This window comes from Sinohyriopsis cumingii, chromosome 11 (genome assembly GCF_028554795.1).
Source record: "Sinohyriopsis cumingii isolate HCF-2022 chromosome 11, ASM2855479v2, whole genome shotgun sequence".
NCBI classification, from domain to species: Eukaryota; Metazoa; Mollusca; class Bivalvia; order Unionida; family Unionidae; genus Sinohyriopsis; species Sinohyriopsis cumingii.
Window position 1 is genome coordinate 68,165,568 of NC_142971.1, and position 288,358 is coordinate 68,453,925.

General features: G+C 35.7%; 3 protein-coding genes and 1 pseudogene across 4 annotated transcripts; 2 read left to right on the forward strand and 2 right to left on the reverse strand.

Moving 5' to 3' along the window:
- Positions 1-9,344: 9,344 nt before the first annotated feature.
- LOC149788627 (heat shock 70 kDa protein 12B-like) lies at positions 9,345-28,026 on the forward strand. Its single transcript, XM_089974715.1, has 5 exons — positions 9,345-9,540; positions 13,055-13,360; positions 16,583-16,801; positions 19,762-19,924; positions 20,267-28,026. The coding sequence occupies exons 1-5, from the start codon at positions 9,430-9,432 to the stop codon at positions 21,361-21,363; spliced, it is 1,896 nt and encodes a 631-aa protein (XP_089830841.1). The 5' UTR covers positions 9,345-9,429; the 3' UTR covers positions 21,364-28,026.
- Positions 28,027-34,581: 6,555 nt separating this feature from the next.
- On the reverse strand, positions 34,582-174,692 carry LOC149788628 (uncharacterized; annotated as a pseudogene). The gene is made up of 16 exons (XR_016424184.1): positions 174,622-174,692; positions 155,818-155,889; positions 119,274-119,384; positions 118,799-118,964; positions 117,832-117,912; positions 112,159-112,272; positions 105,462-105,465; positions 104,919-104,941; positions 104,163-104,268; positions 102,468-102,555; positions 99,042-99,131; positions 90,001-90,100; positions 86,290-87,249; positions 78,077-78,178; positions 66,697-66,780; positions 34,582-44,884 (listed from the first exon to the last, which is right to left on the reverse strand). The product of XR_016424184.1 is annotated as an uncharacterized LOC149788628 (transcript).
- A 21,633-nt stretch (positions 174,693-196,325) lies between these two features.
- Positions 196,326-212,474, forward strand: LOC149788629 (uncharacterized). Its single transcript, XM_089974716.1, is given in 8 exon segments — positions 196,326-196,460; positions 199,621-200,348; positions 201,181-201,617; positions 203,099-203,833; positions 204,752-204,989; positions 207,549-207,801; positions 208,120-208,260; positions 209,783-212,474. Coding segments are annotated over 7 exon segments (2,619 nt in total). The 5' UTR covers positions 196,326-196,460; positions 199,621-199,636; the 3' UTR covers positions 209,886-212,474.
- Positions 212,475-227,992: 15,518 nt separating this feature from the next.
- LOC149788630 (GDP-fucose transporter 1-like) lies at positions 227,993-265,745 on the reverse strand. The gene is made up of 6 exons (XM_089974717.1): positions 265,597-265,745; positions 250,690-250,750; positions 247,400-247,540; positions 242,133-242,249; positions 238,189-238,297; positions 227,993-236,493 (listed from the first exon to the last, which is right to left on the reverse strand). The coding sequence occupies exons 1-6, from the start codon at positions 265,710-265,712 to the stop codon at positions 235,955-235,957; spliced, it is 1,083 nt and encodes a 360-aa protein (XP_089830843.1). The 5' UTR covers positions 265,713-265,745; the 3' UTR covers positions 227,993-235,954.
- Positions 265,746-288,358: the final 22,613 nt, after the last annotated feature.

Genomic DNA, 288,358 nt, shown 5'->3' on the forward strand with positions numbered 1-288,358 from the left:
TTCGACTTTTATTCCTGTGTCACATCGGACGCGTAAAGCAGTTTCAAAACAAACATTTCGCCATCCAAAGTAGCATCAGCGAAGAGTGGGTGACTTATTAAAACTGGAGAAGGTGTTAGCCAACAGTTATTACGATCCATCCCATCATGCAGGTTGCGAAGGAGTTCAGGAATTGTATCGTGCTGCCAAAACCCGACTGAAAAATCGCTGTTTATCTCAATTGCAGCGATGGTTACAAGAACAAGCCATGTACACTCTACACAAACCCATTCGACGAAAATTTTCCAAAAGTCGCACCCGAGTGGAGGGCACCGATCATCGATGGCAAGCCGATTTATCCGATATCTCTCATTTGGCCTCCTACAATCATGGCTACAAATATTTGTTTTGTGTCATCGACGTCTTTTCCAAATATGCCTGGTCATTCCTTTGACTTCCAGCAGTGAATTACTGAACCAAGCTTGCCAAAAAGAATTAAAGAAATTTGACATTCATTTTTTCACTACCGACAATCCGGAAACCAAAGCTAGCATCGTGGAATATTTTCAACGCACCTTGAAAGAACGCATGTGGAAATATTTTACACATCAACACACTCTCAAATACATCGACATCTTACCACACTTGCTTCAAGAGTACAACAAATCTTAGCATCGGGGCATCGGACGTGCCCCCCAAGAAGTGACTTCCGACGACGAAGTGACCGTTTTTGAGCGCCTCTTTGGTACGTGTCTGACAGTGACTGTCCCCAAGAAAGGTGAAATATTTTCAGCAGGAGATTGAGCGCATTGGCAAAACCAAACGTTCTTTTGACAAAGGTTATTTACCCAACTGGACCACCGAATTGTTTCGAGTCACTGGACGAGTGCGTGGCCGTCATCCTGCCGTCTATAAATTGGAGTACGTGAACGAAGAAGTGATTAAAAGAACGCTTTACTTACCCGAGTTGCAACGCGTGACCAAAAAAGAAGACGAAGTGTACGACATCGAAAGCATTCTCGAACGAAGAACCCGTAAAGTGGGAAAACGTCGTGTAGAAGAAGTCAATGTACGGTGGAAACGATATCCTCCCAGTTTTGACTCTTGGATCGACGCTTCGCAAATCATCGACTATAAAAAGAAGTGACCATCATGCCCTTGCACACAGCCTCAGTTACCGCTAAAGCTGCAGTGACTAATCCTTCACTGTGTTCTTCTCTGCAAGATCTACAAAAGTAACCCTTGTTTGTGTGGTGTGGATAGCGTGTGCCTAAAATGCAAATCGTCTTTTGCTGACAAATCTTTGTGGTGTATTGTGTCACCGGTGAGGCCATTGTCAATTTGAGTTTGCAACAAGGATACAAACAATTGTGGGCCATTTTACCTTCTTCCCAATCCTTCCCTTAAATACTCGTCGAATGGTTACAATGGGAGTCTTGTGTCCTGTCACCACGAAAAAAACAACCACCAAAATTACCCTCTTTGAGACACTCCTCTCACTTCCAGTGACCCCTCGGACAGCAGAACTCTGGAATTATGAACAACAACAACCAATTTTACTTAACGCTATCCAGTGATAGTTCCATGAAGGTGTTTACCCATAAAATTTTGTGTTATTTCACGGCCAAATTACCTCAAGCTATCCAATAAGATCACGAAGCCCATTAGGAAGTGGCTTTAGTGGAAATAATTCACCCTACAAAAGTCCTAAATGTCCTTTCAAATCAAAATCTGTTAACGGCCGAAGTTCATAATGAGCAACTGTAAAAGTAGTTGAATATGAATGTACATTATAAAATGAGAACACATAATTCACAAACTCAAAAGTGGACCTATAACATTTTAATTCCACTAGGCTACTATTTTAGCGGTCAAGATTTGGTGAGCACGATTGCTTCCAGGTTTAATGCCATGCTTCTTCAAGCTTTGGAGAGTGTCAGAAAAAGTGTCATCATTGAGTACCATATAGTTGCTCGTCGCCTGCTGATTAAATTTCCGGAGGGTAAAGTGTTGTCAATTTTATTTTGTTCTGAATTGTTTGACATTTTGGGTGGGGACATGGACATGAGGATGGCAATGATCAGACAAAAACGAATTACCAGTAATTTCTCATAACGATTTTTTTACAAAGTTATTTCGATCCCCGGTATAAATGAACCAAGGACTCAGTTCGATTCTCGTGTATTCCGATGTAGTGGAGTACAACGTGGTGGGACACACCTCCGTACCGTTACTGCGTGTCATTCCTTTCAAAGTGGATTCTGCCACGAACTCTGACGAGAAAGGTGGAAACACCTATCACGTTCACCGCAAATTTGTACATCCTTATTATTTACCCGTCAGTAAGTTGTATTTTGACACTGCCAACATTACTATAAAATGAGATCTGTTACAAAATATTTCATTCACCAAAGGGAAATACACGCTAAAACTCCATTTTCGAGAGCGATTCTCTAACGACTCGTAAGTCATGTATTCAGTGTACCGAGGCGTCGCTCGACAGCGAAGACATGGTTTAGGATATATGTTGAAATCGGCCTTTTGTTCAGTGGCCCCTGTGTTCAAGCCGATGGTGACACGAGGATTGCATGCCTTGAAAGAGGGCGCTTTGACGCACGACAAAGAATTTCTCCAAACTGTCATCATCGACAAACAAAACTCTAAAGAAGCTATTTGAGAGCAGGAAAAAATATCTTGCTGCAAACAGGCAAAGAGATTTTGTGCCGACGAGAAACGCCTATAAATGTAAAAATGCCTTGGACGCTACCGAGTCAGGCATTCCTACTTCCCTGACGCCACAGCAAGAACAAGGCTGAAAGAGACGACGAACACACCCCTTCAGAGTACTTCACACTCATAAAGCTAGAATAATAAGAAAAGAAGAACCGTTTGAGAATTCGACGTATTTGATTATTAAATCATAGAGACAAAAGGAAAATGATGGATGCCTGCGTGGTATGGAAACCTGCCACGCGAGGCAAGCTCATTGTCCTAGATGACATCAATGTGTGGTTTAAAGACCGTAAAGAGAATGTCAAAGCAAACCTTAGATTAGAACTGATTGATCGTTTGCATTTGGAGATGTGATTGCAAGAAAAACATTAGCTGAACGGCGTGGATGTCCGCCTGAGACTGAATCTCAGCAGTGTCGCTTTCCATTTGATGGCTGCAGGTGATACATTTTACAAAATTGCCATCCAAGAAGCCAGACTCTACGTTCAACGCGTGTAAGTGCTATATAAAGTAGGAAACGACATCAATCACACTTTGAGCAGAACGACCGCCAAGTATCCGATACGACGCATCGAAGTGAAAACTTTCATCATTCCAAGGGTCAGCGATCCAAGGACAATTTCTCAAGCGTTTAATTGTTGGCATCGTAGAAAATGAAGCCTTCACCGGAGCGCGCCAAGCAAAAATTCCTTTCAACTTTCAGCACTTCGACATGTCCAAACTCGAAGTCAGTCGCGATCGCAAGACCTTGTATACCAGACCCTTAGAATCTAAGTTTGGTGACAAGAATTACTTGAGATCGTACTTGTCCCTGTACGAAGCCACTGGACAACTCGGGACCAACGCAGTAGTCACGGTATTGCGTACGACGATTATGCAAGAGTTTACACTTTGTGGGCTTTTGATTTCACTACAACAACGATAGACATTTCCACCCCATAAAACTGGTCAGATACGTGTGGAACTTCAGTTTGCTACACCTCTAACAGAGATTGTGAACGTACTCTTGTAAGCCAAATTCGACAATACCGTAGAAATCAACAGTTTGAGAGAAGTCATTCTAGACTATTAGAAGCTATGGACGACTGTTATCCCTCTTTAAATTTGTGGAGAATCTTTCGAAATGGAATGGGAGGATACCGTCGAAGCAGAACCCAAAGACAAAAATGAAAAGGACATAGTGATGAAGTCCAGATGGCCAGAACAAGAACAACATTTAGTCTCCTGTTTTGCCAAACAGCTGGCTGATAAAATTACGGAATTGATCAAGAAAGATTGCTATGGATCTCAAAACGATCATCCCAGTCAAATTCAACACAATAACTGTCTGATGCTAAGTCAAGAAGAAAAATTGGACGAGTATTTGGACGAAGCTTGGAGTCTCATTCCGGAAGAAGCCGTGTTGCATCAGTGGTATAAAGACTTGTGTAATCATTCCTCTCCTGCACTGATTGCTATAGAGATCCATCACATCGAAGCTCTCTTGGGTCAGAGTGCGGAGACGAAACGAAAAAACGGTTACTTTTCAGACATTTTCAAGCAGAAAGATATGATTGGATTGATATTTTATCATTACCTGTGAAGGAAAAAAACACAAAAAAAACAATACCAACAATGGATACCTGAGAACTTTAATACCTTTTGAACCACAGTTCGTATACTGCTTCTTTGAATCCTGTCGTGTGTGGTAAAGATGAACTTCCTCATCGCAAACCTCAAGACCATCAATCTCGATGTCATCAATACGGACGACAGTCATCTCCCAGGAACCCAATGGGTAGCCGTCTACTTTCCTAAAGAAGGTTGTGTGGAGTATTTTGATTCGTATGGATTGCCATCTTTGGAAGACTTTATCATCGACTTTATCAGAAAAAATGTCCAGACGACAAGATTCAATAATGTGAAATTGCAAGACACCGATTCCATGGTGTGTGGACAATATCGTGTGTAGTTTCTTCATTAACGGAGTCTTGGATATTCTTTAGAACATTTAGTGACTTGCAGTGATTGTCACTCTTCTAGAAAAGATGGCAAAGTAGATCGATGGTGTTGTGACCATTATGGTTATCTTTTGTCTTAAGCTAGGAAAGGTAGTGTAAATTAATGGCGCAATGACTTACATCAGTGGAAGTCTAGCTTCACTTCGCAACGTCGTCAACCTTGTGAAAAATAGTTTGTTATTTGAAAAATGAGTATTTTATTGTTTATCGTTAATTGTTGGTTGTTAGTTATTTGAAGAAGAAAAAATGTTGTGGTTTGAAGAAAAAATGTGTCTGTCGCTTTTTTCAATTTTTATCATGACTTCTCTCTAATCAAATCAAACAATCCTAGCGTTGCGACTCTAAATATTTTAGGGATGTTTTTATATCGCGTCCGCGCTTGAACAATATAAAGTAAGGCAGTCTCCAGTCTGACCATCCATTGTTGACTCATCCTCCAATGAAGATGTGTTCAAGGCTAGCCAAGCTGAACGCAGCTTACGTAAATTCGCATCGTATCAGGAAAAGCCTGAAGAGATTGAGAAAGTCAGAATGTTGGAAGTGACCGAAGACCTGATAGAAGACCTCTTCAGAGAGGGAATGAATCAAGAAAGAGAAAGAAGAATGGACAGACAAGTACAGACATCAGAAGCAGACAGAGCAGAGAAAGTATCAGCAGTAGGAACCAGACAGAGAATTTGGCGACTGCCGTGTAGACATGAAAGAGTTCTCCTCTTTCCGAAGAAGCAGGCCCTATCATGTTGGAAAGCCTGTCGCCAGACGGGGATGCAATCTTAGACGATAGAAGATTACCATGACTCCCTGTCCACAAAAAAACAGCCCTTTTCATGGCTACTCAATACTCTAGAAAAGATATACTAATTCAATTGCCAATTATATGTTATTAACTTTATAAAAAAGAAGTCTGTCTATAAGCACTTCGTTTGTTTGACCTTGTTAGAAGTGTATCTATATAAGCACTTCGTTTCCGTACCTTGTCAAAAATAATCTGTATGTGTTTGTGTTTGCAATTAATGTTTGTAAGTAAAAAGTGAGTGATTGTTTCTTTTAGGTCCGCGCGTTTCATGTTTTTGGGGTGATAATATGGGTCTCGTACGTTTTGGTAACGAGAAGTTTTTCTTCACGTCCGTGCTTCACAAATATAAAGGGAGTGCTCGTCAGTCTGGTTTCCCATCATTGATTCATGAACTACGAAGAATGAGCAGAAGACGAAACTCTTAGAACTCAAGATACACCTGGAATATGCCAGACGCCTCCCAGACGAGCTGGCTAGGGAGACAATCCAGGAAAGGGCTAGGATAGTAGAGGCGGAGAGGGAAAAGAAAGAAGAGGACAAGGAACGGAAAGACACTATCCTTTCTCACCTGAAGCTAAGACCTGTGTGTGATGTGAAGCCAATGGTCAGTACACCTCCACAAGTAATAGCAGCACTGCCACGTCAACTACAGCCACACCCACAACAGCCACTACCACCAGTACCGAAAGCCGTTATCCCCCAGAAAGAAAATGAAATAAGAAGGTTGTAGCATCCACGAGTGTGTAATAGAAGAAGGAAACAAGTCTTCACTATCCTTCAAACAGGAGTGGGATAGTGAAGCCACTCAAGTCCCGTCTGCACTCCCAACCACAACAATCAATTGGGATAACGACTGGAGTCGGCGTTGTGTTTGTGGTGCCAGGCCTGGGAGGTGTCAACAATTAGAAAGGTGTATTTGGAGTTTTAAAAAACACATCCCTTCTCAGGGCTACCCAAATTTGTAGAAAAGAGACTATTCAAGTTGCCAATTGTTATAAGTGTGGAATAGTGTGATTATAAACACTCACTCCTTTCTTAATATATATATATATATATATATATATATATATATATATATATATATATATATATATATATATATATATATATATATATATATATATATATGTGTGTGTGTGTGTGTGTTCGTATAAGCTCGCGTACGTTTGTGTGGTTAGTAGACATTGTGGGTTTTTTTTCCTTTCCCTTCTGTGTGGATAGTATATTTTCTCCTTTCAGTGTTTGGATTGTATATTTTGGGTTTTTTTTTTTCTTCTCAGTCCCGTATGTGGATATTATAATCTGGTTTTTTATTTCTTCTTCCCGTGTGTGGATAGTATAGTTGGGTTGGGTTTTTCTCCTTCCCGTGTGTGGATAATATGTTTTAATTTTTTTTTTCCTCCTTCGCGTGTGCGGATAGTAAAATTTTATTTTTCTCCTTCCCGTGTGTGGATTGTATATTTGGGTTTGCTTGTTGTTTTTTGTTTCTCCTTCCCGTGTGTGGATAGTATATTATGGGTTTTTTTCACCGTGTGTGGATAGTATATTTTTTTTCCTCTTTTTCCCGTGTGTGGATAGTAGATAATATGTGAAGTGAGTGTAATGTATGTTTTCCTTCATGTCCGTGCTTGATACATATAAAGTCAAAGCGTTCGTCGTTCCACTCAACATTGAATAAACGAAGATGCAATGGATTTGTTCAACAACTTAAAAGACAGTTGGAACTGGATGGTGGATGGAGCCTATGTAGTGGAACATGAATGGAGGTATCCAGTTGCCAAAGATTTGTGACAAATCAAGTGACCAGCCTGAACGTAACCAGGGATCTGGTACAAGGCATGATAGAGGAGGAAGTAGAAAAGTCAAGAGGCTTCATTCAACCTCCGTATGTGATAGCTGGAACCTTGAAGGAGGCCCTTGATAATGTCATGAAAGGCAGGTGCTTTTTAGAAGATATGTTGAATTTAACAGAGTGGTCATTTGTGAAGTGGGGGCTAGATCAACTAAAGAAAGGAGAAGAAATTATGAGAAAAGTGCTGGAAGAAAAGGTTAAAAAAAAGATTAAAGATAACTGGGCAAAGGAGAGAAACGAAAAAGACCACAAAAAGGAAAAAGAGAACTTTGAGAAACTAAATCAAAACTGGATGAAGGTGCAGGAGATCCATGAGACATCCTGACTGGATGCCAGAGAAGGAAAAGAAGAAGAAGAAAGGAATTATTTAGAAAGTGAAGAAATGGTGGAAGAACTGGAGAAAATAGAAGAAGAAGAACCCAAAGGCCCTTTCCAGGGCCACGCAGTTGCCTTGAAAAGATTTGCTTTTTGCCAAAACAATTTCTTAGGTGGTTGTATAATTGTTTGTATGTTGTATGAGTTATATGTGTCTATGTCCCGCCAAATGTTCTAGGTTTTTTCACGCTCTTTGATCTAGATTGAGGTCAGCCCCTTGCTACATTGTTTCCTTTGACGCTATACAGGCCCAATATTCTCCATGTTCGATTCCTATTGAGGCTAGAGTGTCCCAGGGTGTGCTAAAAATCTTGAGGCTAGAGTGTCCCGGGAGGGGGGAGCTGTAATGTATTTTTATATTGAGGCAAGGGTATCCCACTACACTACCCTCATGCAACTCTTCCATGGTGAACTCTTAGAAAGAACTTTTTCAGGTTGTGTTGAGGGTATACATGAAATAAACATTCCTGGAAGTCGTTGATAATTTTTGGGTTTTCTTAATCCCAACCAACCACCGAAAGACTTCCAGTTTTATTTTCTCTTCCATTTCTAGCATATTGGATCCATTTGTCTTCACTTTCACACAAGTAATGTAACCAGCGCATCGACGGCTGGCAAAGAGGTTCAATTTAAGGGTATGATGGCTAGTTTGTTCTCGGGTATGAACGTTTATGGGTACATTAATCCACGTGTTTTAAGGATGGTTGAAGCCTCCTTGAAAGGATCGATGCCTACGTGATCTAGAAAGAATTGACCAAATTTTCCACACCAACAGTGTAAAATGTCTGCATCGGATCGGCAATAATTTGACCTGTCTTCCTGAAAGTCAAATCAGTTTAATGGGTGAGGTTTTACTGTGTGCATTCCATCGGGGTAGTTAATAGCGAACGTCGGGAAAATGCGGGAGCAAAACATGTTGATTCGCGTCGGTATTGAAAAGGTGTGGAAGATAACCTTTGGCAATTTCTGTAATTCCGAAAGTGTTTGGCATTCTGCTTAAATACATGGCCGAATAACTCAACTGTGTCGGTGGTTCTTTCCGGGGTTTTACCTGGTCTTCCTCCACCATTTAAACTGGCCACCATGTATAGCCTATCTTGTGTTGAAAATTGCGTCAAACCCTACAATAACAACTAGGTGGCAATTCATTTATGTTCCTATCTCTTCTAATATTCTAAAAAAAATAGATGTGACGCTATGCAATAAAACCCTTCTTAATACAGTATAAAAGTTGTTTATCAACTGTAGCTTCGTTCCCGTTACTTTAACTGAACTGCTGAACTGCTGAGATAAATGGGGTACAATATTTCAGGTTTATTATATGCATCATTACTAAGCAGTCAGGTGCACTACAGTAGTGAAAAAGCACATAGGTATTTTAAATAAAAACAAGTTCAGGAATATTAGGTCAGTAAACTCTAATAATAATTATATATATATATATATATATATATATATATATATATATATATAACTTTTGCATGAAACATTTGGAGATCCATTTACTTCACTGTTTGAAAGCTGTTGAAATTAATTTCCCTTATGGCGCCCCATCAAAAACACTCGACAATCCCATCGTAAGCGGGATTCCCAGAATAGGGAACTTTCACTTTGAAAAGCAACTACATTTTATTGATCTAAACCTTGAATTAAATAATTTATCAAACAAGAAACAGTTTTTAATATTGTCGAATATGGGAAATATTTGGAGCGCAATAGGAGGATATTTGCCGGTGGACGATCATTCACGAAGAGAACAAGCAGAAGATACTGCAGGACAGTACCTAAACCTCGATGTATTGTCAGTGAGTATTTTGCTCATTACACCTGCCTCCAGTTTTAATTTAGAAAGTTTAATTGTTAAATACACCCTCTCATTATATGTATTACTTGCAAAACTGGCGTGCATGTATGTTTTTATGTATGTGTGTATGTAGTGGGTCATATGTTAGTAACCATTAGTTACGCTATTTTATATGATAGGCAATCACCACCAATTTTCTTTTAAAATTACGTAAAGTAACGCTGCGGCAGATGCTCTGAGTATTGCATTAAACTGCGCACATCCACTGTAGTAACATGGCACCACACGAAAGAGATGTCACCTTAGCAGAAACGGACGATATTGCATTTATCAGAGTAATCTGACTGGCAGGAAGATAGCTAAAAATACCGTATGGACTCGTTATTGGTTGAGTCAAACTGCCGTAGCATAATGCTCCCGCAGATCAGAGCCTATGTTGTTTGCTCTAATGATTACTCCTAACAAACTACATAGACCCGTATCTGCAGTCGCATTTTGCAATGGCAAGTCTAGGTCTGTGCAGTTTGGAGTTGGACTCGTTTTGTAAGCGACTATATACGGTAACGAGTACTGGTATATACAGTTTTGCGATCCCGAAAATATGAATGACGCGGGCGGCATCAGGGTGCCAAAAAGTTCAGCGGTGAATGAAAGGATGTACTTTGTGGTCTGACCCATAAGATCTACAGACGGATTTTATCTATATACTTATGGATTTTAATACCATTCCAGAACACGTTTCTTACGGTGGTGCAGGCTGATTCGGGCCATATTACAGGCAGAAATGGGCCATGTGAAATATTCAGTTTCGTCCTGCTGTGAATGTGATATTTACAATTGTTTAAAATATGATAGTTTGCATTCTCCCTCCCCGCCAAGGTACGTCGAGCAATTGAGAATCCTTAGTAACAAAATCCCGATTGTACGTGAAATGGTGTAAAATTGTTTATCTTGCATTGCAAATTTAATAGGAAAATATATTCAAAGGAGCTCATTCCTTTACATTACTGAGAAATATTACAGGTACTAACACTATTAAGATCGTTTCTAAATACCAAATAAAACCTAGATAATAGAAACGGGGTCCTTTCATATATCATGATTTAATTCAGTACAATAATATAATTGTAAATTCGGGGGGGGGGGGGGTGCCTTGTAATAATTGTGTGAAGATATGCCAAAAACAGGAATAATTGCTAAAATAAAATAGGTAGGTGTTTTCTATTGTTTTTCTTTATTGTATAATAATTCACATGGTCCTAACCTGCAATCAATGGTCCGAATAACCCTTGGTCCGAATCAGCTAGTATTTTGTCTCATGTCACTGTCCTGAGAAAGTAAATGTTTGCAATTTAACAGCTCGGGATAGGACCTAAAAAATACCACAAAAACAAACAAACATAACTGCTATTTCATTCTGACATTATTGATCCATCTTCGCTAGCCAAGGCTCCGATATGTTAACCCTATCTATACCATGGCAGGTCGATCAAATATTTTAGTGCTTTGTCCTAGCGACATCTTTTGGATGTCATGGGTTATCTTAATTAGTATGTAATGCCAACTAATGAATAGCGTGTAAAAGCGGTGCATTGTACATGGGCCGAAAATGGTGGCAGAAACTGCCTTCAAAAATGTTACTTTGTAAGTAGCATCGAAAGTATGACAACGTACCAGAGAGAAGCCATTACAGGTGTATTTGACGTAAATGATATATTTATACAAACGCAGACCGGCAGTGGAAATTGCTTATTTATCAGTCCAGTCCAGATGTGTGCTTTTATCGATCATGTAGAAACGGTGTTCAAATCTGAACAACTTGATTTTGATTTAATGCAGTGGTTTGAAATTCATTGACTCCAAGAACTGAAATATCTGATCCATCCACTAAAGTGTAAATATGGGTAACTCATCGGAATTTCCACGTTTACTCAGCACCAGTTTGTAAGTCGTGTATAAACTAAGGTATTATTATTACAAGCCATGTTTGATGTCTGAACAAGCTGCAGGGTAGAGTTAATCTCTTACCATGACCAAAGAGACGACCCGGCATCTTGGATCAGCACAGGCTTTAGATCGAATGACTTCCCACCTACGTGTTACAAAGATTAGAGGAACTCGCAAGGACCGGGACATATTCTAATTCCATCCCCACGTGGACAGACAGCGAGAAGGACATTGTCTGCTAAGTTTGATTGGATCAAATCAAAGAGACATCAAATCAGAATTGAGACATAGGGTATGGTAACAGTTTCGATCCGAATTATAACTTCTAACTAGCAAGCGAAAATTTAGTTCTCCTGGGAAGAATGCTGAGCAGATAGGATTACTCCGAGAAAGCCACTCGTAATTTGGCGGGGAAAACTTAGAGAGGATATTCTAAGGAAAGACAAAGCTTCGTAAAAGTCTGTAAGTTATTTGCTCGATTTTGCAGAATGTTACGGCATTATGATTGTAATTATGTGTAGTATGTATACTTAATTACTAGGATAGTTTAGTGGGTAGAATTACCTTTGTAGTGTTTAATTTACACGCGTATTTGAGAAATGAGCTTGCGTATTATGTAGAGAATTATATAGATTGTTAGCTTGTGGTCAGAATTAAATTTTGTCATTCGCTAGTCGGTTACTTCATAGTAAACTAGTGCATTTATTCATGTGATATGTTTCATTTTACATATGCTTTGATTGTGAATTTGGAAAATGGTTGAAGTGTGTAAGATTAGTTAATACGGATGTATGGGTATATCAGAGCATTTATATTTGAATATGTGTGTACTTTGTATGAGTTGTAATGTAAAGAAATATATCTGATTGCTGTGAGATTGTTTAGTATAATGGAATTAGGAATATATACTGATGTGACGCAATTTATTGATTTATGTATGAGAAGTAATTGATACCGTGCTTTTATTATGATGTTGTTTTACCATACAAGAACGTATGAGTATTTCGATGTGAATGAATGTAAATCTTTACCAAAGCGACAACTGTCTGTTATAAAAACAAATGGATCATTTTACGAAATTCTAGAACTTGAAGGAATAATTTACTTTGAAATTTCTGACACAATAACTTAAAACAATAAAATTACTTAGTATATTAGTAATTTCAGGTGAAGTTGCTACTGAGTTGCAACCTGCTACTATATATATATATATATATATATATATATATATATATATATATATATATATATATATATATATATATATATATGTGTGTGTGTGTGTGTGTGTGTGAAAAAAACAGCCACAGGAGGGGGTTACTTTGGTCATTCAAATAAGGTGACAGCTGAAGCAATGTTCAGTTGAGTTTGAGGACAATGTCAGAAGGGAAAATCAGATTCTGGCTCAGTGTGTATATATAGCACTAACTTGACTCAATTTGCAAATATGCTTTTCATAATAGAATTAGATTCCACCTTGTTTAATGGGATAGTAACAGTAGTAGAGGTTGTAGATTAGCAGGAGATGTGTTAGAGGTGCTTATATCAGATTTTGATCTTCCATTCAGAACACCATAGATGTTCCCAAGCTGGTTGTTGCCATAGATTTTGGAACATTCAGCTCCGGTTACGCCTTTCAACACCGGTCAGACTACGTAAACGAAAGGTCAACAACAATAAATTTCAACAAATGGCAAGCACCCACAATGCTCACATACAAGACGCCAACCTGCATTTTGTTGGGACCTGATGGGTCCGTAGACAGTTTTGGCTATGAGGCACAACAGAGATTTGCGAGTTTAGATGAGAAGGGGGAGGACTACTTCAAATGGTTCTTCTTCAGCTTCTTCAAGATGATGCTCTACAAAAGAGAGGTGAGGTAAATGTATGGATGTAGATACCCAAGCGAAATCTATTTCGCAATGGTGATGAAACAGCTAAACAAGAATACAGTTTATTTTAGCTGGGGCAAAATATTTATCAAACGATTTTTCTACAATTTGAGTGGACTTGTAAATTTTTAATGAAAATAAAATTAATGCAGCGTTTTTTCTCCATTCTGGCTGTGAGTATAAGAGCGTTTCGAAAGTTGCAATTATCCTATCACTTCACACTAGTATAATTCAAACAAACATAATATAAATCACAAACCAGATAAAGACTGTATTATTTAGACATAGAAAGAACATTATTCCACTTCTTTTGAAGGATACAGAAAAAGCCACATTTTAATACTGATTAATAATTACAATTATATTGAACGAGTTGCCTGAAAAATATTCATACTCAGTCCAGTAAAAATAGTGACGAAAATGTTCTATTAGTGCTTGACATTTGTTACGACTCCATAGTCCTTAAACTAAATGACCGAAAGAAGCGGAACCAACAAGACAATAAAATTAACAAATAATTTATTTATTTAAGTTACAAAGTGATAATTTAAAAGGAACTTACAGTATTGTAAATTAAATCCCAAATAATCTTAAAAGTACAGTCACAGATCCAAAAGTATAGAGTGTTTCGAATGAATTGCAGTACTGAATGCGCTGATCTACCAAAAGTCTTGAATAGGTCTTGCTGTATCACTATGCTATAATATATGTCTTTGAATGAATATATAATAATCCCAGAATAATGTTTTAGTCAAAAACGTAAATGAGCATTTTGTAATTTCAGTGAATAACTTTTAAATAAATGATTCCTCCCACAGTGTATCTGAACAGAAAAGTAAGTGATTCCACAGACTGAACGCAAAAGAGGAATGAATAAGTTTGTCTAGCTCATTCTTCTATAATAATTTCACATGACCTAAAACACAATACAATGCAACGGATGTGGGTTACAAGTTCGCTTCCAGAATATTATAAGTTTTTAAATAAGGCTAGACTTTGAACTGAGCTATCAGTAAACAACTTATCTATAACTTAACACATAACAAACATCAGGTCCACACAAAAAACCGCTAATCTCAATCATAGATAAATGGCAAGCACACAAATGTAAATTAAATATACATAAACATTGTTGAGGCAACGTTTAACCATATGTTTTGTTGCGTTGTTACATGTTATTTGTTTCAGTCTGGGGTGGGTAATTCGTTGTAATAAGATAAAATGGTTTAGTGTTCTTTACAGTGCGTGATACCTTTAAATGCATATTTCAGCGAGCATGTTGTTATTGTTGTTGTAATGGGGTTTAACGCCATTTTTCAGCACACGATAGGCTATACAACCAGTATTAATGGTGGAAGAAGAACCCGGGAAGACCCGGAAAGAACCACCGACCCACGAGAAGCTACTGGCAAGCTTTCTCACATACCCAAATTGGCTGAATCCGAGACTTGAACCGGTGCAGACAGAGGTGAGATGGCAGTGATCCGTAATGGAGAGCGCTTTAGACCACTCGGCCACTCGGAGCCCCCCAGCGAGCATGTAATGTAGTCTTTATTGGTTGTTGTTGTTGTGGGGTTTAACGCAATTTTTCAGCACACGATTGGCTATTCATAGCGGCCAGTATTAATGGTGGAGGAAGAACCCGGGAAAACCCCAGAAAGAACCACCGACCCACGAGAAGCTACTGACAAGCTTTCTCACATATCCGCATTGGCCAGTCTTTATTGATACGTAATTCATTATAAGGCAAGATAATTCAAAAGTTTTACTTCATATTTACAAAACCACTCTAGTCTCTGATGGTTCATAATTCATATCATGAAAGATAGTTCTAATATTTATACGTCATAATTACGAAACCACTATTATTTCTGTTGGTACGTGTACTTGAAAGATAATGGCAAGGTTTTAATTTATAATGATATAACCGTTCATTTGGAGAAACTTTAGTACATTTGCAATTACACTGTGTCTAAAGTTCTCCACAAGCTTCCAAGTTGCTTTTAAAGACAGCTTTCTTGAAATTTTGTTAACAATTTGTTTATTTTAGATTTATATTTAATCGTAGATTCAAGCAGTGAAAAAACTTAAATAAAATCTTCATGGAGACAGTACATGAATATTTACATCGCAGGTGAACCACTGTATTATCGCATCCATTTCCACCAATTTGTCCTCTTTGACGATTCTTTTGTAAACTTAGGTAAATAACAGTTTCGAAAGTAATTAGAATAACTTCAAACCTTTACATGTTCTCCGGATATGACCCTCATCCTACCCCCACCATCGGAAAGAACTCTCCCTGCAGTCAAACATTTTGTACATATGACATTTAATTCTTTCCTAGAATTCCCAGAGGAGGGAGGCAAAAACATGTACCCTTTTATGCAGAATCCCTGATGCTAAGGCATTATGATTTGAATTTTAGCTATCATTAGTGTTGCCAGAAATATATTTTTAAAAGTGTGAACTTAATAAAAACGTTAAAACCTTGGTCTAATGGTTGTCATAAATCGGGTGTTACGAAACACCCAAATCCACCTAAATCCACCAAAATCCACTCAAATTCACCCAAATTCACACCAAATCCACCCAAATCCACACCAAATCCACACCCTAGTGCAATCTTTCGACTTTAATCTCAAAATATCAATCCGTGTTGTTGAAAGGTTGAGCGTGACCTTAGAATAGATATTTTGTTGAACATGTGGCTCTGATTTTGTATAGAAATAGAACAGTGAAGAATTAAAGCATATAATTAAAACTATACAACAGTATATAATATGTGTATGTATCTTATTAAGTACGTCTTCATGCCTGCCTATACGAACGTCTTCCATACTGGCAAATAAGTCATATCAATCTTAAACAACCACCGAATTTGACAAATATGATACCAATTTATAGGTTTCTCGTCAGTCTAAATAGACCTAACCCAATAGAACTGTGTAAACCTGCACAATAAAAAAATAATTCGATTTGTGGAAAAAGATTTGTTTTTAAAAAAAAAAAATTAAAAATGGGGGCAGGGGAGGTACCGTTGCAATTTATTGATGAGACGACAGACAAAATGCGATTTGGTGTGGATTTGGGTGGATTTGGTGTGGATTTGGGTGGATTTGGGTGTTTCGTAACACCGTCATAAATCATCATTTTGCCGATCAATGTGTGAAGACCATTTATTATAGTTCGGATGTTTTGTAGGATTTATCGGAAGAAACACCTCTTGAATCTGCATGCGGGAACACCCTTCCGGCAATTGTCGTGTTTTCCAAGGCTATTGAGTACATGAAGAAACATTTCATTGAGCATCTAAAAGTGTCTGGATTACCGTACCTAGAGAACGAGACCCGATGGGTTTTGGCTGTCCCTGCCATCTGGAATGACCAGGCAAAACAGTTTATGAGGAAAGCGTCAGAAAAGGTATTGCATGTGCATGTTCATTATTGGCGTCCATCTGAGAGAAAACTTAATAAACCTACAGCGAATTTCTCTCTAAGGAAAAAACAATATTTCATATGACATTAAACTATCTATGAAATACACTTAGAAAAAAACAAGAATAAAGATAGAGATCAATATTTCTTTTCGTTTGTAAATGGTCAAACTTGTCATCTAGAGTTTATTTCCTCTTAATACTTAAAACATGGCACACATTAGACCAACCACTGGGGAATTTCGATATCTTACAGATAAACATTTATGTACTGACCATTCAGAAACATGTGCATGGAATAGTCGCCATGTAGGCACCTGTTGAATGTTATGTTATTACATGTAAGGATTATATTTTTGTCAAAAACATTAAAGGATTGCTTTCTTATCATTAAGATTCGCACGCTTTTCTGTCAATTTTGCTTTTCTATGTTTTTTCCGATTTTAGTAGGATGCAAATATTATTTGTTCATTGAAGACCTTAGGGAAATGCTGGTGTTTCTGGGTAAAATCAGTTTTAATTGATTGTGTATTAATAAGATTATACGATATAAAATTAAGCCGTATGTTGCATGTTGCATGAGATCCTGATGAAGAGTGCACCGAAGTCATGTGAACTTGATCCAATTCCAACATCACTGCTGCTTGAGTGCTTAGATCCAGTATTTAATTCACTAATTAATGTTATTAATACCTCTCTCTCATCCGGGAATTCACATCATTTTTCAAAACTGCCATTGTAAAGCCTCTGCTGAAGAAACCAACACTAGATCATAACGATTTAAAGAACTACTGCCCAATCATATAAAAAATCTTAGAAAAGGTTGGTCTATCCCAGCTTGTATCTCATCTGAATTCAAACAGTCTTTTTAGCAATGTACAATCTACATATCGCCCTTGCCACAGTACTGAAACTACTCTTCCAAAAGTAGTTAATGACATTCTCTCTGCTTTGGATAGCGGAAAGATTACAGTCCTCACCCTCCTTGATTTGTCTGCAGCATTTGACACAATAGACCATGATATATTACTTCACCATCTCCAGCATGTATTTGGCATTCATGATACAGCCTTACTGTGGTTCAAGTCCTGCTTCTGGTCAACAGGACACAACCTGTGTCTGCAAATGGAATACACTGCAGCCCAGTTGATCTAATATGTTGTGGTGTTCCACAGGGACCTGTTCTCTTCATTCTGTACACTCAGCCGCTCTCAAGTGTCATAGGTCATCATCCAGTCTCACCAATTGAATGCTGATGACACCCAAATATACAAATCTAGCCACCCAACTGAAGTTGATGCTACCATCCAAGGTGTAGAGAGGTGCATTTCTGATGTGAAATCATGGATGACATGTAACAAGCTGCAGATGAATGATGATAAAACTGAGGCCATTCTGATCACAACACAAAGACTTTCTCATTCACATCCTTTACCTCAAACAATAAATATCAGCAACACCAACATTAAATTCACACAATCAATATGAAACCTAGGTGTTACTCTAGACAGTACTCTCACATTGCACTAACATGTCATGAACATATGCAAGGCTGCATATCTTGAGCTGAGACGCATCAGCTCAATTTGCAAATATCTTTCAGTTGATGCCACTGAAACACTTGTGTGTTCATTAGTACTTTCAAGACTGGACTATCGTAACTCAATTCTGTCTGGTTCATCTCAATATCTACTCCAGAAACTTCAAAAAGTTCAAAACACAGCTGCTTGGATCATACTTAGAGTACGACAATCAGAGCACACCTCCCCACTGCTCTGTACCCTACACCTCCCCACTGCTCTGTACCCTACACTGGCTATCCATTCAATCCAGAATCAAACACAAAATTTGTTCTCTGTGCTACGTTTCACTGTAGGACTCCAGTCCAACATGCCTATCTGACCTCACCCATGTGTACACAACAGCAAGATACCTACACTCCACTTCTGACAAACGTATACTCATTATTCCCACTATGGAAACAAAGTCATATTTACAGCGTTCTTTTGCATATCAGGGCCCAGCATCGTGGAATGAATTGCCCACTGAACTTAGACACAAAGACACGGTGATCCCATTCGAGAGTGCTCTCAAAACTCACTTATTTTGACTGCAAGAACAAATTTAAAGACCTAATGTTTCCTACCTTAAATATTCTCAACATGTTTTTTATGTTTTCTAATTTCATGGTGTTTGTTTTTGTAATTATGTCATTATATATGTTTTTTATCTTATAGGTGTTGTCTAATGTTGTAAAGCGCTTAGAGCTTCTAAAGATAAGGCGCTAAACAAAGTCCTCATTATTATTATTATTATTATTATTTACTAAATTTGATGTGTTCAAGACTGTATTTTATACCAAATGTTACGTTGTATATTTTTTGTTTTTAATGATTCCTCAAATATGGTTTTAAAGCATCTCTGTTTTGTGGAATAATTGAAAAGAGATATTTGGCGCAATATTAATGGCTCAATTCAAGAGAAATAAAATATGAATGAACTTTGTCCCAGTCAACAGTCCTGTCACTTTCTTAAGGATATTGTGCCTTTTCATTGGCAAAATCTGCATATTAACCAGTTTCAGTAGACATGATTTGGTGGAGAGTTACTAAACTTCATATGCCCGTGTAAAAATTTGGTATAATGTATCCCAACTGTTTTCGAACACAGCTCTGGCTAATAGTGGCATTTCCCAAGACAAATAAGGTGGAGATAATGGTAGGGGAGTTTCACTACAAGTCATGATTTAGGCAAATGATTTAGGCAAAGTAGTTAAAACAGTTAAAATAATTTGACATCACTGGCACCTAGAACATTTTTTTTAATTGGAAAACTTATAATATGTCCATGGGAGCAAGCCCTAGTAATATTTTTGTTTGAATAGTTCACAAAATTGGCTAGGTACCAGTAACATTCCCTCTAAAGAGAATAACATATTTTTTAATAGGCAGGTATATTAAGCCATAAACTGATTCTGGCACTAGAGCCCGAGGCTGCTGCCATCTACTGCAGTCAAATTTCCGCCAACCAGTTGGAGATACAAGGAAGCGATGGGACACTTAAACATGTGGCTGCTCCAGGGTCAACTATCATGGTAGTAGATCTCGGGGGTGAGTAGAAGAATTGTTATATGTGATAAATCATGTGGAACTTAAGCACAAAAATGTATCTTCTGGCATTTATTTGCATACAGGTCAGATTAGTGTTAGTAAGAACACGTGAAAGTTATCATTGTTACTGCATTCATTTCTTTTGTGACATCTTCATTTAGTGCTTCACTAAGTGCTTTTTATTTTAAATGCTTTCATCACATATAGTCCTTAATTGTGGCATTCAGATTGGTAGCAGTTGTAGTAGCAGATTCAGGAAATAACCCTCCATCTTGTCTTTCATCAGTCATTTGCAGATGTTATTGCTAATATTTATTGTATTATTTTGCCTCATTTAATCAGGTGGCACGGTGGAGATAACAACTGTGAAGATAGGAATTGATGGTACAATGAAGCAGATGTATGAAGCAAATGGTGATGATTCTGGCGGAATGAAAGTAAATGAAAAATTCACCTTGTTGCTTCAAATGATCACTGGTTTGCCAATATGGAATGAATTCGCCTCGAATAATAAGCAAGATGAACATGAACTTTGGATGGAATTTGAGCACAAAAAAAGATCTATGGGACTGAACAATGGGTCTATAAGACTGGTTATCAAAATGCCATCAACTTTGAAGGACATCTGGGAGAAAAAAACTGGTATGCTGGTAGAGGAAAATCTCAGTCGGCTTGAAGGGAAGTTCCGAGGAAAGGTTAATTTCTCATCTGGTAGACTTACGTTTGATACCAGTCTTTTATTGGAATTCTTTCAAGAACCTGTCTCGGGAATACTGGAAAAGGCCAGAGATGTATATCATCAGTCATTGTCCCAGGATAATATTGAATCCATTGATGCTATCATTTTGGTTGGAGGCTTTGCTGAATCAGATCTAGTGACCAAACAACTGAGAGCTGGCCTGGCAGACCTAGACATACCCATTGTTAGACCACATTCACCAGAACTTGCTGTGCTGAAAGGGGCAGTTCTGTTCGGACACAACCCCAATATCATGATATCCAGGGTACTACGTCACACATATGGAGTTGGCATGAACGTGAATTTTGTACCTGGAAATTATGATGAGAAGTTCAAATTTGAAACACATGATGGAAAATTCTATATAAGGAATGCATTTCAAAAACACGCAGAAAGAGGCCAGGAGGTTAAAACCAATGAGTGGACACAGCCAATGGACTACTGCGTGTATGATCAGGGGCAGATGAGTGCGGATGTATATATTTATACATCAGAAAATAAGAATCCAAAGTACACAGATGAATGCAAGTACTTAGGAAAACTGAATGTCGACTTCAGTGATACCGAACACCCTAGACCTGACACAGCAAGGAATAAATCAATCGAAGTCTCTCTCTGCTTTGCTGGAACAGAGCTGAAGGTGAGGGCAGTTGACAAAAACACCCGACGTGAATACAAGACATCTCTTCAGTTTCTATAGCAGAACCAGTATATATATATATATATATATATATATATATATATATATATATATATTTATATAATAATTTTAAAAAATATATATGGACAAAAAACAAAAGTCTTAACTACAGCAGAAAAGAATAACATTGCAAACTGATATGCTGAATGATAAGACTGGTCTAAAAATTATGTGTTAAGATGGAATTCTTGGAATATTTGTAGATAATAACTTGCAATGGCCTCACTGTATAAATTATATTTTAAAAGAAGATAAACTGTTATCTTTGGTTCCTAAAAAAAGATCAAGGCTTCATTCCGTTACATTACAGAATTGTTTTACAAAAGTTACATTAAACTGCATCTTGATTACTGTAATTTAATTTGGGGGAACACAACTGCTACAAATCGGAGAAAATTTTCCAGACTCCAGGAAAGGGCATGTAAAATAACTCAGAAAAAATCTTTGAACTGCAAAGCTTACATTCAAATATTACCAGTGCATGAAATAATATTTTTTAGAAGGTCAAAATAATGTGCAAAGTTTTTACAAAATCTGCCCCCACATAGCTAACACCATTTTCCTGGAAAGAGAATCTACTGGTACCCCAAATCTAAGATCATTAAAAGGGCCAAATTTCAAAAGTACCCAGACCAAAAAAGGAGCTACTCAAAAATAGCTTTCAATTTTCATGTGTGCTTGTTTGAAATAACATTCCACACAATATTAAATCAGCTCCAAGCATCTCTTGCTTCCACAATAGATGGATGAAATCATAAAAATGGTGTACTTATTAACATATGTTTTACACCACCCACCTCCTGGGCTTCATTCTCATTTCTGCAGTAATGTAGTGCTTATGTGAATAGTTGTTTATGTACTGTGTATTTGCTTGTGTGTGTGTGTGTGAACATATTATCATTAGTTTGCATTTTATGTGTACATAATAGAGGGTCTCAATGTAGATTAATTTCTCATTTGCAACTAACTGAGTCACCCTCTAAAAATAACATCTTTAGCATACATACATACATACATATATATATATATATATATATATATATATATATATATATATATATATATATATATATATATATATATATATATATTCATGTCACTTTACTTAATGTATCTCCCTGCAGGAACTATTGTGATGAACATAACGACTGCATGAAGGAGAACAAAACTGGTGTTCAGCTCAGTTAGTATATGCTTGGTCAACACTATTTCCACCATGAAATGAAGCAATATTATTGTGTTAGTGTTAAGTGTTTAAAAAAGTAAATTATAAGTTGGGTTAAAGCAGTGGTTTCCTTTATGAAAGCAGAAATTAGTGCATTGAATTATTCATAACAAAACTGCTAAGTTGAATCCAGCTAATCTGGAATGTCAGTTACTTACATAGTCCATCAAATCGTGCTTTTCAATAAATGTACCCCCACCGCATAATCCATTTTAGATCATGGCTCAAGGGTTGTACCCAGAATCCATTGCATCATATTATTCTTCTATTATGTTGCCCAAGAACACATGCATGTGTAAAGTTTAATTGAAAAAATATATTAATGTGTCTGTAACTGCAACTTTGTTAATGTGAACCTTGACACCACTGTGATAGACCATCACTTGCAGATGGATATGTGTTTTATATAATGTTTGGTGAATTTCCATCAAGCCACTATGATAGATCCTCAGTTGCAGATGGATATGTGTTTTATATAATGTTTGGTGAATTTCCATCAAACCACTGATAGATCCTCAGTTGCAGATGGATATGTGTTTTATATATAATGTTTGGTGAATTTCCATCAAGCCACTATGATAGACCCTCAGTTGCAGATGGATATGTGTTTTATATATAATGTTTGGTGAATTTCCACCAAGCATTTAGTGACAAGATAGAGCTACAGATAAAAGGACAGATGGAACAATAGATGTGGGGTATCATAATGAACCAATGCTAAAGCATGGGGATAAGATCATGTTCCCATACCAATATGATGAAAGAAAGGATACAAAACAATATAAAAAATACATTATTGGTTTATATGTCAAGAAGAAACAATAAATTAAGTTCTATTTTTAAACATGGTGTCAGCTGGTAACCATCAAATAGCAATGCATTTCATGTTGATTTTGAAAGATACCTTTCACACACAGACTTACACAATGCATGTTTTTATTACAATACAATCAAATAACTGTGTAACTATTTTTTATTGCAATACAATCAAATAACTTTGTAACTATTTTTTTATTTGTGACTTCTTGAAGATGTTAAACATATTCTATTCTAAATGAATGGGTCATGCCAATGTCTCTTTTTTCACTCTACCATTAGTGTCTGGATAATGTGCTATGTGTTCCAGGCCCTCAATATTCAATATTGGAACACAGTACTGGAGTACTGGGTATGTAAGGTATGTACATATGAATATATATATATATATATATATATATATATATATATATGAGTAGGTATGCAGATTTTCATGTTTGTATTTTAAGTCCTTCATAAAAATAAATGATATCACATATTTTGGGTCACAAATTTTATGTAACATTTTTATTATTTTTTATGCAGTTCATATTGTTGGTATGTAATTTGTATAGTCACAAGAACTCTTCCTAATGCCAAATATCACAACTAAAATTTCTTGAAGTTTGACTGAATTTTTAAGTCGTTTTCTTCAAAACATTGCATTTTATAAATGGTGTTAAAATATATTTACCATTTAGGATTGTGTGCCATCCAGGATCATTCATTTATGATCTCATTTGTATTTTAATGGGCATTGTAAACCAACATGTACAAATTACATAAGCCCTCGTTTCACAAAAGCACTAATTTAAATGAAATAGAAACATGTAATTACATTTGTTATTAATTTAGAAATTTTTATCAATGCTGGTGTACTTATAGTCTATCTTGTTAACTTTCTTTTCTCTTTTGAAAGTTTTCTTATAAATGCATTGGTTTTTCATACCAGCACAGACATAATTACATACTGTATTATCAATATGAGCCTCAAGGGAGTTAATGCACATAAAAGATATGATGATTGTTTCAATTGGCATTTCTTTCAACAGTGCTTTTCTTTGGAGTTTGTGGACTCAATAAATAATTAGGTAAAATCTTAAAATATTTGAACATCCCAAAATAAGAACTTATTTACTGTTCATTTTTGTATATTTTTTCTGGCAATCAGTGATTCCACTTCTTTTGTTTTTAGTTTCACAATGAGACATTTCTGCTGTTAAAGTTCTTCCCTTGTCTTGAATATTTTTTAAAATAAAAAATTATTCTTTATATCATTACCACATAAATAATTAAATTTATCATTTTTTAAAAACACTTAAAAATAAATATATAATCTCTTTTAAACAAAATCAGCAGATGTCATTACATGTTAGCATAGAAGCTGTACTTTTTAATAAAGAAATACCAGTGCTATTAAGTATGTTGTCTTTTAGTAGTAGAATAATGTAAACAGTATAGTAATAATTTTTATGAAAACAATATTAAATTTAATACTCTTTCATTTCAAAGCTTTTATTTTTGTTTTCATTTTTTTTAAAATAATGTGAGTACAATGTGTGTGTGAAAGGGACTCATTGTCAGGGTGACTTGTTTTTTCTACCATTCTGATTGGAGAGAAATCATGTACTGTATATACTTGCTTATAAGTCAAGTCAAATTGCAAGCAACAAAGATCCTGATCTGCCATTGCATAATGCTCCAACTGATCAGGGTCTATATTGCTTGTTCTACTGATTACTCCTAACACAATGCACAGACCCAGATCTGGCAGTGCATTATATGATGGCATGTCTGGGTCTGTGCAGTTTGTAGTAGGACCTGGCTAATATATGAGTATGTAAAATATATGATTCAACATTTATAATTTTTGTCACAGTTTTGGCATTTGAATGGATAACATTTATAATTTTTGTCACAGTTTTGGCATTTGAATGGATAACATTTATAATTTTTGTCACAGTTTTGGCATTTGAATGGATAACATTTATAATTTTTGTAACAGTTTTGGCATTTGAATGCGTAAAATGACATGGAAATATTATATGTTGATGAAATTACAATTGATTTAATGCATGTTGCTCCTCACTTTAGTGATTTTTTTCTCCTCACGTCTTTCGGAGATATGTAAGACATAGCAGTCATGAAGATGGCAGAAGAATCAACACAAGCATATAACTATCAAACCGCTGATAGAAATTGGATAAAACTTGATACACTAAATGTTTAAGGAAAGGGAATCACTTTTAGTTTGCTTTCCTGAAACTGAATCCCACCCCACAGGGAGCAGGGCTTGGGATCCTAATTTCTACCTATTTTGAAAGAATTCTTTATCTTTCTAATGTTGCATAAGGAGATAATGTACCCATTTATTATGGTCCTGCATCATTTCTTAACTCCTTTGTACCAGCGGCTGGGTCATAACTTATAAACCAGCAAGATCCATATATTTTTTTCTTGGGTTGAAAAAAGCCAAGTCATTTACAAAACATGCATTAGTTCATGTATATATTCCTGCCCCCTCAGACTGTCCCCAGGATTCATAATTTACAAAATGCTGCTCATAACAGCACGCTTAAAGCGTGTGTGTGTGTGTGTGTGTGTGTGTGTGTGTGTGTGTGTACATATATGCACACTTTTAAGTGCCATCGCAAAGGGAATTACACATCGCTGCTATGCCTATTACTGATGAGCAGCATTTGAATTGTAACAATAGTACTTCACATCAGTGGATATACATTTTAGACAGCAATGGCTGTTAGTGATGATAATGATGATCACATTAATAATAACATTGGCTTCATTTGTATGAAGGTAAAACGAATGAATAGATGCACTGACAAGACTGCTTTAAACTGATCAACTGATGATCCTACATAAGAATTTTTACGTCTCAATGATCACGATATATCGTAACCCTTATCTAGATTTATAGTATTTTCGAATATTTATTTGTGTGTGCGTGTGTTTGAATACTAATGTATGTTCCAGTCTAGAGAGAGTGCTGGCTGGACATTTTCCTGGCATATATGAAATCATTGAAGTTTTTAGTAATCTATATGTAATGTTTCTTAATTTATATGTGGTATTTATCATCGCTTTCTCTACTAGTTACAAAGCATTGTGCATTTCAAGTATGATGAATTTATACTTTTATATTGAAAATTGATAGCTCAAACATAAAAATACTATCTGCCATCTGTTGGGGACTTGGAGATTTTGAAAAATGTAAGGATGTTTTTATCTTAGAAAACAATGGTGTAATACTTACTGATCACAAGATACACATTTTACGGAGGATAAAGTTTCATGCATTAAAACACAATGGGGTTATGAATGTATATTAAAACACAATGGGGTTATGAATATATATTAGAACACAATGGGGTTATGAATATATATTAGAACACAATGGAGTTATGAATGTATATTAGAATGCAATGGGGTTATGAATATATATTAGAACACAATGGGGTTATGAATGTATATTAAAACACAATGGGGTTATGAATGTATATTAAAACACAATGGGGTTATGAATGTATATTAAAACACAATGGGGTTATGAGTATATATTAGAACACAATGGGGTTATGAATGTATATTAAAACACAATGGGGTTATGAATATATATTAGAACACAATGGGGTTATGAGTATATATTAGAACACAATGGAGTTATGAATATATATTAAAACACAATGGGGTTATGAATGTATATTAAAACACAATGGGGTTATGAGTATATATTAGAACACAATGGGGTTATGAATATATATTAAAACACAATGGGGTTATGAATATTTATTAGAACACAATGGGGTTATGAATGTATATTAGAACACATTGGGGTTATGAATGTATATTAAAACACAATGGGGTTATGAATATATATTAGAACACAATGGGGTTATGAATGTATATTAAAACACAATGGGGTTATGAGTATATATTAGAACACAATGGGGTTATGAATGTATATTAAAACACAATGGGGTTATGAACATTTATTAGAACACAATGGGGTTATGAATGTATATTAGAACACAATGGGGTTATGAATGTATATTAGAATGCAGTGGGGTTATGAATGTGTATTAGAATGCAATGGGGTTATGAATATATATTAGAACACAATGGGGTTATGAATATATATTAGAACACAATGGGGTTATGAATATATATTAGAACACAATGGAGTTATGAATATATATTAGAACACAATGGAGTTATGAATATATATTAGAACACAATGGAGTTATGAATGTATATTAGAACACAATGGGGTTATGAATGTATTGTAAATTGTTACAGAACAAACTCTCTATTTAATCACGATTTTGAGTATGATACACAAAAATGTAAAAAGGATCCTGATGGTACTTTGATTTCATTAGATATTCAAATTGGTGAAAGGAGCTGCACTTTCTTTAATTTCCAGTGACCAAATAACGATCACCCAGAATTTTACAATAATATAAATGATATTATATATGAATAGGAAAATGAGTCTGTTATTATATGTGGGGAATTAAACTTGGTTCAAGAACCAGAATTAGAATTTCATATAATTATAGAAATGTAAAAAACTGTAATGCTAGAAATGCATTAATATTATTAGAATAAAATAAACTTTTGTCTTATGGATTCATTTAGAGCATTAAATGCAGGCTTAAAGAGATCACATGGAGAAGAAAAAGTCCTTACAAACAAGCTACACTGGATTTATTTCTTGTATCTGAATCTCTTATGCCAAATGTAACAAAAGTGTCAATTGAACCAAGTTATCGGTCTGACCACTCCATGATAATATTGCATTCGAGTTCAAATTATGTCACAAGAGGTCAGTGTTTGTGTAAACTTGATAACAGTTTACTAGTTGTAAAAAAAATTATTTTGGTGAAATCAAAAATTGGATGAAGAGTATACATTTACAGTATGCTGCAACTGACTGTGATGGAAGTATCGCCAGTGTCTTGAATTCAGAACTAAGATTGAATATATCAGATTCATCATTTCTTGATACATTGTTGATGGAAATCCATGGAAACAAATATTTGATATATTTAAGATAATCCTTAGAGACTGGTTCCATAGGATCTTATGATTGGAGTCTAAAAAGAAGGAGCTTGAAAGTTTGAGAAAAGAAATGTTTTGAGGAAGTATTATTAGATCCAGACTAAAATGGATAGATAAAGGTGAGAAACCAACCAGATATGTTTGCCTTCTAGAAAATAGAAAGTACATGAATAAAATAACTACAAAATTAAGTAATGAAGAAAATGCAATTATTACTGGTCAATTTGATAGTCTAGGGAAAGTAAAGAGTGTTACAATAATGTGTATAATGAGGAAAATTAAGTAGAAGATTTAGACTTTGAAAACCATCAAATTCCTAGGCTTAAACAAGTGCTGTCTTAAAGATCAGAAGGCAGAATTACCCAAAGGTACTGGATTGTTTGAAAAGTATGAAAAGTAGCAAAAGCGCAGGATCAGATGGCTTTAAAGCTGAATTTTTTAAAGTCATTTGGGTTGACATTGGGGAATTTGTAATTAGAACAATTAATGAAATATATGAACTGGATATTATCAACTGTGTTGAGACAAGAAATTATAACTTGCATACCAAAGGAGGATAAACCTATGCAGTACCTGAGGAACTGACATCCAATTACTCTACTTAATTTTTTATTACAAATTAGGATCAGATGCATTGCAAAAAGGATTAAGTTAGTACTGAATGAAATAATATCTGACAATGAAATTGGATTTGTAAAAGGAAGATACATGGGTGAAAATAAATGGATCATATATGAACCTATGCAAATTACGGAAGAGTTAAAAATTCTAGGTGTATTATATTAAACGATTTTAAAAATTGCATTTGATTCCTTTTGATGGAAATTTATTCATAATGTTTTAACTTTTTTTAAATTTTGTGTCAAGCATAGGGCACTGGGCTAATACTTTTTATTTTAATATCTGAATGGCAGTTTTACAAAATGGCTTTCTTTCTTAGTTTTTTCAAACTTTCCAGACGCTGTTGACAGGGTGATCTAATATCACTATATCACTTATTATTGTGTGCAACAATATTATCTATACTATTAAGAATAATAAAAATATAAAAGGTATCAAGCTAGAGAAAAAAGAATATTTACTGTCACAGTCTGCAGATGATACTGACTTAGTTCTTGATGGCTGTCTTGAATCCATAGTATCTTCTATTGAATTATGATACTTCTTTGCAAGGATTTAAGGACTGAAACTTATCCTGTAAGCCAGCAAAAACATAGGCAGCAGGCACCTTTGGGTGGTTATATGTCTTCTTTCAGTCTGAGCAAGGCAGGGACAAGACTTGTTGGTTGGGGAAGTCCAGGTGTACAGTATCTATGCTCAGTATATCCTTCATTGGGCACCTCAGAACTTGGCCAGTAAGCTCTAGCTTTGATACATCATCTTCAGGTTGATATCTCTGGTAGGCAGCATGCAGGGTACATTTCCCAACAGGGGTGTCTTCTGCAAAGTCAACATTGTCAACAGCAAGGACATGTATTTCATGCATGAAATCAGAGGGAAAGTAAATGCCATCATTGACCAGCATTCTCTGCAACATGGTTGTATTCAAATGACATTCTTAAACTGTGCAGGATGTCAATGATTTTCTTGATTTCAGTAGGATGATAAATGTCTACTACATCTCCTAGCTGTTGTATTTGGTCCTGACCAACCCTGTGACAGAAGCTGTTTAGTTCATTTGGTAATGTTCATTGTCTTGTTTGTAAGTGAACCACCATATGTCCTTTTTAACTTTACTGGTTGCATTTCTGAACAAAGAAGATACATTCCCCTATTCCTAAATTGCAGCATCACTTTTACTCTTGAGGCTTACACATACTGCTTCAATCACACATTTTAATAATAGAATTCTATATCAGATATGTCATTTTGTATTAGCTAATTACATTCTGTGTGACTGCCCTTGTGGTTCACCAGATTATTGGCAGATAGGATGCCTATATAATCTCCTGGAATACAGCGAGGCTACCTACATTTTCATCAAGCAATGTACCCTCAACCTGACTGAGGAAATCAACCTCTACTGATAATTCATCAGTTGATTAGGCTGAGGTGGTGGATGGTTTCAGTGCTCTGTGATAAACATTTGTCACATACATTGCCCATCACTGTAAATTGAACATTTGGGTTGATAGCTGTACAGAGCTTGACGTTGAACTTCTTGTTTTCACCTTTCTCAATGGTTTCTGTCAGAGAACGATCAAGCATTTTCTGTAGCAATTGTATGAACAGGGCTCTTGTATGATGCTCCATTTTCATAGAAGCACATATAAATTTTGTAAGGGGATGACTAAGGGCAAGTGAAGTCACCACTACAGGAAGTGTAACTGATAAATGATTTGCATTTCATATCTTTTATATCTACTGCATATTCCTGCAGGGACTGTCTTGAAAGTACTTTCTGTACCATGTGGCATGTCTCGATTCAAGATTCTGGAAAGTGAAATCATGCTTATTTCATGATTATTGTTATCACCATAGTAAGATTGATTTCTAATGAAGTTCAGTGCTTTTGTATGAGCAGTTGGTTTTTCCACATAAAACCAACTGTCTCAGTTTGACAGATGATTCAGAATATGTAGAAGGTGTAAACCATGTACCTTGTCACTTTTGCAGCTGGCACTTGAACTTGAACTGTTGTCTCAGCGATGGTAGATGATAAATGCTTTTGAGGTAGAATGTTCATGCAACCAGAATGTTAGATGTAGTCAGGAAACCCAACACCACACAAGCATTTAGTCATCGAGGCTCTTAAAATATAGTGAAATTATATGTCGCTCAGCATTGTACATGAGCTAAAATATATGACTTACACAGCTGTTGCATGTATATACAGTATGCAGCTGAATGAAATCTTAAAGACATATAGAGCAAATGGATGAATTTATTCAGGTTAGGTTGGCATAAAATAATATGCAAATATGCATAAATCAAATATGACCTCCAGACACCATAACCAAAGCAGACTCCCCGACAGCCAACAAGTTTTTGTTATTGTTCTTTCAGATGACTAAAGACATATAAAGACATATAGACTAGTTGCTTGCTTTCATTACAAAATTCCAAATGAATATATTTCATGGAACATGCTACCTGATTCAATGTGTAGGATGTGAACTTTGCCAATTTTTATATCAAGTTGTTTAGTGTGCAATATATATGAATCAGGTTGAAAACTTCAAGCTATGTTGATAATTTTACATCACGTGCCTTGCATAAATGTGGACAGAAACAAGAGATCAGTTTCATATTAACAATTATGAAAACTTTAATATAGTACAAACAAAATCACACACTGCTACAGGAAATTCAGGTGGGATATCAATGTTTGTGAATCCAATTATGAAAACTTTGATACAAACAAAATCACACATTGCTACATGAAATTCAGGTGGGGTATCAATGTTTGTGAATCCACTTATGAAAACTTTGATACAAACAAAATCACACATTGCTACATGAAATTCAGGTGGGGTATCAATGTTTGTGAATCCACTTATGAAAACTTTGATACAAGCAAAATCACACATTGCTACATGAAATTCAGGTGGGGAATCGATGTTTGTGAATCCAATTATGAAAACTTTGATACAAACAAAATCACACATTGCTACATGAAATTCAGGTGGGGTATCAATGTTTGTGAATCCCTTTTTAAGCATTTAAATATATAAAGATGAAACAGGTAGTTCCAAAAAATGTTGAGAGTTGTATCGTCAAAGGCAAGCATGCCAATGATGAACTTGCTTTGTATCACCTGAATACTCTTCTGTTCACACGGAGGAAATGTATTTGCAGTTGTAGAAAATTAAAAAAGCTTATTAGAAAGCAACATTTGCTGACTATATACTGACAACTGCAAGTGATTCCAATGCTCATGTGGATAATGAGCCAAATTTGTATCAATTATGATAGTGTTACAGACCTTCATCTTTAATATAATCACATATAAGATCAAGGCATGCAAAGTCACTCTAATCAAGGGGGATAAATCATAATAGTGAAAACATTTTACATCTATGTCACATGAATGGATTAAGGATTGCAAATGGCAGATGTGGATCTGATAAAGGTTTTGGAAAATCTACATGCATACATGGTAATTTGGCATCAACAATAGATTATATTAGCTGACATGCATATTTAAAGAAATATATTGCCTGTTGTTGATAAACTTTAATCATATTCCCATTATATTTTAATTCACTTCTATGAATAAATTAGAGCAGAAACTTTAAAGTGACATTGCAGGTAAATAGTTGACCAATACATATAGAAGAAGGCAAAAAGGCTAATACTTTATCTAACGATCAAGGAATCTAATTGGTCAAATGATGAAAATATGAGGAGATATTCCAGATTTTTATGTAGTCCAACAAACTTGCTTTTTTGTAAATTTAGAAATTGTTCTTTGAATATCAAAATTAATTATTCAGATCTTATTGCTGCATAACGTACTGCACTGCACTTCTTTGTGGACAATGTTTAGTGAATGTACTAAATGAAAAATAGTTATTGCCTATAATAATCTTTGTTGTCTATTAAGCCTTCCAAGATGGAACAGTACTTCTATACTGTGTGTAATCTATAATGTATCCAGTTTTTAAGAATTATTGAGAAAGTATGTGTTTTCAATGATGGCAAGAATGTCTAATACTAGTAATACATGTAGTAACAGCTGTATCTTGAAATCTTTGTGGAATTATAATACATATATTTGCTTAAATTCTCAGATTATAGATAGACGTAACAGATTATTTTTTAAATGTCTTACATAACTGTATTCTTAATAATGCTGGGCACATTCTGTAGATGTTGATGTGTCTGTATCTTTGTACAAAAGATACTTATGATCTTTTATTTTTAAAATACATTTATACTTTTTATATTTTTTAACTTAGATGTATGGACTATGCAGTCTGAAATAATGAATTCTTAACTTTACCTATTTTACTATAAACTAACTTTTGGCATTTTTTGAAGAGTCTTGTTATTTATTCACAAGAGAGTATCACATCTGTATTCTGGTATGAACAATTTTTAAAATTATTAAATTTTTCCTGTTCTGCTGACCAGCTGCAGAAAAATGAAAATATTCAAATTTATTTAGTTCACAACACTTTAGAAATAATCATTTCATAAAATGAGGTATGCCTCTAGGTAAACTGAAGTATGGTTTCTTCATGTACAATTTAAATGCACCAATATTAAAATTATTATTCAATATACTATTCTATATTGGATAACATTCCAAAAACTGGTAAACCGCTATCATTTTGCCTATTCTGGACAACAGTGATGCAAATGAACCTTCCAATTACATGCTTGATTAGTAACTGTATTAAACAAAGTTTTCACATCAATTCTGAACAAAATAATAAATGAGTGTGTGGAAGAAAATAAATTACTTGTTATGAACAAGTCAGTTTTTGAATAGATTATTCTGTAGCAGATGATAAGTTTATGTTATATACAAATTAATTTGTAAATAACTAAGAAAGCATGGGGAAGAGTCTATGCATTATTTACGGACTATAAAAATGCCTTTGATATGGTGGAGAGGGATTTGTCATACTATCATAAGCTAGTTAATGAAAATATTAGTGGAAAATTGTCAAGAATCATTAAGGCAGTCTACATTAATGTAAAGGAATCAGTTAAGTCCAAAGGTTTCATTACTGATGTGTTTGATTGCCCTGCTGGTGTATGCCAAGGTTGTATTTCATTGCCTTTACTCTTTTCCTTATTTTTGAACAATGCCAGAAGACAGATTTCATTTAAAAATAGTTGCAATCTACAATTGAGATTGGGAGAAGAGTGTGATTGCTGAGCTAGCAATGTTATAATGGTCATTGACAATAGACTTCACTTGTAAAAATATCCAGCATTATTATGAGTCTGAGACTTTTGTAAGGTAATTCCTAATCCTATGGTCAGAACAGGTGATCTGCAAATCAGAGGTAATACAGGAATATATGAAGAAAGATTGTGTCAAATTTGTAATGTTAATGTTAAGCTGGTCTTCTGTATGGAGAATTATTAAGAAAGTACATACCTTCTTTCTGATGCATAAACTAAGCATTATAAGAACTTATATACAAAATGATAATAGACAAATGCAGATGATTAATGTAACACAGTTTATTAGAAAAGCCTTAATGATTAGAGAAACTGTCTTATCATCAACTACTGTTATGAAGACTCTTGATACCTTAATACCACCAAGACACTTCTGTTATGTGGCTTACAGGTTTAGAGTTTTATTTCATTTATGTTGTCTGATCATTGTGAAACAAAGAATTTTGTTTCATTCAATATGCTTTTACAATAATAATTGCATAATGTCTCATCAGACATGTTATGTTCTCCTGTTACTAAAACACCTTTTGTGCACCAGGGTTGATTTGTATTATTGCCAGTGGCATGTAAATACATTGCCCTTTAATTCTCCACACAATACACATATCTGTCTTAAAACTCAAAAAGGCAAAGTGATTTGATATCGTCACTTAGTGGTCAGAGTAACAAAAGATATACTAAATGTATATGACTTAGAGAACTGAAGCATGAAAAACCTTTACAATTCTGACTCAAGTCATAAAATTTCCTATAAACACTGCAGGATTCTGGATCTGAGTTTCAAATTTGTACACAAACAGTAATTCAACTTGAGTGTTTGAATCTAAACATGTATGCACACACACAAACATTAAAAAAGCCTCAGTAAGAATTCAAAACAACAGAAAGATTTATGTTTGTCTTAAAAATGTCATGCCTTTAATGTAGAAGTTTTCTCCTTTTTCAAACAATTCACTATTCTCAGTAATTGGGGACTTTGTGCACATTAATAGAACACAATTTTGGCAGATTACTGTATTAAAAGCCTAAGTGTTTACTATTAATTCATAAGTTATCCTAACCCTAATTCCTAAATACACCTCAACACTTCACACAAGACTACAACACTGTACACATGAAATAACTTACTGACACAAAAATTGGTTGTGTCTAAGTCTAATCACCTTAGGTCCAAAAGCATATAGAAAATTTACCATTTTCATTTTATTTTAACTGTAAAACAGGTGTCATATCTGAATGATTCTTCACAAAGCTTATGCCCTGCAAACACTATACTGTTTGAAATGACTATCAAACATGATTTTTACAGGTGGTCAGAATGCCATTAAAATACATGGAGAAAAAATGGAGTCAACTGTTAAAAATACAGTATTCTATCCTCAAAGAAACTCTATTGTCAATGCATAATCAAGTAATATAATTCTTAATAATTTTGAATGGTCAATCAAAGATATGAAGGAAGAAAAATAAATTCATAAATAATAATAATAATAACAATAATAATCTTTATTCTCATAACATTGACCACAACCCCAAAAAACATAGATACATGAAAATATGGTACAACTATGGAAAACAGAATTGTAAATGGTGTGTCATATGGTAGATTCAAGATTATTATTGAGGGGCCCTGAGTGGCTGAGTGGTCTAAAGCGCTCACCATTATGGATCACTGCCTTCTCACCTCTTTCTACATGGGTTCAAGTCTCGGGTTCGGCCAATGTGGGTATGTGAGAAAGCTTGCCAGTAGCTTCTTGTGTGTCGGTGGTTCTTTCAGGGGTTTTCCCCAGTTCTTCCTCCACCATTAATAATGGGTGCCATGTATAGCCTATCTTGTGCTGAAAAGTGGTGTTAAACCCCACAACACCAACACCAAGATTATTATTGTTGCTTTCTAAATATTGTGGATCATGTCAGTAATAACTGTAGATGTAATTTCCTCCCAGATGTGGATCATATCAGTATTTATTGTTAATGTAATGACCACAAAATGTGGATTATGTCAGCATTAATTGTAAATGTAATTTCCCCCCAAACGTGGATCATGTCAGTATTTATTGTTAATGTAACTACGACAAAATGTGGATTATGTCGGTATTAACTGTAGATGTAATTTCCCCAAAATGTGCAGTAGTCCTAAATTAGGAGAATGGATAAATTAGTAGAATAAATGAATTATAAAATGATATAAATGGATATGAGCCACAAAAACATTTTCTACTTGAAAATAGCTAGATTCTGGAATTTAATACACAATATATCATAATCAACTCATCTGTTCCATCCAAGTGTGCAATCCTAATAATTTCCATCGCAGCATGTAATCTCAATATTTTCCATCCAAGCATGTAATCTCAGTAGTTTCCATCCAAGCATGTAATCTCAATAGTTCCATCCAAGTGTGCAATCCTAATAATCTCCATCCAAGTTAAGCATGTAATCCTATTAATTTCCATCCAAGTGTGCAATCCCAAGTAATTTACATACAAGCATGCAATCCTAATAATTTCCATCCAAGTGTGTAATCCTAATAATTTCCATCCAAGCATGTAATCCTAATAATTTCCAACCAAGCATGTAATCCTAATAATTTCCATCCAAGCATGTAAACCTAATAATTTCCATCCAAGTGTGCAACCCTAATAGTTTCCATCCAAGCATGTAATACTAATAGTTTCCATCCAAGTGTGCAACCCTAATAGTTTCCATCCAAGCATGTAATACTAATAGTTTCCATCTAAGCGTGTAATCCTAATAATTTCCATCCAAGCATGTAATCCTAATAATTTCCATCCAAGCATGTAATCCTAATAATTTCCATCCAAGCATGTAAACCTAATAATTTCCATCCAAGCATGTAATCCTAATAATTTCCATCCAAGCATGTAACCCTAATAATTTCCATCCAAGTGTGCAACCCTAATAGTTTCCATCCAAGCATGTAATACTAATAGTTTCCATCTAAGCGTGTAATCCTAATAGTTTTCATCCAAGTGTGCAATACTAATAGTATCCATCCAAGTGTGCAATCCTAATAATTTCCATCCAAGCATGTAATACTAATAGTTTCCATCCAAGTGTGCAATCCTAATAATTTCCATCCAAGCATGTAATCCTAATAGTTTCCATCCAAGCATGCAATCCTAATAATTTGCAGCCAAGTGAAGCATGTAATCCTAACTAATTTCCATTCAAGTATGCAATCTCGATAATTTACATCCAAGCATGCAATCCTAAATAATTTACATCCAAGCATGCAATCATAAATAATTTACATCCAGGCACGCAATCCTAAATAATTTACATCCAAGCACGCAATCCTAAATAATTTACATCCAAGCATGCAATCATAAATAATTTATATCCAAGCATGCAATCATAATTTTTAAACACCAGTCTGTTTAATTAAAGTATCATATATAAACAGTTCTAACAGAAATGTACTGGCTAAAGATCTTTTTCTAATTTTTCAAGCAATACTGTCATGGTTTTATTAGGGTTGATAGAAATGTCATTACTGAGTATCAAAGTTCAGCTAACCCTCCATTTAAATTATCATTAACATTATTTACATTGGAACCAGACTACTGCAAAGCTTTGTCATTTTTCTTTTATATCAATTATTGGATTTGCAATGTATGGAAGAAAGTCACTTATAAACAATATAAATAGGAAGGGTTCTAAAGCATATTATGGCACAACCTTTATTTATAAATTGAACTGCTGATTCAGCATTACCAAAAATAACTTGTTGGCTTCTGAGGGAACATGCATTGCTGATGTTACACAAGTTTTCAAATGTCATTTATGCTTGCATTTTGATAGATCTCTGATAAACATTTTTCTTTGCAGACTCAATCACTGACCTTCATTAGTTTTGAAGTGTGTTTATAGTTTTCCCAACCTTTATTTTTTTATGGGAAAATACTCTTTGTTTCAAGTTGACCAATCTTTAATTTCTTCTTTCAAACAAAAATTTGGCTTTTACTGTAAACTTTTAATCCACTTCCACCTTCATGTTTCTGCCCTGTCTTTTCTCTCAACTCATGTCCCTCTAATTCAAGTTTATCAATATATAGCTTACTCCCCTAAAAATGTTTTTTTTAAGCCCCTTAACATAAATAGTTTTTATTCCCCCAATTTTTGTATACAGTCCCTTAACATGAAAATTTCATCAACATTACTTTATTCTCCAAAATGGTTTACATAGTTCCTTGATGTGAACAGTTTACCAATATGTATTTTATTTTATACTTAATTCCTCAAAATATTTTCTACAAAGTCCCTTAATGGGACATTTCTGTACTTATATAAGATCAATTTTATCTCCCTATTGACACGTGTTGACTGCGTAAGTTTATATCCATCAAGTTAGCAGAAAGATGTGACCAAAAATTTACTTTTTAATTTTAATACCACACAGCACAAAACGTCTACTTATGAAGTTCTCAAATATTGGTCTATTTTTAGAAACAAGGAAATACCGTTTGTCACATGGCACAGTAAATTCAGATCAATTCTAATAATGGATGGTGCATATTTACTGCTGTAGAACTGAGGAGCTGTTTGAAGTTTTGTTATAAAAGCGTTCAAAGATCTGCCAAATGTTTGTTTGTAATCAATAGCAGTATGAAATTATTGCTCTGAAGAAAAAAGTTTGCATTAATAATGATAGAACAGGAATGTTAACAGGTTATCAGATTTTGAAATGGCTACAACCTTTCGTGGCATAAATTTTTTTTACAAAAAATTAAAACTAAGCAAAAACCATAACTTTTACATTTTTAAGGGAAACAATTAAGAAATATATTAATTTGATATTAGTTTCTGAATAATTAAACAACAACAATGATCATACTGCATGATTAAAAAAATATAGTGAAGTATATACAATGCTTTATCATTTAAGTTTCACTTTCATGATTTTGAATAATAGAAAATGTCTGTGGTTTTAGATTAACAGAATAATAATAAAATATAAGAATATATAATATATACAATTAATTTTAAATAAATCAATTTAGAAAGTTTAAGAATTAAGAAAGACTCTAGTCTTGTCTGTGCAATCAAGAGATATCATTTCTGCAGCTTTCAAAATATAATCTGGTCAGTGAATCTAAACTTTAATGACTGGGGAAGCATTAAAGTAATCTGTTTCTATTTGTCACCAATACTAATGGCCAGATAATAACAAAATGATCCATTTAAACCGTTTTGGGGCAAAGAAAAATATTTATACACTCATTATTTGTCTTCATTATGTAATGTTCTTGTTGGTGATTATTAAAGCATATCTATGATATCATACATATCCCATCTTTACTTATCTCACTGTTTAATCAAAACTTAAAGGAGATTATTCCAATGTCATGCCATATATAATTTTGAAACTACTATCAGATCCTAAAATGCAAATATATATTTAATCAACTAATGTAAGACAATTTCTTTCTTTCTTTTTATAACTGAGGATTGTTGTTTATAAAAATTAAAATGTCTAGAGTACATGATAATTTATTTTTTGATTATGTTCTTTGACACATGAATATTAAAATCAAATGCTACTTAACAAGTTACAAAAAACAGATTTCCTATGATATTCATCATACCTGCTAAAATATCATATTTAATTCATAGTAAAGTCTTATTGTTAAGAGTACTCTATTTATTCCAAGTTAGATTATACCAAAAATGTATTTCCTATTTTAACTTTTTTATTTATATTACTTTACCTGGAACACATGGCTTACACATAAAACAATTTAGTTACAAGAGAGCAGACTTGGCAAGTGCTCCACACAGAAAGATCCCATAGAATGGAGCACATGGAATGGGTTGGGTTAAGTATTACATTCCTTTTGCAGAGCTGGTGGCCTGGTGTATATCATGTGATCATTTTTGAAGATAAACAGACTGATTATACTACTTTCTTCTCCATGCTTTTATGAACTGTTTATTGTCCTTCAGTTTTCTTTCACTATAAACAAAATACATGCTATACCTATATGAGATGGAATTCAGACAATCAAAGACTAATACTTAGCAAATCTTGGTTTTCTCCATTAGAAACTGAGCAAATTCAAAGCATGGCTGACTTGGAAATGTGGAAAGCTTTATAAAATTTAAATGAATAATACTGAAATATATAATTTTATCATACTTTCAGCACATTAAAAAGAAAATTATTATTGCACAAGATGTGAACTCAAATTGGTTGCCCGATTAGTTACATCAAGGATAAATTCTATGCAAATTAGGCAGTTCAACATTGACACTGATCTACAGTAAAGGGTTAAGCCTAGCCAAAACCATTTTTTAGCTTGACTAAATCAGGTGGCTTTTTTTTACATAAAACTTGATTAAATGTTGTTTCAATCAATAAGTTCATTATGAATTATACTGTTTATGAAACTGATACTATGCTGATAGAAAAATGAGATTCATATTAACATCAAATACTTAAAAAAAAAATGCAAGTGAAAGATATTATATAACAATATTGTAATAGCAAAAATAATATATAATGAATCTTAAAATTTACTTATATTAAAATGTGAGATTAACATATCTAAACAAGAGGCCCAAAATGGACCTACCATTGCTCATTTGGAAGACTCTGGTCAAAAATCTAAAGATGTTTTCTGTGAAACTGGGTTCAACCTAATTTTGTCATTTTTTAAAACTGTTTTTGACTCTAGCAGAAATGGCCATATTCAATTGCAAGTCAGTATCCTAAATTTATACTTAAAGATCAAATTTGGCTGAAAGCAGTTGAATAGTTCATTACAAATCATTGGAAATCTGAGCAACTTTGAATACTGGTAACCATATTTAATATGACATTGGTCTCGTTGCAAAAGCTTGAAAGACCTTGATGCCAGTATTCTCTTAACAATAGGACTTGTGTTAAAAAGACGATTAACTCAGCTGTGTAATTTTCCCCTGACTGTAGAGGTGAACATACCTCTGAAACCGCACCTGACTGGTCACTTCCATGCCAGGTTGCATTGAAAGTCTGGCCTGACCTCTTACCTGCAAAGGTACAACCAATTGCTATCAAATTCCTGTCTTTAAGTTGCTGCTAACAGAATATTCCCATCAAATTGAACAAGATGACAATCCATTCTGGAGAAACATAAGCAGAATAGAGGTTTTCCAACCAGTTGCTGATGAAGCCACACCATGACAGAAAACCCTCTCCAATGAAGTTATTGTAGAAAGAAAATTCACATTAAGTTTAATCAAGTTTGGCCAAGGTGTTCTGGTGAAGAAGCATAAAAACAGGTTTTCCACCCCACTGCTATAAATGCTATTCATGAATGCAAGAAGGATTAACTTGACTGTGTCATTTTCTTCCTGACTTTTGTATTAAACCAACTTCTGACAAATTAGTTATGTGCTAGGTTCCTCTCAGTGCCTGAACTTGTCCAAAGGAATATCACTACCAAGTTTGATCCAGTTTTGATAAAGTCATTCTGTACCGCTCCGCTGGCCTAGTGGTTAGAGCCTCTGCCTCGGATGCAGAAGGTCGTGGGTTCGATCCACGGCCGAGTCATACCAAAGACTTACAAAAATGGTACTAACAGCTGCCTTGCTTGGCTTTCAGCATTAAGAGGTTAGTGTTAGGACTGGTCGACCTGGTGTCAGGATAATGTGACTGGGTGGGACATCATGATACATGTCTGCGGCATGATGTCCCAGTGCTAGACATCACTATAAGCTGCCACACTGCAGACATCGTAGCGATATGACTGAAAAATTGTTAAAGCTACGTTAAAAATATAAAAAATGACACAAATGTCACAAAGTCATTCTGTGGATCTTTTCCGATGGCATCCCAAATTGTACTTTGTGCTGCATATAAAAATCTATTAATGCAAATAATATGAAATATGTCAAAGAGTTCCTTTAGTAAGAGCTTTAATTATTTCCTAGCACTATTTCCCCCACATTCAGCACCATGTAAAGGTCAAGGTGCTTGTAATGCTACAACTGCTGCCAAATAATTTAATATGCAGGGTTGCATAGGCTCTAACATCTAAGCTTAATTAACATCAGGTATCATCTTAGTAATCAGTCTTACAATATTTTTTTATATTTATATAAAAGTTTCTTTTTCTAAAGACTTTATTTATTACCTTTAATAATATATTATTTGCACAATATGGCAGTAATATGTGACTAATCAAAGATGATCACTCCTGTAGGATTATACCAACTTCTAGTTACTGCTACAAGGTGCCACAAATTTACATTGTAATGGTCTTAATCTCCTGAGGGTGAATTAAGGCGACTGTTCATAAAAACCCCACCATACCATCTTTCAGTCCATTTGACCTAATACATTTTGTTTTCAATGTAGCAGATGATAGCATTTACAACACCATTTGAAACAACTACAGAAAATAAGTTTCCACCTGGTTCCTGTAGAAGCAACAACACTGACAGAAATCCACTCTGGGTGCAATTTTGGTACAGTATGTCCCAGGGATGATTCCTGCTATTAGTTTATTTGAAATGGACCCCATAGTTGTTTTACAAGAATTCAAAACTGTAAATGCAGAAAATGGATGATTGATGGATCTACTATGGACACAAGGTCATACCATAAGTTCAAATGGTCTTCAACTGGGTAAGCTGAACAATGGTTACCCAGTATATGTGTAAAATCAATTATCAAGGAATGACCATTTATTACAAAATGTAAACATTAACAATGAGAAGTTAGCAACCAAACATCTTTCTATCACAGTTAAAATGTAATTAAGAACACAAACAAAAAAGCCGTCTTCATCATGTCTGTAACTCACTATCACACATGCCACATTTTCCATCATGTGGTAGTACCAAAGATCTGAGCTCTGGCATCAACACCATCGATGATTAATCAAAGCAGAAAGGGGAAAAGTTTTAGCTCTGTAGTAACACTGAGTAATGATGGCATTCTATTCATGTTAAAAATTGCAGCAAATCATTATTTTTGACACCATATATTCTTTCAGGCCAAATATTGCCAGTTCCTAGATCAAAGTTTTTGGCTGGACTTTAGAATTTCTGTCTTTATATGAAAAGCAGATCAGCACACAGATAGAAGAATCTTTGCAAAAAGTAGGATAAGTTTGAGATTTGTTGTAGAAAGAGGCCAGGACATGAAAATCATTGGTTCGATTAGTGGGAAAAAAGTTCAACCTTCTGCTCATGGACAAGCAAAATAGACAATGGAAAACAACATCTTTGACATGTTTAGGCATCTGGCAAAATAAAATTCTCTGTGAGACAGATGTATTTTAATGTAACCATAGAAACAAGCTTCCTACCCCTATTTCTGGTGATAATGGAAAATATTTATTGGAGAAAATGAGTTAAAGTAACAAGACATGTTGAAATTTTGATTTCTTGTATAAAAATATTTACATCAGAGAAAAAGTCATTTATGTCACAGCATGTCATTGAAACAGTTATATATATAAACACAAACACAAAGAATTCTTAAAGCTAACAAATGCATCAAAGCAATCATTGTACTGTACTCTATGTGTACCCCATTAAAAGAATCTATGCCCCATGAATAATTTTAATGTGTTTTGATAAAACAATCTGAGACTGCTGCATCACATGCATCCCACTGATGTCAAGTCTTATAAGAGTTGTCCAACATCAGAACTCTTTATTTAGAAAAGCTGACAAGGTATATTGCACCGAAGGGTAACAATAAAAAAAAGTATGTCAGGAGTAACCAACAACAACAAAAAGTCTGATTATTGAAACTTTTGCTTTGAATCCATATAATTTTTTTATTTTCATTTTTCGCTCACTTTGAAAGCATTAATTTCAAATGTTTCTGCACATTCTTGTGTCTCAATGTGAACTTGTTGGAGAGTTACTAAAACTGTTGTCATTTTTAAATTAATTGGAAAATATAAACAGTATAAACTTTTGACAAATAATTTAATAGTAACTTATTAAGTGGTAATTACCTGATTGTTTTGTTAAAATTTCATAGCAATAATTGTGTCTTTAAATTTATTTAGCATTTTTCTTTTTTATGAATAATTTTTTTAAATAAATATTGTTTATAATAAATTCTGTCCGGAAACAGTCATTTTAAATTCTTTGTTCCTGTTAATTATCCTCTGGTTTGTTTGAAAGTTAATACTACAGGCTGACATTCCCATAATTTTGATAAGTGTCAGATCCCCTTGAATCTGAATGACAGCTGACAACCTACTGACAGATACACTGCATCAAAATCATGACCATCCGTTGTGCCATCTAGTATCATCACTTTCTTCTGTCAGTTGATTTCATCAATGTTAGGAAGAAAATGAAAAGCTTTTGTGCATGCTCTGGTCTCATATCAGACCAATGGTCCTTTTCCTCTACTGCCAAGCTTCGTCGGGTCATTGTACCCCTATTCATTATTGTCTGCGTACAATCATAATCTACCCACTGATGCGTCAAATGAGATAAAATTTTCTCATACAGTGCTATCTTTAATTCATCTTCAATTGGGTCAAGCCGAGAAAAGACATTCACAATGTACTGTATAATACAGCTTGTCCCCTAGAAAAGATAAAAACAATCAATTAGAACAAACTGGAGGTCACAATAAAATTATAGTTCAGCTCACATAAAATTCAATGAAAACTTATTTTGATTTGGTTTATAATCATTTATCCCCCTTCCCACCTTTGACCAACCCATTTCCAGACAGGCAGCAACCCACTGCAGTGGTATATAATTAAACCCTTCTATATTTCTTGCATCTTCAGGAGCAGCAGAGAGGGTGAACAGACCATAGAATTCCGACAAAACAAATAAAACAAACAAATAAAATCATCTCGTAGAAAGGTCAAGATTTTTACAAATGAACTTTTCCTTGAGATGTTTTATTTCTGTAATGGACGATTATACTAATAAAATTTCAGTTCGAAATAGTATCTGAAAAAATAAAGTACTCTACGTGTTTATTTATTTCTTGTTTATTTTTTTGACGACCAACGTTGGTAGGTACCCTCTCTGCTGCTATTAATTTACCACCATACCAAGTTTGATGAATATTTTTCAACGCGTTCTCGCTGTCGTTTTTCCTCATCTGTTTCATCTTCATCTGAATCTTCGGAATTTGTTCTATGTTTCAAGTAATATTCAAGTTCTGATGGTGGTTTTTCTATTTTTGGATTTATGTTCTTTCTTTTTCTGTAATAGTTCATCAAACTTCGATATCGATCTCCACCGCAATTTTTACAAATCTGATATAATCCTCTAACGCCGTTGTTTTCAACACAACTTCGTGGACCAGCATGAAGGTTTTTCTTTATAAGATAATTATGTTTCTTGCAATATTCTCCACGGCACCTTTTGTTGCATTTATCTGTTGTTCCTTGACGCAGCCACGCACAGTTGTTCATTATCTATTTAATTCAATTTAATTTTATCATCACCCCTGTTACCCAAATATTTTATCAAGACCCACACGATATCTTGTTCTTGGATCATGTAAATTTATTGTTATAAATCCATGTGGGGTAGCTTGCGCTCGTGAGAAGAAATTTTTGAATTTAATTATATCCATGTCACCACCACACCATGTTTGATGAATATTTCGCAACGTGTGTGTGTCTACGCCATTAAACACAACTAAAATGTTGCAGTTGTCTCTGATCACCTTCGGAATTTGTGTATATCGTTGAGTAACATAGATCACGTCTGTATTTTTATGTCTACCTCGGGAAAATATTCTGGCTGGATTTGATTGTTTATCTAGCATCACATCGTCGTATACAACTAAATTATTAATAAATCTGTCTATGGAATCTACGGATGGTGCTTCATCAATATCGGTTATAAACTCTATAACATCATTATCTTCATCCAGTAATCGCGCGTTTTCATTGAAATCTTTAAGTACATCATAACATCGTTGATCATCAACGGATGGTGCTACTAAATATAATTTATCCCATTTCAACCATCTCATTATCAGAACAAGTAATAATTGCGTCTTACCCGATCCAGATGGTCCTATGATAATCATTCTGATGGAATTCGGTAGCGCAGGATGGTGTTTAACTGGCTCTCGTTGCCGAGTTGCTGAGAAATCAATTATATCCATATATATTATAACATGAATTTATATTGTTTACGCTGTAAAGTTAAAACTCCAACCACTGATTTAGCTACGGTTATAACAAAAAACAAAAAAATAGCGTACGGTGGAAAATGTTCTGTGTGCGGTAGAAAGAAATTTTCGTTTTTACCTAATAAGCGCGGTGGTGATATTGCTAATTTGATGTCAAAGTTTCCAGGTACTCCATGGGCTAAATACAGCGGAGAAAAACATCTACCAGGATATAATTATTGCGGTCCTGGTACTCGACTCGATATCAGGCTCGATAATCAGGATCAACCAAAACCAGGCGAGGAACCAATAAACGCTATTGATCGAGCTTGTCATGCTCATGATGTAGCTTATAAAAGTCAAAATCTACAAGATAGGCATATTGCAGATGTAAAATTAATTCATTCATTAAATTCTATAAAAAATAAAAATATTAGAGAATCATTAGCTAGTTGGTTAGTAAGATCCTCGATGAAAGGTAAATTAGCGATTGGGGCTGGTAATTAATAATGGAATCGATTTATTATTCACCAGTTGGATACTGGAGAGGCAAAGCAGCAATTGGTAAACTCGCTGATGCAGCGGCGGTTAAACATTCTACTGCTAAAGCGTGGTTGTCCAGGCAGGCAATATGGCAAATTTATCTACCACGTCCTAAACAAATTCAGTACGCGTATTTCAATGTCAGTGTTCCTAATGAAGTTCATCAAGCTGATATTCTGTTTTTACCGCATGATACTGTGCGTGGAAAAACGTACAAGTACGCGCTCACCGTATTTGATATTGCAAGTAGATATAAAGAAGCAGAGCCGCTATCAGCGAAAACATCATCTGAAGTAGCCGATGCGTTTGAACGAATTTATCAACGAGGACTCGGACCACAAGGTGGTCTGCGATGGCCACAGCTACTACAGGTTGATCCTGGTAAGGAATTTCTTGGTCCAGTATCATCGCTGATGAAACAACATAATACCAAAATACGACGAGGACATGCTGCAATTCATCGTGATCAAGCAATTGTTGAGCGATTTAATCGAACACTTGCTGAACGGTTATTTGGATATCAATACGCGAGGGAATTTATTCAGGATAAAAGATCTCGCGAATGGGTTGCAAGATTACCAGGCGTGATAGCTGCATTAAATAATGAGATCACACGAACAACCAACATGAAACCCATTAGCGCGGTCACAAAAAAAATATACCAACACAACGAAAAGATGTTGGAAAACAAAAAATATTAGGTGATGTCACAGTCAGATATTTATATGAGCCTGGTGAACTTGAAGGTGGTAAAGTGAGAGCGACTGATCCTATTTGGAGTGTTACCACACACAAAATATCTACCGTGACAAGATCCACCGGGAGAAACGTAGGCGTTTCCAGACCTGCAATCTACAGATTAGATTTGGCCGCTCCTCAACGTGGATTTACACGTGAACAACTACAAATAATTCCCGCGGATACACAACTACCACCAAAATCACTCCGGTGATTTCGATCACTTAACTAGCGCCTCTACGTCGATTACACTCAAGACAGGTTAACATGGTATTTTCTCGTGTATGACCGCGACTATTATCTTTTATATCTACGATTATATTGTCTTGAATCATTACTCGAATATCGCCATAACATTATACAATTACAACTTGCGCAATGATTGTTCTGCTGCTGTTTTAACTCAATAATAAATTCAACATCAAGATCAAAGTCACGTTTATTTTTTTTATCAGATTGTTTGTATCCGATTAATTTTTTTCTTATTATATCATCATCGATGATGTTAAATTTATCAACGATTTCAGGAATTATGATTCTACGTAATTGAGATATATTTCTGACCCTCGATACCGCCAAATAAACTAAATTTGACCACTCGATGCGATCGTCTACAATCCAGACTCGTGTATCAGAAATAGTTAATCCCTGAGACGAGTGGATTGTCATAGCGTATCCCAACACCCATGGAGATTTGTCAGCGTGTATTGCATCTTCGACCACACTGATATCAACGGCGACAATATCATTTAATACGAGATTTTGATTCTCAGTCTGTCCTGGAATATCAACATTAATATTCTGTTTTCGTGTATCTGATGGTCTATAACACAATGGTACGGGTAATTCTGAGTGTTTTTCTTTATGTAGTTGAAATAACTGCTGTTGTAAAGCGTCTCTGATTATTTTTCTACTTGCTACGATCAAATCGGTGGGTCTCCATAATTTCAAAAAAATCACTCATTGATGTCTCTGAGATCACTCCACGTATTATTTCACACTGAATTTTGTTTGATTGTAATCTGATTAATTTTTTAAACTCCTTCAAATTTGCATCGAGAGCTCTATGATCATCATCTATTTCTTCGTAATAATCAACGAAATTTTTTAACTAATCATGTGGAGATGGTCCAACAAAAGGCGGCGGTTGACCATGATCGCCACACATTATTATGGCGGTATTTTTCGTCAACAACCAATCAAGAAACATTTTTAATGTATCCAATGAGACCGTGCATATCTCATCCCAAATAATTATTTTAGGTATATATTTTTCTCCCATCCGTTCAGGAGTCCATGTATCTCCGCGCCACCGAAAGAAACTATGATACGTACACGATTGTACTTGCCGCTGTTTCATCTCACGTGCAAGTCTATGTGTGGGTGTCAGCACGATTATATCTGAATTTCTAAAAACATTAATCATTCGAGTTGTTTTGCCGCATCCACCAGGTCCATTGAGATATACTGTCTTATATCTGGTTATTGGATCACTCAACGATGGTGCTTTCGACATTTCTGATATTTTATTACTCTCGCGATAAAAATCTCTCATTGGAACATCTGCTGATTCTGTGTAATTGTGTAATAGTTCCTTTTTTATTCTCCACGAACCCCATCGTTCATCATTACTTGTAAATTTCATAACAGGTTCTAAATATTTTCTTGAAATATAAAATGAGTCTGTTGCGACTCTGACTGCGGTCTCAGGAAATCTATTAATCATCGATAATAAATTTATAGAAACATAAGCCAACATGGAAGATCTTAGATGAGTATATTGCGGGGATACGTCATTTATGTAACTAACGATCGTACCCAATTTTGTTCCGTCGGATAAATAAACACTCTCTCGATTTACAAATATATTTTTCGCCGTTGTGTCAGCGATTATAAAATCGTACTCGGCATCATCTAGAATTAATCGTGCGTGATGTCTTTTATAATCATATGCACCACCTTGAATAAATTTACCTATAATTTTTCTACCGAGATCTTTTGCGGTTTTGAGTTTATTAGGAATATCATCTTCGGAAACATCCTTGAACTCGCTGATAACTTCAGAATCTGACATGGGCAACCAAACTTTGGTCTGTGCATGATATGATATAATTGCCTCACTGACCACCAACGATGTCAGTATCATACAATCTAGCATATATCGCAACAAAACTATAGGTGCCCAACGTTTTTCACAAAAATGTCCACCAAACCAAACATAACAAATCTTGTGAAGATTTTCGTTAAACTCGAACGATTCAATACAGGCGAATCCAGTCAGATCAAAATCAGGTAATGGTCCATTAATTGCCACTCGCGTCATCTCGTTTGTAGGGTGACCAAATCTTTCAAAGTACACAGAACAATCTCCGTATCCCAGAAAACTTCCTGGATAACATGCAACCATATCAACCGAAATAACATCATTGTAATTGTATTTGGTATTCCATAATCCGCCATGTCCATATTCGACGCAACTTGCGCGTACGTCCTCGAGTAAATCAAATCGTGTTGGTTTCCATGAATTTCGTTCTCTGGCGAAATGAGCCGCAACAGATGGAACGGTAAAACAATTAGTTAGTAATTTGTCAGTATTTTCCGCGTGCTTGCACTGTAAAAACGTCGCAAGATTTTTCATCTCGTCATGGAGGGATTCTGTTCGATATATTTCACCGTTCGGTTTGACAAACTGATCAAATTCACCCTCCTCATTACTTTTAAATAACCATACCGATACAGGATCGGTTTTACTTATTTCGTTGATAAAATCAAACATACTATCTGTGGGGTAAAATCTAACAGTTCGATCACGTGGAAATATTGTTACTGCGTTAGTCCATGCGTGCGCGTTATGATCGATAATATTTATTGGAGCTCCCTTCGATTTATATTTCGATTGGTACAGTACTTCTCCCGTTATTGTCGCCACAGTTATTGGAAATTTTAATATTTTTCCTAACTCAGCAACATCTTTTATTGTAGCACCGGTATCCTTAACCGAATCAGCCCACGAGTTTATTTTTTCACGCCTTAAATCAGTTAATCCATTTCCAGGCATCGCGTTTGTAAAGTGTTCTATTACTCGTTCGGCTACACAATTTAACCTTGAAAATTTCATCGGCGCTAGTTTATCAACGTTGGGTTTTTTATTTATCTCATAGATTCCATAAATAACCGCTGTTACAGGATACGCTCGTTCATAATACGGTTTGTCAATACCCGTCAATAGACCCGGTCTGGAATTTTTACTTAATATGATAGTTTTATTATTACCAAGGACAGGATCATATTTGTCACGGATAATCCAACTACCTGTTTCTGTTAATACAATAAATTTTACTCTGAAGAAATATTTTTGATTGCCCTCGTATTCAGCGATGTAGTTAATGATAGTTGCCGCTCGCTTGTCGTTCATTGTGGCGTCCGTGACTTTGTCGACACTGACTTTGTCAGCTTTCTTGACTCCGTCAAGGCGTATGATCTTGAACGTTGACCATGTATGAGATGCACCATCCGTGTAAAATTCTTTCTTGGCGTCGTGAATTTTCGAGATCAAACTTTTATTTTTCGGATCAACCAAATCTCGTACTGGCAAGTCAGAAGATAATCTGTCAAGGTTGAATTTATATTTAACAGGCCTAGTTTGGGATAATCTCTCAAACTCGTTCATATAATTAAAACAAATATTTAAATAAAGAAAATTATATATATATATATATATATATATATATATATATATATATATATATATATATATATATATATATATATATACAATGTCTCAATGCAGATGGTTGATGATCGGCTCAGTAAATCGATGCAACAAATCCTGCAGAAAGGAATTTTGTTGGATGCACTCACAAAACATACGACGAGGAAGTCTAGGACCAATACCATGTCTACGGTGTGGTATTGGAGTGCGAGGAAAAACAGAATTATGTGGAAAGTGCGGCGGAAAACGGTTCAGAGAACTTAAAAGATATTATGACAAAAAAAATAATAGCGGTGAAAACGCTATAAAATCCGTGAGGGATTATATATCAAGATTTCAGACAAACAATGATTTAAACGTATAATATTATTATAATGGAGCAAAATATATTTGTCCCACATCCTGTCATAACAAACTATGAATCAAATATTAATGGTATCATCAGACACTGCAAGTTGAAGAGACAAGTTGGTTATATTAATAATTTTGGTTATCTTAGATTTACAGTTGGAAAGAAATATTATCTGTGTCATAGATTTACGTATGAATGTCATAATGGGATGATCAATGACGGTCTTGTTATTGATCATATTGATGGAAATCCTCAAAACAATAATTTATCCAACCTTCGTGTTGTCACATACAGCGAGAATAATACGCGCGGTAATACAGGAAGATGTAAGACAATCGGAAAGAGGGCGGTAATTTCCACAAACATAGAAACTGGTGAAGAAATAATATTTCGTTCAATGCATTCAGCTGCAAAATATTTTGATATTCACTCGCAATCAGTACAAAGAGTGTCAGAAAATATATATATAAAACAGCTTTCTCGAAAAAATATAAGCAGAAAATCATCTTTCAGTATCAATAACTATCATCACCACATTATTAACTATCATCACCACATTGAATTAATTTTTTTAATTTATGTCACAGTAGATCCTCCATACACTACTGAATTTTGATTATATAAAAGGGAGATTACTTTGTAATATATAGTTTTCTTCGTAGATTTTTGATTTTTATGATCGTAATTAGTCAGTTTAACTAATTACATCGTAATTAATTACTCGTAGAAGTATTATTTATGGTTTTTAAATATTTCCCATCATACAACATTACGAGAAATCATGATAATGTTATTGATCCGCAGGAAGCTGTGTAGGTACAGAACAGAAACCGTTGTCATGGTAATCGATCTGCAGGTGTGTTCATGCCACCGTTATTATTGATTCGCAGTCTGCTTAGGAAAAATGCTGTTTTATATTCAGAAACTGTTGTTATTCAGAAACTGCTGTTTTATATTCAGAAACTGTTATTATTCAGAAACTGTTATAAATACAGAAACTGTTATTATTCAGAAACCGCTGTTTTAGTGTAAATATTGGTTCCTTAGCTATATATTAACTTCCAAAACATATGTTCGTAACAAGGTTTGATAGCTCAATCAGTATGGTATTGGACTGTGACGCTCGCGGTCCAGGATCAAACCCCCATGGCTGACAATTTGTCGGTGGTGTACGCATAATTGCGATTTTTATAATAGTGGGGGGAACCGCAAACCCCCCCCCCCCCCCCGCTCAGCAAAATCCCAACCACAATATTGACTTGTGGTTGATACATATTTTCGTATCACCCACTGGATTAATTATTGTGCGTGGGTTTTTGCTGAGCGTACATGTTTGTACTGTCCTTAGTTAGTTATATGTTTGTGCCGTCCGTGCATAATCTGAGCTCGCTAATACACTCGATAGGGGGCTCTTCATTCATAATCTGAGCTCGCTAATACACTCGATAGGAGCTCTTCATTCATTGTATATGTTGTGCTGTCCCTGAAACATCCCGACGAACTCGCTAATACACTCGATAGGGGTTCTAGGGATATTTTTTTTATTTTGAAGATTTATATATTATATAATGAACCATGAAAATATCAATGATGTAATTGTTGCTATTAAAAAATTGAAAAAAGATGGAATTAATATATCTGATGAACTTAATCCTGAAAAAATAGTTTCTGACTGTGAGATTTTACAAGAACGTAAAACCCAGGGGACACACACACTATCATCTGAATACAGGCTCATGAAACGGATTCAGGCGGCAATGTTTCAGTCGCTAGCTACCGTAGAAGATGATCATGTGAAGGAGTTCGTTCCTCTCTCTGCCGCCGTAGAAAGAATTAAATCGTTATTATCCCACGAGTACGAGGCAAAGAAAACGATTAGTACTCGCATAAGACTATTAAGAAAAATTATGTCAGATCGTGAAACGATCCAAAGTAACTTCGTTACTGGTGAAACGATCCAAAGTAGTAATTTTGAAGATGACTGAGATCTTTGATCAGAAATATTATTTCTGAATTTGATGGGTTAGTTGGTACTTAGAATCAAAGATTCTGATTTATGCAATTTATAACTCTGATTGGCTAGTTGGTACTCAGATTTATTTATTCATAATTTTGATGGGCTACTTGGTACTCAGATTTATTATTTACTGAATTAATTTGTTTTTTTACTGAAATTTAACAAAATTGTATAAATTTCTTAATTTTGACTACCATTTACCCCATCAAATTTACAAAATTGTACAAATTTCTTAATTTGAGTACCATTTACCCCATCAAAAACATAAAATTGTACAAATTTCTTAATTTTGACTACCATTTACCCCATCAAATTTACAAAATTGTACAAATTTCTTAATTTTACAAATTATTTATTCACTGAATTAATTTATTTATTTCTGAATTAATTTATTTATTTACTGAATTAATGTTTTTTTTTACTGAAATTTAATAAAATTGTACAAATTTCTTAATTTTGACTACCATTTACCCCATCAAAAGCATAAAATTGTACAAATTTCTTAATTTGAGTACCATTTACCCCATCAAATTTACAAAATTGTACAAATTTCTTAATTTGAGTACCATTTGCCCCATCAAAAACATAAAATTGTACAAATTTCTTAATTTTACAAATTATTTATTTCTGAATTATTATTTATTTATAACTCTGATGGGTGAGTTGGTACTTAGAATCAAAGATTCTGATTTATGCAATTTGTGACTCTGATGGGTGAGTTGGTACTTAGAATCAAAGATTCTGATTTATGTGAAAATGATCAAATTTTCAGAAAAAAATAAAACATTTTAAAAAAGATGAATTACCTCATCAGATATATTTATTCGACTTTGATGCAGGAGTGCGCCGGAATTCATCTAACTGTTCTTGTGTTAATAAGAAATCCTCGTTTCCGTGTTCATCAATGACTAAATTGTTCTGTTTTGTGAAAACGCGCGTTTTCAAGTGTATAAAAACCCTCACGTGCTGGTACATTACTGGATCTTTAAAATCAAAGATCTACGATAAAGTCTTACGACCTTACATACAGATTTATTACAAGCTCTTCTTCACGTATGTCAATTAAGCGATTAAGGTGGTCTGTGAGTTTAAAATTGATTCGTGTTAACATATTATTGTGACACCGTAAATACACAGGATTAGTTGGTTCTTGCACGATTAAACTTCCAGGGGGAACTTGTGGTGTGAACGTGTACAGGATGTATCCTTGTTGAGCCTGATTTGATCTTCCGAGATCTATTTGATAGCTGCCATCGATTACGTCACAAACCAGATTGACCGCGACCGTCGGTGTTATATTAACGATTCCCGGAGATATGTGTCTTCCGCCGCCGTGTGGATCATTATCATATCTAAGAACAACTGCTGGTGGAATTAATTTTCTCCATGCATCAAGTATTTTAGGAAAAAACTCATCAATGACATCATTGACAGATTTTCTTAATTCGGTTACACTATACCCCGGAAATTTAAAATTTGGTACATCGGCTTCTGTTAATTTATATTTTTCTAACCATCTTTTTGCATCATATCCTTCAAATGATTCTAAACTAACCATCGCTTGAACTATTCGGTTATTAAAATATTCCATATCTGATATAAGCTGATTTAATATTTCCACACGCGTGATGATTTTTTCACGCGATGACGCTGATATGTCAAAAATATGTTCGTTAAAATATTGATTTAGTTGATCTAGTTGTTTTTTACATTCTTGATTGATTTCCTGAAAATATTCAACAATACTACTTCGATAAAGACTAAAACTATTTGCTTTTTCCCCGGAATTGTTAAAAGCCCATAACTCATCATAACTGAGAACGGAAAACCTGCTGAGCATTGATTTATTTTTTAAAATACGTAGTTCTTCCCCGTATGATGGATTAATTTCATGATATGATTGCCTATCCGTGACATAATCAGACTTTTTCGGCTCTGGTGGTATCGGTGTTATCGGTGGTGATATTTCAGGCCATCCTAGCACGGATCTTATCGTGGATCGATAAATATCAACGGCATAATCAGGCGAGTTTATTTCAATCGTCGAGGACAGGGTGGGTTCATGAACATTAATTGATATTTTTGATTCTTTTCCCGTTATTGATTTTATTCTACGCGCAAATTCCTCACTGATCTCTTCAATCTCGTAACTGCCGGTTGGTATTCCAACAACAACCCAGTCAGGTGTTCCATCGGGTTTGTTGTTGTTAGCAAATACGAGCGAATTATTTGCTGGTGTACCATTAAATGATTTTGATCTGATATTTGGCCAGCTGTAATATACTCGTAATTGTGCTAGTGCTATTTCTTTTACTGGAATTCCAGTAGGAAAATTAACACTAAATTCAGGATTAATTGAACTTACCGAGATCATCGTTATCTTTGGCGGAGTTGTGTTGGTCACGATCTGCTGGAGTAATTCTGTCATTATTGATACTTGTATCTTTAATACCTTCGTCGTATATTTTGGTTATCATTGAAAATTCGAAATCAGATATAATTCCATCACTGAGACTCGCTGATAACAACGAGGATAATTTCGAGTATGCTACCGTCGCTGTATGTAATTTTATTTTGTAATCGGATAACTTTTCGTTCGTACAAGTACATATTTTTTTTGTGATGATATTAAGCACACCTGCAATAGTTGTTGCTGCTGAAATACAAATAGTCACAGCTACTGGTGCCATCGTTGTCAACGCTGATAATATTACACCGGTTCCAGCAACAACAGCGGATACTGAATAAACAATCACATCAACGATAACCAATCGTCGTCGATATTTTTTTACTTTTACTGTATATTGATCAACTTGATCTTTTAGCGCAGCCTGCCATTCACGCGCTTGATTGTACCTGTATTGTGCACCGTCCATATATATTTTTATGCAGTAACCAATTGAGGTGTTTCAGCTACAAATTCCAAACACCACCAGTAAGATGTTGCGGTTAATTTCTTATCATCTGCTTCCAGAATAAATATTTCTTCGGTTCCGCTATTTAATATAACAGATACAACCCCGGAAAACCTGTCGGTGGAATGACGCCATGGAAACGTTGTAAATATTTCAAATTTTCCAGCACTAAACACAGACAGCCTGTACACGCCAGTGACTGTTGCGGTATATTTGATAGTATTATTTTGCTGCGACCATGTTGCAAATCCCGATGATACCGTGCATACGATGTTTGTGATATGCCCGGGAGTTATTCCAGCTGAAATTTTAATCAAATTGGTTTTATTGATAATCTCAGGAATTCCCGCTACGACGTCTTGCTGTGTTTGTTTGATCGTGTCTAGGTTACTTTTGACATCAACGAGTTTCATGTCAATGGCGCGTGAAGTACCGAAGAATTTATCTATGGCATCATCGGTTTTTTGAAAATTTCTTCGAAATCTTCCAAAGGCGCCTGCGTGAACGTCATACTCAGCCCGTAACGTGGATAATTTACCGTCTACGGTGCCATAGTTGACGTCGACGTATTTTTTTGTTGCTGCGTCTTCGTCAGATGTTGGATCTCTTAAAACTACTATTTTGTTCCCGTTCATGCTAAGTTCACCCATCATTGTGTCACCGGTGTTTCTCACGCGATTAGCAACACTTTTTGCAATTTCATCTCTGATGGTTTTAAGTGACATACTTGAATCTCTGATTCTACCACCGTCAGTAAACACGGGAATATTATCTGTAACTGCACCAAGTACTCGTCGAACTATATCATTCCATTTGATATTGCTGGTTTTTAGTTTACCATATCGATCCTGAAAAATAACAACTTCATCTGGGTCAACTCCAGCCAGGTTCATGATATCAGCGAGGTCATCCTTAGTCACATACTTCGACAGATCAACGTCGCCGGGCTTTTTCTTAACGCGCGAAGAAGATCTTCCGTAAATATCAACCATTATATAAGATCCGTTGTTTAAAACGCCTTATGCGCAACATATCGGTTGCTTGTATAATCGTGCACGACTTTATGTGGCGGCCTGGATGATTTTGATATAGCGTCGAGTACATTAATTACTTCACGGCCACATATTGGCGGATCTGTCATTGTTTGTGTGGGTAGCGTTGAATACCAAACTTTGGAACCTCTGGTTGTTGCGTGGAGTGGTGCGACATACTTGATAAATTCAACAGGTGGAGCTAACCCGTACGAATCAAAATAAACAATTCCACGCGGATCAACCGCGTATGATACCCAATGAGTACCGGGTCCGGAACGTTCATCGAGATTAATAATACCTGTTTCTAGTTTGTTTGGTTGTTTCGGTAATTGATCTCGCATAAAAACACCTCTAAAGGCAGATATTTTTAATTTTTTAGCAGCATCAAGTAAATCAAAATTTGATGCTGGAACGTCTAACGAAGTGACCCTGGAAGCCTTAGGCCTCTCCCCCAACGAGATCCTGGCAATCTTAGACCGCGTCCCTTTTTTTTGTATCCTTGCCCTGTTGCTTTCTTTAGTGCCATTCCAGCGGCTGTTCCAACAGCACCTAACGCGGCCGCTTTTGCTACGGCTGGAGCAGCTGCAGCTATTAATGCCGGAATGGCCGCAAGTAGTGGAAATATACCACCTGTTTTAACCATGTCTTTGATGGCGCTCGGGGAGAGATGGAATTGAACTCCAGTTTTTGATTCTAGGGCTTTATTGAAATGTTTAATCTGATTATTTGTCAACGATAATTTGTTTGGACCACCACTAATATGATCTCGTTTTAGTGATATTTTAGTTCCGCATTTGTTGGCGGTTTTTGATTGAAGCTTTTTTACCTGACCGGGAGTCAGAGTAACATTAACATGACTATACGACATTTTTATATAAATAATATTTTTTCTGAATAATTAAAGATTTTCCACCGGTGCATCAACGACCCTCATTCTACCACTGCCACCTTCAAGTAACATGGCTTTGTCGCTAAGTATGACCGCGATCGCTCTGTAAAAGGCACCACCAGGTGGTGGGTTAGTAACATGAGCTCGAAAGTGTATATCAACAACAGATTGTTTGGATAAATCAAGATGTTCTAGTGAAAAATAATAAATCGGATACAGACCTGTAAAATCTAGTTGTGATATTTGCAAACCGGTATCTATATTTTGATCACGTCCCATGAATGACATTAAACGATGATATGCGCGCGCTACATGATTTTAATCAAAATTTAGTTGTATATTTTCTGTTGGTTCTTGATGTCCATTTATCCGTAAGGAAACTTCATTAACTCCAAGGTTATCAAATATCATATGCGAATGTTCTTGATCATTTATCCGGTCAATATTTTGTAGTGCAATAAAAATATGTCGTGGTGCAGAAACACCCTGTTGTGATGCTATATGCCATGTAAATAAACCATTAATATTGCTTTGAGCAGCATCTGTGGTTACTGTTAACCATGATAGCAATGATTTACCGCCTTGATCCATAAAAGATAGTAATTTTTGTTCCTCAGTAATAGATGGAGTCATTACTGGCATCCATAGTGAAAGTTTTGATATATTTACTTTACCATCAGCAACACCAGCACCTCGCCAGATTGCATCATTATCATCACCTTTTCTTACGAGCACAATTGTGTGTTTAGCTCCAAAGATGACTTTTCTAACATTTCTGCAAAATCCAAAGATGTGAGATAATGGAATTGCACACGAAAAATTTCTATCATTTCCTAACAGCGCTGTTCGGCGTGTTGCAAATCCCAGGTTGTAAGTCGTATTAACGCTTTTTATAATATCAAAATCAGCACCTGGTCTGTCTGCGTGCTCAAAATCAACTGGTTGTGGATTAACTGCAGTATTTTGTGGTGCTAGTACTTTGGTATACTGAACATGATCAGCGTTGTTGGTAATATCCTTAGCAAACATCATTGTTGGACCAGCCGATCTTGTAAAGTCGTCAGAATATCTCGCCAGACCAATTATTGTTGTAGCAACGTCGACATCATTCTGAATTGATTCAATATTTTTTCCATCAATCATGTATGTGGCGCCACTAAATAATGCCATAATCCCGTTGTTGACAAAACCAACACGCAAATTAGCAGCATATGGCGTATTAGCTACAACATCCGTTACAAGTCTACCTTCTACTTCAATAAACGCCTCAGCGGGCAAGAAATATCTACTTGTATCATGAACCTGTAATTCGATTCTCCCTCGCTGATTTGGTAGTCTTGCGTCATAAGAATAAAACTGATAATCACGTATAGATTCATACTTAAGGACAGGTGCCTCCATATCAAATGCTGGGTCTGATTCGCGCCTGAACATTTTTATTATAGTTACCATTTTTCAAATGATGATCATCGTCGACGAAGACCGCTCCCTGCTATTAAATTTGCTGTTATATTTTTTTCTGCTTCTTCAGATATCGCCGCTAGTTTTTGATTTGCAGCCTGATTTATTATTTTACTTACATCTGCGGGCATCACCTCAGTACTTGCCAGTTTCACCGGTGATTGTTGTTTTCGTCGCAATAATCGTGCTAGTCTTTCCTTGACCGCCGAGAACGCCTTACCAGCAACATTGACAATTGCACCAGGAGCTTTATCACGAACAATATCAATAGCCTTCATCGATAATTGTTTTGCAACAGGTGCTACTTTTGGAGCTATCCTTGTAAATAATCCCTGAATAACATCACCAAGTCCATTTCCGTAAATAACACTATAGATTGGTAATCGTGAGTTTACCGCTCTGACCTGTGTGGGTTTACGATGATTATTATGCACAATCATCTTATTTTATTTACCATTTATCTAATCGCGGTGACTAATCATCAACGAGCTCATCAATAAGTTCTCGGTAAACGCCAATATCCATGATACCACCTCTTGAAATAGTCGCCGACAAATATCAGCTGCTTCATTGGTTATTTCTGGTGAATTATTTCCGGCACGTTTTCCTCCTATGAGAACTTCTAACCGTGACACGTCATTGATGATATTATCAGGACAAACAAAATTATTTCCCAGACCACTGCCAGTAGCTCCTTCTTCTTCTGATTTCTTAAATAGTCTTAAGGGTGATCTTTTTTCCGTTGTTTTCTTAAATAGTCTTGAGGGTGATACTTCTTCTTCTTCTTCCTCACTTATTGTTCTGAGAGATTGTGATACTTCTGATCCTTTTTGTGCAAGATACATGTCTATGTTTCTGCGATAATCATTATATACCTCATCACTGGAGTAAACTCTATCTTTATTGTAATATATACGATATATCCATTTATAACAGATTTCAGGATCACTAATACGAGTGGAAATATATTCAGGTCTTAAAAGTTCTTCTTTTTTATTAAAACTTTCTACTGCAAGTTTTGATAACGTATTAATATCCTTAATTTCTTTTATGAATTTGATACCCACCTTGGTAAATTTATTGCTCAGCATAATCGTTCTTCCTTCATCATCTTTCATATCACCAATCTCAGCACGAAGTTGTCCAATTTCTTCAAGTATTTCCTCACCAACAGGTGGAGGCTGAGCCGCAGCTATTTCCCTGGCTATGCCAGGTGGAAGATCTCGTAAAATCTTCTTTGCTTGTTTAGTTCTTCTTGCTATTTTTTCAGCCTGCGCCGCAGTTTGTTTTGATACCGGAAGAAGATCTTCTTTGATGACAGTTGTAACTTGTTCAGTAGCTGCAGTGACGGGTTTAAATAGTTTTTTAGTGTCCTCTTCAAACTCAAATCATGCTTCTTGCTGCGCTTGTAGATTTTTTCTAAATGAGTCTTTGACAGGAAGAAATTTTTTAATTGCTTCTAATCGTTCTCGAGCTGTTCTTGCAGTATGAGATTCTGGATGTATCATTTCATTATAACATAATAATTTAATTAATATCAGCAGAAGAGGAGCAGCAGAGAGGGTACCTACCAACGTTGGTCGTCAAAAAAATAAACAAGAAATAAATAAACACGTAGAGTACTTTATTTTTTCAGATACTATTTCGAACTGAGATTTTATTAGTATAATCGTCCATTACAGAAATAAAACATCTCAAGGAAAAGTTCATTTGTAAAAATCTTGACCTTTCTACGAGATGATTTTATTTGTTTGTTTTATTTGTTTTGTCGGAATTCTATGGTCTGTTCACCCTCTCTGCTGCTTCAGGTATTGGCATATTTCTATTTTGAAATATTCCAAATATCTCTGAAATTACAACTGTAGTATATTCGCATTATCTACCTATCCTTGAAGGATATTTCTTAACCCTTGCACCTGGTCACCACAGGTATATAAATCTCTCTATATGGGTAATGTTGGTGTGATTTCACCCCATGACTGGAAGATAGATGGGTGTTTTCAAAATATCCCTGTCTCTTTGGAATTGTGAGGCTTCCATACATATTTGATAATACTCCCTTGCCTGATGATACACACACACACCCAAATTTTGACACATTTCTATCAAATATTTACTAAGATTATTGTCATCTGATGATAACCTTATCCACTCCATTTTTGTCAAATTTAGTAGGCTGGTCATACTGTCTTAGTTCTTGAATGATCAGAAATTCTTGGAGATCAATGACCATAAAATTGATTCCCTGTTCAAGATGGCAAAGATTGAAACCTCTGACATTTGTACAGAATCTGGAAATGACAAGTGAGTTACTCTAAGCATCAAGCATGGCAAATCTAAGAAAACTAAAGACATCTGGCTTCCAGACAACCTAAAACAGCTTGAGGAAGATGAACACTACAAACTCATAGTTATTGAAGTAGATGGTATAAAACATGACAAAACGAAGAGCAAGATCAGAAAAGAGTATTTTCAAAATGGCCAGAAGAGTATAAATCTCAAAATTACACGATTATAAGTAATCAATATATCATCAGTTACACAGCTGTCATACATGACAGGTGAAAAAGAAATCAGTTACACAGCTGTCATACATGACAGGTGAAAAAGAAATCAGTTACACAGCTGTCATACATGACAGGTGAAAAAGAAATCAGTTACACAGCTGTCATACATGACAGGTGAAAAAGAAATCAGTTACACAGCTGTCATACATGACAGGTGAAAAAGAAATCAGTTACACAGCTGTCATACATGACAGGTGAAAAAGAAATCAGTTACACAGCTGTCATACATGACAGGTGAAAAAGAAATCAGTTACACAGCTGTCATACATGACAGGTAAAAAATGAAACAGAACATATGAAGAGGACGACAACAGAGCTAATTCCATGCATGTGGCACTGCACCTGAGAATTGATGATAACAGACTGTACCGGACAAGAAAGATCATTGGTAGAGGGTTGATAAGCATGGAAGACTGTGTTAACACTGAAAAATAGAGTATAGCCACATACGTCAGAAGTAAAATTTGTAGCCTTATTCCCAGAACAGAATTTCTTCAAGAGAATAAACCAAACAAGGACTACCAACAAAGAATGCGCAATGAAAGAACAATTAAATAGAAGGAAAGAGCTAGTTACAGTCAGTACATACAGGAAACAGATTGGATAGGACACACAGAAATTGCACCAACTTAGATGCTGAAATCAAAAGATTGGGTTATATGTGACCCAGGTGCGTATTCATCATAAGTGAGTGCGTAAGTGAGTGAGTGATCGATCAGTTCATGAGGTGCATGAAGGGGACAATAACATCGAGCACCATGAACTTAATAAATGCCTCAGGCACTTGTCATATCATCTCTGAACCAACGACACCTTTTTCATTGTGTCTACACCTATTATGATGAATACAATTCACGAGAATTGTGGTATCTGGAAGTTTAGGGCCATTGTGTCTGGTAAGTCATCATTTTTATATTATCGTGTTGCTATATATTGAAATACTGGTGTATAGTATTTGTTCTGTTCTGTTTTAGTATCATATATTAGCATTTGTTCTGTTTCATTGTTGGTTTATTATTTCTTTCCTGTTTTTCTTTTGTCTTGTATCATTGACGCTAAATAAACCCCATGACCCAAGGGTGTTGTGTTTGTTTCTTCTATACAATGGCACCCACCGTGCAGTCACAAAAGGACAGAAGATCGCAGATAAACAATAAAACCACGATTAAACCAGACCGAAGTACTGCTACCAATGCAGACTGAAGAGTGCAAGATAAGAGGTGGAAGTTAACGCTTTTCTTGATTTAGTGCTTTTTCCAACCGGAACAGAGAAAGGAAGTGCGCAGACATTTTTTTTCCATAGCATTTCTTGCGAGGATGTCATTATCTTTGCAATTAATGGACATGAACAATTGTGTGTATAGAATTTGTTTAGTGTTATGTGTTCTGTTTTAAGATTATATATTTGCATTCAGAAGGATTATCGATACTGTAAGTTAAATTTTTCATTTATTCTTGACTTGCTTAGTACTATTAGTCATTTTGCTTTAACTCATTAGTTTCACTAATCAGTATAGTTACACAGTTCTTTTTTCCCCCGACTAGCAAGCATGGTTAGACCTGTATATCACATGCAGCACAGAAACCACCATGTCAACGTCAAATCCTGGTTATGGGCTGCTGTCTTTGTTTAAATTAATACTGACATATTGCCTTTAGCAATTTCAAAGACTTATTTGTTACTAAAAATAATTCTGCATTAGTTTAATGAACATTCCAATGACATCTAATGTATTTATTATGTAACCAAAGTTTTTGTATTATTCATACTTATCTTTAGTGTAATACACCATGATATGTTTATTTGATGTGAAAGCTTACGACTAACATTCATGCGGAATAATAGATAAAGGTGGGGGTAGTTGTCTTCCAAGGAGAATCGGGTGGGTTCAAATCCCACTGGGGCTGACCTACTAGGTCAGTCACACTAGTATCACTACGAAAGGAAAAGAAAGGGAATATGCATTGGTAGTGATAGAAAACCACTATGTATGGTTTCCATTTTTTTTAACTAAAGAAGATAAATATTTCACATTTTATTTATGTTTTTTACTTCTTGATAGATATGAATAACTGTCGTGTATTAATGTTTTTATTTATTTTTGAAGACACAATGTATAGTACTGACTGATTATTTGTTCCTGTAAATTACTATAATATTTTGTTGTTTCTTTTGGCTGCAGGCACAAATTTGTTAAATGTCAGAAGACATTTACATTTAGGGAGGGAGTATGTGACCCAGGTGAATATGTGTCATGAGTGAGTGCATGAGTGAATGATTGATCAGTGCATGAGGCGCAAGAAGGGGACAATAAATGCCGAGTGCCATGCACTTAATAAATGCTCTAGGTGCTCAATGTATTGTCTCTGGACCAACACCACCTTTTTCATTTTGTCTATATCCCTATTATCACAAATGCAATCATGAGAATTGTGGTATCTTGGTATTTAGGGTCTTTATGTCTGGTAAGATGTAGTTTTTCTATTAGCATGTTGCTATATATTGCAATACCGATGTGAGGGTTGTGTATAATATTTGTTCTGTTTTGTTTTAGTATCGTATATAAAGTAATTGTTCTGTTTAAGTGTAGGTTTTTTCTTCGTTTTTCTTTTTCTTGTATCGTTGACACTAAATAAACCCCATGACCCGAGGGTGTCGTGTTCATTTCTTTTGCACAACACCCACCTCACATTATAGAAGAACAGGACCAGGCACTCAAAGAAAAGTCCAGTGTACAAAATCAAGATGTCAAGAGATAGTCAACCACAAAATCATTGAGTTCAGTAAGCTCACCCAGTGTGAGTACAAACACCAGCATGACAAAGTAGCCTTTGAAGTTTATTAGCAGCTATTGGGCTTGAGTACAATACCATGTCGTATCAGTACAAACCAGAAAATTACATTTGAATAAAAAATAAAGCAAATGTCCAGCATAATTTTTGCATCCAGACTGATCAAAGGATACAGCAAAGAAGGCCAGAAATATTGTTTAAAGTAAAGGAGGGGAAGCTGACCAGACGCACAGATATAGCACTGTGACCTGATTGATCTTACCAGGGGATTCACATGACCAAATAATGCAACCTGACTAGAGAGGTCTGAAAGTTTGGAAAATGAAGACAAATCAAGTATGGAGCTAGCAGCACTAGGAGTTAGTAACACACATGATTTAGGAGTTAGTTATATACACAATTTAGGAGTTAGTTATACACACAATTTAGGAGCCTGCCCACAGAAGTTAGGAACTAAAGCCAGAACTAGTCAGTCATGAGATCAGGTGATAAGAGATAAAGCTGAAATCTATGAAACATGACCAAATCAGTATGTATATTATAGTTTTACTTAACCAGGAAGTTTAATTCAGGTATTTAGTCAAATATGTCATGCTTCCAACTACAGAAAGTTGCACTTCTTAAAACAGCAAGGATACTATGGAAGGTAACTGAGACAGAAGGACACAGGAAATGTCCTTATCTCATGTAAGAATGAAACAGCCATAATACCATCAAGAACTATAGATGATAATAATAATAATAATAATAATAAACCGCTCCGGTAGCCTAGTGGTTAGAACATCTGCCTCGGATGCGGGAGGTTGTGGGTTCGATCCCCGGCCAAGTCATACCAGAGACTTACAAAAATGGTACAAACAGATGCCTTGCTTGGTGTTCAGCATTAAGAGGTTAGTGTTAGGACTGGTCGACCTGGCGTCAGGATAATGTGACTGGGTGGGACATCATACTACATGTCTGCAGCATGATGCCCCAGTGCTAGACATCACTATAAACTGCCACATTGCAGACATCGTAGCGACATGACTGAAAAATTGTTAAAGCTATGTTAAAAATCAAAATCACACACACACACAATATTAATAATGATGATAAGAAGAAGAAGAATGTAATGTTTCCAATAAAATATTAAGAGCAAAACATTAAGATTTAGATCATAATTGTCAATCAAAGAATTTGAAATGTTCAATCCATCTTGTTGAATGACATTTGAAAATAAAATCTAATAACTACCTTTTCCAGTTTCAGAAGACCAGTATTGGGATCATCATAAAAAGTAAATATCAACCTGAGATCCTGTGCCCTTAGAACTGGTTCCTGCAAGACAAAATAGAAATAATATGCTGGAAATATCTTAGAAAAAATTTAAAAAGGCACATTTGATAAGAAATACTACTGTGTCAAATGGATATTATGGTGAATTGGACAAAAATAAGATTATATGAGATAAGAAGATAAGAATTCTTTATTTCAGACTACAAAGTCCATACCTCTAAATTAAAATATAATTATAAAGTAAAAACATTGTAAACATAAAAGAACATATATATCATACATACAAGTATACATATCCATCTACAACAATTAACTGTTACATGCATTGTTAAGAATGACATTAAATGGCACAGTTAAATAGTAATTTGTTCCATCTACTAATAATATGAGAATTTATATGAATGTCATAGTTCCAAAGAGATTTCAATAATCATACAGTTTTTACTATAAGATATTCTTGTCATCATTGAGAAAAAATACTTTCTCATTACTTCATCAAAATTGAATACATTATAATTTACAAACATGTTGGAGGCACTGTTCCACCTAGACCTAATAAAAAACGAAGACTATTATTATAACCAATAACTAGTTTTCTTTTCATACATTCACTAAAGTTTGTCCACAGAGGAGCACAATACATAGTGCAGCAATAAGATTGGAATAATCTAATTCTGATATTCAATGAACAATTCTTAAATTTACATAGAAGCATGTTTGTTTGAGTACACAAAAACTGGTAATGTCTCATCATATCCTCATTATCTGACCGATTGGATTTAAAAATAAGACCCAAATAGGTATAACTGTTGACATAAGTAAGAGCATTGCCGATAAGATGTACAGAGGGAGGAGATAGTAATTTGAAAGAAGTTGGCTGAAAGACCATGCATACTGATTTTTTTGTATTATAGATGATATCATTCTCAAATGCATATTGTTCACATATCTTTAATAATTTCCTTAAACCTGTGATAGAAGGACTTATCAATGACATATCATCAGCAAAACTAAAATTGTTAAGGAACAACACATTTGGTGGCAAACGTAACCCCACGTGACACTGACTGAGCTTACGATTTAATTCATCTATATATATATATTAAATAACAATGGGGAAAGAATACCCCCCTGCCGCACCCCATTGGTTACATGGAAAGCACTGGATATTACACTTCCCCATCGCACACAATACAACTCTTTGCCATACCAGTTAACTAAAGTATGAACTATGTAGACAGGTTTTTAATATCACTCAACTTTTTAAAGAGTGTCCAGTGATTGACCCTATCAAATGCCTTGCTAGTGTCTAAAAAGCATGCAAACACTGGGTTGTCATGTTCTACAAGCTAACAGTTTCCTTAAAGGCATATATGCATAAATCTGTTGAATGCTGCTTTTTAAAACCAAACCGATTATTGGAGATTGTGATTTTACATCTTTGTAGTATGATGCATTCAAATATTTTTGAGATAATAGTCGTAAGAGCTATAGGTCTGTAGTTATTTTTGTCCATCAGGTTACCAATTTTGCTGTTTAGAAGCGGTATAATTGTAACTTTTTTTAAATCATCTGGTACAAAGTTATACACAAACATACAATAAAATAAAATCATCAATAGCACATGAAGTCTAGTATCTGAAAATTTAAAATGTTCCACATATAAAAAATCTGATCCTGGACATTTACCGCCTTTTTGTCTTGTAATTGCACTTTGGATCTCAGATAATGTGATTACCTCAATACGAGCAGAAGGGGTATTCAATGCTGAAAGCACATGCTTCTTGTTAGATTCATTTTCAACAGTATTGAGTAAGTCTTCAAAATGATTTTTCCACATGTTGCATATAGTATTCTGACCATGGTTCCCATCAATGCAGATTGGTAGTTTATTGGAAGCTGTTGTAGTATTTTGTTTAACTTGCTTCCAGAATTCACATTGGTCGACATTTTCAAATTTTTGTGCTAGCAAGTCTGCTATATGTTTTACTTCCTCATTCTTACATAATCTATGAGCATACTTAAATTGTGCTCTTGTTTAGTGCATTTGGTTACTGAGATGGCCGTGATGAGGTTTACTGTTATCACGCCACATAATGTAAGCATTTCGTGCAAATGCATGTAGTTCTTTGACACAGTCATTCCAGCCTGGTATAACCTGGTGACCGCGTTTGGATTTACCAGTCAAGCTATTACCAGAGTTTGACAAACCTTTTACTATATCAGTGTACAGTAGTCCCCCTCTTGAACGGACCCCTGACCAACGGCAACACACTCCTTATGGCCAGAATCCATTGGCACCGACGAGTTTGTGTTCAAAAGTACCCCTCACGAAAGGCCACCCAGCTAACGCGACCAGTGGCCAGCATATTAGTGCAATAATATAAAATTTACACCTCACAAGCAGCCACATTTTTATTTTGATATGTATCCAGAACCAGTATTTTATTCATAACGTGTGTTAAGTAATCCGATTTCTGTTTCCCGATGTCAGGTTTTTGTTACTGGAAGAAGTGTTGACTAAAGTACATGTATCACTAAGGTTAATATTATATCATTTATGCCTCACGGGAAGCCACATTTATTCCATAAAGCCAAGAAAGACTCAAATTTTAATCCACACAAAAGGGTAAGTACATGTAATCCAATTAGCCTTACTGCTCTGTTATCATAAGATGTCCAGTTTAGTCACTTCGATAATTGTTAAAATTACAATTATTGAACAGTAGTAACAGTTGAGAAGTGGCAGCATTGATGTACAATACACAAGTCAGCAGGAAAATGGTTTGATAGCCTTTATGGCTTCCCTTAGTAACATGTTCACTTTGATAATTAGTGGCTATTACTAATGAAAATGATTGTCAAACTTGCAAATCCTAACAGACGTGAGGTCAAATCTGCGTGATGTTAAATGGTACATATTGAAGCCATTTTGGCTTCACTCACTTAGTGTAAAGAAATATATAAAAACAATAGGGTACCAGACTGCGACTAACGAATCATGTGACAAGATCACTTCTTTTAAAAACACACGGCAATTTGTTTTGATACATAAAAAATTGTTTTATCAGTATTGTAGTTGGCAACATGAATAACTTACTGCTAAAAGATCAACATCTCATCAAGGAAAAGAAAAATTCTCAGTTTATAAGAGAATGTGAAAGTAATTCAACTGACCGAGAGGTTGGGGGTTGGGAGTTGGGGGAGTTGAGGATCCTTGCAGAAAACTAATGTTGGAAAGACTCAGATAAACGATATCATGTAAGATAAGGAAACAATTCCGCAGAAGTGGGAAGTGAAATGGATGAAGAAAGGAAGATTGTTTGAGCCAGGAGATGTTTGTATCCTGATTTGAATGACAAGAAAAAGCAGCAATTTTGTCAGCTGAATTGAGATATGACAACTTTACCGCAAGTAACAGATGGTTGCATAGATTTCAAGGGCGACACAATATTAAGTGTTCTGTCCTTAGTGAAGAATCAGCTGATGTTAATAATGAAGTTGTCGAAGATTGGAACAAAAGACTAAACGATATATGCAGGGGATATGACAGCAAGGATATTTTTAATTGTGATGATACTGGTTTGATTTTTAGACTGTTACCAACAGAGTGACAGATGATGTGATCTGTAACATAATTATAAAGACAGTTTTAAAACTATATCAATGGTTATTCATAACATTCTTTTGAAAAAGATGAAACAGTTTGTTTTCATTTATTTCACAACATGCATGTGATATTTTAATGAAAATATTAAATGTTTTAGAATTAAATGTACTTGTGACTTTCTTCATATGTATTTACTATTCACATTTGTCATCCCCCTCTAGAAAGGCCACCCTCATTCTAAGGCCACAATGTGGGATCTCAATTTAATAAGAATGCAGAAGTCTGAGTATAATTCAGTTTTTCATCAGAAGTAAGGTCTGACCAATTGATGTTGTATTTCAAGTTTGAGAGTTCACTGGGGCAAGAATCAAATCTGGGAAGTAGATCAGTCTTAATAGTCATTAAAGTAGGATGATGTTCGGACCCTACTAGGGTGTGAAGTATTCTCATATCACTTAGAGCGGAATGAGCAGACTGTGTAGAGACACAATGATCCAACCAAGACACTGTATTGTGTGAATCAGCGACATAAGTAAAATTTGTTGTGTGGTCTGCTATTAGTTTTAAGTCCAGTATGATATAACCATATTTGTCACAAAATAGGCGAAGTTCATCTCCAACGGGAGTGGATTTGAGCATATTAGCATTCCAATCTCCTACTACATAAGCATTTAGAGTATTAGCATTTTCTACAATAGAATTAATTTTGCCCAAATAATTTACAAATTCCCCAAAATTTTCTGCAATATCACAAGGTAAATAGATATTGACAAAAAGCAAAGAGGAATCCCCCGTATGGATAGTAATACCTATTAATCTGGGATCATCGAGGTGTTGTACTTCTACAATACTTGCAAGGGATCTGCGGCATAGTACCTTGACACCTCCGTAAGGTCTATCTGAATGAATATCATTGGAAGATTTGATTGGTGATTACCCTGATCCACAGAACTCATGTACAGATGAGAGACAGTCTAACTCACTGTCGAGAAGCCAGAGTTTTTGTAAGAAACAAATATCGGTACTATCCAATAAAATTCTTACATTTTGTATATTTCTTGTTAATGAACGACAGCTATAAAAAGAAATGCATAAAGTATCCATTATGTATATTTGAGTCCAATTTGTGGATATTATGGTTTAATTCCAACTTTGATAGTAGTCTCTAACTAATGCATTTCTTGGCCATGCATCCACGTTCATCATTGCATTGTGCATAGGGTTATCACATGTGATTTTGAAGCTGGCACAGGTATTAAATTTTGTTTGCAGCTTTTCCACATGGGTGGGCGTAACTCCAGTGTAATGCTCAATATGCGAGGAAATGTCAAATTCCTGTGTTTCGGGGGCAAGTCTTGTCACGAATATGCATCGCTGTCACACTGGATGCACTGCACGCAAATTAGAAGTCGCTGCCTTTCCTATGATAACACTTCCACGCCTTCTTGGAAACTGGAGTGTGGATTGGACATTCATAAACTTATTAAACCGTTGTTGATGCAGATTTGTGCGCAATGATTTGTGTGGAAATGCTGCCATAGACAGGTTGTTGTTCCTCAGAGAACTTGTGACTTGAGCAAACATTTTATCATTTTCCAACTCCTTGTCTTGGGCACTGGTGTCTTCTGAACATGTGACCATTTTTAACGTAGTTGTGCTGTGGTTTTATTTACTGTCATCTGATTTATTATTATAATGGATTTCTGCTGCTGTATCCCATAAAGCAGAGAAGGTCTTGTTTGCACTAGCCCAAGTCTCGTTGCTGTTTGAGTCCATGCATTGCATACCTTCGTGTGTGCTAATAGTAACGGTTCTTTTGAACGACTGGGTTCAGGGGTATTCCTCGTTGACCTACATGGTTGACTTTTCAGCTCACGATTTATTGTACTGTAGCCTCGGTTTGCAGATGAATTCTCAGTGAGTACAATGTCAGACTGAACTGTGTTCAAAGTGTCAACATGGGAAGGCAATGTACTTTTGACTGTTGAACATGGATGGGTTTGTTCACATAAATGTTGCATTGCACATAATGTCTCCGCCTGGACTGACTTAAGTATGTCCACTGAATGTTTCACATTTTTCATGTCCTTCAATAAAATTGACATGTCCACATAATTGTAAGATACAGGTGACAACTTTGAGAGATCCAAACACACAAAAACTTGGTATGTCATTTGGGTCTGTGGACATATTGTTTATAGATTTATCCATACCCTTCCTCTTTATCATTCTCTCAGCTGTTTGAACCACTGAGAACAGGGTCCATTTTGCACCCTCAATGTCACTGTCACAATATGTGTCTACACACAGTTTCACAATATAATCAAATGGCAATGTGTTCATTTTGTTTTGTACAAAACAAAGCAGTTCATTCACCATTATTGACAAGCTATCAATGAACTGCTGTCGTTGGTAATCTGCCACCATATTTGTAGGGCTTCTCTTCACCCTAGGAAATCTTTTCAGCTCACATTTCTTACAAAGGAATAAGTCTCCCTGACACAATTGACCAGTAGAGGTTCCACAATCTTTACACTGCATGTCTAAGTCAAAATTGCAATGGATAGGTTAAAATAAAAACTAAGAATATTTAAAACATTATCACAACTATTCGACAACAGTGTTATAGCGCCAACATCTTGTCGGCCTTGTTGACATAAAATGTTTGCAAGCTAATTACAGTTCAATTTTTTTAGATATCAGACAGAAGAATAGTTTAGAAAGCTTTTACCATAGAGATCTCTCTCTGTCTCTCTCCAGACGACAAGTCTTACTAACAGTTGGGTAAATGAAATCATGTATTTTCAAAGTTGTGTTTACGTACTCCTTTTAAAAGTAAATGGTACAGTAACTCTCTAAATGATCACACTCACAAGAACAATTAGAAAAAATATGAATAAAAGAATTGTGTTGTACTAAATTGATATTTAATCTCAAATAAATATTACAACTAACTTTAAAAGATAGCAATATTAAAAACAAAAGTGTAATATAACCTCTTCAAAATATTTTGCTCGCATTTTTCACATATGTTTAGAAAGTTTATACCAGAGAGATCTCTCTCTGTCTCTCTCCAGACGACAAGTCTTACTAACAGTTGGGTAAATGAAATCATGTATTTTCAAAGTTGTGTTTATGTACTCCTTTTAAAATTTAAAATTTAGAGAGTTACTGTACCATTTGCCTATTTTGATTTTGGTGCTGTTTTTTTTCATGGAATTATTTTTTATCACACAACTAAAATATTTGTAAAACAAACATCTCCACACTACTTTGTTGTTCCACCCACTTTTAAAACCTGTGGCGACCCGATATTCAGGTATGAGGGGTGTATAAATAAACCCAGGGACCAATTTTATTTGCAAATATGAATTCGTCTTTTCATGAACATAAACTAAATATTCCATGAGGGTTTCTATAATTACTTGTATTTGATGTGTAATATTTATAAGATGGGGTCAATATCAGCAGAATTTTTCTTTCATATGCTTTCAGTGCGTTGTGTAGTTAATGGAGTGTGGATCTGAATAGTTCCCATGTTATGACCAAGGACCTACTACCAGAACACAATGTGCCACACATAAAACAATAATCCCAAATCCAGCATTATGGCCATTATTCTTAAGAATATAATTTACAGTAATCTTATGAAAACAAAAGAAATACTGAAACCTTTTTAGATACAACCAAAACCTGAAGCTTTCATAAACAGGCATGCTTAATGCCCATGGAAAATTATTACCAAATGGGAGTTTATTCATTTGACTGTCACCGAAGTAATTAAAACCATCAGAAATAAACAACCACCAACACTTAACTGACTCACAATAGCTAGGGTGATTTTATGCAAGAGTCCTTCAAGCAGTGCTTATGGAAAAGCTCATTAGGTAAATATGCATGGGTAATGTACACAACATGCAAAAACCCAATTCATCTAAAGTCAGATTTTACTCCATATATAAAATGCAAAATGTTATTATTTTAGTAGCTGGAATTGCATGGAAGTCAGATTCATTTTACAAGGCAAAATGATAAAATGCAGGCTGAAATTTATGAAAGGATAAGCCATCTGCAAAGAAAGAAAAAGCCAGCAAAAAGAGGTTTTAGAATTCCTGGCTGACTTTTCAGATACTGCAAACACTGTCTCAAAATTATTCGTTCTGACATGCATCAGCACAGTAAGACAATCCAGCATCAAGGAAGTATTTTAAAGGCTTAAACAAAGTTAAAAAGATCTTGGAAAAGCCGAACAACAGTACCATCGAGTCTCAAATGAATATACGCATGAACAGAATAAATTACACTTCCATTACCTTTACACCCTCACATAAACTGAATGCAGCAAGGTCAGCAAACATGAAGTTAATACTGTATTTTACAGTCAATGGATTTTAAAAAGTATATTTTATGGCTGTGAATGTGTGCATGTGTGTCTGCTGTTCATATGTGACAGTTCTAAGTCTACAAGCTATCTTTTATTTGGAAATGGCCTTAGACTGCAATCAACCACCCCCACCCAACAAACACCCCATCCCCTTGAGGTTCATCAAAATTAGGAATATATTCCATGCAAATAGTACCTTGTTAGCATGATCTGTTTTCCACTTGTTTTAATAATTATTAAAAAGTAAACTTAAAACCTTCTGAAAGCTTCATGTACTTGTCGTTTAATGAAAACATAAAGATGTAAAATGTTTAGGTTTTCTGGTCAACATGCAGATGCTTTATAGTTATTCCTGATGTCAGTTTGTTTGCATTAGTAATACACAAATACAAGCCAACCACTTGTGATGAGAAAAGTCTGTTGGTTATGGTAAAAGCGGCATACTGTTGAAATACAATAAAATCATTTGTGATCTGAGACCTGTATGGGGTTCATTTTGAAAGCAGGTGGGATGAATCTTTTATCTTTCATTTTGACGCAAGTACTTATGATACAGGGCTGAAAATTGAAACAAATGTGGCCTGTCCTTTAGAAAATATTAATATCTGTTATTACATTTTGAAAATTGTATCAGTCGACTTGGATTAAAATGATGTCAGAGATGACAGTTTATATTCTCACTCTTCAATCTCATTCGCATCTTCTTCTCCTGCTAAAAGCACAGAGTGGAAGACTTTTTCAAGAAATATATGGAATTAATTTTGGCAAACAGAAGCCAATTTGCAGTGTTTGATTTGGACCAGGACTGTAATGTCCTGTGGAGATGGTGCTATAAACTTTAAGCAAAATAAAATGTTTTCTTTGAAGCATTTAATGTGCTTTCAAATAAAAAAAAATGTTGGTATAGTTAGCATTGTCAAATACATACACATATATGTACACACTCACATAAATACAACCATACAGACATTTAAATATAAGTTCTGCATTTAAAATTCACTGGACAGTGGAACAGTCTTAACTGGATGTAGACTTTATTTCTGTCAGTAGTTCAGAGTGGGTTTGAGAGTGAAGCAAGTCTTATTAGAATTCATGTCTGCACTCATCTCAAATTAGACTGTACTGCTGTTGTTCAGACATCCTTATAGATTTTGTTACAGGCTATGTTATTTAGGCATCTGCATTGCTGTGGATGAAAATAAAATGTTCCTCCTTGCTGCTGTACTTCACAAAGTTAAACTCCATCAACCAGGAATTCTAAAAGTTAGGTTTCAATCACTTTGAGCACTTCACCAATGGCTCATTCTTCCCTGAATCACAGCTGAGTTCTGACATTTTGCCTTAAAAAATTAATCACATTTCCATACTATTTGAACTACCAAAATAATCATGTTTTAATATGGATTAAAGTCCAACTTCAAATAAATGTAGCTACTGATCACAAAATAGATATTAATCTTTAAAATCAAGTTGGATTAACTGTTATCATTGAAGGTAACAAAGTAATAACTGTAATTTGTTCACTATACAACTGCTTGATTGACCAAATTTGAACAAATTAGGTTCTTCCACCTTGTGTACTTTACCTATTCAAATTAGTCTAAAATTAACTCCATGTACTCCACATAATATCATTCTAGTTATTGTCAGCCATTTAAACAATCTGTGCAAGGGAGTTTGTTTATCTAAAACAATTACTGAATTTGAGTGTTACAAATCATAACAGTGTCCATGTGTTTGGGAGTAAAAGGTTCTGTTTTACATGAGACATATCATGCAGTGGCAGGTTTCCTATGAGAATGAAGGCAAGAGCTGTCTCTGTGGGTTATGCAGACCATTTGAATCAGATTAAACATATCATGCAGTGGCAGGTTTCCTATGAGAATGAAGGCAAGAGCTGTCTCTGTGGGCTATGCAGACCATTTGAATCAGATTAAACATATCTGTACAAAGACTATACCTTCTTATGGTGAAACTGCCCATGAAATAGAGAATGCTTTCTTCTGAAAGTCAAAGCTGTCTTTATTACCAAACCTGACACTGACAAAACTTTTCCCATGACTGCTTGACAATTCTTCTATTGTCAATTCCCTACTGCTTTCTCATTCTAGAAGTAGTTTTTGTTTTGTTGTAGTCCATAAATGCAAATGCTTATTAGCAAAATGATTAATCAGTTAACTTCAGTCTCTGCATTGTAAAATCAAAACTTACAATCCAGTGATAGTCACAAGGCTTTCATCCAAAGGGCTTTGCTCTAAATTTTACTTTTATAGTTTGATGATGTTTTAAAGATTTTAAGAATAAGAGTGCTTCCTGACATCTCAGAAATGCTTTATCACCCATATTTGGAAGCAAATTTTTATCTGAGATGCAGAAAATCAATCATCCTCCATATGCACAAAATAGCTGGGTGACAAATTCAGTGGCTTGCTAGTCCTACTTCAACCACCTGCTGAGTGGGAAAATGTGTTGATCAATTGAGTGGGAAAATAATGATACTTACAATGACTGAATTCAATAGCAGAAAGACCCAGAGACGCTTATGTGGTTATTATAAAAGTACATAAAATAAACAACCTAAGGTTACATTATTGTGTTCATTTCAGAGCATAGCCAAATCAAAAATGCATGTGACCTAGAAAGCAAAACACATAAAGATAGACTTAGATGCCATTTACAAAATTTGGATAAGTATTTTGGAGTTAAATGGCAAATTGACGAAGATTGTAATGAGGTTCAGAAGAGTGCTAAAGTTGCTAGAACTGATAGTTTGGATGGGACAGTAGCCAAGTGTAAGAAAGTGTGTGATGCCTGGCTTAGTGTTTGGAATAAGACCTTTGCCTGGACTGACAAAATACAGTCTCACTCTGACGAAAAGTGAGCCATATGTCAGTGGTGTAAAGAATGTAAAAAATTAAGCTCAATGGCAATCATCTGGAGATTCAAGTATGCCCAACATGCTTCTGTGAGGGGACTGCAACTTTCACTGGTGGGACTCCTATTTTTACTAAAACAGGAATCCTGGACTCCTAGTTTTAAAATCCTAGCGAGACTTCTAGCTTCTCTAGTAGTAATTTCATTTGTAAAATTGAATAAATAGCTTGATACACAGCAAAGGAAGCAGACTACTGTCTTGGTCATACCTGAAATCATCATAAAAGCATTAATCTCTGATATCCATTTTAATGATTTATACAAAATCTTTGTAATTTCATCTAAAGTCATTAATTTTCTGAATTTTGTTAGCTTTATTTCAGGGTTTTCGTACTCAAATGTTTGAAAAAAGGGGAGTCTTCAAGAATGTAAGGGATGGGCTTAGGGAAATATAGCTACCATGTCTGTACCTTCAACTGATCCAGCCAGTCCCAAAGAATAGTGGCCAGGACCTGGGGGTCTGTCTCCTCTATAATCTGACTCCATGCACTATCACTTTCATTTAAAGCTGCCTGAAACAGAAAATTATTTAGATAAATTATAAAGAATGCAACCCCATTTATCCATGTCAGTAAGAATGCAGATTTTGATGAAACTTGGGATGTGTCAATATAAAAAAGATGCAAATGTTAACACTTTACAACTATAAATGCAACAAGACAGAGCAGTCAACTTAAGTCAGATCAGGAGATCTGCAAACTGTGGTCAGAAGTTTTCAGATCAAAACAGAAAGACTTTCATCAACCAGATATTTAACAAGAAAATAGACTAAAGTGGCAACTAATATATATTTTCTATATTGAAATATACATGTCATCAAATCAGTCCTTTCACAGTAACTTGATGCCTTTCATATTGTCCTTATATGCATCACAAGCCTTTTTAGCCTTTGATTCTCTCCTCTAATTACCAGTGGAGGGCCAGAATTGAAAAGAACCTGATCCCAGTCTGATACCTTTGCCAACATACAGAATATCATCTTTTGTAATTAAAACAAGCACCACCCCAAAACAATAACATCTAAGAGCAGTAATATCTTACCTGCTACTACTGTATTGCTTAATTTACCAGTTATAAGGGAGACTAATGGTCTCAACAAATCTGGTATTGAAAAGTAGTGTACTTACCCGCATGGCTTTGTAAAGGAGCCAATCTTGATTATCCAGAGCACATATATGACTGAGACTGTGAACATCAATAGGAAGTGGATCTAATAAAAGTAGCTGATTCATAGCCAGAAATCCAGGTTTGCAAAGAATATAGAAACTTAATCAAAATTACAGTGAACCATAAACATCTCTTGTCCACTGTAAAGTCAAGAATCTTACACCTTCTCCTACCGATACTAAAAAAGAAAGCAAATCAGTCTTAAAGGTAATGTTCTCAAAGGAAGCTTCACTCAAAGGTTCATAAAGTGATTTGACAGTGCCCAAAATGCACACAAAAGATTCAGTCTAGTCATTAGTGAGTGAGATGCCAGCCCCTGACATTAAAAATATTCAATATCAGAAAGATAAAGGTCCAACCCAATGGCAGAACCCATCAAGAACTTGAGAGTGTTACAAAAGGGATCCATATAGCCCTTAATAGCAGACAATAAACATTCCCTTTTCTTGAAAAGAAAGAGAAGAAAATCTGCAAATGTACTCAAAGGGGGGAGGGGCAGCCTTGATCAATGCATTCCCTACTGTACCAATCACAGAATGTTTTCCACTTTGCATCATAAACTCTGCTAGCAGACTGCATTCTAGCCTGGGCAATGCAGTTGTCAACCTTGCTTAAAAACTGGTCCTGGCAGATTGACTCCTTGAGTCAAATGTACTGATGCGGAATACGTGGGCTGTTGTGAAGAGAATCCCTGTGTTATGAAAGCAGCTCTATCCTCAGTGGTAATCTCCTGGAGTCATCTACCAACAGATCAAGTAAATCATTGAACAATGGCTGTTGGAGTCACTGAGGAATTACCAAAATGAGCTGAGTTGTGGAGATTCTGACTTGGCTGAGAACTTGTAACATTATTTTGAGAGCTGGGAAGTTGTATACATGCTGATGATCCCACTTTAGTATGAAAGCTTCCCAGGGCTGGCGCTACCATATAGGCAAACTAGGCAGCCACCTAGGGCACTGATGTCAGGGGGCGCATTTTTAATTTTTTTTTACTGTTTATAAATTTTGAAATTGATATTTTCTGGGGGGTGGGGGCGCCAGAATCTAACCTTGCTTAGGGCTCCAGATAGTCTGGCCGGGTCTGGCGCTGGCCCTGAAGCTTCCACCATCCAGGCCCACTCATCTGATATTGGACAGACATAAATGGGTTTCTTGTGGCTGTAATGAACACCAGTCAGAAAAGTCACATACTAGTGACTGGTACAGAAACCATTATGTCAAGTCTACATGACCCCAACTGAACAGATTGTCCAACAGGATCTTCATCTTGATAGAAATATAGAACTTTGACAGTAATTTCCTCTGAAGCTGCCCAACAAAGGCACTTTCAGATTTCCACACAAACGGAGGAGCATATGCATCTCCCTGATGCCCGAGGTAGTGCTGTTTGATGCAACCATAACACAGTGACACCATATGAGGTCAACACACCACTTTCAGGCTTCAAATACCATCCACATTTCCTATTCATTTATGTGAAAGTTTACTTCTATCCAGAAAGGAGTGTGGTTCAGGATTGTGAACTGGGATGCTAGTAAAAGAATGGTCCTGATTTAGCCACCAACACAGGGTAATTGCAAAAATCAGATCTCAATGAACCTAATCTGACAAAGGGTCCTTGTGTGGTTTCCATTTTGCTGGATGCAGGAACTGTAGAGGGTGCAAGTAAAGTCTTCCAAGGGGAACCAAAACCACAGCTGAATTCCAAGTCCCCAGGAAAAAAGGATATAGGCAAACCAACAATGAAGTTGTGGCTATAATAGCCATTATGATGAACAGTATTTAGTCAATCCTGTCTGGAGAAACACAAACCTCCACAGTCAGGCTGGTAAGGAAATTGACCGCAACATATGTGAAGTCCTGAGAAGGGTTAGACTGGACTTCTCTTAGTTAAAGACAGGGCAGAGGCAGGTCACTCTCAACCAAATGAGGGACAGGTCCATCGGAGGAGAATCTCTGAGGATATTGTCTACCAACTAGTCACTGAAATACTATAGGAGGGGGGATGCTAAAGACCTCAAGTGAGCCAGTTACTGGCTCCATCACAATGTGAAAGTTTCATGGAGGAGTTATGGATGGATGGATTATCTTGAAATTGAAATACTTCCAAGTAGAGACAAAACCTAAGGCATTTTCTGTCTGGAGGGAAGATGGGGATCTGAAGGTACGCATAATGAAGATTGATGAAGCACACCAGGTCATAGGCTCTAAAAGCATTCCTGACCAAGACAGTAGTCTCCATCTTTAATTATTCTTCCTGATGAAATCTATTTACAGTAGGAATGTCAATTATGAGCCAAAACTTTCAACTTTGTCTATTACACTAGAAAAATCCAGGATTAGAACCTCTTCCCCTAATTGAGCCAAATTTGACTGGTGAAAGATGGATGTCCAAGGTAGGTAAGGATGTTTCTAAATATGAAGCTAGTAGTAATCCTTCAAGGTGGAGTGGACACATCATCTGTGACTAAACCCAAGGAAAAAGGGCTACACCAACTCCTACTAAGATGCTTGGAAGAGGAAAGCACAAGATAGGCTGCAACTCATAGGGATGACCCACTCTTTTGGGGAAAGAGAAGTCTGAAAACTTTCTTCTATGTCCTTTCAATTCACAACATCTAACAAATGATGGGTAAGAGTGTGCTTTGAAGTGGCCTGTTTCAAATGGCACAGAGATGCTGCCAGCTTCCAAAGATCTGATGGAAAGAGGTGGCTAACTTCATTCCCTGCCTTACTAAACATCCAACCTCTTCTTCCTCCAATACCTGGACAAGCAGGTGGGAAGGAAAAAGCTGGGGACCTGAATGGAGGTGGAGAGACTGTCACCACCAATTCCTCTAAGAAATGAACTGAGTTCTTTGTGATTGAACTGACATCATCATAATGAGCTTTACTCCCATGGTGATACAGAATTGTCGAAAAAAAAAACTCTTTGTGGGGAGTGGGGGTATATGGGACAAACCCTTGAGGAACTTCTAAATGAATGTGATTACTGATACCTTCTTGATCATCTAAGGGGTTAGTGTTAGTCCCCTTCTTTCTTGCTGACCCTGTTCAGAGGTGACAACAGGTCAACAGTCTTGAAACCAATGGAGTGATATTCAAGGTACCATGGGGGATGAAGACCACTTCCCAAAAATGGTGCTCCGAACATCATGTAAGATTTAAAAGGAACATAAGGATGAAGGGATGCAAACCTGTTTCCTCTTCCAACATAGTTAAGTATAACCTGACACCCCCCCATCCCCACCAGCATTAAATGGCAACATAAGAATGGGGAATATGAACCTAATCCCTGTTCCAAGACCAATAATCACCCCAGTGACTGGTAACTGGTATTCAAAACCTGGTAACCAGTGCATGACCTAAGCCAAAGTGGCCGTGATCACTGCCCAGAAACTGAGGAATGTGAATGAGATTATCGCTCTTCCCTCTCAGAAGGCATAAAATAAATAACTAGTGTGAGCACAACGGTATGAAGACAAATGCAGCCCAATCAAAGGCCATGATCATAGGTAGTTAAGCTGAGAAAATGATTTCAGAATAATCATTAAAGGAATGGTTATACAACAGTCTGAAAATGAAAAACTACTTGGAATGATACAGAGTTTATAAGAATAGTTTTGCTTTTTCTGGAGGCAAACTATGGAAAACCATACCACCTTATATAAAGTCAGCTGACTCCTGCCAAGCTTTCAAAAAGCTCCTTGGTCACATTTTCAAAAACAATCATTTGTATGATCTTTTTTCAAGTACTTCTATCTACTTGTTATATCTAGTACTCACCTATAATATTTTAAACATTTAAACATGTTCACTACTACTATTTGCATGAATCCTTGAAGACTTATGCATATTTTATTGCAGCAGTAGATCAATTGTCCACTATATATATATATATATATATATATATATATATATATATATATATATATACAAATGTAATTGTAAAAGGCCTCATAGAATATTGGTCAGTTGACCAAATATTTCTTCTTCAAATAAAGTCATTACTATTATTATTACTATTATTATTATTATTATTATTAATCATTAATCACTAATCTCATTCACTAAGACACCAGCCTCGGGAGGACACTGCAAAATGTTTTTACTCCCAGTGGGAGGAGGTCCAAGGATAATTCTCTCCCAAGCGCTGATCACATCATAATAAATATCTGGGATCCTTAACTCATAGGTGATCTCTGAACCACAAAGGTCTTGCCTCACTGGTCATCAGTCTTCCATAACAGTGGATGGGATCTGAACCTCTACTGGAAACTGAGGGTTTTCCATTGATGAGGAGGAGGAAAAGAGGCCTCTCTTTCTCTCTATTTTTGCATCAATTTTCTGTTAAATCCTATGCCTAACCAGATCACAGACAACAAGCTGGATAGCTGTCTATGTGTGCACACCCTGTGTACACTAAACACATAGGGTGAGTGTCCCTTGGGACCTTCCTGTACCCATACTTTTCTATGCCTTGTGACATTAGAAGTCTAAAAATGTAAAATTCCATGCAAAACAAAATCTCTGGGACAATTCTTATCTTCACACCAAAACAATTAAGGGAGATACAATTCAATGAAGCACCATTTGCTGTGCAAAGTACAAAATATCCTACAGTTTACAAAAATAACTCAAATAAAGCATGGACTAAGAAGACAACAACTCAGTGAATACAAACTGTCTGGTAAAATGCTACAAAGGCACATCTCAAAAATTAATATAGTACAGTTGTAATATGTACATCATCCAATGATAAAAAAGGAAAGTATTATATATATTGGCTGTAATTAAGGAGTCAGACTACAATCATATCAAACCTGCCATAACACAATGGGTCACACAAGAAACAGGACTTTTTACTCTCAATACACCTGTTTAAAAAAAAACAATTGATAATCTAAAAGGGAAAAAAATAGAAAGTTCAGGAGAGATATTTTTTACCACAACTTTGGACACAATATATACTAAAAGCATGCAGTCTGCATCAATAAAAAGGAGTCCTGCAGAGAGCCCATGTAAAACTATCCCTGGGGTGGATTACACAGCTGATTATCATAGGGGCAATTCAAAGGTAAGATGGCAAGAAATAATAACCACCATTTCCTTTAATAAGCTGAGGACAAATAGGGCAATGCCTGTCATGTCCTTTGAACCTTGCTATTGCAGAACCTCTTAGGTAAAGTACAAAAAGTAGAACAACCCAATTCATTTTATGTGAGGTAAATCATACAGATGTCTACTGAAGGATGAAAATTATTACACATCAACCTTTAATGAGAATGTTTAAGCTGTCATCATTAAGGATTATTACAGTAAAACCTGTCTTGAGAGACCACTGCTATGAGAGACCACCTGTCATGAGAGACCATTATGTTTTGGTAGAAGGGGTGGTCTTTCAAGACAGGTTCCACTGTAGCAAGTTCATTGTCAGCAGTCCAATTTTACTGCATAATTATTTAAAACACAAAGCATGGTTATTTTTGTACTAAAGAACAAAGTGTGCAATTGTGATTAATTGTTTAGGGTCAAATGTTTAAATGCAGCTGTGATTAAAAACATAGTAGTCTGAGTTTTTTATGGTATTGGAGTGGTAAGGGTCATAGGAAACTTGAACTACAAGGGAAAACATTTAACGTTTGGCACACACTGTAAGCATCTTATCAATAACAGTCATTCTGGAGTGTATGACATCCACAGACAACCCCACCCAGTATGTTTGACACTCCCTCTCAGCAATGTACATGTAGAACGATCATTTTCAATGTGAGCTAAATTCAACAAGACCTTTGGGGAAATCTGAACAAAAGTTCCATGCAATCTCTAATGCAAATAGGAACAGTTTCTAAAACTTGATATATTTTGTCATTTAACATCTGTGCGTTTGTGTCTATATGAGTGTAAGCTCATGTGTGAGCATGTGTGTTGATGATATTGGACAATGCTATGTCTACAAATTATTTGTGGTTTGAAAGAAAACAAATGTATATGCTATTTTCTTGTTGGTCAAATCTGCATTATCAGCCTTTTTTTTATATGCTCGTTTGGGACTTCAAGACACACTTTTAGAGTAAAACATGGTAGGAATGTGATGCTCACTTCAGTTCTGGCCATCCAATACTAATTGGTGCAGAAAATAATTAGGCTGGACTGGGGACGAGAGTCCAAGAAAAGGAAAACAATGCAATAGAAAAAGGTACTGTATTACTGTTATTAAAATACTGTCCAATGTATGTCACAAGCAAGATAATGTAAAATATCAATTAGATGAAAATATTTGAGTAATTTTGTGAAACTAGGACCAGATTATTAAGCTGAATAGAATCTCACATTAAGATGTATCCTATCCAACTCTGATATTAACAGTGTCTTGCATGCCAAACAATTGTCTTTCTATCTTTACAATCACATATTGATACCAAGGAATAAGAAGAAATTATTTTAAACAATAGTTAAATACAGCATGTCAGGCTAAAACAAATTCTTCAGTTAAAAGATATTATGGATAAAGTAATGTACAGAACTTAATACACAGAAGATCGATCTAAAAATGTACTGACCGACAGACTGGCAAATTTAATACACAAAAGACAGATCTCAGAATGTACTGACCGACAAACAGGCAAATTTAACATGGTTGGCATATCCAGATTTTAATCTAAATTTACAACATCTTAAAGATAATCAAATAGAAATGTTTAGATTTACAATGCATGTTGGCCATGAACTTTTGACAAATAATTTAGCATGTGAAGATGGTTGTACAAATTAAGCAAAAATGTAACAAGTCTAGATACTTTGAACTTCTAAGATAGTGGTGGGTGGAAAGTGAAGTTGTTTACATTTGCAACATGCACAATGGAGAGAATGTTGGTATACCTCTACGTTGATTTCATGTACTATGGAAGAAATTTCTTTGGATATCATACTTGTGGAATCTGTACATGATCTGAGCACACAGATACTGAAATGACTGCTCCTTTGTGCTAAATAAAATCAGCCTAACTTAGTCTAAAGTACACTATCATTGCAGTTATTAAAACAGGGAAAATATATTTTGCCAGAGTAGACAATACCAGCTTCTGAAAGTGCAATGACTGAATTACCAAATACATCAAATGTATTTTTTTTTAAAAGTAATTGGCTTCTGATGTCCAGGAAGTGAAAATGACCAAGTAGAGCTAGCAGCTTTTTGACAGGTGGACATTTGAAGTAAGGTCAAGCTGTATACTCTATAAACCATATTACACCCATCAATCATACACCAAAATAAAGGGAATTAAGGGTCCTTTTTTAACAATACCTAAATATACAAGGTCTTTTTCAAATAGCTGGTATAACCAGTGAAGAAACGCAGGGAAATTCTTTTCTTTAAAATTCTAACTTAATGCAAAAACTATAGAGTGCCACCAAATGTGACTCTTACATGAAATGTTGCTAATTTAGTCCCTACCTCACACTGTTTAGCCTTCTCAACTGCAGAATGTGAGACTTCATTAAGAAGCCCTTTTACAATCCTCTCCACTGATGAGGATCCACTATTGTTGTTAGTAGACATCTGAAGACTTCCATTATCAGAGTGATTTGAAAGTTGACTGATGCTATCACTTTCTGGCTTGTCAATTTCAAGTCTTTTAGTCCGTAGAACATTTTTTTTCTTCTTTCTTCTTACAGAACTACTGCCACTAGATCTGTCACTGGCTATACTAAGATTATCACTAGATTTAGAACTAGATAGACTTGCGTTATCAATAAACTTATTGTCTACCCTGTAGTTATCATGTCCATCATTTGCAATGGATTCTTTGGAAATGACTGGACCTACTACATCTCCTCCTGAACTTGCTGATGATTTATTGTCCGACTCATCTAAGACATCTTTAAACTGTTCATTCTGCAAGTCTTCCATACTTATACTTCTGAGTTTGTTCCGTAATAAGGCGAGAGATGGGTTTCGTAAGGTTGAATTGAGGTCAAATAAACTTTCATTAGATGTATTTTTACTAATTTCTCTTGAGGCACTGTTGACAGAGATTCCTGACGGCTCTGACTGGATAGTGACTGTAGAAGGTGTCTGAGAGGGGGTACTGCTGACAGAGAGTGTGGAGGGCTCTGACTGGACACTCGATGTTGAAAGTGTCTGAGATGTGGTACTGCTGACAGAAAGTGTGGAGGGCTCTGACTGGACACTGGATGTTGAAAGTGTTTGAGAGAGGGAACTGCTGACAGAAATTGTGGAAGGTTCTGACTGGACACTGAATGTGGAGTTTGTCTGAGAGAGGTTACTGCTGATACTAAGTATGGACAGCTCTGACTGGACACGGGACGTGGAACGTATCTGTGAGTGAAGTCTGGTGAGAGCTTTCCCCCTCTGGGCCAACTCCAGTAGCCTCTCACACACAATGTACACCACCTAATGGAAGAAAACAAATATCAAGATCAAGTGTGTCTATTCTGATAAACCTGCTGCAGACACTGAACTAGTTAATGACATCAAATCTAATTTTAATATAGATGCAAAATGTCCTGTTGCCCCCACCCCCATATTTTGGTAAAATCTGTAGGAGTTAGTTTGAGTTTCTTTTTACTAACTAGAAACTGAAAAAGAAATGATTATGAATAGGTGAATACATTAGCCAAAGGTCAAAAAGGTCCACAACAACAGAAAGACAACAGTCTCTGGTCTTGTAAGAAAAGAGGATTCACTGGCATGTAAAAATGTATTTGCAGTGATTGAAGAATGAAAAAGATAATACAGAATTCATGTGTGATCTTAGAATGATCACACTGAACCTCATAATACATTAATCTACCAAATGGAGCATATACAATATTCAAAATGATTCACAATATAAATGCTCAACTGAATACTTTATTCAGCATCAAACAAACCATAATGAATCCTATATCTCTGAAATTAGCTATTGGTCAAATTATACCAATTAGAATAATGCCAGTGTCAATATAAAATGATATGTTATACCATACAATTGATATGATCAATAACAGGAGACATAAGTCATCTCAAATACATGATCACACTTCATCATTCTGTATTGATGGAGTTCTGGGAACAAGACTATAGTTTGCTTGAAATGTGATCTTTGACCTACTTCCCTTTTCTCATTGGTGAATCTTTCAGGGCCCGAAATTGTCATTATTATCAACTCATCTTAATAAAACACTGTATGATCACCCTCCCTCAGCTGGCATAAATGGATTTCTGGTTTAAATATACAGTCTATACCAATAAATATGTGACACTGAATCGCCATCACTATTCTTCCCCATGGACAAAATCCAGATGCGATAATCATCTTTACTGACATCTACAAATTGTTGTTGTAAAACATCCACACCATATATAATCATCATCAGTCAATAGATATAGATGGAGTTTAGGTTAGAAGGTGGACTGACTGAATGACACAGAAATAGACAGAAGAGTGTGAATATTTACATTATATCTGCAAAAGATGACATACAGTTACTGTGTATCATTTAAAGTGAATTGTGGCTACAAAACAAATGATAGAAAGAGGATCTTACAACATTGTTTATTTTGAACCAAAAATATATTAAACAAGTCAAATCATTTCCTTTTTGGAAGCCTCAGCAAATGAAAGATTTAAATCAACAGATGATCATAAATTTGATTTAGAATAAGCAAAAATATCAGATTCTGTTATCACATGAGAAATACTGACTTTTTTATGTAACTGCAGAACAAAGTAGTGAAATTGTTATGTATATTTAATTTATACTGTGTGCTTAACTTTTGTCCATGATTGTAAGTTGTAAACAGAATGTTTACACAGCTAAATTGTGTCCATGATTGTAATTTGTAAACAGAATGTTTACACAGCTAAATTGTGTCCATGATTGCAATTTGTAAATAAAATGTTTACATAGCTAAATTGTGTCCATGATTGTAATTTGTAAACAGAATGTTTACACAGCTAAATTGTGTCCATGATTGCAATTTGTAAATAAAATGTTTACATAGCTAAATTGTGTCCATGATTGTAATTTGTAAACAGAATGTTTACATAGCTAAAATTTGTCCATGATTGCAATTTGTAAATAAAATGTTTACATAGCTAAATTGTGTCCATGACTGTAATTTGTAAACAAAGCGTTTACCTAGCGTTTGATTTCAGAACATGCGAGACTTAGTCTTGCTTACAATTTGGATGGAATTTTCTGTTGCAATGATTCATGTCTAGATCAAGTAAAACTGTGTATAAATAAGGATCTGAGAACCAAGTAATTAATTCCTGTTTTGTATCACGCTGTTGGAATCATAATCAGTGTGTCAGATGTAATTAGAGAAGAATTATTTATTTAAAATATTTATGGATTCTTGTCAACTCATTCAGAGACATTCTGTTGGAATCATGATCAGTGTGTCAGATGTAATTAGAGAGGAATTATTTATTTAACATATTTATGGATTCTTGTCAACTCATTCAGAGACATTCTGTTGGAATCATGATCAGTTTTCAGATGTAATTAGATAGGAATTATTTATTTTAAATATTTATTAAGTGTTTAGTTTTTTGTACTAATACAAACAAATTGCATCACACTAAGACATTCAAGACAATGGCAATTCATTTGAAACGTTCTATATTTTTGGACTTGTAATAAGACATTCAGGATTATTTGGGATTTAATTGAAAATACTAAGTGTCTCTTTAATGTTCACTTTGTATTTTGATGAAATAAACTGCTTGTTGATTTTACTTAAAATTGTTGGTTTCTTTTTTTCTGTTAGATAGTTAAAGAGTAAGAATCACAAATACATCTGGATGCCTCTATTTAATTTATTTTACTTTGGCTATACACGACATCATGTCATTATCTGTGATGTCATCAGGCGTTATTAGACATGTGTATTAACCTCAACAACACAGTAGCCATGTGATAGATTGTCTACCATCAACCCTGTTTTTGAACTAATATTTAATTTCTACATTTGTCAATTAATCCTAGCCCCGCTCAAGACAAAACAAAACCCAAAAGACAGTATATAACAACATCATTATGTAACAGGTTACATTAAAGACACTGAACCTAATGTGGACAACTAGTCATAATGAAATCTACCTGATAAATGAAACATGACATAATAAACAACTGATACCAAAAAATCTATTCCTACCTTTGGCAGATGTTTGAGTTTTCTGGCCTCATAACCATGGAGTATCTGTCTCTGCCTATTCAAAAACTGTTGCAACGAAAACTCATGACTGCCCTTTTTCCTGCAAATGTATCAGACATCTTGAGTTTACATATTGACACTAGAATCAAGGTACAAACATGTACCTTTATAGGGCTCGAATTTAACACAAATTTCTTTGTAGCCAGAAGGACTAGTATATTGAGAAATTTACTAGTCCTGCCAAATCTTTACTAGTCCTGTTCACAAAACAATGTCACACAGCTTTCATGTACATTTACCAATTCGATTTTAAAGTTCGAACAACCTGGAACAACACTGGATGTTTTCTGTGTGTTTGTTTTTGCGAACTGCGTACACCAGTTACACCACATAACGTTCCTTTCCTTGTCATAACTCAGCTATTCCCTGTCTTTTGTCCATTTCTTCTGAAACTTTCCATTACACTTTTCCCTATCATAAGCATTATTCCTCATCATTCTCATTCAACTTTTGCTTTTATCCAGTGGCTGAACACCTTCTATCAAACGCAACATTTTGCCTGTCTTATAAGGAGGGAATTGTGCCTTGTTTTGAAATACGAGATGTTATAGTATAGCTGACATGAATTATTTAAAGCAAGAAAAGGAATGTCACAGTGTCTTTTATAAGAAAGTCAGAGAAACAAACACGTTTCAAAACACGTGTCTTTGCCCTCTCACACAATTAAATGGCCTCTCCCTCACAAAGACTTAACTTCAGCAGATGTTCTGCATGATCAAAGCAGTGGCTATTGTAAACACTGTTATAAAATATTAGCATCAGAAGATAGTGTTAGTTTCAGCTTGGAAAAGGTGTGTCCCATCAAACGAAGCCATCTGACACTCGGCACATTGTATTTAACAGCTCCAATTATGGTATAAGTTGTAAGTTTGGTAATTGTTCCTAATTAATCGAACCTCAATGTATTGTTGAAATTAATAATAAGGTGGAAAATTTTAAAATCTTAGATGCCCATGCTCAGAGATTTTAATTCCCAACAAATGTACGGCATTCTGCTTGGATATATCCATGTGCATTCAATTATTTGTTCATTCTTGCAAGGGAAAAATATAAAAACTATTCTTATCATCATAGAAAAAGTAGTTGTATGGAAAGGATGTGTCAACAATGTAATCGTAATAAACTGATTTAATTCTTATAATTATTTCGATGGAAATGTAAAATATGTAGTTTCCTGTTTGTGACTGTTGGAACATTTGGGTAGTGAGCAAAAAAAAAAAAAAGAACCTTAAACAAAAAAACATGGAAACTAATTTCTTTGAATAGTTTTTGCCGTGTTATTTTGTGTGGTATACCGCTTTGTAGTTTGTTACTGTGGTCGAGTGAATAAAGTGTGATACCACGTCATTTTTTCATTTAAATCGTTATCAGATTAATTAGGATCAATTACTAAACTTCCGTTGTTAATGACAGGACCATAATTTGCGCTGTTAAGCGAAATGCACAAAATTAAATGGATTCTTATTATAGAAACGCACCTTTTCGAGGCAGAAATTGACTTCATCTTTTCATGCTAATATTTTATGATTGTGTTTACAATGGCCACTGCATTGATTCTACAGAACATCTGCTAAGTCAAGTCTTTATTAGGGAATGGCGTAAACAAATGCTGACTATTGATAACTGAAACTTACTAGCCCATCGGACTATTAACATTATGAAAGTTACTAGTCTGGCAGGAAATCTTCTAGGCTTGGGCTAGCAGACTACCGCTAATTTCGAGCCCTGCTTTACCAAAATACAAAAACATCATGAGAATCTTAACCAAGCTTGATATTCTGCTACAAAGATGTTTCAAGGCCTTACCAAGTACTACAAAGATGCTTCAAGGTGTTACCAAGGTTTGAGCTAAATCATTTATATCACAGCATTTGGTCCATATTTTCCCATTCCGAAAATGGTCTGTTAATAAAATTAAGCATTCCAAACAAGCTTGCATAATTTTTCTTTCAACTATTTGATCCATATAAATAGAATCAGTTGATCTGGGTATAAACTGATGGTCTACTATCAAATTTTAAAAACAATTAAGACAGCTTATTTTGCCCAAACATATATATATATATATATATATATATATATATATATATATATACACATACATACATACATATATATATATATATATATATATATATATATATATATATATATATATATATATATATATATATATATATATATATATAATTTATTTATATATATACCCTTCCCCTCCAATTGATATGAAATTTACATGGATAGCAGCAGAAAATTAATGATTTCATACAATTATATTTATTAGCAACAATAAAAATATATTTTCCTATATCTGTTGTTGATGTCTCAACTAAACACTTGAATAAAAATTAACATATTTTTTTTGCATTTAAGATTTTATGAAACATACACTTAACAACCAATGAACTGGTCATTGTGTATAATTATCTAAATCATACACCACTATTTGATTTTATCTGAAACACGCACTTAAGAAACAATGAACTGGTTACTGTATATATCTAAATCATACACTGCTATCTGATCTCATTTGAAACATACATTTATCTGTTTGATTCTAACATGACAATATATGCCATTCTTCTCATTAAAACCTTCCTGTACAAAAACAGTTTAAGAGATGTGGAGGAATACATAAAGTTCTATGTACAAAAAAATATGAAACCACTATCATTACCCTTTCACAGAAGCAAGATTTTACTTCCTGAAAGTCACAGATTTTGAGTAACTTTGGAGTGGCAGCAATTAGTACATGATTCAAGCATCAGTTACATTAATTAGCCACAACAATGATGCCTTACATAAAAAGCATGCAGCATGCAGTCCACTGGAATTCTAGTACAGATTCAATGGTACTGGACAGGTTTGGCCTCTTGATGGTAACCTACCATAATATATAGTCATTAATATGGAAAGTTACACAATCAATGAACATATTTATTCCTGCTTCCAACTACACTTGTCAGAAAGTGTCTTTTAAGTAGGCTGGGATGTATGTATGTACCATGGTACCATAGTCATAAGTCATAAGCACCAATACATAACCCATGCTAGTAAAGCATCAAAAGTAGGTCACACTGACCTGTGAAGCAGTAGTACTAACAGAGATACATCCAATTTATCAAGTTTCATGTTTGAAACATAAAGAGCACCCAATTTATTAAATTTAAACACAAACTTTCAACAAAGTAATTTATGCATTATATATAGGTCATAGAGATCTTTTTTCTGCAATAAGGATGTATAAGTTAACCAGATGTGCACCCACTCACCAAAATTAATGATTTCTCAAAGGATAACATATATGCATCATGCCCAAAACACCTCCGATTCTCAACTAATTTTCCAAACCTGAACCAATGCCAGTAAACTGTGAAATGTAGGTTAATGTCAGCTTTTTGAATGGGTATGTACTTAGCCAGATGCATAAACTCACCTACTTTAACGATTCAAGTATTAACAATAAAAACACAACATTTAACTAAAGTCTGTGAAACATGAAATATGGGTCACAATGACCTGTTTTTAAAATGTCAGTGAAGTACCCATTCCTTCACCAAAGTTTCAAGATTCCAGGAGTAACAAGAAGCCGTACTATGCACAATTGGTAAAGCATTAGACCTGGTCAGCTGAAATTGATCTTAAATTGGGAGCGTTGCCTTGTTTTCTAGAATTAACTAGTTATTGACATGTAATGTGACATGCAATGTGGCAACTAGTTCATTGACATCTAATGTGACAACTAATTCACTGACATGTAATGTGGCACACTGCTCATCAAGATGCATCACTTCACCAAGTTTCATGATTCCAAGGATAACAGAATTTATACAGTGCACAAAAGACCTGAGATAAATGCAAACACTAACTAAGAATGTCCTCTTAATGTACATGTAAAAATTTGCCCTCTCGTCCCCGTCTCTAGGGGGTAGGTGCTGTTAAACCCTCTCCAAAGTGTTGTCTGGGACTTCAGACAAAAGAATGGCTGAGATTCAGCGATGCTGTACATATTTATATGTTTTTATGGATGCCAATGCCAACATCATAGGTATGTCCCCCCCCCCTTCTACTTTGTAGCTAAGAGGCAGGGAAATAAACTGACATGATCATTCAGACTAATATTAGTAAATGGTTGGTGCAAGCTCAACATATTATTTCTGTGCAAGGAAAGGTAAAAATACATACAATTCCAATGTTAAATATATGAAAGGAGTTCTGAAGATGCCTACATAATCCTCTAACTACTTGGGAAAAAATATTATCCAGTGAAAGCAAGTTTACACAGCAAATTATTTACCAGGCGACAGACAAGTTTCATCTAATGCAACAATACATATTAAAATCTCTTTCCTCATTGCCACACTATTTAGGACTATACATATTAAAAGCTCTTTCCTCATTGCCACACTATTTAGGACTATACATATTAAAAGCTCTTTCCTCATTGCCACACTATTTAGGACTCTACATATTAAAAGCTCTTTCCTCATTGCCACACTATTTAGGACTATACATATTAAAAGCTCTTTCCTCATTGCCACACTATTTAGGACACTAAAGCTGTTCAAACAGAAGAGAGAAAATGGTAACTCACTTTTCTATTCTAGCCTGCCATATATGATCGCTTATAAGACAAGTCCAACTAACAGCACAGACCCAGATCTACTGTTGCATAATGCACCAACATATCTAGGTCTGTGCACTTTGATAATAGTAATCAATGGAATAAACAACACAGAACCTGGTCTGCAAGCACATTATGCCTTGGCAGATCAGGACCATTGCTGTTTGCAGTTTGACCTGGCTTATAAACGAGTACAGATGGTAAATTCCTGATTCAATTGTAAGTGAACTAATATTAAAACAAGGGAAGAAAGTGTTTACTTGTCTTACTGGATCTTAACCATAATTCACAGCAAGAAATATATATTCCATATAGGCCCATGTATTCATTTTAAATTCAGATAGAAGTTTTGTTAATAAAACTCAAGTCAGATGGATGATACATTTTAATGAACCATAAAATGCACTGTTAACTGATGGTACATCAAATGGTCAAAAACTATGAAGGTGCAAACAAAAGTACTATAATTAGTAATTTGTTAATGCATACATCTTACTGCCAAAAGTCTTGATTATGATGCAGATTTCAGGATGACCAATTAGATAATACAGTCCTAGAAACCACAGCATGTCAGAAAGGCTAAGCAAATTGTATGTAATTCAGTAATACATCAAGAAAGATTCTGTGTCTCAGCTCAGTTTATTACACTAAGTCAACTTTCATATAGTGAGCTTAATTCTAAATTTTGACCAAAAATTTCAAAGATAAATAGCAAGACTTTCATGCAAAATAGGAAAATCAAAACATGCATACATTTAATGTATATATTAATCTCTAGCATTTCTAGCAATTTCTACAGAATTTGAAATTAAAATAGAATGGAAAAGAATTATAATTTGTAATGACTAAATTCTATACTACTTCAAAAATATGAAGAGCAGATTTAGATTAGGGAAAAGATTGTGCTTGTTATTGGAAAGTTAAAAGAAAACCCGCCACCTCCAATCTCTTACCGGTGATTTGGCTCATCTAACATATGTCTGGGAATGAATTATATGAAGGATATCATCAAACCATTAAAGTATAATAACAAGTGTCGACTCTGACAAATAAAACCTTGACGGAATGTTTAAAAATATTTTCATTTACATTTACAAGGTAGAAACTCTAAGCCCTTTAGAAAAGGACTGCCAGTGGCTAACCATACTTTCTTTCAACTTAAATTGCAATGAATGGCCAATTCCATGATTTGGTATGATCTGCATATAGATCTAAAACCTGCAGCCTATCTTGGCTTCATCTTCAGGTATGAAAACAAGACAGGACTGGAATAGGTGGCTGAATAGATTCACTGTCCAATGCATAAATGCAAAATCCAAATTATCTGGAGATACTTTCTATGATTTGGCCACTATAATCTCTTGTTGATTGTCAGCTGATTAAATGTTTAAGTCCAAAACCAGTTAGTTGCAAAAACAGGGACACAAATATGCTCATACATATTAGGATTGTCTGAGCGGGTGGGTCAAGGTTATCTAATCATGTCTAAGTGTAATAAGAAAGGACCTATCTAATCATGTCAAAGTGTAATAGGAAAGCACCTATCTAATATGTCTAAGTGTAATAGGAAAGGACCTATCTAATCATGTCAAAGTGTAATAGGAAAGCACTTATCTAATCATGTATAAGTGTAATAGGAAAGGACCTATCTAATCATGTCTATGTTGTTGTTGTTGTTGTAGGGTTTAACACCATTTTTCAGCACACGACTATACATGGTGGCCAGTATTAATGGTGGAGGAAGAACCCAGGAAATCTCTGGAAAGAACCACTGTCCCTCGAGAAGCTACTGGAAAGCTTTCTCACATAACCACATTGGCCGAATCCGAGACTCGAACCCAAGCAGACAGAGATGAGATGGCACTGATCCATAACGGAGAGCACTTTAGGTCACATGGCCACTCAGGGCCCCAATCACGTATATGCGTAACAGGAAAGGATCTATCTAATCATGTTTAAGTGTAACAGGAAAGGACCTATCTAATCATGTCTAAGTGTAATAGGAAAGGACCTATCTAATCATGTCTAAGTGTAATAGGAAAGGACCTATTTAATCATGTCTAAGTGTAATAGGAAAGGACATATCTAATCATGTCTAAGTGTAATAGGAAAGGACCTATCTAATCATGTCAGTGTAACAGGAAAGGACCTATCTAACCATGTCTAAGTGTAATAGGAAAGGACCTATCTAATCATGTCAGTGTAATAAGGACCTATATAATCATGTCATAGTGTAACAGGAAAGGACCTATCTAATCATGTCTAAGTGTAATAATAAAGGACCTAACTACCCATGTCTAAGTGTAATAGGAAAGGACCTATCTAATCATGTCTAAGTGTAATAGGAAAGGACATATCTAATCATGTCTAAGTGTAATAGGAAAGGACCTATCTAATCATGTCAGTGTAACAGGAAAGGACCTATCTAATCATGTCTAAGTGTAATAGGAAAGGACCTATCTAATCATGTCAGTGTAATAAGAAAGGACCTATATAATCATGTCATAGTGTAACAGGAAAGGACCTATCTAATCATGTCTAAATGTAATAGGAAAGGATCTATTTAATCATGTCTAAGTGTAATAGGAAAGGACATATCTAATCATGTCTAAGTGTAATAGGAAAGGACCTATCTAATCATGTCAGTGTAACAGGAAAGGACCTATCTAATCATGTCTAAGTGTAATAGGAAAGGACTTATCTAATCATGTCAGTGTAATAAGAAAGGACCTATATAATCATGTCATAGTGTAACAGGAAAGGACCTATCTAATCATGTCTAAGTGTAATAGTAAAGGACCTAACTACCCATGTCTAAGTGTAATAGGAAAGGACCTATCTAATCATGTCTAAGTGTAATAGGAAAGGACATATCTAATCATGTCTAAGTGTAATAGGAAAGGACCTATCTAATCATGTCAGTGTAACAGGAAAGGACCTATCTAATCATGTCTAAGTGTAATAGGAAAGGACCTATCTAATCATGTCAGTGTAATAAGAAAGGACCTATATAATCATGTGATAGTGTAACAGGAAAGGACCTATCTAATCATGCCTAAGTGTAATAGGAAAGGACCTATCTAATCATGTCTAAGTGTAATAGGAAAGGATCTACTGGTCAATCTCATGGTGTGTTGAATAGTAACCTAACTAGCCTCCCTCAACAGTCAGTCAAAACTGACAGGTTAATCAGTTAATAATAAAAATAATAACAATAATTTGACAATAATAATAATAATAATAATAATAATAATAATAATAATAATAACCATTATAATTATTATTATTATTATTATTATTATTATTATTATTATTATTATTATTATTGTTATTATTATTATTATGTTTATTATTTTTATTATGTTTATTATTATTATTATGTTTATTATTATTATTATCAGAGGATGGCTGAATTAGTTACAAATAAGAACTAATTTACCTTAAGGCCATCTATTATGTATACACACACTCAAAAGCATGCATGCACACACACATATATATGCTACTAATAAAGAATATGTTCTCACACATACACACACACATACATTATATACTGCATAGGTGAAAAAAACAGGAGGTTGGACTGTGTCTCTTCAGTAACTCATATTATTTAGGATTTCATTAATCAATATGTCAGGTGATTTCTAATTTCTTGCAACAATCAGGTAAAGATCTGTAAGTTTTCTCAATGACAACCAAAATCAAACCAAAAGAAAGAGGTAACCCACCTCCTTTCATAGTGTGGCCTCTGCCTTTTAAATGAAAATCATTTTTAAGGTATGAAGGGATTGTTAAACTCTAAAAACTTATGACAGCAGATGAATTTTGTCATTTCCATGCATGAATTCTAATCACCTTTCTAAATGGTACAATAACATTTATACTTGTTCATTTGGCTTGATTAAGATATGATGCCTTGTGCAAGATGAAGACTGGTTCATTAAGAAAACAAATATTGTATTTAATCTTCAATTAATTCAGAAAATAACTGAACATCTACATCAACTGAAGTAATTTTGTTCAATCAATAAACATAAAACTATTAAGTACATTTGAATTGTGATATCATATTTGATGAAATCAGGGCTACATTTTCTATGTTAACTAAAAGCAAAGAAGAAAATTCAGTTGGTGAAATTCCATACCATGTTCAGCTTTATACAGAACTAAACTCAAACACTGTAGACATTTGCAACTATCAGTATACACACCAACTTCAGCTTAATCCCAGGTAAAAAAAAAACTATAATGCCATACACCAATACATTGTATCATTATTTACTGCAACAACAACAACAAAAATTGTAATGCAAATTACCTATACATTTATCATGTTCTACTGATAGATGCTGCTCACCTAGAAGCAAAGACAATCCTGAATGGCTGCAAATACTTCTCAAAGTCTTCAATTACCTGTATCTGTGCCCTGGTCTGTATGGAGCCTGCCCTGATAATGAACAGATACAGAAAGATAATAGTTTGGTTTGGTTTGATGCTTTATGGCACAGCAACACAAGTAGGTTATTTAGTGCTAAAGCAAATGGAGTAAAGGGCCTTGCCCAAGAACACACCAAGGTAGCTGACCCAGGGTGGTCCGATGGTAGGATTCATACCTACAACCTAATCCATTTGTGAGTCCAGCACAATAACGACTGAGTCACCATGGCTCCAAAGATACTAGTAAATCCACAAGTAATTTACAAAAATAACTTTTAAAGATCTGTGGTGAACACCTTACTTTCTATTTTCCAAAGTATATCACATGATAAAATTCTCAAGTTCTGATTAACTAATAATTGATGTAGAAATTTATTTTAGAATATCATATAACATCACAATATATTATATGAAATACTAAATCTGCTATTGCTTTCTCCATTGGGAACTTGTATCTTACCATGTTGACTTGTGGGATACAGTACCATTACCTTTAGCTCAGCACTGCAGCCACCCAACAACACTATAGGACAGTTGCCATGGAAGATGTCAATAACAGAATAGTATATATTATTTCATGATGCTAATAAGATGCAACTACTGGGTGTTTTTGTGTTATTGTATAAGGGTTTGCCTGTGAAGAAAACAAGTCATCTAGAGAAGATATATTTCCCTTACGCTATGTCTATGTAAAGATGCCTACTGAAAGTTAACCAATGCTTCAGTGTTTCAATATGAACACTAGTTATGCCAGTACCTTATGGTGCAGCATTCTCAATTATTATACTAGTTATGGTACACTTTGTTTCCATAACAGTCCAAAAAATATTGAAGATGGACAGTTCTAAGTATGAAAATACATCTCTACACCAATTGCTCAAAGTGTGCTAAGTTAGACTGAAATATATGGACCAGTTTGAGAGTTTTGCCTTAAAATGACAATCTGTATGTACAGACTGCCATTACAATAGCTATATCTCCCTATAATACATACCCTAGGGATTACAAAACCAATTAGATGGAGTAATCTACATCACATGCCCTACCAAATTGTCTGCTAGGAGACATAATGACTTGTTTAAGATTTAACACATAGGCAATTCATATGTACATGATATATAGTTCATTCGAATGTGCATAATGTATAGGCAATTCATATGTACATGATATATATGTAATTCATATGTACATATATGTAGTCAAGTCATATGTACATAATATATAGTCAACTCATATGTACATAATATATAGGTAATTTATATGTACATAATACATAGTCAATTCATATGTACATACTATATAGGTAATTCATCTGTACATAATATGTAGTCAATTCATATGTACATAATATATAGTCAATTCATATGTACATAATGTATAGTCAATTCATATGTACATAATATATAGTCAATTCATATGTACATAATATATAGGTAATTCATCTGTACATAATATATAGTCAATTCATATGTACATAATGTATAGGCCATTCATATGTACATAATATATAGTCAATTCATATGTACATAATGTATAGACCATTCATATGTACATAATATATAGTCAATTCATATGTACATAATGTATAGGCCATTCATATGTACATAATATATAGGTAATTCATCTGTACATAATATGTAGTCAATTCATATGTACATAATATATAGTCAATTCATCTGTACATAATGTATAGTCAATTCATATGTACATAATATATAGGTAATTCATATGTACATAATGTATAGGCAGTTCATATGTACATAATATATAGGTAATTCATATGTAAATAATGTATAGGCAATTCATATGTACATAATATGTAGGCAATTCATGTGTACATAATATATAGGTAATTCATATGTACATAAAATATAGTCAATTCATATGTACATAATATATAGGCATTTCATGTGTACATAATATATAGGCAATTCATATGTAAATGTATAGGCAATTCATATGTACATAATATGTAGGCAATTCATATGTACATAATACATAGGTAATTCATATGTACATAATATATAGGTAATTCATATGTACACAATACATAGGTAATTCATATGTACATAATGTATAGGCAATTCATATGTACATAATATATAGGTAATTCATATGTACATAACATGTAGTCAATTCGTATATACATAATATATAGTCAATTCATATGTACATAATATATAGGTAATTCATATGTACATAATGTATAGGCAATTCATATGTGCATAATATATAGGTAATTCATATGTAAATAATGTATAGACAATTCATATATATGTATATAATATGTAGGCAATTCATATGTACATAATATATAGGTAATTCATATGTATGTAATATATAGGTAATTCATATGTACATAATGTATAGGCAATTCATATGTACATAATATATAGGTAATTCATATGTACATAATATGTAGTCAATTCATATGTACATAATATATAGTCAATTCATATGTACATAATATATAGGCATTTCATATGTACATAATATATAGGTAATTCATATGTAAATAATGTATAGGCAATTCACACGTACATAATATGTAGGCAATTCATATGTACATAATATATGGACAGTTCATATGTACATAATATATAGGTAATTCATATGTACATAATATGTAGTCAATTCATATGTACATAATATATAGTCAATTCATATGTACATAATATATAGGTAATTCATATGTACATAATATGTAGTCAATTCATATGTACATAATATATAGTCAATTCATATGTACATAATATATAGGCATTTCATATGTACATAATGTATAGTCAATTCATATGTACATAATATATAGGCATTTCATATGTACGTGATATATAGGTAATTCATATGTACATAATATATAGGTAATTCAATGTACATAATGTATAGGCCATTCATATGTACATGATTTATAGGTAATTCATATGTACATGATATATAGGTAATTCATATGTACATCATCTACACAGAAGTGATAGACATGACAACTTTTGCTGTAAAATTTTAAGTTTGATTAGTGGATATATGCTGAATAGATGAACAGATAAAAATGTAAAAATACTTAACAGAAGAATTTTGAATAGCAAATGGCAAATATACACAAAGTGTCTAAAATCTGTGCAAAATTTCATTGAAATATCTGAAACAGTATTGGAGTTCTGCCCCAGAAATGAAAATGTGGATAATGGTTGAATGGATGAACAGACAAATGAAATTTAGTTAAAGGTTAAAAGAAAACTGAAGTGATTGATATAAAGCATATGCATATTCCATATAAATTAAATTAACAAAGGCAGAATCTATACAACTAATAGTTACATCATTTCATAAATTATACTCAACTCACCTCTTTTCTCGTACATAGTGTATTGCATCTCTCCAATTCATTCTGTTGGTAAATATCAGATAACAGGCAATAATAACTCCAGTTCTTCCTATAATTATGAAAACAAAATAGTTTTGGATGTCACATTTTAAAACTGGAAATTCTAGTGTTGCTTGTATGCCCATTGGTCAACAATCAAGAAATTCTAGTGCTGCTTGTATGCCCATTGGTAAAAAAACAAGAAATTTTAGTGTTGTATGTATATCCACAGGTCAACAATCAAGAAATTCTAGTGATACTTTTACTAAACTAAAGTCTTGTGTGTAAAAAGATGATGAATACTGTATCATTTGTACTAAACTAATGCCTTATGTGTAAAAAGATGATTAATACTGTATCATTTGTACTAAACTAATGCCTTGTGTGTAAAAAGATGATTAATACTGTATCATTTGTACTAAACTAATGCCTTGTGTGTAAAAAGATGATGAATACTGTATCATTTGTACTAAACTAATGCCTTGTGTGTAAAAAGATGATTAATACTGTATCATTTGTACTAATTCTTATGTGTAAAAAGATGATGAATACTGTATCATTTGTACTAAACTAAAGTCTTGTGTGTAAAAAGATGATTAATACTGTATCATTTGTACCTAAACTAATGCCTTGTGTGTAAAAAGATGATTAATACTGTATCATTTGTACTAAACTAATGCCTTGTGTGTAAAAAGATGATTAATATTGTATCATTTATACTTAAAATAAAAACTCAAGCAAATTATATGAGGAGTAATGCATGCAAAAGCCAACAAAAAATTCAAGATTTGTTTCATAAATAAAAATTCAAACAAAAAACTACAATAACCAAAATGTTTGACTGATAAACCTTTGAATTCCTTGGTTCCATTTACTGAGTGATATCATGTCATACTCTGTGATATCACTGTATACTTTACTGAGGGATGTTCCATTTAAACATACATGGCACCCAGGCAAAACAGTCTTTAAGAAATATATGCCAGGGTACTTTTATTTCATAGAGTTCTTATTAAAATATAAGAATAATCTATATGCACCTATGGGTCAGTGCCCCACATCAGAAGTAACTTCCCTGGGTTCCAGGAGTATGTTTAACTAGAACAGCCCTGATATCATATCATACTTTATGATACAGTATATTACTGCATAGTGATATTATGGCATTCATTGTGATATCATGTCATACTTTTTGAAACAGTATATCATTGCATACTTTGTAATATAATGTATACTTTTGTGAAACAGTATAATTACTTTGTGAAACAGTATATCACTGCATACTTTGTGATATAATGTCATACTTTGTGAAACAGTATATCATTGCATACTTTGTGATATCATGTCATACTTTGTGAAACAGTATATCATTGCATACTTTGTGATATAATGTCATGCTTTGTGAAACAGTATATCATTGCATAATTTATGATGTCATATACTTTTTGAAACAGTATATCATGGCTGGCATACTTTTATGATGGCACTGTATACTCATATCACAATTTTCTTTTGTCTCTTCATTCATAAATTTATCAGTCATATGCTCCAAAATAGGACAGGTAAACTTATCTCCAAATTATGAGAGAAAAAAAGTCATTTAAAATACCTAATGAAAACAATGAAAATTGGTTACTGCTCTTAAAATGTAAGATTGTCTCTAAAATAACTACAGACCCCTCCCTGCATGACAGTGTACTGCTATTTTCCCCTCACTGAGAGAGAACTGCATCACCTTCACCATGTCCATAATTTTACTAAGGGAGGCAACTCATAATCTGGCCTGAAAAAGTGACAGTGCACCTTGCATAATCATGAGGAATAAATCATACCACAACAACAAAAAACTTAAGTTTAAAATACATTTTCTACAAAGCTTAGAAGTTACCCTTTTATTGACTGCTTGAGTAGGTGTCCACTACAAAAATGGTCAAAGGATTGTGTCTTGTATGCTATAGTATCAGAAAATAAACTTGTGAAATATTTTTGTTAAATTGCTTTTTAATCACAAAGAGAACAAATAACCAATAAAAATGACCTTCTGACAAAATATATCCCTCGACAACTGACTATAAGATATAGAACACATGTAAAAAAAGAGGGATATATTCTTGATAAATTATTATTAAATCTACATATGAAAACATGTACTAATTGCTTACAACGAAGACAGATGCACAGAATCTGCAACAGTCTGCATAATTTTAGACAACTTTTTATGACAGAGGATTATATATTTGTTGTCTCTAACTGTTATCAGATTACATTATTATTTTTAAAAAATTAACTGCTTAGCAACTTCAAGATATTTAATGTTTTAACGCCCCATTGCATATTTAAAAACAAACCTCATATGTGTGCTTAGGTCAGTAACATTTCATCTGGGTCAATTAAAATCCTATCAAAATAATACTGTTTTGATTTTATACTTACCAGCCATAATTATAGAAGAAAAACTGAAAAATAAATAATGACATTACTCAAACATATTTACAGTAACAGTAAATCTATTCATAGATGTAGCCAATATGAGAAATTCAGGTTGACAAATTCACATAAGCAATTCATTAAATCTGCACAGCTTCTAGAAAAATAACAAATATCTCTTTAATTCTTTCAGGTCACCACAGCAGTAACTTCTAACTCTAAGAATTTCTCTACTTCCGGATACCATGTAATACAAAGTTTTACATACCAGAAACAAAAACAACCATTTATTATTTATTCAATTCATCAAATTCAAATACAACTGTAATGAGAAAAAATAGCCAATAAATTGAGTTTCAGTAAGTGTATCACCCGACCAGTAAAATCCTTGATTCTATCTTCAATTTTTCCAATAAACTTGAGTTTTCTTTGTGCTATTGATATTGTTCTGCAATATTATATTTTTCACCAAAGCATATGTACAACAGTGTCACATACTGAAGCAAATTCATGTGAAGAGTGTTAAAACAAGTGACATTCTCCACAAACATTGCTAAAAGAGATTGTCTAATGAAAAGCATGCCAAGACAAGTATTTTTTAATATATCAATGTCAACATGCTTTTCAAAAGTAATATTTCGAATTAAATGAAACATGTCACTATGAAGGAGCATGCTTCAGTGTTTCGATCTTGAGTTTCAACTAGATTAATGGTGAGCAATTTACTCATGTAAATATAACACTGTCTCACCATCACCCCACCCCTACCACAATGACAGAAATGTGCCTATAGCCAAAAGAGTCTATAGTCATTCTGAACAATGATTAGTCGTCATGCATATCTTTTTATGATGACCACAATATATGATGTTTCACAGCAATCTATTGAAAACTGCAATAATAGTTGCATTCACAAACTCATGTAAATTACTATATTTAGTATCAATAGGGACTTGAACTCTTAAAAAAAAATTCAGGATATGCATGTTTCAGTTGATGCCACTAAAATACTTGTGTTCATTAGTACTTTCAAGACTGGACTATTGTAACTCAATTCTGTCTGGTTCATCTCAATATCTGCTCCAGAAACTTCAAAAAGTTCAAAACACAGCTGCTCGGATCATACTTAGAGTACCATGATCAGAGCACACCTCCCTGCTGTTCTATACCCTACAATGGCTATCCATTCGATCCAGAATCAAACACAAAATTTGTTCTCTATGCTACGTTTCACTGTCGGACTCTAGTCCAACATACCTATCCGACCTCACCCATGTGTACACACACCAGCAAGATACTTATGCTCCTCTACTGACAATCGTATACTCATTATTCCCACGATGTAAACAAAGTCATATAGACAGCGTTCTTTTGCATACCAGGGCCCAGCAACGTGGAATGAATTGCCCACTGAACTTAGACACAAAGACACAGTGATCACATTCATGAGGGCTCTCAAAACTCACTTATTTCGACTGCAAGAACAAACTTAAAGACCTAATAAGATTAAATCTTACCTGCATTCAGCAAAAGGACAATAAGGACATAACTCAAACAAAAATAGCAAAAGCATCAATAAATAAAATACAGATGTTAACATTTTTACAAAGGTATAATATTTCTTCCAAATAAATCATGTTTCTGTAAATCTGGGATATTAATGGGATTTTTACATTTAAGGTTTGTAAGGATTTCAGTGTGGAAAAAGAATTAAAGATGATGGAATTTGTTTTTTGATAGGTTTTGATGATCTGCTCACAAATTTGAATGTGACTGTAATTTCTACTCTAAAAATAGAGGTTATTCAGAAAACCAGATCAAGATGGTGTCATGTGGTGTTGCACTGGCAGCTATGACCTTAACTTCATCTTTTGAACTGTCTGCAATCAGGGCCATATGACCAAGCTCTCATTTCACATACTCTTTGGATTACATTTATGACTTTTCAAGGCCTGTTATTTTTTAAAGCTTTTGTTTAACTTAACTTACCCACCTTTAAAGGTGAATTTTGAAACATATTTTACTGTATCAATACTGAGTCCATCATTCAAATTAGAAAATAAAGTGTTAAAAGTTTATTTCTGAAATATAAACATCAAAATATAAAATAGTGAGACTTTCAACAAGGGAGACAAACAATATGATGCTGTGAGATATATCCATATCCTGAGGATCAGTTTCAGAGAGGGTGGTAGCCACCTTAATTCAGAAATATCAATCTTTCAAAATATTGGAAAATATTTTGACTAGTGTGTTTAAAAGTTTTAATATGGTATTGATTAATTTAAGAGTTTTTTTAAAAAGGGTTTCATACATTTGTTTTCATTTTTGCCAATGAATGTCTTTACCATATTCCATACTGATTTAATACAGAAGATAAGTTCAACCTGGAGATATGAGATCTCCATCTTTTCCTCTTGGTATCCCTGGTGGTATAATCAGATTTAGCTTGGTATATATGGCATTTTAGCTTGGTATGTATGGTATTTTAGCTTGGTGTATATATATATATATATATATATATATATATATATATATATATATATATATATATATATATATATATATATATATATATATATATATATATATATGTATATATATATATGGTAGTTTAGCTTAGTATATATGGTACTTTAGCTTTGTATATATGATATTTTAACTTGGTGTGTATGGCATTTAATTTGGTATATATGGTCTTTTAGTTTGGTATATATGGTAATTTAGCTTTGTGTATATATTTTAACTTGGTATATATGGTATTTTAGCTTGGTTGTATATTTTAGATTGGTATATAATATATTTTAGCTTGGTATATATATTATTTTAAATCAGTATATATGGTATTTTAGCTTGGTATATATGGTAATTCAGTTATATATATATATATATATATATATATATATATATATATATATATATATATATATATATGTGGTACTTTAGCTTTGTACATATGACATTTTAACTTGCTATATATGGTATTTATTTTGGTATATATGGTATTTTAGCTTGGTATGAAAGATATTTTAGCTTGGTATATATGGTATTTTAGCTTGGTATATATGATATTTTAGCTTGGTATATATTATATTTTAGCTTGGTACATATGGTCTTTTAGCTTGGTATATATGATAATTTAGCTTGGTATATCTTATATTTTAGCTTGGTATACATGTCATTTTAGCTTGGTATACATGGCATTTTAGCTTGGCATGAATGATATTTTAGTTTGGTATATATTGTATTTTAGCTTGGTATATATAGTATTTATGGTACTTTAGCTTGGTATATATATTTTAGCTTAGTATATACACAGTAATCTGACATGATATATGTGATATTTTAGCTTGGCATATATGGTATTCTAACTTGGTGTATATATATTTTAGCTTGGTATATGTGGTATTTTAGCTTGGTACATATGGTAATTTAGCTTGGCATTTATTTGTTATTCTAACTTGGTACAGATGATATTTTAGTTTGTTATATATATGGTATTCTGACTTGGTATATATGGTATTTTAGTTTGGTATATATGATATTATAGCTTGGTGTATGTGTATTTTAGCTTAGTATATATGGTATTCTAACTTGGTACATATGGTATCTACTCAGATTTTCAGCTATTGGATTGGCATTGTAATCTCCAATGATCCTTTTGGTTCCCTGTTGATTTGTTTGCAAGCATTAAACAATGGTTTGTTTACATGTTTAGGAATTGCCAGAGCTGGTATTGTATGCCCAGTAACATCAAGAAGCATTTTAGTAAGTAAGTGTATTGGATGCACCACATTTTGAAAATCATCAGGTGTTAAATTTGATTCACAGATGCAATGAAAGGTTTCCTAATCTGCCTTATTAAATTTTCATCTCTGACCTTGAAGTTTATAAGTATTACCTGATAAATATATTGGGAAGTGGTTCTGCTGAGTTCATCACCAAAGTCCCCAGAGAAGTCAAGTAAAAGTGATGAATGGCAGATGATAAGATCAAAGGACAAGCAAACACCTGTGGCATAATGCAGGTAGGTATATAATTTATCATTAAAAAGGCAATAATTATGTTTGGGAACAAAGTCCTCCTTTTTCTTTCCTCTCTCGATAATATCTTTGCAGCTTCAAAGTGTGTGTGGCTGTTCAAGTCACCAAAGTGCTGGTATCTATTCAATCTGTCAGAGCAAAGTGCTTAAGGAAAAATGTACGGTACTGAGCAAAATATAGGAGTTTTGTGCATGGACTCTTAATGGCTACATCCTGCAATGTAATATTGACATAAATGATGATCTGAAGAGTTTTATTTTTTTCTGATGATTTACATTCTTCCTCTGACCTATAACTATATATATGTAGTTTTATTCAGAAAGGTCTACAGACAGTTATTGGGTCATGTTCTATCAACAGACCAATTACTTTATCCTTACATTCTATAATGGTGTCAGATGTATGTATTGATGCTGTGAAAGTATGGGACTTTTAAGTCGTTTCCCTAACATGATATCAGGGGAATTAACATTTTCTAGACTTCCAAAGTTATCAATGAGCTAAGGTCAATGAAAGGACTGTCTGATCCTTCCAAAAGTCAAGGAGATTTTTTAAATTCAATCTTTGTTCAGTTTCAATCATTTATCATTACTGTAGCCAGTGGTTATAAAAAAAGTATTTGTTGTCTTACCATGAACATTTTGCTATCATTCATGGATTATGCATGTTTTCAGCATTATCTAAGATGAGTCTGCAAGTTGTTGATTGCAATTAGAATAATATTCTTCTCAGATATGTTTCCACATATATAACATTACAGTAGTCCAAGTGTAACTGTATATAATTTTTGTAATATATTAATGTATGTTTAGTTGATAGATATGGTCTTATCTTGCTTAAAAACCACAGTCAACATTAACTGACTTCATGACATACGCCTTGAATATGTTCACTCAACCATCAACCATCATCCCTAAGATTTTTGTAACGTGTAACTATCTGTAAAAATATTTCATTCCACTTAAGTTTCAAATTGTTGTTTTCCAATTTTGCTGTCTTTTGCTGAGTAGTAATCATTAATGCTTTAACCGTGTTTGTGTTTATTTTAATATTATTCTCCTTCCCCCATGAATCTAATCTAGGTTACCTGAAGGTACACATCTAGTATGAATTTAGCCATCTGAAATCTGAGAGAATAGTGTTATCTGCATATAGGTCATTTCCTAATTTTCCTAGGCAGATCATATATGAAAATGAGAAAGAGGAGTGGACCGAGGATTGATCCCTGTTGTACTCCATGTATAACAGGTTCTTCTTTAGAAAAACTGCTACTGTTTTGACACACTATTTTTTCTTTGTTGGATATGTTGTAAACCAACTCAATTTAGTGATAAGGATATTCTGATCAATAAAAAGTCTAAAACTTTTGATTAAGGGTAGTAAACCATATATTTATTGTTGAGACCAAAGCTATCTCACAGGAGTGGTTTTCTCTTAACCGTATTTGGGTTTGGTGAAGTAAGTAATACGTTGACAGGTACGTCAAGATGCTGTCATGAATATGTTTTTAGAGTAGTTTTGACATAGCTGTTATTTAAGAGTCTGTAATTACTGACATTTTCTTTGCTGCCAGACATGTGAATGGAGGCAAATTTTGCCAAGTTCCGTGTCTTGAGGAAACACTGAGGTGGATATGCCTATATTATGTAAACCAAGACATTAGATAATATATTTTTTGCAACATCAGGAGACATGGTCCAATGTATCAAGGCCTGCTGTTTTTGTTGTCTCAATTCTTTGAAAGAGTTTTAGAACTTGTTCATATGTAACTGTGGAGAATGAATATTCTGTGTTGGCTGGAATATTGTCTGAACAGAAATTTCTTACTTTAACATGATAAAATTTTATAATGGGTTACTAAATTCTGGAAACTATGCTAAGAAAAAATTTATTAAATTTGTTTGCTATTTCAACATCTTCATCAATAACCAGGCCTTCCTGGACCATGCTATTTGATTTTGGATCTCACTGTAATCCGGGGTGATTTTATGGAATGTGTTTACCTACACCAACTTTGTTATAAGCTTTCCACATTGATTTCTTATTTCAATTATTTTTCTAAAGCTAACTGATGGAAATTCTTCCTTGCCCCACTGATCATTTAGGTTACAACATTTATCCATATTCTGTAATGTGCTTGTTGACCAACAGATCTGAAATAACCAAGAGTTTTCACAGCATCTAGCATGTCTGCAGTTAACCAATCAGGTTGAAAGTCCTTTTTATTCTGTGTTCTAAAAGGAGGTGTATTTATCTAATGGGTCAATATATGAAAACCATCATCTACGTATTTTATCTGATGTATTTTCTTCTCATGCTTCCTCTTAGGGCAGTCTCTGAAGCAAGAGAAGTGGTTGTCTTAGAAATCTGCACAAGATGATCCATCATGGCAATTATACCCAAATTGGGGTGTGTGATGGTTTCCTCTTACCGCCATCTTTGTTGTGATCAAATTTCTGGCAGTAATAATACTACTGGGGATTGGCAATGAACATGCCATTCTGGCAAATATTGATTTGTTTCACTTGGGAAATGTTTGGGATCTGAGATATTTTACTCAGGTGAAGTGACTTCTCCCTCCTGTCTAAATGATTTATGGTGGGGTTACGTTGTTCGCTTTCCATACATGCTGAACCAATATTTTATGGACAAGGATGATGATTTCACCTGAATGTTATTCCAAACTTAAATAAGCCCATCATAAACCTGAAAAAAGATTGTTGCTAGATTAATTACCATGGATATTGGCTTAGATAGCAAACAATGCAAAATGCATGGCTAGACATATACAATACAGTCAGTCTTGATTCTAAAACATTTTTGTTAAATTTTGACTATGAAACGGTTCAACAATGTTGACATTGTTTAACTTTATTTGACTAAATATAAAGCTAAAACACAAAACTTTGTGAATTCGAATACATTATATGCTTCTTTTTCATTTAAAGCTGAACAATTTTTAAAGAGGAGGGTGGGGCAGAATGTCTCTACAATTAAACAGTTTTAGATTCCTTATTTAAGAGAAAGGATTGTTTCACTCTATTATATTAAGGGCACATGGTTAGGGCCAGCAAGTCAGTAAACACCTTTTTTTACAGCAACTTAGGCCAGGAAATTCTTTTATTTTTCAATTCAAAGAACTACCACTGCCCACTGCCACCTCCCAATAATCCAGTTGTATTTATGCCTTCTATTTACTTTGCTCATCCATGAATGCCTGTGGGTTGTAGGAGAAACCACTGGGGTCCAGCTTATTTGGTCCACAGTCTGCATGCTCTCCTGGGGTCTGAAGGTTCAGGATACTCTGGATACCCTGTCTGCAGATAAATAAATTAAGATAAGTAGAATGATAAATCTAATGTCCTGTGTGGTTTCGTTTTTAACATGCAGTGTGAACTTACCAGCAGAAAAAGATTTTCCAAGGTAAAGAGTGTTTGTAAAACCACATATTCCCAAACTTCCCCAATTTCTTCAACGTACTAAATCGATGACCTCACAGAAGAATCTTTTGGGTTGGAGGGTGGCTAAGTATAGACCAATAAGAGAATGTTGCTTGCGTATCTGAATTCTTCTTTTCATGACCAGTGAGTGTATATATGTTTAAAGAATGGGGACGTATATAGCTTTTAACCTATGACATATCTGGGCCACAACTGTATGCCCCCTGGGCATGACCCAGCTGTCTCATTGAAACCTCATGAGACATATGTTGATGCATAGATCATGACCTAGGAGTCTCTTTGAAAATGCCATGAGATATGTGCTGAAAAACTGGTTATGACCCAGAAGTCTCAATGAAAACCTCATGAGATAGTCTTGACACATCGTTCATGACTCAGAAGTCTCATTAAAAACTACAGTTTTTGTGATAACACTAAGGCCATTACTTGGAAGTCTTACTAAAAACCAACATGATTTTGAACAAGAAGTGTCAATGAAAATCACATTAGATACCAGCTGACACACAGGTCATCACCCAGGAGTCTCAATAGGACTATAGGACCCGACACTGAGAAGGATTTAAAAATATTTACATGATCATCACTACTAAATTCACACACATGAAATACAATTCAGCTAAAACAGCATGCACTAGTAATATATATTGTTTAAATTTATTACATATATGTGAATTAGAACTGAAAAGTTAAAAAAAATGAATAACCGAGACATTTTACATCCTGCACCTCATGATCAAATAAAATATGCTCCAATATGAGAGAGGAGAGAGAGAGAGATTTCAGGATGAATTGCTTTGCAGTGTTATTTGCATGTTACTTAAATATGCTGCAGCTGTGGTGAGGTCATTCCAGCTAACACCTGTCTCAGAGCAAGATTATGCAAACCAGATCAAATTAATGAGGCAACTAGTAGGAAAATGAGGCTTCTCATAGGTTGTTATTGTGAATACAGTACCATGTAATGCCAGGTAAGTTGTAACTCTTGCAAGTTTCTCAACTAATGACACCTTTTGTACCTGCCAACAGAACTGTCAGATCAATTAAAATTAACAACTAGCATCAGCAAAGATCAAAACCAAATGCTTCCTAACTACAAGAAGTGTAAACGCATGGACTCATATAGGATAATATGCACTGATACATATAGGATAATATGCACTGACACATACAGGATAATATGCACTGACACATACAGGATAATATGCACTGATACATAAAGGATAATATGCACTGACACATACAGGATAATATGCACTGACACATAAAGGATAATATGCACTGATACATATAGGATAATATGCACTGACACATACAGGATAATATGCACTGACACATAAAGGATAATATGTACTGATACATATAGGATAATATGCACTGATACATATAGGATAATATGCACTGACACATACAGGATAATATGCACTGACACATAAAGGATAATATGCACTGATACATATAGGATAATATGCACTGACACATACAGGATAATATGCACTGACACATAAAGGATAATATGTACTGATACATATAGGATAATATGCACTGATACATATAGGATAATATGCACTGACACATAAAGGATAATATGTACTGATACATATAGGATAATATGCACTGATACATATAGGATAATATGCACTGACACATATAAGATAATATGCACTGATACATATAGGATAATATGCACTGACACAAAAAGGATAATCTTATTTGTTGGGAATGGAGAGGTTCTTGTAATGGCAAAGAAAATTACACAGCATGCTAAATGTTCATTCTTGGGATTTAACCTAAATGGAATCTATAGTGATATAACTATTGTTAATATTTAAACTTTGAAACTGAAGGAGTATGGAAATGTATTTTAAAAGTTAGCATTTACTATTTAATTTATTAATGTTTTCTGCTTTGACAAAAGTTTTACCTAAGTAGATTCTGTAAGGTACAAAACAGCACGAAGAAGAGCTGAAATCTCTAATCATGTCGTAGCATATTTTATTTTGATCATGATGTACAAGAAGAAAAATGCAATGGAATACATATACCTCCCTCCCCTTCTTCAAAACAAAACTGTGGAAAAAGCATTTTAGCATCAGCAATGCAATTTCCCTATTGCAGGTAATAGGAATTAGCATTAGATTTTGGTGGTTCACTTTTCCAAGCAGGTACCAGTCTGTTGGCCTGTGCCATACGTGACAAATAATCTGTCCAGGTTTAAATTTCTGTATATAAAAATCTTGGAAAATGGTCACTGTATTGTAAGGTCCTGACTTTGTAGAACTTCCACCAGTATTTCCAACCCAAGTCTTTAGGAAGTCATCGTCAAATGCCAATTTTACATGCAGAAGCTAAGTGCTCTTATCTTGAGTAGTAAGACTTACAGTGTCCATTTACAGTGTAGGATTTACAGTGTCCATAAATCCACTATTATGTGTAAACACAAAATTATTTGTCTACATTCATCTGCATGTGGTCAGTGTGGTTCCAACAATCTAGCATTACTTCTATCATTAGAATAGGATTCATGTCAGTTTCAATTTCCATAGCAGTAGCCACTGACTTTTGTTTTTATCGTCATTTGACAAATGTCTTAAATCTCAAATCCCAAAGACAGAATCTTATAGGCATCTGCATTCCGCTGATCCTGCATTCCACTTTGGAGCTGAACATTTAAATTTTATCCCATCTGTAACTCAGTATATTTTCAGTTCAGCATCGTTAAATGTAGCTAAAACTACCTTATTCATTTAAAATATTTGATATGAAACAAATTAGGTACTATTTGCTACATTTATGATGCTGACCTGAAAATGTACTGAGATGCAGATATGATAAAATTGCTGTCTGGAATGAATTATAGTGAAAAAGACAATGCTGAGTATTGATATGGCCTCATCTTATACTCAGCATTGACTTATATATGGATGAAGGATGGAAAAATTGATAAAATCTGCAAATTTGATTATACTTCACATTGACTTACAGGCGGCAACTACAGTACATCTACCAACCACTGCTTACCACATCCATTTTTAAATCTCATGATGAAACAGCCAAGAAAGGTAAAATGATAAAATTTTACAAAACCTAATCACATTTCATCTCCAACTACGAGGATTTTCAAAAGAACAAGAACAGCACACTTCAATAACTGTTACTGAATTCATCAACAAAATTTGTGTTGCTGTTATTGTTATATGGTTTAATGCCATGATTCAACAGATGATAGGCTATACATGGTGGCCAGTATAACTGGTGGAGGAAGAACCTGGCAAAGAACCACCAACCCATGAGAAGCTACCAGCGTTTTCTCACATACCCACATTGGCCGAGCCTGATATTCAAACCCCATGCAGACTGATGTGAGATGGCAGTGATCCATAATAGTGAGTGCTTTTGACCACTCGGCCACTTGGGGCCCCCCAAAATTTGTGTCAAATTGCCATTAGCTGAATTGTCCATCATCTAACTTAATATGCAGCTTCTCACCACTCATCAAAATTTCTACTATCTTATCAAACTGGAAATGTGTAGATATAGCAGACATCGGAATGATCACATTGTTCTAATACCCTAACAACACAGCCATATGAATAACCTGGATAGATATATTAACACACTCTATACATTAAAACTCTGCAATTTTATATCACAGTTTTTTTATAATAAAAACAAACTTTTAAACATTATGGGGGGAATGGGAGGCTTTGCTACACCAGGAGAATTGTTCTGCTTGGAAGGTTGTATGTTTAATAGTGTAGAAAAGATGTGCAATATTATGAACACATGCAGAGACAAACACAATCATATAAACCTTGCCACTTCCTCAAAAGCTTGAAGACATGAAATATTTAATTAGTTGCTGATGTTAAATTGACAGCGGTTATAGGCTCCTCTTTAAAGAAAAATTTCTCAACTGTAGAAAATGCTCTCTTAATCTTTCCTTCACATTTTGAATGTTGATTGAGTTTGTTTTTCAATACAGGTTTAGACTAATTACACATGATGACTGCTCTTTATCACCCACTCTGGCATTTGTTGTAGAAAAGGAATCAAGTTCAACATGGACCAAAAAAATAATAAAGATATCTAAGTTAATGTGACCAAAAATGGTTATTGCATTACAGGAATTATACACCATGGGACAACCTGCAGAACTTGAAGTTGTATATAAGGGTGAACTAGATGGACGGTTAGTCAAGTCAGTAAATGAGTAATACAGTTTGCAAGTTCTGGCAATTAACTCATAACCAGTGTCAATTTGTTACACTTTTAAAGCTCATATGTGTGAGAGCATTCATACAAATTCACAGGGATTGGTCGATTTGCTGGCAATTTATTGATTGTGTATGTTTATTGTACACTGGGCTTGCTACGGTGGCTCAGTAGTTAGTGTGTCTGACTCATGACCAAAAGGACGCATGCTTTTGAATCCTATCATTGGACCAGCCTGGTTCAACTACCAAGGTGTGTCCTTGGGCAAGGTACTTTATTTCAATTTTCTCAGTATTAAATAGCCTATATGTGTTACTGTGCCATAAAGTAACAAACCAAACAAATCTAATGTACATCAGAATCCACAAAATAAATGACTCATTTTGTTATGTAATTTAAAATTTACTGAGCCAAGACGACATTACAATATAGTTAAGTGTTTCTGACAAATGTAAAATGAAAATATTATTACAGCTACTTTAATTTTTGCAGCAAAATTAATGTTATTTTTCTATACTTTTGTATTTATTTGCATTCAATTCTCACTCTACTGTGAGTAGCATATGAGAACCAGTTTCCCTTCCCACTATGCATTAACAGTTTAAGGTCTAAATTATTATTACGTTTTAGGTAGATGAATATCTGGTTTGATTGCATATAGAGATCCAAACTGTCTGATATGTACATGTACACCATCTGCCATTGAATGGTAGCTTGTAAGGTTGTTCTCCTCCATAGTCAGTAAAACACAGAGGATAACAGTTTGTCTAGCGAAATCACAGCACTGTATAAGAAATGGTTCTTTCCCATTTTTGAGGGGGGACCCCGAGTGGCCAAGTGGTCTAAAGCGCTCTCCATTATGGATCACTGTCATCTCACCTCTGTCTGCATTGGTTCGAGTCTAGGATTCGGCTAACGTGGGTATGTGAGAAAGCTCGCCAGTAGCTTCTCGTGGGTTAGTGGTTCTTCCCGGGGTTTTTCTGGGTTCTTCCTCCACCATTAATACTGACCGCCATGCATTGCCTATCGTGTGCTGAAATATGGCGTAAAACCCCATAACAACAACAACAACAACCATTTGTGAGGTACATTCCATCCTTTAATTTAAGTGACTTCGCAAACGTAATGGCCTCAACCTGTGTTTGAAAGTGAACTGAAAACCTATAAATTTTGAGTGAACTGTGATGTTATTTTGAGCCTTACTTCTTGAATTCCTTCAGTTGATCATACTTTTGTAGTCCATCATTTGTTGGCCTGGCCATAGCGAGTATTTTGTCAGTTACCCTACAACAAAAAGGAAATAGTTTAAATAAATCTGATCCCTTTATAAAGTGACTAAAACAATGACATGCTGTATGCTGTTCTGAAACATTAATTACAACATTTTGATGCACTTGTCTACAAGAATTTTTTTGACATGACAATTAAAAAAATTCCTCATAACTTGATTTAATACATATGCAGAGATTCAAAAGCAGTCACTGTCAAGATAAAAGCTTCAAGACTTAACACAGGTACCACACATACTCACATATCAGTCAAGTGAAACTGCAAAACCACAAAGACCTTAACCTGCCAAAACACACTACACCTTCAGATCAGGGTCTATGTTGCTTGTCCTACTGATTAGTCCTAACAAACTGCACAGACCCAGATCTGCCAGCATATTATGCAACAGCAGATCTGGGTCTGTGCAGTTTGCAGTGGGACTTATAAGTGAATATATATGGTACTATCATTAGCAGAATAAAAATGCTATGAATAAAGTTTTCGAGGAATAGCAGTTTCATCATTCCTATCTATAGAAAATCTAGCACTAATTCAAAAAGTACATACAGTGCATAACATTTTTATTAAAACAGCCATTAGAATGGAAAAAATGCAACAAGATAACTGAAATGCAGTAAAACACACTAATTGACAACTAGCAGGCAGGAAATGTGGAATCTTTCTGAAACGAAGGGACATAAGCTGACTGAGCAGAGGTTGAATTCTACACATAGTTCGACTTTAAATTTATCCATATATGTAGTTATATTTTATCACTGAAATCAAATACTAAATAAATAACAAATAAAATAATATACCTAAATTACTAACAAGTATATACACATTTGTACACAGACCACTCTATGACCCAAATACTTATTTCCAATATTGAAATATATACCATTGAGAATACAGTCCAGGAATGACCATCTCCTCCTTCTTCCATCCTTTTCCTATGCAGTATTTGCATTTTTTTCCTCCACAGAAGAAAGCACACTGTTTTTCTGTGGATATCACACTGCGGGCTGCATCAGATATCAAGCTGTACTGACCCCGTGGTTTGACATCTATGGAAAATGTTTAAATTATGTAAATGAAATGTTAGTCTTTAAATAAAATTAATATCATACCATTTTTAAAATTGCCTGACAAAATACATGACAGCTTGAAATATATTAGAGCAAGCTGTATATTAAATATTCCTTAAATAAATGGTAGTGATGAATATGGTTCTTTAATGAAACCCCAAAACACTGATATGTGGCAACCAAACATAATATGCTGGCCCTGAGAATAGAACCCTAATGCACAGTGATGTCTATGAGACTTTACATCAGTGCCCTCTCTGGCCCCTATCATTATAATCAGAATACTACCTTTAAATAGATTTGCCCTTTCCTCTGTCCAGGCCAGATCCTCCTCCCCAGGGTGCAGGTGTTCATCTGGGTCTGGCTCCATCACAAGCATCCTTCTCCAGTTAGAGAAACCTCAATAGAGAATAATGAAAAATGTTTAATGCTGCACCATGATCAGGAGCTACAAGATCGCAGTCCCACAAATTTAAGCACCAAATATACAAGGATCTGAAATATAAAATGATTGGCCTTTGAAGTCCCTTAACCATCAAAGGCACATCAACAAATTTAAGTACAGTGCCAATTGCGTATCAACAAATTTAAGTACAGTGCCAATTGTGCATCAACAAATTTAAGTACAGTGCCAATAAAAATGACAGCTTTAATTCAAACTTTAAACCAGGAAAACTGCTAACCTCACGTGTAAATTCATAGTATTGAACGATGATTGCCATAACTGAAAGTCATGCAGGTCATTAGGTGTTTGGCATAGTCTTTTCCAGCAATACAGGTCATTTAAATAACACAATACATAGTTTCAATATAAACTTTATTGTAAATATACATAATCTTTGGCATAATGGGGCAAATCCTGTCACAACACACTGCACCAGCCAAGCTCTGAATTTTTCTTTAGGAATACATCAGGAAGATAGACTCAGGAGAGTCAGGGTTATGAAGAGTGTCAGACATCTGTATGTGGAGCCACAAGGGGCTGATACGAGATATACAGGGACACTGATAACCAAAACTCAATAAGTCTGATCCTCAGGATTGCTATGATAATAAACATCAGCTGAAACTCCATACATGCACCATAAAAACAGGCATGAAGTATATGGGCATAATAGTTTAGTACATTTAATTTTGAGAATTTGATTATGCATACCTTTAAATAGGGTTTATTCACTTTGTTTTGCTTCTTGTTGATCAATGTTTCTTGGAAGATCATTATACAAATACCCTGAGATATATATGGAAAAATCAATGTTAAAGTATAACAACAGTTTTTGGCAAGGCCAAACAAGGGGTGTTATCCAAAATAAACCAGACTTAATGTCACACAATGATGTCACAAAGAAAGCAGAGTGTATACGAAAATTTGAATAACCACCTGCACTAGTACTGATTAAACCAAACAGCGACATTTCTTGACCCAATTTATTGCTGGCCTGGTATTATACAAATCAGGTTTCTCTCCAGTTTGAGGCTGCTCCAATAAATCAAATACATACCAATAAAATATTTCCTTCTTTCTTTAATAAATAAAAAAAATTACAATAATTTCTTAAAGTTAGCTCTTAATAGGTTCAGATTTATCTGTGAATTGTCCAAATGATGCTTAATGAATTATACAAAATGAATGAATATTACAAAAGTTACATTCTGTAGAAATAGGATAATTTCTAACTTTTAGTAAGTTTAGGTTTTTTAACTGAAAATTATCTCCAAAATGTTTTATATGAAATTTCTAACAAGAGTCCTTTGAAAGGACTGATGCTGTCCTGGCTGAACATTTTCCAGGAATTCAACATATGATCATTAAAATTCTTTCTTTTAACTGCAGAGTGTTGAAACCATCTCTGATATTCTTCTACAATAACAAGATTTTCAAGATGGCTGTCAATTGGTGGCAATATTGGATATCAGACAGGTATCATTTCCACTTAGTACCAACAATACATTGTAAGAAGTCTTTTGGTGAAAGCACAATGTTGTGTGTGTGTGTGTCTGAGTGTGCACATGCAAGGGAGAGGAGTCTGAAGATGATATTCAATCATAACAGTTAAATGATCCATTTATCTAGTATACCCTGTACTAATATTTTCCTGTTAACTCATATGCATTATGTATGTATGTTTACATAATCCTGTTTTTACTTCTTTAAAAAAAAATTTCATTCTTGAACTCATTTTGAAACCAAAGAGCTTCACAATGGAGCTGACACTTATAAAATAAAATGTACATCTGTATTTTGTTTCTGACTTTGTCCAAAATCAAGTTAATGGCATACCTGACTAGGGACATTTATTTAATAAACAATAAAATACATAGCTAAATATTTCTCTATGATTGTGGAATAAATATTCAGATCATTATTAATGATAAACATGTTTACATGAGTCTGATTTGAAAATACGGTCTTGATTCTGACCTTAGAAACTTGCAGAAAGGAAATTTCTTATTATGTTGACAGAGTATTTTCAGAAAATGGCAATGGTAATGATGGTGGGATGTATAATCTTGTTTATATTAGGATTATGTATTCATTCTTGCCATAACGTCTGAAGCAGAGTCAGTCTTACTGTTGTATTTACTTTTTATTTGGGGTGGAATTATTTATTAAAATTATTACTCACTGTAATTACAAAATACTCAAAAAATATTCTTGGACTAAAACATTACTTGGGAATTATAGTGAATTCAGACAAAGACATCTTGGATTATATTATTTTGATACATTAAAAGAATGTCCATAGGTTACCACATTCAAGGCCACTGGCACATTAGCATGTTCAACACTATAGCACATGAACACATTCTATATAGGAATTTATTTGGAATACCACTGTAAATCAACTGGAACTTCCTACATTTGCATTTGTGATAGAACATTTACAACTATTTGGGACTCAATTCATAATAATGTAAGTTCTTTTTAAATTTTCACTTTATACTGTAGATGAAGAAATTATTTATCAACAAGATTCCCAGAGGCAATTCCTATGAGGAATATAAAATCTAAATCCACAGCAAAAGCTTTAATAAAGTTTTTTTTTATTATATAATTTGGCCTTCTCAAACTGGCTCAATCTGATCAGCAGTCAAATTTTATGTCTGGAGTTTTCCAGCAAGTTATGTATGAATTTTATCCAGCAATTAAGATCTTCTGCCGATCACCCTGAAAGCCAATGGGCGTTATAAAGATTTCATCAAACCTTTAAAAATATGATTCGGTCATTTTGCTTTGATGGCAGAAAAGATTGGGATGAAGATGTACATTTACTGTTGTTTGCTGTTAGGGGATCAGTCTAAGAATCATTAAGATTTGGTCCTTTTAAACAAGATTTGGGATATACTGTCCATGGACAATTGCAGTTATTAAAAGATACACTTCTTTCTTCTTTCAACAGAAGATTCAGAAATTAATCTTCTTGACTATGTTTCTAGTTTTAAATATAAATTGTCAAAGGCTTGTCAAGTTGCAAGAACTAAACTGCACTCTTCTCAGTCCAAAATGAAATTACGGTATCACAATAATACAAAGGGAAGGAGTGTTCAGCTGGTGATAAAGTTTTGGCTCTCTTCTCCATACCTTATAATCAATCCTCTTGCCCATACCTTATAATCACTCCTCTTGCCCGTACCTTATAATCAATCCTCTTGCCCATACCTTATAATCAATCCTCTTGCGCATACTATATAATCAATCCTCTTGCCCATACCTTATAATCAATCATCTTGCCCACATCTTATAATCAATCCTCTTGCCCACACCTTATAATCAATCCTCTTGCCCACACCTTATAATCAATCCTCTTGCCCATACCTCAAAATCCTCTTCAGTACTATGATCTTTATATAGTTGAAGAGAAAGTAAATGACAAATTATATCATTAACATTCCTTGGAGGTAAAAACACAAACAACTTTCCAATATAAATATGCTAAATGAGTGTGTTGATAGTGATAGCCACGTTAATCATGCAGCAAATTTGTACCTGTTCCACACTGTGAGTATTTATTTGATAGAATGCAACCAGACTATTCTGACTTTGACGTATCCAGTCTTCAGAATTCAGAAATACATGTACTGAATAATCTGGACCAGAAACTTTCACATCAACATCTACAAGAAATGAGTGAATTAAATCAGCTATTATCTGAAATTGAGCACTTGTTTCCAGATGTGCCTGTGCAAACAAATAAAATCTACCATGAAGCAGATATTGTAGATTCTATCCCTTTGAAACAGCATCTCTATGGGAGGAATCCTCTCAAAGATGAAAGTTTGAAAAACAAGATTCAGTATTTGCTGGAGAATAATTTTGTAGAACCAAGCTAAAGTGAATGGAGTTCACCATCTATTCTTGTGCCAAAACCAAATACAGTAATACCTTGTGCATTCGCGTTTCTGGATTCGTGAATTCACGGATTCGTGAAATTTTCATTGGTACCCTTCTACGTACATGTTTTCTTTATTTTATTGAATTGTACCTTTGTTATATGACTTCTGTGACATATGAAGTTTACCTAGTTTACCTTCCTGACAATGACAAAGAAAACGTCAGTCATTAAGTTTACAGTCCCATTCGTTACTTGGTTTTACCTTACTGTGAGTGCAAAAGAAAACGGCAGCCAATGGATTAGTATAGGGGTAATATTAGTACATGTATACATGTACCGTACTGTAAATGCGCTAGTGTGGCAAATACCCATTAGGCGATAATGTACTCTATTTTTACGTCAACCATTTATTTCTCTTTTTAAGGGTAATGTATTAAGCTAACTTTTAAATGAAATTAAAGTGCTTTGGGAGCATGATTTGGGTCATATTTAGGGTTTAAACCCTAGAAATAAGCATTTATAAGCATTTTTAGTGACTCATACCAAACATTCGCAATTCCTCCTGATCCGCGACTGGTTCTGGAACCTAACCTCGCAAATGTTCGAGGTATTACTGTACTACTTTCTGCATGTGCACCAATTGTAAGTGAACAGTGTGATAAAAACATTTATTTCCTATTCCATGAATTGATGACAAAATTGGAAATGCAAAATATGTCACGAAGTTTGACCTTTTAAAAGTATTCTGGAAATATTCTACTGACAGAAGGGCAAATAAAATTTCTGCTGTGGACTTTATCAATATTAAGTGATGTCATTTGGGATGAAATGTTGTCATTATACTTTCCAACATTTAATGAACATGATTATATCTGGTCAAAATAATTATAACGTTTACATTAATAACATCATCATTTACAATGACACGTGGAAAGATCACTTGCAAACCATTTGGAAATTCTTTGATAGACTCACTGATGTAAATGAAACAATTAATTTAAGTAAAAGTGAGTTCTGCCATGCTTGTGTTATTTTTTTAAAGACATATTTTGGGGCATGGTCAAGTTAAATGTATAGAAGTTAAGGTCAAGAGTATCTCTTAATTCCCCGACTCAATAAGTAAAAAGCAGCTGATGTGATTTTCAGGTATGGCTGGATATTATCATAAAGTTTACTCCAATTGTTCCATAACTGCAGAACCCCAGACCAATTTGTTGTGTAAGAAAGCCAAGTTTCATTGGTAGAAAAATGTTAGGAGGCTTTTGATAAGTTAAAGGCTACACTTAAAGAGTGCACCAGTTCTTTCAACTCCAAATTTCAGTCAATCATTTAAAATATCTGTTGATGCATGTGGTGTTGGGGTTGTTGGAGTTCAAGAAGACAAAAATGGTGTAAATCATCATTTGCTGTTTCTCTAAGAAATTAAATAAGCACCATAGAAATTATTCCACAATCGAGAAGGAATGTTTGGCTTTGATATTGGCATTGCAACACTTGAAGTGTATATTCATTCAGCTCCTTCTCTAATTTTTGTATTCAGTGATCACAACCCCCTTACTTTCATTAGCAAGATGAAAAACAATAATCAGAGATTATTAACGTAGAGTTTATGTTACAGTAATACAATATTGGCATCAGGAACATCAAGGGAAAAGATAATCTAATTGCAGATTATACTTTCACAAGTATAGAAGGATTATATGCTTCAGGTATACTTTGTGTCATTCATAAGGCTTCATCTTATGTTATTTTAATCATACCAGTATGTATATTTGACTAATATTTTTAAAAGAGAGCTTTATTGCACAATCTTTCTTATACTTTATAAGGTGAGGTTTAATGTATTTTTAATTTTGTATTGTTTGCTGACTTTTCTTAATGTTATGTACCTCTGTGTTTTGTACCTGACCTTGACCAGAATTAAGTTAATGGTCTACCTGACCAGTGATATTTATTTTGTAAACAAATAATACATAGTTATGTATTACTCTATGAGTTTGGGTTCAGATAATTATTACTGATAAACATATTTACTTGAGTTTGAGTTAAAGCTACATATGAGTTACAAATCACACAGCAAATAACAGTCTTTTCAAAAGCACTGGATGAAAAAAGATCCTGTTGGTCAGGGATATAACAGATATGACAGAAAAACTTACAAATGTCACCCAGAGAATTCCTTGTCAAACTCCTGCGGCCAGATCTTAAACCCAACAACTCTGAGTTTAATTGCAATAATTACCTCCATATAAATGGAACAGCCATGGGGACTAAGATGGCCCCCTCATATGCAAATATCTTTATGGGCCAAATAGAAAGCCAACTTATTGACTATGTAAGCAATACACTATACCAATGATGTGGAAATGAAATGGAATGATAGGATGGAAAAGCTTGATGAATTCATCATGAAGATCAATACTTTCCATCATCTCATCAAATTCACTGCTGAAATTTCAAGCACAAACCATATATGCATATATAGAAAAAGCAATAATATTAAATTGCTCCCCAAGGCCATCATAAAAGGCTGATAATTTGTCAGACGAAGTTCTGAACTGCAGGGAGCAATTAAAGGCTTCAAAAAGAACATGCACAACTGACAGCAAAAGCAAACAAACTGTCAAAGGAATGTGAGTCTTTAAAAACCATATATGAGTCAGCATGGAATAGCATTATAAATCTGAAAAAAAGCTATCAGATTTCAAGACAAAATTTATGAGCTTTAAGAAAACAAACAATAAAACCATCAGATGTGACATAAGTAAGTCATCAAGCTCTTGCCTTATTCTGGAAAAGAACGCCATAAAAATCAAAGAGAAAGTAAAACTATTAAATAAAGACAAAGATTAACTCCTGTCAGAATATGGCTATGCTACTTCAAATAGTATGCATCCTGACATTTTAACAGCAGTGCAGGAAGACATAATAAATATGAAACCAGAAATTGGCAATACTCTGAAAGAAGAATCACAAAGGCACATAAGTGAAAAAAGCAGGCTTATGAAGCAGCAGAGGGGGCGAATCCGACATTTTGTCCAATCGTTATTTTGCTTAATTATTACTTTCTGCACTCAACGATCTAGTGTCGTCAGCGCCTGGTAAAAAAAAAACGACGATGTCGTTGGGGGGTCGACGCGTCGTCATTTGGTTTAATTAACACCTTCTGCGCGTCGATCCCCAGCGTCGTCAGCGTCCGGTAAGCACATCGACGACCGCGTCGATGTCATCGCCCCCTCTGCTGCTAAGTAGTTATTTACAATGAAAATTATTTACAACTAACCGAATATTTGGTCAAGTCCGATACGATATCGTGTCCGAGGATCATGTAAATTTATCGTTACGAATCCATGTGGGGTCGACTGAGCATGACTAAAAAAGTTTCGAAAAACATTAAAGTCCATGTCACCGCCGCACCATGTCTGCCAAATATTTCGTAGCGTGTGTGTATCAACGCCGTTGAACACAGCAAGAATATTACAGTTGTCTCTAATTACTTTTGGAATCTGAGTGTATCGTTGAGTGACATATATCACGTCAGTGTTTTTATGCCTGCCTCTGGAAAATATCCTAGCTGGGTTTTTTTGATTGTCTAACATAACATCATCGTACACGACTAGATTGTTAACGTCGCCATCAATATCATCAATACCCGGTGCATCATTGATATCTGTAATAAACTCGATGACATTTTTTTTAGCGATCGCTGATGCATTCTCGTTGAAATCTTTCAACACCTCGTAGCATCGTTGATCATCTACGCTAGGGGCGATTAAATACAACTTATCCCACTTCATCCATCTCATTATTAAATTGAGTAACAATTGCGTCTTGCCGGATCCAGAAGGTCCGATGATAATCATCCGGATCGAGTTTGGTAACGCTGCAACATGCTTAACTGGTTCTCTTGTTTTAGTCGCCGAAAAATCAATTATATTCATATTTCTATACATAAATTATGGATCTATATTGTGTGAAGTGTAGAGTGCGTACTGGCACAAATGATATGACAACCGTTACAACAAGAAATAATAGATCGGCGCTTACTGGTAAGTGTGTACAATGCGGTACAAAGAAATTTAGATTTATTTCTATTAGACCCGGAGATGTTTTAAAAAAAAGCGAGGAGGTGACATCGCAGCCAAATTGGCAAAACTCCCCGGAACACCGTGGGCAAAGTATCCAGGAGAAAAGCACCTCCCAGGATATAGCTACTGTGGCCCCGGAACACGATTAGATATTAGACTCGATGATCAAAATCAGCCCAAACCCGGTGAGTATCCAATAAACGCTATCGATAAGGCGTGTCATGCTCATGATGTTGCTTACAAAAGTAGCGATCTGCAACAGCGTCATATCGCGGATGTAAAATTAATTCACGCATTAAATGCTATTCCTGATAAATCCGTCAAAGAAAAATTGGCCTCATGGTTGGTAAAATCGGCTATGAAAGGTAAATTAATGATGGGCGCTGGTAATTAATAACAACATGGAATCCATCTATTATTCTCCGAGAGGATACTGGAAGGGGAAGGCCGCAATTGGTAAGCTTGCAAGCGCTGCAAAGGTAACAAAGACCACTGCGGCTAATTGGTTATCCAAACAGGCTATATGGCAAATCTATCTACCACCGCCTAAACAAATCAACTTCTCGCGCTTTGATGTCAGCGTACCTAATGAAGTTCATCAGGCTGATATATTATTTCTGCCGCATGACAACGGTTACAAATACGCGCTAACCGTAGTTGATGTTGCGAGTCGATACAAACAAGCGGAGCCGTTAAAAACAAAGTCGGCAACTGAAGTAGCCGCTGCGTTTGAAAGAATTTATCGAAGAGGCCCTCTGCGCTGGCCAAATCTATTACAAGTTGATCCCGGTAGTGAATTTCGCGGCGCTGTTTTATCAACGCTGAAACATCATAGCGTCGCGATACGACGAGGTCATACTGCGCTACATCGTGATCAGGCAATTGTTGAACGATTCAATCGAACTCTCGCTGAACGGTTATTTGGATATCAATACGCGAAGGAATTCATCCAAGAAAAACGATCTCGTGAATGGGTTAAAAGGTTGCCAGGTGTAATTTCAGCGTTAAATAACGAGATTACCCGAGCAATCAACATGAAGCCCAGCGACGCGATTAAAGAAAAGTATATACCCGGAAGATCAAAAATAGATAGCGTTTCCAAGCCGATTCTCGGCGATGTCACTGTTAGATATCTGTATGAACCAGGAGAGCTTGAAGGCGGTAAAAAAAGAGCTACTGATCCTATCTGGAGTGTTACCACACATAACATATCAACGATAACACGATCAACTGGTAGACCACCGATCTATAGACTGGATTCAACTGCTCCTCAGCGTGGATTTACACGCGAGCAACTACAAGTGATACCTGACGATACTCAATTACCCCCGCGTGGTCTTAACTAGCGCCGTTGCGTCTATTGCACTCAAGACAGGTCAACCTCACATTGTTTTTGACATGACCGAGACTGTTATCGATCCTATCCACGGTAAATTGGCGAGTGTCTTTATCCGAATAACGCCAACTCATTATACAATTGCAACTCGCGCAGTGATTATTCTGTTGTTGTCGTAGCGAGATTATTAATTCGGCATCAATATCAAAACGCCGCTGTTTTTTTTTATCCTGTTGGCGGTAACCCGAGAGTTTTCTATCAATGACGCTTGCATCGATGGTGACTCCGTCGGTGACTCCGTCACCGGCTCCGTCAATAACAATTCTTCGAAGCTGATTTATCCTTCGTACTCTGGACACTGCAAGACAGACTAGATTCGACCATTCGATGCGATTATCAACTATCCAAACAATTGTGTCCGTGATGGTTAGTCCCTGCGAGGAATGTATTGTTGTTGCGTATCCTAGCGTCCACGGGGATTTATCAGCACGTAGCGCGTCCTCGACGACGCTGATATCAACGAGCACAATATCATTCAGCACGAGAATTTGTTTTTTTGTCCCCGACGCTGTCGGGCCTGGAATTTCAACTTCAATGTTCTGCCGCCGTGTGTCCGCGGGTCTATAACATAACGGCACTGGACGCGTTGGAAACTTTTCCTTATGCAACGTAAACAACTTCCGCTGAAGTGTGTCTCTGACTATCTTTCTACTCGCTACAATCAAATCGTTTGGTCTCCATGTTTCCCAGAATTCATTCAACGGCGTTTCCGGAATCACCTCGCGGATTATTTCACACTGAACTCTATCCGGCTGTAATCTGATTAGTTTTTTAACCTCGCGCAGTTGTTCATCAAGTGCTCGGTAATCAGTATCGGTTTCTTCATAATAGTCTACGAACCCGCTCAACCAATCATGTGGACCCTCGCCGACAAATGGTGGTGGTTGGCCATGATCCCCACACATGATTACTGCTGTATTCGCGCGCAGCAACCACTCAAGAAACATTTGTAAAGTATCTAACGAAACAGTACATATCTCATCCCAGATGATAATGTCGGGAATAAATTTTTCACCCATTCGATCAGGATTCCACTCACCGCCGCTGTATCGAAAGAAGCTGTGATAAGTAACGGCGTCAACATTTCGTTGTTTTATCTCTCGCGCTAGTCTATGAGTCGGTGTAAGCACGATTATACTTGCCCGCATTCGAAATAATTCAATTGCCCGAGTCGTCTTTCCTGACCCGCCACAGCCGCTTAAATAAACCGTCTTGTGTCTACAAATTGGATCAGAACACGATGGTGCATTAGACCATTCTGACAATTTATCACCGCGTAAGTAGTTGTTCTCAACGGTGACATCTGCTGACGGGGAATAATCGCGTCGTATTTCATTTTTAATTCTCCATGTACCCCAACTCTCGTCCGGACTAGTAAACTCGGCTACGTTTCCCTTATACGCTACGTCAATATAAAATGAATCAACGGCTACTCTAACCGCGGTATCGGGGAATCTATTTATCATCGAGAATAAATTGATAGCGGCATAACCCAGCATAGACGCCCTCAAATGTGGATACGCCGGGCTGTCTCCATCGCTGTAGGTAACAACTGTACCCAACCTCGTTCCATTGGACAAGAAAGCTGTTTTGCAGTTCACGTATCTATTTTTTGCCACTGCGTCCTTGATTACGAAATCATATTCTGCGTCATCTATAATCAGCCGTGAGCAATATCGTTTGTAGTCGTGGTTTTTTCCACCTTGTGTGAACTTACCAATTATTCTTCTACCGAGATCTTTTGCCTCGCGGTTTCGTTGGTTAAATATCCTCCTGGACCATTCGATGATATATTCCTCGTCGGCATCAATGTTTTTTCTGGACTCGTCAATTATGCTATCTAGACGCTCCGGTTCTGGTAACCAGACTTCAGTCTGTGCCCGGTATGATATAATCGCGTCACTGACAATCAACGAAACTAGCATGCTACAATCAATCATATACCGTAGCAGCGCTATTGGCAGCCACTTCTTTTCAGCCATGTGTCTACCGATCCAAATATAGCAACAGCGATGGAGTCCTGCCGCGAATTCAAATGATACTATGCGAGCGAATCCGGTTAAATCAAAATCAGGCAGTGGTCCATTAATAGCAACACGAGTCATTTCATGACTGGGGTGTCCAAATCGTTTGAAATATTCAGCGGCGGATCCATACCCGAGAAAACTCGCTGGATAACAGGCAACCATATCAACCGAGATCATAGCGTCGCGGTTGTATTCAGTGTTCCATAGTCCACCGTGATAGTATTCCAAACAACTGGATTGTACATCCGGTAGAAATTCCTTGCGCGTTGGTCTCCACGCATTTTTCCTTGCTGCAACATGAGCTACAACCGATGGAATCGTAAAACAATTTGTTAGCAGTTGTTCATCATGCTCTTCAAATTCCATGGCGGTTTTTTTCATCCTGTTGTGAAATGCTTCAGTGCGATATAAATCGCCGTTTGGTCTTACAAACTGATCAAAGGTATCCATGTCGTTTTCAGCGCTGCGAAGTAACCACACTGATACAGGGTCATTTTTACACAAGCAAGCAATAGCATCAAATAGTTTCCTCTCCGCGAGAAAACCGTCCTCTCCTAAAAATTCCCCCGGGATATACTTTACTGTTCTATCCCGTGGAAATATTGTGATCGCGGGCGTCCATGCGTGTTCGTTATGATCAATAATTTTGATTGGGGCTCCATTTGATTTGTACTTTGATTCGTATAATACTTCACCGGTTATCGTTGTAACGGTTATTGGAAATCTCAACGACGTTTCTAATCTCGCTATGTCGCTGATGGTTGCTCCACGCTCTTTTACGGTTAGTTCCCACTGGTTGATTTTGCTACGTCGTAAATCAGTCAATTTGTTTCCTCAACATGCATTTGTAAAATGCTCTATTATTCGTTCTGCTACACAATTTATCCCCGTTGACTGTTTCATCGGTTTCAGTTTTCCGATATCAGGTTTCTTATTTAACGGGTATATTCCATAAACAACTGCTGTTTCAGGATACGCTCGTTCATAGTATGGTCTGTCAATTCCGGTTAACAACCCCGGCTTGGAGTCGCGGCTGACAGTGACTGTTTTCTTGTCGCTGAGAACTGGTTCAAATTTATCACGTATGATCCAATCGCCTGATTCCACCCGGACAATGAATTTTACTCTGAAGAAATACCTTTTACCGTCAAGTTGTGATATTATCATTGCTGCGCGGTTGTCGTTCATGGTAGCATCAACAACGCCATCAATTCGAAATGTTGACCAACTATGAGATGCACCATCACGTTTGAATTCATCGATACAATCGCGTATTTTATTCAACAGGGTTCTATCGTTTATTAACGCTTTTGGTGTGTCCTTGAGGACTCTATCGAGATTGAACTTAATATTTTTCCGGGGTTTAATTACTGCTAATCTCTCGAACTCATCCATATAATTAAAACAAGTATTTAAATGAAAGAATATAGTATAATGAATAAATGCAAATGGTTGATGATTGGGTCGACAACCCCGTGCAATAAATCATGTAGAGGTGAATTCTGCAGATATCATTTACAAAGCGTTCGTAATGGCTCTCTTGGCCCCCTACCGTGCTTGGTTTGCCACGTCGGTGTAAGAGGAAAATCGCAGTTGTGTATCAATTGTGGCGGAAAGCGATACAGGGAACTAAAACGCTATTATGACAAGCGAATTAAAAACGCCGTCATTGACCCCACCGCAGACTTCGTCATCAAAACTCCTCAGGACTACATTGCAAGGTTTATAATTAAACCAAATAATAAATTAGACAAGTAGTATTATTATACAAATGGACCAAGAGTTCAGACCTCACCCTGTGTTTGTTAATTACGAGGCATCTCGCGACGGTATTGTTAGAAACCGCAGACTGAAGAAGCCGGTTGGTACCGTAAATAATCACGGATACTTGCGATTTAATGCTGGGAAAAAAATCTGTCTTATTCACAGGATGGTGTATGAAGCGTTTAACGGACTGATCAACGACGGTCTCGTTATTGATCACATTGATGGATGTCCTCAAAATAACAGACTGTGTAATCTAAGAGCTGTTACACCGAGTCAAAATTCCAAATTTGGAAAAACAGGAGGGATGAGAAAGGCAAAACCCGTAAAGTCATTTGATACAATAACGCACGAGGAAAAAATATTTCGCTCTATGAATGCGGCTGGTAAATACTTCGATATTTGTAGTAAATCAGTTCTAGATGTTGCGGAGAATATAACTAAAACAGCGATCTCAAAAAAGACGGGTCACAGAATTCGATTTTCATATATAACATCAAAGGGAGATAACTCGTTTTGTGATAGCGTCTCATGACAAGAGTTATGTCCCTTGAAGTCCAATTAATGTTGCGATTAATTAATCATTTTACGATGAAAACTAATGAAATACACGCTATTATCTAACAGCTGTATTCTTTTTTTTAATGTTTTATTTGAGTATTTGGTTTCATTTAAATGCCGTGAAACACCATTAATAAGTATTTAAGGGTTTAACGATTCAAGGGAATTCAAATTAACACACACCTTGTGACTGACGCCGCTGTATTAGTCACTTTATATATAAGATGACTCGTTATAAGCCTGGGGCTTTCGAAAGCCAATTCAACTAATCAAAACTAACCCACGCTCTTAACCCGGGCGTGTGGTTGTCTTTTGTTTACAATCATGCAACCGGGTTAATTTAATTGGGTTGCTTTTGATTGGTTGAATTGGCCGTAGAGTTCCGCCCCGTCGTTTTATGTTTGTGCTGTCTTGTGCCGTCCCATCATCCATCAATCATTTCATTGTAAATATATTCATCCATGTAGTGATGTCCCTAAACATATCTTCTGGGAGGTCTACGATGACGTTTGTCACCCTAGGCCTCCCCCCCGGAGATGTATGTTTAGGGTTCCAAGATGTGAATGTCCTTAATTAAGTATATGTGTATGCCTGTAATCTGCCACAACACTCGAGTGGAGATTTACGGCATTGTACCGTCTATGTATGCCTGTAATCTGCCACAACACTCGAGTGGAGATTTACGGCATTGTACCGTCTATGTATGCCTGTAATCTGCCACAACACTCGAGTGGAGATTTACGGCATTGTACTGTCCATACAAAAAACGGGGTCAAAAATGACCCCAATAATTTTATTAAAATTTTTGATATTAGAAATAAGATGTTTTATAAGAATAATGAATATCGAAGACATCAATAATATATTAACTGAGATTTCAAAATTAAAAAATCAAGGAATTGAATTATCTGATGGTCTCGACAGTGAAAAAATATTATCCGATTATGAGATTATTAACGAACAGTCGAAACGGGGGCGTTTTACCCTGGCCCGCGAGTATTTTTTTATAAAACGATTACAACATACGATTAATGAAAACTTGTACCACAATGACGCAAATGCATTCATTGGACTATTTACTGCCGTTGAAATAATACGAAAAAAACTTGGACGTGTTTATGAACGACGCCGGGAGATTTCTAGTAAGATCAAAAACATTAGAAGGATTATAGACGAAAACTCCGTGGAGCCCCCGATGGTACACTCGGCGGAAAATTAGAAAATTGCGGATCAATTTACAATAATGGTAGGTGAATCACTTACTACTCGGCTAGCCAGAGAGCGGCTAGCAGCGCTTAAAAAGTTTATACCGTTACGAGACAGGGTGAGAGAGAAACTTCAAAAGCGACAACAAATGCAAACCGATTTTACTGTTGGAAGCGAACAACTCTTTGCCCCGGTAACTAAAGCGACCAAAGATGTTACGGCGGCAACTGTGCCCGTTCTTGGTGCGCTTGAAAAGATAGCGGCAGAGACAAAACAAACAAAAAGGTCCTTAGAAACACTTCCTGCAAAAATAGCGGCTGCTACAACACGGAGGCCGCCACCACTCGCTATAACCGAACCACAAGAACCCTATGTTACAATGGCCGATGAAGAAGAACTAGGTGCTACTGCGAAAGAACCGGAAGAAGAAATACCAGAAGAAGAAATACCAGAAGAAGAAATACCGGAAGAAAAAGAGGGGAATATACCCCGTATTGTACTCAAGAAGAGCACAATAGATGAAATTAGAGGCTTCAGCAGCAGGGAAGAATTAATTAATTTTGCTGCCAACAATTTTGCTAAGAGCATACGAGATAAGAAGCATATCAATAGCGGTTACGAGAAAAATATAAAGTCGTTAAAGGACTGGGCAAGAATAGTGTATTTAGCGAGTAAACATAAAGAAGCATTACCACATCGTGGTGATCCCGATTACGATGAATTCCACAAGGAAGTTAAGAGTATAACACCAAAAAAAGGAAAAGGATACTCTGTTGGTAAAGAATCCTACGGCGTTACCTGTCCTGGTAGTGTTCTCAGTGATATATCACGGCTAGAGGTACTAATTGGAGGAAAACGAGCCGGAAATAACTCTCCGGAAATAATCAATGAAGCCGCTGATATTTGCAAGCGGTTATTTGCAGGCGGTATTATGGACATTAATGTATATCGAACGCTCATAGACGAACTCGTGGATGATTAATTGGAAAACTGGTGTTTTTAATAAGGATGATCATACACTACAACCATGATAAACCAGTACTCGTCTACGTGGTAAACTCGCGATTGCCTGTTTACCGCGCGTACTATGGAGATGGTCTCGGTAGCACCATTGCGGGGTTATTTACAAGAATGGCTCCAAAAGTAGCGCCGTTAGCCAAACAATTAGGAATGAAGGCTATTGATGTTATTCGTGATAAGGGTATTAGTGCCATTGGAGATGTTGCCGGAAAGGCGTTTTCTGCCGCACGAGACAAACTAATGTCATTGGTGAAATCCAGGAGAAAAAAACAGAAACCACCGGTAATGCCATCAACGACAGTGATGCCTGCAAATGTCAGTAAAGTAATAAATAACGCCGTGGAAGAAAAATTAGAGTCGTTGGCGACTTCGCCATCCGCCGATGCGGCAACCAACGCGCTCATGAACGCGATAGCGGGGAGTGGTTTAAATTCAAAGAATTTACGACGAAAAAATCGCAATTGAAAACATCAACATGATAAATAATAGAATGTTTGCGCGTACCGCTGATCCCGCGTTTGATATGGACGCCCCAGTACGCAGGGATGATTCTGTCCGCGATTATCAATATTATTCTTATTATGCAGCGCAACCCGACCTACGATCGCGAATTGAACTTCAAGTCCAAGATACCAGTAAATATTTTTTGCCGTGTGAAGCGTTTATCGAAATTGAGGGAGAACTCGTGACAAATGCCGCCGATAATGCACCATACGCAGATGACCATCGTGTTCGAGTTGGCTTCGTCAACAACGGTATCATGGCGTTATTTGAGAGCGCCAGATATCTTATTGACGGGCGAGAAATTGAATCAATAGAACGCGAGGTTGATGTTGCAACGACGATAATTGGGTTGGCGAGATACTCGGATGATTATACAAGATCGGCGGGCCCATCTATGATGTTTGCGAAGGACTCCACCGATAACGCTGATCATATTCAGTACATTAACGTGCTGGTGGAAAGAGATACTTCAGTTCCTAATCAAGCTGAAGCAGCCAACCCAGACCGCAGAACAAGACCGGGTGCTGAGTTCAATATCATAAAAAGTACTAACGATAATTTTAATCTAGGGTTTGCAACACGAATAGGAATGTTGCAAGGACCACGCCGAAAGTTTTCATGCGCGATTCCACTCCATCACATATTTGGATTCTGCAGAAATGTTAGAAAAGTTGTCTATGGGGCTAAGCATACAATCGCGCTGACGCGAAGGGGCGATGATAACAATGCAATATGGCATGCTGCTGGCGTCGCTGCCGGTAAAGTCATTTTAACTAAAATGGCATTGTGGATGCCGGTGCTGACTCCATCAGTTACCACGGAAGCACGATTGTTAGCATTTATGGAACAGGGAGGGAAATCGCTGTTGAGTTGGCTAACGGTAACAACTGATGCTAAAGAGGATAACGTCGCCGATACGTTTACATGGCACCTAGCATCAAAACAGGGTGTTTCAGCCCCGCGTCATATATTCATAGCGCTACAGAATAGGGAACGATTGGGTAATCAAGAACGCAGCCATATGATATTTGATCGATTAGGAGTCATGGAGGTTTCGCTGAGAATAAACGGACAACAGGAACCATCCGAGGATATACAGCTTAATTACGGTGATAACCATGTCGCACGTGTGTATCATCGATTGCTGTCATATATGGGTCGTGATCAAAACGTCGACACTGGTTTGCAAATATCACAACTTGATTTTAAAAACCTGTATCCGATTTATTACTTTTCGTTGGAACATCTTGATTTAACGAGACAATCCGTCGTTGATATACACTTCCGAGCTCGTATAGCCCCAGCTGGTGTTAATTACAGAGCGGTCGCTGTCATTCTCAGCGATAAATCAATGCTGCTAGAAGGTGTTGGTGGACGAATGAGAATCGTTGATGCGCCAGTGGAAAACATGTAATTGAAAGCACAAAACGCGTTTACAATAAAATGTCGTATAGTGTCGTCAGTGTAGAGTTGACTGATGGTCAAGTCAAGAAATTACGATCAAAGTCGGCTAAACAATGCGGGACCACAATAACGCTGAAGCCGTCACAGATGGCGGGTGGTAATCATAAGATATCGTTGACGGCGCGTCAAATAAAACATTTCAATGATGCGATGAAGAATAAAAAGGGTGTTCAAATAGATTTTTCAGCCGCAGCAATTAAAAACATGGAAAAGACCGGTGGGATATTTCCGCTGTTAGCTGCGATTCCAGCGTTGATTGCCGCGGCCGCACCAGCAGTGGCTAAGGCGGCGGCGTTAGGAGCCGTTGGTACCGCGGCGGGGATGGCATTGAAGAAGGCAACCGGGAAAGGCTACAAAAAAAAACGACCCGTGGCCGGAAAGGGTCTAAGACTACCGGGAACCCCGTATTCATGGTATTCGGGAAAGGGTCTAAGACTACCGGGAACCGTTTATTGACTCGGGAGTCAATGACTCCTGAGTCTATGACTCCAATGTCTAATTTTGATTTAATAGACGCCGCAAACGCGCTAGCGATAAAAAACTTCAGAGGTGTTTTTATGAGAGATCAATTACCGGCGGCACCAGGAAATATTGAAACCGGCATAATTAACCTCGATGGGTCCTCCGGAGCGGGAACTCATTGGGTTGCGTACGCGATTGATCCGCGTGCGATCGTCTATTTTGATTCATACGGGTTAGCTCCGCCGAAAGAGTTCATGCGGTATATCCGGGCGTGTTCAGCCCCGGCGTGTTCAGCCCGGGTTTTTTATTCCACGCTGCCAACACAGCGATTAAGTGACCCACCGATATGTGGCCGTGAGGTATTGAACGTACTTGCGGCGATTTCATCATCGCGGAAACCACCTCATGTGGTTGTAAACGAATACACTAGTGGGGTCGTAGAAGCTCAACGGATTTTAGAGAATAACATTTACAATAATAATGATTGATATCTGGGGGCGACCGGTTTCGGCGCTGAAAGAATCCACGGAAACGGCCGCCGCCGACATAAAAAAACTAATTGAGGATGAAATCGCTGATATGTTGAATCTAACAAGTGTTGACCCGGGCGAAATAGTTGTATTTCAAGACCGCCAGGGTAAATTGAAATCCGGTAATGTGTCACTGAATGACGTTTTAATACGACAGCGTGATGCCGCCGAGGACACTATCGCGCTGTATAACAGCGACGGACGACTCAAACCGGGTGAATCCATCTTGACGATAAATGGAAAAATAAGTACACTTGGCGACAATTATATAACCATGTCAAATTCGTTAAAAGGTTTACGTAGTGAAATTAAATCGTATGAAGAACGGATCGTGTTGACGCTAACGCATTTCGACGATGTGCGACACATTGTCGATAGTTTTTTTCGGGGGCCCCCGACGGCAACCGAACCGAATTTTATAATAATAACAAATGCTATTTCGGATCTTATGACGCTGCAGGGTCAATTTACCTCGTTACGAAAAAATGTTAACAGGATCGATGACAACTTTGATAAATTCTTTGGTAAAAAAATACCAAGCCGGATGAGATTACAATAACTATAAATGATATCACTGCGTATGGACAGGAAATAAAAACAATCAAAACTGATGTTGAAGCGAACAAAAAAAGTGTAGACGTGCATGAACGGGAAATAGAAATAATCGGCGCTAATGTTGCAACGATCATAAATAATGTAGACTCGCATGGACGGAAAATAGAAACAATCAAAACTGATGTTGCAACGATCATAAATAATATAAACGCACATACACAGGAAATAGGAATAATCAAAACTGATATTGAAGCGAACAAAAAAAATGTAGACGCGCATACACAGGAAATAGGAACAATCAAAACTGATGTCGAAGCGAACAAAAAAAATGTAGACGCGTATTGGCGGGGAATAGGATTAATTAAAACTGATGTTGCAGCGAATAAAAAAGGTATAGACGTGCATACATATGAAATAGAAACAATCAAACTTGATGTTGCAGCGAACAAAAAAAGCATGACCGAGAATACACGGGAAATAGAAACAATCAAAACTAATGTTGCAGCGAACAAGAATAATATAGACGCGAGTTGGCGGGGAGTAGGAATAGTTATAACTGATGTTGAAGCGATTAAAGACAGACTACCGAGAATGGCAGAGCAACTCGAAAAAATAAAAATCCCTCATGAGAACATCATCAACACAGTATACACAATTCGGCATGGATCATTCGATTGGACTCCTACACAGAATACAGTAAATATCACCGCAACTGTTAAGGGCATTTATCGATTGACACTGATTTCAATGATGCAGTTTAATATATTATCGTCGAGTTCATCCGGGTTTAACAATACAATATCAACAATTATAGACAAGAACGCAACTGAAAAGTTTACAATTTATGCCGTTGATAGAAATCTAGCCGGGGCGAACATTACATGGTATGTGGAATTTGCGGCGAATCTAAGTAATTAAAAACACTAGTTCTTTTAAAATAAAAATGACCACCAAGGAAATTGAATCAGAGGTATCACCGACGTCACATCAATATCGATTCGATACCGCAAAAGAATTATCCGCGAATTTGAAAACGCTTTCCGAACAATACCGTATAAAAATAAAAAAATACCGCAGAAAAATAACCGCCATCGACGCGGTCGTGTACTCGGTATCGGGTATAGTAGCTGGCGCCGGTGTTATTTTATCCACGATGACCACGATAACCCCGATCGCTGTTCCAATCGCTGTCTCCGCGATGACAACAGTTGCTGGAGTCGCCAACGCAATCACTAGGAAGATATCATCGTGTTTTCAAAAAAAACTCAACGAGTATACAGTAAAACATCAAATAGTATCCGACGCGTACTCAAAATTATCCGAGTTGATCTCGTTGTCAATTGATAATTTGTTCGTATCCGATGTTGAATTCTCCACAATGGTCCAGTTGTATAGCTCCGCGATGTCAAAAATCGAGGATTTTCAACTGGAAGCCGGAACCACCTGGTTGCTGAAATTAGACACTAAAGTCAACGAATAATAATAATGTCGCTGAACCCCGAAGGGTTTCAATTACTTCAGCGGATCGCGGAGAACACCACTCCGGTACAAACAAATATGATATCAATAACGTCAACGAAACCCGAATTCAGTGTGAACTTCCCGTCGCCGGTTCCAGTGAAGGAAATAGCGCTGGCAAAATTGCGAGTATATCACAGTTGGCCTAATATTCGAGCGGACGCATTTAACGGACAACAACCTAATAACTCGCTGGTTTTTGCACGGAAAAATAAACCCGATGGGACCCCAGACTGGGAGGAGGTTACAATACCAACTGGGTCATACCAAATAGAGCAAATCAATAAAGAATTTCAACGCAGAATAAAATCGATCACAGGAAAGGAATCAAAAATCGCTATTACGGTTCATGAACCGACGTTATCATCGACGATTGAAATAAGCACACCGGGGTATATGGTTGATATTTATAACAGTTCAATAAGAACCATACTAGGATGGCCTAAGAATCCACCCGCGGACTCACACACGAATGCGCAATCGTATCATGAGATTAATCCCAGTTATCTGAATGATTTGTCTATTATAAGAAACACATTATTACCCAGCGAGTTTATATTTCAAGACAGGAATACCATGCAATGGTTTTTTCCGTATAAGAAAACTCCTGAATTGTCAGCCAAGGTCACAGTTCGTTTAGATGATATCACTGGTGCGTTTGCCGAGATTAATCATTATTACCAATTACAACTAGAACAACTACGAGAGACAAAAGCACAAAAACACGTTGAGGTGTTAAATCAACTTATATCAGACATGGAATATATCAATGAACGAATCGTTAAAGTAATATCCGATAGCAGCGATGATAATAAACAAAAATTCCTAACCGGGTATAATATCACAGAAGCCGATTTACCCGATTTCAAGTTTCCAGGATACAACGCACCAGAACTAAGAAAGTCTCTTAATGATTTTCTCGATCCATCAACTTATATCCTCAGACACGATAACGGAGATGGTGGTAGGCATATTGCTCCATACAACGTAAATATCGCATCGGTGATAGCAATCAATCTAGTGTGTGATGTTATCGAAGGGAGTTACCAGGTAGATACCAATCAATCAAATCAAGCTCAACAGGGGTATATCCTTTATTCATTTTCACCAACAGCCCCTCCGGGATTTTTAATCGTTGAGAATCCGATTAATCCGGTCTATATGCGATGCCATGATCGGTTTTTAACGAGAATTAATTTTAAACTCACCGATCAGTCAAATAACCTAATTGATCTACAGGAGGAGGAGTTAGTGATCACTCTGTTTGTAAGATCATTGTAAATAACTACTTAGCAGCAGAGGGGGCGATGACATCGACGCGGTCGTCGATGTGCTTACCGGACGCTGACGACGCTGGGGATCGACGCGCAGAAGGTGTTAATTAAACCAAATGACGACGCGTCGACCCCCCAACGACGTCGTCGTTTTTTTTTTACCAGGCGCTGACGACACTAGATCGTTGAGTGCAGAAAGTAATAATTAAGCAAAATAACGATTGGACAAAATGTCGGATTCGCCCCCTCTGCTGCTTATGAAAATAAAAAGATAATATCCTGAAAGAAAATAATAATTCCAAACCCACCCAGAACATAAGGAAAAACTTTACAGTCCCTTAACCTACAGTGAAAAATTCTCAATCAATCACACAGTGTCACAAATAGCAATAAAGTGTCTTCCCATCTTACACATAACAGCTTTAGATTTAATAATACAAAGGATTATACCAAACAGAGGAGAAAATATCAAAGAACATGATAATTCCATAATAAAAACACTCTCATAATTGGAGACTCCATTATTAGAAATGTCAAGCAAAGAGGTCTGAACCCTTGAGTTCAAGTTAAGTGTTTATCTGGGACAGAAACTGGTCAAATATTTGATGCCATGAGAAAAATGTACCTTTCTCAATATGACACCATTATAATCAGTGTTGGTGGCAATGATGCAAATAACAAACCAATTTAACATCCAAAACAATATATACTTGGAAAATCCTATATGTTCTGTCTTTCAAGGCAGTACATGCCCAAAAATTAACGCAGACATTTGTGAGTTGAATGCTCTAATTGAACATATACATCATGAGTGGAATTAAAAAATGATAGATATTGAATGTAGATATGTGACTAAGTCTAGATTAGTTCTGGAACACTCAATGACAAAAGATAAAAACCATCTGAACAAAAAGGGTCTATCCCACTTTCTCCTGAGGCAGTAAATTAGATTTTCCCAATGCTAAAGGATAGCAATGACTCCTCTAGAAACATACATCACAAACATAATAGGATCACTGTTCAAACAATCAGCAGAAATCAAGATGTTTTGACTGTTTTGAATGCATGCATAATGTGCAATCATGCATGCAGACACAAGTAAAATACAGTGTCATGACTGTCTACAATATGGGCATAAGACAAAACACTGAAATGTTCCACTCAGATACAGTACGCAGTATTAGGAAAATGGTAATGAAGATGGGGCCATAACTCTGAAAACCAGACACATTTTTCCAGATTCTTCAAAACTACTGTAAAATCTAATAAGTGTGATTCTCCGAGTGATGACAGAAAACAAACTACATGTACATATACCATGCTAAGTGATGATGTCCATGGAATTACCTCTTGTGCAATCACATTAAGTGCCTCCATCAATCAAATTTATCATAACGTAACTGCAACTGAGATAACTACTGAATGTGCCAATGTTTCAGGATTCATTAAAAAAAATCTGAAAAAAACAGTTGATAGCTAGGACACGGTATAGAAGAAAATTCAGAGGAATATCATGGTTCATATATTGATAAATAGTAATTTGGATAATCCATATCATGCATCTCAAAACCATCAAAACTTAGAATTCTCTCAAAATCAGTGGCTTAAGCAAAAGGTCACACAATTTGCCATCTGAACATCCATTATCGTTTTCCAAAACTTGATGAAATCAAATTGCTTCTTTCAGGAAATAATTCAGTAATTGATATTTCTGCTTTCAGTGAAACCATCTTGCATGAACATTTTCATGATGATGAACTTAAAATTCCTAACTAAAATATTCAAATCAAAGACCAAATTTTCCAAAAGGGTGGTGGACATCTTGCTTACATTAAGGGTGGAATTTATTTCAAACAACAATCTGATCCTGAGAAAATTGTTAGGGAAATAATTTGGCTAGAAATTTGATATTTTTTTCAAAAACTACTTGTATTAGGCTCTGTATATGTAGACTACCAAGTAGTGACTATGCTCAGTATTCTATATTACATAATAAACTTGAAAATTTGTATATAGAAAACAAAGAAGTGTTCAAGTCGGTTTAGTAGGTGACTTCAATTACAATTTACAAATTATCACACCAAGCAAAGCTGAACTCAAACAGCTAGTTCCTATACCCACTAGGGTAACAGAAGTGACTCAGAAACACTGATTGATTATATGTATACTAATAATGCTGACAATATCACATAAGTTGCAGTTACTCAATATTCCATAAGTGAGCCTTATCCTATAAGTGTACATGAAAATAAAGCCATAAAAGTAAAACCTTCATTATAAATGAATCTTTTGATGTATACACTCAAACCCAGCAGTATAAATCAGGAATAATCCAAACAGACATTTGTCAATGCACAGGTAACAAGGATCATACAGGTTATAAAGTCATATTTTCCTGCCACTTATTTGCTTTCTCAAGCATATGGTCTTAATTATCTTTTTTATGTAAAAATGTCAACAACAAAAAATGAATTTATAAATTTATTTTTAAAAGCATTTATTAAGCCATTATATAATACCAACTCAATGATGTATTATTGTTTTAAGATATAATTTCATGCAAGTTTTAACAAACAGCCAGCTGATCAAAATATTATATCCAGAATGGAAATATTATATCTGGGATGGAAAATTTTGTCAATGGCACATTTATTACTGACTTACTAAGCAGATGATTGGGGTCACTTGTTATTCCTGCCTTGCTAGCATTAAAAAGTAACCACACTCAACATTGTTCAACCTTTATTTTGTATTTAAATGTACCTGTTTACAGCAAACACAAGGTAGACTTTATAAAGTACTCACATTTTTGTCTTTTGTTGTCATTTGTTTAATTAACTTTTGTAGCTCTGTGCCCTTGAAAAAGGGCTGGTTGGGCACTTTTGTTTGTCAGGTATTCTGTCATTCATATGTGGGGGGGGGGCTGCATGTGAGTGTGCTCAACTCATAATCAGTCATTTGTTTTCAGTTTATTTCAGTACTAAAAGCTGGCTAAAAATAAAAACTCTTGCCTCTGATTCACAGCTTACTGATTTTATTGATACTCATACATACATACTCATACATTTTTTCTTCTTTCTTACCTTCATAATTTCTCTCTTAAAAGTATGCTATGAATTCATTGCACTCTGACATGATGCAAGGTGATGGTTTATATTCCATTCATACCGATTTAACAGATAATTTTAATTAAGCATAGACCTTCAATGTACAGTGTTTACAGCTGGAAGATCTAAATCTATTCTGCTTAAAAAGAATAGGCAACACCTGTACTCGAAGTGCCAGTTCAAAGGAATTACTAAGGTGCAAAGTGGCATAACGCATAGTGGTAAATATAAATTTTAAAGCCCAAGAACCCAACCAAATCAATAAAACCATCAGCACAACAGCCATGAGTGGAAAGTACTGGCAATAAAACACTGGATGGCGGAAGCACTCATTAAATATTTATTTACATTCAAGACAATTGCTATACTATGGACATCACAAATATTAATTAAACAGACTCAGAAAACCTAGCTACTTTCCTTCATTGTCATAATCTAATCTGTGAGAAAGGAATAACTTACTGGAAAGAATAGGATAAAATTATAATCTTGTATGTATGCTCACCACCAAGAAAACAAAATATACTCTTGTAAAAGCCAATTTCTAGTTTCTATCCACTCTTAAAAAGTGAAATGATGAAATTCATTTATGATTCATTAACTATGGCCCGACTGTAATACAAATTTACTGGAGAAAAGACCAATTCTGTTCAAATTGATAAAATTAAAATATGACAATATGGGATTGATTGCAGTATATGCATACAGCAGATAGCATGTAAGTTGTTTTTGACTGCACTTGGAGCACATTATAGGTTATATCATGCCAAGAAAATGGGAGCTAAGTGCATTTCCCATTAGGACATACTGAGGCACCTGGATTGTCCTGGGTGGGTGGGTGTACTAAATCTACTACCTTTTGATTCAAAATCCAAAGCTCATACAAACCTTGAGCAGTCAAAGATAGAGTAATAGATGAAGGTTTCACATGAAAATACTTTAAGGTAAATGGCATTATTTTAAAGCATTTTCATTGCTTGAGTTCTTGTTGTTGCCATCATCATCACCACCACCAACACCAGTACCATTATTATCACCACCACCAGTACCATTATTATTATCATTACCAGTACCATTATTATCATCATCGGTACCATCATTATCATCAACAATAATATCATCATCATCAACACCTCGGAGCACCATCATTATCATCACCACCATTACTATCATTATTATCACCACCATCATTATTATCACCACCAGTACTATCATCACCACAAGTACTAGTATTATCATCATCATCATAACAAAAAAGCCATGCATACAAAATATCACTCATGGAAAAACTTGGAAATTCTTTGGCTTATTAGCCAAACTGTATTAAAATGTTATGAGATAAATCAATATGATACAGTGTCATGTATTTTCACAGTAGTACAATCCTTCAGTCCCAAATTCAAAGTTTTAATTAATATTGGCATAGAATTCACATATAATGGTATTAAGTCCTTGGGGAAAAACTATGATCAAACCAAAGTTTGAATTCCTTTAACATTAGCAAGAGTTTTGAGACAAAACTTCAAATCTGCTTACTGGAAATAAAATTCAGTTTTACAGTAAAGAATTCAATTGCAAATATTGTGACCCAACAAAATTATAATCCTAATGAATTAATAAATGCTTTGTTGGAGGGCACTCCACTCAGCTTGATTAATATCTGACATTTAGGTAAAACATCCTTACGGTCATTGTGATATTGTTTTGTACTGATACATATACATACATGATGACAAAATATGGATAATGCGACTGGATATTGTCAGAGGGCATGTATAGAGTTCACTTACAACTGTGCCATCAACCCTCATTTTTCATCTCTTACATTAGAAAGTTTGCTTCTATGGTACCAATAGGGAGCATTAAAAAGACCTGCGAAAATAAGGATAAATGATCCTTATGGTTGACTTTATAGACTGAAAACATCAAGAACACTCCACAATGGCTAATCTTACTGAAGAGAGTGTATTCAATGCCAAAGAAGTTCAAGACAATCAATTTCAGCGGCTTATAGAAATGTCTTCCTGCATTTGATTATCTTTGGCACCAATCAAACACACATGGTAAATGATGATCATGTTTTTTAGGGGAAAGGAGGAGGGGACTAAATAATCCTGCTTTGTGATCTGGTACCCCACTTTCTGCATGCTGGATTGAACACTGCATCATAGGGATGCAGTAGTGGGATATATGATGACTTTGAAACTGTGGAGCAATTTACAAGATTGAAACAATGTTTCTTTTAAATATAATGTTATGCACCTATTATTGTACAGCAGGACAGACTGATAAACTACTGCTAGTAAGCAGTGTACATCAGGACTGATAAGCTAATACTGGTAAGCAGTGTACAGCAGGACTGATAAGCTAATACTGGTAAGCAATGTACAACAGGACTGATAAGCTAATACTGGTAAGCAATGTACAACAGGACTGATAAGCTAATACTGGTAAGCAATGTACAGCAGGTTTGTTAAGCTAATACTGGTAAGCAGTGTACAGCAGGTCTGATAAGCTAATACTGGTAAGCAGTGTACAGTAAAGATATCATCAACAATATTCAATGATTATTTAAACCTGCAGTTTATCTTTATAAAAAGTTTTTTTAAAGCATAATACACAGATATAATATGCCAGATCTTAAATGTAAATTATCTCTTTTTGTCTCATATTCTTAAATGTAAATTATCTCTTTTTGTCTCATATTCTTAAATGCATAAATAATTAACCTGACCTAACATAAAAACACACCCATAGTCTTTGATAAATCCCATTCTGCTATATTCCAATCAATCCATGAACCATTTACTCCAAGTGATTGGTTTCCAAGGTGATGATTAAGTTCATTGTGTACTAATTTACTGCATGGCTTTGCCTTATTTGAGCACATATACCTAGAAAATCTGCCAGATTAAACCAGAAGCCTAATCAGAATGTGCTTTCCTACTGACTGTTGTTTTTAAAGTCAATATAAATGATCCTAACATTATGAGGCAGTGTTAATTCCAAGCCTACCATGCCATACATCCCATCATTTATACTGTTTGAGTGTTTCAACCACTGAGTGTTGTTTATAAATTCTTTATCTAACAAAATATTTTCTTTCAGACTGTCCAAATATATTCTGAATCTGGGAGATCACATCTTACAACGTTTCCTTTGCTGTCAAAACTGAAACTGAATTATGTGGCAACTGTATGTTCTCTTCAAAACATAACAAGCAAATGTTCTTGTCTGTGCAAAATTTCATAAGAATGACTAAAAGATTTAAGTTGTCTACACAAATCAGAAGCTTTGCATCAATTGTTTTTCAACTGCTTTTATCTTTGTTTTTGCCAATAGCTGAAAGATATTATTAAAACTACTCCCTCTAAAGTAAAAGTTGTATTTCTCTTGTTTGAACTTTTTCTTTGTAACCACTTGCACCAGTATCCAGATTTATGATGTTATATTTGATCTCACTATTTTGAAGGAAGTGCTCAAATAAGCTCTAGTAAAATCACATATCTGTACTGGCTACTGTTCAAAGTTTTTGAAAAAATATTTTTCATGACAACTACAATCATGTCAGAAATAATAACTGAACCTATGTGTGGGCATGGCAGCAGGGCATACTGATAATGTGACTACTGCAATTATCCCATAAGGATTCTTTTATAATTATGAAATAAGTTTTAATTTTATTTCATTTATACATGTAATTAACAAAAGAGCCATAAATGGCACAGTATATGGCTGCCCTGAGTTTAATAATTCCCAATGCTGGCACTTCACACACTAAAATGAATGCACAGCAACCATTAATACTTACCATGGCCATGCCCTCTGACATTTTCACCACAGAATCTACAAGATTTTTTTATTAGGCTGTGGGCAAGCCATCCATAAAGTTTGATTGAGGAGCTTACTCAGGAACAAAGGTTACTCTGCAAATCTGTTTTACTGCCACAATGACCAAGACTTTTAACTAACACATTAATAAAACTTGTCCTTAAATTAAGCGTAGTCCCTCCACAAGCTTTGGTCAAGGTATGAAGCCTAGAATTATTAAAAGTTATGATGCAAAAACTGCTTTTGTTATTACTGTATATTCAGTGTGATTTTGCCCTTTGATATTTTGAGATCAAAAATGCAAGTATTCCATCTTTCCTCATTTGTTAGCTATCCACAAAGTCAGGTAACTGTACATTATGTAGAACTTGAGTTAATGTGTGGAAAACATTTCTTTCTTCTTTCAGTTAGTGACCTTGACCTTTAGACCACCAAACAGATTGATTTCTTTTATACCCCATCAGTAAATCAAATGCTAAGTTTGGTCCAGATCTGCAGAAGTAATGTTATTGTGCAGAAGCCCTTTTCTTCTTTCAATCGCAGTAACCTAAAGTTTTGTCCTTTTGACCCCAAAACAAACAGTATTTTCCTTTAAATAAAGTATAAGCTATCCACTAACTTTTGTAACTGCAAATGACTAAGAACTCAAGTTATTGTCAAGAAACAATTCTTCTTTCGGTCACAGTAACCTTGTCATAGAATTGTTTGACCCAAAAACTAATAACGTTCTTCCTTAACCTATGCGCAAGTCTTTTAAAGAAATTTGGTAACTATAAAGGAGGAAAAACTTGAGATCTTATGCAGAAACCATTTTTATCCATTCATTTGTGGTGACTGTGACGTTTGAGCTTTCCAGCCCAAAACTGAAAGGTCCTTTGTTATCCCAAGCACAAGCCACCCACAAACTGCAGATGAGGACAACACCACAACTTGGGTAATTATGCAGAAACAATTTGGTAACATGGAAAGATGAAAGGATGGATAACATAATGTAATACTGGTATGCTCCAGTTTGTGGCAGGTGTATGAATAATATATATCAAGCTGCTGAGTTACTTTCCTGTTTTCCACCTAAAGGGTTATTGTTTTAACTGTTTTGTAGTAATAAAATGCACCAATCATCATCATAGAGTTTAGGACTTTTATTCATGTTGGTTTCAAATTAGAAACATCTACTGCAAACATAGTAAAATAAATTTCCTCCCCCAATGTTATTTGTTGTTGTTATTGTTTTGGTCTTAATGCCATTGTCTACATGATGACCAGTATCTATGATGGAGGAAGGACCTGGGAAAGCTTTTACATGATGGTCAAGCCCAAGACTTGAAAATCCACATTGACAGTGGTGAGATGTTAATGATCTGCAAAGGCAAGTGCCGTAGACACATCATAATGATCAGCCAGAGTAACCATTCTGACAACATTCTGTGGTGCCTGGTAAACCACGAGACTTTCATTGATGCCAAGTCAAAATATTCCTACAGCCAGCTCCAGATTAATGATTACTCCAGGTGCTGCTTTTACGTGATGGCTTCCAACTAACTGCATTTATCAGAATAATTCTGTTCCATAGATGTTGGTGTAAATATTGTGATTGGAAGAAGTACCAATTACAGTGTATCCCATGGCAAAGTATTACTAATTAGCATGTTATATCAGTACTCTGAGCTCAAATCCATATTACTATTCATTCTGACAATAACAGGTGATAAGCATGAGACATCTAAAGGATACAACAAATAAATTAACAAAAATCAACAGCTGATGAAATGAATCTTCATCAAGGCACCATAATTAATTTTGTTGCCGGAAATTAAATGAATATTGCAGCAAAAGACCTGAAGCTGCTGAAGTCTGGAATAGGTTCCAGGATATGTTCCACTCTTTTCACATTGTTTGCCTTCAATTTAATAATCATGCTACATGCACCAAGTTATTAATATCAATGCATTTATCCAATACTGCTCTTGAGTCTAAGTTATGGATAAGTAAGAATTCTCTGAACACACCAATTCTGCTTATTAATAGATATATTCATTTTTGTCTTAAAGGTACAAAAATTACTTTCAAGTTAATGCAATTTCCATAACATTTTATTCATTATGTTGAAATTAATCACAAAATTACAAATATTATTAACGACACTACTAGATGCAATCAAGTATACACTGGAAATGTAATGCCGTATTATGTTAAATTTGGTATCTCTCTCAAGTTGCTGCCTTTCTGGTCAACAAGTTTTTGTTAAAATATATTTTAATAATAGCACTCTCAAATGTATCAATTTTCTGTCTAAATAAAAAATAGAGTTAAAAAATATGTTTCTAAATATCTGCGGAAAAGAACTGTTGAGAAGGCTTTTTCCCTGTTAATTCTTTACTTAGTATGCCTGATTTTCATATCAAATTGTGTTGATGCTCATTTGGTGTACTAAACATTACACAGCATTAGACCAATAATGCTGACCCAAACAAATCTGAACTGTATTTACTTAACTTTGGACAAGGATGTTCATCAACATACCACTTGATGAATAACATTTTTAAAGCTGTTACTGGGTACACAGGTACCCACTTGTTGAAAATAACCAGGGTAATAAAAGTGGCAATCGGGTATAAGTTAAAATAAAAATTAAAAAAAAAACATGTTTCATAATTCAGATCCAAGAAATCAGGAGTGAGAGAGACATGGAATAGTGATTAAAGTTCAAGGTTCCTAATGAGTGACTAGTGGCTGCTGCACATTTATCCATCATTAAATCTCTGTCTAATTTCCTTATTTTCTATTTATAGAAACAAAAATGGTACTAACAGCTGCCTCGCTTGGCATTCAGCATTAAGAGGTTAGTGTTAGGACTGTTCGGCCTGGTGTCAGGATAATGTGACTGGGTGGGACATCATGCTATATGTCTGCAGCATGATGCCCCAGTACTAGATATCACTATAAACTGCCACATTGCAGACATCGTAGCTATATGACTGAAAAATTGTTAAAGCTACATTAAAAATCCAACTCACATCACAACACACACACTTAGAAACTGTACATGAAACAGTTCCAAGAAAACAAATAGGCTTCTTGAATATGAAACCACGTGTCACAGATTCATTATATTTTGATATACAAATATGTAGTGGAGCAGTCTAAATTGAAAAGAAATGGCACCAGATATTAAGAGAAATGGTCTTTATAGCTGTGACTCATGGTTCTTATATGACTGAAAAATCTTAGAGGATTTTGTTAATCTGCATCATGAAAAGGCCAAATTAATAGTACTTTATAAACTTTGAAAGAAGCATTTGGCAATGACGCAGTACAGCATTCATCATTTGTGGACCATTCAGTGAAAGTAAGACATGAAGACTAGTTAAAGTGAGTGTTAAACACAAATAATTTTGTTTTATGTCTATATTCCTAAATAATTCACATGGATTTAGCCAATTTGTGACAAGAATTTTAATGGAAGATCCAGGTAAGTAAAAAAAATAAATGTATGCTTTTCATTGTTTTCTGTACCTAAGGTATGTAATACATAAATTCTTATACTCAGGTCATGCTTTTTCCACTTATATTAGTAATAATTATGCTTATACCTCTCTTGAGAGTTGGCATGTATGAACCTACAACAAAGCAGCTCAGGTTCACATTTAATACAATTTCCCTTTGACCCGGTACTCAGGTAACCAATTGTTAGGATCAATGGTTACCTGGTAGAAGTTTCCAAAAAGTTTGACATCTTTAAACATTTTATTTCGATTCAAGAAACATAATTCAATTCTATGAGCCACCATACAGTGTTTCATTATTATAAATGCTGCAAGAAGAATGTAATTGATTACATGTCAGTTGCAGAGAAAATAACATGGGTCACTGAGAATGGTCAACAAAATTAAACCGAGTCAATGAAAATGGTTGGCAAATTAAACCAGGCCAATAAGAATGATGGACAAATTAAACTGGGTCAGTGAGAATGGTTGATAAATTATATCAGGTCAATGTGAATGATAATATTTCATTCTTAAATTTCAATTTTAAAACTAAAATACACAGCACATTCATATCGTTCATTTTATCTTATATTTAAAAGTAAACAAATATGAATTTAAAAGTAACTTTTTTGATACCTTATTAAGTCCCGGGTATCAAGCATGAGATAGCTGAGCAGATATCTGCCAACATGTGCTTTTTTTAACGTACATTGTACATGAAAAGTTTACACCTAGGGGTGATTTGTAGTAATGGCCTGTGATTTTTCAGCAAAGAACAAATGGATCATACTTATCCTTTAAAACTCAGATAATCTTCAACGACTAGTGGTATAATTAATACTTGTGACTGTGGTGACAAGAAACTTGGAGGGCATAGTTTTGAATATGAACTGATCAGATGACATAAACCACAAAGAATCACACTCAGTAACCGATTTTTATCCATCGAGAATTAAGTAATTAATGTAAATGCAGTCATCTAGTCATCCTCCATTTTAGCATCTTAAAAATATTACTTGTCGATTTATGAAAGCTGAAACCATTAAAGCTCATGCTCGCATAATTTGCAACTTTTAAAATTTAATTAATACAGGTGCTCCCAACTTGGAAATAGGATGAAAATGGCATCAAAATTAGAACATATTATAATTATTTAGCATCGAGGAAAACTGCTTGAACTTCACTTACCTGTCATTTTATACATTGATAATTATTAGTCTTGTGAAGATGCAATCAACCATTCACTTGTTCTGCATTTTCACAGCGCATCACAGAAGGATTTTCCTCATCCTTTGAGATCCACTCACAATGTATTTGATAATACACAACCAGTCAATAGATTTTATATGTAATTCTCACAGACAATATGGCTCAAAATAGTCACATCAGTGATGTATTTCCTTTGTAAAATTTGTAACTCAGACAACCGTGCCACATGAGAATATAATGGATTTTCCCAACACATTACATCTCAGAGTGCTCATAGTGATTGGACCATATCTCGCTTCTGTAAGGAAGGTCTGAGTCATGTTTTGCTTTTAAGTTTTTCTTATATTAAACAGGTGTTCACAATATTTTACAACATGTCTTGTTCTTCTTTAAAATCTTTGTATTACCCACAAGGAACTACTAATATGTCATGTTTTGTTATTCAGCTTCATCAGCATCCAGCATACCATGGGTATTGATTATTTGCGTGATGAGCTTTAAATCAACTCATGCATGCTAATAAAATATGAAACAAGTCTGGCAAGGTAGTAAAGAACAAAGTAACAAAAACTGTGATTTCTGCATTGTGTAACACCAGCATGTATGTTTATGTAACTCTTGTTCTTCTAAAAATAGTATCAGTTACTCTGCCTCCTGTTCAATGCTGTTCAATGTTTGTAAATGCACATGTGTGTGTGTCTGTGTGTGTGTGTGTGTGTTTCATTTTGCATGTATATGTGTATTTTGTGTCAAAATGGAAGTGTTAGTATTAAACTTAAAGACATAATAATGTTTCCTACCTTAAATATTCTCAGCATGTTTTTGTTTTTGTTTTATAATTTCATGGTGTTTGTTTTTGTAATCATATGATTATGTTTTTTATTTTATAGGTGTTGTAAAATATAAAGCGCTTAGAGCTTCTAAAGATTAGGCACTATACAAAGTCCTCATTATTATTATAATTATTATTATTATTATTATTATTAAATGGGAATTTTAATGTAAAATGGGAGTACAGTATTAGTAATAAAATGAGTCTTAGTGTTAAAATGGGAAATGTTGGCTCTAAATGGGAGAGACAGTGTAAAACTGTTAGTTTTAATCAGTGTCAGTGTTAACTAGGACTTTCAGTGTTCAAATGGGAGTGTTTGTGCTAAAGTGGGAGCCACAATGTGTGTGTTAGTGTTAAATGGGAGAGTCCATGTTACAACTGGAGTGCTAGCATTAAAATGGGAATGTTAGTGTTAAAATGGGAGTGTTAGTTTTAAAATGAGAGTGTTACTGTTAAATGGAAGTGATAGTGTTAAAATGGGAGTGTTAGCAATAAAATGAAAGTGTTAGTGCTAAAATGGAAGTGTTAGTGTAAAAATGGGCATGTTAGTGTTAAAATGAAAGTGTTAGTGTTAAAATGGAAGTGTTAGTGTTAAAATGGGAGTATTAGTGTTAAATTAGGAATGTTAGTGATAAAATGTAAGTGTTAGTGTTAAAATGGTAGTGTTGGTGTTAAAATGGAAGTGTTGGTGTTAAAATGGGAGTGTTAGTGTTAAAATGGAAGTGTTAGTGTTAAAATGGAAGTGTTAGTGTTAAATGGGAAGTGTTGGTCTTAAAGGGAACAACAGTGTTCAAATGAGAGTGATAGTGTTAAAATAGGAGTTAGACTGGAAGGGTTTATGTTAAAAAGGAGTGCTACAGAGTTTTATTGTTGTTGTTGTTGTTTTGGGGCTTAACGCCATTTTTCAGCACACGATAGGCTATACATGGCGGCCAGTATTAATGGTGGAGGAAGAACCCGGGAAATCCCCGGAAAGAACCACCGACCCACGAGAAGCTACTGGCAAGCTTTCTCACATACCCACATTGGCTGAATCCTAGACTCGAACCGCCACAGACAGAGGTGAGATGGCAGTGATCCATAATGGACAGCGCTTTAGACCACTCGGCCACTCGGGACCCCTTACAGAGTTTTAAAGAAGTACCATAAATGCCATAGTGATATATGAATCTAACATGTATGGAATTTTCACTGCAAGTATTATAGTTTTTCATGTGACCACCAGATGGGAAATTAGTATGTGCCAAATATATAAAACATTAAATAAACCTTTCCTGTGAAGACCAGATGTAAAAAAAGCAAATGCTAAATATATAACTGAGGACCAGATGTAACATTAGCATTGCTAAACATATAATACACTAAATATACCTTTATGTAAGAACCAGATGTAAAATTAGCATGTGCTAAATATGTAACACATTAAATAAACCTATTCTACGAGGACCATATGAAAATTTAGCATGTGCTAATCATATAACACTTTAAATTTGTAAAGTAGAATGAGCTAAATATATAACACATTAAATAAACCTTTGCTGTGAGGATCTAATGTAAAACTGGCATGTGTTAAGTAGATAACACATTAAATAAACCTTTCTGTAAGGACCTAATGTAAAATTGGCATGTGCTAAGCAGACAACACTCACTTAATAAACTTACTTTAATGAGCTGATGAAGTCCACTAGCGAAAGCTGCATAGCTACATCAGACATCACGTACAAACCATTCAATCTACAAATATAAAGAAAAGCTGATGCACAAATGGGTGAATTTTCAACTAAAAGATCATTTGAATGTTGCCCATATTCAAACCTCCCACAATGTGAAATCAGGTATGAACTTGCTCTTAGATACGAGTTTATCTTATACAAAAATACCATTTTGTCCAAAACAACGGCTGCCTTTTTCTTGAACTTTAAGGTAACACCACAACATAGAATGTTTGCCAATCAGACAGCAGCACTCTTAACAAATTTTGATAGGTCTTATTGCATATCAAGGTTTCATTTGATGAAATGCTATTAAAAAAATCATGTCTTTCACCTACAGTGCATGACCCTGACCCACACCTCTACAGCCCCCAAAAGTATCTACCATACTCAAAAGCAGTGGATATTTGAACTTGGATGAGGTAACAAATTGCTAGATTTTAAATGCAGAATCCTACTCTGTCCCAAATGGAGCCTAATGACATTTCTCCTGTGGGAAATATCCCACCTGGTCCAAATGCAGCCTAAAGGCATTTCTCCTGTGGGAAATATCCTACCCTGTCCTAAATGTAGCCTAATGGTGTTTCAGCTATGGGGAATATCCGACCCTGTCCCAAATGCAGCCCAAAGGCATTTCTCCTGTGGGGAATATCCCACCATGTTCCAAATGCAGCCCAATGGCATTTTTCCTGTCAGGAATATCCTATGCTGTCCCAAATGCAGCCTAAAGGACTTTCTCCTGAAGGGGAAAATAGGATTGTAACAAAAACTGTGTGCATGGAACACATATGTCCCATCAAAGTATCTGAAAACTAACCTAAACACAAAAACCTGGTTGACAGGCAAACAAAGGTAACAACATATGTACTACTGCTGTTCTGACAGAACATAAAAAGGACATCCAAAGAAAATGGTAGTACTGTACTGGGCAAATTTGGACAGAAAAGGACATCCAAAGAAAATGGTAGTACTGTACTGGGAAAATTTGGACAGAACATAAAAAGGACATCCAAACAAAATGGTAGTACTGTACTGGACAAATTTGGACAGAACATAAAAAGGACATCCAAGAAAAATGGTAGTACTGTACTGGGCAAATTCAGACAGAACATAAAAAGGACATCCAAGAAAAATGGTAGTACTGTACTGGGCAAATTCGGACAGAACATAAAAAGGACATCCAAGGAAAATGGTGTACTGTACTTCGCAAATTCAGACAGAGCATAAAAATGACATCCGAACAAAATGGTAGTACTGTACTGGGCAAATTCGGACAGAACATAAAAAGAACATCCAAGGAAAATGGTAGTACTGTACTTGGCAAATTCAAACAAAACATAAAAAGGACATCCAAGGAAAATGGTAGTATTGTACATAACAAATTCTGACGATCATATTGCCATCATCTAAATAAGTAAAATGTAGGAAATTAATTTATCCCTGAAAAAATCATTTCTTTCACCTAGATTCTATCTATTAAAAAGCCTAAAGAATTATAAAAATGATTCTGCACAAGAACAACACATTCTAATAATGCCCAATGTAAAGGAAGAAGGATACAGTACATCAACACACACAGGATATAATTTCATAAACAACCACAGGATATATTTACTTGAATACACACACAGCATATATTTACTTGAATACACACACAGGATATAGTTTCATGAACAACCACAGGATATATTTGCTTGAATACACACATACAGGATATATGTACATCAACCACCTACACACAGGATATATTGCATCCACACACACAGTAGACATATTTAAAAAACACATGATACATTAGATCAACACACACAGTGGAATGCATATACATGTACATGTACTTATATCAACATGCACAGGATATATTACATCAACACACACAGTAGATATATTTAAAAACACATGATACATTAGATCAACACACACAGTGGAATGCATATACATGTACATGTACTTATATCAACATGCAAAGGATATATTACATCAACACACAAAGTAGATATATTTAAAAACACATGATACATTAGATCAACACACACAGTGGAATGCATATACATGTACATGTACTTATATCAACATGCAAAGGATATATTACATCAACACACACAGTAGATATATTTAAAAAACACAGGATACATTAGATCAACACACACAGTGGAATGCATGTACATGTACGTGTACTTATATCAACATGCACAGGATATATTACATCAACACACACAGTAGATATATTTAAAAAAACAGAATACATTACATCAACACACAAACAGGATATACATGTACAAAGTATTTACATCAATATGCACAGGATATATTACATCAACACACACAAAGATCCATCACCGATACACTTTGATATGAAACAATATGTCATTTCCATGTCACCAAATTTCTGTCCAACTCCCAGTGATGGACACATTTGTAAAGTCAAGTTTCTCCCTCTTATAACTGGAAAGCAAGGAGCAACACACAAACATATCAATGCAGCAAAGATGGCAAGCAAAAACTTATACAAACAATATACAGCATGAATTTAATAATAATAATAATAATAATAATATAAAAAATAAAAATAGAAAAAGTTGCAAACAATGCAAAAAAAAGCATTCAGAGCAAAAGAAAGCAGGCAAAGGTCCTACCAGTCACATGGCAAAAGCATGACAATACAATGATATAAAACAAAAATAAAATAGCAGATGTATTGCAATAAGACGAATACCAATTTGATGTTAGATACATTTTCATGGTCAGTGCAAATTTTGAAAGATGTCATAATCTATTTATAGTTTTTTATATGTATTAAGCATCATATTATGGTTTTTTTTACTGGTAAAGGAAATTGAAACCAGGTAACTATAATTATTGCTGTTTCTGAAAAAATGAAAAATGTATTTTATTTTAAACATATAATTTGTTTTAATGCAAATTTACTTTAAAGTGGGGCACCTTATTCAAAATGAAATAAGGCAAGGGATTAACATATTTCACAACATACATACAAATACTGTCTCCCCTTCCTTAAGTGAAAAATGAGTAAACATTTGATCTGTATATAACACATTTACATTTGGCACATTATTAATTTCCTAACATAAATCACATAAATATATTATTCATGTTAATTTATTTTTTAATTCCTATTTAATTTATATCCTCCACAATCAAGTTCACAGTCAATGCATTGGATCTATACAAAAATCTAACAGCTTACTTGAAAAGAGGTCATAGAGTATATCTTTCAATTTGTCTTATATTATTCTAAGAACTAAAGCCAAAAACCAAAATAAAAAAGATCCCATTCTGAAAGTATCAATTTAAGAAAAAGAATAAAAGAGGATTTATACATATTTGCTGATACAAGGATAAACTCCAAGGATTTGGCAGTGAATTGTGTAATACAGTATACAGTGAAATACTACCAAATCTAGCTGTGACTTTTTCAGTTTATTAGTTAAATCTTAGATAACTCTCTTTGCCCAACTATCTCTGGCATGCTTCCCTGTTTCCAACCACACATCTAGGTTTCATTCTCTTATAATTTTGTCTTAATGTTTTCATTTCTTCCAATGACATATGCTTCTCTAGCCAGTTTCCATCTTTCTATTTTCATAGGAACTGGCAAGTTAGTCACTATTCTCTTCTTCAAGTCTTGCAAGATTTTAGCACAGAACAATGCCAGTTTGAATTGAAATGTTATTTGGTCTCTAAAGTAATTTGGTAGCTAATTTCATAAAATGGCAGCTGCATATATAAAAGATTTTCTTGCCATATGTTGAAGTTTTAATTACTGGATATCTAATTAAGTATTTGAAGATCTAAATTGTAATTACTGTACTTTAAACATAAAATTACCTCAAGCAAACCTATACATAATTTGAATAGTCTCCAGAAGCATAGCCCTAAGTCTGCACATATTCAGGATTGGCATTTTTGCCTTAAGTTAGAGTTTATGATCACTGCTTGTGGAATCATCATACACAAATCTCAGCATGCTCTTGCATTGTCACTTCAGGAATGCCAGACAAATGGACAGAAGTTGAAATTGGAAAGGATAACGGTATGTAAGATTATCAGTTTGCTGAGGTGGGTAACTTATGACAAATATATTTCACGACAAATAGAAGCCTTTAAGCCTTCCTACAAAGATTTTTACATGAAAATCGAATTGCAGTTGACAGGTAATGTCAATTCATAACAGTTTAACAATTTTGTCACAATTTATGACAGCACTGTTTATGTTAAATACAGGCTTGACACTAAATGTATTTTTACCCAGAGCTAGTACTTGACACTTTTCAGAGTTGGCTTGTATTTGGTTCACACTGAATTAGTCAGTCAGAATGCTGGACTGTTTCATGTGTGTTAATTAAAGTGTCATAATCTGGGGAATAAAAGGACAAGTCTTATCATCAGCACAGTTAAGCACCAAACATTAAAGATCAAAGGATTTACCCCTGAGAACCCCTTTTTGAATTTCAGTCTTAATTTGCAGCTTTGATTTGACAGACAGCTATATAACAGACTTCCTGTGCCAGCTGACATTCCACGAGCCCTTAGCTTGTGAATGAGATTATCATGAGGGAAACAGCCCAAAGCCCTAGATAAATCCATCAGAACTACAGCTACATATTTGCTTTTATCAAATGCCTTATTCTAATCTTCAAGTAAATAACACATGTAACAGAGTGGTCTGACACCCATATCCTTTACAAAAAGTACCAAGTTAAAAATTGTTACACTCTGTGGCATTCAACTACATAATGGAAAAAAGCAAAAGTCAACAAGTTTTGCAAAATTCAACAAATAATTTATTTTCCTAGAATACAAAGTGGAAAATTTAAAAATAACTTACATTATTGTGAATGAAATCCCAAATAGTCTTAAAAGTCTATCACAAGCCCCAAAGTATAAAGTATTCCAAATTAGTTCTAGTGGTGTTCCAACTTCAGTCCAATCTACTGAGCTGATGTACCAATGGTCTTGAATAGTGTAAATCTAATAACAGTCTTAATGTATCACAAAGATATAATCCAAAACATCTTTAAAGGAATTCCAAATAGTTTAGTTACTTCGTCCTTACTTAATTCCAATGAGTAACTGAAATAAATAAATCCACTCAACTAATAACTGAACACAACTAAAATAGATTTTATTAAGACTAGTGTTCAAGACAGGAATAGTTAATTCCTTTAGACACTACCTTACATGAAAAAATCTAAGACACAATTTCAGAACAAGGAAGAGGGTCATTAGTTCATTTCCAAATCATTCTAACTTGTCAGCAAGGTCAGGTCCTTTAACAGCCAACCAATCAAAAATCAGGTGACCTGTTTTCCAAAGGAGGAAACCAATGACCTGAACTCAAATCCCATCAAATTCATCAACAAGATCTAAAGGTCATGTAAACATGTTTACCAAACAAAATGACCTTATCTTTTAGTGCAAACTCACAATGGACAAAATTAGCTATTTATAATGATTTATTTTTTTATAAAAGACCCTTTCAATATATAATCATAACAATTAGCACACAATATACAAGTACATAACAAAAATGTTCAACAAAATGATGATAACTGGGTCTCAGTTGTTTTCTCATGCAGTTTGGATATGATGAGTAGAATGCTGACAAGTCTATAGTAAGTTTTATCAAGGGGATACTTCTTTATGAAAATCAGAACTACCCGAACTTCCTTCAGACAATCAGGAAATATATTTGACTTAAAGGTTAATTAGGTCTGTGACATGGCTAACATGGATTGGTAACACAAAATTTAACAATTTAACAGGAATTTCATCCTTCCCTTACATAGATTTTTAACTTAAAATTCCTCTTATTTTAAACTTTTCTTCATAGTAAACTTGCTTAAATTCAAAAACTGAATCTATTTTTTTACTACTGTCCTTAAAGGGTCTAAAGGAACATCTGTATCAAAGTTTAATGTAACATTTACATTTTTAAAAAGTTTGATTTCCATGGTATTGTTTGCAATTTTTGTAACTTCAACAAGAATGATATTATCTTGACTATCTGAATGTTCATTGGAAACATAAGGCTTAATAGTTGTCCAGAAGTTCCTAGATTTAATGCCTCAGCACGTTTCCAAAAAAAAGCATGCTTACAAAATTCCTATTATTTCTATAGTATTCCCAGTCTTTGCATGACCTGTACTGAGTGTATTTTGTGAACATCATATGATAAAAATATATACCTTTCTTGAGTGCTCTGTTCATATTAGTTAATAGTTTCCTACATGGACATTTATATTTTAATTGATCATCTTTGTATATAACAATTAACAGAACTTATTCAAAGTTAACATAATCATAGTTGATAAATTCAGAGTCAATACTAGAAGACACATTCTGTGAATCATTTACCAAGCCATTCATATCAAAATCTTTAAAACTTCTTTCAGATTTTTTTTATTCTAGTTGCAGAGTGCCCAGTGCCATTTAGCTGAGTAAAAACCACTTTATGAAAATCACCAATTCCAGTAAACAGTATTATATATATTTAATTTGTTTTGTTTGTTAGCTTTTCTCCATGATTATACTTTATATATATTTTGTAACTGACCTTAGTCCAAAAGCAAGTTAATGGTCTACCTAACTAGTGACATTTATTTTATAAACAACAAAATACATAGATAATATATGTTTATAGATTAAACATTTATTATTGCAGGTAAACATGTTTATTTGAATCTGAGTCTGGGACATTAGCTTTCCACTTGGAAATTCCTAAACTTGTTGACAAATCTGACTGTTTTAGAAAGGAAACTGACCAAACATCCTGGCTCTTTTATTGTGTCTTAGCTTTTTATATTTTTACAAGTCTATGGTCTTAAAATAAGTAACAGAAAAGAATGAAGACAACAAGCTTTGTAAAATTTAACAAATAATTGATTTCCCTAGACTACAAAGTAAAAAAAAATAAGAAAAAGGAACTTTTTTTTATATTTTTTTTATTAACCCCGTAATAGGTTGACCAATGGGTCGGGGAACCATCCCAGGGTCACCTTACAATCAAACATTTCTGGTTATCAGATAATCTAGGGATAATAAATATAATCTACAGAGAAAGTAAAAAAGAAAACACACACACACACACACACACACACACACACGCATATACACATGCATATGGCACACAATCTAGGTGACATGGCCTTTGTGATATTACAATATTTTGTTCCTGTTTACCATCAAGTCAGAGACAAGTTAAATGTTCATTGTTGAGGTCCATTTTTGAAGAAATTGGTCCTCTTTTTTATTTACCTTAGCATTGTATTTTTCAATGTTCTTATGCATTGCAACTATTTGCTTAAAGGCAAAAATAGAAGGATTTTTCATATTGAATCTGCAAGTATAAATATAATATTTTGCCAAAATAAGCAGAAAATTACCCAAACTGTCCAGTTGTTCACTTCCTAAAAATGTTTCTTTTTTGGACAGATGTACAATATTTGGGCAAAAAGGTGCAAAATCTTCAATAAAACGGTACCAAAACTGTGAAGTAATACTGCAGTCATAAAAGAGATGCTCAATACTTTCAGTTTCACTCTTAAAGAAAGTACATTTGTTGTCATCAAATATGTTAATTCTTTAAAGAAAATCATTAGTAGCGATTATTCTATGGATTAATTTAAAGTTAAAAGAGATCAACTTGGTATCCTTGGTACAGCATTTTGCCCGGCTATATATATCAGACCACTCCTCACTACTTATATTTTTATTAAATACTTGCATCCAAGCTTCTTGCTTCGCAGTGTGTTGCCTTTTAGTTTCCTGTAAAAGATCTTTGTAAACAAACTTAAGTGAATCTTGTTTTCGCAAGTTCGTTATTTTATCCTCCTGCTTATCAAAATTATTATGTACTAGGTGTTTTTTTATGGCATCTTTCCATGCTTTAGGAATTCTGGATATTAAGGAGAAGTATTTCAAGAAATCATTGCTTCCAGTTTTTTGTTTTATTATCTCAAAAGGTATTAAATTACCGTGATCATCTACTAGATCGTTCAGAATTTCAAAACCAGCTTCTGTCCAGGATTTGTATTGATAAATCATTTTAGGGGGGACAAAATTTAAAGTACTCATGGATAGATACTCGTTAGGACTTTGCGGTTCTTCTTTCCATTTAGATACTGCCAAAATTACATCTCTCCAAAAACTGTTTTTAATGAATTTACTAAATTCTTCTAATTTCCTTCTCCCTAAATTCCAAATATCCTTTTTATTTCTGAGTATAGTTGTATTGACTAAGTTCTGCCAAGTTCCATCTTCCTTTTCCAGCAATCTTTTAACCCATCTTATCTTAATATACCTAATGAATGAAAATATGTGTATCATATTTAGTCCTCCCTCGTTTTCTGGGGAAACTAGTATATCACGTTTTATTCTCTCTACTTTTCCACCCCATACAAATTTAAATAACGTGCAATTTAGTTCTGCTTCAACTTTTGCTGATGGGTTAGGAAGTGCTGAAAAAAGATGTATGAATATGGGTGAAAAAGGAACTTACGGTATTGTGAATTAAATCCTAATTGTAATCCAAGAATTAAAAAACACAAATCCTATCAATGAAAAGTTCTTAGTGAATCACAGTTCAAATCCTGAGGAAAATCCAAGATGGAAGGCGATGATATATGCAATAGTAAGCATTGTACTGATGTGTCCACAGTCTCTAATTGTTGAACCACAGAATATATTATTCCAGTTTTTGAATCCTGTATAAATTCCAGTAAATGTCTTTGTCCAAGAATTAATTTAAAGAACTTTAGTATTTCCAGGGAAAACAACCACTTGAAATTCAATCATTTGAAGTAAAAATTTCAGCCCCAAACTGGACACAACATATAACAACTTGACTTCTCAAGTGTTAAGGCACAACTGATAGAATTCTTATCATAACATCAGTTATAAGGCTAACTAAAACACAAAACAGATGCCTGGAAGGGGGTCAAGAGTTCATATTTCTGGGGAAAAAAAGAAGTTTGTTTACGAATTAACAAGTGCCTCATGCTACGTAGTCTAGGTATGACACTGACTAAATGATTCTTAAAAAAGTTGTTAACCAGAACTGTCACTGATTTTAAGATCAGCAACTAGATACAATGTTTCTATTATTGGGTATTTACATTAATGAAATAAATTTTTAAAAAATCAATCAAGTCAAACAGAAATGAACTTAATTCTGAGGAAAAAAAATCAAGTGCAGTAAACAATATTACATTACAATAACATGTAATGGAATAAAATATATTAAAACTAACAGACAAACAATTAATTTAAATATACATAAACTTTCCCCCCATAAGTGAAAAAGAAAGATTTATATAGCTTTCTTTTTACAATAGCTTAATTATACATGTGGTTCATAAATAAAAAAAACATAAGAAGAAATCCTATGAATGATAAAAAGTATACATGAAATAATACATTTCTATACATGGGAAAGTGCATCTGCTATTAAATTGTCTTTTTCCTTGATGTGCCTAATGTCAATATTATATTCCTGTAACAACAAACTCAATCTTCATAATCTCTGATTGTTATTGTTCATCTTGCTGATGAATGTAAGGGGGTTGTGACCACTAAACACAATAATCTGAGAAGGAGCTGAACTAATGTAAACTTCAAAGTGTTGTAATGCCAATATCAAAGCCAAACATCCCTTCTCAATTGCAGAATAATTTCTCTGGTGCTTATTTAAGTTCTTAGAAAAATAGCAGACTAGATGATCAACACCATTTTTATCTTTTTGAATCAATACTGCTCCAACCCCAACATCACTTGCATCAACAGACAGTTTAAATGATTGGCTGAAATTTGGAGCTGTAAGAACTGGTGCACTCTTAAGTATGGCATTTAACTTATCAAAAGCCTCCTGACATTTTTCAGTCCAATGAAACTTGGTTTTCTTACTCAATAAATTTGTTAAAGGTTCAGCAATTATGGAAAAACTGGAACAAAATTTCCAATAGTATCCAGCCATACCCGAAAATCACATCAGTTGCTTTTTACTGATAGGCACAGGGAATTTCAGAGATATCCTTTACCTTACCATCTATAGGTTTAACTTGTCCACGTCCCACGATATGTCCTAAAAATGTTACACAAGCATAGCAAAACTCACTTTTAGATAAATTGATTGTCAAACTTGCATCAGTGAGTCTGTCAAAGAATTTCCGAATTGTCGCTAAATGTTCTTTCCAGGTGTTATTGTAGATGATGACATCATCAATGTAAGCATCACAATTATCTAAACCAGGGGTCTCAAACACGTAGCCCAAGGGCTGCATGCGGCCTGCCAATTTGTATCCTGTGGCCCGCAAAATGATTGGCGTCACAAGGTGTCATGAAAGGTAACAAAGTTGGTATGGACCGCGGGCCATCAAAAAGGCCCTAATGCAGCCCTCAGGGTGGTTTGAATTTGAGACCCCTGATCTAGACCAAATGTAATCATGTTCATTAAATGTTGAAAAGTACTTGGCAAACCCTTCATCCCAACAGCATCTTTTTATATCAATAAAGTCAATCTGGAGTCACGAATGCCTAAATTTCCTTTGCCCTTTCCGTTAGTTGAATTTGCCAAAATCATTTCAGAAGGTCAAATTTGGTGACATACTTGGCATTTCCAATTTTATCAATGCAGTCATCAATTCTTGGTAATGGAAATGAATCTGTTTTAGTCACACTGTTCACCTTTATATAATCAGTGCACATACAGAATATTTTATCTGGTTTCAGAACAAGTATACATGGTGAACTCCAGTTACTTTTAATCGGCTCTATGAAATCATTCTCCAGCAAATATTGAATTTCCTTTTTCAAGTATTCCTGTTTGAGAGGGTCCATCCTGTATGGGTGTTGTTTCACAGGTTTGGAATTTACAATTTCAACATCATGCTGTTGCAAATGTGAAAGTTTCTGGTCCAGATCATTCATATTTCTGAATTCTGAAGATTTGTCACTCCAAAATCAACAGAGTCTGATTGCATTCCTTTGGTTAAATCCTCCCTGAGTGGGACAGGTACAACTAAATTAACTGCATGATTAACCTGGCTATCTCTCTCAACATACTAGTACTCCTTTAAATTATTTACATCCCAGGAGTAATAATTTTATTTAACTCATTCATTTCCTTCTTAACTTTGTAAGGGCCGTAATACCTAATCTCAAGAAACTTTTGATGAATGAGCAAAAGAGACAGACCTCTATTACCAGATTCAAAAGCTCCTTCCATTGTAGTTCTGTCAAACCATAATTTCACTTTTGACTTGAATTGCTCAATGCCAATTTCAAGCATAATAGGCTGGAAAATTCCAGACGCAAAATTTGACCCTTGATCAGATCGGACAGATTTGGAAAGGTCAAAATGAGTAAAAAACTTTATCAAAGCTTTTACTATTGTTTTAGATTTAGTACTTCTCAAAGGAATTGCCTCTGGGAATCTTATTGATGCACACATTATGGTCAACAAGTATTGGTTGCTTGACTTTTTCTTAGGTAATGACCAACACAGTCTGCCATTATTCTGCTAAATTGTTCGTCAAATGCAGGAATAGGTTGCAGATGAGCCTTAGGTATCTTCTGATTGGGTTTTCCTACCATTTGACAAGTATGACAAGATATGCAGTATTTACAAACATCACTTTTAATTTTTGGCCAATAGAAGTGATTCAAGATCCTGTGTTAAGTCTTATTAATCCCTAAAGGACAAGCTAAAGGAGTTTCATGGGCCAGAGCTAATATTTCCTGTCTGTACGATTTTGGAACTACAATTTGATAGTTCACTGACCACTCATCCCCAGCAGGTACCTCAGGAGTCTCCATTTTCTCATAAGAATGCCATTTTTAATTTTTAATGAAATAGCAAACAGGTACTTCTGTGGCTTCAGTTCCACTAATGGCCCTTTGAAACAAACAAGAGATCTCAGGATCGTTTTCCTGTGCGACGACAAGTGATTGTCGTTTGTCAACCTCATTAGAACAAAGATAATGAGTAGTTAAAAAAGGATCACTGTGATCAATACCCTTTGACTGATCCACACAAGGAGTGAAAGTGACCTCATCAAAAGCCTGATCAATACATGTGTCAGCTAAAGGAATACTTTCCTAATCAGCATCATTTTCAAGAGCTTTCTTTGCCATAGCTCTATTAACTGCACAAACTGGGTATAAATCAAGGATTTTTTTCTCAATAGGATTGACTTTCTGATCCAAACAAGGCTTGTCAGTTACAGATGGATTAATCACAACCTTATCTCCAGCTAGGTCATTGCCTAGTAATAAATTAACGCCCTCAATGGGTAAAGAATACACTGTTCTGACTGTCATGGGTCCTAAGACGAAGTCTGATGACAAATTTACACAATGGAGAGGAACATTAACAAAGCCGAACTCTACTCCCTGAATAAGAACACTCATTAGAAGACTTCTCAGAAAAAGGCAAAGTACCTGATAAAAGACTCTGAGAAGCTCCTGTGTCCCTTAAAATTTTAATAGGGATGGAATTGGACCAATCACCCATGAGTGATATAGAACCCTTTGACATGAATGGTTCATAATTCTCCATAATAAAATTAGACTAAGGTTTATTAGACCCAACAAATGTATTGCTTTCAATACATGACCATGACCTTGACCTCTTAGAAATAAAAACATTTGGAACAGGTCTGTCTTGATTCTGTTGCTTATTTTTCAATTTGTCACAATCAGAAATAACGTGTCCTTTCTTCTTGCAATAAGTACACGTAGGAAGAGATAAGAATTTCTGATCATTCTTATCAGAAGCTTGATTTCTCAATGTTGTGCCAGACTGAAATTTAAAAGGGCTTTTATTAGGCTAAAATACTTTTCTACCAGAAGACTGCTGAGTGGAAAACTTGCTTACAAAATTACTTTATGAGCTAAGGTATACTCATCAGCAGAACGAGCGGCATTTTCCAAGTTTTCAGCCTCATGCTCATCAAGATAAGTCTTAATGTCACTATGGACACAGTTCTTGAACTCTTCAAGTAATACGAGTTGTCTGAGATTTTTGTAATCTTGATCAACTTTCTTGGCTAAGCACCACCTATCAAATAACTGCTCTTTTTCTCTTGCAAATTCGACACAAGTTTGTCCAGCTTCTTTTTTATAGTTCCTGAATTTTTGTCAATAAGCCTCAGGGACTAACTCATAACCCTTTAAGATGTATTCCTTCACCAAATCATAGTCAGCACTTTGCTGTACTGACAGGGATGCATAGATATCTCGGGCTTTGCCAAAAAGTGCACTCTGTAACAAGTGAATCCAATGCTCCCTTGGCCATTTCAAATTTTCAGCAATTTTTTTCAAAATAAGGAAAATATTTGTCTACTTCTTTTTCTCTAAAAGGGGGCACTAACCTAATATTCTTAGTAACATCAAAACTTTAATCTGTATGTGAAGCAGGAACGTGTATTTCACTTGCCAGCTCTATTTCTCTTATTCTAAATTGATATTCCCTCTCTTCTTCTCTTTTCGCATTGGCATTTCTCTCTCTTCTTTCTCCATTTCCAACTGCATTTGTTTTTCTTCTTTTTGTAAGTGCATTTGTTCTTTCTGTAACTGCATTTGTCTCTCTCTCCTCTTTCTTCACTTAGAACTGCATTTGCATCTGTTTCTCCTCTTTTTCTCTCTCAAGCTCAAGCCTTCTTAACTCTAATTCCATCCTGTATTTTAATTTTAATTCTTTTTCTTTGATGTCAGAGTCTTATACAGACTTACTGATCGAAACCAAAACACTTTTATCCAAAACATTCTTTTCCACCAAATACTAGACCAAAGTATTTTTTATTTCTTACTTCGTTAAATAAGCTTTTGCCTCAGAAAGATCATATTTTGGCAAGCTGAATCAATTCATCTTTTTTCAAACAGTCTAACTGCTCCTGGGTAGGATTTGCAAGAAAGATCTCCACTTTTCATGACATTGTTAAAAAAGCCTGTTGATTTTATTAAAGATTTCTAAAATGTGAAATAATACTTGGGACTTAAAAAATTCTGAAACTAGGGATATTTAAATTCCAAAAACAATGTTTTCTGAAATATTTTAGCCAAAATTTGTATCCCAAGGTTGAACACCCCAATTTTCTGTTACAAGTCTACACTATAAAACAAGTAAAAGAAAAGAGTGAAGACAACAAGCTTTGTAAAATTAAACAAATAATTTATTTCCCTAGACTGCAAAGTCAAAAAATAAGAAAAAGGAACTTATGGTATTACAAATTAAATCCAAATTGTAATCCAAGAATTAAAAAACACAAGTCCTATCAGTGAAAAGTTCTAAGTGAATCACAGTTCAAATCTTGATGAAAATTCAAGATGGAAGGCAATGACATATGTAATAGTCAGCATTGTACTGTTGTGTCATCTGTCTCTAATTGCTGAATCACAGAAAATATTATTCCAGTTTTTTAATTCTGTATACATTCCAGTAAATGTCTTGGTCCAAGAATTAATTTAGAACATTTTACTATTTACAGGGAAAACAATCACTTGAAATTTAATAATTTGAAGAAAATAAAATTTCAGCCCCAAACTGGACACAACATATAACAACTTGACTTCTAAAGTGTTATGGCATGACTGAGAGAATTCTTATCCATAACATCAGTTATAAAAACTAACTAAAATGCAAAACAGATGCCTGGATGGGGGTCAAGAATTCATCTTTCTGGAGAGAAAAATAGGGAATTTTGTTTACGAATTACCATGTGCCTCACGTCACATTGTCCAGGTATGACCTTGACTCAATTAAATGATTTTTACTCTGAGAAAGAATAAAACTAAAAATAAAAAAACTTGTTTACCAAAACTGTCACTGATTTTAAGGTCAGCAACTAGATACAATGTTTATATTATTAGATATTTACATCAATGAAATAAATTTTTAAAAAATCAGTTAAGTCAAACAGAACTGAACTTAATTCTGAAAATAAATCAAGTGCAGTAAACAATATTACATTACAATAACATGTAATGGAATAAAAAATATTTTAAAACAGACAAACAGTTAATTTAAATATACATAACAATATCAATGTGTTTTACTTGAAAAAGTACTCATTCCTATCTTAACATCTGAAGTGGAATCAGTCTTATTGTTGAGTTCAGGATTTTATTTCAGTAGATTTATTTTTTAAAACTATTCACTGAAATTACAAAGTGCTCATTAATACTTCTTTGACTAAATCATTCATTTGGAATTATAGTAAATTCAGTCAAGGACACCTTGAATTATATTAAGGTGATACATTAAAAGACTCTTAACACATTGCCACAGTCCAGACCATATCAGAACATTTGCGACTATGGGCACATCAGCACATTCAATATTGGAATTTATTAAGAACATCACTGGAATTCAACTGAAACTCTATACATTTGGACTTGTGATAGAACTTTAGGGCTTTTTGAAATGTAATTCATAATACTGTAAGTTCTTTTTAAATTTTCACTTTATATTCCAGGGAAATAAATTCTTTGTTGAATTTTACAAAACTTGTTGCTTTTTTTTTACTTACTTTAAAACCATACAGTCACAGTGCTCAAAGAAATGTTTGTTTTTAGACACAGGCCCAGGGCTGGTGACTTTAAATAAATCACAAGCATGGGCTTAAATTCCACAAGCCTCAACTCCAATTTCCACATGCCCCGAATTTCTCCTTTTTTTTATTACTTTTGTCACACAATATTGCAATTACTACAAATATAAATTCAATAGGGCTCAAAGGAGTTTGAAGGTAATGCAAGTTTCATTAGTGTTCGTCACTAAACTCACTAGAGACTGGATGATCATGGTGTTCAAACTTCACTGCTGGATACTCTTAGTGAATTCTGGTCAGAACCAAGTTGATGTATTTTCATATGTTTGCAGTATGTGCAAAGAATGAATTGCCCCCCCCACCTTATTATTTTTTTGCTGGTAAAACTCCATCAACCAGGAGTTCTGAACATATTTTTGTTGGGCTTTGCTGATAGCTAATTACTGCCTAAATCAGCTTCAATAATGAATCACACTTAAACACTTCTATGACAATTTAAATTATCATGCTATGCATTTTCTATATTCAGTATAATCCGACTTCAAAAAAATGTTGCCGCTATTCAAAAACTTGTCAATAATCTATAATACATGTGGCTTAACCTTTCTCATTCATAACAATGATATGTAATAACTTTTGTTCTCCTACAAGTTAGAATCTCTTTGATTTACCTATATTGGCTTGTTCCATATCATGATCATACCTATGCAAATTAGCATGATGAGCTCACCTACTGCAGTCTTCAAACACATCTCACTAACTATTTTCAGCTAATTAAGTAATATATGAAATGGTGGATTATACCTGACCTATTGCCTTTTAATTGCTGCTATTTAAACTACCCAAAGGATAGTTCTATATCAGCTCCAATCATGACTGTTTACCATTTATACATGCTACATGTAACGGGCATATATTGAAAGTGGTGGGGTTTTGGGGGGTTTGTTCAAAGATTACTGCAAATTGTGTGTTCTTGAATGTCAACCATGTCAATGGTTTTGTGAGTATTACAAAATCGTGTTTTAGTATGACATGCCATGTTAAAGTTTGTTTAAAATCAGATATCTACTTCATCAGTGTTGATCTGATTTTTAACAGATTGTATTATGTTATGGGTAGGTAAGTCAACATCTTGAAAATACATTTCTGCACTTCATCAGCCCGATCAAAGTTTTCTCTGGCAAATCTTAATTTTTTTTTCGACAAGCTCAACGGGCACCTCTCTTAGACTACAGGATGGGCCCAATCAGAAAATCGAGGGGCCCTAGGCATTGGCCTATTGGATTATTTTAGCACTGAGTCAAAACAATATTTTAAAGGTATTCATAGATTGGCTTTGTTTGTTTGTACATGTAAGGTATTACATCAACACATGAGGGATTACACCTATTCTGAAAGTATGTAGATTCTCTAATTAGGCATACAAAATCAAAAATATCACACAGGCAATGAGACTTATAAAGGTACGGCATATCAAACTTTTTGGTCACCAATGATAACAAGGTTTGCATTTTACAGGACTTTTGTCAAACATCTGTACAAAATTATCCTTCAAGAGTTTTCATTGATTGATGGAGGCCTATACAAGTTATGGCTTATTTATTTAGTCTTATTGAGATAAACTTCATAAGTAATCGTTTCTGACACTAAGACTAGTTCTTTCATCCTATACACTAGCTTATCTGAATGAAAAAATGACAAAATCCCACCACCATTCACAGTACAATTCAGTCTCAACAATTTTATCAACTAGTACTACATGAATTTCTGTAAACCTACATCTTACACTATTTATTTATGTTTAAATGGGCAATAGTAAAATTTCTGGAGTTTTTTTTCTTCAGTTATCATGAAGATTCTTGAAAATACTTTCCTTAGTTGTGACTGCATACAGAAGTATGGTATGATGCACCAGTATGGGGGAGACTACTTGTGCTATTTGTATTGGCATGGTTGCAACAACAAATAAGTTATCTTACTCCTTGAAAAATGAATCAATAAAAATTGGTAGTATTTTGGCACAGAAAGAAGGACAGAAAAGAGGTTAAACAGACTTGATATGTAGGTCATATTTTGCAATTGTCAAATCAGTGCATTGACAAGTATTGGTATCTGATCAGGGTAGGATTCAGGAAGACATCACTACTGAGCAAGAGGTACAGTAAACTGTAGTACTCTAAATTGTTTTTTTGAGATGACTTCTTGTATAACCAGGTGAAAGTCTAACATGTCATTAGCCATATTGTTCTCTAATTCAGCTGGTAGAGAACTACCAGGTGGAAATTTTGTTACACAATAATCAATCATATAGTTCAAAACCATTTGCTTGTGAAACATTTTCTAAAAAATCAAGCATTTAGAATATTTGTTGAATAGAATTTTTAGAAAAACATTAAGGTAAAGACCAATTAAAAGCAGAGCAACGGAGAGACCCCTTTCTCGTGCCATGATGAAATAATGTCATTTTTTGAATGTGATATGGAATACCATGTGAGTGTAGAGATTTCTGAACTGCATCATAAACTGTATTTACCTAAATATAATTTTGCAAACCATTCAGTGGATACATTTTTATAAATGTACACTGAATTCAATATGCACTTATTTCTCACACATAATTAAGCATATAAAAGTACTCCAAGAACTTTGTAATAACAATTATGATCGATAGCTCATTTATGCATACAACTGGGGGGTTTTCAATCTCACTAGTATGCTTGTTACTGTTTGTTAATGGTATGCATATTATGTAATTATATCCAGTTGATCACATTACCTTAATAAAGACTAAAGCTGATTTTAGGACAATAGTCAGCAAGAAAGTCTACCTGGCTTGTTACGACTTGAAGTTTTGGCAGGTGTAAATCGGTCTCTTTGTACCATCTATACTTTGGCAATTTTTATTGAAGCACTTTTCTCACCATTTAAAGTCTTTGAAAAAATATTATTCGAATTCATGTAAAATTAGCACATATATGACCTGAAATAATGAATCTCCAAGATTTTTACTGCACGTTATTACTGACCATTCGTTTCATAGTCTCCTGCCATTGGGAGGTTTGGATCTTTTATCTGGATGTGTTTAGCTTATGAAATATCTGAGTGACAACCAAACAAGCAATAAACGAGAAAATATTTTACTTTATCTTCCTCAAAGACTTTTCCAGTAAAATATAAGATATTACCTTTTCCTTTGTATAATTACAAGTGACCCAAAATACAGTTCGTTGCTACCAAAGCCAGCGTAAAGGGAGGTGACTTTGTAATTACATCCGTTAAATTCCTCCGAGAAGTGTTTCAGTTCAACGACGTCAGGTAAGGGGGCGCTCACCAGTTATTATGTACTTTTGAGAGAGTGACGTATGTAAGGTGAAGTAGTTCGCATTTAAAAAATGCACAGTGGAGACAATGTTGGCATACCTCTATGCTACATTAATGTAATGTGGATGATATTTCTTTGGATATTGTACTTTTGGAAATTGCACATGATTTAAACACACTGCTAACTAAAATGACTGCTCCCTTGTGCTAAAAAATAAGCCTGAATTAGGCTAAAGTAAACTATCCATAGCAGCTATTAAAATAGGGAAAATGAATTTTGCCAGACTAGACAATACCAGCTTCTAAAAGTGCAATGAATGAATTACCAAATATATAAAATGTAAAAAAAAGTTATCGGTTCTTTTTTATACAATTTACCTCTGAAGTTCAGGAAGTGAAAATGACCAAGTGGAGCTAGCACTTTTATGAAAGATGCACATCTGGAGTAAGGCCAAGCTAAATACTCTATAATCCATATTACAACCATCAATCATACACCAAAATAAAGGGAATTAAAGGTTCTTTGAAATATACCTAAGATATACAAAGTCTTTTTTAAATAGCCAGTATAACCAGTGAGGAAGGCCGAGGAAATTCTTTTTCTTTAAAATCCTCTCTATGCAAAATATGAAACCATAGAGCACCACCTAAACGCGTTTCCTGATATCGGCATAAATTTAATTCCGATATTCCAACGTTCTGTTAATAACTATTTTTAATTCTCATTTCTTATCATATTTTATTCTAAATTTTAAATGCGGAGACAAATATATTATTGGACTTTAAGATTTATATGCTAGTAATGTTTGTAAATAGAGATTTATTTTATTAACTTGAAGATTTATATGCTGCTAATGTTTTGTAAATAGTTATATTTTAAGCTTCGAAGAACTTTTTAAGACAGGATTATTTAATACTGAGTACGTTATACTAGTTGTTGTTTGGAATGATGATGATGATTATATATTATATTTCCGTTCTGTCTGGTGTGTGTGTGTGTGTGTGTGTGTGTGTGTGTGTATATATATATATATATATATATATATATATATATATATATATATATATATATATATATATATATATATATATATATATATATATATATATATATATAATTTCGGATGAACCTTATAAATAATTGCTCGCTAATATTGTTCACAAACTTACTTGTTTGGAATACTGGCTGATATTCGGACCATGGCTGATTGAGATCGTGACCAAGATGGACCAAGGTCATATTCGGACCCAAATTACACGATGATTCAGATTATATAACATATTAAATTAAAAACAATGGAACAAACAAACGTGATTTATTTGAGTAGTTATTACTGTTTTCACAAACATAGTTAGAGAATGTGAAATATTTATTTTCAGTTAATAAATGTACGAAAGAGAGTTTTTCGTAAATTTCTAACCGAACTGAAAACAAAATCGATATCGTGTGTGTGTGTGTGTGTGTGTGTGTGTGTGTTTATATATATATATATATATATATATATATATATATATATATATATATATATATATATATATATATATATATATATATATATATATATATATATATATATATATATATATATATATATATATATATATATATATATATAATACTGGATGGTAGGATTCTAACCCGCACCCTGTCTATGGTGAGAGTAGTAATAGGGGGCTGTTTACGGAGAATGGAAAACCCAGTCAAAAAGGTCGAGGGCACGATTACGGACGAGATTTTTCAAACCCCCCGGGGCACGTTTACGGACAAAGAGAATTGAACATGGGGACAATTGGGGTTGTTTACGGACTAGGGAAAGTGAAGTTGTTGTAAAGGGACAATAGGAATGGAACCTGTAAGGTGACGTCACGGTACTGAAGCTTGGTAACAATGTGGCAAGGGGCTGACCTCAATCGGACCAAAGAGCTGGGGAAGAAACCTAGAACGCTTGACGGGACATATAGACATGTATAACACAGACAACATACAACATACAAACAGTGATGAATTAACATCAATCAGTCACACACAAACAACTATACAACCGACTGAAAAAAAATCGGCAAGAAAGCAAATCTTTTCGAGCCATATGAGAGGCCCTGAAAAAGGGCCTTTGAGTTCTTCTTCTTATTTTCTCCAGTTCTTCCACCATTTCCTCACTTTCTCAATGATTCCTTTCTTCTTCTTATTTTCCTTCTCTGGCATCCAGTCAGGATGTCCCATATATCTAAATTTCTCCTGCACCTTCATCCAGTTTTCATTCATTATTTTCAAATTCCTCTTTTTTCTTTCTGTTGTCCTTTTCCTTTCTCTCCTTTGCCCAGTTATCTTTAATCTTTTTGACCTCTTCTTCCAGCACTTTTCTCATCATTTCTTCAGCTTTCTTTAGTTGGTCTAGCCCCCACGTTACAAAAGACCACTCTGTCAAATTCAATATATCTTCTAAAAAAACAACTGACTTTCATGACATTATCAAGGGCCTACTTCAAGGTTCCCACTCTCACATATTTTGGTTGAATGAAGCCTCCTAACTTTTCTAATTCCTCCTCTATATTGCCTTGTACCAGATCCATGGCTACTTTCAGGCTGATCACTTGACTTGTCAGAGTCTTTGGTAACTGAATACCTCCATTCATGTTCTAGCCTTTCCACCACATAGGCGGCATCCACCATCCAGTACCAACTGTCTTTCAAATTCTTCAGCAAATCCATTGCCATCTTCGTTTATTCAATGTTTAATGGCGCGAACAACGAACGCTTTGACTTTATATTTTGTCAAGCACAGACGTGAAGGAAAACATCCATTATACTCACTTCACATATTATCTACTATCCACACATGGGAAGGAGAAAACACAAACCACACACTCTACTATCCACACACGGGAAGGAGAAAAAACAAACCCAAAATATACTATTCACCAATCCCAAAATATACTATCCACACACGGGAAGGAGAAAAAAAACCCACAATATCTGCTATTCACACAAACATACACTTACAAACCCCAAAATCTACTATCCACACAAACGTACGCGAGCTCATACAAACACACACACACACACACACACACACACACACACACAATCACATCAGTAAAGGAGTGAGTGTTTATAATTACACTACTACACATTCACACAAATTGGCAACATGAATAATCTCTTTTCTAAAGTATTACGGTAGCCCTGAAAAGATCTTTTTTGTAACTTCAGATGCACCCGGTTACTGGTGACATCTCCCAGGTGGGGCACCACAGATACAGTGGTGGCTCCAATCTTGCTCCCAATTCAAAGTTGCGGTTGGTAGCAGAGAGGGGGTTGACTGGCTTCACTCTCCCAGTCCTCACTTTGAGACATAGTGAAGACTTCCCTCCTTCTCCTGTTCTGCACACGTGGATGCTGCATCCTTACTTCCTGCTGACGCTGAGGATCCCGCTCTTGCCTCTCCAATTCTTGGTCACAGTTCTCTATTTGTAGGACCATAGGACTCTGTGCTGGTTGTGGCTGTGGTGCTGGAAGTGACTGTGTAGGTGTCCTCACCATGGGCTTAACTTCACAGCTCTGTCTTAGCATCAAGTGAGGCAAGATAATTTCTTTCTTTTCCTTTTCCTCTTCTTTCTTTTTCTTCTTCTCCTCTTCCTCAAGATTGGCACTTTCCTGGATTGCCTCCATGGCCAGCTCATCCTAGAAGCGCCTGGCATACTCCAGGTGCATCTGAAGCTCCAATAATTTGCTGATTCTATTCACCTTGAATTTTAACGAGCGAACGATGGGTAGCCAGACTAACGAACACTTTCGCTTTATATTTGTCAAGCGCGGACGTGAATGAAAACTTCAGTTACCAAAACTTACAAGACCCATATCATCACAATTGTTTGACCAGTCACGGAAACGATGTGCATATAGACACACTTCTAACAAAGTCAAACAAACGAAGTGCTTATAGGAACACTTCTATTTTTAACTTTACTAACATAAAATTGGCAACTGAATTAGTATCTCTTTTCTAAAGTATTGGGTAGCCCTGAAAAGGGCTGTTTTTGTGGACGGGGAGTTATGGCAATCTTTTATCGTCTAAGATTGCGTCCCGTCTGGCGACAGGTTTTCCCACAGGATAGGGCCTGCTTCTTCGGAAAGAGAAGGAGACCTCTTTCGTGTCTACACGGCAGTCGACAAAACCTCTCTCTGGTTCCTGTTGCTGTTGCTCTCTCTGCTTCTGAAGTATGTACTTCTCCGTCCATTCTTCTTTCTCTTTCTTGATTTCATCTCTGAAGAGCTCTTCTGTCAGGTCTTCGGTCACTTTCAACATTCTGATATTCTCTATGTCTTCAGGCTTCGGTATCAGGCTTTGTCTGACACGATGTAAATTCACGCAAGTTTCGTATAGTTTGGCTAGTCTTAACCACATCTTCGTAGGCGGATGAGTCAGACTGGAAACTACCCCCGATTTCAACATATCTCCTAAACCATGTTCTTGCTGTCGAGCGATGCATCGGTACACTGGATACATTACTTACGAGTCGTTAGAGAATCGTTTTCGAAAATGGAGTTTCACCGTGACCTTCCCTTTGGTGAATGGAATATTTTGTCCCAGATCTCCTTTTATAGCAATCTTGACAGTGTCAAAATGTGACTTACTAACGGGTAAATAGTGAGGATGTACAAATTCGCGGTGAACGTGAAAGGTGTTTTCAATTCAGCCCTTGGTTCAGTTCTACCGGCGAAGGAAAATATTTTGCAAAATCCACGTTGCCGGTAATGGTTGTTATGGCTCCATCCTTGAGCATCTTGGTGTCTCCACCCAAAATGTCATACAATTCAGGACAAAATCTAATACAAAGCCCCTTTACCTCCCTAAATTTCATCAGTAGGTGACGACCTATTTTGTATTACTCAATTGTGACATTTTTTGCCAAAAAAAGCTTTGTCAAACATGACATTAAACTTGGTAGCAATCGCGTTCACCAGATGTTGACTGCTAAAATAATAGCCTGCAGGAATGGTCAACAGATAGGCGTACCGTTTAATTTTGGTTTTCAGTGGATCAATCATAGCGCCAGCTGCAGTTACAATAGATGAATTAATGTTCAAGTAGTCTTGCACTTGTGGGTCATAAACCTCGACCGTAAAAGTTTTGATTTCGAAGGACATTTAGTACTTGTGTAGGGTGAATGATTTCCATCAAAGCCGCTTCCCACTGGGCTTCGTGATCCAATTGGATGGCCTGAGACAATTTGGCAATGTAACAACACAAAGTATTATTGGGTAACACATCCATGGAACTTTCACTGGGTAACGTTAAGTAAAATTGGTTGTTGTTCATAATTCCAGAGTTCTTCTGCTGTCCGGGAGGTCACTCACAGAGGAGTGTGTCTGTTCAAAATGTTGTTGTTGGTGGGGAGGCGATTGGCGTTGGACACAAGATTCCAGTTGTTCCCGTTGGATTAGTATTTCAGGGAAAGATTGGGAAGAAGGTAACCGATGCAACTGCTCAGTAAATGGACCACAATTGTTTGTCTCCTTGTTGAAAACTGAAATTGGCAATTGCCGCAACGATGACACAATACACCATAAAGATTTGGCAGAAGAAGACGAGTTACGTTTCAGGCACACGTTCTCCACACCACACCCACATGGGTTGCTTTTGTAGATCTTGCAGAGAAGAACTCGATGAAGGAGTGGTCATTGCGGTGATAGCGCTAGCTGAGGCTGAGCGAAAGGGCATGCTGGTCACTTCTTTTTATAGTCGATGACTTTACGAAGCGTCGATCCAAGAATCAAAAACTGTGAGGATATCCATTCCAACGTACTTTGACTTCTTTGACACGTTTTCCCACTTTACGGATTCTTCGTTCGAGAATGCTTTCGATGCTTTTTCTTTTTTGATCACGCGTTGTAACTCGAGCAAGTAAAACGTTCCTTTTAACACTTCCACGTTCATGTCTTCCAATTTATAAACAGCAGGATGACGACCACGCACTCGTCCAGTGACACGAAACAATTCTGTGGTCCAGTTGGGTAAGTAAACTTTGTCGAAAGTGCGTTTGGTTTTGCCAATGCGCACCAAATCTCCTACTGCCAACACTCCACTTTTCTTGGGGACAGCCACCGTCGGGTACGTGCTAAATAGGCGCTCAAAAACGGTCCCTTCGTTGTCGGGAGTCACTTTTTGAGGGGCACCTTCGATGCTTCGATGGTAAGATTGGTTGTACGCTTGCAACAAGTACGGTAACACATCCATGTACTTGAGAATATGTTGATGCGTAAAATATTTCCACATGCGTTCTTTCAAGGGGGGTTCAAAAGGTTCCACGATTCTGGCTCTGGTTTCGGGATTCTCTGTGGTGAAAAAAATGAATGTCACATTTCTTTAATTCTTTTTGGAAAGCTTGGTTCAAACATTCGGTGCCTTTGTCGATTTGCCATCGAAGAGGGTGACGACCGCTTTATTTCAACACCAGTTTGAGGGCTCGCACTAATTCACTGCTCGATTTGGAAGTCAATAGCACGACCCATGCAAATTTAGGAAAGACGTCGATGGCACAAAACAAATATTTGTAGCCCTGATTGTAGGTGGCTAAATGAGAAACATCGGATAAATCGGCCTGCCATTGATGATCGATATCCTCCATTCGGGTGCAACTTCTGAAAAACTTTCGTAGAATGGGTTTGTGTAAAGTGTACGTGGCTTGTCCTTATAATCATCGTTCCACCTGAGGTAAATGGAGACTTTTCAGACGGATTTAGGGAACACGATACAATTCACGATAACTCCTCCGTAACCTGCAGGATTGGATGGACCGTAGTAAATGCTGGCTAACACCTTCTCCATTTTTAATAAGTCACTCACTCTTGGCTGATGCAACTTTGGATGAGGCTAAATGGTGTTTGGAAACGGTTTTACGTTTCCGATGTGCCACGGGAGTAGAAATCGAGGGTAGTGATGTTGTAGTGAGGGTGGTAATGGAATGGCTTTGGTCTTCTTTTCTTTTTTCACTTCTGGTTTCCCTTCTTTCTTTTTCATTTCTGTTGAAGGAGGAGTGGACATCATCTTTTTAACCCAAGCTTTCAATTCTACTCGTTGGGGTGTGGGGGAATGGAACAACAAGGACGCTGCAATCTTGCTAGGAATGGGAGATGCTGACGGTGTTTGAAATACTTCTCGTACCTCTTCTTCCTCAGGCATTCGTTGGGCTGCTTCTCTCTTTACCGCTGGGATGGTGGTGATGGTGGTGATGGTGATGCTGATGGACTTTTCATCAAGACCTTAAAATCTTTCAGAGTGGGCAGAGCTGTTTCGTCTAAAGCTTCTGGTGAAAGAGTTATAGTCCTTGCAATAGTTGACCATACTTTTGCGATTTTTCTGTTTCAGACAAATAATTGCGATCCATCAACTATTGAAATTCGTGTTGTAACTGGGACACCTCGGTCAAACGAGGACTGGGAGGCAAACGCGGGGTCCGTTGTTCTTGCCAACGATGGTATTCCATCCATCGTTTGTAAGGCACTAAAGCCTGTTTTCGTCATTCCATTCGATTTCAATGGTCACGTCTGAGACTTTTGGACTCCAGAGGTCCCTTTTAGCTCCTTGGTCCTTTTTATCTTACTCACATGAGTTCTTTCGGCATTGTTCCCAATACTCCTTTCAGCAAGGGTCCTAACAACAGAGGTAAATTCCTCTGCGTTGTACCAACATCTTCTTTTAACGAATGGGTATTTTCTTTTCAACCATTTGGCGAAGAACGTGACGATGTTTGCCTAAGCATTGCTTCTGGTGTTTCGACAAAGGTATCTTACCTTTCGAGACGTTCAAAGAACATTCGCACATGGTTTCGATGACGTTTATGGAGGCTGTTTGAACGAGTATTTTTTCGCATGGGTGGAAAAGCTTTCGACTGGATGGACATGTCCCCATGTTTGACTAAACGAGGAGGCAGTCCTTTCCTTTTCTTTCCTTTGGGGTTAGAAGAGGGTTGACTTCTGGGGGTGACATGTTTGGGTGTTCAGTAGCACAAAACACGGATTCCCATTCTTTGCCTCAGGTCTTTTATACTGGAACGCGTCGCCACTGATTGTCTTTACGTCATAACAACTTGATGACAGGCATCACGAGTCGTGGAGGGGTTCGCAACGGACTAAATCGGGACAGTTCTTGATTAGACAATTCCAGTAAAGTCTGTAACATGCCCGATCTCTCTTGGACTTTGATTTTGGGGCAGGTAATTTGCTAGTAGCTGCCACTGCAGCTAAAGAGGAGGAGGGTGTCACCGCTGGAGGAGTAGTTCTTGGAGACGCGGGTTTCTATTGTTTCATCAACTGAGGAAGAACGGGTGTCAAATTGGGTTTGGCTGGCATCACCAGCAACAGTGTAGTGGAACAACCTGAGGCTGTTCGAGACGCGGTCGCCGTCGCTGCAGGTCGTGGTTTGCGAATGTAAGGTTACGTCCTGGTCGAGGTATCTCTCTTGCGACAAAAAGCTGCTTTCTAGGGGCTTTTCTTTTTCTGGGGACTTTTCTTCTTCCTTTTGTGTGGGCTTTTCTTTTTCTAAGGCTGTGACCATGTCTTGACAACGTTACTCTTTTTCTTCTTTGGGTTCGTTTGGCTTTTTTTGCGAGTGAATTTTTTTCTTGCGGAGTGCTTTGGGGACATTAGGATCCCATCTTAAGAGGGAGCAAATGATGACACCTCCTAGAGAACCGCTACCTCCAGGTTTCAAAATTATTTACTTTTTGGTTTAAGTGTCGATGCGAGGATCGGCCATTTGCGTCAGGGCTACTTTGTTTCTCTCAAAAAAGCGTTTGGTTTGATGACGAATGTGAATGATAGCTTGCAGTAATTGACGTGCTGTCACCGTAAACCATCGTAAGACTTCTTTGACACTGGCTTCTAAGACATGAGCACGTATTTGTGGATTTTTTTCGCGACTGATGCCATACAAGGCGCGAATCAATTTGACGGAAAGATGAGACTGAAGGGACGTCATGTTGAGCTGCGTAAGATAGACTCAAAGTGTCCAAGGTTTTTATAGATTTGTTTGTTAAGTCGACGACGAGGACGTGTACACGACAGGCCCTCCGTCTTGGCACCAGTGGTGAAACAGATGGGTACGAAATCGCAAATAATCCGGGGTGATGTGTTTTAAATCCACGAATAAGTAGCCGTGAGGGGTTTGTGTGGCATCGTCGTACGCATGAATCAGCCAAGGTGTTCGCAGCTGTTTGGCTAAGACTTGCATTAACAATTTATCTATAGGGCTTTTAAACAAGACCACGTAATGAGCATTAAGAATGATGGTACGATTACGTTGTTGATACAAATTTTGAGTAATGTAAATGACACTGACATTACGATGATAGCCTTTGTGCGTAAACCAGTTTAATTTCCTCTTCGTCTTCTCCTAAGATGTCGTGGAAGATCACCAGATGGGTTCGACTGGGGTCAGACACGATCCCGTCATCTTCGCTAGGAATGCCTTCCACAAAGACGATGGAATCGCCTTGACTTTCTCGCAGGAGTCTGTACGCCGAATGCCACTCTTTGTAACACCACACGATCTGTTGACGTGGACGATCGATCAAATGATGTTTATGTTCGATAAAACGTTTGATAAATTCGGTTTTGCCTGAACATGGTAAAAGGATAGCGAAGATACAAGGCCTCCCAACTGTCACGATCTAGGTGTTCATCGATGACTTTGAAAGTGGAGGAAGAGGGAGCAGGGACAGTAGTGGTAGCCATAGTGCAGTGAAAGTCACTTTTGACACGAAAATAGACGAGACAAGTGTTTTTATACGTTTTTCAGGACACGTTTATTGCACGTTACTATGGAACAACACGAAAGACAAAAATACATAAAAGCCAAATGGTTAAGTAAAACGATAACATAAACATCAAAACGATAAAAGTGGAATCTTAACAAGTTACTGTACAACATGTTTTTGGTAACCAAGTTGTCCTAGGGACAGTGTGTAATGTTCTTACAGTCTCTACATTGGGTAAAGTCACACAGGTGTCCTCCCGGAATGGTGTTTAGGGAATGTCCATCACAGTCCTTTCCTGAAAGGAGTGGTTGTCCTCGGTGACGAGTTCTTCTACTTCTGGAACTGTCACTAACACAGGTTTAAAAGTTTCTGAATGTTTGAATTGAGGATCACAACTCTTGGGCATAATTGGCCACTTCTTTAGTCAAAGCCTCGAAACCCCAATTTTTCCAGTTATGTACATCTGTCCAGTGAGGGTGTAAGTCACAAGCTACACACACATCGTCATACACATCTTCGGTACCTAAAAGTTGACGAATCTTTTTTTCCCGTAGAGGTCGAGAAGTATCCAGATGAAAACGCAAGGCTTTTAAAAAATGAATTTCTCGTGCTCATTTAAAGGGACCACTTTCATGCTTTATTTGGCGGCAAGTACTGTTCGAAAAGAGTCCACAAGGAATCGGCTGATACACGAAATCCCAGAAAGGAAGTCACTAAGGCACTCACCACGCGTCTACCCCGATTCAATGGAGACAGTTCTCGTAATAAGTGTTGGTAAACCTCCATTGTCTGAATAGTGTCATTGATTTCTTTCCACGGAATATGTTGTATCACGAGTGATAGAGGTCGTGGCATGGTAGCAAGTTTTTGTAACCTATTTGGTTCGAGGTAATAAGTGTATTTTTTGAAAATCATCGGTTTTATTTGAGTTCCGTACCAAAACTGTTTAGTCACGAATTCACACACCACACGTCGTATAGAAGTTTCGTCTTGAACCAAGATTTCTTGGTTTAAACGATTTTGGTAATCCTCTAACTCGTCCGTTGGAATTCGGTGCATTAGGATCACCTTTTAAGTAGAACTAGTGGCATCCAAAACTTTATGAATTTCACGCGATTCATCAATGTCTGACCAATGGAACGCTTTGAAATGAATCAGTGCTCTTATACACTTCAGGTACCAGTGTTTACAAAATCGATGACGTTACGGATGCACTTGCTCTTTGCGTTGAACTTGTAGTTTGACCAGCTCTGGGTAAATGCGTTCTATCAACTCTGCAGGCAAACCACGAATATTCTCTTGTAAAGTATCCATACAGAGATTACTGAGGTCGTCCCACTAAAGGTAGTTAGTGACAATCCGGAGACCATCGAGCATGTTCCAGGTAAGCAGAATCTGTCTTCTCACACTGTTGTAGCAACACACCGCAACTGAATCACTTGACTTTATCCCCTTCGCCCAAGTAGAAAAATCCGGCCAAATCATCGGGGGTAGATCCTCCTAGATATTTCGGCCTTCTTTCTTGGAACGTTTGGGATCGACTTTCAAAGTTACAGTATTTAGGCAAACAAACAGGGAACGAATATTCGCCTTTCACGTGCTCATTTCGATGAGAGCACGGTGAAATCCGCAGGAGTTTGCTCAGTTTTGGATGACATTCGTAGGGTGGTAGACGCATGGTGTCAATTGCAGAATGACAGCCACCATGAAAACCAGTAAACAGTCCACGATAACGAGTGGCATTGCTTTCGCATCCGTCAGGTTTGACACGTACAGCATCATTCTCCATGGTATGTATGATAGTAGTGGTAGTAGTAGCCACAGCAAAGTTCCCATGATGCTTTACTGCATTGCTGAGGTCACAGCGTACATCATCGTACTCTACTTGAGAATCACCGAACTTGAATGATGTCTGTTTAAAAGGATTCGTCTTTCTCGCTTGGTCTTGGCAGTGACAATGAACTATTAGTCTTGGACGTTGTCCCTTTTTATATGCTGACCAATATCGACGTGACCGTACGGTAAAGTGAAGTTGTTGGGAAGCCGCAGTCTCTTCTGGTACACGATTTGATACACTTTTTCCAAAGACCGACTGACAATTTGGTGAGTGGGTAAATGTACAATCTTGTGCGGCTCGTAGGTGGTCACACTAAAGTTACCATCCTGTCTAGACTGCAAAGCTTCTTTCAATGCGCCAAAGTTCCCCATTCGACTGGTGCGATAACTGAGAGTCAATCCTTTCACTTTACACTCGGTGTGCACTTCTCATTGTAGGTCCCGGTATTCGTAGCCGTAATTTTTAGGTCCACCACTAGCAAAACTTAGAATCTTGTCGTCGGAGTGTTCGTCCCTCCAGGCTCCTGAACTGTCTCCTTCTATATCAGGGTGACGGTGACCCAGGCGATCGATGTAGATGCAACTGTCTGTGTCAAAGTACAGGACGCTATCTCCTTACAGTTCTAAAGCTTCGTACAATTTTAAGCGAGCATGGGCTGTGACGTTAGACGCAATTATGACATTTCTAAATTGACTAGGATCAAATCCTTACGAAGGACCTCCACGTGTTTAATGTATTTGGTTTTGTCGTGAATCATCTGGAAGTACCGGGAAGGTTCGGACAAATACTCCGTCTTGGGTAAACACGGTCGTTTGCCATTTTACCCCACTAGCAATTCAACATCACTCTGGCAAACGATCGCCTTCCTTCGTTTTTCTCCAAGTGGTCTAAAGCGATGCCTTCCTGCTCCCAGTATTTCTCTTTTAATTTATTTTCGTCTTCGGGAGTGTGGCACCAGGAAGGATAGCCGCGTAGTCTGCGAAAATGCCTTTTTGAATTTGGTCACCCTTGTGGTACTGTTCTCTCTTGGGAAAGTGGTAAATTTCCTACATTTCTAATAGTTGGTCTCCCAGGTCCAGAGTTTTGAACAATTCCACACTGACCAACGTTCCCGTCAAGGCGCGTCCTTCCTGGGTGTGCTGACATGGCCGGTCTGGGTTGCACGTTTCGGCACAAGTACGGCGCAAGGGAAACATCAGTTTTCCTTGGCAATGATGGAGTAAAATGGGAAGGTAAAAGTCCGTGGGAGGCAAGACTTTACATTTAATCAAACCGTCGTATTGTAGAATGTTGTCCAGGTCAATGTGTTTCGTCAGCAATAACGGGTGCCCTGGGGAAAATCGAAAATATTTGCACACGTATAGATACAACGAACAAAGGTGCAAATATTTGATTTCTTCTCCTTTCTCCTCATCAGCGTGGTAGAGCAAACAGGTGGCATTCGTCCGTAATCTGTACAAACTGTCCCGTGAGTTCAAAGGGTCCACCAACTTGTAACTTTCCACGACGCGTTAAAACTCGGGATCGGTTTTCAAACAGTGATCGTACTCGTGTTCCCACATTTCTACCACTTGGTAGCCTCGCTGTTCTAACTTCAAGAGTCGCTGACAAGTGGCCTCGTAAAAGTCTTCCATGGTCTGTTGAAAACACTGATTTTTGGTGTCACGTTGAGGGTAGCAAAGGGGACATCCGTGAAATAAGTATCCGTTAAACTCATACACGATCTGAGGGTTTTCTAAGTCCAAGCCATCCACCGAATACGTTCTGGTAGTCTTTTCGCCTTCTCCGCTGAGGGCGTGTTGGATCCATTTGTCTTTCTTGTCGCACATGTAATGTAGCCAGCGTAGGGCTTTGACCGAGTATTGACGTTTGACAAAGTTGCTGGTTTGAGGGCTGATGACAGCCAGGGTGTTTTCGGGCATGAATCGTGATTGGTGGTACACTAAGGAACACGCTTTGGCAATGATGCAGGCTTCTTTCAAAGGATCGATCCCTCCGTGCTCCATGAATAATTCTCGAAATTTTCCACAGCAACGCCGTAAAATGTCCACGTCAGAACGACATTACTTTAGCATTTCTTCCTGAAAGTCGAAGGGGTCCGAGGCGTGCGTCCGGTACCAAGCGTAGAAAGCTTCTCATTGTTCGGTACTTATGTTGTCGGGGTCGTAGTTGTGATCCTCAGGCAAATGGGGTAGAATGGCGTGTTGATTGGCTTCGGTATTGAAAAAGTGCGGAAATAGCCTTTGGCCATTTCTGTCATTCCAAACGTTTAAGGCATTCGACTCAATGATATGGCCAAGTAACTCATCGAATCTTGAAACTGTACTTGGCCCACATGCATGGAAATGATTTTGGCTCCGTTCAAAATCACTTTATGATGTTCGGTACTTTATTCCGTATAGCATTTCAAAAGAAACTGTCCATTGTATCCCGAGAAATTGTGAGCCATTGCCGTGGCATGGCGATGACAATCTCCGTAACGTTCGATGTCCTCTTGGCTCCGCGTCTTGTCGATGGGGTCTAAGATCCATTGGGCGCAATCGTCTAGCGAGTTCGGTCCCCAAAAGATTTTTCAAGTCCTCCAGGAATCTTGCTACAGTGAGGGCAATGACTAAAGATAGGTTATTGGCTGCACTTCTCACACGCTGGATGAGCCACGCAGAAATTAGGAATGTGAATGCCAGTCTCTTGCATGCATTCGAAATCGAAAAAGATGAAATTCCCTTTCTTCTAGTCATCGTCTTCCTCTTGATGTTTGGAATGGTATATTTGAATGTAGCATTCGTGTACTAAGTCCACGATTTGGTGTCAACTATGACATCGTTTCTTTCTTGAACATACGTGAGCCTTGGCATTATTCCTTCGTATCAATTGTCCACACGTAGGGCACAATCTCAGCAGTTGACAATCATTTTTCTGCTGTGAACCTTGCATCTTTAGATGTTCTTGGTAACAGGCAGGGCTAACAAAAGTGCGCTGATAAGCAGAGCAATGCACTGTTTCTTGTCCTTCGTCCAGACAGGGTTGAGAGGCCAAACATACCTCACATTTTGATCCACAATACTTGTGTTGCTCTCGATTGTTATAACCATAGTCACATTTCTCGCAATAATATTAGCATACCAGGTATGCAGTGATACTGGTAATGGCATCTAAATGTTCATCGTGATGATAGACGTGAATGTGTTTTCCATCTTTGAAATCATTGCCTCGAAACAACAGAGGTCCGCGCACTTCTTGAGGGTGTACTTTCAAGGTGTAGCGGGGAGCAAGGACGTCTTGCAATTTTTGCATTTCAGGAATGCCGCATGGTGTGTCTTTTATACAGATATGCTTTCTGTAACAGGAGTTCTGCTTCTCTTCGTTGTTTGGTTCGGTTCGAATTTTGAATTGTTTGCCTAGCTCTTTTCCATCCTACCGTGTCGTTCTTGTCGGCATACGTTCGTCCCACCACGATGGCACGGGCTAAACACATCTGGTTTTGAGGATTATTAATTCGGACGAGGCTCGTCTTGGTGCAACGAATGTCGTCCACCAGTAACACCTTTTTGCGTCCGGTCCCTTGGGGAAGAGAAACGTGTGTTATGAACAGTGTGGCTTTTCCATCGGTGATGTGAAACTTGTCGTTGGATTGTTGCACGTGTTGAATCTTGTCGATGACTTTGGAAGGTGACAGTTGTGACGGGCTGCTAAACTCGATTCAAACGGGGGACTTCAAACTGTCTTGATGAAAAGAAAGTCTCAAACGATCGTCTTCTTTGGCTTCACATTGCCGTTTCAGTGTGGTTAACAAAGAATCCTACACCTCAGTGATGAACCTTCTGCTTTCTCTAATGGTACGTCGGACTTGAAACCGTTAAACTTCACCGTGTACGTGTAAGCCGTGGTTCTAAATTTTCTAGAGGAGCGCTTTTCCGTCTCTCGAATGTGGTAGAACTTTTTAGTGTTTACTAATGGTCGTGAACTTTAGTTGGGTGTAGAATCTCTGGATCTGTATTCTGGCTCACACGTTTCATCTTCAAAATCACTGGCATGAATTTGTGTCAAGATTTTAGTTACTGTGCGAGGTAATAAGTCACGTTTCTGCCTCTTACTTTCTTCTCCTTTCCCCACGACATTATGCGATCGTTTCATCTTGACTGCAAAAAGTCATATGACTACATATTAAACGCCATTGTCCCCTATATATTCATGTCAGACCAGTGTATATATAAAGGGTTAGTGTCTTCTCTTCTAGTATTCATGTCACTCTCAAACTGACCAGAACGATGTAAGAGCCAACACAGATCGAACTTCTGATCAGAGCTTTACGAGGTGTCATAAGAAAGTTTTCTTCAGACAAGCCAATGGACTACTCCCTCCTGCCGAGATAAAAGTCAAGGTACTTGCTATATCTGTAAGAAGAAAGGACATTGGTCTTCAGAGTGTCCAGACCGTCAAAAAAGCAAAACAGGTGTCAGAAGAGACAAAAGTCAAGATACCTGTTATCATTGTCAAAAGAAAGTACATTGGTCTTCAGAATGCCCTAAGAAACAACAGTAGCAAGAGGAAGATAGGGGTTCAGTGCAGGAAGAAGAGGTACCCTCCCCAAAGGAAGAACCCAGACACGTCCAAAAAGAGAAAAAGGAGAAGAAAAGGAGACGAGGAGAAAGTGAGGAAGAAGAGGAGGAAAAATCTGTGAAAGTGAAAAAATTAAAAAAACAGAGAGTGAACAAAGATACAGAAGAACTCTATGAACTTTTTAAAGGGTTGTGTTGTGTTGTGAATTTGATTGTAAAATTTGTACCAGAATAGACCAGACAGAAAATGTAAGTGTCTCTTGGTTTTGATTTTTTTAGAATATGGATCTACACTCACGCACTCACTCACACACGTACATCATGGGTAAAAATAGGGATTTTGAGTTTTAACTGGTTTTGGCAAAATGAAGGATATCTCTTTACAAGAGAAGTGGGTGGTCCTGAAAAAGATCGTTGTATATTTGTTTTTTTTTTATAAATACAAATTCAGGAACGTTACGTAATCCGCTTTAACTGCCTTAAGCCTTTGCCACGGCCAAGGCCTACTTCTGGACTGGCCCCTGTCGATGATGATTTGGTAGAAATCACTAGGGGTGGTATCGCAGGCGTAGTAACAAGGTTGGGTTGTTTGGCTCGGGAAGGTCTTCTTCTCTTGGGTCGAATTAAAGAAGTCTGATACATTTGTTTCAGACTCCTTAACTCTGCCACAATGCCTAAGAGTACTGTCACCGTTTGACTTTCAGTGTCCTCCTTCTCTCCTAGACCTTGTTTCTTCCCTGCTGCTGCTTCTTCTTCCTGTCGTTTCCTTCTAGCTATTTCTTCTTCTAGCTGCTGCTGTTGAAGGAGAAAAGCTTGTTCTGTTTCTTTCTGCTGTTGTAAAAATATTATCCAATTCTTCTTTCTGTCTCTATTTAAAATCCTTGACTTGTGGTAAAGAAGGAGAAGATGGCGAAGTGCTGGTACCGGAACAAATTCTTACGAAGAAGAGAGAAAATCCACTAAATCCCAATTAAAATCGGGCTCTTCTGGAAGTAAGACTGTGTTGACTTTGGTAGCCGCTTCTATGCCATCGCTTCTCGTCTCCACGGCTGGTGCACCCCATTTCATCGTCTTCTTAATTTCTGTCATGTTTGAAAACTCTGTCGCATGGATTGATTGCGCACAGACGTTAGCGCACCTATATAAGGACTGTGACGTCACAGACCGCTCTCTTCGGATTGGAAAACAGACTCCACACTGTGACTGAATTTTGTAACGCGTGTTAGGATTGGTGAATAAACTCAATCCATTTCGATCCGCTCTTCCACTATAAATAACCACAGTTCATTTCATTCCTTTCACCTGTTCTCGCCACAAGATGCGGACAAACGTATAATCATCTACTTTCGTATCATCGATGCTGTTCCCTACGGACTTGCCCATGTATGTGAGATCATCATGGACAATTATCCGGATCACCGATACGAGCGTTTGGAAAATAAGAATTTATGTGGAGAGACAAGGCTGTTTGAAGCGAGTTCTCATCTACGGTCCAGAAGTCAGAAGAAGTTTGAGGAAGAGAAGAAGACCTATGCGTGGCCATTATATTAACGGAATGATGTTAACATAAACCCAAAGGCCCTTTTCAGGGCCACTCATATGCCTCGAAAAGATTTGCTTTCTTGCCTAAATATTTTTTGTCAGTTGTATAGTTGTTTGTGTTTGTATGTTGTATATTGTATATGTTATATATGTCTATGTCCTGCCAAAACATTCTATGGTTTTTTTTCCCCGCTCTTTGGTCCCGATTGAGGTCAACCCCTTGCTATATTGTTACCAATCTTCAGTACTGTGACGTCCCATTCATATTGTCCGTATATAACCCCAACCTTTTGTCCCTATATAGTCCCAATGTGTTTTTGACTGAGATTTCCATTGTCCATATAAATCTTGTCCGTAGAGTGTCCCAGGGGGTTCTGTAATGCATTTTCCCCATTGTACGTAGGGTATCCCCCTTCACTACTTACAGTCATGTACCAAAGGTTTTTTAAAAAAAATATTGATGCACATAGTGTATGTTTCGTATTACCTATGCTAAAGATCGTATATGGTCGCACACACATTAACATACCATTATCTTAGCTGTTATATTGGGATGGCAATTTCTGTGTCTCAAATTATTAGCACGTCAACGAACAATAATTTGTGTCGTTTTTACATCTGCCATGGTAAACTGACTGTTGTTACCCTTAATCTGAAAACATTATGTCCCTCTCTGAATTATAGGCACGTGGGATCAAAATGTCCCTCTCTGAATTATAGGCACGTGGGATCAAACTTGTTTAAGCTAATCTGTCCTTCACAACACCTGTCAATCTTGTGATTTTGTTCTGGGAATTCCACAGCAGATCAATGCTGGAGTGAGGCTCTCAATGAGCAGTCTTGAGGGTACGCTTCGCCGAGACCAGATCCATGTTTGTGTGCGCTCGGCAATCATACACGCTGTAGTGGCGTGAACAAATGGAGCAAAGTCATTGGGTAACAAAGTTGCGAACCCGTATCAAAAACTGATTCTCAAACGTTTACAATGCAGCTACTAACGTTGTTTTTTCTCTTACATTACCGCCATCGTTATCTACCTTCTGTGATGTGTTATAAATAATATTCATACGTATAAAAAATATATTTGCATGTTACTTGCTGATGTATTGTCTTTTAATTTGTTGTTACCGTTGGCACTGAAATGTTTATAATGTTTGCTGTTTCGTGGTAAATATGTCTTCTGTGTATCTAATTGTTAAATTATGAAATACCTTTGATATGTCGTCTTGTTAAAAAAAAAAAAAGGAACATTAGTACAACAATAAAACGAAAGAGTTTACAGCTTACTCTGTAAAGAAAAGGACAGACAAAGAAATAGTGAAAATCATCGTGTATATCGTCCATATTAATTAAATTCGTGAAAAGAAGAAATTGAAAATGTATGCATAAGTTTTTATAAAGACCTGAATACATGTAAGTATGTTAATGATAAAAGGTCCAATATGGTGACTCGTTTACATGACCAGTAAAGTTAGTGCAAACTTAATATTATTGGTTTCAAAGTAAAGGAATGACTCTTTTGACAAATAATTTTTTCTCAAATTGTTTTAATTTATTGGTATTTTCGTCAACGAACTGATCCACAAAGTCTCTTGACCAGCAAGTAGATCTCCATTTTTTTCTTTCTAACATTACCGTTGTCAAGAAGGAAAACAATGTGTGACAAACACGACTTTATTTGCATGAACTAACATGTTCTTGTATTAACTTTGCTAAATTGCAGTAGATCTACCAACATTATGTACATACGTGCACAGTATATATAGCTCTCGTTCATTAAAACACACTTTATTCCAAAGTGATTCCAGATATAATGCGGTAGACCATGACCCAAATTATACCAAGGCATAACAATATGGCTTGAAAGAAAACAAAGTGAAATTTAGTTACGTATCCTAAGTTCCTGTAACAATTTGCATACAGGTTTACAAATAACAGATTTTTGAAGATCAATTTGTAGTGATTGACTACTGACACGCCTGAAATTATATCACGTTTTTCTTCAAACCTCGTGTCAAACCAAATAATAAATAAAATAAAACACGAGTTGATAACAAAATTGACTACTATGGCAAAACAAAACAAATGCACAAATCTATCAAACAGTATAACAAAACCACAATAGCATACAAACATATTTTAATACCTCACTACGTTGTTATTACTCAAACAACAATCGTCATTGTAATCTCTGAAAATTTTTAAAGAAATAAACGTTTGACAAATATTCACTGTGATACTTATGAACTGTTTACCGTTACTCCATTTCCAAAGTGTCTCTTTAGACGTGTCTCTTTAGTTTTGGTTACAGTGAAGAAATTCAACTTAAAGTTATATTTGGTATGCAATTTTTCGTTAATCAAATTTAGGAGAATGACATCTTCGCTAGCAAACCACCGCATCCAATCGAGATTAAGTTGTTCAAATTTGAATACTATTCCTTCAAGTTCGAGACAAGGGGAGCACATAACCTGATAGGATTTCATAAATAAGCAAATACACCTGTAATGACATCTCTCTAGTACGTAATCATTATTTCGATGTTAAACTTACAAAGGATCCTTTTACAGTCAATTGCCTCCACCATTTTCGGCCGATATACAATGAACCGCTGTTAGGCGCTATTGGCTAGTTGTAATTACATGCTAAGGGATGCAGCTGTTGAAATACAATAGATGTCGCTAGGACAACTCACTAAAATATCCGCTCGATCCACCAAGGTGTAGGTAGGGTCACCCTTATCGGAACCTTGTCTAGTGAAAATGGGAGAATGAATGTAATTTCAATTTATTGTTGATATTTTCATTTGAGAAATAATACTGTTCATATGTCATTAACATTGAGTTATTAACAAATTACCCTAGGTACTTAACAAAAATAAATGTAATTTCTTTCCAAAGAAATGCATGACTTTTCACGATGACAAATAAGACTATGTAAATACAGGTTACAATGAATCTGAAAAATTATCAGGACAACTTTAAAATTTAGCTTTAAAGTCCATTTACTTTGCGACAAAATGAATATCCATCAACTCCCACCCCACCCCCACTACCGATTATTTGGTTTGACTGATGAATCATCTTTTTTGTATTATCTAAATAATTTATAATGTTACCAGGAAAATCTGCAAACAACAGAACCCAGAGTTCATGTCCGTTCCGTGATAGACAATTTTTTTTTAGATTAATATAATATTGGATTAAAAGAAAGAAGTCTGTATACAATGCTAAAACAGTAAATACACAAAATGATTTAATTCGGGAAAGAGAAAATATTAATTGGAACTCAGTAAAAAGTACTGGGTCCTTTTCACGTAAAGGACCCATTTCTAACATTTTGCCTTAAAAAGAAATATGAAATGTTATATAAAATGAGTTAAGACACAAATTATTTTCATTCGTGAAATAGAAATATTGATCCAAACTTTTAGTCAAGACGTACTGGGTCCATTTTGCAGATGGTAAGTCCGTTTCGTGAAAAGAACCCATTTAGCGAAAAGGACCCATTGCATATATTAAGAAAGATGTATTAAATGATATTTAAAATTAGTTACAACACAAAAAATTTCAGTTGGTATATATAAATTTTGATTGATACTGTTAGTAAAAACATAATGAGTTCTTTTCACAAATGGAAATTCCTTTTCGCGAAAAGGACCCGTTTAGCGAAAGGGATCCATTTTAAACACTTTATATTTTTTAAAAAGATATATTAAAGGCCATATAAAATGAGTTACTACACAAAATAATTCCATTTGCGGAACTGAAACATTGATTTAAACTGTTAGTAAAAACATGCCGTCTGCGAAAAGGACCGGTCTTTTCACGAAAAGGCGTCCTTATCACACTTTATACCCACCCGGGACGATCTTTATTTGGGACGAAACGACCCGTTAGTCGTTACCACGAAAGTTAATTTTATATTGAGAAGTATAATTATCAAAGAATTAAAAGACAACACCGCAGCTCTGTTTAGCATTTAACAGATTTTTTATATACCACATGTAATTAACTTTTCACATTTTCTAAATTCTGAATAACGTATACATAATCATTTTAATAGTTTGTAACGGGACGCAGCGATTAAGCCCAACCCTAAAAATAGACCCAAACTAAGGGTGAAGGCGAATTTTGACCGAGCTGATTGGGACCATGTGAAATACTTTTAAGTTTCGTCTTCAATTTAAGTGTGAAATTTGCAGTTGTTTAAAATACAGTACTGTTATTTCCCAGGTACGTTCAGCTGTTCAAAACGGCATTTAAGGAAACAAGCTCCAATTGTATGTGAGACAATGGCGTTTTGTATACAAATCAAATAATGTAAAACTGTTTATCTTGCATTGCCAGTTAAAAGGCGAAATAATTTTAGAGCAGCTCAAACACATTTGTGCAAAATTGAAGTAGTTTATTTTATTGAACAATAATATAATTACTAACAGAGAAAAAAAAAATCTTGAAAGCAGGTTCAATGCATTATTTTCATCTATATGAATTGGTCTGATAATTTTAATGCTTTTGTTCAATTTTTCGTCAAAATATACTAGTTTGAGTATGATATGTTATATTGTCAACTGCATATTAATTATAGTATAGAAAAGGATATTGAAATGAAAATGGTAGTGTTATCTCTGTTGAAAGATGAAGTATATTCTAGTATTTTACTAAACTTTTTTTTATAGAAATGCATGCTGATATTTTTCCTAAATTCATTCTATATAATTTGTTTTTTTGCAAATTAGAACTGCATGCTAAATCAGCATCCGTGATCTGGATGTACTTCTTAGGTTAATATTTTCACCCAGATCATCAAAAGTTTCCAACTTAATACAGCCCCACAACATGGTCAAAATTTTGCTCATGTCACCTATCACCTAAAGTTGGACGCATTCTAGTCGGTAAGCTTCATCAAGACTGTTACAGATATACACTCAGCGGTCATTTTCAATGACCACCTGAGTTTCATTTGAAAAACAAAAATTACAATTCTCTAGTCACTAAAACTCAGTGTAACTTTTGCCTACACCAAGCTACATTGTTCTATTTTCTTCACACAATAAGGGGGCTCCAAACTGATTGTTTCTGAAACCAACAGAAATGGAGCTTTCTTTGTACACTTTTGTGTAAACATTAGTTGGTGCGAAAGTATTAACGATACTTGAAATTTCTTTTAATATTTGCATTTAGTTTTGTTTCACAACCCACTAAAGTGTATGATCAGCTCATTCATCCATTTTATTCTACCTTTACAAAGGTTTTCAAATACTCTACATTTCCTTGCTCATTTAAATGCTTCATTTAGTCTTGTAGCATTGTGGCAGATTTTGACTAACAGTACATTTTTGGTACATAGAGATAGCAAATTTTCACTTATCTGTTAACGTCTCTTTTCTATTCTGCAGCATTTTTGTAATCACTTGTTTACAGTTTTTTGTCTTCAGTAGATGACTTTTGACAAGCAGTGCAAATGAAAACATATAACCAGAAAATCATATCATATGATTCTCCTCACATTTGTTTCACAGATTCTATTTATGGCAGCATCGAGTAAATTGTGGTGAGCAGTGCCATCTGGTACAGCCATCACTCATAGCTCTAGTTAACATTGTTATATGGGAAGACTGATTTCTTAAGCAGAACATGTTGTTCTTTTTTTAATTATTCAGGTTTCTTCATTCAGTTTTATAATCTTAGAAAAAGTAGAGGGAAACAGATTAAAATATTATATCAGACACCCATCAGCTGGTCATTCCATTATGCTTAACACTTCTAATTATGTTTTTTTTTGTATTTCAGTTGCTTATTGTGAAATCTGTAACTATGATTTTCATGTTGTTTAAAGAGCATGTGTACTATATAGTCTTTTTTCTTTTAAATCTATGTGCTTATTTTCTGGAAATATAAAAGTTCTGTTTGAGAAACCATGATTACTGTTGACATGGATTTATTCTGAATGTATTAAAATGATTTAATTATAATAAATTACATAGCAGACATTTTCATAACAACAGAATAATTAATAGCTTTCACACTACCAAGACTTAATTTTTAGTTTACACAAGCAGATTGAAATTTACATGCATCTTGTTCCCTTTGTGCAGTTTATATTGACCTGCTAATAGAGAGGCTGATGCTCAGTCTTGAAAATTTGTTGTTAAAAATAAACAACCCACCTACCCAGCCATTCATATGATATTGGGTAAATTTTATATTTTAAATTAAAATCCACTGCAAAAGTCTGACAGATTTGATAGTTTTCAATTAGAGATGATAAACAAATTTGATCTTATTTTGAATTGCTTAAAAATTTACAGCACTGCTATTATTAAGTGACCTTTATTATCTGATTATAGGTCATTGAAGTATCTTTCATCAGCAAATAATTTTGAAGCAGTTGTGGATATATTTGTTATCTAATTATAGGTCAATGAAGTATCTTTCATCAGCGAATAATTTTGAAGCAGTTGTTGTGGATATATTTGATATCATGTCTTTATAGTTTGTATTACCATGTATATTCGCTTATAAGACAAGTCCAGCTGCAAACTGCATAGACCCAAACCTGCCATCTTATAATGTGCCAGCAGATCCAGGTCAGTGCAGATTGTTTGGAGTAATCAGTAGAACAAACATAGACCCTGATCTGCAGGCACATGATGTGATGGCATATCACATTTTTGTTGTTTGCAGTTCGACTCAACTTATAAGCTAGTATATATAATGTATATGGCTGTGTTCCTTGTCTTTGATATTTTAGCCATCCATACATAATGTCATGTGACCTATTCGTATAGATGTATATAGTTATTGGTATATGTATGCTGTAAGACAAGTGTCAAGTATTTGTATATTTGATCTATGATGCATAATGAAATATACTAAATCTCAAATATTAAATTAGATACAATATTTGATTGCCAATAAATGATTATTGGTTGTTCTTTCATACATGAATGCTAATTGAAATATAACTAAATGTGCTTCTTAACTGTGTGAAAATGTCATCTATCGTTTTCATGGAAACTGGAAATATGAAAAAGAAGGTTGCAGTCATGTAGTTCTACCACTAATGACTATATAGATTATAAATTACATGACATAAAACCAAAATAATGATTGACTTCCTGTTTGTGTTCACAGTCATGCATATCTATTTTCTTCTTGTAGTTATGCCACAACAGTAATGGATCAGTCTACTTTGGATACCTTTGGGGAGACCCTTGGCATCAAGTACCAAGTTATAGACAACTTGAAGGGAGGGAGAAAGGTTTTTTATGCCAGCATTACCCTGACAAATAATGCTTCTATTCCTATCCAACATACCCCACATTGGGCCATCTACTTTTGTCATATTCGCATGATTGAGCCAGGCCGATTACCAGACCCATTTGGCTGCACACTAGATAAATATGGGGTGAAATTCTCTCATATAAATGGTTGCTTGTTCAAATTAGAGCCAACAAAGGATTTTAAGACTTTAAAGCAGGGTGATTCAGTAGATATCTGCCATCAAGCACAGTACTATTCTGTGGCTAAAACAGATGCAATGCCAAACTGGTATATGACAGCACCTGGTTTAAAGCCAGTTTTAATCAAATGCACTGTTGATGAGGAAATGAAATTTGTTCAGCCTTTTGACTTGCCATGTAAATGGAAAAGATTTGACTATGTCATGGATAATGGTTCTAAGCGGTATGACCAGTATAATCCTTTCACTGTAGAAAAGAGATTACAAAATGGTAATGTGGCAGTTGATCTTGGAGATGCAACAGGTAAACCCATAATTCCAACACCTCTACACATCCATGTGGACAAAAGCAATGTTAGCTTAAAGAAGGGACAGTGGGTAATCGTTGCAAATGAGGAATTGCTCAATGAGGCAAACTACTTAGCAGGTAAATAAAAGTGTATTATACAATTCTGAAAATAAATGATAGTTTTAGAAAAATTTTAGATTTTATTTGGAAGGATGTTTTTCAGCAAAGCTATTTGCTGGCTTTCAAACACATATTGAGTGCATTTTAAAAACAGGATGTTTAATGTATTTTTACCCAGTGGCGTCACTCGGGTTGGTGTCACCCAGTGTGATAGCTCATGGTGTCACCCCCATGGTCCTCCTTCTGTAACAGACCATACAGAATCCTTAGTAATGTCATTTTGGTGTCACCCCCTCTGATGGTGTCACCCAGTGCAGTCCGCACCCCCTGCATCCCCCTAGCGACGCCACTGCTGTGCCTGCTAGTCATGTATTTAACTATGATCGGTTATCCACTTATGAAATCTGACTAGACCGAGCAATGTGTGCTCTGTAAAATTTGCAATTTTTCATTTTGGTGTCATCCCTCTGAGATGGTGTCACCCGGTGCGGTCCGCACCCCCCTAGCGACGCCACTGTTTTTACCTGAGATTATAAACAAATTTGTTAATTGGAAATTTGTATCATGTTTCATACACTCATAATCAGTTTGTATTAAACTTTAATCTATAATAATTCAAATCTTTTAATGTGGTTTGTTTGTTCTTTTTGCTCATCATTTTCCTGTAGGTCAAACTATTCCTGAGAAAGGAGACAAACCAGATTGGCGTGATCTTTTGCATACATTTTCTGCCAGATCAACAAGCATAACATCTTGTCTTTATTATGTTTGTTATTAAATTCAGCATATATTTACTAAGTCTACCCTGGCAATATGTTGCTTTTAGAAATAAAGAAATGTAATTTTTCAGATAAACTAGGCCTTCCAATCAAGGGAGACAACTCTGGTGAAAATTCCTCTGTTATAGTGTTGAAGCTGGGTGTAGTCGATGTTTCTCAATTCAGTATGTCACAAACACCTGAATCTTACAGGCTAGAAGTAGATTCAAATCAACAGATCATCACCATCACTGGTTATGGAGAACCAGGAGTTTTCTATGGCATTCAGACTCTACTTAGTCTGCATGATGCATCAACAGGCTTTATTCCACAAGCCTCTGTCATAGATTCTCCACGTTATCCATACCGTGGGATGCACTTGGATGTCTCACGTAATTTTCATAGTAAGGAGCAAGTATTGAAACTGCTGGAGGTAATGGCCATGTACAAGATGAACAAGTTCCATTTCCACCTGAGTGACGATGAGGGCTGGCGACTTGAGATTCCAGGGCTAGAGGAGCTGACTGAGGTTAGACTGAGGTTCTTTATTACTAAATTTGTTTTCAGCCAGTTTGCATATAAAGGTAGAAGATAAGAGACATATTGCTACCGACAGTCCTTGATGTTTAGTATTTTATTTCATTTATGATGAAGGTCACATAATGTAAAACAAATCAGTCACATTGTTTATCTATGTGGCAAAATATTTTATGTCATATCTTTGTGTAATGTTTTATAGTGTAATGTTTGTAATGATTTATAGTGTAATATTTTATAGTGTAATGTTTTATAGTGTAAGTCTTTTTGTTTGCATCAGTAGATCATCATTTGACTTTGCTCAAAACTGTGTTGGGGTGGAGAATGGGAAACTGGGGCAGAGGTCAAGGAGAAACGGAGCAATTTTAGATCTGAGGCTGATTGTCAGTGATCTCAGATTTTGAATCAGGCAGTATCTACTGTTACTATTGATAATTATTTTTGTTTTCATATATTGCAAAGAAGTTGTATGGAATATGTAATATGATTTGAACTTTGGAGGTCAGAAGGCCCATTACATCATGTTTCTTTAGACAGACCTCAGGCTTGAACTTTATTCACCACTGTACATGGAACATCCTTAAGGATAGCGAGTCAGTGAGTCAAAGATTAAGGCCACAGGGTGAATCAGTTTGCGGGTTAATTTTTTAATCTGTTGAAAGTTCATTGAAGTGGCTGTATATAATTGGCAAATGGGTAATTACCAGATTTGACACACAACAGGAGTTACATAAAAGCAGTTGCATTGTTAAGGTCAAAAGTCAGTGTTCCAGATGTTATTTGTTAGTAAGACCACAGTGACATCATTGGTGGTACATTGAGTTTATGTTGTTGTTGTAGGGTTTAATGCCATTTTTCAGCACACGCTAGGCTATGCATGGCGGCCAGTATTAATGGTGGAGGAAGAACCCAGGAAAACCCCGGGAAGAACCACTGACCCACGAGAAGCTACTGGCAAGCTTTCTCACGTACCCACATTAGCCGAATCCTAGACTCGAACCCACGCAGACAGAGGTGAGACAGTGAATTTATGCATGAGTCATCTTTCTCTAGCAGCAGTAGTGAGGCTTGATAAATAACAAGTTTATTATGAGGCATTTCAAGTTTTTAGCTTGATTGTGCATTATAGAAATAAGAGAAAAACTTAATGCCTTCTAACAAAAGGGATAGGAAACTTGAAAGGTCAATAACTTTATATTCATGTTAACATCTTAAGGAAAATGTGCTGTGTCTGGGAGAAGTAGCAACAATATACAAATTTACTAATTAAAGCAGTTAAATAATGTACCTGTACATAAATATTTGGCAAATATATTTGTATGCTGTGCAAAACAATAAACATTTTAATACTAGAGCAGTATTTTTCTTTCTGGGTTGGAGCCTGATTTAGTCAAAGTAACAGAATTACTGTTTCTTTCTTAGTCAGATCCCGATATAGCCACAGTAACTGAGAGAATTAATATCTCTTTCTAGGTAGGAGCCCGACGTGGCCACAGTAACAGTGAGAATTACTGTCTCTTGCCTTTACTTGGATCAGGACCAAACTTTGACACTTCAGGGACAGGTCATTACACTGTTAGTGACTATAGAGAAATAGTACTTTATGCAAAACAGCGGCATATTGAAGTCATCCCTGAAATAGATCTTCCAGGACATAGTTATGCAGCAATATGTGCTATGAAGGCTCGTTACTTCAACTATGGGAAGAAAGACTCTAAGGCAGAAGAGTTTCTTCTTGCTGACACAGAATGTGGGTCAAGTTACTCACGGTCTGTCCAGATGTTTAAAGACAATATCATTAACCCAGGCCTAGAGTCTGTGTATAGGTTTGTAGACAAGGTTGTGGCAGAGATCAAAAACATGCATAAGGATATAAATCCCCTTAGGATTTTCCACATAGGTGGTGATGAAGTGCCCTGTGAATCATGGAGAGGCTCCCCTGCATGCCAGAAACTTGTTGAAACCAAAAAGGTCACATCATTTGACCACATATTGGAGTATTTTGTTACCAAAGCTGCCAGTATAGTGGCCCAGCATGATCTGGATCTAGGGGCCTGGCAAGATGGAGTCATCCATGATGAAGCTCTTAAACAGCCAGTAAAGAGAACCCATTTTAAAAACAAGGAGGTGTTTGTGTATGCCTGGCAGAATGTCTGGGAATCTGGGCTAGCAGGATGTGCATACAGGCTGGCAAACCATGGATACAAGGTATTAAGCTGAGAAACATTAGGTGTATAATTATCTCCAGCGTTTAAGTTCAGTTTATGGATATTGAGGTCCTGTCCATATGTTTATGTTTAATTCTCTTAACTCCTTGAGCACCACTGCATGTAGACTTTTTGTAAGTAATGTAAAATATGAAGATTGTAGTTTGTTGCAGAACTTTCATTTCAACCTTACTCCTAGTGGTGGATCTATGGAGGATTGATACCAGTATGGTTTTATCTTTACAACTCAATAGCCCTAAATATATTTTCTTGACATTAAACTGTGAATTTTTTATGAATGAAAATGCCTACATCCCAACCATTATCCCATGGTTTGTTTCTCCATCCTCTTGACTCATATCTTTGAAACTTCCTAATCCTACAACTAACTATACAGGGAAAGAAAATGGCACCCCATCCTACAGCTATACAGGGAATGAAAATGGCACCCCATCCTACAACTATGCAGGGAAAGAAAATGGCACCCACCAGTCCTACAACTATATAGGGAAAGAAAATGGCACCCCATCCTTCAACTATACAGGGAATGAAAATGGCACCCCATGCTACAACTATACAGTGAATGAAAATGGCACCCCATCCTACAACTATACAGGGAAATGAAAATGGTACCCTGTCCTACAACTATACAGGGAATGATAATGGCACCCCATCCTACAACTATACAAACAATTACAGGGAGTGAAAGAGCACCAAATGCTATAACTATATAATTAGTAGCAGGGAATGAAAAGGGTGATATCATAGCACTTAAGAATGTAGCATTGATTGATCATTAGATTGCTTGTTTTTTCATGACAGATGTCTTGTGACCAGGGTCTTTAAGGGATTTTGTTTCAGATTTAATCCTTTTTGTATGTTTCGGTACATTTCAAACCCTTCCACTGGATGTTTCCAGGTGGTGATGTCGCAAGGGACACACCTGTACTTTGATCACCCTTACGAGCCTGATCCAGAAGAGTGAGGACTCTATTGGGCGGCCCGCTACATTGACACCCACAAGACCTTCAGCTTCATGCCTGATAACATCTATGCAAATGCAGATGTAAAGCTTACAGGGGATGTTCTTCCTGCAGATTTTATAGAACAATCTGAGGATGACCAAGATACCCTTAAACACCCCGAAAACATCGTAGGTAAGGAATGTCGTCATAAAACCACAACTCTTGTCCTTATTAAAATGTTATTGACGTTATGTTTATTGCTAAGGAAGCTCTGACAACTTATACAAGGTTCATGTTTTATGGAAATTACAGTTGATCTGGATGAATTAAATTTTTAAAGAGTTAATATTCTAACACAGAATCTTATAAACTGGTCTTAAATGATAGGAAAGTTTCATGTAAAAGAAGAAGAAAAAACAATAGTGTGGAATGTAAGTAAATAGTCCCACACTGAGGCAGCTTAATAATGCAAATAACTGTATTTTGGTCTCTTTTCTGATTTACAAGTTGAAACTATTATACGGTTCTAATAACTATGATCTTCAAAACTATGGACGATGATTATTAATTATTAGGCCAAGGAAAAACCTTGTGTTTTCTATTGCACTGGTTTTAAAATTGGGGGGGTGTGTTTAAACATTATATATATTTAATGTGATTTTTGTTTTGTTTTGTTGGGTTTGTTTTGTTTGTTTTTTAACCCTGGGGGAAAGGTAGTAGGGTCGGCATTGAGAAACATGGTTGTCTAACTGGAAACAAATATTTTTTTGTTTGGTCTTTGAAGTCTCATTTTATATGTCTGTCTTAAGCAGCGTATGTTATGTTATGGCCTTCTCTGTTTATCGATCCATCCATCCATCCATCCTCTGTTAAGATTTGCTTCTTCAGCCCATAGCTATATAATGGCTGGGGAGATTTGCATTAAACTGTATCTAATTATATATTATGACAAGATAGTGTGTCACATATCATAGCCCTGCCCCACGTCTCATGATCAAGGTCATAGCAAAGGAAAATATAATTCTGTGACTATATAATAGTCCATAATATAATGTTTGATGTTGTTGTTGTTATTGTTATAGGGTTTAACGTCATTTTCAGCACAAGATAGGCTATAAATGCGGCCAGTATTAACGATGGAGGAAGAAACCCAGAAAAACCCCGGAAAGAACCACCGACCCACGAGAAGCTACCGGCAAGCTTTCCCACCTATCCACATTGGCTGTGCCCGAGACTCAAACCCACGCAGAGGTGAGATGACAGGGATCTGATGGCGAGCACTTTAGACCACTCGGGGCCTTTATAATGTTTGAACTGATGATGATATTTTAAGGAAATATTGTAGAAGTATATATCAGGACTAGACTAGTAACCAACCTTTACAAGTGCTATTTAATAGTATAAGCATTTCCTCTACCTGCATAGTGTTAATGGTAACATACATTGTGTAATACTGAAGGCAAACCCCAGACATCTTGTGGAGTCAGCTTGGTTCAGTGTCTGTGCAGCACATAGACATCTATATACATGTACATGAGTGGAATTTTCCATTATTGAAATCCAGCACAGATCTCATAAAATATGAGAATATATCCGATTCTTGACTATATACTCCATAGTGTAAACATTATTTGGAAATAGAAATTCATGCCTATTCATCCACAAGCATATGCATAACATATGCAATTTTGACAGTATGTGAGCTGCCTCTGCCTGCATCATGTGAATAGTAACATGCTGTGTTAACACTGAAGGCAAACCCATACATCAGGTGGAGTCAACTTGGTTGGAACTACGTTAGGAATGAACACAAACTTAGGTGTTTATAAGCTAGATGTCAGGTTTTTATCTTTAGTGGTCAATAATGAACTGTGTCAGCTTAAGACATGGATCCATCAAATGTAGACATGTGGATCCATCAAAGGTAGACATGTGGATCCATCAAATGTAGACATGTGGATCCATCAAAGGTAGACATGTGGATCCATCAAATGTAGACATGTGGATCCATCAAATGTAGACATGTGGATCCATCAAAGGTAGACATGTGGATCCATCAAATGTAGACATGTGGATCCATCAAAGGTAGACATGTGGATCCATCAAAGGTAGACATGTGGATCCATCAAATGTAGACATGTGGATCCATCAAAGGTAGACATGTGGATCCATCAAATGTAGAGATGTGGATCCATCAAAGGTAGACATGTGGATCCATCAAAGGTAGACATGTGGATAGATTAATTCTGTTTTTTTTTATATTGGCACTTTATGTACCAATCTAACCCACCCACCCCAACACGTGTACACATACATGCCTACAGGCATATGCATTATACAGTGGTTAAATACATAAATTAATCGGCAGTTATGGATCCCAAGTAGCATGTTATAATATGAGGAAGAAATATCCAGATGTTTAGTGAAACAGAACTTTTGTACAACCCTAAATGGTGGATAATGCCACAATATATTAGCATTCAAATATCTACCTTGTTAGAATAAATGTTTGTACATGAACATCGGGGGCGTGGGGCAGAAAAAATAATGCTCAAATTAAATTAGTCATGACCATTTCTAAGATACATGTGTTGGAGGGTACAAGTTTATTTTGACTATATGTGTTTGTATCTACAAAACTGTATTTGTCCAAAAGATTCAAATATTTTCATTTTATACACAGCACTTTACAACAAAGAAAGTTATTGTAATTTAGAAGTTTACAATTATAAAGGTATCTTTATGCTATAGGTATGCAGGGACAGCTGTGGAGTGAGCTAGTGCGTCAGCCAGATCAGATGGACTACATGATTTTCCCACGGCTACTGGCATTGGCTGAGCGAGCTTGGCACAAGGCACCCTGGGAAAAGCTTGACAATAAAGTAGAGAGGGTGGCACAGGAGAAAATCGACTGGGAGAAGTTTGCCAATGCCCTTGGTCATAGGGAACTGTTGCGATTAAATGATATGAATGTGGCTTACCATATACCCCCACCTGGTGCAAGGTATTTGTACTGCTTTGTGATTCAAGACCATTTCATTTAGATTCAGGTACCAGGAATTGTTGAAAATAGTTTAAGACATGACAGTATGCACAGACATATCAGTAAGTACAAATTTGATAATTCTTTTTTGTCATAGATTCTGTGTTAAAAGTTAAATGTTGGTCCACAGTTGGAAGTATTGGACCTTTGTTGAACAGGCAGATAGCTTCATCTGTTTGTATCTTTGAAGACTCTAACATTCATTGCTGATATTTGTTGCAAAGCCTACAGTATAGTTCACCGTTTTCTAACCTTGAGTATTACATTTGATTTTTAAAGGGTGGAAGGCTGCAGACTTGAGATGACCTGTGGCTATCCTGGGCTGCCCATGTTTTACAGTCTAGATGAAGGAAATACCTGGATAAGGTATATAGATAAAGTGGACATTGGTCAAGCAGATAGCATCCTTTTTGTCACAAAGTAAGTTGTCATTTCAAACCAGTTTTAATGTTTTGAATATTGTCTTGATATTGAAGAAACCATACATAAATATGACTAGCATTTAAAGCCACTGAATACTAGATTGCCAAAGTTACGATTAGCTTGCTCAGTAATAGTTGCGTCTGTTATTTTTATTTTATCTTTTTCTTGTCTTTTGTGACATAAGTACATAGAAAGCACTCCATAGTTTACTTCAAAGGCCATATTATCTTTTTTCTTAAGCCTACCATGGCAAAAACTTGATACTACAATCGCTTTTGCATCCATGTGCATGGCTATCTAGGTAAATATAAGTGTTAATGTATTTTTTTCTTCACTTTTTTAAAGGACGTGCTGGATGAAAGGGAGTCTTGTTTAATCATAGAGATGTGCATTGCTTATGCTTGTCTTATTTGATCATAGAAATATGCATAGTTCATCCTTTCTTGTTGACCATAGAGATATGTTTGGCTTATCCTGTCTTGTTTGACCATAGAGGTATTGTTACGTGTTTTATTTAGTATCAGTGTGGTCATGATTATGTGAGTGCTTGTCCATATATATGGTGAGGATATTTGACAATGCGGGGCCCCGAGTGGTCTAAAGCGTTCTCCATTACGGATCACTGCCATCTCACCTGTCTGTGTGCGTTCGAGTTTAGGATTTGGCTAACATGGGTATGTGAGAAAGCTTGCCAGTAGCTTCTCGTGGGTCGGTGGTTCTTCCTCCACCATTAATACTGGCCACCATGCATAACCTATCATGTGCTGAAATATGGCGTTAAACCCCACAACAACAACAACAAACAACAATTTGACAATGCTAACTATTTCTTTATTTGTGTTTTAAATCCTTTGAAAAAAGGCAAGTTTGCATTTTATATTGAGATTTGAATTTCCTAACATTTTTAAATAGGCTTATATGAATAGAGAGATTATTTTCAATTGGATGACATCACTTTATGGATCATGCTTACTGACCCCCTCCAACCCTTGGGGCTCCAAAATATATTTTTTTGAATCTTAAAAGAAACCCAACACTGTCTGGGAATATGGCAGGTATGTTTCATGAGATTTAAAATAGTAGCATTTGATTTCGTGCATTGTGGGTGGGTGGGGTTGGTGCATCAAAATACTTATGACACTCTGCTGCATTGAACTTTATTTTGTCATATAAAATTTTTGTTTTTTTGCAGTATGTTAATTCATGTAGTTCAGATTATTGTCTGATTTCAAATTCAGATTTTATTTAATTGCCTATAGATGACTTTCATTTATTTGCTGAACATTTTTTATTCTTTCTGTCACATTTCCATAACTTTGGGCAAGGTACATAAGTTCCTACCTGTTCAATGAAATTTTCCATGTGTCCTGAATTACCGTACAAGACATTGTGTGCCAGACCTGACATTTATAATACAAAACACTTTGGGCTTATTCTAATAGATATTATTCATTGTACTAGGTTCTATTTCTGTTTTCACAAAGAACCACTTGAATGTGCATAATAATTTGTTCTCCAGGACTGGTGATATGAAACGAACTAGTCGTCAGGTGCATTGGAAGAAAGGGTGCTTGAGATACAAATCGGAATCAGAAAAAGAACCTGGAATGGAATCGTCTTAGTCCCAACTACAAGACAAGCATTTGTCAGATCACAGTGCCACAAAAACAGCAGCGAGTATTAGAAAGTGTGGCATGATGTCACGCGTCAACCATTTAGACACTTCTCATGGGTACAAAATAATGGCAGCCTCAGTTGAAAATAGTATCAGTTTTGCATTGTTATTTGTAAAGGTGGCAAAGCACCTGTCCCTAAAAAGGCAGGACAGCAGATACTGAAGTAGATAATAATGGCCAGTGTGTAAATCTAAATACCTAAGGTCACTATGCTTCTGTTTTATGAACATATTTTTATTATTTTAAACAGTTGTGTATTTGAGTTGATGTCACTTAAAATAATAGTTTGAAAGATTGGACAGGTTTGGCATGAAGCAGAAGATGTCTTAATTTGTTAAATCAAGAATTGTATTTTATGTACACTTCATTGAAGATGTTACATACACTTCATGTTAAGAAATGATGACTCTTTGGTATTATTTATAAGTATTTTTCGTGCAGGAGAAATGTACAGGGTCTGTAAGGGACCTTAAAAAATGAATTGTTCCCTGAAGGCCTTGAAAACACTTTTGAAAATTCAAAATATTGTCTGGGTACCTTGAAAAGCCTTGATTTTCATGAAACCAAAAGAAATTAATAGTTTTCATTTTTAGAATTTTTTAAAAAAAGGTGGGAAAAACAACCCCAAAAAATAATCTCTGGCTAAGTTTGTGCCAGAACGGAAATTTTCCCACTACTGTCCACTGCACAGTCATACATTTTAAACTTCCGATTGTATGAAGCCCGGACATAGCAGTGGTTTAAATTTGAATCATTTGTTTCGACATGGCTGGTTGCCAATTCCAACTTCAGTGGCTAGATGAAGAAAAATATAAATTTTGGATTATGAGATCTTCCTCAGAAGAGCTATGCAAAATGCAAATTATGCCAAAAGTTTATTGATTTGTGTCCACAGTCACATGGAGCTGAAGGAAAAAAACCAAGCTCTTGTAATGATGCTTAATACAGGCAAAACAAGAAGCCTTCAACATGAAATCATTTTCAACGAATGAGGTATGTCTGTGAGCACAGAGTTTCAAATTTGAAAATAGAAACTGTATATAGTCATAATTTGGGATTGAGTGGAAATAGGACATATGATAATTGTAATGAACAAGATAAATCTAAAACTATAGAATACAGCTAAGCCAAGACAAATATTAAAATATCTAATAAACGATAATATAAAAAACAAATATCTTTACTTTTTTTGTTTATGGGGATGAGTAAAGATGAAAGGAAGGTACTGAAAAAAACATTGAGACAGCTGCTGATGATGATTCTGCATTGAAAGCAAAGAAAGATTTCCTTTATCATAGCATCAAAATAATGAGGGAAAGTGAAAAGGACAAAATTGCTAAACTTGGAGCTCTTGAAAAACAGCTTGGTGACAAGCTACAAGAACTGAAGAATTCACCCAAAACAATTTGGACTTTGTAAATAGGATAGTGTAGACAGAGTAAAATGAACTTTGTTTGGTGACTACATTATTCTAATGCCCAGATGTATGATGTTTAATATTAATGGGAAAGATATCAATGATCATACTACTGTCTTCATGTTTTATTTTTGTTTTTTTTTAAAAATAAGTTTGCAAGAAATGTTCCTGGTATGGAGTAATAGTAAGTATTGACTTGTGTTTACATGCAGTTTCATTTATGTGTCCTTTAAAATTAATGTAGTAATGCACCTTGAAAAACATGATTTTGGACCTTGAAAATTTTGAAAGAAATATGCCTCTAACCCTGAATATATATATAAGATCAGATATGATTCTTTGGTAACAGCATATCACTGAAATTCATCTTGCTGGTTTGTGACAAAATACTGAATGTTAATTTTTTTTACAGAATGACATGCTTAATTTTGGGGATTTTAAGTTTGAGAATTTTGCTCAAAACATTCTAAGAATACAGGGCTTGACTTGGAGGTCATGAAACTCAGAGCTTGAATTTCTACAGCGAGTTTCTACAGTACCAGGAGGTCATAAATAATGGAGCCTGAATTTAGAATGGAGTTTCTACAGCAGTTTCTCTTCCTGACATATGCGTTTGAAATGCACACTGTGGAAATGCCTGCAAAATCAGTATCTGATAGTGCTTAAATTAGTCCTGTTCAGACTAACTAGTCAGCTGGTACTAGTGGTATTAGTTGAATTAGCCCTGCCCAGATGAACCAGTCAGCTAGTACTAGTTGAATTAGAGCTGCCCAGATGAACCAATCAGCTAGGTGGTAGTTGAATTAGCCCTGCTCAGACTAACCAGTCAGCTGGTACTAGCTGAATTAGAACTTCCCAGATGAACCAATCAGCTAGTACTAGTTGAATTAGAACTGCCCAGATGAACCAATCAACTGGTCCTAGTTAAATTAGCCCTGCTCAGACTAACCAGTCAGCTGGTACTAGTTGAATTAGCCCTGCTCAGACTAATCAGTCAGCTGGTACTAGTTGAATTAGACCTGCCCAGACTAACCAGTCAGCTGGTGCTAGTTGAATTAGCCCTGCTCAGACCAACCAGTCAGCTGGTACTAGTTGAATTAGACCTGCCCAGACTAACCAGTCAGCTGGTACTAGTTGAATTAGCCCAGCTCAGACTAATCAGTCAGCTGGTACTAGTTGAATTAGCCCTGCTCAGACTAACCAGTCAGCTGGTGCTAGTTGAATTAGCCCTGCTCAGACTAACCAGTCAGCTGGTACTAGTTGAATTAGACCTGCCCAGACTAATCAGTCAGCTGGTACTAGTTGAATTAGCCCTGCTCAGACTAACCAGTCAGCTGGTGCTAGTTGAATTAGCCCTGCTCAGACTAACCAGTCAGCTGGTACTAGTTGAATTAGACCTGCCCAGACTAATCAGTCAGCTGGTACTAGTTGAATTAGCCCTGCTCAGACTAACCAGTCAGCTGGTACTAGTTGAATTAGCCCTGCTCAGACTAACCAGTCAGCTGGTACTAGTTGAATTAGACCTGCCCAGACTAACCAGTCAGCTGGTACTAGTTGAATTAGCCCAGCTCAGACTAATCAGTCAGCTGGTACTAGTTGAATTAGACCTGCCCAGACTAACCAGTCAGCTGGTGCTAGTTGAATTAGCCCTGCTCAGACTAACCAGTCAGCTGGTACTAGTTGAATTAGCTCTGCTGAGACTAACCAGTCAACTGGTACTAGTATTATCATATAACAGTACATTGGTGTGTGAACACCTTGTTTCTACCATACACTTACTATTTCTTGTTTTAGTTAACTACATTTACTGATTGTACTATTTTGTTGCTGTAGTAACATCCACTAATGTTAGTTTATATTTATTTGTTGCATACATAACTACAGGTATGAGGTAGCTTTATTCCCAGTGACTATAACCATCAACCAATGGTTATAATTTCAACAACAAACTATAAATGATGTAACTCATGCATACCTCCTGAATGATGAACCCTGGCCAGAGTGCATGCATTGTCTGTGTCACTAAAAACTGAACACATTTTTGTTAGATTTATTTATCTCTATCCTTTGAAACATAATTCTTTGTGTGTGTACTCAGTAAAGTTAAAATGATGTACCACCTTGGAAAATCTTTTTGAGAAATGTTATTTAGTATATGTAATATAGTTTGAGCCTATATATATATATATATATATATATATATATATATATTAATTATTAATTTTTGTTGTTTTAACATTTTAATACCTTTTATCTTTATCTTGTCAACATGTTAACATTTATTTTGAAAGTGTTATCTTCCTAAAGCACTCTGCAGTTCTTTATCTCTAAATTTTTCAAAGTTGACTCTTAACTGCCATACTGTTAAATCCTACACATATAAATGTGTACAATGATGTGAAAGTGCTTCAAGAAACTAGTGTGTAGTTGCTTTTGTTTGAACAGTTAATCGTTGCATACTATGTTTAATATCAAATCATCTATAATCTGTTTGATATGTAAGCTTGTATATATGTGAACTGTCAAGTTGTGTTTCACAAGCATTGAGAATGCCAGTGGAACAGAACTACTCACCTAATTTGGGTGTGTTAACCAGACAAAGAACTAATGCAGGGGCTACAGCTATATTGATTATTGCATTATGAGTATCTTTAAACTGATAGGATTATTATTTTAGATATTACATACTCAGTAACAATTTGATGAACAAATAAAGAATTTAATGGAAAGAGGAAATTTCAAATAATTATTGCAAATGTTGTCTTTCCTTATTGTTCGAGTAGACTTTACACTAATATCTAAGTACAGTCAAAGCCCTGAAAACCCCTAAGACCTAATTTAATGCTCAGTTTGAGACATTTTCTGTTTACTTAGAGTATTGCAAATATGAAACCATCCATCTTTTTATGTGTAAAGTAGATGTACAAACACATCATGATCAAATTTTTCCCAAAGTTTTGCAAACCTTTCAAACAATATATAAATCTGCCTTTGGAAATTTCACAGCATTCAAAAAAAACTTCAGAACAAGCTGCATTCACAGGATTCTGTCTTACACAACATTCTCAAGATTCTGTCTTACACAACATTCACAAGATTCTGTCTTACACAACATTCAAAAGATTCTGTCTTACACAACATTCTCAAGATTCTGTCGTACACAACTTTCAAAAGATTCTGTCGTACACAACATTCACAAATTCTGTCTTACACAACATTCACAAGATTCTGTCTTACACAACATTCACAAGATTCTGTCTTACACAACATTCTCAAGATTCTGTCTTACACAACATTCTCAAGATTCTGTCTTACACAACATTCAAAAGATTCTGTCTTACACAACATTCTCAAGATTCTGTCTTACACAACATTCTCAAGATTCTGTCTTACACAACATTCACAAGATTCTGTCTTACACAACATTCTCAAGATTCTGTCTTACACAACATTCACAAGATTCTGTCTTACACAACATTCTCAAGATTCTGTCTTACACAACATTCAAAAGATTCTGTCTTACACAACATTCTCAAGATTCTGTCTTACACAACATTCAAAAGATTCTGTCTTACACAACATTCACAAGATTCTGTCTTACACAACATTCTCAAGATTCTGTCTTACACAAAATTCAAAAGATTCTGTCTTACACAACATTCACAAGATTCTGTCTTACACAACATTCACAAGATTCTGTCTTACACAACATTCTCAAGATTCTGTCTTACACAACATTCTCAAGATTCTGTCTTACACTGCATTCAGCTGCTGAACAAAGAATGCAATAACTCAGTAAAAATATTGTGATAGCAAAGTGATTTGTTGACATGCATTTCATAAACTAATTTTAATAGTGATAGTTGAAAACAGACAGTTTGCATTAACAATATTCTGTCGTAAACCAGCTCTGAGTAAAAATAATAGCAGTAATATGTATCAAGCATCATAGTGATGTAAGACAGCTGTATTCATAAGACCCGTCTTTCATTGTATTGAATTGCAAGACAAAGTGGGTAATAATTTAAAAAAAGTTGTGGGTGGACAGTAATTTGTCAATATGCACATCTTCAGATGATGACCGTATTTCATGGCAATCCAATGTAAACTATGGGTCGTGTTTGCAACATCGTCATATCTTGCATCAGGCTGCAAGTGAAAAAGGACAATGCCTCAAAAAATTCATGTAGGAGAAAAGTTATTGTCAATGCATTTCTTCAGCTGATGACCATACAATTTCCCGCATTTAATGACAGTTAATTGAAATCTGTAAGACTAATTGCATTTGCAAGATTCTATCGTTACACTGCATGCAGAGGCCAGTCAGAATGGGCAGACTTATAAAAAGTACCTGCATCTTCATTTGATGACCATATTTACCAAATTTCATGACAAAAAGGATAATAATTCAAGCAAAACTTGTAGTAAAATGATTTGTCAATATTTGCGTCTTCAGGTCAGAGATAACAATAATATTTACCATGTTTGAAGACAATCCATAAAAATGTGCAGGAGTAGTTGTTTTAGGGATTGTATTATTCACTGCATTAAGCTGCAAATTAAAATGGGCAGTAGAGGGGCAATAACTCTCAACAAAATGTGCTGCATAATTTGTCATTATACAGGTCATCAGGCAAAGACCATAGTACTTTCCAAATTTTATGGCAGTCCATCAAAAACTGCAGGGCTAGTTATGTTACTGAACAAAAACGGCAAAAACATTGTTCGAGATAAGTGAGTTGTCAATATACACTTCCTTATGTAATGACAGTATCTAACAATTTTTATGGCAATACTTGAAGACATGCAGGACTAGTTGTGCTAACAAGATTGTGTCATACAATTTATTACATACCCATTTAATCTTACATATCTGATAAGTTGTGTTAAGTCTGTGATTCCACATTGCACACTTAAAATTTCTGTATTGCACACCCAGCCTGGCCCTACTTTTACGACATGAAGTATTCAGTAATAGTCCACTTCTAAAATATCCAGAATTATTTATTGCTATCCATTTTATATTATTTTTAAAAGAAACCCACACATTTTCAGTTTTTAGAAATGCAGTCATATTTGGCTAAAATGGCCACTCTTGCTGCTACGGTTAATGGGTGAGTAGCAATTAGCAGTTTACCAGTATGTTAATTAAGATGGACAACAATATTCTGGATGGAATGTTTGACACTGAGTTCTAAGATGAAACTGGTGTGCAAAAGTGACATCAAACATGAGAGAGAGAGTGAGTGCAAGTACTTTGCTGCTGAAAGCTTGTACTGGGATTTTTTTAAATCCAGACAAAGTAAGAAAAATCAGAGAGACAGGTCAAAATTCAAGGCATTATTAGAAATACAAATTGTTTAGAGAAAACTGTAGCCAGTGTTTAATTCCCATGAGACATTCTGCAATCAAAATCAAAATCATCTGAAATACCAAACTTAGCTAATATCCATTTCATCTTCAGAGTTTCAAACATATGGTCTGTGGAATTCTATTTTTAAAGAGCAAGTTTAAGTAGAGGGACTTATAATTTGTCTATTAAAATTACAGAAAAATCAAATTTCTTTAGTAAATTTGAGATCACATGTAAAAAGTGACAAGCATTTGAGACATGAAGGTAGATGTATCAGACTGCAGCAACTGTTTTCATTGTGATGCAAATGTAGAAGAATAACATCTTGTTACAGTGGTGTTATGACTTTTCACCACTGGGGCACACAAAAGGAACTATATGTTTACATTTTAAATTCTTGGAACTGTTCAAATAAAGAGAAGAAAACAGTCAAGTCTGCATGCTTGAGACTGAATCTATGATGTCTTAAAAAATATATACTTAAATTATCACTGTTCAATACATCAATAATTTCTTGTATTGAATGAAAACATGAACAGAGAGTTTGAATTTACTGTAAATTAATGAGCTTTTGTATAAAATTGTATGCATTTAATTACTGTTAGTTTGTCACACTGGCCCTGCAGTTGGCTTGGAAGTAGAGTGTCTGTTCAGCAAGGAGAGTGGAAAGAAAAGAGCTACTTAATCATCCAAATACTGTTACATTTGAGAAGAGAAAAATCCATTTGCTTGTAAAACTGATGCTTCAGATTTTCTCATATAGACATGTATAAACTTACCAATTTAAATTAAAAAAACCTTTTGAAAAACAAATGCTAGACACAGTGACCATTCAGTTTTACTTCATTAAGGTGTTTATTTGCCAGTTTAATGGATAAACAGATCAAAGGCAATTTGATTATATAATGATATATACATGTTCTTTGCTTTGCGCATGTGTTATTCAAGTCCTTTGGACTGACAGCCACGTTTAACAAATAAAGGGATTTAAGAGGACACATATTGTTGTGTGTATTATTATTTTTTAAATTTCAGTTTTTCCTCCATGATTATATGTTATGTATAATTGTTTTTTGGACTTCACCTTGTCCAAAATCAAGTTCACTGTGTAGCTGACTAGGGATATTGATGTGGTTTTGATTTTGTAAACAAATAATACATAGTTAATATTTCCCTACAAGTAGATTTAATGTTAGGATCATTATTAATAAAGGTAAACATGTTTTTTGGGGTATGGGTCTAGGATATTGGAATTCCCCCATGAAGAACCTTCTGTACCTGCTGTCTCCCATGTTCTTTATTGTAAGTTTAATAACAGATTTTATTTATAACTCTGAATTATCTAGAAATGATCTATGGACTTACATCCTGGCTCTACTTTCATCTTATTTTTTTATATAATTTTGCTTACTTGAAAAATTATTAATTCTTGCAACATCAAAAGCAGAATCATTTTGATCATTGTGTTAAATTTTTTTATTATTCTCTGGAATTACAAAGTGCTCAATAACATTCTTGGACAGAATCATTAATTTGTAATTATAGTGAATTCAGACAAGGGCACCTTGGATTATAGTATTGTGATTAATTGAAGACTGTTACAACATCATACAGGGTTCCCACGCTACCAGGAAATAAGGAAAAAGTCTGGAGAAATGATAATTTTTTTCCCGACCATGAAAAGTCCTTGAATTTTGCAAATATTGACAAAAGTCAGGAAAAACCCAAGAATTTTCTTCCAGAACTTGATGCCTGAAACAATTACATAATTCAGTTGTAACCGAACTGACCACAAGTTAAATTTGTCAAGTTCTAACCAGAATATTAGGAGGTTGCAGTCTGGATCATTTGGGTGATTGACATAAATATATTTGTTGAGACAATCCAAACACTCAGTGGATTAGATTCGTCTAGTAGACTTTTTGTTTCACAGACAGTTCAATATCCGTATCTTTTTGTATATGGAAGGTATGAAAATCAGTCTAGCATCATAAGAGGAGAACATGGTGGCGTTAAAACACAGCCGCTCTGGGGATGGGCAAGCAAATGTAAACGTTGTTAAATCGAGTTATACCTGCATAAAATTGATATGAAAATTATTTATTTTCTCAGAAATTGCGAGTATTAAAATAGTTTAATCTTTATTCTGCTGTATTTTTTTAAAATGAAAGTCATATACTGGTTGCATAGCTGCCAACCCTCACGAATTTGGCGTGAATTTCATGTTTTTTTTCAGCGATTCACGGATTCATGCCACAAGAGAGAAATTCACAAATTCTCCAATTCTTAATTATTTTAAATCTTTAATAAAATAACCAATTTCCTGTTAAGCACTAGTCGTGATATTCGCAGTTGCCGAAACGGTCCGGTACTGCTGGACACAATATTAGTAGAACTACAGCCAATTAGTACAGTTGGCCCAGTAGCAAGCATTTTAGCCTATTTTAATCTATATGTATAAAAGTAGTTTTACAAATCCTTTTGAGAGAAACTGGGGCCTAATGGGAATTTTGCTCTGCGCATGCATCACCAACACTGATTTAAGTTACCATTCAGCATTGTATGTAAGATTTTGAAAATGTCTTCACCACCAAGGAAAAAGAAATGTATTGCTCAAAAAGTGAAGTTTAATTTGGAATATATAAAAAATTGGCCGTGCATTCTGTCATTAAACATTGATATACATCACGCTTTTTGCACTCAGTGTGCCACAAATTGTAGTATTGTGCATGTTTGCAGAGATGATGCAAAAAACACATAGAAGTTGGGAAAATTAAGAATTCGCATATTTCAGCTCTGGAATATTTTAAGCAATCAGTGGAAGACCTGCAAGCTACCAATACTGAAGCATTATTTGTGAGTTTTCTTGTAGAATACAATCTACCTTTATCAGCTGGAGACCATGCTTAACATTTGTTCTGACAAATGTTCCCAGACTCGAAAATCGCTTCCAAATTTTCCTGTGGAAGAACCAAAAGTGCTGCAGCTCCTGTGCATTCCTCACAGCAACAGTGACAGTGAAGGAGTATTTTCTCTAGTGAGATAAAATAAGACAGACTTTAGGGCCTCCTTAGCTGCAGAAAATTTGTCAGCAATTTTAGTCACCATGATCAACCAACAGGCAGGAAGTCTGAACTGTTTAGAAAACAAATTTACGATCAAGCAGTTGAGGAAGTTCAAGTCTGCCACAGTATCTTGTCTTGATAAATAAATATTTCTGCATATATATAGTGTTTTTGTTTTATATTGCGATCTTGATATAGTGTAGTATTGACGGTCAAGAGTGGATGGAGTTATTGTCATGGTATTTTTCATTAATTCATGTCCAAATTCACAACTTTTTATTCCTATTTTCACTAATTGTGAGCCTGGAAGGTTGGTAGCTATGTGGTTGTAATAAAAAATACAAAAATGAAAGAGCACAAAATTCTCTATATTTATTTTGAGACCTACTTCTGGAGTTTTATTGTATCACGTGACTACCACATTGACACATGGTCTCTCACACAGGGAGCATACGAAGCAGGGAACCAGACTATACTGCTTGATGACTCAGACTGGCCAAGTTTCTTATAGTTGTTCCTGAAATAAATACTTTGAGAATTCTATGTTCTTTCTGGTTTTTACAAAAGGTATCAGACTTTCATTTAAAATAATCAAAATTTTGTACGAAATTAATAAGTAGTTTGTTGTTGATATCACGCGACTATTGGACTTCCGATGTTGTTGTTTGAGAGTTGTGAAGTGATGTGACTATTAACACAAATGGCAAGTACCGGGTCAGGTTTCATCTAAGCCGAGTTTCATCTAGTCTATCAGCGGATTCAAGACATAACGAATATAATACTTGCCATTTTCAAGAAAATAAATAATTTTCCTATCGATTTCATGCAGGTATAAGTCGATATAACATAGTTTAAATTTGCCAAGCCTGCTGGTAAACTATCTTACAGTGGCAGCAAATTCCACATTTTTTATATGCAATTGCACTGAACCCACACTCCTTCCAAAATGTATAAATGTGAAAAATTGGGGTTGGAATATTCATAGGAAACCAAGATTAGAAAAATATTGAATCTCTGAGCTGAACTTTGGTGAAGAACTATTACAGTGACATGTACCTTGAAGCATTGGGTTCAGATCTTAAATAGAATGCAGAAGAAATGGGAAATTGTCGTTCCTTTTATTATATATTAAGAAACGATAAAAGCCCATGTATCAATGCAGGTTTTGGGACTGGTTTAATGAACTACAAGAAGACAAGTTGATTTTACATAAAATTCATTCCTTGTTTATACAATATAGAATTTTGAAGGTCTTCGTCAAAATGTAAATCAATCCTTTTATAAATGTCTTTAAATGATGGAATTTTTAACCAAATTATCTTAAGGAGTTTAGGTTGGTTGAAAAATCTTGTTTGAGATTTTATTGGCACATAATTTAAGGGTTATACCTTTTTCATTATAAGGTAAGATTCTAATACTTCGCATTTATTGGTTTTTTGTTTCATACTGTGAAAGGAAATGTTTATTTTGTGTAACATGCACATATATTGCTCAAGAATTCTTTAGAAGAAAATGTTTGAAATGAAACAATAATTTATCCTCATTACGTTGTTTCCATGTAGCAACATAATGCAGGTCAGCAGAGTTAGGATTTGTATTCTGTACAATGAAATGGCTTTAAATGCCAATTTATAGGAATATAGTCAGATTTGTTTTGTGTGACTTATTTTGTGGTTTTGTATATGATCATCTTTTCTGACATATGTTTTCGAGAGTTTTGAAAGAGAAACATCTTCAGATTTGGAAAATGCATGTTTTATAATCCTAAATGTTCTTTAATTCCATTCAGTAATGGTCACATGTTAACCTTGAAAAATCTAATTTCATCCTGGAAAAGACCTGGAAATTTAAATTTAGAATAGCGTGGGAACCATGCTCATAACACTTCAGGCCACTGTACATTAGTAAGTTCAAGACTACAGACACATCAACACCGTCAGTGCTAGATCTTACTTCAAACACCGTCAGTGCTAGATCTTACTTCAAACACCAATGGCCGAGTGGTCTAAAGCACTCTTCATTACGGATCACTGCCATTTCATCTCTGTCTGCGTGGGTTCAAGTCTAGGATTCGGCGAATATGGGTATGTGAGAAAGCTTGCCAGTAGCTTCTCGTGGGTCTGTGGTTACTTCCGTTTTCCGGGTTCTTAATCCACCATTAATACTGGCTGCCATGCATAGCCTATCGTTTGCTGAAAAATGGCATTAAACCCCAGAACAACAACAAACGCCAATGGAATTTAATTAGAACTTTATTCATTAGGACTGGTGATAGACTTTTTTGGACTATATGGGATTTAATTCATAATACTGTTCTTTTTTTAAATTTTAACTTTTTGTTCTAGGGAAATTGTTATTGTTATTATAGGGTTTAATGCAATTTTTCAGCACAAGATAGGCTATACATGGCGGCCAGTATTAATGGTGGAGGAAGAATCCGAAAAAAAACCAGAAAGAACCACCGACCTATGAGAAGCTACCGGTAAGCTTTCTCACATATCCACATTGCCCGAATCCGAGATTCAAACCCACGCAGACAGAGGTGAGATAATAGTGATCCATGACGGAGAGCGCTTTAGACCACTCGGCCACATGGGGCCCCGTTCTAGGGAAATAAATTATTTGTTGAATTGTACAAAATTTGTTGGTCTTTGTTCTTTCATGTTACTTAGTTTAAGACCATAGGGTGGTGCTATATGTATGATTTCACAAATAAGTTTGGGATATACTTTTATTGTGTTAACGTGCAAGTCCCTGAGACCTATATAAAACTTGTATAATTCCACAACTGGCTACACACTGGTGATTTTTACCTGCTTTTGTAAAGTAACACTATAAGACATAGCTCTGCACCAATTGTCTGTTCAATAATATGAGACAGGTACAGAGTTACAATGGGTTTATCAGTAAAGAAACACACAACCAAGGACAAAGATACTATAAGCCTACATGCTAACATTTCCTCAGTGAGAATTTTTGTACATGGGGAAAATAAATTTAAAAAGTCTCTCCAGTTACAAAACGTCAGAAATCTACACAATCAGAGACCTCCTCAGCACCTAAGTCACCACAAGACTCCTTATTGTTAGCTATACCTTTACACTTTGCCTTCTCAAAATTCCACTCAACAGCTCTTGAGGATAAACAATGATCTAATGAATACAAAAAAGGATCTTTTCACTCCAGTGATGCACGGACCAGTTGTGTGGATCAAACATCCCATAACCCATGCCAACATTATGACTCCGACGATGTCCTCCCTACAAACATGGTCCATTTCCGTTTTGACTGACCTAGGCTTACTCCAGTGGATCTTCAGGGACAAAGACCTCAACACAATAAGTACCCGAAATCAATATGTTGTCCCATCTGTTGAACCCAGTGTATGCAGGCAATTATGGAAATGTCTAACCCGCATTGCTGCACTCTCCATTTACAATACTGAGCTTAGTTACTCAGCCTCCCACAGATGCCACCTCTAATTTCCTTCAGCCCTAGGTCAGTAGAAGGGACTCGTTAATCGGTGACCCAATGGAAACCAACGTTTCGACATGGGGCACTCAACGAGTTTGTCAGCAGCAGACCTCGCCAGCTCCATCTCTGGCAACTCAAGATATGCCAGCCTCACCTCAAGCAAGCAGATATGACAATGCTTGCTCTCAGGCTCCTTCACTTCCTGGTCTCACTATGTTGCAGGAAGACTCGGCCTTTAGAACCTCCATTGAAGAAGTTTTCCTCTTTTACCTCCAGAGTTACGCCCTCCTCTTACCTTATCAGCCACCTGGACCAGAGCTCCAGCTTATGTAGATCTTATCATAAAAATGGAAGAATCCAACTTCAAATTGCAGTCTGGCAAAATCACAGACATTTTGAATGGTTTATATCAGCATCAACCATTTCTTTTTTTCATCAACACCTTCCATCTACTTTTCATCAGCAGTTCTACTTTTGCCATATACCAGTTTTTAATTCGGAAACCCCCAACAGTTGACCGGGACATTGCAGCTTTGGGGATAACTAAACCATACTCAATTTGAACATCTTTCAATGACATTCAACCTTTGGTCTACATTGTTGTAGCCATGGGCTCTATGTTGGACTAGGTATCAATGGCTCTCTTCTAACAGGTGGAACAAAACATCTCTTATTCTAGATTCCATGATATATGCATGGGAGTCGGTCTCTCGAAAGGCCAGGGTCTTGAACAGAGCATGCTCAGCTTATTCTAGCCAATGCAGTCACAATTGGCTTAAGGAGATGCACTGCCTTCCACCTCCACCTTCCTTAATGATCATCTTAAGGTCTAGCTAAGATCACAACTGTTATCCTCTAATCTACTTTTTAACGGCCAGATCGACAACATACACAAACAAGCCACTAAGGAGAAAAATTTTCCTGCCCATCAGCCATGACACAGATACAAGGACATTTTGGGAAAATCAACGAAAGGAACCAAGGGACATGACTTGAACACAAACCTCTGACAAATTGTCCCATCTTATTCCTCACATCGTAACCAGCAAAACAAAGCCGACAAAAGGCAGCGATGAAGCAATCGCTTACACTAAATTTTTCTTTACGACTGCCTCCCTCTGTCAACAAATGACAGCAAATCCAGATCCCAGTAGGAGGAAGGCTTCAGTTCTTTGCTACTGAATGCGACAAGATTTGCCATGACAATCATTGGACCAGACAAGTGGTTTCCGAGGGACTGTGCATCACATTCAAAACATCTCCCATCAGCTACAACATTCCAACAGACCTATTCAAAGCCACCACCTTGCATCAGGAATAAATGATGTTCTGCAGAAAAGGGCAGTAGGAACTGCATTTTATTCTAGACATTTCTTGGTCACAAAGGTTAACGGCACTCAATTCATTCATGCTTCTTGGTTCTCGATGGAAAGAACATGGTGCATAGCGAAGAGGAAGACTTCACAATCAGCATGGACTTAAAGACAATTATCTTCACATCCCTATTCACAAGACTTTCAGGATGTTTCTGCATTTTGCCTACAATGACATTGTTTATCAATTCTGAGCACTCCCATATGGGCTCAGCATCAGTCCCTGGGTCTTTATTCATCTGAAGAACCATCCAGACCATCTCCCAGGTGGCAGCATCAAGTTACCTGGATAACATACTGCAAAAACATTAGGCGAGTTATGTATTAGAACACGAGATGATAAACCCTTGTCACACTGCATACAATCTGGGTTTCATCATCAACAAGGACAAATCCAACCTAGTACCATCTGAACAATTTGTTCATCTAGGTATGGAACTCAACACACAGGTAAACAAAGTATGTCTTACTCAGGAACAAGCGTTGAAATCAGGTCAATGGTGGCTTTATTAATCTCAGGGAATCTCTCTCAGTATGGGAATTCCTCTGCCTTCTAGGCTTGCTCAATGTGTCAGCAGACATCATCCTAAGGTCACTATTGTATGCACCTGTTACATGATATTTTTATTCCATTTTCCTACTGGACCAACCGTTCCCCATTTGCAATTTGAAGCACCATCTGCAGACTTGGAGCAACCTAACTTAACTCACAGCGGGTATACCCTCTGCAAGTACAACCACCAGAGATCACAGTCTGTACAGAAAGCTGGGGCGCAACTACTGCCTTTTCGGGAAGTGAGTACGGTCTGCATCTACACATCAATATCCTCAAGATGAAGGCTATTTTAAAAGCCTCTCACTAGTGGCAGGAATTTTTAACAAGAAAGGGAGTCCTCATTCTATCCGACAGATCTACGGTAGTGACTTATCTCAAACGGCAAGGCATAACAAAGTCTCTAGACCTATTTCAGATTGTTATTTCCTATGTTCTTGTTTTAACATCAGTTTGCAGATTTATTTAAGGTGGTGTTAGATATAATTTATTTGGATTATTCATTTGAATTACAAAGTGTTCACGGGTCTAAAATATTATTCTGGGACTTGAATTATGAATTTATTCAAAGGAGTTCTGGATAATTCGATCTGGATACATCAGGACTCTTCGCAGACCAGTAAATTCAATGATCTGAAATTCATTCAGAATAGTTTATTCTTTTATACTTGTGCAAAACCTTTTAGGATTATTTTGGATTTAATTCATAATACAGTAAATTTCTCTTAAATTTTCATTTTATAGTTTTGATGCTTAAATGATTTGTTAAGCAGTACAAAATTTGTTGGTTTTGCTTCTCTCTTACTTAGTTTATGACCACAGAGTCATGACACAACAAACAAGAAAATATTTAGTCAACTTAAGAAACTGCATAATATTCACTCAAAAAACACGTCTCAGGATGATAAGCAGTCTTACAAGGAATGGAATAACATATGTTAATAAACAACTAAAAATGATTTCTTTTTTCTGAATTTGACATTATAAGTTATAATTGGCCCAAATATATTTCACAACATATTTGGATACCACATTGTCATTCATGATTAAAGGACCATAAATATAATTCTATTTGTAATATTTACAATCAATTTGTGACCAAAAAATTCTTTGTAAAAATAAGAATTTGAAATTATTTAGTCATGAAAATGAAAATATGCTGTTAATACCATTACAGTCATAAAAGATTAGTCTGGAGTTTCCATACATTCCTTATTGATGGAGAGAACTAGTAAGGTGAAAAGGGACAGAGGTATGAACCACAAGAAAAAATTACCATGGTAAACGGATGTAACGGTAATACTGCACACCTCCAACAGATGTGGTTAATTGTACAGGTAAGTGAAATATGTATCAAGCATAGTGTTGCTTTTAAATCTCTGTTATCAAGCCTGGATGTGTTTACAATGCACAGAGAATATTTAGAGTGGCACTGACAATTCTTCTTCGATGAAGTAGTTGTGAAAATAAGGTGGTTGTGTCAGTCAGGATGCCGTTTATTGTGGCTGTTAGTTGTGTGCTAATGCAAATATTAAGTTATATATCAGTGTCAGATTTGCTGTCCAAATAAGGTTTCAGATGAATAATTCATACTTCTTTTGTATGAAGATCGCCCCATCCCACACCCAGGTATCTTAGATTTTTCCTTGCCTTTTTTCGGAATTTTTGCTTGCTTGGCGATCTTGGCTCTTGTTCATGTTAAAATTCACTTACATACATTGTAAAGAGCAGCCTGAAGTTAATTTGGTATATTTTTTCAATTAGTTGGCCCTGCTCTGTGACTCTTGTTGATGTCATTTACTGTCATGTTTATACCAATATCTTTCTTAAGTTTAAGTTTGTATTTTTCTTGCATTTGCTATTTTCTTCTTGCTATCATTTTTTCCGGTTACAATGTTTACTATCCTCTTATATCTCAAGTTACATGTAAACATACTGCGGTTGAACACTGACTGGGCCAGAACCATTCAAGATGATGGGGTGATGCATTTGCTTTTACATACTACCTGTACTCCATTTTTTTTGCTCTGCAGTAATGCGAAGTTATATACTATTTTTTTCAATGAATATATGGTTATATTTTGTTCATAATTTTCTTGTCTTTTCAAGAATGATTCATCCTTTTTGGTGGGTTGGGTGGGGGAGGGAGATCACTCTTTACCCATGAAATTGAATATTTTTTTCCCAAACTTGGTTGAGGCAGTTTTATACCTGCTGAATTGATCATCTCAGGTATGAGGTCAATGCAAATCTCTGCTAAAGTACTTTTCAAACTTGATACAAGTTTCTTTTTAGAAACATCAAAATGATTTATGCCATTTGTCTACCAAAACTTCATACTTCTGGACATGTCCAGCATTTATCAATGTTTCCCAGCTTAGAGTATTTCATCAGTTAGTCTGAGTGTATTAGCAGGAAATTAAGTATCTGGATTCAAATGACAGACATATACACACACAACTACAAGTAAAATGTAGAATATGGGTAGATCGAGTCCATCATATCAATCAAAAATGTATTTGAGATTTATTCTTTCTTCAATTTGGAAAAGTAAAACATGACTTTGACTTTTTATTTGTAATATATCAAGTTTTTCAAATATACTGATCATTAATTTGTGAACCGAATTCAAAACAAATGGGAATTTTACTGAGGTCTGATATGATGCATCTAAGAAAATAATTAAAGGACATTGGTAAAAACACCAAAATAGTTCAAATCTAGGTGTGCGATATGAAAATATGGACTGAGCATTTGTATTAAATGCCAGATCAACTAATCAAATTTAAATGGGTATGCAGTAAAAGAAAGATGACAATACAGTAACCTGTTGTTTTTATTGTGTCCCACAATGTTAAAATCTCTCATAACAATATCAAAAATATTAACTCACACATCACAGCATACTATATCCTCAAAGACTGAAAAAAAAATACTATAACACAAATATGACAATACAAAATATACTATAGAATACCAGAATAACAAGCAATAACTGAACAGTTAATATATGTTGGGTTTAATATTTCAATGAACAGAATAGCAGATGTAGCTGCTAAACTTACTGCATAGCCCCAGATAACTTGCTCTCTGTAAACCTTAAAACCTCTAGATGACAGTTGTGTGAGTTAATTGACATTTTTCACAACATCACTGGCTACACATGGCAGCCAATATATTTGGTGAGGAAGACCCCATGAAGAACCTCAAACCCACAGGAAACTACAAGCAAGCTTTCTCAATTACCCATATTGGCCAAGCATAGACTTGAAGATATGTGGACATAAGTGAGATGTCAGCGATCTGTAATGGCAAGTACCTTTGACTACTTAGCCCCACAGAACACCAATACAACTTTTTTAAAATAGCTATCAATTAGAAATCTGTATCCAAATAAAATCAGCAAAACTTTACAGCAATCTAAACATAAATAACATTCTACAAATTAAAATTCATTTGACACAGATACGTAAAATTAAAATGCAATTCAAGAAATGTATAGCCTTAATATTTATGTTCCAATTCTGGTTGCTGCACTTAGTATTTTGGCTGTATGGTTTCAAATCAGCGCAGTACAAACTATAAATTGTAATTCTGGCTGATAGTAGTACCCATATAATCTTACTATAACTACAAATAGGTCACAATATTGAATAATTTACTAAGTTAAAACATTCACATACATTTCTGAATTTACTCCTTAAACACAACATTGTAAAGGTGAGTTTGTTCACCTGTAACCACTGACCATTGACCACTGTGGCTGGAATACATGATCAGTGTGGTGTGAATGTGTTTTGTTCATTTCTAATACATTTATAGCGGTTGTTTCAAATAACTTTGATATTATTTTTAACTTTGTCATTTTTAGTTAACTCTGTGGAGCAAAAAAACCTGATTACTCTAGTTATTCAATATTTTGCCATATTTAAATTATAATAATGAAATGAAAGTCCTACTGGCAGTCCAAATCAATTACAATATATTTTCTGCTGTGCTGAAATGAATTCAGTTGATCAAAATACACAATGTAATGACCAAAGTGGGCACATACCTGGTACAGAGTTTTGTTGATGCTGGTTTGAATGGCAAATAAAAAACTAAATATCATCTCCCTTTATGGTAAGATTCTGGGAATAAACAGAACACATGGCTTATGTTCGAGTAAACTGCAAAGTAAAAAGTATGAAAATACATGTGGATGCATGGAAGACATTTTGAAAAACAATGAGTGAAAAATAAACCTTAGTTTTTCTACAGTTTTATTTGAATTTTGCCAGAATACTAATACAGTAAATTAAGTGTATGAAATTTTACACTCATCCTGATCTGTAAAATGTTCTCTAGACATAAGTTATTAATATAAAGCATCACTCCCTCTCTCTCTCTCAATATAACTCATTATGCTATACAGTAGTCAACAGACAACGGATAAAATATAAATACAAGAAATCATCCGACTCTTAAAGCTACATACTGGGTCTGTTTATGGGATTTCATAGAGTAAAATATCTTAAATGTGTCCTGAAGTCTAAATATGATGTTACTTAACGGAAAATACTGCTCAAAGACAATACAGTTCAATAACCATAGTGATTGCCAACAATTGTGATGAAAAGTGGATCATGCTGACTTGCCTAAGCTATCATGACTGGGTATTTATTTATTGGTATATGATAGAAACGTATTCTGACCAAGTCACATAAAGGTAACAATCAATGTAGTATTAGGGGTCAATGGCAATTGAATGTGACAAAATAATACCTTAAATGTACTAACAGATTGCATCAAACAATTAGCACCCAAGCAAATTAAATTGTTACAATGTAAAACCTGTTTAACAAGCAGAGAAACTTCCATCATTTTACATACTGACTGTATTATCCATATTTTTTAAAATAAGCAATATGGTAAACAAAGAAACTATAAGAGCATATTATACTGTCACAGGCAACTAATTGCTTCAGAAGCTGAGGAACCAGTCTATATTTGGAGGTTTATTAAATGCAGTTTTAAAAAATGCATACAATTTTTTCATCCTTTTAAAAGTGTCATTTTAGATAGGTCATGCATATAATGATAACAAGGACCAAATTATGTCCCCCTTCCCTGCGCCCAAAAGCTAGAGTGTAGGGATAATAACAACAGTCAACATTATATGTCAAAGTGTAGGAATAATAATAACAATCCAAAATATTACGTATCTAAGAGTAGGGATAATAATGATATACATTTCAATGTTAATGTATTCCAAATTGTGTGCCACAAGAACAGTTAATAATAATACGCATTTCAATGTTGGTGGTATTTCAAATATATTTACAGTAACTTGCATTTAAAGAAGTTACAATAAGGTCCTGCTTCAGTTTAAATGCATGGTTTATTAGGAAAAAATGAAGATACGTTTTCAAACACGACAACCATATATCAATCCTTAATTGGGTTGGTCATCATAGCATATTAAAAACAGAATAGACTCCGCTCCCCACCTATCACCAAACTGAGTAACATGAAATGTTTTTAGTTTCCAATACCTTTAATTCCAGAAAGATCCCAAAATAATATTTTTGAATAGAAGTGATCCATTCACCACATAAAGCCACTACATTAATCGTTAAGGGCTTGCAGGTGCTATACAGTATTCAATATTCAAATACAACATTGTTTCAGTATCTAATACATTTTCATAATTTCATTATAAGAAAATTTAAACATGCTTATAACATAAAATGTAACATTTTAAATTTATTTCAATATATATATATATATATATATATATATATATATATATATATATATATATATATATATATGAAGTACATTTTAAACTTTATTAAATACACTTCAATTCCTGTCTGAATCTGTTCTAAAATTGTCAAAATCAACCAAAACCTCCATTAAATAAATATGACTCTACCAGGGTGTACGAGAGACCAATGAAGACAACATGACTGTCCTCTGATAGCTTGGCTTCAAATCAAATGGAAGCTTCTAAGGCAGAAAGCCACAAACATTAAGGAGCTCAAACTTCTGTAATTATCACAGCTACACCAATGATTCTATACCCACTGGGACCTAATCATATGTTTAGAATAATACCATGAAAACTACAGCCCTCTATATATTTTAACTTGGCTGGCTCAAATATAAAAATACATTGCTGGGTTAATGCTACAATACAAGAAACAAATGTTAGCACTCAAGAAAGTAGATTTGAATTTATGGGCATGTCACCTCAGAAAGTGATAAAAATGTACATGAAGTACATAAATTTGTAATTTTATAAAACATAGACTTAAATTTATGGGCATGAAGTATTAAAATTTCTGTTTTGCAGCAACCATCAAATTCATGAAAGTAGGTAACCGCTAAAGTGAATTCATTGTACTATTGTTTATTACTTGTGGATTTCCTAAAATGGTATGTCAAACCCATGGTCCACAGACCCATTGAAGCCCAGTCTATCACATTGTGCAGCCTGAGGTCATATAGTAAGTCCTTCTGAAAACTGCATAATTGTGATAAGGAAGTGTCCTTGCTCATTTGAGCTTAAGCATTTTATGTTTTTGCCCCATCAAAAAAAGGAGGAATGTCCCTGTCCTATACGAACAAGAAAAAGCTTCAAACTTGGCATCGGACAAAAATGAAGTTACAGTACAAACCAACTATAAAACAACTCACATGTCATGTATGCATTATGCAGCTAAGGGTGTCTTGTTGGAGAATGTGATTAAACATGCCTTTAAATGGTATTTATTCACTTTCTTTTGTTTATGTCCATCTAAATTCCACTGAAGATTATTGTATAAATTCCTTGAGAAATGCTTTATGGCAAATTCATTAATAGCATACATTTACATTTTTAGACACATCACCCAGCTGAGTGAATCTGTTCTATCCATTTTCTGTCGGGCAACATGATGCAATAGAGAAAGCGACTCCTTTTGGGAAGAAGTTGTACCACAAATATATACAAAGACGCAACAATGTCGTCATTTATAAACAAAGCTTGGGAAAACACTGGCAGGATAAAACATGGCACATAAGTCCAATAAACTGGGAACAATTAAGTAACTTCATATATATATCTTGTGTATGGTATTCATGTCTTATATTTCAGTTTACACATAATACCTATTATTTCAAACAAATATCTTCCTTGATACTGGCAAGTCCGATTTATTTTAGCTAAATTTTGCATTATGCTGAATTAGAATTTTGGAATGTCATATGTAAAAGTTAAAAATAAAACGTGCTTACAAAAAAATTGTACCTTACTCCTCTATCCTAATCATAGCTGAACATCCATAAAAGAGATGAATGAAAATGCATGTGACTTCTTGTTCACACAATCCAACATCAACTTTCTTTACCTAGTCTGATGCCAAACTGCCATTGAAAAATCCCATAGCGATCAATAATTTTTGTCTAGACATTTTGTTGTGACAATCAGTGTGCAGATCATTCACAATTCACGAATGAATGAACTTTGTCATAACTATATTACGATTAAATTTTAAAACTAAAATTAATTTTTCAATTTATATTAGTAGATGTGCTTACATGACCCATGTGACTTTTACTATATAATACTATGTTATACCACCACCCTTGCTTATCACCAACAAGATGCTATCTAGAGCCTGCATCTCAACTTCACCCCCAAGCTATTTTACAAATCCGTCAAAGATGGCAGGATGAAACGATACTGAAATAAAAGGAAAGTAAAAACTTAAACATTTTGATTATTCTAAAACATTGACTGACTTTCAGATGTAGTGAAGAATCAGTGTAGATATCCATGTGAGCACCAGATGATCACTTTGCAGAGCTCCATCAAGGCAGGCTTTACAAAATATTGCCCAGTACAGATTTCCTGACTTTAATTCCTGTGTCCAACCATCACCCTTGCTTACAACCATCTAAAAGCCTACAAAATATTTCCGCCTATAAAAATATATTTTGTTTATTGTTTGGTTTCCATTTCCAAGCCAACAGACTGGCAAAGCTTTGAAAATGAATATAAATAATTTAACAACATGGCAAAAAATGACATCGGGTTTTAACTTTAAAACTTCAGTGAACACGATGTAGCATGAATTTTCAAGCAATTTATCACAATCTACAGAATATTTGCAACTTAACGTTTCCTTGACTCTATTACATATAAATGATCAACATTAATGACTTCCTTATATATAAAGTCAAACTAGTGTATAATAAGCATTCAGGGGAGCATTTAGATGTGGTCTTTATGAACACTTGGAGGACCATCTAGATGTGGTCTTTATGAACACTTTGAGGACCATCTAGATGTGGTCTTTATGAACACTTAGAGGACCATTTAGATGTGGTCTTTATGAACAGTAAAGTTTTATAATGCAGGTAAATAAAACTTGATTTATGTATAAATGGGATTACAAAAATTGTATGTTCATACACATCTGGTAATTGTTTATGTAGGTGATAGTAAGGTTTGGTAGCTTAATTGATAATGGATCAGGAGTTTGATGCCTACCCTGCCAAGCACAGGCTGCCTGCCTCAGTATTTCTATGAGAAATGCACTAGTCCCCATAAAAAACAACTGACCAACCAACTTACATAGTTGGTTACTAATGCTGTTTCACTGTGTACATAATATTCATACATTACACAGTCTATGTACATACCATTAATATACATCACAGTATGCAAACAAACTGTAGAGAGAGAGAGAGAGAGTCCTGTATTTGAAATGACCTGCATAAAAGGACCACTGTTTAAATGCTACAATATTCTATTACTGGTGTATTTCATGAAACAAATGAATGGTACTTTGATCGTACATTTTACATGCACCCAATGTTCAACAGTCCCCTATGTAGGCAATATAAAGCTGAGTCTAAAGATTACAGGCCAACGGGTTTCAGTGAAACTTGTCATGACAGCGACCTCTGACCTTTATACCCCATAATCAATAGGTGTCTTTATTACCCAAAGTGCATGCCATCTGCAAAGTTTGGTCAAGGTATTGACTCAAGACCAAGATTTATTCTTCCAAACCAGTTTTTCTTTGAACCACAGTGACCGTCACCTCTATGTCAAAAAACTCTTACATACCTTTAATTTAAGCCCTATACAAACTTCGGTCAAAGTACTTAAATATTTTATGACCACACTATTTTTCTTTATTCATAAATTGTTCTTAGTCATATTACTATGATGTCTGCAGTGTGGCAGTTTAATGTGATGTCTAGCACTGAGGCATCATGCCGCAGGCATGTAGCATGATGTCCCACCCAGTCACATTATCCTGACACTAGGATGACCATTCCTAACACTAACCTCTTAATGCTGAGCACCTAGCAAGGCAGCTGTTAGTGCCATTTTTACAAGTCTTTGTTATGATTTGACCGGGGATCGAACCCACAACCTCCTGCATCCGGGCAGATGTTCTAACCACTTGGCCACCGGGGCGGTCTGGTCCCCATCTGCAAAGCATCCACTAATTTTGGTAACTTTAAATGGTGAACTTTGGTAAAATGGCAGAAATCATTTTTTTGTCATTCAGTCAAAATGAAGCTGACCTTCAACCATTGTCCACAACGTCTATCAAGTTCTTCCTTCAAGTGCAAGTGATCCACAAAGTCTGGTAAAACTTGAAAGTGGAGAACTGTTATTGTCTGAAAACCATTTTTCTCCTTTTAGAAAATGACCTTGACCTCATACCCAGAAATCAATAGGTTAATACTCTAAGCGCAAGTCATTGAAGTGCTGATGATGGCCAGCTTGTTGTTGTACAGAAAATGAAATTTTGCAACAGGTGAACAAACTGTGTGGATGCTAGACAGTCAACATCATAATTCACTCTGCCTTATGACAGGCATATAAATAAATGATAAACTGCAACAAAATATCTTTAAATGTATCATCCTTGTTGAATCTAAAATTTTCACTGCCACAGCTTTTGCTGATGACATTTATGCTTTAAAAAAATTACTTCTCTGAAATATTGTCAGCACCTGACAATTTTATATGTTAATAATTATTAATTTTACATTAATATTATAAAGATATTTTTATTCCGACTGCATTAGTTTTTAATGTGTGGCATACAACAAAAAAATAATAAAGTCTAAATCTACTTCCATGACAGAAATTTATTACTGTAATTTTGTCCCCTTTATTTTTATCCACTTTAGTAGTTAGTATCCTGCAGTGATTACAACATAGATGTACTGACTTTTATTGTTACATGTACTAGCATCTGCAACCATTGATTTTATGATGTAAATAAGGCTGCTCCATCTCCTACAAATGGGCATGACTTTAACACTGTGTTCACCACTGATGACTTTATCTTGCCAGATTACAAAAGTCTGCAAAGTTATAAAGTTTGTAAGTTATGAAGAGATTATAAAATATTCAGCTAGATTGTAATTTTGCCAGGTAAATACTTTCAAAGATGGGAGGTGCGACATGATTCATAAGGACACGACTACAGACTATAAAGATCCAAAATCTGCATGTGATTATTTATCAAATATACCAAATTACCTATTTATAAAGTCTACTTGCTCAAAGAGACCACTTCTTGATGGTCCCCTTGGTGGATATTACACACATTTCATCATAAAAACAGTGCAGAAAGACAATTATTCACAATGTATTATATATGCACTGTAAAGATCAATATATACTTTGTATCTGGTCAATGAACATGAAAAAGAATGGAACCTATAACAGTGCATCTAATATCTATGCCAAAATAAAGCTGGAATGTTAAAATGAACATAAAAATTATTTCAATGACTCTTTCCTATCATCAGATTGCTGGTCATGTTTCTGTGCCTCTACATCTTTATTATGCTGTGCTTTCATTTCCCTCCTCTTCACCTCTGTGTAGGCTGTAGACCCTCCTAGAACAGTGAAGTTACTTAACCACCATAGCGAAGTCTTAACTTCCTGGTAATATATACAGGCTATTATAGTCTGAGCACAGGCTTTAGCTGTGCCAGAAATATTGTGCGTTAGAGGGGAAGTAAACTGGATTTGTAAACCAGTTACATATCCTATTGAAAACCCAAATATTCCACTCATGGTCATTAGAAACCAGAAATTAGAACTGAAAAGAAGTGGGAAATTGTAGATCGTGCTAGCTTCTCCTGAGAATAAGATAAGGGGAAGAAAAAGAAATGAAGCATTGATATTGTTGTACAGGGTCAATTTCCAGACATTGTCATCAACAATGGACAGGACTTTCTTCATGTAGATGGCATAGAGTGCCACAGAGGCACTAGCAAGCACTCCATATACCACACCACTCCATGACAGTGTTCCTGAAATAATCAGAATTGACATGGAAAAGAAAGTTTCTATATAACGAACTAAAAAGTTCTATAACTATACAATTGTACTTTTAAAATTATTATAATTTCCCACATTGTATGTTGTACACCTCAAGAAGAAAAAGCACTACTTAAACCTGCTATCAGGTAACATGTCCTGGCATTTTTCTTTATTGCTGTGTATTCTGACCATCTAAAACATAAACCATCTTAATATAAAACTCCACTTAGGACTGCTATAATTTGATGAATCACAACTAGGAAACAAGTATGCACACTGGTATGCATACTGTAAATAAACTAGTTTTTCAATGGGGTACAACCATTCATGGATTTTATGGTTTCTACAAACCATGAATGTAAAGACCCAATGAACAATGTTAGTTCTGGGGAAATAACTCCATCATGAATCCAAAATATTGTCACGAGAAAGTATTTATCCACATCACAACAAATAACAGATGAATTAGCAATATTACAGTCATATAACAAACTTAAACATCATGTATATGATATCATCAAGAAAATATATCAGTGTATAGCTCATTCGGGACAACATTGTTAATGATATCCATGTCTGTAGCACAGTGAATTTTAGGACAGTGTATTTAAATGAAGTACATCAACATCATTCAAATCAACCTACAGCATATCACATCTCATTTAATATATGCCAAAACAGGCTGTCTGTTTACATCAAATTTATTTATGTAGCCATGACCTATGGAAGAGTCAATTTGTTTATTGAGGAGTGAACTGCATTCCTATAGTTATCTTTGGTCAGAATGTAGTTGTCTCCCTTGTGATTTCTTTGCCGTTACATAACCATACATTTCATTGAATCAAAATATAGATTTTATTGCTCATGAGACAAATCACAGCATAAATAGACATTAATCAGAAATTATCCTTTTTTCCCTCCAAAAACACCAAATTTGTAAAGGATATATTTCATTTCAAATCACCATCCACAAGTAATTACCTATTTTCCAGGCCATGCATGTAAATGATAACCTATATAGAAGTACTAAGATAGTATAGTAATTTAGCATTATGACAACTTATTACAGAATTTATTCTAATTGTTAGCATGATTCTGAACAATATACTTTAAGACACATCAGTATAACTTTAATCTATACCATGGGGAGTCATGGTGACTGAGTTATCAGTCTTCTGGATTGGACACCAGAATGGTGCATGTTGGAAATCTGCCCAGATCGGATGCATCAGTCAATGTGGTATCTCCCTGTGCCTGGCACCCGACTCCAACAGCCTTGGCACAACATAACCTACCATATGTAGATTTGCCAATAAACAATAAATAATAAAACAACTAGTTTTGGCCAAGAGATTGCAACACTACCAAGTCTGAAAATGTGGGTCAACTTTCAGTTAATACAAAAATAACCCTTAATTTCTTTAGGACTGGCTGACACATAATATCAAGCTCAAACTCAAGTTTGTAAATGTTATGATCTTCAATCCTCTAACATTTTCAGTACTGCTTGATATAGAATTGAGACTATAATACATTCATATTACATCATCTGCCTTTGTCATCTAAATGTGAGAAAAATACTGTAAAATTACTTTGTTTGAATTCTGATCTAAACTTCTTTGGTCACTGAAATTATTTTGTTTACAACATAATACCCCACCCCACATCAGGCTGTAAGAACTGACCAGTGAGTCCTTCTTGATCCACTCCCAAGAGGAAGCCCATTACTATCACACCACAGCATACCAGGGCTTTCCAAGATGTCATTTGCTTCAGCATCACATATGTAAACACCTGCAATAGTTTTTAAAATAAAAAATAAAAAGTAGAATAAAAGTAGAGGTGTAACTTGAAGAAAGACACATTGCAATGTTTTAATGAACAAAAACACACTGCAGTGTTTAGCAAAACAGAGACACATTGCAATTCTAGTAGAACAAAGACACATTGCAGTGTTTAGTAGAACACAAAGACACTGCACTGTTTAGTAGAACAAAGACACATTGTACTTTTTAGTAAAAGACACATTCCAATATTTAGAAGAACAAAGAAATGTTGCTGTTTTTAGTAGAACAAAGACGCATTGTAGTGTTTAGTTGATCAAAACACATAATGCTTAGAAGCATAAAGGTATATTGCAATGTTTTTAGAACTGCTAGGACTCTATTGCCTTAAAGAAAGAAAAAAAAAAAGAAAAAACAAGTTTAGTAAAATTCTACAAATTTATTTCTCAAGAATGCAAAGTGAAAATTTAAAGGTCACTTACAGTATTGTCAATTAAATTTCAAATATTCCTAAACGTTCTATCACATGTCCAAAAGTATAATGTGTTTCTAATAAATTCCAGCACTGGATGTGCCAATATTGTTCGATGAGATGATGTGCCAACAGTCCTGACATATCACCATGATATAATCCAGATTTTCCTTGAATAAATTCACAATAATCCCAATATAGCGCTTTAGTCCAAAACAGTCAATAAGCACTCTGTAATTCCAACAAATATTTTTAAAAAATGATTCCTCTCATGATAACAGAACACAACTAAAACACTGATATTATGATAGGAATGAAGGCTTACTTCTTCCTTATATTCAGACTATAACCTGATTATGACACAACAAAATATCCTGGACCAAGGTAATTTCCAATGAAATTTCCCATCAAAACTCATAAATACAGTCAGGCATGTTTACTTACATTTTAGCAAATTACCTGACCAACATTAGGCAGACCATGGTTCTTCCATGTAAATGTCCAGAACCCAAACTCAAGTAAACATTTTTCTTACAAATGATCATTATCTTAAAATAATAATTAAACAATATCTATAATCATAGACAAAAGTTAGCCATGTAATGTTGTTTATAAATGATCATTACAATCTACAATTATGGATAAACAATTTGATACAAATTATAGATACACGTAACAGAACAACGACACATTGCTATGTTTAGTAGAACAAAGGCACATCAGTCTTTAGTAGAACAAAGACAGATTGCTGTTTATTAGAACAAAGACACATTGCAGTGTTTAGTAGAACAAAGACACTGCAATGTTGTTTAGTAGAAGACAGACAGAATGCAATGTTTAGTAGAACAAAGACAAATTGCAATGTTTAGTAGAACAAAGGCACATCACAGTGTTTAGCAGAACAAAGACACTTTGCAATGTTAAGGAGAACAAAGACACATTGCAGTGTTTAGTAGAACAATGACACTTTGCAATGTTAAGGAGAACAAAGACACATTGCACTGTTTAGCAGAACAAAGACACATTGCAATGTTAAGTAGCACAAAGACAAATTGCAATGTTTAGTAGAACAAAGACACTTTGCAATGTTCAGGAGAACAAAGACACATTGCAGTGTTTAGTGTGTGTGTGATCTGGATTTTTAATGTAAATTTTAAACAATTTCAGTCATATCACCACGATGTCTGCAGTGTGGCAGTTTATAGTGATGTCTAGCGCTGGGGCATCATGTCGTAGACATGTAGCATGATGTCCCACTCAGTCACATTATCCTGACACCAGGCCGACCAGTCCTAAGACTAACCTCGTAATGCTGAGTGCCAAGCAAATAAGCTCTTAGTACCATTTTTTTAAGTCTTTGGTATGACTCGGCCGGCGATCAAACCCCGCCCTCCTGCATTTGAGGCGGACGCTCTCACCATTAGGCCACTGGAGCGATACCAGTGTTTAATAAAACAAAGACTCATCACAATGTTAAGCAGAACAAAGACACATTGCAATGTTTAGTAGAACAAAGACACGTTGCAATGTTTAGTAGAACAAAGACACATTGCAATATTTAGTAGAATAAAAACACATTGCAATGTTTAGCAGAACAAAGACTAACTGCATGTTTAGTAGAACAAAGACACATTGCAATGTTTAGTTGAACAAAGACACATTGCAGTGTTTAGTAGAACACAGACTCATCACAATGTTAAGCAGAACAGACACATTGCAATGTTTAGTAGAACAAAGACACAATGCAATGTTTAGTAGAACAAAGACACAATGTAATGTTTAGTAGAACAAAGACACATTGCAATGTTAAGCAGAACAAAGGCACAATGCAGTGTTAAGCAGAACAAAGACACATTGCAATGTTTAGTAAAACAAAGACATGTTGCAATGTTTAGTAGAACAAAAACACATTGCAATGTTTAGTAGAACAAAGATACAATGCAATGTTTAGTAGAACAAAGGCACAATGCAGTGTTTAGTAAAACAAAGACACGTTGCAATGCTTAGTAGAACAAAGACACAATGCAATGTTTAGTAGAACAAAGACACATTGCAATGTTTAGTAGAACAAAGACACATTGCAATGTTAAACAGAACAAAGACACATTGCAATGTTTAGTAAAACAAAGACATGTTGCAATGTTTAGTAGAACAAAAACACATTGCAATGTTTAGTAGAACAAAGACACAATGAAATGTTTAGTAGAACAAAGGCACAATGCAGTGTTTAGTAAAACAAAGACACGTTGCAATGTTTAGTAGAACAAAAACACATTGCAATGTTTAGTAGAACAAAGGCACAATGCAGTGTTTAGTAAAACAAAGACACATTGCAATGTTTAGTAGAACAAAAACACATTGCAATGTTTAGTAGAACAAAGACACATTGCAATGTTAAGCAGAACAAAGACACATTGCAATGTTTAGTAAAACAAAGACATGTTGCAATGTTTAGTAGAACAAAAACACATTGCAATGTTTAGTAGAACAAAGATACAATGCAATGTTTAGTAGAACAAAGGCACAATGCAGTGTTTAGTAAAACAAAGACACGTTGCAATGCTTAGTAGAACAAAGACACAATGCAATGTTTAGTAGAACAAAGACACATTGCAATGTTTAGTAGAACAAAGACACCTTGCAATGTTAAGCAGAACAAAGACACATTGCAATGTTTAGTAAAACAAAGACATGTTGCAATGTTTAGTAGAACAAAAACACATTGCAATGTTTAGTAGAACAAAGACACAATGAAATGTTTAGTAGAACAAAGGCACAATGCAGTGTTTAGTAAAACAAAGACGTTGCAATGTTTAGTAGAACAAAAACACATTGCAATGTTTAGTAGAACAAAGGCACAATGCAGTGTTTAGTAAAACAAAGACACGTTGCAATGTTTAGTAGAACAAAAACACATTGCAATGTTTAGTAGAACAAAGACACATTGCAGTGTTAAGCAGAACAAAGACACAATGCAGTGTTTAGTAAAACAAAGATTGCAATGTTTTGTAAAACAAAGACACATTGCAATGTTTAGTAGAAGCAAGGTACATCAGTGTTAAGTAAAACAAAGACACATTGCAATGCTAAGCACAACAAAGACACATTGCAATGTTTAGTAGAACAAAGACACATTGCAACGTTTAGTAGAACAAAAACACATTGCAATATTTAGTAGAACAAAGACACATTGCAATGTTTAGTAGAACAAAAACACATTGCAATGTTTAGTAGAACAAAGACAGATTGCAAAGTTTAGTAGAACAAAGGGACATCGCAATGTTAAGTAGAACAAAGACACATTGAAATGTTAATGTTGAAATCCTTTAATATATATACCTAAATAGCAGCATAATTTTAAGCCTATACATACCACATTAAAGACAGTTGTTAGAGACCTGCCAACGTTGTAAAAGGCTACACCAAGATTCTTCAGACACAGGTTGTTGAAGGTGATCATAGAAACAAACACTAATGAGCAGGTTAAAGTCTGAAAATACAGTAATTGTACGTTATTACATCAATGCATATTGGATATCAGATTACAGTGGTCACTCAAAATAATTTTTTCAGGAGAGACCAACACATTTACCATGATATAAGTAGCTTTGGTTGAAAAAGTGGAGTCAAACAAGGTATACCATGATATAGGCAGGGTCACTTTGGTTAAACAGGGGAGCTATACAAGTGAACCAGTATCTAAATATGCAGGCAAGGTGACCTTGGTTTAAACCAGAGAGCAATAAACGTATCTGATGATGTAGGCAATGTCACATTGGTTTACAAATTATTTATTTTCAGATATCAGCACATAAAGTACATAAAACATCACATCAAATGATACAGATGACTGTTAAAAAACTTAGGCTTATTGCAAGCTCTCTTCTCATAAACAATAAACTGGACCAAGATGTTCTGACTGCCACAAGAAATCACACATAAACAGATAAAATACAATATTGAATACTAATAAAATATTCAAAAACATACAAACAATATTGAAATATGACTGAGGGTTAAGGGTATGGGTTTTTGTGTCAAAACCAGTTTTCTTTTTTCAGAAACTGTGGGCTTGACCGTTGATATTTTTGTCCTCCAAAATTGATAGACTTCTTCCTTTTCCCAAGTAGAAGTCATCAACAAAGTTCAGCCCAGGTCTGTGATGTAGGACTAATGATATTGTGTAGAAACAATTTTTCTTTCTACTGTCTGTAGCCTTGACTTTTGAAATTAAGACCTCAAAATCAAAAGGCTTATTTTTCACCCCAATTGCATTCATCCACAAAGTTTAGTCCACGACTGTGACATAGAACTAATGTTATTATGCAGTCACAATAACCTTGACCTTTGACCCTAATCTCAACAGGCTTCTTCCTTACACCACATGCGAGTCATTTACAAAGTTTGGTAACAGTTAATGGGTAATTGTGCTGAAACCATTTTTTTTTCTTTCAGTCTCAGTGACCTTAATTTTTTTACCAAAAAAGTTTAATCTAGGTATGTGATGTAGAACTAACATTATTGCGTGGAAGCCATTCTCCTTTTTTTTATCACAGCAACCTTGACTTTTGATCTTCTGTCCCCTAAATCAGCAATATACTGCCTTATCCCAAGTAAAATTCATCCAATGTTTGGTAACTGCAGACAGTAGAGAACTCGAACTGCTGTACTGAAACAATTTTCTTTTTACCGAGTCAGTGACCTTGACTATGAACTTCTCACTCCTAAATTATTAGACTTCATCTTTTTACAGTGTACCAAATGCAAGCGATACTGAAAACCTGGTAACTGTAGATGGTAGAGAATTCAATTTATTGTGTGGAAACTAATTTTCTTCTTTCAGTGACCATAACTTTGTATCCTGCCCACCCACCCCATAACTGCTATGACTCTTCCATATGTCAAGTACAAGCTATTCACAACTGTAGATGGTGCACAACTTCTGTTACTGTGCAGAAACAAAATTGATAAATGACACACAGACCTTGTTTGTTGATTTTAACAGAACTATTAACATACTACTTTCTGCATCATGCCGAGGAAATGGGAGTTGAATGTCTTTCCCTAGTTCAATCTGAGGTAGCCAACTCAGGCTGTATTAAACCTGCAACACATGGATTAGGAGTCAACCACTATACCAGCTGAGCGACCTCAGCTCCCCTCATAATGCATAATAAGTCAATGACATTAAATTTTTAAAAATCATGATAAGCCATAAAACTTTTACAAATATCAAAATGATGATAATAAAAATAATAATGATTGTGATGAAGATGACAATGATAATTATCATAATCATCTCTTGAAATGCAGCTGAAACAGCTAAGTAGATGTAAAAAGGGTGTTTTGCCCCCACCCCATTTTGCCAGGGTATGAACCCTGTCAGAACAAACTGTCAGACAGTTGGAGGGTCTTGTTTGCAACCTTAAACTTAAAATTTTCATTTTTATAAACACAGAGCCCTATGTTTGGTCATGGTTCCACTTGAAGCCTTGCAGACTCAATTCTGCACAGCTTTTTATCATACTTGTAATTATCTATCCGCTGTAAGAAAGTTGCTGTTCTGACACTCAGAGACTGCATCATCCAAGATGCAGATTTCACCATGCATTTCAGCTTTTAGGGATCGTCACCATCCAATCATATCAGACTGAAGCCCAATACTGTTATCAGCAAGGGTATGGACAGTGAAGCCACAAATGTTAGCAATATAAAAACTCTTACACATCAAAGCCCATTGACACAACTGCCAGTGTGCTATCAACACCATCCACCATGTCTAATGTGTATTTGTACTTTCAGTATAGAGCACACCAATGTTCAACTTCTGCCAGTCAAAAGATTTTAACCTTGTCAATCTTAATAATTTCTCTATAAGCAGTGTGATCAACAACAAAAAATGTTTGTGGGTACCTAAAATTATGGTTTTTCCTGTCAAGGGTTTTATGAACTTAATTTTGGTGATTAACTCCTAAAAACATCCCAAATAAAGAATACAAAAGAACAAAACTATGAGAACAACAAACAATGGTTGTTTCAATGGTAAATCACTTACACTCAACATCTAAGGGAGATAACATCAATAAGCTCAGTTATTAAAGTATGCCCTTACAATACTGTCCACACAGCTGCACCATTAAATACTTTCTGACATCCATGGTTTTAACACAGTGGTCAAGACTGGTAAATTTCAACTTAGATCTCTGTCTGTTTTGGATGATGTCATCATTCCATGTATGAACCAAACATATGACCTGCTGCCCCTTGCTCAGTGTCACTATGTTTGAAAATTAGAACCTAATTATCGATGACTCTAATAATCTACCTATTTAATTCAACAATTTCTGGATTATTTTCCCAACAAACATTTCTGTACCAGCTAACATGAGTGATGTGATGATTCAGTGGTTCATTCAAGAGGGTGAGCTTCCATTCATTTGTAACTGTGCCTCAAGCAATAATTTTAATATTTTACAGTCATGTTGTTAATTGGAACAAAGCAAGCATGGGTAAAATGAGACATGCTTTCTCACGGAATTAAATCTTTTGACAAAGTTTCACTTAAATGAATCAATTTAAATCTAAATTTCAATTTTAGGATGATTTCCTAATTTCTTTCCTTTTCAGTAAATACTGTAAAATTCTTTTTAGAGGGTGAAAATAAAGCAGACATTTGTAAAGCTAATACTTTTAACCAGATTATAGAAATAATGATGATTTATCAATAGTTTTGTTTATCTCTAGGAATGAAACAGTGTGGCTATTTTTCTTGTTTTTGTGTCTCTAACTCCATGGTTTGGGGAAAAAAAACAGAATCCATGAAAATTAGTTATACTACCAGTACTTAACGTAATGAACTCCACCTTGTGGTGGGTATAGAAAAAGGCAGTAAATATCTACTACAAATTAAAACTGATGATAGATTAGTTCTGAAGATTTTAAAAACATAAGTCTGTCACTAGACCAGGGTTTTCAACAGATGCATACCTTCGGGTTTTTGATGCTACGAATTAAAAAATTACCCATTTTGTAGGCACGGAAATTTCGACTTGTACATCTTTTTGACGCACATAGATTTTGGCTGGAACATCAATCTTAATTACCCCTGATTCACTTCCAGCTTATTTTCTTACCTAGAGTACACTGTCCATAACAAATTTATTGTAGGTGGCACTGATTGACATCTGCTCAACAATAGTTTAGACCTTGATGGCCAATAATATTGCACCAATGGAAGAAACACATGAACTGGGCAGAGCTAAAGATTCACTGAAGTCAGGATTCAACTGAATTAGGTTGGATTGCTTTGAGATTATGTTTGAAGTTTATAACAGAGGAAGAGGAAACAATTATGACAAATGGACTGCCTTTTGATCAAATATCAGCACTGGTATGTTTGGACATCAAATTATAATCAACTGGTCTGAACGGAGCATATTATGATGGCTCCCAAAGCCAGTTGTCAGTGGAAGTGGACCAACTTTAATTGTTTTATTGGCAAGTTGCTTCATTTAGCGGGATGTTTAAAAGTTCAGAATCATTTACGAATTCACTGGATTCATTTCTTAAAAAAATATCAACATTTTTTTAATGCACTTTAAATTATAATCAGTCTGACAAAATGGGAATATATGGCTTCTCACTAAGGCAATTTTGGGCATGGGATTGTGTTTTATTGGTGATTAATTTGCTTAAATCAGCAAAACCTTTAAAACATCTAACTTTTTAATTAATGGATCATTCAGATAAAGACTGAATGGATATAACACTCAGTGCATACACCTGAACATTAAAATCATAATGGCGCAAAGAAGTAGATTTTCTTTTCAGTCTCTCTCAGAAGCAGCCTATGATGAATTTTCTGACCCTGAGACTCCAAAGATTTTGCATCAATTTATAAATGTAGAAGGAACAATTGCACTATTCCATTATACTAGAAAGAATTGTAGCTTGTGAAAGGAATTTTACTTTTCTGATTATTGAATCCACTGATGAATTTATAAGTACCATAATTTCTCTTAAATGTGTCAGCACTGAGTAGAAGAAGAAGAGTTAATATCCAAAATCTGTTAGAAAATTTATGGACGAGTGGAAAAGTGAACTGACAATTTTGTGATGTACATCACTGATATCTGAATAATATCTACCTTCATAGCTGTATGGGTATATTTTTGCACATAAAATGAGTTGAGCCGTTGATAACAGAATATGCTGAAAAGTTGAAAATATAATAAAGCATAAAATAATCTTCGGACTGTTTCATATACAAAATATACACACAGTAACATAGAAAGAGAAACACTTTTACAAAAATGAGATTGTATATTTCTTACAAAATACTGAACAGGTATTTCTCTTTATTCAGCAGGAGACAAGAAATTATTTGTTTCCATCAATAACGAGGAATCACAGCTCATGACTGTCCAAAAGAACTGACTCTCGAGATTTTAGTTTAGACTCTTGAAACTTTGGGGTCAAGGATCAACTGACTCTTCAGTCTGGAAATCTATTAAGAACCCTGTTAACAATGTAAAAAGTTGCTATAAATACCAAAGATACATACAACTGTTATCAATGATTGGTTTAAATGATGGTTTATACAAATTTAATTAAGCTTAGTGACAATAACATGTGACTCACAGATCTGCAGAGCTTAGGGTCGACATGGAACTCAGGAAACTGGACAAATCCTGGAAATATCTTGGAGCATAAGCTGAGTAATGCACACAGAATAACTGTAGCTACACACTGGTACCATGTCACAAAAAATGGGGCATCCAGCTGAATTAGAGATTAAAATACAAACAAATAACAGAATCAAATCATAAAGTCTGATATGCCAATAAATTGCTAGCTCATAAAAATTAACAAGAAGTGATGTTTTGTATTCAAAAATACATTCTTGCTAATGATGGTTTGTATTCTAAATACAAAATTTCTTGCTAGTGATGTTTTGTATTCAAAATACAAAATCTTGTGCTTGTGATATTTTGCATTCAAAATACAAAATTTCTTGCTTGTGAGGTTTTGTATTTAAAATACAAAATTTCTTACTAACAATGCTTTGTATTCAAAATAAAAAAATTCCTCGCTAGTAATGTTTTGGATTCAAAATACAAAATTTCTTGCTTGTGATGTTTTGTATTCAAAATACAAAATTCCTTGCTAGTGATGTTTTGTATTCAAAATACAAAATTTCTTGCTAGTGATGTTTTGTATTCAAAATACAAAATTTCTTGCTAACGATACTTTGTATTCAAAATAAAAAAAATTCTTGCTAGTGATGTTAAGCATTTAAAATAAAAAAATTCTTGCTAGTGATGTTTTGTATTCAAAATACAAAATTTCTTGCTTCTGAGGTTTTGTATTTAAAATACAAAATTTCTTACTAACGATGCTTTGCATTCAAAATAAAAAAATTCCTTGCTAGTAATGTTTTGTATTCAAAATACAAAATTTCTTGCTAGTGATGTTTTGTATTCAAAATACAAAATTTCGTGCTAGTGATGTTTGTATTCAAAATAAGAAATTTCTTGCTAGTGATGTTTTAGATTCAAAATACAAAATTTCTTGCTAGTGATGTTTTGTATTCAAAATACAAATGTCTTGCTAGTGATGTTTTGTATTCAAAATACAAAATTCCTTGCTAGTGATATTTTGTACTAAAAATACAAAATTGTTTGCTTTTGATGTTTTGCATTCAAAATACAAATTTTTTTGCTTGTGATGTTTTGTATTAAAATACAAAATTCCTTGCTAGTGATATTTTGTATTAAAAATACAAAATTCCTTGCTTGTGATGTTTTGTATTCAAAATACAAAATTCCTTGCTAGTGATATTTTGTATTAAAAATACAAAATTGTTTGCTTGCAATGTTTTGCATTCAAAATACAAAATTCCTTGCTAGTGATATTTTGTATTAAAAATACAAAATTCCTTGCTAGTGATGTTTTGTATTCAAAATACAATTTTTTTTGCTTGTGATGTTTTGTATTCAAAATATGCTAGTGGGCATTAAAATAGACTGGTTTTTACAAGTTGAAATATCACAAGTATTAAATGCAGCAAGTTCTAAAAACAAATTAATTAAATTTCGAGCTCAGTCTGAATCCTGAGAGAATGTATCATTTTTTCACAGCCATTGTTATTTTATAATGTAACAAATTTTGATACTGCTGCTGCAAACCATATGAATCTCATGCATAAGTCAATATTTTTTGTACAGACCAATAAACTCTACTCAGACCACAAAAGCATCCAGTCAAATCTAGTTCCCAATAAAAATTATTGCTCTCCTGTACTTTAACTGATAATGCCAATGCTTTTAATTGCTGTCACGCTAAAAGACATGTCTTTAAAGACTTAAGTAACCATTTTAAACATCAATATAAAGCATAAAAAATATAAATGATAAAAACATTATACTGCATTTTTCAGAACGAAATCACTTAACCATGTCTGATTATTATTATTACATGTAGGTAAACATGTTTAACTGCATATGAGTTCAGGCATTGGTATTACCCCCCTGCGAAAAATCTGGTGTACTCAATGTTTTACATGTTCTTTACTAAATTTTAAGTAAGAGACATGACCTCATTTACAACTTAGAATGTTCTGCACATGAATTTGATGGGACAATTACCCTCATCCTGGTTCTTTTAATGTGTCTTACTCCTTATTATCTTAACATCTGTCCTTAGAGGAATCAATTTTAGTTTTGTTTTAGTTAGTATTTGAGAGAATTTATTTACATTATTCACTTGAATTACAAAATGCTCAAAAATACTTTTGGACTATATCGCTATTTTGGAATTAGAGACATTTTGTACTATATCATTATGATACATCAAGACTGTTAGCACATCAACACAACTTCAGGCTACTTTTATATCAGCACTTTCAAAATTGAATTAATTATGAACACTACTGGAATTCATTTGGAATACTCTATACTTTTGATCATGTGACAGAACTTTTAGGACTATTTGGAATTTAATTCACATCACTGTCAAGTTCTTTTTCTTGACATTTTCATTTGTACTCTAGAGAAATAAATTATTTGTTGACTTCTTACAAAATTTGTTGGTTTTGCTCTTGTCTGTTACTAAGTTAAAACCATAGAGTCAAAACAGGCATTCTAAGCAACAAGTATATTAATATATTGCCACAGATATATCTCTTCAATAATAAAAATATAGCATAGGTTTAACTCACAACAGTGAGAAAATGAGCTGGTTGTGAGTGGTTGCTGAAAAAATGTGCAGCACAACACCGTTACATCTAAAAGTGAATGTCATTATTTTAAAACTAGCAGTGATTGTGAGAATTTCAATTAAACCGTGCGAATAACAGAAAAAGGGAGAACAAATTGTGACTGAAATGATTTTGATTCAAGTGGGGGGGGGGTATAGTCCAGGAGCGCAGTGCCTCAACATCACACAAATATCAAAAACTTAGATTTCATTATCAGATAAAGGTCAACAGAAAATACCATTTACCAAATCCATAAGTTCTGAGAGAGAGAGAGAGAGAGAGAGAGAGAGAGAAAAAAAAAGAGACCTGTATGCACATCTACCAAAGACAGACAACTAACGACTAAACTTATTTTCACTAAAATTGAATAAAGGTACATAAAACAATCCAGGATACTGGACTGGAATTATTTTTATATATATTTGCTTTGTTTGCTGAATCAAAAAGTATATGTGATACAATGTACGACTGGTTTGGTTTGGCTTTGTAAGGCAAAGCAACACACCAAAAGTGAGACAGGGTGGACAGACAGACAGCCCTGTGCTAACAGATGGACAGATGTCTGATGATGAACAACAGGCCATATAGTACCATGAGCTCTTCCTGTCTGTGATCACCTATGGAGATAAAGAAGAACAGTAATGCTATTTTTCTGGGATGGACAATGTCCTACCTCTAACTCTTTGCTGCTCAACAGGTACTTGTTCAGGAAGACCATGGAGATTGAGATAAACCTGAGGATAAAGAAAATACATCTGTACAATTTACACCAAAAAAAACAGCTTCAACTTTCAAATAAAAATGATTATTTCATTTACAACTCTATGGTCTTAAACCAAAAAAGAAAAATAAGAAAAGAGTGAAAGCCAACAAGTTTTGTAAAATGCAACAAATAATTTATTTCCCTAAAATATCAAGTGAAAATTTTAAACAAATTACAGTAATTATGTAAATTAAATCCCCAAAAGTACAAAAGGTATTATCGCCAAAAAAGCTATGAAATGTAATGCTTATTTCATTTTGAGTGCAGTAAGGAGGATGTAACTGCACTTAGAATATATTTGAAATTACAGTACAATTTTGACATGTGTAATCAAGATTGAAAACCTGTAATTCAGATTTGCAGAACTAAGAAAGTACATTTTGAGGAAATTCAGAATGTCAAACTGTTAGTATATTTTTTTGCCATTCTTATTACCAGCCAAAGAAGACAAGTTTATGCCTTGTCACTTGCATGTTATTTGTAAGGACCCTGCCTGGCATCTACTGTATAGCTAGCCTAAATCCAAAACATTGTATCAAAAAAGTTAACGTGGAATGTGCCAAATCAGCTGGTATGTGGCAGTCCAGGAAACATCTGCTTTAGTTCATTCAGAAACAAATTTAATCAACCAAAACGTAAAGCGCCCACTATGCGAGTGTACATGATTTGTTTACAGGTCAAAAATGCTGGCATCTGCATCCATTGTTTGCTTATAATAAAAAGTAGTTCCTTTATGTATGTGAATGCAATATCAATTACACGCAAGTTCAATCTCGTAAAATATTGCATGATTCTGACAACGTTAAGTTAACGGAGAAAAAAATAAGTATATAATAAAACAAGATTATAAAATCCTCTACTTGACCTTGGTCACAACTGTCCTTTTTTTAAAAAAATATTACTTAATGGAAACGTCCATTCTATAAGATTCTGGTAAAAAAATTACAATTCAGAATGTGGTAAAGATCAGAAAGGTTAGGTATTTTTAGAGGGTAATTTCAATAAGCATGTAAATATCATAACTGATGTACAATATGTGTTTCAATTATTTTATTGGGTAGGGCTCTTAGTGGTTTCCAAGTCCTGACCAAGGGTGACTCCTTGGGGATAAGGATGCACCCATGGATCAATATCAGTTGCAAATACAAATCTGTACCTCTATCCCCACCACATGTATACAGTAAGACTTAGAAAAGTCAAAGTGATGTTTTTGTTTCACGTATTCTGTAGTTTCTAGTTTTATCACAGTCAATGTGTTACACTCAGTAAGAGTTATTAAGGTGATGCCAAGTATATATACCATATACCGGTGACTGGTCTTTGAGTTATCAAACTTTTATTGCATACATTTAAATGGCTAGAAAATAACCCTTGTCTTTTAGATACCGATGGCCACCGAAGCCCATGTCAGCTGAATGCATACATGATTTTGTCTAGGACATCATAGATTTCTGTACTTAACTTTTGTAACAAAAATACATACTGTTAAGAACACAAAATTATACTTTTATTCAATTTATGCTGGAAATCATAATTAAAAACCATGATTCTCCCAAGAAATATGGTTCTTTCATAATGGGACTGCACCTGTTGCTGCATGGAGCCAGTAGCTGCATTTTTGTTCCTACTTAATTCCTTGTGCTGTGCATTATTTAGTGATTGAGCATACAGAAAGAAGAATTCTATGTTTGCAAAGATATGTCCCCACACCTACTCTATTTTGACCTTTACCTTGAAGGCTGAGCCTCTTGGGTATGTCCCTGAAGTAAACAGCTACTCCAATGGTGTGTGCATGCATTTATCTTCTTGTGACCAGTAAGTGTCAGGATTGTTATCTAGCAGGAATCTCAATAGTATCTAATGTATGTTGTTGTTGTTGTTGTTGTACGGTTTAACGCCATTTTTCAGCAAACCATTAGAGCTTATCACACTAGAGCGCAAAAAATATTTTTGTCCTACCAGAGCTAATCTTATTAGGGCGCATCCCATTACAGCGCAAAGAACTAGTATCACTAGAGTGCGAACAATGAAAAACACATTTGTTAACTGTAACTTTATTTTTATTTTAAATGGGTTGATTCAGAATTTTTATTTTATGATGTGTCGTACTCATACTGTCCCTGGAGCTGGTCTCTTTGTTTTCCTTCCCGGTATATTTCATTATGACATATACTTCCTTCTTCAGACACTAGGCCTTGCGACTGGTTTCTATATCATGGTCCCTAAATTATAGTGATCTTGACCAATGTAATATCGTGTTTGTGTTAGGAATGACCACTTTATATATTTTAATTTGCATTACATTTTTTATCTACTTGTTTATTTGCGTACCAAAAAAGAATAAACTGGTGTAAGGTATAATAGTTGTATAAAATTATGTGTATTGACGGTTCTCTGGTTTGTCTAGTAATTATTTTCTAATAGTGACGAGACTGCCGTTTTTGTACATATTATAATATATATATATATAACATCAAACGTGATGGCAATTCACTCTTGTTGAGCTTAATTTTTTTTTTCCATGCCCTATCGTGAATGCGATCTAGTGAGATTTTTGCGCCTAATGAGAAGAAAAAAAAAATTCACTGCCTCACTGAGCAGCGCTCAAATGGGATGCGCTCTAGTGAGACCAAACCAAGGACTTAGACCACTGAGGGTAATGCTGGACCCTGGGGCTAATGTCATCTGTATGTAGGAATTTGTCCTTTCATGCCTTACAAGTGCATAATATATAGTTATGGTGTAAGGATCCCAACAGTTTCCAAATTATGACTCACAGGATAAGTCCCCAGGGTACAGAAGGACCCTGGAATTCATATTAGTAGCATGTATGCATTTGTATTTACATGCCCAGCAAGTGAATATGTGGTTTAATGGCACAGGTGTTCAAGGGGATTACACAAAATCAATTTACTTAAGATAATAAAAATATCAAAATGCTGTAAGTTGACTAACATTCAGTGTTTAATTTGCTCCTCAAAATAGTTTTCATAAAAATAAAATGTCCAACAATTTCACAGTAGAACTGGATACAGATTAGAAGGATGTGATGCAGTACATAATTACATACTACATAATAGCCAAGGTATAGACCCCTGCTGACAAAATGTATAGCCAGTGTAGACAATGTACAGACCCCTGCTGACAAAATGTATAGCCAGTGTAGACAATGTACAGACCCCTGCTGACAAAATGTATAGCCAGTGTAGACAATGTACAGACCCCTGCTGACAAAATGTATAGCCAGTGTAGACAATGTACAGATCCATGCTGACAAAATGTATAGCCAGTGTAGGCAATGTATAGATCTCTGCTGACAAACTGTATAGCCAGTGTAGACAATTTATAGACCCCTGCTGACAAACTGTATAAGACAAGGTTCTGGGAGCATTAAGGATAATATATTCGGATAATATATTCGGGGGCACTACAGTTCTAATGGTAGAACTGTCACACATTAAGTACACTTTCTTGTCGAGATAATAAAAGGCACATAAGCTCTGGACTTGATATTTATCAATGTTTCTCAACCTTCAGTAATGACTTGTATTCTTTATAATTCATAATTTTGTTAACTGATTCACCTTTGATAAATAGTGTCTGAAAAACTGATACCTCAAACATTCTGAATAGCAATTTTTTTCTCTCAAAATATCCTCAATCTTCAGCAATTTCTCCATTAAGGATTATCAACTGAAATTTACTGAAACTGGGATGGGAAATGCAAGGTGCAAATTTGTACAATGAAGGATGTTGCTTCTGAAAGGGGATTTTATTTCATGTTTTTAATAGACACGGCAATAAAACAACTATCTTCTAGGCCAATAATTCACTAATCTCCCCAGATTTAAGACTACTGAAAATGTCTTTATTTCTTTAATCCACTAAATCTGTTTTATTTTATCCCTGTGTGTTCTTAGTACGCGGTGATATCAGCATAGCAGGGTTCACATAGTTCAAGACATTGTTTATGTAAACATCACACTATGTATATTCCAATTTTATTCTGTTTATCCAAAAATAATATGGCAGTTCTCACATTGTGCTGAGGGTGAATGACATTAACTATATATTTTTTGGAACAAGGTGAATTTGTAACTTGCCCTATTTCAACTTGTTCAATGTGTAATTCTGAATAATGATGGCAACAACCTCTGCTCATGTGATCTCTGTAAGTCTTCAGGTTGATGTACAATCTCTGTATCTCATCAAGATCTGCAGGGGGGCTTGGTGCAGTTTCATTTTCTGAATGCTGCAAAAATCTCTACATCTCACAATCGAAGTTAAAAACAGAATGAAGTCTGAGATGCACTGCACCCATCAGTAAAAACAGCAGCTTCAAGTTTCATAATTAGTTCACATATAGTACTGTGGACATGTTACAACTACAGAAAACACTCACTCAATACATCAATACAATCAGAAGCTACCAACTTTTTCACTACATTGATTAAAATACAATGTAATTATCTCAATGATGGAGACTGAGAGGGACCACACCAATAAAAAGGAGGTCTATGATGGATAAATGTCACATGATATGAGCCTCAAACTGTACTGGTTAATCTCCTGACATCGCCAGACTTAATCTTTGATCTAAACTTGGAAACATTTCTTCTTTTTTTTTTAACATGGACTAAATGGCTATCCTATAGCTAATTTTGTTACCCAGGTAATTATGAATGGGGGTGGGGGTACCCAAGTACCCAGTTACCCACAGATGTAACGTTAAATCTGATTTTGATTTCATTACTAAAGTATCATACACAGATGAAAATGTCCCCTACACACAATAAAATACCTATTATAAATACTTGTCAACAGTGTCAAGAATATAGTAACACAAGTTAAATAATGTATGGACATATGATCATAGTCAGTGGACACAAGTGATACAAGTTATTGTATAGTGTACAGACATATAATCATGTAAGTTAAATAGTGTATAGACATGATCATTTAATCAGATAACACAGACGCAGTAGTCACAGCAGTGTTAAGTCACACAAGTCAGTGTATAGACATATAGTCACATAAGTTAGTATGCATATGTATAATCAAACTAGTCATATAGTGTAGAAAGATAATTATGTCAGTACACAGACAATAGTCACATGTCAGTGTATAGATATAAGTCTCATATGTTAGTGTATAGACACATATAGTTACACCATGGTTACACAAGTTATATATATCTATATTGTGTGCTTAACCTTTCTCCATGATTGAGGGAAGGGATTTTGGCCTGCTGATTTTTGTTTATGTTTGTTCAGATATTTACTTATATTTGAATTCAAGGCCTAACTTTGTTTAGGAGTTTAGAAGGTTCTGGAAGCAAACTTGTTTACTATTTGGTGCAATTTTCCATAAGGACAACAGAATTTTCCAGAACACACTATTGTGACAAGGGTCAAGTGAAATATGTATGTATGAAGGAATTGATAAACAATTATTCAATCCTGTCTTCTGATTAGTCTTTACAGATCTATGATAGATTTTATTGATGTATTTAGATATTATTTGTGAGGAATTATTTAATTACTAGCACTCATTAGAATTTCAAAAGTACCCTTTGGGATTATGGAGAACTCATTCAAAGACATACTGGATTATATCACTGTGGTACATCAAGATATTCAGGACAATGTACATCAGGACATTCAAGATTATTAGAATTCATTTGGTACATTCTGTACTTTTGGACTTGTGATAGAAGATATAGGATTATTTGGGATTTAATTTACAATACTGTCTTTTGAATTTTCATATTGTATTCTAGGAAAATAAATTATTTGGTGATTTAACTTGCTTCTTTCTGTTATATAGTTTAAGACCACAGAGTTGCAATAATAGACATAATCACACAAGTTTAAAGAATGTATAGATACCAATTTTTTCTAGAAAGATATGTTCCTCTACATCACCTGCTGGGTCTACAGTTCCGACACCAGTTGATTATTGTCTGTGAAAGAACCAACTTTCAACTGCTTTCACGATCAGAAAAGTAACTGACATTTTGGGACTGCTTACATTGTCAATTACAAGTTCCAAGCATATATGGACATTTTTTCTCGAAAAAGTTTTCTCTTTTCCATTTGGACACCCATGAGTTGATTCATAACATCATGACTGGAGGATCAATGCTGCATCTAATATCTTCAATAGGCGGAACATTCTCCTACCCCTAATCTCACTGGAAACATGTAGGAGCATATTATCGAATGGTTGTAACATCAAGGCCCAACATACTATGGACTTAAACAGCTGGATGCAATGCTCTCTATTTCCAACTTTCTTAAGACCATCTGAGGCCAAGCTTTGCTTGCAACACTATCTTGTCTCTTTAATGGTCTGGTTCGTGGAATTCGCAACAAGCCACGAAGGATACATTCATCCCATCCTTCACAGTCTCAGCTACAGAAGAGGGATCTGTAAGGCAACCAACAAGATGTTGCAGGAATGTCATTAGAACACTTGCCACTGGGAAGCAGTCCTACCAAATTTACAACCATCAAAACCCACAGTTCTCCCAAACTAAGTGGAAGAGTCAAAGGAAAGGTGATTGTTTTTGCCAGCATTCTACAAAACCCATTTCTATTTCAAATGACATAAATCCATGCCCCCCCCACCTTCACAGATTCCAGTAGGGAGAAGTCTACAATCTTTCATACCCAAACAGGGAAGATTTACCACAACTTACTGTGCACCAAAGAAAAGGTTTCTTGGGGATTCACTATCTCATTCTGTGACCTCCTAAGCCTTTGCCCAGAGTTCTTTCAGCTACAGCACAACACTTACCACTTGGTCGTCAACCTAAGTGCAGCAAATCAACTCTTGCTTTTGTAATGGAATGCATCCACCATGAAGACTATGCAATCAGTATGGACTTGCATGAGGTGTGACTTTACGTCCCCACTCAAACAGTTTCCAGAAATTATGTGATTCACCCACAAAAGGCTTGTTATATTTTGGAGCAAGCTTTCAGTTGACTAGGTCTGGAATCAATGTTCAAGTAAAAAGAATGCGTTTCCCCCAGGAACTAGAATTTAATTCATGCAATGGCAGATTCCTTGTATATATGGAGGAATCCAGCTGCTCAAGAATTCCTTCAGATGCCGAGTTTTTCTCAAGGTTAGAGTGGACGTCTTAGTCTACTGTTGCTTTCTTAAGCTTGCATAACAAAGATTCTTTGGTCCAAATGTAGGATGAACCTTTGAATACTGGACCAGTGTGTGTGTGTGTCTGTGTGATTTGGATTTTTAGCATAGCTCTAACAATTTTTCAGTCATATCGCTACGATGTCTGCAGTGTGGCAGATTACAGTGATGTCTATTACTGGAGCATTATGCCACAGACATGTAGCATGTTGTCCCATCCAGTCATATTATCCTGATACCAGGATGACCAGTTCTAACACTAACCTCTTAATACTGAGTGCCTAGCAAGGCAGCTGTTATAACCATTTTTGTAAGTCTTTGGTATGACACAGCCGGGGATTGAACCCACGACCTCTCGCATCTGAAGCGGATGCTCTAACCACCAGGCCACTGGATAGGTCAAATATTGGACCAAGTTTCACAATCTCATACCTGTCAACCAGCTGAGATGAAAACCTGTATGCCAGACCAATATAAACCTTATAAAGACCATAAAACCTTACACGAAAAAATGTATTCATACATTATATAAGATCAACAGTTTTAAAACAACAAATGCCGTAAACAAACTAATTTTACACATCTTTACATAATTATTTACATCTCTGAAACTTTATTCCATTTTATTCTTTTGATTTTCAATGTGTTGTAACACACACACACATACAAACACACGTTATTATATGCAGCACATTTGCACTTATCAAAATGTAATCAGGGTTTCAGAGTCTATGCAGCAGGTTTCAATGTTTATTTTAAACTGTAAAATGATGTTAGTGTGTCTGCATTCTGGGACTTCCAACAATCTTTAAGTATTTTTTCATCATAGAAAAAGATCTCTCACAGTCTGCATTGTCGCAAGGTAAGGTATGTAGTTGCTGAATAACTAATTTCAGATTTGGTTAGTGGATGCCACCAGTACTAATTGTCTGGCTGATAATATCCAGCCAGTAGCTACACAAGTTCCTTTTCTGGTGATCATTTGTTAATAAAGACACACATTCATCAGGCAGCATGCAATAATCCTCAAACTTATACTTAAGTGCTTCATGATCCAGGTGTGGAGCAATTCAAAAACAAAAGTGTCGCTACTAGTAAAAAAGATGTGCAAGGTATTTTGAAAATCGAATTTTTATGGTGTAATATTAACTTCTTTGGGTTTATCATGGTCTCATTATTACATATTTATATTTTCCCCACCATAAATCCTAAGTTCTACAATATAAGACCTCAACCTGATATTTATCTTTTGGGCATCAAGGTCTCTGTGTAGCGTGTTCTAGCACTGATTAACTTTGGAACAATAAGTCAAATTGTCAGGAATATCTAACACACTTGGCATCCCATATTGGCACTTTTCTACAAATTAAAGTTACAATGTTTTAGTCAGACTTTACTTACACTGATGTCTTTCTCCTAATAATTTCAAATTCCCACAAAAGCAAATGGACATGTTTTCAAGTTCCACTGGCCTACATTTCACTTGGCTGGAATGCGACTGAAGTATGGGATACTGAAATCGGTTAAATGAGTGATAAGAATCTTGAGCAAACTGAAGCTATCTAAACACTTTCTTTAGTACTAATATATTTTTATTAATTTCGTTAAAGGATACTTCAACTTAACCCGATTACTGGCTTCCATCACTTTCCAAAGCATATTAGAGCTATCCCCACTCTGCTTGCACAAAGCGAAAAAAAGATTCTGGATTGCGTTCAATTTTTTAAAAAAATTACATCCCAACTCTTGGGAATATCAAAAAACAACTGTTTAATCTTTTTTAAACATGAATTTTTAAAAGAAAAAAACAGTACAAAATGATTGCATGACCGTACACTGATGAATATACTTAAAAAAAACACAAATTATGGCTAAGTTGAAAGGTATGCAATCTGCACAAAACAAGGTTGCATCTCAAAGGCAGGGAATCCATTATGGACTCAACAATGGGGATACTAGCAACAGGAAATAGGTCAGAATTTCATAATCGATAATCTGTTCCACTTAACCAATTGATAACTGATTATAATCAGTTACTAAGAGCAATTTTTTCCCTTCGTTATACAGTTAATTCTTTGCTCAAGAGTTCGAAATGTTGATAAATGTACAGTTGTAAACTCTTTTCATGACATTTTTATGCTAAGTTTATAAAAGTTTTTCATTTTTGTCTATTGTATTATTTCATTTTTGTTCTACAACTCTGTTAAATGAAAGTTGATCAGTCTTATGTAACTGAAAATACTGTTCCAATCCCCCAAAATCCTTTCATTCATATGTGATGTGTCTATAATTTAATGTCTAAAAGAACATTGGTTTTCTTGTTTGTCATTATTTACAAATACTACAAACAAAGGTTTTCACATTTAAAACTGAAACAAATAATCAAATGTGTTTACATTTATTAACTCTGCAATTTAACAGCTTAATCATGTGATCATGACTATATGTTCCTAATTATGAATGTTTGCACCTATGGAACATTGTATGATTTTATATTTGTAACTAGTTAAGAGAATAACTAATTCAGATCAACACAGCGGTCTGGAAGCATTATTTTGCCTACCATTTACACAAGTTTTACTAACTTTGTGTTCTGCATGCAACTAAAAATGTAGTCTCTCTTTACACACAATCGTTTATGGAGTTTCACAATCGATTATCCTATTGGTTTGCTCAATCAACTGAGGATCAATTATGGTCAATAATCAGAACAACACTATGGGATACCCTTGCAAGTACAACCTCCAGCAAACACAATCAGGGGCCGTGCATTTAGCACATACGCATGTGTGTGTGTGTGGGGGGTAACCCAAATGCATACACGTGTGTATTGTGTGTGTGTGGGGGGGGGTCAAATGATAATGTACGTATGCATAGGAAATGGAGGGGTGAAACCTCAATAATAATTTGTCTAATACATAACCTGTTCAACTGCGTTCAAGTTACGCAGCTTATTTCTTTGATACAGCACGACATTCAACATTGGTGGACTATCTGTTTTATTAAACATGTTAATATTATTATTCCTTGATCATTTCTGCCTGGATTAAATATAGGCAGTTCTACAGAATTGGGGACGGGGTCAAGTGTATGTATGCAGGTGAGTGGTGTGTGTAAAAAACTATGCATGTGTACATGAGGGGGGAGGGTAAGGTTCAAGCTTTGCCAGATTTTTTCATACGTACTAAATGGATGGCCCCTCACTATGGATATGAACACAGAAGACTGGGAAAGTACATCTCCTGCCATTCTGGGATGCCTTAGCAGTGTAGCAGCATCAAAATTATTTTTCACTGATCAACATCTCAAGATGAAAACCATTTTGAAAGCTTTTTGTTGGTGTCTGGAGAACCTATATGGGAATGGAGTTCTCATTCTGTTGAGGAACTTCAATGTGGTGACTTTTTTCAAACAGTAAAACAAAACCAAGTACTCAAACCTTTGTTTTTTTCTTTTGGACTTTATAAAGTGGTACAGTGTGAGTCCGCTATAAAATGGTAGTTGGGAGCCATAGAACCCGACTGCATTATAGACCAAACCATGTTATAAGCAACCAGGTCAATTAGCTGAAGAAAATATAACCCCAAAAAATTGGGAGGATGGGGTGTAGGTAATAAATGCAAGTGATAAAATACACGCTTCATCGGCACAGTTACCATCTTAAATTGATGCATATTAAATGAGAAATACACCTGTAGTGAAAACAAAGAAGACATAATAGTTTACTTTATTTAGAGAACCATGAATTGGTAAATATACGTGAATCCTGTTTATATATAAATGTCTAATGCAGTACTGTCCAACCTGTGGCCCACGGTCCGATTTTAAATGGCACGCCAGTACTCGAGCAGCTATATAGTTGTTGCTTTTCAGTTTTCTGCTGAGGCCCTCGGCTTCAAGAAAGACATTTTTCAGTGACCCATGGTGTCAAAAAGGTTGGACAGCACTGATCTAATGTATAGCATGAATATCAACACCATGTACTCACCTGCGAATCTTATCATATACATTGAATCCACAATACAAGTGATTCCATCGCAAATATGCATGCAGCTTTAAAATATTCAATAATTTTGCAACAGGTCATATTGGTCTGAATTTAGTGGAAAAACATAGCACAATCACATAATGAATGACGAAGCACATTTACTGTTCTGTACGTACCAAGGCGGTAAAAGTTAGTTTGCGTTTGAAGACGCTGTTGTAGCTTTCGTAAGCATAAACCTTTTCCCTACAAAAAGGAAACTTTCACAGCACAGTTAATGTGTTCCAGTCACATTGGAAAATGCAAAAATCCATCAGATTCCATCACTTTTATTTAAGTTTGGTACTGACTTCCTTTGAAGAAAAGTTCTTTGTTGTTATTGAAAGATTGTAGTTGGCTTTCTTTGATGAAGGGTGCATGCACTATTGAAGTCACCGCTAAAGGACAGCTTTGGAGAACCAAACAAATGCACGTTTCTTATTCTGGCGGCAACATCAAATAACTGTATTCCATGAATGAGATGTATTTTTTCCATTTGCTGAGTACGTTTTCATAATAGTTGGTGCTTCACAGGTAATCTGTTTCTTTGAAATTTCAGCAAACTATTTTATCTGCATACATTTTTAAAAAGGAATTGGCTATCGTTCGGACTATTCTAGTTACTATCCCTCCATGCCTTTTGAATAAACCAATAAAAATATGTTTTGTTGTGTTTTTTTTCCATTTGTGGAAGCAGCATGATGCTGCCTTCCACACATGTCTGAAAATTAACAAAGGGTCAACAGACGATATCGACACAGGTATTCTTACGACAAGGATTATTACAGAAAATGTGAGTGTTCTGAAGGATTTAATTCTGAGTGAAAATAAGAGCAATTTTACTTACCATCCACACAGAAATGTCAGTCTTTGTTAATATATTAATTACTAGCAAGTGGCCGAAAATGAAACAAAAGATAGATTATGAGATAATGCTCTCTGTTACCAGAAATTTCAACAACAAAAAAGCAGATATTTCACAACATACAGAACTCGTGCTAGATGCCAAGATAAGTGGATTATGATATAACGATGCACTGTTTAGATGGTTTGTCAATATGGACAATGAATTTGTTTATGTAACAAAAGATAAATTTCAGTGCATTTCATATCCAGTTTGCGGCTTCCTTTCATGGGGCCTCTGAATTTCTGCAATCCAAACCAATGGTTGTATATAAAAGTTTAAACAGCCAACAATGTTGGCAAAAAAAATATCGCCACATGGTATGTTTTGCAGCCAATAAGGAAAAACAATCCAAGTTTGCGACATTGGCAAAGACCTATGTGATCCCAGAATAAACTTTTAATGCACTATTTTTTAAGAGGAAAAAATACTTTTTTGTGTACGAGAAAAATACATATAAAGTTTCAGGAGCCAAGCCACAATCATCTTGTATTATTCATACGCAATCTATTCCCCAAAATGATAATAAACTTTTTACTTTTTTTTTTCGTACTTTTTAGGAAAGAATTTTTTTGTGCTCAAGAAAAATACATGTATATGAAATTTCAGGAGCCACACCACAACCATGTTATATCCAAATTTGTGTTATAACGGAGCGCGCTATAGCAGGGTCACACTGTATCATCAATGACAAATTGATGTTTAAGTCTGACATATCCTTGGCAGGCTAATGTGTTGATGATCTCTTTGTCCTACAAGAAGGGACTAAAACACATAGAATGGTCTCTTCATCACTCAGTTTTCATTCAACAGGTGCTCACTGGGGCCCATCCTAGTCATCCTATGATGGATCCAATTGTTGACAAACTGTAATGCGAAAATCCTAACCTGTCCCGGACTTATAAGGTATGGATAATCAATGATCTTTCTATTGATTGGAATGGCCAAATGTATACACAGGAATGAAAAGAATCAGAGTGTCTCCTCGTCCTGATTACTCCACTCAAACGGGAAATTTTGGACCAAACTCATCATTCTCACAAAAGAATTGCAGAAATTGAAATACTCCCTCACTGACATCAAGCCACAGTTAATGAACTTACATACGCCCTTAAGAACCAACAGTTCTCACAATAAGTGGTGGAGAATCCTCAAGTTAGAGGCATATGAAGGCAATGGCATATAATCTTAGTGGAAAGCACAAGAGCACTTTATACCAATGTAGGCATTACCATATCTCAATAGCTAACTTCATATGGCTCTTCAATGAGAAACATTTAGCACCAATTACAATTAAACCTACCGTGCTATCATGGAAGAGAGGGTATTGCATAAATCAAAGACCTAGCCAATCTTCTGTTTATTTGGATTTCACCTGGTCAAACACAGTGTATCCTTGCCCAAGTGGAATGATTCATGGGTATTAATCTGACAGAACAAGACATGATTATAAATTTTCTCAAGGACTTAATTAGTTCACCTCTCAAATAAACATTTTTGCAAAAAAAAATTAAACAGGTACCCATTTTATTACCCAGGTTATCATCAATGAGCGGGTCCCCATTGTAAGCTTTAGACATACATCCCTGGTTAAATATATCATACAGTACCTATGCGATTAAATGACAACTGAGCATTGGGGATTAGCGATTATAAACATGTTTTAATCTATTTAGTTCAAAGAGTTGGTAGTCATTGATTCTATTGATATGTGGAATAGGTGTCTGGTGTAATTATACAAACTAATTAAGAAACTTTAAGCTATTATGAATATAAAAAAATAATCTGATTTCATTCATTTTGAAGTTCAATCAACAAGTGATTTTTGAAACTGTCAAAAACAAAAACAATACTAAAAAGTCCCCAAATATTCTTCCCAGCAGATCAAGATAACAATACTGACAGTACATTGCCACATCATCAAAATCGATCCTGAAGACATACAAACAGTCCAAGATCACAAAGAGTATGCCACAATTATTAGAAATTCAATGTACAGTGTTTCCCAACTGAACTCTGACTTTGTTTTAAAATGGATATCAAAGTGAGTATTTTTTTATGCCACCACAACAATTGTTTGACATACAGTGCTTTGTCTGCACATCCACAGACCATACCTTGGTTAAGTTTAATGTTTAGGTCATTTCAAGTAATGTGGCAGGTATCAGTATTTCATTAACAAATTTCGAAAACATGTGCCTAACCCTCCCACCTATACTTTGACGTCTGCATCAAATGTATGACATGTATAATTCTAACATTTCCCAAAAATATCGAAAAAGGGGAGGGGGCATGCTATTACAGTTCAACGTCTGAGAAATTTAAGGAATGATTCTGAGCTTTCGGAAAACTATGAACTGTATTTTACTCCTGCTGTATCTGATAACACATACTCGCCCACGCAAACATGGACGACGTGTTAGTGTTGAAGTTCCGTTTAGCTTGGAACGCTTAGGTGACAATGTTATAGCCTGACTGATAGATGTACAGCTAAAAATTATAAATCAATGCATGAAATGGGTTAGTTTTTGTGCAATTTTTGTGTCTTTGATGCTTTCGTTTTCAAAACCGGTATGGAGTAACAAGATGCCGGGTATACCGGCTGAAACTATAGGTCTGCACGTGTGACAACTCAACAGCAAATGTGCCTCAGACAATTTCACAGGCCTAATTTAGGCCTGTAAAAAACGTGACAACATGATTTCGTTTAAAAAGTTCTGCAATTATCTTACCAATATGCAGAGACTACGCCTGCAATTTTCACACTTTTCATTAAGAAACTTTCCTCCCTCTTCTGGTCTTCCATTTTGTCTTTATAATTATTTTCACGGTTCAATACTTTCTTCATTGTTGCGACCTATGCAACGTGAAGCGCGTAAACAAAACCTGCATAAAGCATGAGGGTATATATTTTACTTTGTCAAAGAGTGATAAAATAACTTTTCTGTGAACCAGTCAAAAATGTCGCGCCAAGTTGTCAAGATGCTTGGCGTGTTTGATTTATCCGTATTAAGTCTCAAGAGCTAATTACGGAAACAAAATGAACAGGACCCAGAAAAAAACAATTTTGCAAGATATTATCTACATTTGTTTATCAGTAATGAACTTTCCACTGTGTGCCAATCAATACAAATCATATGTTAATCTAAAATACCTTCAAAGATGACTTCACGGTGAAGTTCTTGTCATAGGTTCACCGACATTTTTTTGACAGGCTGGACTGTAAACAAACCAACGTGCAATGGAACAAAGATTTCACTTCCGGATCATCAGCAAGACCTTATTACTCACTGTACACTGTCGCTGAAACACACACAGACAACCACACCATAAGCTCATATTCTAAAGAACAAATAATTGCCTTTAAATCCATAAGTAGTAAGTAGGGGCACCCTACGTACAATGGGAATTACCATTACAGAACCGCCCCCCCCCCCCCGGGCAAATCTACGTACAATGGAAATTTAACATGGCGAAAAATCGTGGGCAAATCTACGTACAAGGGGAATTAACATGGGAATAAATCGTGGGCCACTTTACGTACAAGGGGAATTTAACATGGGAATAAATCGTGGGTCTGTCTAGCGACAAGGGAAATTAACATGGGGGGAATAGAGTTTGGGCTTGTCTAGGGACAAGGGGAATTGAACATGGGGAATAGAGTTTGGGCTTGTCTAGGGACAAGGGGAATGGAATAGGGGACTATAGTGTGGGTCTGTCTAGGGACAATGGGAATTTAACATGGGGAATAGATCGTGGGACTGTCTAGGGACAATGGGAAATTTAACATGGGGAATAGATCGTGGGACTGTCTAGGGACAATGGGAAATTTAACATTACGGAAACCCCTGGGGGATATAGCCTCAAGGGAATTTAACATATTGAAATTGAACATGGTGGATCTGTATAGCGTCAAGGGGAATTGAACATGGTGGGACTATCTAGGGACAATGATGGTAGAGGGTCAAACACAACAGAGACAGAAACATACATACACTAGTACAAGCGTGGGATTTATATATAAAGCATTACCAAGACCTGAAATCTTGCTGGGGTGTTCAAAAATTTGCATAATTGTAATGATGCTATAAATAGTTATAATCAAGGAAATGCTCAACGACAAAATGGATGTGACTAAAAGTAACGTTGAAATGACGAAATTGTCCCATAATTTAAAGGAAAATAAACATATCCCCGAAAATTAAGTTACAATGGTTTAGACTAAAATGGATAAAATTAGTAACTACTTACAATATCAACTTCTGTGACGATCGTGGATAAATACCTATGTATCTATAATCAGCTGAAATTCCTATGAAATTCCACTATCTATTTATAGCTCCAACTTGTGGGTTTTTCCTTTGGAAAATCCCACTATCTTTTTATAGCCTCAGCTTGAGTAACGTTCCTGTTTATGAATTCTAGTATATATGTAAAGGCTACAAAATGTGGAAATCCCCAAGTCGATATTTATAGTCTCAAAATTTCCAGCCTCAGTGACGTCACTGTACTGAACACTAGGGGATAAATGGCAACAGTGTTGCAAGTGGCTGACCTGAAAACGCGCTACTGTAGGTAGAGTGTATCTGATAGGGATAAAGTGAGTTTTATAGGGACAAACAGAGACCAATACACACACACACACACACACAACATACGCGCGCAGACACATACACACACACACACACACACAGACGGAAGAGGAAAAAACAAACCCCAAATATACTATCCACACTCGGGAGGAAGAAAAAAAAACAACCAAATATACGATCTACACAACGTACGCGAACACACACACACACACACACACACAGAGGGAAGAGGAATAAACAAACCCCAAATATAATATCCACACTCGGGAGGAAGAAAAAAAAACAACCAAATATACGATCTACACAACGTACGCGAACACACACACACACACACACACACACAGAGGGAAGAGGAAAAAACAAACCCCAAATATACTATCCACACTTGGGAGGAAGAAAAAAAACAACCAAATATACGATCTACACAACTTACGCTAACACACACACACACACACACACACACGCGCGCGCGCGCGCGCGCGCGCACACCACAGACGGAAGAAGAAGAAGAAAACCATTATACACTATCCACACGGAGTGAAGAAATAACCCTTTATATATACTATCAACAGAGAGTGAAGAAAATAACCCATTATATTCCATCAACACAGAGTGAAGAAGAAAAAGTTTTTTGAAAGCACCTAAGCCCTCACCTGCAATGACCAACTCTGCCAAACACCTACACCCCACCCCACCCCCACTCCCAACACTACAAAACCCATTTAACCCGTTATTTTATGGCATCAGTGTGTGCTTTAGGAAACATCAAGACACAAAAATGATGGATGAATAGACTGACTATTGTTTACGGACTTGCATGCCTAAAGAGCGTGCGTGAAGGAAAACATCCTTCCATTTCAATTCTAACTAAAACATGATCCAGAGGGATAGAGAGAGGTGAAAGAGAACAATTTCATAAAGTGTGAGTAAAAACAAAACACGCCATCCTTATTATACAATGTCAAGACCAAGAGACACTTACGTTTTCTTTCTGGTCTATTCTCTTTTAGAAGGTAGTATGAAATTTCACATCAGGGCCAACGCATCGGCTCACATTGTCAATTTTTCCATTTCCATGTCTTTACTGGCACAAGTTCTTCATCATCTTCAATTTCTTCTTCTTCTTCTTCTTCTGAATCCCTCTTCTCTGTTTCGTCTTGTTTTTTGTTTCTTCTCTTTTCTCGTAGGGCACTCTGAATTCCAGTGTCCTTTCCCCTGACAACGATATTAGGTATCTTGACTTTTGTCTCTCTTTCTTAGACGAAGCAGGTATTTTGGAGACAAATACCCATTTACCTTTGCAGATATAGCAAACTTCATTAGCACACACTTTCGTATGACTCTCATCAAATCAACGACCAAAAGAGTAAGTTTTGTTGCCACTTTCGCCTGTGAATTATGCTTTCGTATGACTTTTAGCAAATATTTGACCAGCAGGTCGATCTGTGCTGACTCTTCCATCTTCGTGATCGTTTGAGAGCGGAATGAATACTCTGACGCTAAGACACTCTCCTTATATACAGGGACCTGCTGGGTATGAAACCTAGTCAAATGTAATTTTGCAATAAGATGAAACGATTTCATTGAGGAAGTAAAAGGCAATGATGTACCGTATCGCCTCACACAAAACCTGAAGTGTTAGCTCAGATCCGTGTCAGCAATTTCGAAGACGACATAACTGAGCTTTCATCAATGCTCTCCAATGATGCCACAAAACCACGAGTCCTGATTCACGCCAAAAGAAATTTCGTTCGGTCCATAAAAAATAGTATCACATCTGAGAAACGCAAAAACGAACTTTCAGAAAACTGAGAACGACGGCTTACACCTACAACGTAAATGTATGAGTTCAAGTAGTGCGTAAAACTTAGTCAAATTAAATTTTTATAGTCAAGACGAAACGATCTCTTTTCGAACAAGAAAGCAGACACCAAGCGACAATGACAATCCGTGTCACACAACACTTTTCAAAATGTATATTATCAGAGGTTTGTTCTAGCGATCTGCACGGTTAAATTAAATGTTGATGTATTTTGCAATAAGACGGACACAATTTCCATGGGATCGCCCATGGTACGATTGTTCGTGCATTAGTTTAATTTTTAAAAATATTTTTTATATAAATCGCCTATAGGATAGACCCAGTAAAGCATGGCCATTCTCGTCACTGTCTGAATAGCTACTCAAGTCAATTCGAAGTGAACGCGGTAAGAAAATAAGTATAGCCAATGAAATGGCTTACAACGGGTGATGCATTGTTTTGTTCTAGGACTGTGTGGCATAATAATCCCTATGTTCTTGCGTTGTTACCATTACAGTGCAGATAGACTGAAATGTGAACTTACAAGCCCTCTTTGTGTGTGTTGTACCATTTCTTCTTACCACATCAAAATACTGAGCGTGACAGTATTGGTTCGCGTTTTCAAGCTGACCATTTTTTTAATATCTCACTTAAACATTTTAACATAAACACTCACACTCACATCGGTAGAGTCAGAACAGATGGGTTACAGTATTGAGGGGCATGTTATCTTTTTTTTCAAACTAATAAATTTGGGGTTTGTATGAAGTAAAGAACCGAAAGTACAGTGAAACTCAAGGATGATGACCCAATCTGTCTGTCTATTGATGCGTGTATTTACTTAAGAAGAAATATGACCTCTAAAACACAAAGATATACGGCAAGCATGATTAGAATGAACATAACGATGTTTTCCTTCACGCTCGTGTAATTTAGAGCTTCAATCCTCTTTGAAGACAAACTTGGTCTCCTTTTGTAGGGCTTGAAATAATAAAAAACCTGAAAAAATCTTAAGCACTTTGCTATAGATAATTTCATCAACAGACTAAACAACATAAATACCGTTACAACACTAGAAAGCCTTAAATCTTCTATCAAAAAGAAATGCATCAAAAACTTGAAGATTAACGATAACTAACCAATGAAACCGAATTTAACAAAGGCAGTGACATGTGAAGAAATGGCTCTCACTTTGGAAAGGTAGGCGAATGTACTCTGTCATGCACCATCAACTTGAAAAAAAATTATAAACAGAGAGAAACCTGAATTCAAAATTCAGCTGTTTTTTCTTCAAAATTGTTTCGTTTCTTTTTTCTTTTTTGGAACAAATCTAAGCACTAATATAGAGTGGAAAAGGGAAAATGCACATACAAGCTTTGATATTTCTGAAAAAAATGAGGGGATATTCCTAACGTTCATAACCACCTATGGACTTGGACTTGTCTGTGACTTATCCACAAAACAAGATGTACATATTTCTGGTCAAGCTACAAGTGTGTGCGTGTTTTGGAAAATGGTAAAAATTGGATATACAATTTTCTCGTGACACTTATAAAGTGAAGAGTCTGTGCAAGTGTCAAAAGCCAAAGTCATATAAGTTTTGTATTTTGTACGGCTTGTAAAGATTTCCACTTTAGAAAATGTGAAGTATCACAAGTTATTATCACAAACAGAAGTGGAACATAGGGGCTTGCAAGAAAGAAAATAACCCAGACAGTTGGTGTCATCAAGAGTGCTAGAGACGGTACCCGAACATGCTTGCTTGCTTACTTGAATTAAAGTGATTTTCGCTCTAATGGAGCATATATCACTGGTTTAATAACGCACCGCGTGATTTTTAATTACTCCTGGGGAAAGAAAGAGAGCCTCATCCCCCAGGCTTTTATGTACTCACAGACTACTTTTAAATTTAGCCACTCAGGTGTAGGACTAACTAGTCCTTAACAACCTGACTGAAAGGCTTTAAACATGAGTGGGAATAGTCTCACCACACACTCATTTTTCTGTCCGAGCGTGGTAAAGGAGGGAAAAGGTGCTCAGCAAGACAGCCATGGGTGTTAAGTACTCAACAAAACGCTAGCCCGTACTTATTTCAAATCAAGTCCCGTTTTTGCTAATGGACAGTAAAAAGTACCAATAATGTGTTAACCACTTGTGCAATTAGTTCAAATCTTACGATTCTGTTAAATTTCCTACTTCCTAACATATCTATCTAATATTAGTACTTAGTGTACATAAAAATAGCCATACTGATCTTATTTAAATTATTATGTCTAAGCGACATATACCAGTTTGGTCACTGTTAGGTTTAAAAAGTTAAGTTTGTTGCGGTGTTCCAATGGGTCAAGTTTGTTTCGAGAATAGTTTAGTCAAGGAGGGATATCAAGCCAAATATGGTTCCCTAGTTAATAAAAAGCAATCTTTTGGAGCCCTAAAAAAGGCTGTTTTTTCTGTTAGAAGGTAACACGTCTCTTTTGCTTTCACGTTCTTTCCCGCACTCCTAGTCTCATGATTCTTGATATCAGGAAATGCGTAGCCATGATGGGCGGCAATGTAAGCAGCGGCTTCTACCAGTTGACTGAGGGGTATCCAGTGTAGGTTTGTCTGTAGAATTGGGGAAGAACTCTGACCCTAATCCCCATCGAGAAGGTCTTGGTTTAAAGGTGTCTAGAGATTTGTAGGCAACGTATTGTATGGCTCTAATAAACTACCCTGCTTTGTTGACGTCATACAATGCTTGATCTAGTCCCATTTCGGTGTACTTCTCAACGAGTGTCAGCGTCCCCCTCCTCCTCCTCCTCAATCGCCTCAATTTCCTCTTCTGGTTCTGATACTAATTCTTTAGTTGAGGTAGATAGTTTCAAATCCGCTGTTATGGTGTCTGTCGCTGTTATTGTTGTTGTGGTTGTTCTTTCAGCTGAGATTGCCTGTAGTATCGGAGTGAGAAAAGAACGTTGTTGTTGTTGTAGGGTTTAACGCCATTTTTCAGCACGCGATAGGCTATACATGGCGGCCAGTATTAATGGTGGAGGAAGAACCCGGGAAATCCCCGGAAAGAACCACCGACCCACGAGAAGCTACTGGCAAGCTTTCTCACATACCCACATTAGCCGAATCCGAGACTCGAACCCACGCAGACAAAGGTGAGATGACAGTGATCCGTAACGGAGAGCGCTTTAGACCACTCGGCCACTCGGGGGCCCCAGAAAAGAACGTAGTGCCTCCGATAATTACATTTGAGTTTGCCATACCGTTTGTCTAACATAATTGGCCCTTTGTTTTGCCAACACTCTTTCCGGGGAAGGTTGTTTGTTAGGTATAGTCGGATGTTGACTAGATGTTATTTGTGTTCTCGAGGTGGGTGGAGTGTTAACTGGCTAGGTCTGCATTTCTTGCTCCCGCTACTGTTGCGTATATTTCTTCCCTGCACACCGAGTTCTGGACCTAATTCTTTTAATTTCGTTGTACCCGAACTTACATTATCCATATTATCACCAACAAAAAAAAACAAAAAACGCACAAACCTAAAAGAAACACTCACTCACTTTTTTACAGAACATTACTATTTTTAAAATTTTGATAAGCGACGGAAACGAAGGACTTAGAGTCGCACTTTCTAACCAAGATAAAGAAATCATGTGCTGATAGACTCACTTCTGTATTTTTCTTCTAACTGACTAACATATCATAGGCAATGGAATGTTATTTCTTTTCGAGAGTATGGGGTAGCCCTGAATATTTTTTTTTGGAACTTGAAGCTATGGCGGTCGCTTAGGTTATAAGATGGCGACCTCCTTTGACGACAGGCTTTCTCACAGGATAAGGTCTGCTTCTTCGGAAAAGAGAAGAAGAACTCTTTGGTGTCGATACAACTGTTGACAAAGCCTCTGTCAGGTTCATGCTGCTGCTGTTGGTGCTCTCTCTGCTGTTTATGAAGTCTGTACTTCTCCATCCATTCTTCTTTCTCCTTCTTGAATTCCTCCTTGAAGAGCTCTTCTTTCAGGTCTTCAATGACTTTTAGCATTCTCACATTTTCTATCTCTTCTGGCTTCGGTATCAGACTGTGTCTGACCCTATGCAAATTCACGTAGGCTTCGTTGAGCTTAGCCAGTTTGGAGCACATCTTCGTAGGAGGATGAGTTAACAATGGATGGGCAGACTGGAAACTTCCCCGGTTCTTAAAGTCAAAGCGCGGACGTGAAGGAAAACATTACTACACGGTTTTCTAGCCGGAACGTTCAAATAGTGTTATGGGAGGGATAGAGAGAAGTCAAAGAGCATGAATCAACATTCCTATAGCCAAACAAACCACAAAGGCATTTTTTTCTTCAAAACACATTTTTTATTCATACTAACAAACAACTCTAACATTTTTTTAACAATAATCCAACACTGTAACATCAAACATTTTTTTCAAATACCAAACATTTTTTTTCAATTCACACTCTACTTTAAACAGGGCTGACAACGTTGTGAATGAAATTGTGATTTCCACTGTTGGAAGTCATTAGGCCATTGATGGACACTACGTTTCCTAGTTAGAGACAAAAGATAAGCATACTGGTCACAAAACCATCCATCTACTTTCACATCGTTTCTAGAAGAAGAACGAGGATCAAAAAGTGTCACTAAATGTTCTAAAGAATAGCCCAGGCTGCAATGATGCAGAAAATACACACAGTACTGTCCACACACCAAGGAATATGTGCCTTGTTATTTCACATTATTGAATCGTGTGGTCTGAGCATTTCTTCTCATAAAGTCAATGATATCGTCTTCCGAAGGGGGCAGTCCATAGGAATCAAAATATTCCACACATCCTTCTTGAGGAAAGTAGACGGCTACCCAGTGGGTTCCTGGGTGATGACTGTCGTCTGTGTTGATCACATAAGCTTGATGGCCTTGAGGTTTGCGATGAGGGAGTTCATCTTTAGCACAGACGACAGGATTCCAAGAAGCAGTGTACGAACTGTGGTTCAAAAGGTAATAAAGTTCCCAGATATCCATTTGTGTGTTGTTTTTTTCTTCACAGGTAATAATAAGTCATCAATTCGATCCTGACTTTTTGCTTGAAAATGTCTGAAAAGTAACCGTTTCTTCGCCTTGTCTCCCAACTCTGATCCAAGAGAGCTTCGATGCGATGGATCTCTTGAGTTGTTAATGGAGGACAATAATGTTCACGCAAGCCTTTATACCACTGTTGTAACACGTCTTCTTCCGAGATGAGACTCCAAGCTTCGTCCAGATATTCGTCCAATTTTTCTTCTTGACTCAACGTCAGGCATTTATCGTGTTGAATTTGACTGGGATGATCGTTTTGACATCCATAACAATTTTTCTTGATCAATTCCGTCATTTTTTCGACCAAGTGTTTGGCAAAACAGGAGACTAAATGGGCTTCTTGTTCTGGCCATCTAGACTTCATCATGATGACTTCTTCGTCTTTGTCTTGGGGTTCTCCTTCCTCAGGATCTTCACATTCCATGTCCAAAGAATCCCTACTATACAAACATTGATAAAAGTCTTCCATGACTTCTAATAGTCTGGAATGACTTCTCTCAAACTGTTGGTTTATATCGTATTGTCCAATTCAGCATACAGGATGACGTTCACCGTATTATCTGCGCGTAGATTTTCTGCAAACTGAAATTCCACACGCATCTGGCCGGATTTTATAGGGTGAAAATGTCCCTCTTCGCTGTCTTGACTTACAATTCGTTAGAAAACCGATTTCGAAAATGGAGTTTCACTGTAACTTTCCCTTTGGAGAATGGAATATTTTGTCCCAGATCTCCTTTTATAGCAATGTTTACAGTGTCTAAATACGACTTACTGACGGGCAAATAATGAGGATGTACAAATTCACGGTGTACGTGAGAGGTCTTTGCACCTTCCTGGTCATTGTTTGTGGTACTATCCACTTTGAAAGGAATGACACGCAGTAACGGCACAGAGGTGTGTCCCACCACGTTGTACTCCACCACATCGGAATACACAAACATCAAATTAAGTCCTTGGTTCAGTTCTACCGGGTTTCCAAAAGTTCTGTAAAAATCCATATTACTTTTGATCTTGGGGCTCATATTGTTTGCGACCATTTCTGCATCTCCACCCAAAATTTCAAACAAACTACCATTGAACCTGAGGGACAATGTGTCCGTATCTTGAAATTTGATCACGAGACGATGAGCCACTTTATGGTACTCAATCTTCACACTTTTTTGGCTCTGTTCAGTGCTTTGCCAAAGGCTAAGTTGAACCTGTCCGCAATAGTGTCCACCAAATGTTCACCACTAAAATAATAACCTGAAGGAATTTTCAAGGTGTAGATAATGAAGGCTGGATTGCTGGCTGGTCTTGTGTCCCCTAAAAACCCGATTTTGTTGATTTCTTCCTCCAATTGGGCATTCAGGATTTCCACCTCGAAAGTGTTTTGCTTTTCGGTGATGTTTTTGATTTGTGTTGGGTGAATGATTTCCACTAAAGCCACTTCCCAATGGGCTTCGTGATCTAACTGGATGGTCTGAGGTAATTTGACCGTGTAACAGCACAACGTGTTCTTGGGAAACACCTCCATGGAACTGTCACTGGGTAAGGTTAAGTAAAATTGGTTGTTATTGCTCATAATTCCAGAGTTTTGTGGCTCTCCGAGGCGATACTGGAAGTTAGAGGAGTGTCTCCGCCCAAATGGGGTTGTTGTTGTTGTTGTGGTTGTTGTTGTTCGACTGGTGACTGGCACTGGCACTGGACACTAGGTTCCCGTGGTTCCCGTTCGAGGAGAATTTCAGGGAGGGATTAGGAAGCAGGTAACCGATGCAACTGCTCAATACAATGGTCCACAAGTGTTTGTCTCCTTGTTGCAAACTCAAATTGGCAATGGATGCACCGATGACACAATACACCACGAAGGTTTGGCAGAAAAAGACGATTTGCGTTTTAGGCACACGTTTTCCATACCACACCCACAAGGGTTGTGTTTGTAAATCTTGCAGAGAAGAATTGGGTGAAGGAGTGATCGCAGTAGCTGAATCTGTGTGAAAGGGCATGATGGTCACTTCTTTTTATAGTGCGAAGCGTCGATGCAAGAATCAAAACTGGGTGGATATCCTTTCCAACGTACTTTGACTTCTTTGACACGTCGTTTGCCCACTTTACGGTTTCTGCGTTTGACAATGCCTTTGATGTCGTACACGTCGTCTTTTTTGGTGACACGACTTGATTTGAAATAAGTACGGGCTAGCGTTTTGTTGAGTACTTAACACCCATGGCTGTCTTGCTGAGCACCTTTTCCCTCCTTTACCACGCTCGGACAGAAAAATGAGTGTGTGGTGAGACTATTCCCACTCATGTTTAAAGCCTTTCAGTCAGGTTGTTAAGGACTAGTTAGTCCTACACCTGAGTGGCTAAATTTAAAAGTAGTCTGTGAGTACATAAAAGCCTGGGGGATGAGGCTCTCTTTCTTTCCCCAGGAGTAATTAAAAATCACGCGGTGCGTTATTAAACCAGTGATATATGCTCCATTAGAGCGAAAATCACTTTAATTCAAGTAAGCAAGCAAGCAAGTTCGGGTACCGTCTCTAGCACTCTTGATGACACCAACTGTCTGGGTTATTTTCTTTCTTGCAAGCCCCTATGTTCCACTTCTGTTTGTGATAATAACTTGTGATACTTCACATTTTCTAAAGTGGAAATCTTTACAAGCCGTACAAAATACAAAACTTATAAGACTTTGGCTTTTGACACTTGCAGACTCTTCACTTTATAAGTGTCACGAGAAAATTGTATATCCAATTTTTACCATTTTCCAAAACACGCACACACTTGCAGCTTGACCAGAAATATGTACATCTTGTTTTGTGGATAAGTCACAGACAAGTCCAAGTCCATAGGTGGTTATGAACGTTAGGAATATCCCCTCATTTTTTTCAGAAATATCAAAGCTTGTATGTGCATTTTCCCTTTTCCACTCTATATTAGTGCTTAGATTTGTTCCAAAAAAGAAAAAAGAAACGAAACAATTTTGAAGAAAAAACAGCTGAATTTTGAATTCAGGTTTCTCTCTGTTTATAATTTTTTTTCAAGTTGATGGTGCATGACAGAGTACATTCGCCTACCTTTCCAAAGTGAGAGCCATTTCTTCACATGTCACTGCCTTTGTTAAATTCGGTTTCATTGGTTAGTTATCGTTAATCTTCAAGTTTTTGATGCATTTCTTTTTGATAGAAGATTTAAGGCTTTCTAGTGTTGTAACGGTATTTATGTTGTTTAGTCTGTTGATGAAATTATCTATAGCAAAGTGCTTAAGATTTTTTCAGGTTTTTTATTATTTCAAGCCCTACAAAAGGAGACCAAGTTTGTCTTCAAAGAGGATTGAAGCTCTAAATTACACGAGCGTGAAGGAAAACATCGTTATGTTCATTCTAATCATGCTTGCCGTATATCTTTGTGTTTTAGAGGTCATATTTCTTCTTAAGTAAATACACGCATCAATAGACAGACAGATTGGGTCATCATCCTTGAGTTTCACTGTACTTTCGGTTCTTTACTTCATACAAACCCCAAATTTATTAGTTTGAAAAAAAAAGATAACATGCCCCTCAATACTGTAACCCATCTGTTCTGACTCTACCGATGTGAGTGTGAGTGTTTATGTTAAAATGTTTAAGTGAGATATTAAAAAAATGGTCAGCTTGAAAACGCGAACCAATACTGTCACGCTCAGTATTTTGATGTGGTAAGAAGAAATGGTACAACACACACAAAGAGGGCTTGTAAGTTCACATTTCAGTCTATCTGCACTGTAATGGTAACAACGCAAGAACATAGGGATTATTATGCCACACAGTCCTAGAACAAAACAATGCATCACCCGTTGTAAGCCATTTCATTGGCTATACTTATTTTCTTACCGCGTTCGCTTCGAATTGACTTGAGTAGCTATTCAGACAGTGACGAGAATGGCCATGCTTTACTGAGTCTATCCTATAGGCGATTTATATAAAAAAATATTTTTAAAAATTAAACTAATGCACGAACAATCGTACCATGGGCGATCCCATGGAAATTGTGTCCGTCTTATTGCAAAATACATCAACATTTAATTTAACCGTGCAGATCGCTAGAACAAACCTCTGATAATATACATTTTGAAAAGTGTTGTGTGACACGGATTGTCATTGTCGCTTGGTGTCTGCTTTCTTGTTCGAAAAGAGATCGTTTCGTCTTGACTATAAAAATTTAATTTGACTAAGTTTTACGCACTACTTGAACTCATACATTTACGTTGTAGGTGTAAGCCGTCGTTCTCAGTTTTCTGAAAGTTCGTTTTTGCGTTTCTCAGATGTGATACTATTTTTTATGGACCGAACGAAATTTCTTTTGGCGTGAATCAGGACTCGTGGTTTTGTGGCATCATTGGAGAGCATTGATGAAAGCTCAGTTATGTCGTCTTCGAAATTGCTGACACGGATCTGAGCTAACACTTCAGGTTTTGTGTGAGGCGATACGGTACATCATTGCCTTTTACTTCCTCAATGAAATCGTTTCATCTTATTGCAAAATTACATTTGACTAGGTTTCATACCCAGCAGGTCCCTGTATATAAGGAGAGTGTCTTAGCGTCAGAGTATTCATTCCGCTCTCAAACGATCACGAAGATGGAAGAGTCAGCACAGATCGACCTGCTGGTCAAATATTTGCTAAAAGTCATACGAAAACATAATTCACAGGCGAAAGTGGCAACAAAACTTACTCTTTTGGTCGTTGATTTGATGAGAGTCATACGAAAGTGTGTGCTAATGAAGTTTGCTATATCTGCAAAGGTAAATGGGTATTTGTCTCCAAAATACCTGCTTCGTCTAAGAAAGAGAGACAAAAGTCAAGATACCTAATATCGTTGTCAGGGGAAAGGACACTGGAATTCAGAGTGCCCTACGAGAAAAGAGAAGAAACAAAAAACAAGACGAAACAGAGAAGAGGGATTCAGAAGAAGAAGAAGAAGAAGAAATTGAAGATGATGAAGAACTTGTGCCAGTAAAGACATGGAAATGGAAAAATTGACAATGTGAGCCGATGCGTTGGCCCTGATGTGAAATTTCATACTACCTTCTAAAAGAGAATAGACCAGAAAGAAAACGTAAGTGTCTCTTGGTCTTGACATTGTATAATAAGGATGGCGTGTTTTGTTTTTACTCACACTTTATGAAATTGTGCTCTTTCACCTCTCTCTATCCCTCTGGATCATGTTTTAGTTAGAATTGAAATGGAAGGATGTTTTCCTTCACGCACGCTCTTTAGGCATGCAAGTCCGTAAACAATAGTCAGTCTATTCATCCATCATTTTTGTGTCTTGATGTTTCCTAAAGCACACACTGATGCCATAAAATAACGGGTTAAATGGGTTTTGTAGTGTTGGGAGTGGGGGTGGGGTGGGGTGTAGGTGTTTGGCAGAGTTGGTCATTGCAGGTGAGGGCTTAGGTGCTTTCAAAAAACTTTTTCTTCTTCACTCTGTGTTGATGGAATATAATGGGTTATTTTCTTCACTCTCTGTTGATAGTATATATAAAGGGTTATTTCTTCACTCCGTGTGGATAGTGTATAATGGTTTTCTTCTTCTTCTTCCGTCTGTGGTGTGCGCGCGCGCGCGCGTGTGTGTGTGTGTGTGTATGTGTGTGTGTGGTGTGTGTGTGTGTGTGTGTGTTAGCGTAAGTTGTGTAGATCGTATATTTGGTTGTTTTTTTTTTCTTCCTCCCAAGTGTGGATAGTATATTTGGGGTTTGTTTTTTCCTCTTCCCTCTGTGTGTGTGTGTGTGTGTGTTCGCGTACGTTGTGTAGATCGTATGTTTGGTTGTTTTTTTTTTTTCCTCCCGAGTGTGGATAGTATATTTGGGGTTTGTTTTTTCCTCTTCCCTCTGTGTGTGTGTGTGTGTGTGTGTGTGTGTGTGTGTTCGCGTACGTTGTGTAGATCGTATATTTGGTTGTTTTTTTTTTCTTCCTCCCGAGTGTGGATAGTATATTTGGGGTTTGTTTTTTCCTCTTCCCTCTGTGTGTGTGTGTGTGTGTGTGTGTGTTCGCGTCCGTTGTGTAGATCGTATATTTGGTTGTTTTTTTTTTCTTCCTCCCGAGTGTGGATAGTATATTTGAGGTTTGTTTGTTCCTCTTCCCTGTGTGTGTGTGTGTGTGTGTGTGTGTGTGTGTGTGTGTGTCTGCGCGCGTATTGTGTGTGTGTGTGTGTGTGTGTATTGGTCTCTGTTTGTCCCTATAAAACTCACTTTATCCCTATCAGATACACTCTACCTACAGTAGCGCGTTTTCAGGTCAGCCACTTGCAACACTGTTGCCATTTATCCCCTAGTGTTCAGTACAGTGACGTCACTGAGGCTGGAAATTTTGGGACTATAAATATCGACTTGGGGATTTCCACATTTTGTAGCTATACATATATACTAGAATTCATAAACAGGAACGTCACTCAAGCTGAGGCTATAAAAAGATAGTGGGATTTTCCAAAGGAAAAACCCACAAGTTGGAGCTATAAATAGATAGTGGGATTTCATAGGAATTTCAGCTGATTATAGATACATAGGTATTTATCCACGATCGTCACAGAAGTTGATATTGTAAGTAGTTACTAATTTTATCCATTTTAGTCTAAACCATTGTAACTTAATTTTCGGGGATATGTTTATTTTCCTTTAAATTCTGGGACAATTTCGTCATTTCAACGTTACTTTTAGTCACATCCATTTTGTCGTTGAGCATTTCCTTGATTATAGCTATTTATAGCATCGTTACAATTATGCAAATTTTTGAACACCCCAGCAAGATTTCAGGTCTTGGTAATGCTTTATATATAAATCCCACGCTTGTACTAGTGTATGTATGTTTCTGTCTCTGTTGTGTTTGACCCTCTACCATCATTGTCCCTAGATAGTCCCACCATGTTCAATTCCCCTTGACGCTATACAGATCCACCATGTTCAATTTCAATATGTTAAATTCCCTTGAGGCTATATCCCCCAGGGGTTTCCGTAATGTTAAATTTCCCATTGTCCCTAGACAGTCCCACGATCTATTCCCCATGTTAAATTTCCCATTGTCCCTAGACAGTCCCACGATCTATTCCCCATGTTAAATTCCCATTGTCCCTAGACAGACCCACACTATAGTCCCCTATTCCATTCCCCTTGTCCCTAGACAAGCCCAAACTCTATTCCCCATGTTCAATTCCCCTTGTCCCTAGACAAGCCCAAACTCTATTCCCCCCATGTTAATTTCCCTTGTCGCTAGACAGACCCACGATTTATTCCCATGTTAAATTCCCCTTGTACGTAAAGTGACCCACGATTTATTCCCATGTTAAATTCCCCTTGTACGTAAAGTGGCCCACGATTTATTCCCATGTTAATTCCCCTTGTACGTAGATTTGCCCACGATTTTTCGCCATGTTAAATTTCCATTGTAAGTAGATTTGCCCGGGGGGGGGGGGGTCTGTAATGCTAATTCCCATTGTACGTAGGGTGCCCCTACTTACTACTTCCATACCCAGAATGCCTAAATCTAACTTTTGTATCACCACCAAAAGGAAACAGGAAAAAATGCTATCAAAATAAACATTCGTTGCGCTTATTATGTTTGTTTTAAATATTAATTATTGTATTAATATTGTTTTGCAATTAAGTAACATGTTTTATCAACTTTATCATATTACTGTCGATGCACATGTGATGGGATTTACACCCAAGACTAACAAATTATTCTCCGCGATTTTTTTTGTTGTCATTACTGGTGGACCTAATGTCAGAAGAAAATTGGTGTAGAACAACTTGCTGGTCGATACAACACAACAGAATCGACGTCTGCAGGTAATCACATGATCATTGTCGGGTGGGCCTATATAACGTTGAGCCGATTCAAACCATTCTTCAATATCAGACGTTGAAAAAGAATTTACTCAGGCCCGGTCCTATCATGGCAGCAAACGATGAGCTCGGGACCGCAAGCAAAAAAAAACAACCTGCATTTCTTTTTAGCGCGGGACCCAAGGCGGTTGCCTCGTTAGCCTTGCCCTAGGATCGGGCCTGAATATTTACTATGTCAATGTTGTTCATCTTTGTAACTACAAAGTTGGAAAAAACATTGTTCTGTAGTTGTAGTGAAGGCGTGCCATAGTGCCTTGTAACTACCTACATCTTACTATTGTGACAGTAATGCAGACAGCTATGCAGAGAACTCGCCCCATCGAGAACTCGCCCTGGGAGAATTCGCCCCATGGAGAACTCGCCCTGGGAGAACTCGCCCTGGGAGAACTCGCCCAAACGTATCTGGAGAAGTCGCCCCAGAGTGGTTGGAGAAGTCGCCCCACTTCGTCTGGAGAAGTGGCCCCAAAATCCAGATAACCTTTTTATAACAGAATTAAAACATCTTTTACGTGATTCATTGTTGCATTTTTTTATACGCGATCACAAAAGAGATATTAACTGGTAATCAAAAAAAGCACTATCATAGTAATATTTCTAAGGACGAAATTAAATCTTTATATAATCTAATAAATGACGACAGTATAGTGATTAAAAAGGATGATAAGTCAAATACTATTATTATTATGAATCAAGAAGATTATGTTAAAGAAGTTCAACGTCAATTAAATGATGCAAACTACTACAAACGTATTGTCGAAGATCCGTGAATAGAAAATTAAATATAAAATTTCAACATGCATTAATGAGATGGCTAAAAATAAAAAATTCCGTATATGAGGAATTCGAAACTTTCCGTCTTAACATGCGTACACCTCAGTTCTACATATTACCCAAAACTCATAATGAAATCATACATTAACGATACAACAACTTTCATTAAAAAGTTGAAGTCTATTCCACAGCTATCTGTTAATTTCAAACCTGGTATTATTAGATGTAACATCACTATATACCAACTTTCCGCATGCAGTTGCTATTGAAGCGTGTAAATATTTTCTTGATAACAATCCTAATAATAGCACACTATCTTGTGAAGATATTCGTATAATAATACAACTTATTTTGGAAAATAATTATTTTCAAATTAATAATACGAATTACATACAAACAATGGGTACGGCAATGGGTATTAATATGGTTCCTTCATACTCTTCCCTTTCATGGGTAAATTTGAAAAGGATTTTCTTCAAAACGAAAAGTTTAATCAATCTCTTTGGTTCAGATTTTTCGATGACATTTATATCTGGAAGGATTCAACCGAAGAACTGAAAGAATTTTTTGATCGCCTAAATCATTTTCATCCGACAATTAATTTTACTTATACTGCATATAGTACGCATGTTTAATTTTTAGATGTAAATGTGATATAAAATATTGATAACACTATCTTTACATATTCATATCAAGGAACTTAATATCCACAAATATGTGGAATATTCTTCATATCAGCCCATGTCATGTAAAAACGGTATACCATATAGCCAGTCGAAAAGATACCGACTCATTATTTCAGATGATTGTCAATCACAAAATTCGTTGAATAAATTACAAACATATTTACAAAATAGAAATTATCCTACATATAATTGATTCTGCGCTGAACAAAGCCCGTAATATTACTCAAACATGAGGCTTTAAACACAGAAGAATGTAAAATAGAGAGAGATGTAATTCCTTTCACAATACAATCGAATCCTTCATTATCTAATCTACGTCGTATAATTAATAAATGTTATAGTCTCCTAACTTTATCCATTGTTGACTCATCCTCCTATGAAGATGTGTTAAAGACTAGAAAAGCTGAACGAAAATTACGTGAATTTAGATCGTGTAAGACAAAGCTTGAAACCGAAGACTGAAGAGATAGAGAATGTCAGAATGTTCAAAGTGACCAAAGACCTGAAAGAAGAGCTGACCGCTCCAGTGGCATAGTGGTTAGAGCGTCCGACTCAGATTCGGTAGGTCGTGAGTTCGATCCCCGGCTGAGTCATACCAAAGACTTACAAAAATGGTACTATCAGCTGCCTCGCTTGGCGCTCAATATTACGAGGTAAGTGTTAGGACTGGTCGGCCTGGTGTCAGGATAATGTGGCTGGGTAGGAAATCATGCTACATGTTTGCGGCATGATGTCCCAGTGCTAGACTCCACTATAAACTGTCACACTGCAGACATCGTAGCGATATGACTGAAAAATTGTTAAAGCTATTTTAAAAATTCAAATCACACACACTCACACTGCTAGAAGAGCTCTTCAGCGATGAAATCAAAAAGAAGAAAGAAGAATGGACGGCGAAGTACAGACTTCAGAATCAAAGAGAGCAGAGAGAACATCAGCAGCAGAAATCTGACAGAATATTTGTCGAATTCCGTGTAGACATGAACGAGTTCTCCTTCTCTTTCCGAAGAAGCAGACCCTATCATGTTCGAAAGCCTGCTGCCAGAAGGGGAAGCAATCATAAACGATAAAAGATTGCCATAACTCCCCGTCCACAAAAACGGCCCTTTTCCGGCTACCCCAATACTCTAGAAAAGAGATACTAGTTCAGTTGTCAATCATATTACTTTGTGCGTCTATAAACACTTCGGACACTTTGTTTTGTGTCCAAAATAATAGAAGTGTGCCTATCAACACTTCGTTTTTCTGTCTTGTCAGATAGTGTTTATGTATTAGTAAGTAAGAAAGTCAACATGAGTGTTTCTTTTAGGTTCGCGCGTTCCATGTTTTGCTTATGATATGGATATTGTGAGTTTTGGTGTAAGGGGGATGTTTTCCTTCACATCCGTACTTGACAACTATAAAGGGAAGCGTTCCTCAGTCTTGCTACCCAGAGTTCACTCGTTAACATTCGAGATGAGTATAATGTGCAAATTATTGGAGCTTCATATGCACATGCAGCATGCCAGGCGCATCCAGGGAAGTGCCAGGCTTGAAGAAGATAAGGAGAAGGAAAAGAAAAAAGAGGAGAAGGAAAAGAAAGAAATTACCCTGCCTCACCTGATGCTAAGACAGAGCTGTGAAGTTATGCCAATGGTGAGGACATCTCCACAGTAATAAGCACCTCAGCCACTACCAGCACAGAGACCCATGTCCCAGAAATAGAGAACTGGGACCAAGAATTGGAGAGGCAGAGGCAAGAGCGGGAGCCTCAGCGTCCACATGAGGTAAGGAGGCAGCATCCACGGGTGTGGAATAGAAGGAAGGAAGTCTTCACTATCCCTCAAAGTGAAAACTGGGATGTAGCTGTCACTCAAGCTGCCTCTGCGCTCTCAAGAACAACTGTGAATTGGGAGCAAGATTGGAGCCGCCGTTGTATCTGTGGTGCTCGGCCTGGGAGATGCCACCATTAACCGGGTGCATCTGAAGTTAAAAAAGACCCAGCCCTTCTCAGGGCTAACCAGAATTCTAGAAAAGAGACTATTCAAGTTGCCAATTTGTGTGAGTGTCGATTAGTGTGACTATAAGCTCTAATCATTCACTGATAATTGTAGGTGTGTCTGTGTTTGCATTAGTTAACGTACGTTTGTTTCTGCGTTTATGTGTGAGTGTATGTTTGCATGTGTTCGCATACGTTTGTGCTGATAGTATTTTTTTTTTCTTCCCGTTAGTGGATGGTATATTTTGTGTTTGCTTTTTTCCTCTTCCCTCTGTGTGGATAGTATATTTTGGGTTTGTTCTTTCTTCTTCCCTCTGTGTGTGTGTGTGTGTGTGCTTTCTCGTACATTTGTGTGGATATTAGAGTGTGTGTTTGTATGGATTCGCGTACGTTTGTGCGGTTAGTATATTTGGGGTTTGTATGCATTCGCGCACGTTTGTGTGGATAGTATATTTTTATTTTTTTCCCCTCTTCCCTAGTATATATAGGGTTTGTTTTCTCTTCTTCCCTCTGTGGTGTGTGTGTGTGTGTGTGTGTGTGTGTGTGTGTGTGTGTGTGTGTGTGTGTGTTCGCTCGAGAGGATAGTAGATTTTGGATAGTAAAATGTGGGTTTGTATGCGTTCGCGTACGTTACTGTGGATAATATACATGGGTTTGTATTTTCTTCTTCCTTCTGTGTGGATAGTATATTTTGTTTTTTTTTCTTCTTTCCCACTGTGTGTGTGTGTGTGTGTGTGTGTGTGTGTGTGTGTGTTTGTGTGTGTGTGTGTGCGTTCGCGTACGTTTGTGTGGAGAGTAGATTTGGGAGTTTGTATGCCTGCGCGTACGTTTGTGTGGATAATAGATATTGCGGTTTTTGATAGTAAATGTTGGGGTATTTTATATAGCAGATATTGTTTTGTTTTTTTCACCTTCCCTTCTGTGTGGATAGTAAAGTGAGTGTTTTTATTCCCTCTTCCCTCTGTGTGGGTAGTATATTTGGAGTTTGTTTTTTCTTCTTCCCGTGTGTGGATAGTATATATTGGTTTTTTATAGTACATATTGGGGTATTTTTGATAGTAGATATTGTCTTTTTACCCTTCCCTTCTATATGGATAGTAAAGTGTGTTTTTTTTTCTTCTTCCCTTTTTCCCTCTGTGTGGGTAGTATAATTGGGGTTTGTTTGTCTTCTTCCCGTGTGTGGATAGTATATTCGGGGTATGTATGCGTTCGCGTTCGTTATGTGGATAGTATATTTGGGTTTATTTTTTCTTCTTCCCTCTGTGGTGTGTGTATGTGTTTGTGTGCACGCTTACGTTTGTTTTTTTGTGTTTGTGTCTATGTATCGGTCTTTGTTTGTCCCTAGAAAACTCCCTTTATCCCTATCAAATTCATTTCACCTACCTACCTACATATAGAAGCGCGTATTCAGGCCAGGCACTTGCAACATTTGCCATTATTCCCCTAATGTCCAGTACAGTGACATCATTGAAGATGGAAAGTTTGAGATTATAAATATAAACTTGATTTTTTTTCCCCCACAGGTTGTAGCTATAGATAGATACTAGGGAATTAAACAGGAACGTCACACACTTTAAGGCTATAAATAGATAGTGGGTTTTTCCAAAGGAATTTCCCATAAGTTGTAACTAAAAATAGATAGAAGGATGATAAGAAGAAAAAGGAGAAGAGGAAGAAGAATAATAAAGATATCCTGCCCCCACCCGCAAAAATGAGATGCTGGTGGAGAAAAAGAAGAGAGTAGAGAAAGTAGAAGAAAGTTAAACGGCCCTTTTCAGGGCCACTGATATGCCTCGAAAAGATTTGCTTTCTTGCTTACATTTTTTTAAAGCCTATTTTATAGTTAAGGTATGATATACTGATGTTCATCAATCTATGTATATGTGTTGTATTTGTCTCTTCGTTGAGTAGCACATATCCAAGTCAAACTCTTGCTACATTGTTACCAGTGTTCAGTACCGTGACGTCACCTCACCTATTCCATTCCTATTATCGCTATTCAACAACCCCACTTTCCCTTGACGCAATACAGGCCAAATATGTCCATGTTCAATTCAATTGACGTTAAACGAGCCCAGGGTGGTCTGAAAAGTCTTGACACTATACAGGCCCAAGGTGGGGGTCTGTAATGTATTTTCCCATCGGCGCTATATCTCCCCAATTAATTACTATCGTGGTACCTTGTAATTACCTACTATCTTACTATTATGGTTGTAATGCAGACGTGCCGCGGTGCCTTGCATTTATTTACCATCTTACTATTGTGGTTGTAATGCAGACTTGCCGTGGTACTCACCTACCATCTTACTATTGTGGTTGTAGTGCAGACGTACCGTGGTGTCTTGTAATTACCTACCATCTTACTATTGTGGTTGTAATGCACACGTACCGTGGTACCTTGTAATTACCTACATTTTTACTATTGTAGTTGCAATGCAGACGTATTGTGGTGCCTACCTACCATCTTACTATTGTGGTTGTAATGCACACGTACCGTGGTGCCTACATACCATCTTACTATTGTGGTTGTAATGCATACGTGTCGTGGTGCCTTGTAATTACCTACCTTCTTAATATTGTGGTTTTAATGCACACGTACCGTGGTGCCTACCTACCTTCTTACTATTGGGGTTGTAATGCAGAAGTACCGCGGTGCCTTGTAACTTTTGTGGTTGTAATGCAGACGTACCGTGGTGCCTATTAATTACCTACCTTCTTACTATTGTGGTTGTAATGCAGAAGTACC

Excerpts from the sequence above, each read along its gene's own strand:
- LOC149788630 (XM_089974717.1), bottom strand. The coding sequence starts at position 265,712 with ATGAAGAAAGTATTGAACCGTGAAAATAATTATAAAGACAAAATGGAA. Across the intron at positions 242,250-247,399 it reads ACCCTAAGCTCTGCAGATCT|ACTTTAACCTGCTCATTAGT; the intron begins GTGAGTCACATG and ends CTGTATTTTCAG. Across the intron at positions 236,494-238,188 it reads GGATCAAGAAGGACTCACTG|GAACACTGTCATGGAGTGGT; the intron begins GTCAGTTCTTAC and ends TGATTATTTCAG.
- LOC149788627 (XM_089974715.1), top strand. The coding sequence starts at position 9,430 with ATGGGAAATATTTGGAGCGCAATAGGAGGATATTTGCCGGTGGACGAT. Across the intron at positions 13,361-16,582 it reads TGATGCTCTACAAAAGAGAG|GATTTATCGGAAGAAACACC; the intron begins GTGAGGTAAATG and ends GATGTTTTGTAG. Across the intron at positions 19,925-20,266 it reads CATGGTAGTAGATCTCGGGG|GTGGCACGGTGGAGATAACA; the intron begins GTGAGTAGAAGA and ends TCATTTAATCAG.